At 43.9% G+C, this 253,545-nt stretch overlaps 4 protein-coding genes across 6 annotated transcripts; 3 read left to right on the forward strand and 1 right to left on the reverse strand.

Annotated features, from left to right (window-relative positions):
- Positions 1-4,860: 4,860 nt before the first annotated feature.
- LOC124041924 (neuropilin-1a-like) lies at positions 4,861-88,541 on the forward strand. The gene is made up of 18 exons (XM_046360101.1): positions 4,861-5,564; positions 6,258-6,432; positions 39,169-39,350; positions 48,613-48,840; positions 51,288-51,452; positions 54,288-54,454; positions 59,904-60,059; positions 60,502-60,646; positions 64,237-64,471; positions 64,624-64,720; positions 66,585-66,729; positions 74,051-74,221; positions 77,693-77,740; positions 78,968-79,114; positions 79,387-79,721; positions 80,387-80,480; positions 85,704-85,757; positions 86,082-88,541. Exons 1-18 carry the CDS (start codon positions 5,498-5,500, stop codon positions 86,369-86,371), a joined length of 2,901 nt encoding a protein of 966 aa, XP_046216057.1. The 5' UTR covers positions 4,861-5,497; the 3' UTR covers positions 86,372-88,541.
- Positions 88,542-100,360: 11,819 nt separating this feature from the next.
- Positions 100,361-141,202, forward strand: LOC124041925 (integrin beta-1-like). The gene is made up of 15 exons (XM_046360102.1): positions 100,361-100,710; positions 114,764-114,830; positions 115,297-115,382; positions 122,578-122,800; positions 123,129-123,299; positions 123,540-123,784; positions 124,141-124,296; positions 126,495-126,680; positions 135,839-135,979; positions 137,020-137,222; positions 137,423-137,661; positions 137,950-138,172; positions 138,333-138,568; positions 139,027-139,193; positions 141,002-141,202. The coding sequence occupies exons 2-15, from the start codon at positions 114,764-114,766 to the stop codon at positions 141,065-141,067; spliced, it is 2,409 nt and encodes an 802-aa protein (XP_046216058.1). The 5' UTR covers positions 100,361-100,710; the 3' UTR covers positions 141,068-141,202.
- Positions 141,203-147,432: 6,230 nt separating this feature from the next.
- On the forward strand, positions 147,433-194,940 carry LOC124041926 (enhancer of polycomb homolog 1-like). Of its 3 annotated transcripts, XM_046360105.1 has the most exons (15): positions 147,433-147,704; positions 149,275-149,367; positions 172,279-172,435; positions 176,759-176,904; positions 177,239-177,445; positions 179,726-179,874; positions 181,700-181,856; positions 182,122-182,286; positions 182,570-182,659; positions 184,864-185,012; positions 185,238-185,602; positions 192,070-192,194; positions 192,373-192,514; positions 192,883-193,255; positions 193,540-194,940. In XM_046360105.1, exons 3-15 carry the CDS (start codon positions 172,300-172,302, stop codon positions 193,610-193,612), a joined length of 2,277 nt encoding a protein of 758 aa, XP_046216061.1. In that variant the 5' UTR covers positions 147,433-147,704; positions 149,275-149,367; positions 172,279-172,299; the 3' UTR covers positions 193,613-194,940. The 3 variants fall into 3 exon arrangements, with proteins under 3 accessions (XP_046216061.1, XP_046216059.1, XP_046216062.1); XM_046360103.1 differs by lacking the exons at positions 147,433-147,704; positions 149,275-149,367 and adding an exon at positions 151,702-152,127; XM_046360106.1 differs by lacking the exons at positions 147,433-147,704; positions 149,275-149,367; positions 172,279-172,435 and adding an exon at positions 152,028-152,127.
- Positions 194,941-217,056: 22,116 nt separating this feature from the next.
- On the reverse strand, positions 217,057-237,343 carry LOC124040952 (fatty acid CoA ligase Acsl3-like). Its single transcript, XM_046358077.1, has 15 exons — positions 237,146-237,343; positions 230,823-231,368; positions 230,385-230,562; positions 230,167-230,276; positions 229,119-229,257; positions 228,678-228,828; positions 228,282-228,405; positions 228,075-228,146; positions 227,732-227,871; positions 226,927-227,099; positions 226,656-226,730; positions 226,272-226,463; positions 226,022-226,136; positions 217,803-217,960; positions 217,057-217,606 (listed from the first exon to the last, which is right to left on the reverse strand). The coding sequence occupies exons 2-15, from the start codon at positions 231,183-231,185 to the stop codon at positions 217,449-217,451; spliced, it is 2,148 nt and encodes a 715-aa protein (XP_046214033.1). The 5' UTR covers positions 231,186-231,368; positions 237,146-237,343; the 3' UTR covers positions 217,057-217,448.
- Positions 237,344-253,545: the final 16,202 nt, after the last annotated feature.

Consider the following 253,545-nt stretch of genomic DNA (forward strand, 5'->3'; position numbering starts at 1 on the left):
TGACCCAAAACAACAGGTGTAAACGGTGAACGAAAAATCAAAAAAGAAATAGTCTCACTGTGGTTACCAGATACTGTGAGGGTTAAAGGTAGTGTCTCAAATCTGATACTGGGAAGATGACTACCATCTAAGGCGAACATGGGCGTAGGCTTCTCTAACTCTCTGAAAGGAATGTCATGTTTCCGAACCCATGCTTCGTCCATGAAACAACCCTCAGCCCCAGAGTCTATCAAGGCACTACATGTAGCACCCGAACCGGTCCAGCGTAGATGGACCGACAAAGTAGTACAGGATCTTGATGGAGAGACTTGAGTAGTTGCGCTCACCTGTAGCCCTCCGCTTACAGATGAGCTCTGGCTTTTACTGGACATGAATTAACAAAATGTCCAGCAACTCCGCAATAGAGGCACAGGCGGTTGGTGATCCTCCGTTCCCTCTCCTTAGTCGAGATGCGAATCCCTCCCAGCTGCATGGGCTCAGACTCTGAGCCAGAGGAGGGAGATGGTTGCGATGCGGAGCAGGGAAACACCGTTGATGCGAGCTCTCTTCCACAAGCCCGGTGACGAAGATCTACCCGTCGTTCTATGCGGATGGCGAGAGCAATCAAAGAGTCCACATCTGAAGGAACCTCCCGGGAGAGAATCTCATCCTTAACCACTGCGTGGAGTCCTCCAGAAAACGAGCGAGCAGCGCCGGCTCGTTCCACTCACTAGAGGCAGCAAGAGTGCGAAACTCAATAGAATAATCCGTTATGGACCGTTCACCTTGGCATAAGGAAGCCAGGGCCCTAGAAGCCTCCCTACCAAAAACTGAACGGTCAAAAACCCGAATCATCTCCTCTTTAAAGTTCTGGAACTTGTTAGAGCAATCAGCCCTTGCCTCCCAGATAGCTGTGCCCCATTCTCGAGCCCGGCCAGTAAGGAGTGAAATGACGTAAGCAACCCGAGCTCTCTCTCTAGAGTATGTGTTGGGTTGGAGAGAGAACACAATCTCACACTGCGTGAGAAAGGAGCGGCACTCAGTGGGCTGCCCGGAGTAGCAAGGTGGGTTATTAACCCTAGGTTCTGGAGGCTCGGCAGGCCAGGAAGTAACAGGTGGCACGAGACGTAGACTCTGGAACTGTCCAGAGACGTCGGAAACCTGAGCGGCCAGGTTCTCCACGGCATGGCGAGCAGCAGACAATTCCTGCTCGTGTCTGCCGAGCATGGCTCCTTGGATCTCGACGGCAGTGTAACGAGCGTCTGAAGTCGCTGGGTCCATTCCTTGGTCGGTTCCTTCTGTCATGCAGGTGAAAGAGGACCCAAAAGCGACTTGGCGAAAACAGAGTCTTTAATCCAGTAAAGTAATTACAAACAAAAAAACACAACTTTCACTCGAAATGACGAGGACAAACTGGAGACTCGATCTTGAACAGCAGGTGAACAGCAGGTTGCCTCGGGAAGGCACTTGAACCAGACAGACTCAGACACCTGCTCACCACGCAGCATCTGAGGAAAACACGACACGACAGGGCGATACACAAACACAGCACGGTGAATTCTAGACAAGGAACCGACAGGACAGGAACGGAACACAAAGGAAGAAATAGGGACTCTAATCAGGGGAAAGGATCGGGAACAGGTGTGGGAAGACTAAATGATTGATTAGGGGAATAGGAACAGCTGGGAGCAGGAACGGAACGATAGAGAGAAGAGAGAGCGAGAGAGTGAGAGAGGGAGGGGGAGAGAGAGGGATAGAAAGAGGGAAAGAACCTAATAAGACCAGCAGAGGGAAACGAATAGAATGGGAAGCACAGGGACAAGACAAGATAATAAATGACAAAACATGACAGTGGTTGTTACTCATGTTCTTTAATGAATGAATCGCGATACATGAAATAACTGATACAAATACAAAACAACAAACGGAACGTGAAAACTAATTACAGCCTATCTGGTGAAACCTACACAGAGACAGGAACAATCACCCACGAAATACACAGTGAAACCCCGGCTACCTAAATACGGTTCCCAATCAGAGACAACGAGAATCACCTGACTCTGATTGAGAACCGCCTCAGGCAGCCAAGCCTATACAACACCCCTACTCAGCCGCAATCCCAATAACTACAAAACCCCAATACGAAATAAAACAAAATAAACCCATGTCGCACCCTGGCCTGACCAAATAATAAACGAAAACACAAAATACTAAGACCAAGGCGTGACACTCTCCCTCTAAATCTCTCTCTCTATCTCTGTAAATCTCTTTCTCTCTAAATCGTTTTCTCTGTAAATCTCTTTCTCTCTCTCTGTAAATGTCTCTCTCCCTCTAAATCGCTCTCCCTCAATCTCTCTCTCTCTCTGTAAATCTCTCTCTCTCTAAATCTCTCTCTCTATAAATGTCTCTATCTCTCGCTCTCTGTAAATCTCTCTTTGTAAATCTCTTTTTCTCTCTCTTTCTCTCTGTGTTACTACTCTCAATCTCACACACACACATAAGCACACACCCACACACAAGAAAGACAGGGCCGTGCACAGACCTTTTTTTTCGGGGGGGGGGGGGGGGGGGGCAGTTGCTCAAATAAAATAAAAAGGGCACCCCCCTGAAGAAAAATTGGCAACTGCAGTCACAGACTCGTTGAACAATTATGACTTTGATTGTGTAATTACATAAAAGCAATAGATGGTCACATCTTAATGGCTAATTAAGCTACACATTTAAAGCTAATTTAACAACGTCTTGCGGGCAGTAGGTTCAGGACAAAAGCGATAAGAAGTCTATACAAATAAATATATATACTGTATATATTATTTTTTTTACCCATAAAAAGGGGGCACTTTGGAGACTGGTAGGGTAAAAGGCATGTGCTCTTCTCAGGTAGAGCCCTATCTATGCATGTGCCTGATGGTATTCTACAGCTACCATTAATCTTGTGTGAAACAACAGTGGGTTCAAATTACAGCATAACCATATAATCTACTGGTGAAAAGGCTGCTGCCTTGGTCATGTTTAGGATTATTTTGTGTCTTTAAGTTGTGCATGGTAAGGTAAGATCATTTTTCACCATACACACACACACACACACACACACACACACACACACACACACACACACACACACACACACACACACACACACACACACACACACACACACACACACACACACACACACACACACACACACAAATACACACACACACACACAGACACACAAATACACACACACACACACACACACAGACACACAACAAATACACACACACACACACACACACACACACACACACACACACACACACACACACACACACACACACACACACACACACACACACACACACACACACACACACACACACACACACAAATACACACACACACACACACACACACACACACACACACACACACACACACACACACACACAGTGTAATTCTGTCACATAAAATCACTCAACATACTCAGTCCAGGATGACTGTATACACCTTCATATTCTGTCTATATACACCATGATATGTGTATATACAGTATATATATATATATATATATATATATATATATATATATATATATATATATATCCGGTCTCTGACATAGCTCGTTCTGCTATTTCTTTATTTCTTTATTATTAATCATTTAAATCTGTATTTTGTGCCTATGTTGTTTTTAGGTTTGTTATTACTCATATATTACTGCACCGTTGGAGCTAGAAACACAAGCATTTTGCTGCACCTGCGACAACATTGAAAATCTGTTTACACTTTAATTGTATTTAATTAGATTTGATTTGAACAGTGAGGACCATCCCCTGGCCAGTCTCCACACACCACTGCCCCCCACACACACACACCACTGCGCTCTGCTCCCACTCACCCCACAGGTTAAACTGTGCCTCTGAAGGCACTGAGGCTCGTCCCCTGTTTCCTGCCTGAATTAACGGAGGGCTTTTGCTGTGGTTTCAAGCATGTTCATATGTGTTGTTCCAGAGCTTGCACAGTTATACCACGTTATTAAAGGTGCTGATATGGGTTTAAGATGTATTCCTGCAAAATGAGGATGTTACTCATGACAATTTATTTTTTATTTTTTTTATTTTACTAGGCAAGTCAGTTAAGAACAAATTCTTATTTTCAATGACTGCTTAGGAACAGTGGGTTAACTGCCTGTTCAGGGGGTTTGAACTTGCAACCTTCCGGTTACGAGTCCAACGCTCTAACCACTAGGCTACCCTGCCGCCCCACAATATTGGGTGGGGGGTGGGGGGGGGGGTATTCATAGCCAGTGTGCTGATGATTGAGTTACTTTCTTTCTTTGTCACTCCCTTCAGAGATAAAAGCCTGCTTTTTTGAACAGACTGTTGTGTGATGGTAATTTAGTAGTGGGCCTACGCACTGCACTCTCTTATAAGCAACAGGCTACAGAACAACTGCTAGGGACATAGCAGCATTCTTAATAGGGACAGAAGACTGACTTTGCACAGATCAAAATATTCCTCTTTGTGTATAGAATTTAAGTGGTGTTATAACAATACATATATAAAATACTGATATTAAACTACTGTAATTGAATAAGAATAATGAGTATCCTATTCCAGGTGCAAGGAGCTATCAGTAAAGGAAAACATCGAGTGCATGAAGTAACAATTCCTCATAAACCCTTATGCCGTTGTTATAAGGGCCCATTGTTATATTTTTAATCACTTGTTGTTTTTTCATTTGCAACAGTTTAGGTTTCTTATCAAAATGAACGCCTTTGTGTGCAATGTCCATTATGTTCCTTCCTTCCAATTCAGCCCTCTCCCTCTGCTGTGCACGAGCGGGAGGAGGGCGCACCGGTGTCATTCGCTCCTGCCCACTCGTCTCATAGTGATCAGTCTGTGCGTGTTCGCGTCTTGGAGCTGGAATTTGGGGAGTGGAAATACCACTCACTGTTACTTTCACAGTTGGCGTCAAGTCGAATGAGAGTGACTCCTCTGACATTCTACTCTGTCGGTCAGTCAGCGCGCTTCGGAAAAGGGGCGAACCTTTACCGAACGGAACGCAGTCAAGAGGATTAAGAATTGGGTAGTCCGCTCGCACTCTCAGTACGCAGGTGTTTGTAGCTAACTCATGCCTTGGTTGGTTTTAGACGGGATAGTGAGTGTATGAGATATTATTGAATTCTGGAACTTTTTCGTTACATTTTTTTAATGTAAAAATATCAATTTTTGAGTGATACCTGTCGGGGCACTTTAGGTGACTGGGTTTTCTTAATCAACAATTGTTTTCTGCGTTTGGATTATTATAATTTTCCTTGGAAATGGCACATTCTTATTCTGGGAGAGATACACGACTTCCAGAGAGAGGAAACCGTAGTTGAATAATAACACAGGATGCTGCTTGCGACCTGAAGCACTCAGAAGAATTTAGACATTTCTGAGACGTTTGTTATTTTGCTTTGCGCACTATAAGAAGGTGGACATATCAAGTATTTTTTACTTTTTTTTACACGTGTGTATTTTACAACACAATTATGTATTGTGGATTTATACTTTTCTTTTCAACCCAACTCCTCTTTGTGGCTTCATTGACTCAAAGTCGTAAGTGTGGACTCTTGAAATATATTTTCTAACGTTAGCCTTATAAAAGAATCCTTAATTTGCACCATTTGTCACCACAACTCACCTGTTTTCGGGTCGTCTACCGAGGTGCAATCTTGGCAACAGTAGGCTGGAGGGTTTTGCTGGGCGCATCTGTAGCCCTGTTCTCTAAATCAATTGGAAGTCAGGTTATCCAAAACGGGAGAGTGTATTATTTGTTTATTTATTTAAAGGTCTCTTTCCATCAACAGCGGAGAAAGGGAATACTGTACATTAATCAATTACTTTTGTTTTTGAAAAGCTGTTGGTTGTCCTTTATCGTTTATGGCGTGGGTAGGTGCGGGTTCTTTTGCGAGCATGTCTTCATATTTGATGTTATTTACGATTCATGTAGAAAAAAAAGAAGGATATGAAAATGACAAAGTACCCTATTTCTGATTCATATCGCATGCTTCACTACTAGTTTTGAAACAAGCACACTGGTAAATGTGTATTTTAACATCTTCCCCTGGTTAATTATTTCCATGTAGGATTGACTGAGTATATCAATATTGTTTCTGAATGATCACATCGTTTTTTTAGAGAGGAGACTATAGGCCTACACATCACCCTACTGTTTTTCTTTTGTTATAAAACTGATTGTATGTGTAATTTCCCTGTTGAATAGTTATCTCTATCTGTTTTTGTTTGCAGATAAATGTGGAGATAACATTGAGATAACCAGTGCAGATTATCTCACCTCTCCTGGCTATCCGACCTCATACCCTCCATCACAACAATGTATGTGGGTGATATCGGCCCCAGACCCAGGACAGAAGATACTCATCAACTTTAACCCTCATTTTGATCTGGAGGACAGAGACTGCAAGTAAGTAACGCGCTCTTTTCTGGATGAAGTGTGAAACTCTGCCACCTATTGGTCAAAATAAGAACAATGTTCAGTATTTTAAAGATGTTTCACTTCCTTCCCTCTGGGGCCATATGTATCAGAGTAGGAGAGGTGATCTAGGATCAGGTCCCCTCTAGCCAATTTATTTGTATTGATTGTTGTCAAAAGGCTAAACGAATCCTAAATCAGCACTCCTACTATGAGACGTGATGCATACAGTACTGATTTGTACTGATCTGTATGTGACGAATGCAATTTGATTTGATCATTTGATTATGAAAGAAAACTAGACTGGAGCATAATCCATTACTTCTGGATATTGGCAGTTGAGAGGAAATATAATTGGAATGAAGTGTTTTGGTTTTGATATTTGATTTTATATATATTTTTTGCTGTGTAGTGCTGTCTACAATATTGTTGGGTCAATTATATAATGTATATTTTGCCTAGTTGTGGGTGAATGTTGCCTAGTCTCATTCTTGAGCTGTGCTGTCTAGTCCTGATCATTGATTATGATTTGGGTTACACATACAGTATGACACACACACACACACACACACACACACACACACACACACACACACACACACACACACACACACACACACACACACACACACACACACACACACACACACACACACACACACACACACACACACACACACACACACACTCTGCACCTCGGGGTAAGAATGCCTTCTCACAAAAGCCCATATGTTCACAATTTACCATAAATAAACCCATTTTTATTATGGTCCCTCTGTCTTTTTAAATGCTTCATAAACTATGTGTAAATCATAGGCTCACTGACTCGCGCTGGGGTCCTTAACTGCTATTGGATCACGTTTCACCACCAAGCGACCTATAAAATGTTAGCATTCTGACAGATCCTGTAAAGTGTATAGCTGTAAGGATGGTTGTTGTTCTCTGGAACCATGGTTGGGATGCTTCCAGTTCCAACATGGAATGGAGGCATTCTCTACGTGTATCTACGTGTAGCCTGTCCTAGCCTGTGTTTTTGACTGTGATGATAGGTTTACTCTAATATTTGTTGTGCGGATTTATATTATAGTTCATAGTCATTGTTTGGCAGAAGTGAAAGTTATGGTAAGAGACTATGTTTAAAATGCCAAATGAGGGGCCTGGGCTAAATCACAGTTTCCTAAGAGAAAAACTTGCAATTTCTCCTCCCATTAACAACATCCGCTAATCAAACTCCAAAACATGATATTTCAATATCATCTATAAAAGTCATAGTTGCAACGGTTAAGGTCATTGTCCTATGGTGGTTCCACTCTTTTCAAATATCTTCTTTTAATTCAAATGTATTGTCACAACTGAATTCCTTCCTTCAGATACAATGTCCGGGAAGGCTGCAGTGCATGGCTGCATCGCAAATGGTACCTTCTTCCCTATATAGTGCACTACTTTTGACCAAGGCCCTGGTCAAAACTTGTGCACTAAATAGGGAATAGGGTGCCATTTGGGTTGCGACCCATGAGGCGCATGTCATCACCACCCTATATTATTAATTAAATTAAAGAACCAAATAGAACACACATGTCCCTGGAATATGGCTGTAATTAACTAGCTATCCAAACAAAGGAACCAAATAGAACAAAACATCAGGGGGGGGGGGGGTTCTTCTAAGGAGGTGTTGGTCTATAATTATGTTTACAAATGCTACATTTTTATGCAATCTTGAGCTCTTCCCTTGAAATCATAGTCGGTACTGACCACTTTACATTCCTTGAGTGGTCAGACATCTAAATAACATCAACCAGGCTTTTGTGAAGATGCTCTGGTGTCCATTCGATATGCCAATGTGGAGCCGTATCAAAGTCAGTGTCCCAAATCAGGCCCTGTTCCCTATTTAGCAAACAAATCACACACTATTCCCTATGTGCCCTGGTCAAAAGTAGTGAACTATATAGGGAATAGGGTGCAATTTGGGACACAGTCCTGAGCCTAATCAAAAACAGACTTACCTCACACTGACACTAAAATAGCATGACCGATGAAAAAAATCCCTCAACAGAAACTGGAGCAGAAGTCCAAAACAAGACATATGGATTATAGAGTAATCTGAGACATATTCTTTTGAGGTTGTTTGAACTTTTTCCTCAAGTGTGCGATAATGACCAAGTTTTTGCTCGCAAAGAACATTTTCTTTCTCAGAATCTGAGTTTTTGTCTGCTTTCAATTATGTTGCAGCTACTTAGTACATGGAAAGAAAAATAGTCTCAGAAGTAACTTCCATGGTATGGCAGACTCTTACAGCACCGATCCCAATAGCGACAGTAAAGACATGAAGACCTACACGGTAACAGAGCTACTAACGGTATTTACATACAAGACGGGAGATAAACAAAAGATAACATGACCCTCTACGGCTCTAAAATAATCCGTCTCTGTCACTTATAGAGTTTAGCTGTTAAGACCCCTGTCAACTTCACTGTGGTGAAATAAAGTGGAAATGCCCATGGAACTGAGCACAAACAAAGAGATTATTGGAGTTCATAGCCCAATTTACTTCCTTAGAAACCCGAACCTCAAACAAGTCATGTTGTATCCAATAGTACACTTGGCCTTCCTGTTTTTGCCTCCACTGCAGAGAAAATGTAAAACAAGATGTCGGAAAGAGTCATTCTACTTCAAATCAAATCAAATGTATTTATATAGCCATTCTTACATCAGCTGATATATCAAAGTGCTGTACAGAAACCCAGCCTAAAACCCCAAACAGCAAGAAATGCCAGTGTAGAAGCACGCTGGCTAGGAAAAACTCCCTAGAAAGGCCAAAACCTAGGAAGAAACCTAGAGAAGAAACAGGTGGAGATTATAACAGAACATGGCCAAGATGTTCAAATGTTCATAAATGACCAGCATGGTCAAATAATAGTAATCACAGTGAACAGGTCAGGGTTCCATAGCCGCAGGCAGAACAGTTGAAACTGGAGCAGCAGCACAGCCAGGTGGACTGGGAACAACAAGGTGTCATCATGCCAGGTAGTCTTTAGGCATGGTCCTAGGGCTCAGGTCCTCCGAGAGAGAGAGAAATAGAGAATTAGAGAGAGCATACTTAAATTCACACAGGACACCAGATAAGACAGGAGAAATACTCCAGATATAACAGACCCCCGAAACATAAACTACTGCAGCATAAATACTGGAGGCTGAGACAGGAGGGGTCAGGAGACACTGTGGCCCCACCCGATGATACCCCCGGACAAGGGTACAACCATATTGAATCCAACACATTGAGGCTTGGGGAAGGCCCTTTCAGTTTTGGGAAGGCCCTTTCCTGTGCACAAAGCGAGGTCCATACAGAAAAGGTTTGTTGAGATCGGTGGGGAAGAACTTGATTGACCTGCACAGAGCCCTGACCTCATCCCCATCGAACACCTTTGGGATGAATTGGAGCGAAAACTGCGAGCCAGGCCTAATCGCCCAACATCAGTGCCCGACCTCACTAATGCTCTTGTGGCTGAATGGAAGCACAATGTACCAACATCTAGTAGAAAGCCTTCCCAGAAGAGTGGAGGATGTTATAGCAGTAAAGGAGGGACCAACTCCATATTAATGCCCATGATTTTGGAATGAGATGTTCAAAGAGCAAGTTTCCACATACTGGCGTAGCAGTCGGACGTCTTGTCGTGTCGTGTCCCTTGTATATATCGTTTTTTTTAACATATTTTTCTTCGCATATCTTTTAAAACATTTTGCTAAACCTCAACTTCGAAATACTGTCCTGCAACCCGCCTCACCCAAATGTAGCGCGTATCTGCTCTAAAGTACTTATATTTACTTTGGATCCGGAACCCCTCAACTGAAGCTAGCCAGCTTACTACCAGCAAACCATTGCTAGCGGTCATCAGCTAACTGGTCATCAGCTAACCTTTAGCTCGGAAAGCTCTCGCTAGTTCGAACAACGCGACTCTAACTAGAGCATAACGGACCTATTATTTTTATTTTTTATCCCCGGATTCCCACCGCAAATGGAACATTTTCAGCTGGATCTTCACAACTAGCTAACTAGCTAACCGCAACCCCGGATGATTACTCCTGGCTAGCGTTTCCATCCACTTAGCTTGAAGCTAGCCCGGCCAGAGCTCCTGTGCTACCACCGAAGCATACTCCTGGGCTACAATATCCGGACCCACGACCGGTCTATCGATGTCACCGCATGAAGAGGCATAAACAGACTCACCCCATCGCGACGTCCCCCAAAGACTAACTTTCTAGCCCTTGCTATCTGCTTGCTTGCTAATTCGGCCTGCTAACTGCTAGCTTGTTTAGCCCCGGTCCGCTAACTGCTACCTTGCTCAGCCCCGGCCTACTAACTGTTAACTTGTTAGCACAGGCCTGCTAACTGTCTGAATCGCCGCGTCCCCAGCCAGCCCAACCACTCACTGGACCCATATTTACATTCAATCTCTTTTCGATTTTTAATTAGATTATACCTTCCAGTAACCTGCCTCACCCAATGTGATACGGAATCGCTATTATTTCAAATTTTTAGAATACATTCAAGAACCTCCAGAAGCTAACCAGCTAACTAGCTACAAGCTATTTAGTCATTGTTAGCCACTGCTAGCGGCTTTACCTTCTGCACAGCCAGCCAGTTTTTTAAAACCTGGATAATACTCGCCAGTCCCATCCACCACTGCCCCCTGGACATTGATCACTTGGCTACATAGCTGATGCATGCTGGACTGTCCATTAATCACGGTACTCCATTCTGCTTGTTTACGTTTTATCTGTCGGCCCCAGCCGCACTCAGGCTCTGTGTGTAGTTAATCCGGCCCTCCCTGCCTAGTCAACGCCATTTTACCTGCTGTTGTTGTGCTAGCTGATTAGCTGTTGTTGTCTCACCTACTGTTTAGCTAGCTCTCCCAATTCAACACCTGTGATTACTGTATGCCTCGCTGTATGTCTCTCTCAAATGTCAATATGTCTTGTATACTGTTGTTCAGGTTAGTTATCGTTGTTTTAGTTTACAATGGAGCCCCTAGTTCCACTCTTCATACCCCTGATACCTCCTTTGTCCCACCTCCCACACATGCGGTGACCTCACCCATTACAACCAGCATGTCCAGAGATACAACCTCTCTCATCATCACCCAGTGCCTGGGCTTAACTCCGCTGTACCCGCACCCCACCATACCCCTGTCTGCCCATTATGCCCCGAATACATTCTACCATGCCCAGAAATCTGCTCCTTTTACTCTCTGTCCCCAACTCTCTAGGCGACCAGTTTTGATAGCCTTTAGCCGCACCCTCATACTACTCCTCCTCTGTTCCGCGGGTCATGTGGAGGTAAACCCAGGCCCTGCATGTCCCCAGGCACCCTCATTTGTTGAAAAAGCCTTGGTTTCATGCATGTCAACATCAGAAGCCTCCTCCCTAAGTTTGTTTTACTTGCTTTAGCACACTCTGCTAACCCTGATGTCCTTGCCGTGTCTGAATCCTCGCTCAGGAAGGCCACCAAAAATTCTGAGATTTCCATACCCAATTATAACATTTTCCGTCAAGATAGAACCGCCAAAGGGGGAGGAGTTGCAGTCTACTGCAGAGATAGCCTGCAAAGTAGTGTCATACTTTCCAGGTCCATAGCCAAACAGTTCAAACTACTAATTTTAAAAATTACTCTCTCCAGAAATAAGTCTCTCACTGTTGCCGCCTGCTACCGACCCCCCTCAGCTCCCAGCTGTGCCCTGGACACCATTTGTGAATTGATCGCCCCCCATCTAGCTTCAGAGTTTGTTCTGTTAGGTGACGTAAACTGGGATATGCTTAACACCCCGGCAGTCCTACAATCTAAGCTAGATGCCCTCAATCTCACACAAATCATCAAGGAACCCACCAGGTACAACCCTAAATCTGTAAACAAGGGCACCCTCATAGATGTCATCCTGACCAACTGGCCCTCCAAATACACCTCCGCTGTCTTCAACCAGGATCTCAGCGACCACTGCCTCATTGCCTGTATCCGCTACGGAGCCGCAGTCAAACGACCACCCCTCATCACTGTCAAACGCTCCCTAAAACACTTCTGTGAGCAGGCCTTTCTAATCGACCTGGCCCGGGTATCCTGGAAGGACATTGACCTCATCTCGTCAGTTGAGGATGCCTGGTCATTCTTTAAAAGTAACTTCCTCACCATTTTAGATAAGCATGCTCCATTCAAAAAATGCAGAACTAAGAACAGATATAGCCCTTGGTTCACTCCAGACCTGACTGCCCTCGACCAGCACAAAAACATCCTGTGGCGGACTGCGATAGCATCGAATAGTCCCCGCGATATGCAACTGTTCAGGGAAGTCAGGAACCAATACACGCAGTCAGTCAGGAAAGCTAAGGCCAGCTTCTTAAGGCAGAAGTTTGCATCCTGTAGCTCCAACTCCAAAAAGTTATGGGACTCTGTGAAGTCCATGGAGAACAAGAGCACCTCCTCCCAGCTGCCCACTGCACTGAGGCTAGGTAACACGGTCACCACTGATAAACCCTTGATTATCGAAAACTTCAACAAGCATTTCTCAACGGCTGGCCATGCCTTCCGCCTGGCTACTCCAACCTCGGCCAACAGCTCCGCCCCCCCGCAGCTACTCGCACAAGCCTCTCCAGGTTCTCCTTTAGCCAAATCCAGATAGCAGATGTTCTGAAAGAGCTGCAAAACCTGGACCCGTACAAATCAGCTGGGCTTGACAATCTGGACCCTCTATTTCTGAAACTATCCGCCGCCATTGTCGCAACCCCTATTACCAGCCTGTTCAACCTCTCTTTCATATCGTCTGAGATCCCCAAGGATTGGAAAGCTGCCGCAGTCATCCCCCTCTTCAATGGGGGAGACACCCTGGACCCAAACTGTTACAGACCATCCATCCTGCCCTGCCTATCTAAGTTCTTCGAAAGCCAAGTCAACAAACAGGTCACTGACCATCTTGAATCCCACCGTACCTTCTCCGCTGTGCAATCTGGTTTCCGAGCCGGTCACGGGTGCACCTCAGCCACGCTCAAGGTACTAAACGATATCATAACCGCCATCGATAAAAGACAGTACTGTGCAGCCGTCTTCATCGACCTTGCCAAGGCTTTCGACTCTGTCAATCACCATATTCTTATCGGCAGACTCAGTAGCCTCGGTTTTCGGATGACTGTCTTGCCTGGTTCACCAATTACTTTGCAGACAGAGTTCAGTGTGACAAATCGGAGGGCATGCTGTCCCGTCCTCTGGCAGTCTCTATGGGGGTGCCACAGGGTTCAATTCTCGGGCCGACTCTTTTCTCTGTATATATCAATGATGTTGCTCTTGCTGCGGGCGATTCCCTGATCCACCTCTACGCAGACGACACCATTCTATATACTTCCGGCCCGTCCTTGGACACTGTGCTATCTAACCTCCAAACGAGCTTCAATGCCATACAACACTCCTTCCATGGCCTCCAACTGCTCTTAAACGCTAGTAAAACCAAATGCATGCTTTTCAACTGTTCGCTGCCTGCACCCGCACGCCTGACCAGCATCACCACCCTGGATGGTTCCGACCTTGAATATGTGGACATCTATAAGTACCTAGGTGTCTGGCTAGACTATAAACTCTCCTTCCAGACTCATATCAAACATCTCCAATCGAAAATCAATCAAATCAAGAGTCGGCTTTCTATTCCGCAACAAAGCCTCCTTCACTCACGCCGCCAAACTTACCCTAGTAAAACTGACTATCCTACCGATCCTCGACTTCGGCGATATCATCTACAAAATTGCTTCCAACACTCTACTCAGCAAACCGGATGCAGTTTATCACAGTGCATTCATTAGATTTTACTCTGGTGTTCATTATATTATATGTTTTGTTTGTGTTCCATTGCTTTCATGAGCTTTTCTCTCACTGCTCTGAGTTTAAGACAAGGGTTTAGCTACATTGGAATTGAATACATTTCTAAAAACTTTATTTTCAAGACTCAAATTTCTTCTTAACTTTTTGCTGAAGGAGAAACAAAAGAAATAGCGCAAGAATATTTCCAATAACCTTTTCGAGGAACAGCAACTTTGCTTAACTTTCTTCTTAAGTCTATAGTTAAGGAAACAATGTCAGTTAAGAAGTAATTCCTTCTTAAAGAAGGTTTTGTGAATCTGGGTCCAGGCCCACGAGAGCACTCTGTCTTCATGTATTTACTGTCACTATTGGGATCGGTGCTGTAAGAGTCTGCCATACCATGGAAGTTACTTCTGAGACTATTTTTTTCTCTCCATGTACTAAGTAGCTGCAACAACACTATTACATTACCCCATTACCCCCTTACCCATTTCGTGACATCGGCCTTTATATACCAATTTTAAAACAACAATATCAGAGTTGCAAATAGATTCTTGTAAAACCCCTCTTTACATAATCTCATAAATCCAAGAGATAGTTTGCTGTAGGAATTTCGGGACAAATCCTAATTTAAGATATTTGGTGCTCGTGATTTTAATTTAAACTAAAGCCTCCCAATTACATCAATGAAAGATTTATGTGAACTTCAGAGTTGCGACTGGCGTGCTTATCTGAAGTTATTCTCTCTTGAACTTCAAGTCATGTAATTGAATCAAATCTAAATGCCAGGATGTAGGTTGATTACAGGACTAAACCCAGACTGCAGGCTCCTAAACTACATGGATGAGGCACGTGCGTTAGTATGTTAGTCACACGTTATATCTCAATTGGCCCAAGGGGGGGGCCAATTGTTGTCTGTAGTTGGCTTAACCTTTGTGGTATGACACCTATCAAATAAAACCACAGCTGCAGACCTACAGACTCCCAACCAGCAGTGCCGCTACTAACCTGGTCAGGGACAGTGACTGTCCCAAATGCACTCTATTCCCTATGTTTTGCATTACTTTTGACCAGGACCATGGAGAAGTAGTGCACTATGTAGGGAATAGGGTGTCCTGCAGGAGAGGAATGGTCCAGTGAAGGATACAACCCTAATTGAATGATCCTCTCAGTGTGGTCAATGGACATTCCCACTGCCCCACTGTTTTGTGGTCATTGTGGTCAACCAGATGAAATACTTATTTAGACTGCTGGTGGTGAGTGTTATAGAGCCATAGGCTAGTCAGCCTGATGGGCTGTCATACTATGACCTCTTGGACAGACTTCTGGATTTCATCTGGATTCTCTCTTTTCTTGTGACATTCCATTTCTCACTTTGTACTGTGTGCACACTGAACTGTCTATACACTCATCAGTTTCCAGTTTTTCTTCTCCACACGCCATCTCTCTGTCTCGGTCTCTCTCTGTCTCTCTCTGTCTCTCCCTCTCTCTCTCTCTCTCTCTCACTCACTGTCTCTGTCTCAATCTCCCTCCCTCTCTCTCTCTCCCTCCCTCTCTCTCGGTCTCGGTCTCGGTCTCGGTCTCTCTGTCTCTGTCTCTCTGTCTCTCTGTCTCTCTGTCTCTCTCTCTCTCTGTCTCTCTCTCTCTGTCTGTCTGTCTGTCTCTCTCTCTCTCTCTCTCTCTCTTCTCTCTCTCTCTCTCTCTCTCTCTCTCTCTCTCTCTCTCTCTCTCTCTCTCTCTCTCTCTCTCTCTCTCTCTCTCTCTCACTGTCTCTGTCTCGATCTCCCTCTCTCTCTCTGTCTATCGCTCTCTCTCTCTTTCTCTGTCTCTGTCTCTCCCTCTCTCTCTCTCTCTCGCTCTGTCTCTCACTCTCATTCTGTATATCTCTCTCTCTCTCTGTCTCTGTCTCTCTCTCTCTCTCTGTCTGTCTCTCTCTCTCTCTGTCTGTCTCTCTCTCTCTCGCTCTGTCTGTCTCTCTCTCGCACTGTCTCTCTCTCTCTCTCTGTCTCTCTCTCTGTCTCGTTCTCTCTCTCTCTCTGTCTCGTTCTCTCTCTCTGTCTCTCTCTCTGTCTCTCTCTCTGTCTCTCTCTCTGTCTCTCTCTCTCTGTCTCTCTCTCTCTGTCTCTCTCTTGATCTCTCTCTGTATTGGTGCAAAGTGCATACACTGCAGTTGACCCATTTTCTAACCTTACACTGAATAGCCACATCATTGGAGCCACTTACATAAACATAACAGAACAGCCCCAAATAGGGGCATGGTGTTCCACAGGGATGCTGGCCCATGTTGACTCAATGCTTCCCACAGTTGTGTCAAGTTGGATGGATGTCCTTTGGGTGGTGGACCATTCTTGATACAACGTGAAACTGTTGAGCATGAAAAACCAAGCAGCACTGACAGAAACCGGTGCGCCTGGCACCTACTACCATACCCCGTTCAAAGGCACTTAAGTCTTGCCCATTCACCCTCTAATTAATGGCACACATACACCATCCATGTCTCAATTGTCTCAAGGCTTTCTTCTTTAACCTGTCTTCTCCCCTTCAGCTACACTGAAGTGGATTTAACAAGTGACATCAATAAGGGATCATAGCTTTCACCTGGATTCACTTGGTCAGTCAGTGTCATAGAAAGAGCAGGTGTCATGATTGTTTGGATGCGTTTTCCCAAATAAATGTTGTCACTCACCACTTGGCTTAGGCCAGACGAAACATTGTGGATGCATCCCAAATGGCACCATGTTCCCTATCGGGTGCACTACCTTTGATGGGTAATGCACTAAATAGGGTGCACTACCTTTGATGGGTAATGCACTACATAGGGTGCACTACCTTTGATGGTAGGGTGCCATTTGGGACAAAAGCTTTGTGTGTGTTGTTAACCGACACACAGGCAATGGGTCTAAAATGTGCTCTTCAGTCATCTTCAGTCTAAAGTGCACTTCAGTAATCAGAGCATCCAGAGGCCCTCTGCCTCCCTACTCATGAGCAGGCTGAAGTTCTGCACAGCCAAATGAAAACACATGTCAGATTACAGCCTAACGGGCAGATTAATGAGGAGAGAGTTAAGACAAAACTCAGATTCAGAGCGGTGCTGTGCTGCAATCTCACAGCTGCTGTCCCTCTGTGGACAGAAAGCATCCCCTTCCAGATGTCTTCAAGACTTAGGAAATACTTCACGAGTCACAAGAACTGTGTACCAGACCTGGGTTTAAGGATTATTTGAAATAATTTCAAATACCTCATCTGTGCTTGATTGAATTTGCCTGGCTTTCATAGACCAATAGAATAGTAGCATAACTGTAAACCCAGCTCATCTGGCTCTACAGGCAGGCTTAAGCAAATGTTCAAAGTAATTGAAAGATTTCAAATAGTGTTTGAACACAGGTCTGCTGTCTACAGCATGTACACAGTCTGTCCCCCTTGACAGTGGGTTTCTCCAGAGTTCACTGTGAATAGTAATATTTTCCTATTACCATGGCAACGTGATGTGTGTGTGTGTGCCTGTGCCGACAACAATCATGAGACACTGAACAACAAACTCGATGAACTAATCAGTTAAAAATAGTGCCTTTTTTCTCTGTTTGGATCATGTCATTGTAGCTTCAGATGATTTCATAGTGGACAGAAAAGACCATAGGGATGCAGGGAGACCTCTTACTGCTGGGGTCAGGGTCCCTTAAGGGGTCAAAGGGGAGTCCGACCGTCACCCAGTTAATGTCCTCAGGATGAGAGGGTGAGCCGATGGTCTATATCACTTCAGCATTGCAGTGGGTGTCTCAAATGGCACCTTATTCCATATTTAGTGCACTACTTTTGACTAGGGCCCATAGGGCTCTGGTCAACAGTAGTGAAATCTATACAGAATAGGGTGCCATTTGAGACTCATCCAGAGTCAGACAGACAGGAAGCCCATCCTCTGGAGCCAGGGTTATGGTTAGCCGCCCACCAACATCAGGGACCCTGGTGGATAATAACTCTCTATCACGAGTGGCATGGAGGAATGCCTTGTATCTGCTCCCAACACAAGAACAGGCCCTCAGGCTGACCCCCCAGTCTGTCTGAACTCATAAAGCAGCATTGTTTATAGGAGAGGATAGGACAGCAGGCGTCTTTGATTCTTGACTGCTGAGACTCATTCTCGATACGGCTGTGGAGAAGTTGGAGATCAGACCTGCATCCCAAAAGGAACCCCATTCCTTATATACAGATACTATCTTAATTTGATCACTGGCTTGTCACAAATTATTTTAGTGTATTCAAGGTTTAAAAAGGCTTCTAAAGTTTGTAATTTCCACTTTAATCCTTTTATCCTAACTAAACATGTAAAAACCCTAAACGAATATATATTATAATCCACATATTCATTTCCTGTTGATGCAGCTTTATTTTCCTGCTGTGAGAAACTGGTGAAATTAAGATAGGACATCTGTAGTGCTATAAGCCTTATGACCCTGTAAGCCTTATGATACTGTATAGTGAATAGGGTGCCATTTGGGATGGATATCAGGTCCCCCCGGTCACTCTTTTCTCTGTATACATCAATGATGTCGCTCTTGGTGCTGGTGATTCTCTGATCCACCTCTACGCAGATGACACCATTCTGTATACTTCTGGTCCTTCTTTGGACACTGTGTTAACTAACCTCCAGGCGAGCTTCAACGCCATACAACTCTCCTTCCGTGGCCTCCAAATATTCTTAAATGCTAGTAAAACTAAATGCATGCTCTTCAACCGATCGCTGCCCGCACCTGCCCGCCTGTCCAGCATCACTACCCTGGACATCTCTGACTTAGAATATGTGGACATCTACAAATACCTAGGTGTCTGGTTACACTGTAAACTCTCCTTCCAGACTCACATTAAGCATCTCCAATTCAAAATGAAATCTAGAATCGGCTTCCTATTTCGCAACAAAGCATCCATCACTTATTCTGACAAACATACCCTTGTAAAACTGACCATCCTACCGATCCTTGAGTTCGGCGATGTCATTTACAAAATAACCTCCAACACTCTACTCAGCAAATTGGATGCAGTCTACCACAGTGCCATCCGTTTTGTCACCAAAGCCCCATATACTACCCACCACTGCGACCTCTATGCTCTCGTTGGCTGGCCCTCGCTTCATATTCGTCGCCAATCCCACTGGCTTCAGGTCATCTCTAAGTCTTTGCTAGGTAAAGCCCCGCCTTATCTCAGCTCACTGGTCACCATAGCAGCACCCACCCCTAGCATACGCACCAGCAGGTATATTTCACCTGTCACCCCAAAGCCAATTCCTAATTTGGCCCCCTTTCCTTCCAGTTCTCTGCTGCCAATGACTGGAACGAATTGCAAAAATCACTGAAGCTGGAGACTCATATCTCCCTCACTAACTTTAAGCATCAGCTGTCAGAGCAGCTTACAGAGCATTGCACCTGTACATAGCCCATCTGTAAATAGCCCATCCAACTACCTCATCCCCATATTGTTATTTATGTTTTTTGCTCCTTTGCACCCCAGTATCTCTACTTGCACATTCATCTTCTGCACATTTATCATTCCAGTGTTTAATTGGTAAATTGTAATTATTTCGCCTTACCTCCCTAATCTTACCTCATTTGCACACACTGTATATGGACTTTTCTATTGTGTTATTGACTGTACGTTTGTTTATCCCATGTGTAACTCTGTGTTGTTGTTTGTGTCAAACTGCTTTGCTTTATCTTGGCCAGCTCGCGGTTATAAATGAGAACTTGTTTTAAATAATAAATAAAAACTCAACCGCTTATATTTAGGAAGGGCTATAGGACTATCTATCACCACAGATGGTTATGTATCTATCTGGCCTTCCTCCTGTATTTAAACAGAATAAGCAGTGGACTGGAGTACAGCTGCAGTCTAAAAATAAGAGTTACTGCTGTGTGGCTGGCTGGCTGGCTGGCTGGCTGGCTAACCATGTGGATGGTGTAGAAATATATTATTGGCATCTACATAATGATCTGCCAGGACAAGCATTAAAATGATCTGCCAGGACAAGCATTAAAAGGATCTGCCAGGACAAGCATTAAAATGATCTGCCAGGACAAGCATTAAAATGATCTGCCAGGACAAGCATTAAAAGGATCTGCCAGGACAAGCATTAAAAGGATCTGCCAGGAGAAGCATTAAAATGATCTGCCAGGACAAGCATTAAAATGATCTGCCAGGACAAGCATTAAAATGATCTGCCAGGACAAGCATTAAAATGATCTGCCAGGACAAGCATTAAAAGGATCTGCCAGGACAAGCATTAAAATGATCTGCCAGGACAAGCATTAAAAGGATCTGCCAGGAGAAGCATTAAAATGATCTGCAGGACAAGCATTAAAAGGATGATCTGCCAGGACAAGCATTAAAATGATCTGCCAGGACAAGCATTAAAAGGATCTGCTTAAAAGGATCTGCCAGGACAAGCATTAAAAGGATCTGCCAGGACAAGCATTAAAATGATCTGCCAGGACAAGCATTAAAAGGATCTGCCAGGACAAGCATTAAAATGATCTGCCAGGACAAGCATTAAAAGGATCTGCCAGGACAAGCATTAAAAGGATCTGCCAGGACAAGCATTAAAAGGATCTGCCAGGACAAGCATTAAAAGGATCTGCCAGGACAAGCATTAAAAGGATCTGCCAGGACAAGCATTAAAAGGATCTGCCAGGACAAGCATTAAAAGGATCTGCATTAAAATGATCTGATCTGCCAGGACAAGCATTAAAAGGATCTGCCAGGACAAGCATTAAAAGGATCTGCCAGGACAAGCATTAAAAGGATCTGCCAGGACAAGCATTAAAAGGATCTGCCAGGACAAACATGAATGTCTAGATAACTGTGTTGTTGTTGTGCAGTAATATGGATGAAAAAAAAGCCTTGATCACCAGTCATCATGAGGACTCCAGTCACCATGTTCATGTTTCCATCTCTGGTTGTGTCAGACACTACAAGGCTGAAACCAGAGGTGTTTGTGGCCAGCCGGCTGCAATCAGAAAGCCCAGTAAGTCTCATTAGATAACAGTGCTTTCCTTTCAGAGTAAAAGTAACAGCTTGTTCCTCTCCTCCCTGTCTGTCCGTCTGTCCAGGATGCGTCCCAAATATAAAGTATTCCCTATATATAGTGCACTACTTTTGAGCAAGGGCCCTTTTCCTCTTACCTCTCCCAGGTATATGAGTCTCCTTTCTCGGGATTTAGACTTGGGAACAACCTTTAAATGCTTGTTAAACCTATGGGGTACGCTGACTGAGGCATGGGGTATAGATAGTGACACATTTTATGTGGTTGGACCCATTGGTTCGATTAGACTGTATTCATTTGTTCAATGTCAGAACAGACAGCTATTTGGTTATGTTGTGCTCATTAATAGTGTCTTTCACTGTTTCTGGACACCTTTGGTAGACCTTGTAAAATAACATTCTATTGTTAAAGAGGTAATAATGGTACATTGTTCTCCAACACCCAGCATGTGATCTACTGTGTGCGGCTGACATTCCCTATGCCATGTCGTGTCCTTAGGGAGTCTGTCTATTATCATCTGCCCATGTGCCTTGTTTAGCTCATAGTCTACTATGCAAACACGGAGTAATTGACACATCAGGCAAGAGATCCTCGCAATCAAACAATAACATCAATCACTCCAAACAGTAATTATAACGACAATCTTCACACCTGACTGCAGTTTATTGGACACAGACAGCTTAGGGCATAAATATGTTTCCAATGCTTAAATTAAACACTCTGCATTATAACATCTATTCATTCTGTTCACAGCAGGCTTTATGTGACCTGTGGGAAGCATTTGAAGTGCCCTCTAGTAAAGCACTAGCGCCTAGCTTACAGTGATGTTATGTACGTATGGCATTTTATTCCTTTGCATCATGCCCCCCCTTAGATAGACTTGTAAAAGCGGTGCCGTGGGGAGAGAGTATGCAGATGGCTACACACTTGGGGCTTTCATTGCTCACTGAGACAGCCCTATTAACCAGCTGAAACTCTTTCCTCTCACCCTTGTTAAATAGAAACTTAGACTACAGCTACAGAACATAGCCTAACTGCCCTCACATTGTCCAATAGAATCAATGGTTAGGTTATTCATGCCCTCTTGTGAGGATGGTCTGGTAAGAGCTGTGCACACACACACACACACGTACACACGCACGCACACACGCACACACGCACGCACGCACGCACACACACACACACACACGCACACACACACACACACACACACACACACACACACACACACACACACACACACACACACACACACACACACACACACACACACACACACACACACACACGGAATGACTCAGTGTGCCTGCTAGGCTAGAAGCCTCCCTCCCTCCTCTCCTCTCACTGGAAGAAGTTAAGGCATTAGTTATTCCACTGACCTAGCCACACTCAGCGTTAATCCAGGCTGCAGTGTCGAACAGGCTGAAAACTGGAAACTGTCGACAGATGGACACACTCTGTCTCAGCTGGGTCCTGCCTTAGGGCAGAGTAGTCTCATCAAACAGTCAGACATACCACATATTTCTATGAGAATTTGGTCGGGTCGCCCAAAAAGTGACATATTGCAGCTTTAACCAAAGCCTAAAAGACCACAGGCATTGAAGGAAGCAAAGGTCATTTCACTGCCTAAAAATAGTAAAGCTTCCTTTCAGTTTACTGCTTATTCTTAATAAACTGTTCTTAGTAAACTAATGGAGAGGATTGTGTTTGACCAAATACAATGCTATTTTTCAGTGAACAAGTTAACTACTGACTTTCAATATATACTTTTTTTACAATCACTTTGGCACTAATTTCGGAACCTTGATGTAATTTTTCAAAACTCACAACCAATGATCCAAATGCAAATTTTTCAAAACTCTTAACACTTTTTCCCCCCAATTGCTTGGATACAATACACATAAAGCTAAGATCATTTGTTCATTTAACTAAAATCACCTGTTCAAAATGACACAACATAACATCAAAGTATTACCATTTCAAAATGCAATTCACACATTACATCTGAAATGACTGTCTACTCATTTCATTACAATGATCTAACTATCAATTTATACAACTGCTCAAAATGATAAGTAACTGTTGCATTACTCTTAATGCATAGTTTTGTGGAAACTGACGAACAATATTCCATGTTTAGATCATGAAAGTTTCAGGATAACGAGAACCATTCACACCAATTACCGTGGAACATGAACCAATTGGACTACATTATCTATGGATGTAATATTTCATCATCATTCTTTATCAATGTCTCTATGGTCCCATGTACTACTTTTCCAGCCACTTTATTAGGTACACCTATCTAGTACTGGGTAGGATCCCCTTTTGCCTCCACAACAGCCTGAATTATTCACGGTGTTGTACGTTAAGAGATGCCCTTCTGCACACCACTGTTTTAAACAGCTGTTATTTGAGCATTTGTGGCCTTTCTGTTAGGTTGAATGAGTCTGGACATTCTCCTCTGACCTCTCTCATTACCAAGGTGTTTTTCCCACAGAACTGCCGCTCACTGAATGTGTCACTGTAAACTCTAGAGACTGTAGTGCATAAAAATCCCAGGAAGGCAGCTGTTTCTGAGATGCTGGAATCACCATGTGTGGCATCAACAATCATACCACAGTCAAAGTTGCTTAGATTACGCATCTTGCCCATTCTAATGTTTGGTCAAACAACATCTAAAGCTCTCTACTCTATATACTCTATATATTCAGTTGCAGGCAGCCACATGATTCGCTGTTCGAATGTAACCTTCCTTGATGAGCTAAATCAGGTCTGTAGAGCTGATGGCATGACCTATGTCATTGTGTGGGATAATGTCAGGTTCCACTATGCTCAAATGGTGCAAGCATGGTTTCAGGCCCATCCACAATTTACCACCCTGTACTAACCCCCAAACTCTCCTTTCCTTAACCCGATTGAGGAATTTGTCTCCACATGGAGGTGGAAGGTATATTATAGGCACCTTCACGAACAAGGCGCCCTTCTCCAGGCCATGGATGACGCATGCAATGACATCACGGCAGACCAGTGTCAGGCCTGGATTTGCCCGAAGATTCTTCCCAAGATGTTTGGCAAATGAAAACATCCATTGTGATGTGGATGAGAACCTGTGGCCAAATCCACAAGACAGGGTTGAGGGAAATATAGAAGTACAGTAATCAATCTTTTGTTTTGCTTTTTACAGTAAGCCAGGTGAGGAACACTGCAGTCATGTTTTACAGTAAGCCAGGTGAGGAACACTGCAGTGATGTTTTACAGTAAGCCAGGAGAGGAACACTGCAGTGATGTTTTACAGTAAGTCAGGTGAGGAACACTGCAGTGATGTTTACAGTAAGCCAGGTGAGATGTTTTACACTGAGGAACAGTGATGTTTTACAGTAAGCCAGGTGAGGAACACTGCAGTGATGTTTAACAGTAAGTCAGGTGAGGAACACTGCAGTGATGTTTTACAGTAAGCCAGGTGAGGAACACTGCAGTGATGTTTTACAGTAAGCCAGGTGAGGAACACTGCAGTGATGTTTTACAGTAAGTCAGGTGAGGAACACTGCAGTGATGTTTTACAGTAAGCCAGGTGAGGAACACTGCAGTGATGTTTTACAGTAAGTCAGGTGAGGAACACTGCAGTGATGTTTTACAGTAAGCCAGGTGAGGAACACTGCAGTGATGTTTTACAGTACAGTAAACACTGCAGTGATGTTTTACAGGCCAGGTGAGGAACACTGCATTGATGTTTAACAGTAAGTCAGGTGAGGAACACTGCAGTGATGTTTTACAGTAAGCCAGGTGAGGAACACTGCAGTGATGTTTTACAGTAAGCCAGGTGAGGAACACTGCATTGATGTTTAACAGTAAGTCAGGTGAGGAACACTGCAGTGATGTTTTACAGTAAGCCAGGTGAGGAACACTGCAGTGATGTTTTACAGTAAGCCAGGTGAGGAACACTGCAGTGATGTTTTACAGTAAGTCAGGTGAGGAACACTGCAGTGATGTTTCACAGTAAGCCAGGTGAGGAACACTGCAGTGATGTTTTACAGTAAGCCAGGTGAGGAACACTGCAGTGATGTTTTACAGTAAGCCAGGTGAGGAACCTGCAGTTGACCTTTAACTGTTCATCAATAAATGTCATATTTTGTTCAATGATTCCACTGTGTCTGTAGTATTCTCTCTACTAGTTATTTTACAGTGATGCATTTACGTCTAGTAGCATAATGAAACATATATCACATATTTTGTACTACAATATGTACTACAATATTTAATATTAACAACGACACAGTGAAACTATCGGTATCTTGTGTGTGGGTGATCTAAATGAATGTTCCTATGGTATTTCACGATAAATTAGTTATTTGAACCAATGATTCTGCAAGTGCAAGGTTTCTTTAACGATATGAATGCACAATGCAATGATTTGAACATTGGACAGCCTGTATTACAAGTGACGACCGTTTTGAGTTTTGTGTCTAGAGTTTTGAAGAATGACCACATTGTTCTGAAATTAGTGCCAAAGTGATTGTTAAAAACTGTAATATGATCAATACAAGTGGATGCCGAAGATCCAACACTATTGGAATGCACTCTAGTTGGTTGAGTAATAACCTGGGTCATGTTACGGTCATTAGTCACAGTTATAAGCTTCCTCTTGAGAGGAAAGCTAGTTGCTAACCAGTCAAGTCACCCAGAAAATAGACCTCTCTGTTAACATCACACACGTTATCAAGCTTTGCAGACATATGATCCATTATCAGTTGCCAGAGAGAAAGAAATCCACTCAGGGAATTCACCATGAGGCTAATGGTGACTTTAAAACAGTTAGATTTGAATGGCTGTGATAGGAGAAAACTGAGGATGGATCAACAACATTGTAGTTACTCCACAATACTAACCTATTTGACAGAGTGAAAAGAAATAAGCCTGTACACAATAAAAATATTACAAAACATGTCCTGAATACAAAGGGTTATGTTTGGGGCAAATCCAAACAACTAATTACTGAGTACCACGCTCCATATTTTCAAGCATAGGGGTGGCTGCATCATGTTATGGGTATGCTTGTAATCATTATGGAGTTTTTCAGGACAAAAAAATAAACGGATTGGAACTACTGTAACCACAGGCAAAATCCTAGAGGAAAACCAGGTTCAGTTTGATTTCCACCAGACACTGGAAGATTAATTAACTTTTCAGCAGGGCAATAACCTAAAACACAAGGCCAAATATACACTGGAGTTGTTTACCAAGAAGACAGAGAATGTTCCTGAGTGGCTGAGTTACAGTTAAATCTGCTTGAAAATCTAGGGCAAGACTTGAGAATGGTTGCCTAGTATTGATCAACAACCAATTTGACAGAGCTTGAAGAATTTTGAAAAGAATAATGTGCAAATATTGTACAATCCAGGTGTGGATGTTTCGACATGTTTCGACTCAGGGGTGTGAATACTTATGGAAATAAGATACGGTATTTCATTTTCAATACATTTGCAAACATTTCTAAAAACACGTTTTCACTTTGTCATTATGGGGTATTGTGTGTGGACGGGTGAGATTATTATTTTTAAATTCATTTTTAATACAGGCTGTAAGTCAAAGTATATAAATACTTTCTGAAGGCTAGCTAATAACCAGACTTTTTTTAATAGAGTACTTTTTCCAGAGACTTTCAAAACAATAAACCGAGCTCTCCTTCGTTCTGGGTTCAACATGTGACGTACTGAATGTGGGTGTGATGATGAGTTCATGGTTCTCACAGCCTAGCTAACAGTCTAACTAACATCGTTGGCATAGGCAAGAGAGACAATCACAGCGCAATCTCACTCTGTCACTCCCCAGCCCTAAAATTAGATGTAACCCTAAAAATGGTGTGTCTTGGAACAGAATGTAACATTGTGCCTCCCTGCTGGTGCAGATAGAAACAAATGGGTTTTCTTTCCCTCTCCTCTCACCCCTACTCCTTTAGCAGTTCAGTTGGGCCAACCCCATTTTTCCCTCTCCTCCCACCGCCACTCCTTTAGCAGTTCAGTTGGGCCAACCCCATTTTTCCCTCTCCTCCCACCGCCACTCCTTTAGCAGTTCAGTTGGGCCAATACCATTTTTCCCTCTCCTCCCACCCCTACTCCTTTAGCAGTTCAGTTGTGCCAACCCCATCTTTCCCTCTCCTCCCACCCCCACTCTTTTAGCAGTTCAGTTGTGCCAACCCCATCTTTCCCTCTCCTCCCACCCCTACTCCTTTAGCAGTTCAGTTGTGCCAACCCCATCTTTCCCTCTCCTCCCACCCCTACTCCTTTAGCAGTTCAGTTGTGCCAACCCCATCTTTCCCTCTCCTTTGTTCAATCTGTTAAACAAAGCCTATTCATTATAATTGTACATGATATACTCAGTATACAAGACAAAACATGTTTGATTATGTGTGTGTGTGCAAGTATGTGAGTGTGACAGTTAGGCTATATGGAGGCAGCCATGCTACATATAGGCAGCCAGCCTACATATAGGCAGCCAGGCTACATACAGGCAGCCAGGCTACATATAGGCAGCCAGGCTACATACAGGCAGCCAGGCTACATATAGGCAGCCAGGCTACATATACTCAGCCAGGCTACATATAGGCAGCCAGGCTACATATAGGCAGCCAGGCTACCTACAGGCAGCCAGGCTACCTACAGGCAGCCAGGCTACCTACAGGCAGCCAGGCTACATTTAGGCAGCCAGGCTACATATAGGCAGCCAGGCTACATTTAGGCAGCCAGGCTACATACAGGCAGCCAGGCTACCTACAGGCAGCCAGGCTACATATAGGCAGCCAGGCTACATACAGGCAGCCAGGCTACATACAGGCAGCCAGGCTACATTTAGGCAGCCAGGCTACATATAGGCAGCCAGGCTACATACAGGCAGCCAGGCTACATACAGGCAGCCAGGCTACATTTAGGCAGCCAGGCTACATATAGGCAGCCAGGCTACATACAGGCAGCCAGGCTACATACAGGCAGCCAGGCTACATTTAGGCAGCCAGGCTACATACAGGCAGCCAGGGTACATACAGGCAGCCAGGCTACATACAGGCAGCCAGGCTACATACAGGCAGCCAGGCTACATATAGGCAGCCAGGCTACATACAAGCAGCCAGGCTACATACAGGCAGCCAGGCTACATTTAGGCAGCCAGGCTACATATAGTCAGCCAGGCTACATACAGGCAGCCATGCTACATACAGGCAGCCATGCTACATATAGGCAGCCAGGCTACATACAGGCAGCCAGGCTACATTTAGGCAGCCGGGCTACATACAGGCAGCCGGGCTACAAACAGGCAGCCAGGCTACATTTAGGCAGCCAGGCTACATTTAGGCAGCCAGGCTACATATAGGCAGCCAGGCTACATACAGGCAGCCAGGCTACATACAGGCAGCCAGGCTACATTTAGGCAGCCAGGCTACATATAGGCAGCCAGGCTACATATAGGAAGCCAGGCTACATTTAGGCAGCCATGCAAAAAGTGGAGAGGTGGAACCCTTTATTGGTGTTCTTTAATCCACCCGAGGATGGGAACTTTTTTTGAGTGGAACAGAGACAGCTGTCGTCATCATCAAGCCTGCTTAGACACAGCAGTCATGGGATTAGGAAGAAACAACTACACAGGATTCATAAAATGCTGAACTGTTAATGTATTCACATTAAGAGTTCATGTGTTTAGAGTAGATACTATTGGTCCACATTTCCGGGCCGTAATTGGAAATAAGAATTTGTTCTTCATTGACCTACCTGGTAAAAAAAAAGGTTAAATAACTCAAATTAATAAATGTGTTAGCAGTCTGATTTAAACAAAGAAACCCAAACCCAGAGAGCTCAGCTGAGAACGCAATTACACACACACACACACACACACACACGCACACACACACACACACACACACACACACACACACACACACACACACACACACACACACACACACACACACACACACACACACACACACACACACACACACACACACACACACACACACACAAAGAAAGAAAGAGGTGCCTGAGAATCAAACTCCTGGGCAAACTGATGAAGTAGCTGTGTGTAAAGCCTAGGATATGTCCCAAATGGCACCCTATTACCTATTGTTTAGCTATTGTTTAGCTACCTTTTACCTATTGTTTAGCTACCTTTTAGCTATTGTTTAGCTATTGTTTAGCTACATTTTACCTATTGTTTAGCTACCTTTTAGCTATTGTTTAGCTATTGTTTAGCTACCTTTTACCTATTGTTTAGCTATTGTTTAGCTACTGTTTAGCTATTGTTTAGCTACTGTTTAGCTAACTTTTACCTATTGTTTAGCTATTGTTTAGCTACTGTTTAGCTACCTTTTAGCTATTGTTTAGCTATTGTTTAGCTATTGTTTAGCTACCTTTTACCTATTGTTTAGCTATTGTTTAGCTACTGATTAGCTACCTTTTACCTATTGTTTAGCTATTGTTTAGCTATTGTTTAGCTATTGTTTAGCTACCTTTTACCTATTGTTTAGCTACCTTTTAGCTATTGTTTAGCTATTGTTTAGCTACATTTTACCTATTGTTTAGCTACCTTTTAGCTATTGTTTAGCTATTGTTTAGCTACCTTTTAGCTATTGTTTAGCTACTGTTTAGCTATTGTTTAGCTACTGTTTAGCTACCTTTTACCTATTGTTTAGCTATTGTTTAGCTACTGTTTAGCTACCTTTTAGCTATTGTTTAGCTATTGTTTAGCTATTGTTTAGCTACCTTTTACCTATTGTTTAGCTATTGTTTAGCTACTGTTTAGCTACCTTTTACCTATTGTTTAGCTATTGTTTAGCTATTGTTTAGCTATTGTTTAGCTACCTTTTACCTATTGTTTAGCTATTGTTTAGCTACTGTTTAGCTACCTTTTACCTATTGTTTAGCTATTGTTTAGCTACTGTTTAGCTACCTTTTACCTATTGTTTAGCTATTGTTTAGCTACTGTTTAGCTACCTTTTACCTATTGTTTAGCTACATTTGACCTATTGTTTAGCTACCTTTTACCTATTGTTTAGCTACATTTTACCTATTGTTTAGCTACCTTTTACCTATTGTTTAGCTACATTTTACCTATTGTTTAGCTACATTTTACCTATTGTTTAGCTATTGTTTAGCTACTGTTTAGCTACTTTTTACCTATTGTTTAGCTACATTTTACCTATTGTTTAGCTACCTTTTACCTATTGTTTAGCTACATTTTACCTATTGTTTAGCTATTGTTTAGCTACTGTTTAGCTACATTTTACCTATTGTTTAGCTACCTTTTACCTATTGTTTAGCTACCTTTTACCTATTGTTTAGCTATTGTTTAGCTACATTTTACCTATTGTTTAGCTACCTTTTACCTATTGTTTAGCTATTGTTTAGCTACATTTTACCTATTGTTTAGCTACATTTTACCTATTGTTTAGCTACCTTTTACCTATTGTTTAGCTACATTTTACCTATTGTTTAGCTATTGTTTAGCTACTGTTTAGCTACATTTTACCTATTGTTTAGCTACCTTTGTTTAGCTACTGTTTACCTATTGTTTACCTATTGTTTAGCTACCTTTTACCTATTGTTTAGCTACATTTTACCTATTGTTTAGCTATTGTTTAGCTACTGTTTAGCTACATTTTACCTATTGTTTAGCTACCTTTTACCTATTGTTTAGCTACATTTTACCTATTGTTGAGCTACATTTTACCTATTGTTTAGCTACCTTTTACCTATTGTTTAGCTACATTTTACCTATTGTTTAGCTATTGTTTAGCTACTGTTTAGCTACATTTTACCTATTGTTTAGCTACATTTTACCTATTGTTTAGCTACATTTTACCTATTGTTTAGCTACCTTTTACCTATTGTTTAGCTACATTTTACCTATTGTTTAGCTATTGTTTAGCTACTGTTTAGCTACATTTTACCTATTGTTTAGCTACCTTTTACCTATTGTTTAGCTACATTTTACCTTTTGTTTACCTATTGTTTAGCTACTGTTTAGCTACATTTTACCTATTGTTTAGCTACCTTTTACCTATTGTTTAGCTATTGTTTAGCTACTGTTTAGCTACCTTTTACCTATTGTTTAGCTACATTTTACCTATTGTTTAGCTACCTTTTACCTATTGTTTAGCTACATTTTACCTATTGTTTAGCTATTGTTTACCTATTGTTTACCTATTGTTTACCTATTGTTTAGCTATTGTTTACCTATTGTTTAGCTACTGTTTAGCTACCTTTTACCTATTGTTTAGCTACATTTGACCTATTGTTTAGCTATTGTTTACCTATTGTTTAGCTACCTTTTACCTATTGTTTAGCTACATTTTACCTATTGTTTAGCTACCTTTTACCTATTGTTTACCTATTGTTTAGCTACCTTTTACCTATTGTTTAGCTACATTTTACCTATTGTTTAGCTACCTTTTACCTATTGTTTAGCTACATTTTACCTATTGTTTAGCTACCTTTTACCTATTGTTTACCTATTGTTTAGCTACCTTTTACCTATTGTTTAGCTACATTTTACCTATTGTTTAGCTACCTTTTACCTATTGTTTAGCTACATTTTACCTATTGTTTAGCTACCTTTTACCTATTGTTTAGCTACATTTTACCTATTGTTTAGCTACATTTTACCTATTGTTTAGCTACCTTTTACCTATTGTTTACCTATTGTTTAGCTACCTTTTACCTATTGTTTAGCTACATTTTACCTATTGTTTAGCTACCTTTTACCTATTGTTTACCTATTGTTTAGCTATTGTTTACCTATTGTTTAGCTACTGTTTAGCTACCTTTTACCTATTGTTTAGCTACATTTGACCTATTGTTTAGCTATTGTTTACCTATTGTTTAGCTACCTTTTACCTATTGTTTAGCTACCTTTTACCTATTGTTTAGCTACCTTTTACCTATTGTTTAGCTACCTTTTGCCTATTGTTTAGCTACCTTTTACCTATTGTTTAGCTACCTTTTACCTATTGTTTAGCTACCTTTTACCTATTGTTTAGCTACCTTTTACCTATTGTTTAGCTACCTTTTACCTATTGTTTAGCTACCTTTTACCTATTGTTTAGCTACCTTTTACCTATTGTTTAGCTACCTTTTACCTATTGTTTACCTATTGTTTAGCTACATTTTACCTATTGTTTAGCTATTGTTTAGCTACTGTTTAGCTATTGTTTAGCTACCTTTTACCTATTGTTTGGCTATTGTTTAGCTATTGTTTAGCTATTGTTTAGCTACCTTTTACCTATTGTTTAGCTACTGTTTAGCTACCTTTTACCTATTGTTTAGCTATTGTTTAGCATTGTTTAGCTATTGTTTAGCTACCTTTTACCTATTGTTTAGCTATTGTTTAGCTACTGTTTAGCTACCTTTTACCTATTGTTTAGCTATTGTTTAGCTACTGTTTAGCTACCTTTTACCTATTGTTTAGCTATTGTTTAGCTACTGTTTAGCTACCTTTTACCTATTGTTTAGCTACATTTGACCTATTGTTTAGCTACCTTTTACCTATTGTTTAGCTACATTTTACCTATTGTTTAGCTATTGTTTAGCTACTGTTTAGCTACATTTTACCTATTGTTTAGCTACCTTTTACCTATTGTTTAGCTACCTTTTACCTATTGTTTAGCTACATTTGACCTATTGTTTAGCTACCTTTTACCTATTGTTTAGCTACATTTTACCTATTGTTTAGCTATTGTTTAGCTACTGTTTAGCTACATTTTACCTATTGTTTAGCTACCTTTTTACCTATTGTTTAGCTATTTTTACCTATTGTTTAGCTATTGTTTAGCTACATTTTACCTATTGTTTAGCTACCTTTTACCTATTGTTTAGCTACCTTTTACCTATTGTTTAGCTACCTTTTACCTATTGTTTAGCTATTGTTTACCTATTGTTTAGCTATTGTTTACCTATTGTTTAGCTATTGTTTAGCTACATTTGACCTATTGTTTAGCTACATTTTACCTATTGTTTAGCTACATTTTACCTAATGTTTAAATCATTTTACCTATTGTTTAGCTACAGCTTTTACCTATTGTTTAGCTACCTTTTAAACCTATTGTTTAGCTATTGTTTACCTATTGTTTAGCTACTGTTTAGCGACCTTTTACCTATTGTTTAGCTACATTTTACCTATTGTTTAGCTACCTTTTACCTATTGTTTAGCTACATTTTACCTATTGTTTAGCTACCTTTTACCTATTGTTTAGCTACCTTTTACCTGTGCCGGGTATGTTCTGTTCAAATGTTCAAAATGACCAGCATTGTTTAGCTACCTTTTACCTATTGTTTAGCTACCTTTTACCTATTGTTTAGCTACTGTTTAGCTACATTTTACCTATTGTTTAGCTACCTTTTACCTATTGTTTAGCTACCTTTTACCTATTGTTTAGCTATTGTTTAGCTACTGTTTAGCTACCTTTTACCTATTGTTTAGCTACATTTTACCTATTGTTTAGCTACCTTTTACCTATTGTTTAGCTACATTTGACCTATTGTTTAGCTATTGTTTAGCTACTGTTTAGCTACCTTTTACCTATTGTTTAGCTACCTTTTACCTATTGTTTAGCTACATTTTACATATTGTTTAGCTACCTTTTACCTATTGTTTAGCTACATTTTACCTATTGTTTAGCTATTGTTTAGCTACTGTTTAGCTACATTTTACCTATTGTTTAGCTACCTTTTACCTATTGTTGAGCTATTGTTTAGCTACTGTTTAGCTACCTTTTACCTATTGTTTAGCTACATTTTACCTATTGTTTAGCTACCTTTTACCTATTGTTTAGCTACATTTTACCTATTGTTTAGCTACCTTTTACCTATTGTTTAGCTACCTTTTACCTATTGTTTAGCTACCTTTTACCTATTGTTTAGCTACCTTTTACCTATTGTTTAGCTACTGTTTAGCTACATTTTACCTATTGTTTAGCTACCTTTTACCTATTGTTTAGCTACCTTTTACCTATTGTTTAGCTACATTTTACCTATTGTTTAGCTATTGTTTAGCTACTGTTTAGCTACATTTTACCTATTGTTTAGCTACCTTTTACCTATTGTTTAGCTACATTTTACCTATTGTTTAGCTACCTTTTACCTATTGTTTAGCTATTGTTTACCTATTTTTAGCTACTGTTTAGCTACCTTTTTTGTTTAGCTACCTTTTACCTATTGTTTAGCTACATTTTACCTATTGTTTAGCTACCTTTTACCTATTGTTTAGCTACCTTTTACCTATTGTTTAGCTACCTTTTTACCTATTGTTTAGCTACCTTTTACCTATTGTTTAGCTACCTTTTACCTATTGTTTAGCTACCTTTTGCCTATTGTTTAGCTACCTTTTACCTATTGTTTAGCTACCTTTTACCTATTGTTTAGCTACCTTTTACCTATTGTTTAGCTACCTTTTACCTATTGTTTAGCTACCTTTTACCTATTGTTTAGCTACCTTTTACCTATTGTTTAGCTACCTTTTACTATTGTTTAGCTATTGTTTAGCTACATTTTACCTATTGTTTAGCTATTGTTTAGCTACTGTTTAGCTATTGTTTAGCTACCTTTTAGCTATTGTTTGGCTATTGTTTAGCTATTGTTTAGCTATTGTTTAGCTACCTTTTACCTATTGTTTAGCTACTGTTTACCTATTGTTTAGCTATTGTTTAGCTATTGTTTAGCATTGTTTAGCTATTGTTTAGCTACCTTTTACCTATTGTTTAGCTATTGTTTAGCTACTGTTTAGCTACCTTTTACCTATTGTTTAGCTATTGTTTAGCTACTGTTTAGCTACCTTTTACCTATTGTTTAGCTATTGTTTAGCTACTGTTTAGCTACCTTTTACCTATTGTTTAGCTACATTTGACCTATTGTTTAGCTACCTTTTTACCTATTGTTTAGCTACATTTTACCTATTGTTTAGCTATTGTTTAGCTACTGTTTAGCTACATTTTACCTATTGTTTAGCTACCTTTTACCTATTGTTTAGCTACCTTTTACCTATTGTTTAGCTACATTTGACCTATTGTTTAGCTACCTTTTACCTATTGTTTAGCTACATTTTACCTATTGTTTAGCTATTGTTTAGCTACTGTTTAGCTACATTTTACCTATTGTTTAGCTACCTTTTACCTATTGTTTAGCTACCTTTTACCTATTGTTTAGCTATTGTTTAGCTACATTTTACCTATTGTTTAGCTACCTTTTACCTATTGTTTAGCTACCTTTTACCTATTGTTTAGCTACCTTTTACCTATTGTTTAGCTATTGTTTACCTATTGTTTAGCTATTGTTTACCTATTGTTTAGCTATTGTTTAGCTACATTTGACCTATTGTTTAGCTACCTTTTACCTATTGTTTAGCTACATTTTACCTATTGTTTAGCTACATTTTACCTATTGTTTAGCTACCTTTTACCTATTGTTTAGCTACCTTTTACCTATTGTTTAGCTATTGTTTACCTATTGTTTAGCTACTGTTTAGCGACCTTTTACCTATTGTTTAGCTACATTTTACCTATTGTTTAGCTACCTTTTACCTATTGTTTAGCTACATTTTACCTATTGTTTAGCTACCTTTTACCTATTGTTTAGCTACCTTTTACCTATTGTTTAGCTACCTTTTACCTATTGTTTAGCTACCTTTTACCTATTGTTTAGCTACTGTTTAGCTACATTTTACCTATTGTTTAGCTACATTTTACCTATTGTTTAGCTACCTTTTACCTATTGTTTAGCTATTTTTACCTATTGTTTAGCTACCTTTTACCTATTGTTTAGCTACATTTTACCTATTGTTTAGCTACCTTTTACCTATTGTTTAGCTACATTTTACCTATTGTTTAGCTATTGTTTAGCTACTGTTTAGCTACATTTTACCTATTGTTTAGCTACCTTTTACCTATTGTTTAGCTACATTTTACCTATTGTTTAGCTACCTTTTACCTATTGTTTAGCTACATTTTACCTATTGTTTAGCTACCTTTTACCTATTGTTTAGCTACATTTTACCTATTGTTTAGCTACCTTTTACCTATTGTTTAGTTTAGCTACATTTTACCTATTGTTTAGCTACATTTTACCTATTGTTTAGCTACCTTTTACCTATTGTTTAGCTACATTTTACCTATTGTTTAGCTACCTTTTACCTATTGTTTAGCTACCTTTTACCTATTGTTTAGCTACCTTTTACCTATTGTTTAGCTACCTTTTACCTATTGTTTAGCTACTGTTTAGCTACATTTTACCTATTGTTTAGCTACCTTTTACCTATTGTTTAGCTACCTTTTACCTATTGTTTAGCTATTGTTTAGCTACTGTTTAGCTACCTTTTACCTATTGTTTAGCTACATTTTACCTATTGTTTAGCTACCTTTTACCTATTGTTTAGCTACATTTGACCTATTGTTTAGCTACCTTTTACCTGTTTTTAGCTACATTTTACCTATTGTTTAGCTACCTTTTACCTATTGTTTAGCTACATTTTACCTATTGTTTAGCTACATTTTACCTATTGTTTAGCTACCTTTTACCTATTGTTTAGCTACATTTTACCTATTGTTTAGCTATTGTTTAGCTACTGTTTAGCTACATTTTACCTATTGTTTAGCTACATTTTACCTATTGTTTAGCTACATTTTACCTATTGTTTAGCTACCTTTTACCTATTGTTTAGCTACATTTTACCTATTGTTTAGCTATTTTTACCTATTGTTTAGCTACATTTGACCTATTGTTTAGCTACCTTTTACCTATTGTTTAGCTATTGTTTAGCTACTGTTTAGCTACCTTTTACCTATTGTTTAGCTACATTTTACCTATTGTTTAGCTACATTTTACCTATTGTTTAGCTATTGTTTACCTATTGTTTACCTATTGTTTAGCTACATTTTACCTATTGTTTAGCTACCTTTTACCTATTGTTTAGCTATTGTTTAGCTACTGTTTAGCTACCTTTTACCTATTGTTTAGCTACATTTTACCTATTGTTTAGCTACCTTTTACCTATTGTTTAGCTACATTTTACCTATTGTTTACCTATTGTTTAGCTACCTTTTTTACCTATTGTTTACCTATTGTTTAGCTACCTGTTTTAGCTACCTTTTACCTATTGTTTAGCTACATTTGACCTATTGTTTAGCTACCTTGTTTACCTATTGTTTAGCTACCTTTTACCTATTGTTTAGCTTAGCTACATTTTACCTATTGTTTAGCTACCTTTTACCTATTGTTTAGCTACCTTTTACCTATTGTTTAGCTACATTTTACCTATTGTTTAGCTACCTTTTACCTATTGTTTAGCTACATTTTACCTATTGTTTAGCTACCTTTTACCTATTGTTTACCTATTGTTTAGCTACCTTTTACCTATTGTTTAGCTACATTTTACCTATTGTTTAGCTACCTTTTACCTATTGTTTACCTATTGTTTAGCTACCTTTTACCTATTGTTTAGCTACATTTTACCTATTGTTTAGCTACCTTTTACCTATTGTTTAGCTACATTTTACCTATTGTTTAGCTACATTTTACCTATTGTTTAGCTACATTTTACCTATTGTTTAGCTACATTTTACCTATTGTTTAGCTACATTTTACCTATTGTTTAGCTACATTTTACCTATTGTTTAGCTACATTTTACCTATTGTTTAGCTACATTTTACCTATTGTTTAGCTACATTTTACCTATTGTTTAGCTACCTTTTACCTATTGTTTAGCTACATTTTACCTATTGTTTAGCTACCTTTTACCTATTGTTTAGCTACATTTTACCTATTGTTTAGCTACATTTTACCTATTGTTTAGCTACCTTTTACCTATTGTTTAGCTACATTTTACCTATTGTTTAGCTACCTTTTACCTATTGTTTAGCTACATTTTACCTATTGTTTAGCTACCTTTTACCTATTGTTTAGCTACCTTTTACCTATTGTTTAGCTACATTTTACCTATTGTTTAGCTACCTTTTACCTATTGTTTACCTATTGTTTAGCTACCTTTTACCTATTGTTTAGCTACATTTTACCTATTGTTTAGCTACCTTTTACCTATTGTTTAGCTACCTTTTACCTATTGTTTAGCTACATTTTACCTATTGTTTAGCTACCTTTTACCTATTGTTTAGCTACATTTTACCTATTGTTTAGCTACATTTTACCTATTGTTTAGCTACCTTTTACCTATTGTTTACCTATTGTTTAGCTACCTTTTACCTATTGTTTAGCTACATTTTACCTATTGTTTAGCTACCTTTTACCTATTGTTTACCTATTGTTTAGCTACTGTTTACCTATTGTTTAGCTACTGTTTAGCTACCTTTTACCTATTGTTTAGCTACATTTGACCTATTGTTTAGCTATTGTTTACCTATTGTTTAGCTACCTTTTACCTATTGTTTAGCTACCTTTTACCTATTGTTTAGCTACCTTTTGCCTATTGTTTAGCTACCTTTTACCTATTGTTTAGCTACCTTTTACCTATTGTTTAGCTACCTTTTACCTATTGTTTAGCTACCTTTTACCTATTGTTTAGCTACCTTTTACCTATTGTTTAGCTATTGTTTAGCTACCTTTTACCTATTGTTTAGCTATTGTTTAGCTACCTTTTACCTATTGTTTAGCTATTGTTTAGCTACCTTTTACCTATTGTTTAGCTATTGTTTAGCTACCTTTTACCTATTGTTTAGCTACCTTTTACCTATTGTTTAGCTACCTTTTACCTATTGTTTAGCTACCTTTTACCTATTGTTTAGCTACCTTTTACCTATTGTTTAGCTATTGTTTAGCTACTGCAGCAGTGTTGTACAATAAGTAAGTCTTACTCCCCTCTCTGTGTCCTCAGGTATGACTATGTGGAGGTGTTTAACGGTGGGGATGAGGAGGCTCCGATCCTGGGGAAGTTCTGTGGGAAGATAGCCCCCTCCCCCATCATCTCCAGCGGCAACGAGCTCCTAATCAAGTTTGTGTCCGACTACGAGTCTCCCGGTGCTGGATTCTCAGTGCGCTACGAGGTCTTCAAGACAGGTCAGCCTCTTTGGATACGGTGTTGAACCGTTTCTAAAGTATTTCTGACTATTATGTGTTATTACTTGTTTGACTCTGTTCAAATACAGATAAGGGTGAATCCTAACTTCCACCTAAGAGGAATTCTCACTTAGTCATGCATTGACGGCAATGGGAGACTAAGGGCCAATTAGAATTCGCAGCTAAGAGGCTAAATCTTTTGTTCAAGGTCTTAAAATCTAAAGTTAAAGCTACTTCATCCTTTCCTATACAACTAGCGTCAGTACTGTGGGTCACCCTTGTTGAAGCAAAATGAACCCAGGGATCCTGAATGGCCCTCGGGGGGCAGGATGCAGGACAGGGAGAGAGTACTGTAAACATTCATATCAGCCTTTAAAGGAAGGAACCCCATTCCCATGTCCTTTATCCAATCCCTATTAGCCCGGCCAGTCTCTCTCTATCCAGCTCACTGAGAGCCAATCATAACAGATCTGATAAGGAAGGTACAACACACACTGACTCTCCTGAAAAGACTCCTCTCTACTCCTCTTGGAACCAATGGTGGCCAGGTTCATTGTAATGGCTGGAATGGAATGGAAAGGTATCAAACACATCCAAATCAAATCAAATCAAATCAAATTTTATTTGTCACATACACATGGTTAGCAGATGTTAATGCGAGTGTAGCGAAATGCTTGTGATTCTAGTTCCGACAATGCAGTGATAACCAACAAGTAATCTAACTAACAATTCCAAAACTACTGTCTTATACACAGTGTAAGGGGATAAGGAACATGTACATAAGGATATATGAATGAGTGATGGTACAGAGCAGCATACAGTAGATGGTATCGAGTACAGTATATACATATGAGATGAGTGTGTAGACAAAGTAAACAAAGTGGCATAGTTAAAGTGGCTAGTGATACATGTGTTACATAAGGATGCAGTCGATGATGTAGAGTACAGTATATACATATGCATATGAGATGAATAATGTAGGGTAAGTAACATTATATAAGGTAGCATTGTTTAAAGTGGCTAGTGATATATTTACATAATTTCCCATCAATTCCCATTATTAAAATGGCTGGAGTTGGGTCAGTGTCAATGACAGTGTGTTGGCAGCAGCCACTCAGTGTTAGTGGTGGCTGTTTAACAGTCTGATGGCCTTGAGATAGAAGCTGTTTTTCAGTCTCTCGGTCCCAGCTTTGATGCACCTGTACTGACCTCGCCTTCTGGATGATAGCGGGGTGAACAGGCAGTGGTTCGGGTGGTTGATGTCCTTGATGATCTTTATGGCCTTCCTGTAACAACGGGTGGTGTAGGTGTCCTGGAGGGCAGGTAGTTTGCCCCCGGTGATGCGTTGTGCAGTCCTCACTACCCTCTGGAGAGCCTTACGGTTGAGGGCGGAGCAGTTGCCGTACCAGGCGGTGATACAGCCCGCCAGGATGCTCTCGATTGTGCATCTGTAGAAGTTTGTGAGTGCTTTTGGTGACAAGCCGAATTTCTTCAGCCTCCTGAGGTTGAATAGGCGCTGCTGCGCCTTCTTCACGACGCTGTCAGTGTGAGTGGACCAATTCAGTTTGTCTGTGATGTGTATGCCGAGGAACTTAAAACTAGCTACCCTCTCCACTACTGTTCCATCGATGTGGATAGGGGGTGTTCCCTCTGCTGTTTCCTGAAGTCCACAATCATCTCCTTAGTTTTGTTGACGTTGAGTGTGAGGTTATTTTCCTGACACCACACTCCGAGGGCCCTCACCTCCTCCCTGTAGGCCGTCTCGTCGTTGTTGGTAATCAAGCCTACCGCTGTTGTGTCGTCCGCAAACTTGATGATTGAGTTGGAGGCGTGCGTGGCCACGCAGTCGTGGGTGAACAGGGAGTACAGGAGAGGGCTCAGAACGCACCCTTGTGGGGCCCCCGTGTTGAGGATCAGCGGGGAGGAGATGTTGTTGCCTACCCTCACCACCTGGGGCGGCCCGTCAGGAAGTCCAGTACCCAGTTGCACAGGGCGGGGTTGAGACCCAGGGTCTCGAGCTTGATGACGAGCTTGGAGGGTACTATGGTGTTGAATGCTGAGCTGTAGTCGATGAACAGCATTCTCACATAGGTATTCCTCTTGTCCAGGTGGGTTAGGGCAGTGTGCAGTGTGGTTGAGATTGCATCGTCTGTGGACCTATTTGGGCGGTAAGCAAATTGGAGTGGGTCTAGGGTGTCAGGTAGGGTGGAGGTGATATGGTCCTTGACTAGTCTCTCAAAGCACTTCATGATGACGGAAGTGAGTGCTACGGGGCGGTAGTCGTTTAGCTCAGTTACCTTAGCTTTCTTGGGAACAGGAACAATGGTGGCCCTCTTGAAGCATGTGGGAACAGCAGACTGGTATAGGGATTGATTGAATATGTCCGTAAACACACCGGCCAGCTGGTCTGCGCATGCTCTGAGGGCGCGGCTGGCGATGCCGTCTGGGCCTGCAGCCTTGCGAGGGTTAACGGGAACCATGTGTTTGATACCTTTCCATTACATTCCAGTCATGACAATGAGCCCATCCTCTGATTTCTTCCTCTATCAGTCATCACTGCTTGGAACCCATTACCTGGCTGTCTGAGTTTCTGCCTGTATCTCTCCCGTCCACGCCTGGTGCTTGTGGTTGTTAGAGAATGGGGATGGATGCAGTAGGAGCAGGTTTCCTGTTGTTGCTAAGTCTTCCTGCTGAGTTGTTCCTGCTCCCGTTTGGCTCTAGAAGTGCTAGTGGGAGAAGCCCCAGGCTCATGTAGTTAATGGACAGTTTATCCTTGGAGGCTCAGGGGTGACCTGCACATTAGATGAATGCTCTGGCAAAGATAGGCTGAATCTGAATCTAGGACAGGGGTGTTGGGGGAGGGTGTTAGAGAGACGAATGGCACCCTATTCCCTATATAATGCACTGTTTTAAAGAAGTAGTAGTCAAAAGTAGTGCACTATATAGGGAATAGGGAACGATTTGAAGAAGAAATAATCACACGTGTGTAAGTCCCCCTGAGACACCCACGAGGAGTGGGGTCACAGCCAGGATCACCATTGTCCAGCACCCCTGGAGGAATTAGGGTTAAGTGACATGCTCAAGGGCACAGCAACAGATTTTTCACCTTGTTGGCTCTTGTATTCGAACCAGCAACCTTTCGGTTACTGGCCTAACACTCTCACCTCGAGGCTACCTGCCATCTGTATGACTTAAAAATTACGCCTGCATTTGTCTCTCCTCCCTTTACAGCTCTTCTCCCTCTATGGCTCTGCCTTCTCTACGGCTCTGCTCCCTGTACGGCTCTGCTCCCTCTACGGCTCTGCTCCCTCTACGGCTCTGCTCCCTGTACGGCTCTGCTCCCTCTACTCTACGGCTCTGCTCCCTCTACGGCTCTGCTCCCTCTACGGCTCTGCTCCCCCTACGGCTCTGCTCCCTGTACGGCTCTGCTCCCTCTACGGCTCTGCTCCCTGTACGGCTCTGCTCCCTGTACGGCTCTGCTCCCTGTACGGCTCTGCTCCCTCTACGACTCTGCTCCCGGCTCTGCTCTCTCTACGACTCTGCTCCCTCTACGACTCTGCTCCCTGTACGGCTCTGCTCCCTGTACGGCTCTGCTCCCTCTACGGCTCTGCTCCCTCTACAGCTCTGCTCCCTCTACGGCTCTGTTCCCTCTTTACGGCTCTGCTCCCTCTACGGCTCTGTTCCATCTACGGCTTCCCTCTATGGAACCTCTATGGCTCTGTTCCCTCTATGGAACCTCTATGGCTCTGTTCCCTCTATGGAACCTTTATGGCTCTGTTCCCTCTATGGAACCTCTATGGCTCTGTTCCCTCTATGGAACCTCTATGGCTCTGTTCCCTCTATGGCTCTGCTCCCTCTATGGCTCTGTTCCCTCTATAAAACCTCTATGGCTCTGTTCTCTCTATGGAACCTCTATGGCTCTGCTCCCTCTAAGGCTCTGCTCCCTCTATGGCTCTGTTCCCTCTATGGAACCTCTATGGCTCTGTTCTCTCTATGGAACCTCTATGGCTCTGCTCCCTCTAAGGCTCTGCTCCCTCTATGGCTCTGTTCCCTCTATGGAACCTCTATGGCTCTGTTCTCTCTATGGAACCTCTATGGCTCTGCTCCCTCTAAGGCTCTGCTCCCTCTATGGCTCTGTTCTCTCTATGGAACCTCTATGGCACTGCTCCCTCCATGGCTCTGTTCCCTCTATGGAACCTCTATGGCCCTGTTCCCTCTATGGAACCTCTATGGCTCTGTTCCCTCTATGGAACCTCTATGGCTCTGCTCCCTCTATGGCTCTGTTCCTCTATGGAACCTCTATGGCTCTGCTCCCTCTATGGAACCTCTATGGCTCTGCTCCCTCTATGGAACCTCTATGGCTCTGCTCCCTCTATGGCTCTGTTCCCTCTATGGCTCTGTTCCCTCTATGGAACCTCTATGGCTCTGCTCCCTCTATGGAACCTCTATGGCTCTGCTCCCTCTATGGCTCTGTTCCCTCTATGGCTCTGTTCCCTCTATGGAACCTCTATGGCTCTGCTCCCTCTATGGAACCTCTATGGCTCTGCTCCCTCTATGGCTCTTTTCCCTCTATGGCTCTGCTCCCTCTATGGCTTTGTTCCTCTATGGAACCTCTATGGCTCTGCTCCCTCTATGGCTCTGTTCCCTCTATGGAACCTCTATGACTCTGCTCCATCTATGGCTCTGTTCCCTCTATGGAACCTCTATGGCTCTGTTCCTCTTTGGAACCTCTATGGCTCTGCTCCCTCTATGGAACCTCTATGGCTCTGCTCCCTCTATGGCTCTGCTCCCTCTATGGAACCTCTATGGCTCTGCTCCCTCTATGGCTCTGTTCCCTCTATGGAACATCTATGGCTCTGCTCCCTATATGGAACATCTATGGCTCTGCTCCCTCTATGGCTCTGTTCCCTCTATGGAACATCTATGGCTCTGCTCCCTATATGGAACATCTATGGCTCTGCTCCCTCTATGGAACATCTATGGCTCTGCTCCCTCTATGGAACATCTATGGCTCTGTTCCCTCTATGGAACATCTATGGCTCTGCTCCCTCTATGGAACATCTATGGCTCTGCTCCCTCTATGGAACATCTATGGCTCTGCTCCCTCTATGGAACATCTATGGCTCTGCTCCCTCTATGGAACATCTATGGCTCTGCTCCCTATATGGAACCTCTATGGCTCTGATCCCTCTATGGAACATCTATGGCTCTGCTCCCTCTATGGAACATCTATGGCTCTGTTCCCTTTATGGAACATCTATGGCTCTGCTCCCTCTATGGCTCTGCTCCCTTTATGGAACATCTATGGCTCTGCTCCCTCTATGGCTCTGTTCCCTTTATGGAACATCTATGGCTCTGCTCCCTCTATGGCTCTGTTCCCTTTATGGAACATCTAAGGCTCTGCTCCCTCTATGGCTCTGCTCCCTATATGGTACCTCTATGGCTTTGTTCCCATTTAGGAAGTGTAATATACTGTGACAAGCCAAGCTACGACTCTGGCTATAGGTCTATCTTTACGACGAGAGAAAAGTGACACTGGAAATTGTCATAAACTGCTCTCATGATGAAGACAAGCACCATTTGTGTTAAAGATAGTGTATCGTCAGGGTGACTGATGAATGTGGTTGTGTCCCAAATGGCACCCTATTCTCTCCATTGCACACTACTTTTGAGCTGAGCCCTATAGGGCCCCGGTCAAAAGAAGTGCACTCAATAGGGAATAGGGTGCCATTTGGAATGCAGAACGATTGGAACACATCCGGCCGCCATATCCAGAGCTCCTCCCCTCATTGACCACATAATACGCACCAGTGGTCTTATAAATGATACACACTGGGTGTTCCACAGAACCATGAGTCTATATCTGTCTAGGCCTCTCCTCTCACTATTGTTTCACTGACATTCCTCAAACCAAAAACACATGTCTGGTGGTTTTGAAAGACAGACATTTTTCCAGGACGACATCAAACTGTGGCTTAGACAGGGAAAGTTCTCCGTCCAAGTGGGTGGAGTTTGGCAGGAGGTTAGTTGATAGACACGATGTACAGGCAAGATCACACACTCTCTCTCTCTTGCTCTCTCTCTGACACACACTCTCTCTCTTTCTCTCTCACAGACACTCTCTCTCACACCAGCTGAGCCAGATCAAAACCTGCCCGCCTCTCCTCTGCCATTCATCATGTCACCCATATAATGACGCCACCTGTGTGAACATCAAGTGAGAGGAACCCTTACTCATCTCTTTTATGTTGCATGCTCTCATGTATCACAGGTCACATCTGGCCCAGCAACACGAGAGACACATCTCTCTCCTGTGGGTCAGTGACCCACATCAACACTGTGTGCGTCTGTCATCTCATCTTCTCTACATCAGTCAACATTACAACAGTAACCTGGGCTTGCACATGTTATTTTATGACAGTCGACTGACTCCCTGACTTTTGGACTGAGGTGAACTGTGTCTGTCATCATAGGCATCTTTGTGCAGACAAACTCTGTTGTGTCGAATGTCTTGTTGTAGAACTTGAATGTGTAAAATGCCATAATGTGTACAATGCCAAGCAAGAGGGACTTTATCTCCTCACAGCGGTTAGTTGGGGTGGAGTGGAGGTGAGCGGTTTGTTGGGGTGGAGTGGGGGTGAGGGGTTTGTTGGGGTGAGAGGTTTGTTGGGGTGGAGTGGGGGTGAGCGGTTAGTTGGCTTGAGCAGTTTGTTGGGGTGGAGTGGAGGAGAGTGGTTTGTTGGGGTGGAGTGGGGGTGAGCGGTTTGTTGGGGTGGAGGTGAGCGGTTTGTTGGGGTGGAGTGGAGGTGAGCGGTTTGTTGGGGTGGAGTGGGGGTGAGCGGTTTGTTGGGGTGGAGTGGGGGTGAGCGGTTTGTTGGGGTGGAGTGGAGGTGAGCGGTTTGTTGGGGTGGAGTGGGGGTGAGCGGTTTGTTGGGGTGGAGTGAAGGAGTGCGGTTTGTTGGGGTGGAGTGGGGGTGAGCGGTTTGTTGGGGTGGAGTGGGGGTGAGCGGTTTGTTGGGGTGGAGTGGAGTTGAGCGGTTTGTTGGGGTGGAGTGGAGGTGAGCGGTTTGTTGGGGTGGAGTGGGGGTGAGCGGTTTGTTGGGGTGGAGTGGAGGTGAGCGGTTTGTTGGGGTGGAGTGGGGGTGAGCGGTTTGTTGGGGTGGAGTGGAGGTGAGCGGTTTGTTGGGGTGGAGTGGGGGTGAGCGGTTTGTTGGGGTGGAGTGGGGGTGAGCGGTTTGTTGGGGTGGAGTGGAGGTGAGTGGTTTGTTGAGGTGGAGTGGAGGTGAGCTGTTTGTTGGGGTGGAGTGGAGTTGAGCGGTTTGTTGGGGTGGAGTGGGGGTGAGCGGTTTGTTGGGGTGGAGTGGGGGTGAGCGGTTTGTTGGGGTGGAGTGGGGGTGAGCGGTTTGTTGGAGTGAGCAGTTTGTTGGGGTAGAGTGGAGGTGAGCGGTTTGTTGGGGTGGAGTGGGGGTGAGCGGTTTGTTGGGGTGGAGTGGAGGTGAGCGGTTTGTTGTGGTGGAGTGGGGGTGAGCGGTTTGTTGTGGTGGAGTGGGGGTGAGCGGTTTGTTGGGGTGGAGTGGAGTTGAGCGGTTTGTTGGGGTGGAGTGGGGGTGAGCTGTTTGTTGGGGTGGAGTGGGGGTGAGCTGTTTGTTGGGGTGGAGTGGAGTTGAGCGGTTTGTTGGGGTGGAGTGGAGGTGAGCGGTTTGTTGGGGTGGAGTGGGGGTGAGTGGTTTGTTGTGGTGAGCAGTTTGTTGGGGTGGAGTGGAGGTGAGCGGTTTGTTGGGGTGGAGTGGGGTGAGCGGTTTGTTGGGGTGGAGTGGGGGTGAGCGGTTTGTTGGGGTGGAGTGGAGGTGAGCGGTTTGTTGGGGTGGAGTGGGGGTGAGCGGTTTGTTGGGGTGGAGTGGAGGTGAGCGGTTTGTTGGGGTGGAGTGGAGTGGGGGTGAGCGGTTTGTTGGGGTGGAGTGGAGTGGGGGTGAGTGGTTTGTTGTAGTGGAGTGGGGTGGGGGTAGGGGAGTGGTTTGTTGTGGTGGAGTGGGGTTGAGGTGGTAGGGGTAAGGGTGAGGGTTTGTTGGGGTGAGAGGTGTGTTGGGGTGGGTTTGTTGGGGATGAGGTGGTAGGGTGAGGGGTTTGTTGGGATGGAGAGGTGTGTTTGGGGTGAGGTGGTGGGTGTGTTGGGATGAGGTGGTAGGGGTGAGGGGTTTGTTGGGGTGAAGTGGAGTGGGGTTTGAGTGATTTGTTGGGTTGAGGTGAAGTGGGGGTTTGAGAGGTTTTGTTGGAGTGAGGTGGAGTGGGGGTGAGGGGTTTGTTTGTTGGGGGTTTGTTGGAGAGGTGGAGTCGGGGTTAGGGGTTTGTTTGAGTGAGGGTGAGGGGTATGTTGGAGTGAGGTGGAGTGGGGGTGAGGGGTTTGTTTGAGTGAGGGTGAGGGGTTTGTTGGAGTGAGGTGGAGTGGGGGTGAGGGGTTTGTTTGAGTGAGGGTGAGGGGTTTGTTGGAGTGAGGTGGAGTGGGGGTGAGGGTTTGTTTGAGTGAGGGTGAGGGGTTTGTTGGAGTGAGGTGGAGTGGGGGTGAGGGGTTTGTTTGAGTGAGGGTGAGGGGTTTGTTGGAGTGAGGTGGAGTGGGGGTGAGGGGTTTGTTTGAGTGGGGGTGAGGGGTTTGTTTGAGTGGGGGTGAGGGGTTTGTTTGAGTGAGGGTGAGGGGTTTGTTTGAGTGAGGGTGAGGGGTTTGTTGGAGTGAGGTGGAGTGGGGGTGAGGGGTTTGTTTGAGTGAGGGTGAGGGGTTTGTTGGAGTGAGGTGGAGTGGGGGTGAGGGGTTTGTCGGGCCACAAAGTCTCCAAAAACAACTCAGGGTGTTTGTGTCTGACTGCAGCAGTCAGTAAATACCAGACGCCCCCCAGTCAAAACACAGACAGAGCCAGCCAGTGGCACTGAAGATGTGACCAATAGGAACAGGCTCAGTGGACACCTCAGTGATAATGGAGTAAATGGACTCAGGAACCCATGAACCCCTGCTAACAATGGTTTATATAAATCCAAGTGACTACATTGTAGTTATGGCAACATATTGCTTGCTTTCAAATCCTCAACTGCTGTATGATTAGTGTTACAGACAAATACAGTGATTATGGTGATAAATAACAGCATTAATACATATAATACAAACATAAAGCCACAAAACTACAGCCATGGACCCAAAAACTATATACCAAAACAGGATAAAGACATGCAAAGTTTAACATACAATGCATATTTTTTTCCCTCTTCTCATCAGGACCTGAGTGTTCTAGAAACTTCACCTCGTCTAAGGGCGTTATAAAGACACCAGGCTTCCCTGACAAGTACCCCAACAACCTGGACTGTACCTTCATGATCATCGCCCCCAAAATGTCAGAGATCGTGGTGGACTTTGACACGTTCGACATGGAGCCTGACACCACCCCTCCACCCGGGGCACTGTGTCGCTATGACTGGCTGGAGATCTGGGATGGGTTCCCTGCAGGTGAGAGAGTGAGAGTGTGACCCAACCAAATCATGAGAAAAGATCATTACTTGACACACTGGAAAGAATTAACAAAAAAATCAGAGCAAATCAGACTGCTCTTTGTCCCTAAACAAAGAGTATACAGTGGCAGAATACGTGACCACTGTGACTGACTAAAACTGAAGGAAATCTTTGACTATGTACAGACTCAGTCAGCATAGCCTTGCTATTGAGAAAGGCCGCTGTAGGCAGACCTGGCTCCCAAGAGAAGACAGGCTATGTGCACACTGCCCACAAAATGAGGTGGAAACTGAGCTGCACTTCCTAACCTCCTTTAAAAAATATATATATATATATATATATATATATTTCACCTTTATTTAACCAGGTAGGCTATTTGAGAACAAGTTCTCATTTACAACTGCGACCTGGCCAAGACAAAGCATAGCAGTTTGACACAAACAACAACACAGAGTTACACATGGGATAAACAAACGTACAGTCAATAACACAATAGAAAAGTCCATATACAGTGTGTGCAAATGTAGTAGGATTAGGGAGGTTAAGGCAATAAATAGGCCATAGTGGTGAAATAATTACAATATTGCAATTAAACATCCTGCCAAATGTATGACCATATTAGAGACACATATTTCCCTCAGATTACATAGATACACAAATTTTGATAAACTCCCATATCTATTGGGTGAAATTCCACAGTGTGCCATCACAGCAGCAAGATTTGTGACCTGTTGCCACAAGAACCAGTGTAAAATACAACCCATGTTTATGTTTATTTATTTTCCCTTTTGTACTTTTAAGTATTTGCAGATAATATGACATTTGTAATGTCTTTATTCTTTTGGAATTTTTGTGAGTGTAATGTTTACTGTCAATTTGTATTGTTGATTTCACGTTTGTTTATTATCTAGTTCACTTGCTTTGGCAATGTTAACATATGTTTCCATGCCAATAAAGCCCTTACATTGAACTGGAATTGAATTGAGAGAGAAAGAGAGAGAGTTGTTTCACCAGCCAGCAGCGCTGTTGTTTTTCATCCACCAGGCCACACAGATTGATTTAGCCCAGCACATTAAGGAGACAGGCATAACCTACACTATTCATTGTCTACAATGATGTTGTTTCACTGACCGCGTTGCACAGTCTCCATTGTTGTGTGATTGGGTCTGAGGAGAATGGGAGGAAATGTACATTGACAAGCATCAGAGGAGTGCCTGGCTGGGCACATTGCTTTGTCTGGCTCCCTGAGACTTCTTCCTCTATACTAGGGCCTTGCCAGGCTAGGGCTGCATCTCCAATGGCACCTTGTTCACTATTTAGTACACTACTTTTGACCAGATCGCAATGGGCCCTGCTCAAAAGTAGTTCACTTAATAGGGAATGGGGTGCCATTTGGGAAACAGCCCTATAGAAACACACAAGGACCAAACAATCACACACCTCACAGTTGGGTTAGTGCTGTAAACAAGCCAGGCCGGCCATGTCTCTCTATAGACCTGTGTGTTTTCTGTCCCGGGGTCTGCCAAAGCTTTGTGTTCGAGGTGTGTACATGCTTGACATCCCAGATGGTAGTCGACACAATGTATTTGAAATGGAAACAAAAAGGGAAAAGGAGAAGTTTCAGACAATTCTTGACACATAATTGGAGATGAGAGATATTTATTCTGTACCAGACCTGTTCTATGTTGGCTGTGAACACGTGTTAATGATAAACACTGTGAACGTACCTGACATGTCACGTCTGTTTTTGAGACAAGGTGTAAAGTCACAAACGAGGTGAGACCTGAGGTCATCGGAAAGTTCCAACCAGTTATCCTCTAATGGTTGTCACATGATCACGATAGAATGTTTTGTCAGATGACAGAGTGAAAATTAGTGAAACATTTAATGGAGGGAAGTTCATTCTAGAATAGAGACTTTGTGCACTAAATTAGGGTATTACTACAGATTATAAACTGGTTGGTTCGAGCCCTGAATGCTGATTGGCTGTTTTCTACTCCGCTAGCCAGCACCTTGCCCAAATAGGTGTGTGTTTCTTTTTCTTCTATATCAGACCGTATACCACAAATATGAGAAAACATTTATTTTTACTGCTCTAATTACGTTGGCAATAAGGCACCTTGCGGGTTTGTGGTATATGACTAATATACCACGGATAAGGGCTGTATCCATAAGAACAGCCCTTAGCCATAGTATATTGGCCATATACCATACCCCCTCGTGCCTGAAAAGCTGAATCAATCGCAACATGGGATATTGAAGGAAGTAATTGTGATGTTGTAGCTGTGATGGATTTACATTGCTCTCTCTCTTCATTTCTCTCTTTCTTTCTCTCTCCCCTCTCTCTCTCTCTTAATTTCTCTCTTTCTTTCTCTCCCCTCTCCCCTCTCTCTCCCCTTTCTCTCTCTCTCTTTCACCCCCTTCTCTCCTTCTCCCTATCCCAGTGGGACCCCACATTGGGCGGTACTGTGGTAACAGCAGTCCTGGCCGAGTCATCTCCTACACAGGGATCCTTTCTATGACCATCAACACAGACAACGCCATCGCCAGAGAGGGCTTCTCAGCCAACTACACTGTCAGAGAGAGGAGCCTACGACAGGGACCAGAGGGTTAGTATGACCTACTGCCTTACGGCTCAGGGTCGTTCTAGCCCAGGGCGTTCGTAAATTCTCTCTGGCCATCTACTACGATTTCAGAGCGCTCTCGTCTCAGCGTGCCAGAGCACAGAATAACTGACAAATTCATGAACGCTCAACACGCATTGAATATGTCAGTAAATGTTGGCAAAAATCATGATTCAATTGTTGCCAGCAGCACAGTTACAGTCCCCAACTAGGTAACAGGAAAACAGCCTAACCAGCTCTGCTAGGGCGAGTAAAATGGTCTGGAAGTAGCTAGACAACTTTAGCCGGTTAGCTTGGTTGCTTGACTGCCGTTGTGAAGTCAGAACGCTAGGATCAACTCTACCCCTTGGCCAGAGCGTCCAGTGTGCGCTCTGAATGCTCCGAGAGTGAAACACTGAATTTTACTAATGGACAATCTGACAATGCTCTGAATTTACAAACGCCCAGAGCGCACTCTGAGCACACACTGAACTCTGGCCCTTCAGAAAGAATTTACGAACACACCCACAGTAGGAGGGATGGGGGCGGGGGGGACAATGTATGTGTGACTGACTGGTGACATAAGGTCTGTTTAGATGCCTCTCATACACACAGAGGCAGGATGGACTTACTCCCATCGCAGAGAATCCAAAAACAGTCTCTGTTCTTTCTTCCATCTCTCTTCAGTGCTCTGCTAATTCTCTCATTCCTATTCATGTGTTTCCTTCGCTTCCATTTGCTCAGCAGGCATTGACAGAACATCAAAATGTCCACATATCATTGCAATCCAAATGAAAGACCTTATCAGAGACTATTTCAACAGTTCATGCGATCAAAGTCACAGTATGGGGTGTTTCCGACTGTTATAGATAAGATAACGCCATGGGGGAAATAGGAGGAATACTGATTTCTGTTATTTTACATTCCACCAACCTTCCTCCCACGAAATGGAAAAAAGTATCTGAAGTTTTCCCAAAACAGTTTTAAGAACATTTAGGCACACACATTTCTACTACCAAACAGACTGATAGGGAGCTAATGCTGTGGAAAAGGCAATGTGATTGGGTTCACCATGGAGCCTTCATTTCAATCTGTCACGCTTAGCTGGAGGCCTGGTGACAAGACCAGTCATCACTCTGCTCTGTGTGGGTCCACTGTGAAAACACACAGCTAGCCAGCCAGTGTGTGTGTGTGTGTGTGTGTATTTATGTGTGTGTGTGTTTCTACAGCCATCTGGGATAATTAGAGATTTTTCTAACACCAGCACTGCTCTTAGCCATCCAGAGAAAGGCTATGTGGACAGATTTACAATCTGATGGGAGCCGTGTGAGTGTGCACACACAAACAAACAAACACTCGCACATACACACAGTCTTTCAACCAGGGTCAGAGGGACAAGGTCGCAAGGCCCTAAATCACTGTAGGAGTCTGGGGGAATTTCAACGTGAAGTCTGTTTGTGATGTTTTTGTACAACCTCCTGATGAGTTTTGATCATCCAACATGAACATGAACACCAACCACTGGTATTTTACAGCGGTAAAGAGTAAATAGAAATGGGACCCAGTCCCACTCTGCTTGGCACTCAGCATTAAGGAGATTGAATTGGGGTTAAGGGTGCATGCATCAGGGCAGTGAACCTAACCTGAACCTGTGTCTGGGGAAAGGGTCACCAAACAGACACTAACAAAGACAGGCATTCGACGTACTACTCCGGGGGTGTTGAGAGTGAGGAATTTACAACCACGACTAATCAGAGGAATTTGGTACGCTCTAGCTTCTTACAAAATGTTCTGAATGGGTGATCTTTTAACATGTCCAGTTGAGATACACAATGCTCTTCTTTTCTTCTGAGCATTTCACTGTAAGGTCCACCTGTTGTATTTGTTTTTCGATTTTGAGCAAGTCACTTTTAGTTTCCAGTAAAACACAGTTAATATCACATTACACATGAATTGTCTTTGTGATTGAGACCTCTATGAGTCACACTAATACAGAGAGTCTCTTTAGACCAGTGTTATTGTAACGATTGTCGCATGAAGGAGTTGACCAAAACGCAGCGAGGTAAGTGTTCATGACAAATTTAATACTCAAAACACTCGAACAAAATAACAAAAAGGGAAAACCGAAACAGTCCTGTCAGGTGCAGACACTAAACAGAAAACTACCCACAAAACCCAAACAAAAAAGGACAACTTATATATGATCCCCAATCAGAGACAACAATAGACAGCTGCCTCTAATTGGGAACCACACCAACATAGAAATAAAGAAACTAGAATTTCCACCCTAGTCACACACTGGCCTAACCAAAATGGAGAATAAAAACCTCTCTATGGCCAGGGCGTGACAGGTGTTCAAAATGAGTAACAAAAAATTAAGAGTACAGATTATTGTATGGGACAATATACAAATGTTTTTGAGAAAGATAATTAGACAAATACTATTTTATTGAGTAAATGTATTTATTGGTTTCTTTAATTTTAAAAAGAGATGAAAATGCAATGAATTGAAGGTTATTTGTTGATGTAGATTTGAGGTTATGAGAAATTATTTGGGGGAAAAATGGGGTCCCCTGAAATTCTGCCTGAAAAAAATGGTGTCCCTGCTGAAAAAAATTGAACACTGCTTTAGACAAACATGACAGGACAGTGGAGGGAGTCTCATAGCCCTCACCCTAACCCTGACACTAAACCTAACTCTAACCATAACCCCAGCAAGTTGTTGTGTAACAACAGAGTTGCAGTTGATCATTTGTTGAAAATTGAATCGCTATTATGTTGATCATCTCTAGGGGAATGTCCAAATAAAGTGTCACTCATGTTGTATTTCTCCTCTGACAGAATTGACCTGTCTGGAGGGCCTGGGGATGGAGTCAGGAGAGATCACCTCAGATCAGATCACTGCCTCCTCTCAGTACAACCCCAACTGGTCCCCAGAACGCTCCAGACTCAACTACAAAGAGAACGGATGGACCCCCTCAGAAGACTCTGCTAGAGAGTGGATACAGGTACGAGAGAGAGACAGCCCTGGGGAAGCTGGGTTACATGTGTGGTGTCTGAGTCCCAAACGACACCCCTTTTTACCCCTATGGGCACTGTTCCCTACATAGAGGAATAGGGTTCTGTGTGTCTGTCACTGACATTACTTATCCTATTGGTGCCTAGAAAACATTATGGCTGCATAGTAAGCACTGGATTGAGCAAGAGTTGGGTATTCAAACTCTTTGGGACAGTGTGTTTAGTCCTTTACAGCTCCCTGTTCAGCTACTGTCATGTGAAGTGTGTGTGTGTGTGTGTGTGTGTGTGTGTGTGTGTGTGTGTGTGTGTGTGTGTGTGTGTGTGTGTGTGTGTGTGTGTGTGTGTGTGTGTGTGTGTGTGTGTGTGTGTGTGTGTGTGTGTGTGTGTGTGTGTGTGTGTGTGTGTGTATGTGATTGTAGGTGTGCATGCGTGAGTATGATTGTGTGCGTGTGTGTATACACTAGTGTGTGTGTGTCTGTGCAAATTTGATTGTGTGTGTGTGTGAGAGAGAGAGATTGTAGTAGCACATGTCATGAGGGTGTTTGCGAATGACGCCAGAACTACAAAAGCCAAAAAAGAAACAACACCAAGTCACAAACAACACCGATTATGATTGAGAGGCCAGACTGACTGGACTAGTTGGTGTTTGGGTTGATTAAGCTCCTACCTATGCACGCTGTAAACAAACTGTCCAACAGGGACATGGCTTCTAGAATCTAGATTTTGTATCAGCAACAACCTCAGGGGAAGGCCTCTTGTGGTAAATGCAGATTGTTATATGAGGCCGTTATGTAACACGACACACACACACCAAACACTATGAACTGAACAGGAACATGTCAATCAAGATTTCACTAGTTTCGCGAAACAGAACAGAGTTCCAGGAATAATGCAGGGATTATAATGTATTTTAATACAACCAAATGCAATAGCTGCTTTTACGGAACTGATAGGAAAACACACAGCATGTATCAAATGGGACATCCTCCATAGTTTGACCCCATTGCATGATAATTCTGTTGTTCTTTGAATCGTGGGATGTCGTTACATTATCACAGAATAGTGCAGTAACATACATTACATGACCAAAAGTATGTGAACGCCTGCTCATCGAACATCTTATACCAAAATAATGGCCATTAATATAGAGTTGGTCCCTCATTTGCTGCTATAACAGCCTCCACTCTTCTGGGAAGGTGTTCCACTAGATGTTGGAAATTTGCTGCAGGAACTTGCTTCCATTCAGCGACAAGATTAGGCCTGGCTCACAGTCAGCGTCCAATTCATCCCAAAGAGGTTCGATGGGGTTGAGGTCAGGGCTCTGTGCAGGCCAGTCAAGTTCTTACACACTGATCTCGACAAACCATTTCTTTATGGACCTTGCTTTGTGCACGGGGGCATTGTCATGCTGAAACAGGAAATGGCCCCAAACTGTTGCCACAAAGATGGAAGCACAGAATCATCTAGAATGTCGTTGTATGCTGTAGTGTTAAGATTTCCCTTCACTGGAACTAAGGGGCCTAGTCCAAACCATGAAAAACAGTCCCAGACCATTATTCTGCCTCCACCCAACTTTACAGTTGGCACTATGCATTCGGGCAGGTAGCGTTCTCCTGACATCCACCAAAAACCAGATTTGTCCGTCGGACTGCCAAATGATGAAGCATGATTCATCACTCCAGAGAACACGTTTTCACTGCTCCAGAGTCCAATGGCAGCGAGCTTTACACCACTCTAGCCGACACTTGACATTGGAAACCCATTTCATGCAGCTCCTGATGAACAGTTCTTGTGCTGACATTGCTTCCAGAAGTAGTTTGGAACTCAGTAGTGAGTGTTGCATCCAAGAGCAGGCGGTGGTCCCGTTCGGTGAGCTTATTGGGCCTACCACTTTTCAGCTAAGCCTATTCAGCTGAGCCGTGCTCCTAGACGTTTCCACTTCACAATAACAGCACTTAAAGTTGACCGGTGCAGCTCTAACAGGGCAGAAATTTGACAAATTGTCTTGTTGGAAAGGTGGCATTCTATGACGGTGCCACGTTGAAAGTCACTGAGCTCTTTAGTAAGGTCATTCTACTATCAATGTTTGTCTATGGAGATTGCATGGCGGTGTGCTCAAATTTCATACACCTGTCAGCAACGGGTGGGGCTGAAATAACCAAATCCACAAATCTGAAGGGGTATCCACAAATCTGAAGGGGTGTATATATAGCATAGTCTGAAGGCACTCCCTCTTTCTTTTCTGGGAGAGGAAGAAATAGCCCCCCGTGGATTTGTGTGGACTGTGTGAATGACAGAGTACCCCTGGGAACTGGGCTGTTGTGTTCCTTACTGTAGCCTATCCTGGTAAAATCCCTAGAGTTTCTATATATTCGCCTCCGCCTTCTATAAATGAATGGCAACCTACTTATAGCACACAAGCTCCGCTGTTAAACTCTTTGAGCCACTTTGATACACATACTTGTTATCTCTTTGAGAATCATAATCATGCACAGCATTGTATACAAAGTGCCCATCAACAAATCTGTACAAATTGAAAAATGCAGAGAATTTTTGCCAAAAGGTGGACAGACAAGCAGCTTGAGTACAAACTAGAGGGGTTTTGGACAATGTCCTGGACTGTCCTGGCAGGAAATACCTTGTTTCTCAGCTTCAGTCTCAGTCACAGCTTGATCTCGCAAACGAACCAGAGCCCTTTATCGCAAAAGATGGCTCTGAATCGAACGTTCTGTCCAGCAACCGAACACTCTGTCCAGCGCCTCCTATTCTATCTGACATGAGCTCCACAGTGGCCGGCCAAGCATATTGGCCAGACTTCCTCTATGAAAAGACTGATGCTAATTACTCTCCCGTATTCCTAATTACTCCACACTTGGCAGTGCTAACACTGCGGTTGAAAATTAAACCCTCTACTCAGGCCTTTAATGGAGAAAACAATAAGAGGCAGACACAGCTGCATTCATCAGCCGGACCTTCACTAAATGAGATTCAACAAAAACATTGGCACATCCTTCAAAACAGGATATTGGTGTTTTTATGGCGAGGAGAGGAAGAGCTTGTAATCAGCACTAGGCCACTGTGACTGACTGCTGTGACCCACTTTTTCAGACCTCTCCGTGTTTTCTCAAGAAAGTGCTGTAATATTGGGTTTAGACTGCTTAAGATCAGGACAGGAAAAGGGGTTCCGACCACATGGAGGATTGTCAGCGAGGATAAATACTGCTCCAGATTGCTTCCAGAGGCAGTTTGGAACTCAGTAGTGAGTGTTGCATCCAAGAACAGGCGGTGGTCCCGTTCGATGAGCTTATTGGGCCTACCACTAAAACAAGATTCTCTAAAGTGACAGGGTCAATAATGGTCAGGTCAGTTGAGATGTGAGCTGTCGGTTTTTGGCCATGTTAACATATTCTACATGGACCAGCTTTGAATGCATTGTAAAGAGCTTATTACACATCTCTTCTGTTCAGTTTTGCACTAACAATGTAATTATGTTAACAACTGCATAGCACAGAATGCTTCCATTCTTCTACCAAGACATCCAAAATTCCAAAATAAAACTCACGCCCTGCCTAAGTATAATACATTTTACTGTATGATTCTGACATGTGCACATCGACACTGGATCATATGCGACCTAACTAAGTTTTGCATTCTTCACTTCCTCTTAGGATGATGGGAGCTCCTCCAACAGTCTCTGAGAACTGGTTGTTTTCACTTTTCCTCTCTGTCCTGGAACAACATGTTCACTCACAGCACCGCCAGGTCCAAATGTGTTCTCCAGATGTACAGCCCTTTCCTGGTTCCCTACATCACAGACCCATGACAAACGTTTCTCCTCAAGCAGTAAACCTCTATAAATGCTTTATCTTCGGTGAGGAAGGAAACCTTTCCTGCATGAGGATACTTCACAGGGTTCAATTACATGTCAATCTCACTACAATTCAACTCTTATTTACAACAATAACGGCCATGTTGGGGATTAATTACACACAGTGATGGGTTGGTAGTTTCATTCATACCTGTGGCATCCGGAGGAAACTGGTTAAAAGCCCAGATGAGGCAATGAATCAGCATAATACCTATATGGTCAAAGATTCAAAACAAAGGAGTCGAAGCACCAATTCCTGTCCTCCACCATCCAGGCCACATTAAAATGACAACATGGTGAAGAATTGTATCCTGGAAATAGTATCAATAATATATAAACTGTCGACACATGAATAAGATAATTTTATGTAGCGAAGGCATGCATGCATGAATTAGGTAACTCATTATATTCAGCTGAAGTAGGAAGAATGGAGCATTACTCTGTGTTCCAAATGGGACTGTATTTCCTACATAGTGCACTCCTTTTGTACTTTTGACCAGAGCCCTAGTCAAACGTAGTGCACTATAGGGAATAGGGTGCCATTGGGGACTTAGCCCCTGGCTAGCTGCACCATACTGCGGAGTGGGACACTTACTGTAGCATACTTCATCATAACAAAATGGAAAATGATGTACCTAGAAAACACCTCATAATTCAAACCCCCTGAAAGAAGAAGGCAAGGAGTTGCACTGTTTTTTGTCTATAAATCAATATTACCTCAAAGACACTCTATCGGTTCTTTTGGAGGATACTCTTGAAAGAAAATGCTTTCATTTGACAAAGCAAAAAAGCATGCCACTGACAAATGCACAGAAACAAACGCATCTACACTATTATCACATAGCAACCAACCACGCTGTGCTCTAGCTACTTTAGAGCACATCAATATTGAATACATGAAGCCAACAGCAGCAGTGTAGCCAGCAGGCAGCCCTGCCCTCCATGCCCCTGTGCCCTTGAGAGACCAGGGTTGAGCCCCATATTCCATATATTGACCACTACCTTATAGGCCCTGGTCAAAAGTTGTGCACTATAGGGAATAGGGTGCCATTTGGGATGCAGCCTTAGAGAGACCAGCAGCTCAGGAATTCCCCAGACAGACAATTGAATTCCCAGGCAGTGGAGCTGACTTCCTGTGGATATGCTCCTGCTCCCAGAGGAAGGGCCAACGCTCCTGTACTCACCGTCAGGGGCATTGTGTGCCTTCCGACTGGTTTCATCCTGTCCGCCACAATTGTACTAGCAGGCCCCGCCCTGCTCAGAATTCAAGCCCAGCCTCTCTGTTTATTCATTCAGAGTGTCTTAACATGATCAACACTTACAACCCATATCTTAACTGACCGTGGGTGGCTCTGTCACTTTAGGGACAAACACTAGCGGCCCGGACAGGTAGCTCAAAGTGGCTTCTGTCAGCTCTTTTCTAACACAGTAGGCCTGTATTGCATGTTTGCAATGTTCTTCTTATATTCCCTGTACAGGTCTTTCATTTCTTTATATCTGATTGGCCTAATAATGCATGAGCTAACAGGGTTCTAGCTAACTGGATGTTCTTGCCTAATTTGTGTTGCCAGGTGGACCTGGGATTCCTCCGTTTTGTTTCAGCTGTGGGAACACAGGGAGCAATCTCCAAGGAGACGAAGAAGGAGTACTTTGTCCACTCCTACAAAGTGGACGTGAGCTCCAATGGAGAGGACTGGGTCACAATAAAGGAGGGATCCAAGCAGATGGTAAGACTGACTGATAAGATATAAGTTAAGCCTTTTTATATCAGCAGTTGTCACAAAGAGCTTTAAAGTAACCTGCCGTGAACTCAAAGAGCAACCAAAGCAGAAGCGAGAGCACAGTGGTCAGGAAAAATGCCCTAGAAGGGTGTAACCCAGAGAGGATGCAGAATAGTGATACATTGGAACTAAGAATGAGTTCAGTCTGAACATCAAGACCACACATTTCACAATACACATTTCACAATACTTTATGCAAGAGTTCCTGTACTCTGGACAAATAATGCCAGACATTTTTTTGTTGCCATATTTTACACAACTGTTTCAGACAGTTCTATTAAACTAAAGTGACTATATTGTCTATTATTCTGGAATAAAGCAGAATATATGTTTCTGTTGGACAATAAAGTCATCTTGTTCTTGTTTTCTTCTTCTTCTCCTCCTCCAGATTTTCCAGGGGAACCACAATCCTACAGAGGAAAAAAGGTCGTTCCTACCGAAGCAGACTCTAGCCCGTTACGTCCGCATCAGACCCATGTCTTGGGAGATAGGCATCTGCATGCGCTTCGAGGTGTACGGCTGCAAGACATCAGGTACACACACAGCTGTAGACATCAGGTACACACACAGCTGTAGACATCAGGTACACACACACACAGCTGTAAACATCAGGTACACACACAGCTGTAGACATCAGGTACACACACACAGCTGTAGACATCAGGTACACACACACAGCTGTAGACATCAGGTACACACACAGCTGTAGACATCAGGTACACACACAGCTGTAGACATCAGGTACACACACAGCTGTAGACATCAGGTACACACACAGCTGTAGACATCAGGTACACACACACAGCTGTAGACATCAGGTACACACACACAGCTGTAGACATCAGGTACACACACAGCTGTAGACATCAGGTACACACACAGCTGTAGACATCAGGTACACACACAGCTGTAGACATCAGGTACACACACACAGCTGTAGAAATCAGGTACACACACAGCTGTAGACATCAGGTACACACACAGCTGTAGACATCAGGTACACACACACAGCTTTAGACATCAGGTACACACACACAGCTGTAGACATCAGGTACACACACAGCTGTAGACATCAGGTACACACACACAGCTGTAAACATCAGGTACACACACAGCTTTAGACATCAGGTACACACACACAGCTGTAGACATCAGGTACACACACACAGCTTTAGACATCAGGTACACACACACAGCTGTAAACATCAGGTACACACACAGCTTTAGACATCAGGTACACACACACAGCTGTAGACATCAGGTACACACACACAGCTTTAGACATCAGGTACACACACACAGCTGTAAACATCAGGTACACACACAGCTTTAGACATCAGGTACACACACACAGCTGTAGACATCAGGTACACACACACAGCTGTAGACATCAGGTACACACACACAGCTTTAAACATCAGGTACACACACACACACACACACACACACACACACACACACACACACACACACACACACACACACACACACACACACACACACACACACACACACACACACACACACACACACACACACACACACACAGCTGTAGCATCAGGTACACACACACAGCTGTAAACATCAGGTACACACACACAGCTTTAAACATCAGGTACACACACACAGCTGTAGACATCAGGTACACACACACAGCTGTAGACATCAGGTACACACACACAGCTGTAGACATCAGGTACACACACACAGCTGTAGACATCAGGTACACACACACAGCTGTAGACATCAGGTACACACACACACAGCTTTAAGCATCAGGTACACACACACAGCCTTAAACATCAGGTATACACACACAGCTGTAGACATCGGGTACACACACACAGCTGTAGACATTAGGTACACACACACAGCTGTAGACATCAGGTACACACACACATAGCTGTAGACATCAGGTACACACACAGCTTTAAACATCAGGTACACACACACAGCTTTAAACATCAGGTACACACACACAGCTGTAGACATCAGGTACACACACACAGCTGCAGACATCAGGTACACACACACACACACAGCTGTAGACATCAGGTACACACACACAGTTGTAGACATCAGGTACACACACACAGCTGTAGACATCAGGTACACACACACAGCTGTAGACATCAGGTACACACACACAGCTTTAAACATCAGGTACACACACACAGTTTTAGACATCAGGTACACACACACAGCTTTAAACATCAGGTACACACACATAGCTGTAGACATCAGGTACACACACACAGCTTTAAACATCAGGTACACACACACACAGCTGTAGACATCAGGTACACACACACAGCTTTAAACATCAGGTACACACACACAGCTGTAGACATCAGGTACACACACACAGCTGTAGACATCAGGTACACACACACAGCTGCAGACATCAGGTACACACACAGCTTTAAACATCAGGTACACACACACACAGCTTTAAACATCATGTACACACACACAGCTTTAAACATCAGGTACACACACAGCTTTAGACATCAGGTACACACACACACAGCTGTAGACATCAGGTACACACACACAGCTGTAGACATCAGGTACACACACACAGCTTTAAACATCAGGTACACACACACAGCTTTAGACATCAGGTACACACACACAGCTGTAAACATCAGGTACACACACACAGCTTTAAACATCAGGTACACACACACAGCTGTAGACATCAGGTACACACACACACAGCTGTAGACATCAGGTACACACACACAGTTGTAGACATCAGGTACACACACACAGTTGTAGACATCAGGTACACACACACACACAGCTGCAAGACATCAGGTACACACACATAGCTGTAGACATCAGGTACACACACATAGCTGTAGACATCAGGTACACACACACACAGCTGCAAGACATCAGGTACACACACACACACACAGCTGCAAGACATCAGGTACACACACAGCTGTAGACATCAGGTACACACACACAGCTGTAGACATCAGGTACACACACACAGCTTTAGACATCAGGTACACACACACAGCTGCAGACATCAGGTACACACACACAGCTGCAGACATCAGGTACACACACAGCTGCAGACATCAGGTACACACACACAGCTGCAGACATCAGGTACACACACACAGCTGCAGACATCAGGTACACACACACAGCTGCAGACATCAGGTACACACACACAGCTGCAGACATCAGGTACACACACAGCTGCAGACATCAGGTACACACACACAGCTGCAAACATCAGGGCAGACATCACCAGGCAGCTCTCAAACATACACACAAATGCACATATGCACACACACACACAATTGCATCAGCATATTTTGTCTCTTCCCCTAACTTCTAATATATACCATATACTGTTACCGGGTTCCCTAGTAAGTGCTCTAAGAAATCTAATGAATTCTGTTCTTGGTTGTAAAGAAGAATCACTGCCTCCTAAGCCGGTTGAGGGTCATGCTTGGTTGTTATTCTAAAAGTGCAATGGAAAAAGGCAAAAAGGCATCGTACATACAGTATTTACGATGTTACAAAGCACAGCACATGGTTCATTCCAGAGATCCATATCCTCCCTTATTTCTCTCAGCAGGAGAACATCATGGTATTATACTTTTTCTCACTGCAGGGCTAGTGTGTGTGTGTGTGTGTGTGTGTGTGTGTGTGTGTGTGTGTGTGTGTGTGTGTGTGTGTGTGTGTGTGTGTGTGTGTGTGTGTGTGTGTGTGTGTGTGTGTGTGTGTGTGTGTGTGTGTGTGTGTGTGTGTTTTACTGTGCAAGGCCCAGGTGATTAAGAGGTTAGAATGACACAGGGAGGAAGTAGACAGTCTGTCTCTGTGTCCACTTATATTTCATGCAGTATACCCATGTACACACACACACATAGAGGGAGTTCCCACAAAGAGCAGTGGTAAAAACAAATCCCACAAGAACTCACATAGACCTCAACACTGAATGACTGGGAACTAGGGGGAGTTGATCTCCACAGGGAAAGCTGTTACATACTGTCTCACTCAGACTCAGGATGTGTCTGAAATGGTATCCTATTACCTTATAGAGCCCATGAGGACACAGCAGCTTCACCCTGCGCCCTCTCTCTCGCTCTCTATTTCACAGACTACCCTTGCTCCGGCATGCTGGGGATGGTCTCTGGTCAAATCTCAGACGCCCAGATCAGCGCGTCATCGCACGCAGAGCGCGGCTGGGTACCAGAGAACGCCAGGTTGCTGACAGGGAGGTCGGGCTGGACCCAGCAACAGACCAGACATCCCTTCCGGAACGAGTGGCTGCAGATGGACCTGGGCCAGGACAAGCTGGTCAGCGGCCTGCTCATCCAAGGAGGACGTCACAGGTAGGTAATATGGAGGTTAGATAGGCGGGTCAGCAACCGGAAGGTTTGAGCCAGTGTGTGTTTGTGTCTTTCGCAGAGGTTGGGATCTTGGCAGAAGATTATCTTCAGTGGCCTGTAGAATGGATTAATGAAGTATTCTTCTTCTTCTACAGAGACAAGAATGTGTTTATGAAGAAGTTCAAGGTGGGCTACAGCAACAATGGCTCTGACTTTACTATGGTGAAGGAAGACAACAGCTCTAGGCCTAAGGTAAGGGAAGCAACCTGGGAATTCATGTTTGGTATTGTCACAAACGTTGTTGTAAGACTCGAACCAAAATAAAACATGGGTTGGATTCATCATCTTTATTTAACGTGATCCGGCAAAAAAAACAATAAAGAAGAAAGTAACAAACGTGAAGCTACGCAGTGCTCAGGGCAACTACACACAAACAAGATCCCACAACAAACAGGTGGGGAAAAGCTGCCTAAATATGATCCCCAATCAGAGACAACGATAAACAGCTGCCTCTGATTGGGAACCATACCAAGCCAACCTAGAAATAAAGAAACTAGAATGCCCACCCTAGTCACACCCGACCTAACCAAAGGTCAAGGCGTGACAGATATCCTGTGCATTCATCTCCTCTCTTTTCAACAGAGACCTACAGATCAGTAGAAAGTAGGGCTGTCAGAGATGACTGTTTGTAATTTTAGTGCACACATTTTTTTCATGACGATTAAACACATTGTCTGAAAGCATTCAAAATACATTGAAAACATCCACAATACATAATATATACAGCTAAAAACAACAAACAATGCGCTGTCTAAACAAGCTGACATTGAGGTTAAAGAAAGTGTGCTTTATCTATTTACCTGATTCTGCTAACCGTTACTTTGGGAAAAATCAAGATCTCAATATTCTTGTAATTGCTTTTGTATGAAAAATCTTGAATTACAGGTCAAAATCCTGTGATGAACTCGCTAATTTAGAAAAATATTTTGACAAGAGTGCAACATATCCTATTGGTAAAGTCAAGGATGAAATGTGTTTGTGTGCAAACCACCAGCACCTAGCTATTCAAAACATCCAGCAGTACTCTCTGTACTCCCTGTCCCCTTCATAAGACAGTGTGACTTGAATTATCTGTCCTAAAGTGCACCATATTCCCTATGTAGTACACGCCCTTGTCAAAAGTAATATACTTACTACATAGGGAATAGGGTGCAATCTGGGATGCGGCGTTAGATATCCCCCTGTCCTTTTTCCTGTCTTTCTAAAAAGCTAATTTCCAGCCTCCAGTCTTCAAAGATGAACAAACAGTAAGTCCATTTCTGTGGCTTCAGCTATACATCCAGGTTGCATCCCAAATGGCACCCTATTCCCTATAAATGCACCACTTTTGACCGGGGCTCTGGTCACAATTAGTGCACTATATAGGTAATAGTGAGCCATTTGGGAGGCAGTGTTTTTCAAACTGCCACTTCAGGCTTCACTAAGATTGGAAACATAAGAACCTACCCAGCAAACCAAAATTGGTTCTGTGAAGATTCCCAGAACATTTGTTAAGTCACGGCAAATGTTCTCATAACACAAAAACTATCCAGCTGTGATGATGATTCTACAATGTTTCTTTTAGGGTGCAAAACACATTCACGAGATGTTACAAGAATGTTCCCAGAACAGATTTCATCTGTTCTTTTAAAGGTTATCTGTGTAGGGTATGTCACCATGGTGGTAGCAGGCCTGGTGTCCCGGACATCTGCTACCTGCTCACAGCAGGGGCTAACTATTTTCACATGTCCTCTCACTTAAAATACTATATTAAAGATAATAATATATTCATAATATATTAAGGATATAATATTCGTTTCATAACTAATAAATCCCAAAGGCTTTGTTTTGATAGAAAGTAATGTCAGCTCTAGTGTGTGGAACTGACATTACCCTTCTTGTAATGTTTTGCCCAAAATAGCCCCCTATTCCCTTTATAGTGCACTACTTTTGCCCAGGGCCCACAGGGTTACTGTGCAGAGCTGGCATAGTGGGGATGGAAAACGGGTTTCTGTCTCGTAGTGTACGGTCTGGAAATGGTTTAGTCTTCAACGCTGTTTTCCTGGCTCTCTTCCAGATCTTCATTGGGAACCAGAACCATGACACACCAGAGCTGCGTACGCTGGGCCCTCTGCTGACTCGCTTCCTCAGGGTCTACCCAGAGAGAGCCACCCCCGATGGCCTGGGGCTCAGACTGGAGCTGCTGGGCTGTGAGATCCATGGTGAGTTAGCACAAACATCTCAGCACACACACACGATCACAGACGAATAGAAAGACAGACAAATATGTGCACACACACGCATGTACATTAATTGTCATGGCAACAGTTTTACTTAACAACAACAGCCACAGAGTCGACTAAACACACAAACAGATCTAGGACCAGGCTAGGGTTATTTCAGTATTCAGTTATTTTCAGTATTAAAAGACCCCTCTGACAGGGTCTAGATTTAGACATCAACCATAGTGACCACACACAGATGGAATCCCAGATAGGTTTCACTTACCTACTCCTAACTACAGACCGAGACCTGCGTTAATGGCAAGACTGGGGAATTTAGCCTTTGCTGCATGCTTGATGACAGTTGTATACTGTACCCTGCCTGTCAGTCAGTGTGGGAAGTGTAATGAGTGTGTTATGTGCTATGTGTTATGTGGGAGGGTTAGGACATAAAAGACATGAAAGGCTGACGCATGCCAGAGCAGGCTGCCCTGACTGGGCTGGAGGGGAAGGGGGGATGGACCAGTCACAGTGGGTGGGTGAGGGAGGGAAGGTGGACCAGTCACAGTGGGTGGGTGAGGGAGGGGAGGTGGACCAGTCACAGTGGGTGGGTGAGGGAGGGGAGGTGGACCAGTCATAGTCGGTGGGTGAGGGAGGGGAGGTGGACCAGTCACAGTGGGTGGGTGAGGGAGGGGAGGTGGACCAGTCACAGTGGGTGGGTGAGGGAGGGGAGGTGGACCAGTCACAGTGGGTGGGTGAGGGAGGGGAGGTGGACCAGTCACAGTCGGTGGGTGAGGGAGGGGAGGTGGACCAGTCACAGTCGGTGGGTGAGGGAGGGGAGGTGGACCAGTCACAGTGGGTGGGTGAGGGAGGGGAGGTGGACCAGTCACAGTGGGTGGGTGAGGGAGGGGAGGTGGACCAGTCATAGTCGGTGGATGAGGGAGGGAAGGTGGACCAGTCACAGTGGGTGGGTGAGGGAGGGGAGGTGGACCAGTCACAGTGGGTGGGTGAGGGAGGGGAGGTGGACCAGTCATAGTCGGTGGTTGAGGGAGGGGAGGTGGACCAATCACAGTGGGTGGGTGAGGGAGGGGGATGGACCAGTCACAGTGGGTGGGTGAGGGAGGGGAGGTGGACCAGTCACAGTGGGTGGGTGAGGGAGGGGAGGTGGATCAGTCATAGTCGGTGGGTGAGGGAGGGGAGGTGGACCAGTCATAGTGGGAGGATGGGTGAGGGAGGGGAGGTGGACCAGTCATAGTGGGAGGGTGAGGGAGGGGAGGTAGACCAGTCATAGTGGGAGGGTGAGGGAGGGAGGTAGACCAGTCATAGTGGGAGGGTGAGGGAGGGGAGGTGGACTAGTCATAGTGGGAGGGTGAGGGAGGGAGGTGGACCAGTCATAGTGGGAGGGGAGGTAGACCAGTCATAGTGGGAGGGTGAGGGGGTGGGGTGTACCAGTCATAGTGGGAGGGTGGATGACGGAGGGGAGGTGGACCAGTCATAGTGGGAGGGTGAGGGAGGGGAGGTGGACCAGTCATAGTGGGAGGGTGAGGGAGGGGAGAGGGACCAGTCATAGTGGGAGGGTGAGGGAGGGGGTGTACCAGTCATAGTGGGAGGGGGTGAAGGAGGGGAGGTCAACCAGTCATAGTGGGAGGGGGTGAAGGAGGGAGGTCGACCAGTCATAGTGGGAGGGTGAGGGAGGGGAGGTGGACCAATCACAGTGGGTGGGAGGGGAGGTAGACCAGTCATAGTGGGAGGGAGGGGAGGTGGACCAGTCATAGTGGGAGGGGAGGTAGACTAGTCGTAGTGGGAGGGTGAGGGAGGGGAGGTGGACCAGTCATAGTGGGAGGGAGGGTGAGGGAGGGGAGGTAGACCAGTCATAGTGGGAGGGTGAGGGAGGGGAAGTGGACCAGTCATAGTGGGAGGGTGGGCGAGGGAGGGGAGGTGGACCAGTCATATTGGGAGAGTGAGGGAGGGGGGTGTACCAGTCATCGTGGGAGGGGATGAAGGAGGGGAGGTTGACCAGTCATAGTGGGAGGGTGAGGGAGGGGAGGTGTACCAGTCATAGTGGGAGGGAGGGTGAGGGAGGGGAGGTGGACCAGTCATAGTGGGAGGGTGGGTGAGGGGAGGTGGACCAGTCATAGTGGGAGGGAGGGTGAGGGAGGGGAGGTGGACCAGTCATAGTGGGAGGGTGAGGGAGGGGAGGTGGACCAGTCATAGTGGGAGGGGGGTGAGGGGAGGTGGACCAGTCATAGTGGGAGAGAGGGTGAGGAAGGGGAGGTGGACCAGTCATAGTGGGAGGGTGGGTGAGGGAGGGGAGGTAGACCAGTCATAGTGGGAGGGAGAGGGAGGGGAGGTGGACCAGTCATAGTGGGAGGGTGGGCGAGGGAGGGGAGGTGGACCAGTCATATTGGGAGAGTGAGGGAGGGGGTGTACCAGTCATCGTGGGAGGGGGATGAAGGAGGGGAGGTTGACCAGTCATAGTGGGAGGGTGAGGGAGGGGAGGTGTACCAGTCATAGTGGGAGGGAGGGTGAGGGAGGGGAGGTGGACCAGTCATAGTGGGAGGGTGGGTGAGGGGAGGTGGACCAGTCATAGTGGGAGGGAGGGTGAGGGAGGGGAGGTGGACCAGTCATAGTGGGAGGGTGAGGGAGGGGAGGTGGACCAGTCATAGTGGGAGGGGGTGAGGGGAGGTGGACCAGTCATAGTGGGAGAGAGGGTGAGGAAGGGAGGTGGACCAGTCATAGTGGGAGGGTGAGGGAGGGAGGTAGACCAGTCATAGTGGGAGGGAGAGGGAGGGGAGGTGGACCAGTCATAGTGGGAGGGAGGGTGAGGGAGGGGAGGTGCACCAGTCATAGTGGGAGGGTGGGTGAGGGAGGGGAGGTGGACCCGTCATAGTGGGAGGGTGGGTGAGGGAGGGAGGGGAGGTGGACCAGTCATAGTGGGAGGGAGGGTGAGGGTGAGGGAGGGGGGTGTACCAGTCATAGTGGGAGGGGGGGAGGTCAAGGGGAGGGTGAGGTCGACCAGTCATAGTGGGAGGGTGAGGGAGGGAGGTAGACCAGTCATAGTGGGAGGGTGAGGGAGGGAGGTGGACCAGTCATAGTGGGAGGGAGGGTGGGAGGGTGGGGAGGTGGACCAGTCATAGTGGGAGGGAGGGGAGGGGGGAGGTGGACCAGTCATAGTGGGAGGAGGAGGTGGACCAGTCATAGTGAGGGGGAGGGAGGGGAGGTGGACCAGTCATAGTGGGAGGGGGTGAGGGGGAGGTGGACCAGTCATAGTGGGAGGGAGAGGGAGGGGAGGTGGACCAGTCATAGTGGGAGGGTGGGTGAGTCATAGGGGAGGGAGGGTGAGGGGGGAGGTGGACCAGTCATAGTGGGAGGGGGTGAGGGTGGGGAGGGGAGGTGGACCAGTCATAGTGGGAGGGTGAGGGAGGGAGGGGAGGTGGACCAGTCATAGTGGGAGGGGGTGAGGGGAGGGGAGGTGGGAGGGGTGAGGGAGGGGAGGTGGACCAGTCATAGTGGGAGGGTGGAGGGGAGGGAGAGGGGAGGTGGACCCAGTCATAGTGGGAGGGTGGGTGAGGGAGGGGAGGTGGACCAGTCATAGTGGGAGGGTGGGTGAGGGAGGGGAGGTGGACCAGTCATAGTGGGAGTGGGAGGGAGGTGTCATAGTGGGAGGAGGGTGAGGGAGGGGAGGTGGACCAGTCATAGTGGGAGGGTGGGTGAGGGGAGGTGGACCAGTCATAGTGGGAGGGTGAGGGAGGGGAGGTGGACCAGTCATAGTGGAGGGGGGAGGGGAGGTGGACCAGTCATAGGGGAGGGGGAGGGGAGGTGGACCAGTCATAGTGGGAGGGAGGGTGAGGGAGGGGAGGTGGACCAGTCATAGTGGGAGGGTGAGGGGAGGTGGACCAGGTGGGAGGGGTGAGGGAGGTGGACCAGTCATAGTGGGAGGGAGAGGGAGGGGAGGTGGACCAGTCATAGTGGGAGGGAGGGGAGGGGAGGTGACCAGTCATAGTGGGAGGGTGAGGGAGGGGAGGTCACCAGTCATAGTGGGAGGGTGGGTGAGGGAGGGGAGGTGGACCCGTCATAGTGGGAGGGTGGGTGAGGGGGTAGACCAGTCATAGTGGGAGGGTGAGGGTGAGGGAGGGGGTGTACCAGTCATAGTGGGAGGGGGTCAAGGAGGGTAGGTCGACCAGTCATAGTGGGAGGGTGAGGGAGGGGAGGTAGACCAGTCATAGTGGGAGGGTGAGGGAGGGGAGGTAGACCAGTCATAGTGGGAGGGTGAGGGAGGGGAGGTAGACCAGTCATAGTGGGAGGGAGGGGAGGGGAGGTAGACCTGTCATAGTGGGAGGGTGGTTGAGGGAGGGGAGGTGGACCAGTCATAGTGGGCGGGTGGGTGAGGGAGGGGAGGTAGCCCAGTCATCGTGGGATGGTGAGGGAGGGGAGGTGGACCAGTCATATTGAGAGAGTGGGGGAGGGGAGGGGGGGGGGGGTGTACCAGTCATAGTGGGAGGGGGATGAAGGAGGGGAGGTCTACCAGTCATTGTGGGAGGGTGAGGGAGGGGAGGCAGACCAGTCATAGTGGGAGGGTGAGGGAGGGGAGGTGGACCAGTCATAGTGGAAGGGTGAGGGAGGGGAGGTAGACCAGTCATAGTGGGAGGGTGAGGGAGGGGAGGTGGACCAGTCATAGTGGGAGGGGATGAAGGAGGGGAGGTCTACCAGTCATAGTGGGAGGGTGAGGGAGGGGAGTTAGACCAGTCATAGTGGGAGGGTGAGGGAGGGGGGGGGTGTACCAGTCATAGTAGGAGGGGATGAAGGAGGGGAGGTCGACCAGTCATTGTGGGAGGGAGAGGGAGGGGAGGTGTACCAGTCATAGAGGGAGGGAGGGGAGGTGGACCAGTCATAGTGGGAGGGTGGGTGACGGAGGGGAGGTGGATCAGTCATAGTGGGAGGGTGGGTGAGGGATGGGAGGTGGACCAGTCGTAGTGGGAGGGTGGGTGGACCAGTCATAGAGGGAGGGAGGGGAGGTGGACCCGTCATTGTGGGAGGGGAGGTGGACCAGTCATAGTGGGAGGTAGGGGAGATGGACCCGTCATTGTGGGAGTGTGAGAGAGGGGAGGTGGACCAGTCATAGTGGGAGGGTGAGAGAGGGGAGGTGGACCAGTCATAGTGGGTGGGTGACTGAGGGTTGGGGATATCTGTGTCTGGTATGGGGTATCTGGTTACCCTCGTAGGGAGGAGGATAAGACTGGGTGGCAGGTAGCGTAGTAGTTAAGAGCATTGGGATAGTAACCGAAAGGTTTCTCATTCAAATCCCCGAGCCGACTCGGTGAAAAACCTGTTGACGTGCCCTTGAGCAAGGCACCTAACCATAATTGCTCCGGTAAGTCACTCTGGATAACATCGTCTGATAAATGTTAAAAAATGACGAAATAAGAAGAGTGTGGCTGGCTGCTTACATGCTCCAAATTCATTGATCTGTCCCAAATCAATACAATCTCCACATCAAAGAGCATCTGCATGTACACACTTACTAGGGAGCGGACACACACACACACACACACACACACACACACACACACACACACACACACACACACACACACACACACACACACACACACACACACACACACACACACACACACACACACACACACACACACACACACACACACACACACACACACACACACTCACAAGGGCGCATTGGAAAATTGACTATGAGCAATCTACTCCAATTCACTTTCCAAATCACCTTCACACCTTTATTCCAAACCCTCTGTTCCACCACTCTCTGCCTGCGTCGGACTAGGGTTTATCTGTAGTGATCGTGCTACCAGTAGCTACCAGCCTCTCTCCATAGTCTCATGTTACTGAATAATTTCCTATCTCCACCCAGACCATGTGGCCTGGAAGCCTGCTTGGTGTCACCATGTCAGGCACATTGCCATCTAAAACCCCAAATCCCCTAATCCAATCACAGAAGGTTGACCTGTAGACGGTCTGCTTGCTACAGCAGAGGTATCATTTCCCTGAAGGATTCTTATCCTCTCTCACCCAATTTAATTTCAATTTCATAGCTTTATTGGCATGGGAAACATGTGTTTACATTGCTAAAGCAAGTAAAATAGATCAAAGAAAAGTTCAACAATAAAAAATAAACAGTAAATATTACCCTCACCAAAGTTCAAAAAGAATAAAGACATTTCAAATTCTTGTGGCAACAGGTCACAAATCTTGCTGCGTGTGGTATTTTAGTTTATCAAAATTTGATTTGTTTTCAAATTCTATGTGTCTCTAATATGGTCATACATTTGGCAGGAGGTTGAGAAGTGCAGCTCAGTTTCCACTTCATTTTGTGGGCAGTGAGCACATAGGCTGTCTTTTCTTGAGAGCCAGGTCTGCCTACGGTGGACTTTCTCAATAGCAAGTCTATGCTCCCTGAGTCTGTACATTGTCAAAGATTTCCTTAATTGTGGGTCAGTCACAGTGGTCAGGTATTCTGCCACTGTATACTCTCTGTTTAGGGCCAAATAGCATTCTAGTTTGTTCTGTTATTTTTTGTAAATTATTTCCAGTTTGTCAAGTAATTCTATTTTTGTTTTCTCATGATTTGGTTGGGTCTAATTGTGTTGCTGTCCTGGGACTCTACGGGGTGTGTTTGTGAACAGAGACCCAGGACCAGCTTGCTTAGAGGACTCTTCTCCAGGTTCATCTCTATGTAGGTGATGGCTTTGTTATGGAAGGTTTGGGAATCGCTTCCTTTTAGGTGGTTGAAGAATTTAACGGCTCTTTTCAGGATTTGGATCATTGGCAGGTATCGGCCCAATTCTGCTCTGCATTATTTGGTGTTTTACATTGTACACTGAGGATATTTTTGCAGAATTCTGCATGCAGAATCTCAATTTGGTGTTTGTCCAATATTGTGAATTCTTGGTTGGTGAGCGGACCCCAGACCTCACAACCATAAAGGGCAATGGGTTCTATAACTGAAGTATTTTTAGCCAGATCCTAATTGGGATGTCAAATTTTATGTTCCTTTTGATACCATAAAAGGCCCTTCTTGCCTTGTCTCTCAGATCGTTCACAGCTTTGTGGAAGTTACCTGTGGCCTTGATGTTTAGGCCGAGGTATATATAGTTTTTTGTGTGCTCTAGAGCAACAGTGTCTAGATATAATTTTTTGGAACACCATTATTTTTGTCTTCCTGAGATTTACTGTCAGGGCCCAAGTCTAACAGAATCTATGCAGAAGATATAGGTGCTGCTGTAGGCTCTCCTTGGTTGGGGACCAACTCACTCTCTCTCTCTTTACTTCTCTCTACCTCCAGAGCCCACAACTCTCCCACCGACCACGGCTGTAGCGACCATGTTTGCTGTAACCACGTTCGCTGCCACCACAACCGCATCTGTGACCATGCCCACCCTGACGTCAGAGTGTGACGACCAGGAGGCCAGCTGTCACAGTGGAACAGGAGGAGGGGAGGACTATGACACAACAGGTGGTGACCACCACCCTCCTTTTCTCTCTCTCTCTCTCTCTCTCACTCACTCACTCACTCACTCACTCACTCACTCACTCACTCACCACTCACTCACTCACTCACTCACTCACTCACCCACCCACCCACTCACTCACAACCCCCCATTCAATTCAAAGGGCTTTATTGGCATGGGAAACATATGTTTACATTGCCAAAGCAAGTGAAGTAGATAATAAACTAACGTGAAATGAACAGTAAACATTACACTCACAGAAGTTCCAAAAGAATAAAGACAGTTCAAATGGCATTATGTATATACAGCTGAAGTTGGCAGTTTACATATTTAAACTCAGTTTTTCACAATTCCTGACATTTAATCCTAGTAAAAATTCCCTGTTTTAGGTCAGTTAGGATCACCAGTTTATTTTAAGAATGTGAAATGTCAGAATAAGAGTAGAGAGAATGTTTTATTTCAGCTTTAATTTCTTTCATTATATTCCCAGTGGGTCAGAAGTTTGGGGCTGCGTTTGAGAGCAATGTCCTTTAGGGTCTGAGCGAAGGTGGACACTGCTGCCTTGTATAGGTGGGCCTGGTCATAAAGGCTGTTCAAGTCCCTGGTGGAGTGGTGGGCCAGGTAAACATTTGATTTTGAGGCACAGTCACAGGAAATACTTGCGTTTACCCACTGTATGGTAGCAGGATGGGCAAAGTAGAAGAAGCTTTTTCAATCACTCCCTTGGGGACTGTGGCCAGCCTTTCCTGCTGTGCTCTCAGGTGGTTTGTACCTGTGTGTATTAATATGTGGCTGGGTGACCCTAGTTGGTCCTCAGACAGAAGGTCTAGGGCACGCTGGGTGAACCTAGTTGGTCCTCAGACAGAAGGTCTAGGGCACGCTGGGTGAACCTAGTTGGCCCTCAGACAGAAGGTCTAGGGCGCGCTGGGTGAACCTAGTTGGTCCTTAGACAGAAGGTCTAGGGCACGCTGGGTGAACCTAGTTGGTCCTTAGACAGAAGGTCTAGGGCGCGCTGGGTGAACCTAGTTGGTCCTTAGACAGAAGGTCTGGGGCGCGCTGGGTGAACCTAGTTGGTCCTTAGACAGAAGGTCTAGGGCGCGCTGGGTGAACCTAGTTGGTCCTTAGACAGAAGGTCTAGGGCGCGCTGGGTGAACCTAGTTGGTCCTCAGACAGAAGGTCTAGGGCGCGCTGGGTGAACCTGGTTGGTCCTTAGACAGAAGGTCTAGGGCGCGCTGGGTGAACCTAGTTGGTCCTTAGACAGAAGGTTTAGGCTGGGTGAACCTAGGGTCCTTAGACAGAAGGTCTGGGTGAACCTAGTTGGTCCTCAGACAGAAGGTCTAGGGTCCTTAGACAGAAGGTCTGGGTGAACCTAGTTGGTCCTTAGACAGAAGGTCTAGGGCGCGCTGGGTGAACCTAGTTGGTCCTTAGACAGAAGGTCTAGGGCGCGCTGGGTGAACCTAGTTGGTCCTTAGACAGAAGGTCTAGGGCGCGCTGGGTGAACCTAGTTGGTCCTCAGACAGAAGGTCTAGGGCGCGCTGGGTGAACCTAGTTGGTCCTCAGACAGAAGGTCTAGGGCGCGCTGGGTGAACCTAGTTGGTCCTTAGACAGAAGGTCTAGGGCGCGCTGGGTGAACCTAGTTGGTCCTTAGACAGAAGGTCTAGGGCGCGCTGGGTGAACCTAGTTGGTCCTTAGACAGAAGGTCTAGGGCACGCTGGGTGAACCTAGTTGGTCCTTAGACAGAAGGTCTAGGGCGCGCTGGGTGTTTGGACACCAGAGTTTAGACACTCCTTTTTTTTCTCTTGTATATATTTTTTGTTTGAGTCCATAAGGAGAACAATCTGTGTCTTATGTATGTCCTCAGTGGGTGTGGGGGGTGTCAGGAGGGCTATCAGGGTGGCTGACAGGGGTGGGTGCTCAGAGGGGGTGAGATCCCCTGAGCTTGGGGTTCTTCATTTGTCTGTTTCGCTGGGTTGTTGACGTGGTCAAGGTCTGGGGTGGACTGTTCTGCTGTGGTGTCGAGACTTTTGTCAGGAGCTGAGGTGGGCTGTTCTGCTGGCATCTCTGTGGGGGGTGACCACCTCACTAATGGGTTGTCTGTCACACGCCATTCCCCTTACCCTCTCCTCCAGCAGTCTGATCCTCTCCTCTAGTGCTCTGTTCTCCTGCTCCTGCTCTTCTCCTGTTGAAGTTGTCTCACTACAGTCCAGAGTGTAGATATGTCTCTCTCCACCTCCAGCTCCCCAGGTCTAGTTAAGGGGGTGTTGTTGTGCTGGACTGTTGTCTGTGCTGACTGGGGTGTAATCACCTGCTGTTCTAGCTCCACCTGCTTTACCTCCAGCTCGGTGAATTTCTCCCTCATTTCAATGAGGGCGTAGTACTCTGTGCTGGGAGGTTGACTTTATGCATGGGGTTGCTCGTCTGTGGGGTTATATTATGAAGAGGTCTGGTCTGACCCTCTTGGGTTGGGGGTATCTTTCTCAAGGGAGAGCTTCTCCTGCTGAGCTATTTCGTAGATTAGGTGAAAGTCCATCTGAAACCGTTTGCGGTTGCCCTGTACCATTACTGTTCCAGACTTATAGAGGTTTATATTAGCTCACTCTGAGTCCTCGTTGTCTAGTATCCTGAGTTTCCACCCATCGGTAACACCCCCCTCTCTAAACAGAGGTGTACTGTGTTCATATAGCACTGCACCATGCCAGGGGAGGGTCTGTGTGGAAGATAAGGTTGCTTATGTTCCCATTTTTATAATAGTCAGCGAAAATTCTCTCTTGATTTTGCATAAAGAGGTTAATTTTGTACTATTTTCTTGTCTTATTATTCTTTACATTCAAATGGTACTGTATTTTAATTACCTCTGAACAGCAGGAGGGTGCTTCTAATGCCTCTCCATTTGGTTGGGGCTCTCCTGCCATTGTTGGGCTCAAGGGCTTTGAAACCTCTCGCTTCACACATCAGTGATAATTGAAGTTTTATCTCTTTGTCCTAGCAAGCTTTGTAGCATTAGCACTCAGTCCTTATAAAGTCAAATATATCATTGTGATGTATTTTTCTTCTTGGCTTTTGAAAGTAAAAAATAGCTTCAGACTAAGTATTACTCATTCAGTTCCAGGTTGGACGGTGTTTTCAGGTTTCTGTTTGTTTCCCAGAGCATTTTCTGTACCGTTTGGGAATAATAATCCTTGGGTGTAGGAAGCATTCCAGGTAATTCCGTCCAAAATCAGGTTGTAGGTTTAAAGTTTTGATTTGGAGTAAAGGTTATGTTGTTTAGGGTAGCATCCTGAATATGTCCCTGCCAAAAAAATTTAAGTTTGTCTAACTCTAAATGTAACTATTTTTTAAAAACATGCTGAACAATGTGGGAGCTCATCTGCTCATGACCTCTCTCTCTCCATCCCTCCTTCTCCGCTAACAATCTCTATCTATCTACAGGATCTATTTTGTTTGCATCCCTGACTGTGCCCGTCTGTGTCTGACAGGTGGCACCACATTGGCAGACCCAACCCTGGAGGAAGAGCTTGTGCCAGGTGAGAATGCCCATAAAGTACCGCCTCATTCACTTCATCCATCCATCTCTCTCTCTCTCTGTGCTTTGGCCCACTCCTCTGTTGTTTGTTAGCATGTTGGGTATGACATAGACCAACAGTGGAGTTGGCTAAAGGACAAACAGATCTGGCAACCAGGCACAAAAGAGAAGGAACATTTCCATTACTATTCTACATTCGTCTACTTTCAGCAGGTTGCTCCCAAATCAAATTTGATTTGAAATTCCCTTTATAACTGTTGACCAGCAACCAGTCTTTGGCTTTGAGATGGAAAAAACTGAACTACAGAAACAGGAATATTGGGTTTCAATGAACTGAGTAAAGGGGTCATATGTCAACAACCAGAGGGCAAAACAACAGTTACTTATTCTCTGACTGCTACAGCAATGTCTAAACGAAAACTCTTTCTATTCATAGCAGTAGCATTCATTTGGATGCGTTGGTTAATCACCACCGTGTAATGTTTTGCCCCAAATAGCCCCCTATTCCCTTTATAGTGCACTACTTTTGCCCAGGGCCCACAGGGTTACTGTGCAGAGCTGGCATAGTGGGGATGGAAAATGGGTTTCTGTCTCGTAGTGTACGGTCTGGAAATGGTTTGGTCTTCAATGCTGTTCTGTTCTGATGGCACTCCTCCCTTCTCTCTGGAAGGTTCCTTCACTCTTCATTCCCTCTGGAAGGTTCCTTCACTCTTCCTTCCCTCTGGAAGGTTCCTTCACTCTTCATTCCCTCTGGAAGGTTCCTTCACTCTTCCTTCCCTCTGGAAGGTTCCTTCACTCTTCATTCCCTCTGGAAGGTTCCTTCACTCTTCCTTCCCTCTGGAAGGTTCCTTCACTCTTCCTTCCCTCTGGAAGGTTCCTTCACTCTTCCTTCTCTCGGGAAGGTTCCTTCACTCTTCCTTCTCTCTGGAAGGTCCCTTCATTCTGTGAATCTTTCTTTAGTCAAAAATGAAATACTGTATCTAAGTTTGAGTGCTTTCAAGAGACTGTAAGGAAACTAGAAATTGTCATTTTTCTTAAGAAAAATTGTGGGCTTGCCTCAGCAGTGCGAAAGTATTTTCATGGTAGTGGAAGTTTAAATTGTTATTAGGAAATTAGAAATGACATGCTTTCACTTCCTTACCTCACCCTCTTTTCACATTGTGTAGAATAGTTACACTTAGCCAGAGGAAACGAGCGTGGTTACTTACAAGGTTGACCTCTTTTCCAGAGTACCTGTGGTTTGCTTGTGACTTTGGCTGGGCGGGCAACCCGTCGTTCTGTGGCTGGACACTGGAGAAGGATACTGGTGCTGAGTGGATGATTCAGACCAGCGGGGCCCCCACTGTCCACAAAGGGCCCAACCTGGACCACACAGGTGGGTGGGAGGAGAAGAGAACAGAGAACAGAGTACACACACACACACACACACACACACACACACACACACACACACACACACACACACACACACACACACACACACACACACACACACACACACACACACACACACACACACACACACACACACACACACACACACACACACACACACACACACAGTAGTAAATAAGGACTAACACAATCAACATGGACTCAGAAAATACTTCACTTGTCTCTTAGCTTGTCTCTTACTGCCCTCTACAGGAGTTCCAGGGAACTTCATCTACATGCAGCTCGCTGCTGAGACCGAAATGGAAGAGGAGGAGGACGAGCAGGAGGAGGACGAGCAGGAGGAGGACGAGGTGGAGGAGAGGGTGGCACGCCTAGCCAGCCTGCCTGTCACCGCCCCAGACACAAACCTGTGTGTGTCCTTCTGGTACCACATTTTCGGGGAGCACGCTGGCACCCTGCACATCAAACAGAGGAGACAGACAGAGGAGGGGCGGGCGGAGGCACTACTCTGGACCGTCAGTGGACACCAGGGCAGCAGATGGAGGGAGGGACGGCTGTTGGTGCCCCACTCCAGCACACCCTATGAGGTAAAGCACTTGGCTAGGTTACGAGTCTCTTCGAAATACAGATGTAGGATCTTAATTTGAGCCAGTTTGCTCCAGCAGGAAAAAAAATCCTGCAGCAACAGGAAAAGTGAATTATTATGTGTAATATAATTAATATAAAATGCAATAAAAAAAGGAAACCGCTGCACAATGCTGTTCGTGCTCCCAGGTGATTTTATTTACACAATGTTTTGACCCTTAGGTCTTCATCAGGCATCCAAGGTAATTAATGGACATATTCTGGGGGGTTGAAACATTTTTTTCATATGGTAAAATCAAGTCTGAAATGTTAAAGTGGAAAGTACAAACTTCAGAATCCTTCTTAAACCTCAAATACACAAAACATTTTAAATGTCCTGCATTGCAGGAAATGTCTCCTGCAACAGGGTGATCAAATTAAGATCTTACATCTATAGGTTACGGGCATCTTAGGCCTAGGTTACGAGCTTCTTAGATCTAGGTTATGAGCCTCTTAGACCTAGGTTACGTTCCAAATGCCACCCTATTCCCTATATACAGTAGTGTGCTACTTTTGACAAGAGCAGTATGGTCCCTGGTCAAAAGTAATGCACTATATATGGGCCCTAGACAAAAGTAACACACTATGTAGCAGTATTTCACCTGTGTGTTTGTGTTGTTGTTCCTAGGTGGTGATTGAGGGAGTGGGAGACAGGAGCACAGGACACATCGCGCTGGACAATATAAAGATCCTGGATGGACTCACACCAGAGGAGTGTAAGGGTAAGTGTCACTGCTAGTGTTGAATATTTTCCTGGTATTTTGCAAATGTTCAACCCTGAGAATAAATAACTTTTTAACCGGGTAACACAGTATTTCCCGCCAAAACCGGAAGTGCCATTCAAAAGAATATAAATAGGCCTATGTCTGGATTTGATTAGAGCTATGATTTTTTTTTAAATCAAGCCTGATGCTACCTGAGCCTGATGAGCCATACATTAAATGACATTTTATGAGCCCTACATTAAAGACATTTTATGAGCCCTACATTAAAGACATTTAATGAGACCAAGTCCAAAAAAGCCAATTGAGCAATTTTCAATAGGCAGTGCCTTCGGAAAGTATTCAGACCCCTTGACTTTTTCCACATTTTGTTACGTTACAGCCTTATTCTAAATTGATTCAATATAATAAAATACCTCAGCAATCTAGACACAATACCCCATAATGACAAAGCAAAAACAGGTTTAGACAAATAAATTGTAAATTTATATACAAAACAAAGTATACCAGTTAAATTTAAGGACATTTTGTTACGTTACAGCCTTAATAATAAAATATTACACACAATACCCCATAAGGACAAAGCGAAAACGGGTTTTTATACATTTTTGCAAAGTTATTTATAAAAAAACAAACAGAAATACCTTATTTACAGATGCGAAATTCTGCACAGGTGCATCCGGTTTCCATTGATCATCCTTGAGATGTTTCTACAACTTGATTGAAGTCCACCTGTGGTAAATTCAATTGATTGGACATGATTTGGAAAGGCTCACACCTGTCTATATAAGGTCCCACAGTTGACAGTGCGTGTCAGAGCAAAACCCAAGCCATGACATCGAAATAATTGTCCATAGAGCTACGAGACAGAATTGTGTCGAGGCACAGATCTGGGGAAGGCTACCAAAAAATGTCTGTAACCACCAAGACTCTTCCTAGAGCTGGCCACCCGGACAAACTGAGCAAGGGAGGTGACCAAGAACCCGATGGTCACTCTGACAGAGCTCTAGAGTTCCTCTGTGGACATGGGATAACCTTCCAGAAAGACAACCATCTCTGCAGCACTCAGGCCAATCGGGCCTTAATGGTAGAGTGGCCAGACGGAAGCCACGCCTCAGTAAAAGCACATGACAGCCCACTTGGAATTTGCCAAAAGGCCCCTAAAGACTCTCAGACCATGAGCAACAAGATTCTCTGATCTGATGAAACTAAGATGAAACTCTTTGGCCTGAATGCCAAGAGTCGCGTCTGGAGGAACCCTGGCACCATCCCTACAGTGACGCATGGTGGTGGCATCATGTTGTGGCGATGTTTTCGAGCGACAGGGACTGGGAGACTAGTCAGGATCGAGGCAAAGTTGAACGGCGCCAAATGCAGAGAGATCCTTGATGAAAACCTGCTCCAGAGCGCTCAGGACCTCAGACTGGGGTTAAGGTTCACCTTCCAATGGGACATTGACACTAAGCACACAGCCAAAACAATGCAGGAGTGGCTTCGGGACAAGTCTCTGAATGTCCTTGAGTGGCCCAGCCAAAGCTCGGACTTTATACCGATCGAACATCTCTGTAGAGAGACCTGAAAATAGCTGTGCAGCAATGCTCTCCGTCCAACCTGACAGAGCTTGAGAGGATCTGCAGAGAAGAATGGGAGAAACTCCAAAAAATACAGGAGTGCCAAGCTTTTAGTGTCATACACATAAAGAATCAATACTGTAATCTGAATCCGGCTGTTCTTAATTATACTAAATACTACATTTTTTTGACAAAGCAGAGGTGCGTTTTCAAAAACAATATGTTTTCTCATTCAAATATATTTTGGTTTTTCAGGGGGTGTTGCAGCACCCTCAGCACCCCTACTTGCCGTGGCTATGCTTGAGTCCATCTTCAGATAGTCTATTGGTATAACAAGTGCAAAAATAATGTATGTCCAGCAAGCTATTCTAGTCTTGCTTTTCCTGCATGGGACTCCAAGAGCAAAGGAGGATTTTTTAATAAGAGAGGCCAGCGGAGCACATTTGCATGCATATTGCACAAGTGACAAAGGTTATAAATTAGAAACGTATTATTATTATTAACCCATCATTAATTAGCTAAATATAAGGCTAATACTGCATTGAAAAAAGGTAGGCTAGGACATCTACAGTGGGGAGAACAAGTATTTGATACACTGCTGATTTTGCAGGTTCTCCTAATTACAAAGCATGTAGAGGTCTGTACTTTTTATCATAGGTACACTTCAACTGTAATCCAGAAAATCACATTGTATGATTTTTAAGTAATTCATTTGCATTTTCCTTGCTCGCACACACTCTTTCAGTTCTGCCCACACATTTTCTATGGAATTGAGGTTAGGGGCTTTGTGATGGTCACGCCAATACCTTGATTTTGTTGTCCTTAAGCCATTTTGCCACAACTTTGGAAGTATGCTTGGGGTCATTGTCCATTTGGAAGACCCATTTGTGACCAAGCTTTAACTTCCTGACTGATGTCTTGAGATATATCCATATATCTATATATCTATATATCCACATAATTTCATTTCCTCATGAAGCCATCTATTTCGTGAAGTGTACCAGTCCCTCCTGCAGCAATGCACCCCCACAACATGATGCTGCCACCCCCGTGCTTCTTGGTTGGGATGATGTTCTTCGGCTTGCAAGCCTGCCCCTTTTTCCTCCAAACATAACAATGGTCATTATGGCCAAACAGTTCTATTTTTTGTTTCATCAGACCAGAGGACATTTCTCCAAAAAGTACAATATTTGTCCCCATGTGCAGTTGCAAGCCGTAGTCTGGCTTTTTAATGTGATTTTGGAGCAGTGGCTTCTTCCTTGCTGAGCGGCCTTTCAAGTTATGTCGATATAGGACTCTTTTTATTGTGGATATAGATACTTTTGTACCGGTTTCCTCCAGCATCTTCACAAGGTCCTTTGCTGTTGTTCTGGGATTGATTTGCACTTTTCGCACCAAAGTATGTTCATCTCTAGGAGGCAGAACGCATCTCCTTCCTGAGCAGTGTGACGGCTGCGTGGTCCCATAGTGTTTATACTTGCATACTATTGTTTGTACAGATGAACGTGGTACCTTCAGGCATTTGGAAATTGTTTTGCCTTGAAATACATCCACAGGTACACCTCCAATTGACTTTTCCAAGCTGTTTAAAGGCACAGTCAACATAGTGTATGTAAACTTCTGACCCACTGGAATTGTGAAACAGTGAATTATAAGTGAAATAATCTGTCTGTAAACAATTGATGGAAAAATTACTTGTGTCAAGACATTTGTGGAATGGTTGAAAAACAAGTTTTAATCACTCCAACCTAAGTGTATGTAAACGTCTGACTTCAACTGTATAGCTCCTGGTTCATTCCAGACTTGACTGCCCTTGACCAATACATAAACATCCTGTGGCGTACTGCATTAGCATTGAACAGCCCCCACAATATGCAACTTTTCAGGGAAGTTAGGAACCAATATACACAGTCCGTTAGGAAAGCAAAAGCTAGCTTTTTCAAACAGAAATGTGCATCCTGTAGCACAAATTCCAAAGGGTTTTGGGACACTGTAAAGTCCATTGAGAATAACAGTACCTCCTCCCAGCTGCCCACTACACTGAGGCTAGGAAACACTGTCACCACTGATAAATCTACAATAATCAAGAATTTCAATAAGCATTTTTCTACGGCTGGCTGTGCTTTCCACCTGGCTACACCTACCCAGGCCAACAGCTCTGCAACCCCCGCAGCAACTTGCCCAAGCCCCTGCTTCTCCTTCACCCAACTTCAGATAGCTGATGTTCTGGAAGATCTGCAAAATCTGGACCCCTACAAAAAAGCTGGGCTAGATAATCTGGACCCTCTCATTCTATCTGCCCCAATTGTTGCAACCCATATTACTAGCCTGTTCAACCTCTCTTTTGTATCGTCTGAGATTCCTAAAGATTGGAAAGCTGCCGTGGTCATCCCCCTCTTCAAAGGGGGAGACACTCTAGACCCAAACTGTTACAGACCTATATCTATCCTGCCCTGCTTTTCTTAAGTCTTCGAAATCCAAGTTAACAAACAGATCACCGACCATTTCGAAACCCACCGTACCTTCTCCGCTATGCAATCTGGTTTCCGAGCTGATCATGGGTGCACCTCAGCCACGCTCAAGGTCCTAAACGATATCATAACCACCATCGATAAAAGACAGTACTGTGCAGCAGTCTTCCTCGACCTGGCCAAGTCTTTCGACTCTGTCAATCACCGCATTCTTATCGGCAGACTCAACAGCCTTGGTTACTCAAATGACTGCCTTGTCTGGTTCACCAAATACTTCTCAGATAGACTTCAGTGTGTCAAATCGCAGGGCCTGTTGTCCGGACCTCTGGCAGTCTCTATAGGGGTGCCACAGGGTTCAATTCTCGGGCAGTCTCTTTTCTCTGTATATATAAATGATGTCACTCTTTATCACTGAGTGAGCAGCCTTAACTTATGAAACCCCACATCTCACATTTTAGAAGCTAAAATCACATTTCATCCCGTCACAAATCATTTCATATTCAAACATTTAAATTGAACAACAATTCCATGTGAATCCGATAACTCTGATGTGTAGACTTTCCACTGTAGAGTTTATGTCATCTTATCATTGATGAGAATGTCTCAGATGACAACCGAACTGACATCATATTCATTAAGTTCCACTGCATAGGTTTAATTGTTCGGATTACCAGAATATAGTTCATTTCCCCCCCACCTACTGATGTTCCCAGAATCTCTATGTTAACCAAGGGTTTTTTAAATGTAACCTCAGTAGGTTAGTGTTGTGAGATGGGCTGTCTGTCCCCACCCTGAGCATTGATGATTCATCATGCAGAGGCCGTAGAGAAGCCAGATTTAAACATTGCATATAATTTAACGGTTCCATTTCACGCCATGCAGTATATAAATAATACATTTAAATAATTGATTATAATTGACTGGATTCTCGCAGCTATTTATCCCGTGAAAAGGGAGTGGTTTTGGGCTGTAAATCCCGGTAAATGGGTTCCCACCCATCAACCCTGGTCACTGCCCACCTTGACTCTGCTAAGGTTCAAAACCTATTGGAAGGGAACAGGCAGGAAATGTGAAATCCTTCAACCAGGACTTCTGGACATCTTTGGGAAGGTAACCAGAATGGTAGTTTGTTACAATACTGATCCTGCTTATGATGTAGAACAACTTTGTTTCTCCTCCAGATCCAGATGTACCAGAGGCTCCTACGTCCCAGCCAACAGAGATCTGCATATACCGTGAGTGCAGTACCTCACTGCTCATTGAGCTTGTAATATTTAAATAAAAATCTCTAACATTCTAAATTTGAGCTCATGCTAGGTCATATACTGTATGTATCCAACTGTCAAAGTGTTTTAAAAGGATCTTCCATCCTTAACAACTAACGTGAAGAGGGACAAGAAAGTAAAGAGGAGAGATGCTGTGTTAGAAGGACGTGGGCCAGATTCAAACCCATGCCAGCACTGGCATACAGTACATGTGTGCTTTGAAGGCAGCAGTAGTAACTGCTTGTCTAGACCACCCCAGGCTACTAAAGGTGTTTTTTTCCATCTCTATTTCAGCGATGGAACCCTACTACCCAGAGGAAGTGGAGAATAGCGAGCTGGGTGGCCCAGGCAACATGCTGAAAACCCTGGACCCCATTCTCATCACCATCATCGCTATGAGCGCTCTGGGGGTTTTCCTGGGAGCTATCTGTGGTGTCGTCCTCTACTGTGCCTGCTCGCACGGCCACATGTCCGACAGCAGGAACTTGTCGGCTCTGGAGAACTATAACTTTGAGCTGGTGGACGGCGTCAAGCTAAAGAAGGACAGCAAGCTGAATGCACAGAACAGCTACTCAGAGGCGTGAGCGTCATCCTCTGAGGAAAGATAACACAAGCAGCCTCATGGCTGGAGGAACTAGACCACCGGACGGAGGGTTGTGAGTTGTGACTCAAGTGTTGTCCTATTCCTTATATAGTGCACTATGTAGGGGATAGGGTGGCATTTGGGATGCAGCTGGCTATAGTGATGGTGGGAGGTTGTGACTGAGCCATGCTATTCTCAGGAGCTGCAGTGAAAGGAACCTACCCGTAGTGGGCACTGTGTATAAATAAAATGTGTACAGCAAAAATGATTGTTTTGTTTTTTGTTTGTTTTGCGACGTGCTTTGTTTTTCTGTAACCAGATGCTGGTGATGTGACCAATTGAGATGGAAATATTTATCATGTTTTTGTTATTTTTCTTTTGGAAGGATAGGATATTTTATTTTTCATCAGAGGTCATTATTATTCACAGAAAGCGCATAGAAACGTATATTCACTATCCTGACACGTGGCTCTTCGGCTGGCCATGTTATCAGTTTGTATGTCTGCATCGATTTGTGCATCTTGTTTGTGTGTATGTGTGCGTGCATGTACGCATGCATGTGCGTGCATGAGCAAGTGTATGTGCATGCATGTATGTATGCATCCAGAGGGTGCTTGCCCTGGCCCTAGACCTGTGTCTAGTTCCACAGTGCCTTTTTGAAAGTTTATGTTGCCTTTTCTCCACTGACTCTGTTCTGATCATAGCAGTACGTTAGGCATCGGCTGGTAGAGTCTGATTCTGTTCTGATCATAGCAGTACGTTAGGCATCGGCTGGTAGAGTCTGATTCTGTTCTGATCATAGCAGTACGTTAGGCATCGGCTGGTAGAGTCTGATTCTATTCTGATCATAGCAGTACGTTAGGCATCGGCTGGTAGAGTCTGATTCTATTCTGATCATAGCAGTACGTTAGGCATCGGCTGGTAGAGTCTGATTCTATTCTGATCATAGCAGTACGTTAGGCATCGGCTGGTAGAGTCTGATTCTGTTCTGATCATAGCAGTACGTTAGGCATCGGCTGGTAGAGTCTGATTCTGTTCTGATCATAGCAGTACGTTAGGCATCGGCTGGTAGAGTCTGATTCTGTTCTGATCATAGCAGTACGTTAGGCATCGGCTGGTAGAGTCTGATTCTGTTCTGATCATAGCAGTACGTTAGGCATCGGCTGGTAGAGTCTGATTCTGTTCTGATCATAGCAGTACGTTAGGCATCGGCTGGTAGAGTCTGATTCTGTTCTGATCATAGCAGTACGTTAGGCATCGGCTGGTAGAGTCTGATTCTGTTCTGATCATAGCAGTACGTTAGGCATCGGCTGGTAGAGTCTGATTCTGTTCTGATCATAGCAGTACGTTAGGCATCGGCTGGTAGAGTCTGATTCTGTTCTGATCATAGCAGTACGTTAGGCATCGGCTGGTAGAGTCTGATTCTATTCTGATCATAGCAGTACCTTAGGCATCGGCTGGTAGAGTCTGATTCTGTTCTGATCATAGCAGTACCTTAGGCATCGGCTGGTAGAGTCTGATTCTGTTCTGATCATAGCAGTACGTTTGGCATCGGCTGGTAGAGTCTGATTCTGTTCTGATCATAGCAGTACGTTAGGCATCGGCTGGTAGAGTCTGATTCTGTTCTGATCATAGCAGTACGTTAGGCATCGGCTGGTAGAGTCTGATTCTATTCTGATCATAGCAGTACCTTAGGCATCGGCTGGTAGAGTCTGATTCTGTTCTGATCATAGCAGTACGTTAGGCATCGGCTGGTAGAGTCTGATTCTGTTCTGATCATAGCAGTACGTTAGGCATCGGCTGGTAGAGTCTGATTCTGTTCTGATCATAGCAGTACGTTAGGCATCGGCTGGTAGAGTCTGATTCTGTTCTGATCATAGCAGTACGTTAGGCATCGGCTGGTAGAGTCTGATTCTGTTCTGATCATAGCAGTACGTTAGGCATCGGCTGGTAGAGTCTGATTCTGTTCTGATCATAGCAGTACGTTAGGCATCGGCTGGTAGAGTCTGATTCTGTTCTGATCATAGCAGTACGTTAGGCATCGGCTGGTAGAGTCTGATTCTATTCTGATCATAGCAGTACCTTAGGCATCGGCTGGTAGAGTCTGATTCTGTTCTGATCATAGCAGTACCTTAGGCATCGGCTGGTAGAGTCTGATTCTGTTCTGATCATAGCAGGCTGGTAGAGTCGTTAGGCATCGGCTGGTAGAGTCTGATTCTGTTCTGATCATAGCAGTACGTTAGGCATCGGCTGGTAGAGTCTGATTCTGTTCTGATCATAGCAGTACGTTAGGCATCGGCTGGTAGAGTCTGATTCTATTCTGATCATAGCAGTACCTTAGGCATCGGCTGGTAGAGTCTGATTCTGTTCTGATCATAGCAGTACCTTAGGCATCGGCTGGTAGAGTCTGATTCTGTTCTGATCATAGCAGTACGTTAGGCATCGGCTGGTAGAGTCTGATTCTGTTCTGATCATAGCAGTACGTTAGGCATCGGCTGGTAGAGTCTGATTCTGTTCTGATCATAGCAGTACGTTAGGCATCGGCTGGTAGAGTCTGATTCTATTCTGATCATAGCAGTACCTTAGGCATCGGCTGGTAGAGTCTGATTCTATTCTGATCATAGCAGTACGTTAGGCATCGGCTGGTAGAGTCTGATTCTGTTCTGATCATAGCAGTACGTTAGGCATCGGCTGGTAGAGTCTGATTCTGTTCTGATCATAGCAGTACGTTAGGCATCGGCTGGTAGAGTCTGATTCTGTTCTGATCATAGCAGTACGTTAGGCATCGGCTGGTAGAGTCTGATTCTGTTCTGATCATAGCAGTACGTTAGGCATCGGCTGGTAGAGTCTGATTCTGTTCTGATCATAGCAGTACGTTAGGCATCGGCTGGTAGAGTCTGATTCTGTTCTGATCATAGCAGTGTTAGGCATCGGCTGGTAGAGTCTGATTCTGTTCTGATCATAGCAGTACCTTAGGCATCGGCTGGTAGAGTCTGATTCTGTTCTGATCATAGCAGTACGTTAGGCATCGGCTGGTAGAGTCTGATTCTGTTCTGATCATAACAGTACGTTAGGCATCGGCTGGTAGAGTCTGATTCTGTTCTGATCATAGCAGTACGTTAGGCATCGGCTGGTAGAGTCTGATTCTATTCTGATCATAGCAGTACGTTAGGCATCGGCTGGTAGAGTCTGATTCTATTCTGATCATAGCAGTACGTTAGAGTCATTCTGTTCTGATCATAGCTGGCATAGAGAGTCTGATTCTGTTCTGATCATAGCAGTACGTTAGGCATCGGCTGGTAGAGTCTGATTCTGTTCTGATCATAGCAGTACGTTAGGCATCGGCTGGTAGAGTCTGATTCTGTTCTGATCATAGCAGTACGTTAGGCATCGGCTGGTAGAGTCTGATTCTGTTCTGATCATAGCAGTACGTTAGGCATCGGCTGGTAGAGTCTGATTCTGTTCTGATCATAGCAGTACGTTAGGCATCGGCTGGTAGAGTCTGATTCTATTCTGATCATAGCAGTACCTTAGGCATCGGCTGGTAGAGTCTGATTCTGTTCTGATCATAGCAGCACGTTAGGCATCGGCTGGTAGAGTCTGATTCTGTTCTGATCATAGCATTCATCGGCTGGTAGAGTCTGATTCTGTTCTGATCATAGCAGTACGTTAGGCATCGGCTGGTAGAGTCTGATTCTGTTCTGATCATAGCAGTACGTTAGGCATCGGCTGGTAGAGTCTGATTCTGTTCTGATCATAGCAGTACATCTTAGGCATCGGCTGGTAGAGTCTGATTCTGATTCTGATCATAGCAGTACCTTAGGCATCGGCTGGTAGAGTCTGATTCTGTTCTGATCATAGCAGTACGTTAGGCATCGGCTGGTAGAGTCTGATTCTGTTCTGATCATAGCAGTACGTTAGGCATCGGCTGGTAGAGTCTGATTCTGTTCTGATCATAGCAGTTAGGCATCGGCTGGTAGGCATTCGATCATAGCTGGCATCGGCTAGAGTCTGATTCTGTTCTGATCATAGCAGTACGTTAGGCATCGGCTGGTAGAGTCTGATTCTGTTCTGATCATAGCAGTACGTTAGGCATCGGCTGGTAGAGTCTGATTCTGTTCTGATCATAGCAGTACGTTAGGCATCGGCTGGTAGAGTCTGATTCTGTTCTGATCATAGCAGTACGTTAGGCATCGGCTGGTAGAGTCTGATTCTGTTCTGATCATAGCAGTACGTTAGGCATCGGCTGGTAGAGTCTGATTCTGTTCTGATCATAGCAGTACGTTAGGCATCGGCTGGTAGAGTCTGATTCTGTTCTGATCATAGCAGTACGTTAGGCATCGGCTGGTAGAGTCTGATTCTGTTCTGATCATAGCAGTACCTTAGGCATCGGCTGGTAGAGTCTGATTCTATTCTGATCATAGCAGTACCTTAGGCATCGGCTGGTAGAGTCTGATTCTGTTCTGATCATAGCAGTACGTTAGGCATCGGCTGGTAGAGTCTGATTCTGTTCTGATCATAGCAGTACGTTAGGCATCGGCTGGTAGAGTCTGATTCTGTTCTGATCATAGCAGTACGTTAGGCATCGGCTGGTAGAGTCTGATTCTGTTCTGATCATAGCAGTACGTTAGGCATCGGCTGGTAGAGTCTGATTCTATTCTGATCATAGCAGTACGTTAGGCATCGGCTGGTAGAGTCCGATTCTATTCTGATCATAGCAGTACGTTAGGCATCGGCTGGTAGAGTCCGATTCTGATCATAGCAGTACGTTAGGCATCGGCTGGTAGAGTCTGATTCTGATCATAGCAGTACGTTAGGCATCAGCTGGTAGAGTCTGATTCTGATCATAGCAGTACGTTAGGTATTGTCTGGTAGTCTGATTCTGTTCTGATCATGGCAGTACGTTGATCATAGCAGTACGTATTGGCTGGTAGTCTAATTTTGTGCTGATTTTAGAGTCTGATTCTGATCATTAGCAGTACGTTAGGCATCGACATATAGAGTCTAATTCTGATGATAGCAGTACGTTAGGCATCGGCTGGTAGGGTCTGATTCTGATCATAACAGTACGTTAGGCATCGGCTGGTGGAGTCGTGATTCTGTTCTGATCATAGCAGTATGTTAGGCATCGGCTGGTAGAGTCTGATTCTGATCAATGCAGTATGTTAGGCATCGGCTGGTAGAGTCTGATTCTGATCATAGCAGTACGTTAGGCATCGGCTGGTAGAGTCTGATTCTGATCATAGCAGTACATTAGGCATCGGCTGGTAGAGTCTGATTCTGATCATAGCAGTACGTTAGGTTGGTAGAGCAGGGTCAGATTGGCAGGATTCCATGCCATCCCTCCATAGCACATGACACATCCAACTTATTGTACATAGGTTTTAATATATTTGAGCGCCTTTATAAAAAGAGACTAAATGCTGCAGTATCCTTTCTTTGTGGTTTATGTATCATAGGCAATGTTATCTGGCTGTCATCATGTATGTAACAGGCATTTTGTGTTGTTATGTTTCATCGGTGCTCTCCCAATGCTGCCTGGGAAATTAGGGTTATTATAGCCAATGGTTATGGCCTTTTGAGAGATGTTCGGATTCAGCCATGATCATCAGTATTGAGCCTTATTAATAGGGGCAACAATTGGCTACAAAGGCCTAACAAGGAGAGAGTGATGAAGTGTCCAAAATGACACCCTATTCCCTAAAGAGTGCACTACTTTTTACCAGAGCCCCATGGGCTATATAAAAGTAGTGTACTATATATGGAATATGGTGATATTTGAGACGGAGTCAGACAACAGACTGGGTGGCTGAAGCATCTCTACGAAGAAAATGCTATGACAATACCTGGGACATTATGGGCCAGTTTCTCAGACATTGATTCAGAATCTCGTTGAGAATGCTTTCAAGTCCTGGACTAGGCTTAACCTATGTCTGGGAAACCGGCCCTACATGTCTGTGGTAGAATGATGGCCCTTGATGGAATGAAAGAGACCCGTGTGACATCTTGCTGTTTTTATGTACTGTAGCCTACATCCTCTTTGCTCTCCTTTTTGTCTGTATTGAATGTTAATGTGAAGAGTTCAGACAAAACAAAGCACTGTATGAAATGGCGAAGACATAGGTCCAAGGTTTAATCAATGGATGTGATGTAGCTTATTCCTTCCGACGGGGTCTATGAGCTTCTATGCTTAGATTCTTTCATGTTTTCTTCATGCGGTGGTAGCTAGTTAAACAGCTGTTTCATAGTTCTTGCTTCGAGCTCATAACAGTATTCCACATTCCATGAGATCAGAATGATTGTAATTCAAATGAGTCATTCTATTTCTATGGTTCCACCCCTTGTAAAGGCATAATGTTTTGGTGTTGTCTTCGTCAATAGGAAAGGATGCTGCAGCACTAGATGTGAAAACAATGTTGCACTGATATATTTAAAAGATCTTTGTGTTGTTTATGATATTCACTTGTGAAAAAAAGAGAAAGAAAGCAAAAGAAGGATAAGACAGTGTTACAGATTAACTCTTTTATATGGTTTCAGATGATATAGTTCTGAAATGTACAATTATGGAGATGTTTTTCATTATTGAAAAAGCTATACATGTCTCTTTACTTACGTAATGTTTAACTTGGTATGTTATATCACCTTGTGTTTTTTGTACTGTCACAAATGTCTGTGCCATTTTTTTTCTACAAAATGTTTGATTTTCAATACTGCTTCTGTAATTTGCAGTCCCAGATAAAAAAAAAAAGAAGAAAAAAGACATAAGCAGTTGAGGCCTTAATGACTCAAGTAATGTTTCTTTACTTGGACTCCGCCCCAAATGTCCCTATTCCCTATATAGTGCACCCATAGAGCTCTGGTCAAAAGTAGTGCACGATGTAGGGAATAGGGTGCCATTTGACTCCCTGGTCAGCTTCAAGACCCATCTGTCTATGTTGTTTCTGACTCTGATCAATGACTACTACATTCCAAAGAATTGGATCAAATAAAAGTTTGAATAAGATGAACTATTTTAAGTTGTTTTGGTTCAGAACGTGATAATTGTGTAGTTGCCCCATCATATACCCAAAGTTGTACCCTTTTAATGTGTCCTTTGTCATATCCACATTGAACACTGGAGGGCGGTGTTGTATAGAATGCTGCACGTGACGGGCCACTCCAAATCAATAGCAACAAATGAAGTAATCTAGTGCATTGTCAGTGTGTTACAGTTTCTCACACATACAGTTATTGGGGGTATTACGTGATCAAATACAGTGAATTACCAGCACAGCTCAGTTCCTGTAAAGTATAGTTGTTTACGGGTAGAGATACTGTACCAATGTGCGAAGAAGATGTGTGTGGTTAAGGAGAAATGTCCTGATAAAGCCACCATCACCATAGAGCTATCAGATATAGAGCTATTCTTAATATCACCATAGACCAGAGGTCCTTACGCTTTTTCAGCTCAAGACCCAAATTAGAAATGTGCGGTCCTTGAACTACCCAAATTCTATTTGCCATTTATTTTTCAACAGTGATGTTTCTCAAAAGTTCTGAACCTTTCTATTCTCATAGATTCTACATATTGTAAATTCAAGATAAACATTTTTACTAAGAGTATTACATTATTGATCGATTGATTATGACTTTTTTAAATCACCCAGCAGTGCTATTTGCAGAGTTAGCTCCAGGTAAATATTACAATTCTTCAGCCATTCCTGAACCTGCGACCAAAAACAAACTACATATGCACAGTACCAAAACGATGTAATGATTCTGTGTCTTCTCAGCAAAATCTGCAGAGCTTCGATGGTTGTATCTCCTATATACAATTAATGTCAGAAGTTTACAAACACTTAGGTTGGAGTCATTAAAACTCACTTTTCAACCACTCCACAAATTTCTCGTTAACAAACTATAGTTTTGGCAAGTTGGTTAGGACATCTACTTTGTGCATGACACAAAACAGATTATTTCACAGACAGATTATATTTCACATATAATTCACTGTATCACAATTCTAGTGGATCAGAAGTTTACATACACTAAGCTGACAGTGCCTTTAAACAGCTTGGAAAATTACATAAAATTATGTCATGGCTTTAGAAGCTTCTGATAGGCTAATTGACATCATTTGAGTCAATTGGAGGTGTACCTGTGGATGTATTTCAAGGCCTACCTTCAAACTCACTGCGTCTTTCAAAAGAAGTCAGCCAAGACCTCAGGAAAAAAATTTAGACCTCCACAAGTCTGGTTCATCTTCGGGAGCAATTTCCAAACGCCTGAAGGTACCACGTTCATCTGTATAAACAATAGTACGCAAGTATAAACACCATGGGGCCACACAGCCTCGTTCTGTCTCCTAGAGATGAACATACTTTGGTGTGAAAATCAATTCCCAGAACAACAGCAAAGGACCTTGTGAAGATGCTGGAGGAAACAGGTACAAAAGTATCTATATCCACAGTAAAACGAGTCCTATATTGACATAACCTGAAAGGCCGCTCAGCAAGGAAGAAGCCACTGCTCCAGAACCGCCATAAAAAAAGTCAAACTACGGTTTGCAACTGCACATGGGAACAAAGATTGTACTTTTTGGAGAAATATCCTCTGGTCTGATGAAACAATAATAACTGTTAGGCCGAACTACAAAAATCTCTGAAACTGGAAACGCTTATCTCCCTCACTAGCTTTAAGCACCAGCTGTCAGAGCAGCTCACAGATTACTGCACCTGTACATAGCCCATCTATAATTTAGCCCAAACAACTACCTCTCCCCCTACTGTATTTATTTATTTATTTATTTATTTAGCTCCTTTGCACCCCAATATTTCTAACTCTACTTTGCACATTCTTCCACTGCAAATCTACCATTCCAGTGTTTTACTTGCTATATTGTATTTACTTTGCCACCATGGACTTTTTTTGCCTTTACCTCCCTTATCTCATCTCATTTGCTCACATTGTATATAGACTTATTTTTATACTGTAATATTGACTGTATGTTTGTTTTACTCCATGTGTAACTCTGTGTCGTTGTATGTGTCGAACTGCTTTGCTTTATCTTGGCCAGGTTTCAATTGTAAATGAGAACTTGTTCCCAACTTGCCTACCTGGTTAAATAAAGGTGAAATAAAATAAAAATAAAAATGATGACCATCGTTATGTTTGGAGGAAAAAGGGGGATACTTGCAAGCCAAAGGATACCATCCCAACCGTGAAGTACGGTGTTGGCAGCATCATTTTGTGGGTGTGCGTGCATTGCTGCAGGAGGGACTGGTGCAATTCACAAAATAGATGGCAACATGAGGGAGGAAGGAAAATGATGTGGATATATTGAAGCAACATCTCAAGACATCAGTCTGGTAGTTAAGGCTTGGTCGCAAATAGGTCTTCCAAATGGACAATGACCCCAAGCATACTTCCAAAGTTGTGGCAAAATGGCTTAAGGACAACAAAGTCAAGGTATTGGAGTGGCCATCACAAAGCCCTAACCTCAGTCCTATAGAAAATGTGTGGGCAGAACTGAAAAAAGCATGTGCGAGCAAGGGGGCCTACAAACCTGACTCAGTTACACCAGCTCTGTCAGGAGGAATGGGCCAAAATTCACCCAACTTGTTGTGGGAAGCTTGTGGAAGGCGACCCAAAACGTTTGACCGAAGATAAACAATTTCAAGGCAATGCTACCAAATACTAATTGAGTGTATGTAATCTTCTGACCCACTGGGAATGTGTTAAAAGAATTAAAAGCTGAAATAATTCATTCTCTCTACTATTATTCTGACATTTCACATTCTTGAAATAAAGTGGTGATCCTAACTGACCTAAGACAGGGAATTTTTTACTACGATTAAATGTCAGGAATTGTGAAAACTTAGTTTAAATCGATTTGGCTAAGGTGTCTGTAAACTTCCGACTTCAACTGTATATAACATTCTATTGGTTGCAATAATTTTGTAAAATATTTGATATTGGAAAAACTCAAAGTTTTGAATCCAGTGTCGTTTTGTGTATCAGTTCATAAACCATACACCATGAATCGATACGTCGAAATCTCTTCCCAACTATTTTGCAATCTACAGTGTATTCCGAAAGTAATCAGAGCCCTTTTTTAGTTTTTCCACATTTTGTGATGTTACAGCCTGCTTTTTGTTTGCTTCTCCTCATCAATCTATACACAATACTCCATCGTGACAAAGCAAAACAGGTTTTTACACATTTTTGCTAATGTATTTTAAAATAAAATACTGAAATCACATTTACAGACCCTTTACTCAGTACTTTGTTGAAGCACCTTTAGTAGCGATTAAGGCCTCGAGTCTTCTTGGGTATGATGCTACAAGCTTGGCACACCTGTATTTGGGGAGTTTCCCCCATTCTTCTCTGCAGATCCTCTCAAGCTCTGTTAGGATGGATGGGGAACGTCGCTGCACAGCTATTTTCAGGGTTACATTTCAGGCTCTGGCCGGGCCACTCAAGGACATTCAGAGACTTGTCCCGAAGCCGCTCATGCATTGTCTTGGCGGTGTTCTTCGGGTCGTTGTCCTGTTGGAAGGTGAACCTTTGCCCCAGTCTGAGGTCTGTATCTTTCTGGAGCAGGTTTTCATCAAGGATCTCTCTGTACTTTGCTCCATTCATCTTTCCCTCGACCCTGTCTCCCAGTCCTTGCAGCTGAAAAACTTCCCCACAGCATGATGCTGCAACCAAAGTGCTTCACCGTAGGGCGGGTTCCAGGTTTCCTCCAGACGTGACGCTTGGCATTCAGGCCAAATTGTTCAATCTTGGTTTCATCAGACCAGAGAATCTTGTTTCTCATGATCTGAGAGTCCTTTAGGTGCCTTTTGGCAAACTCCAAGCGGGCTGTCATGTGTTTTTTACTGGAGGAGTGGCTTCTGTCTGTCCATTCTACCATAAAGGCCTGATTGGTGGAGTGATGATGATCAGTCTAAAACTTTGCACATACACGGCCTCCATCTAGTGGCCAAAATCTCAATTGCATCTCAATTTTTTTGTATTATCTTTTACCAGATCTAATGTGTTATATTCTCCTACATTCCTTTCACATTTCCACAAACATCCACAAAAGTGTTTCCTTTAAAATGGTATCAAGAATATGCATATCCTTGCTTCAGGGCCTGAGCTATAGGCAGTTAGATTTGGGTATGTCATTTCAGGCGAAAATTGTCAAAAATATTGTTTTGTTTGTGACTAATTATTTGGCTACACAATAATATTATCTTAACATCATCAAATACATTGATTTGAATACAAAGGACTATTGTTCTGTGTTAACGTAATGTCTTTCATTTACAGCTTCATTGGAACCTAGATTCATGAATCATTACTTAGCCTTTCATAGTTTATTCATAATTTATATATTTAGTTGTATTATTGTCACGTCCTGACCATAGAGAGCCCTTATTTTCTATTGTAGAGTAGGTCAGGGCGTGACCGGGGGGGTTTCTAGTCATTATTTTCTATTTGGGATTCTAGTTTAGTTTTTCTATGTTGGTGTTTGGTATGATTCCCAATTAGAGGCAGCTGGCTATCGTTGTCTCTAATTGGGGATCATATTTAGGTAGCATTTTTTCCACCTGTGTTTGGTGAGATATTGTTTATGTGTAGTTGCATGTTAGCATGTCATTGTCATCACGTTTCGTTTAGTCTTTATTGTTTTGTTGTGTGGTTCACTTATTTTTAATAAAGGATGTGGAACCCAGATCACACTGCACGTTGGTCCAAGTATGCTTCCAACAAACATGACAGAATATCCCATCAAACCAGGACCAAGCGGCGTGCCCAAAGAGGGAAGGATTTCTGGACATGGGAAGAAGTGATGAGGAGATGTGAAACCCTTCGTTGGCGACAGACGGAGGGATATTATGGAGGACAGCGACGACGACAGGGTTCATGGCTACAGAAAGCCCAAGGACAACCCCAAGTTTTTTGGGGGGAAGGCACATGGAGCTGGCGGCTGAGCAGAGGGAAGAGCCAGAGACTGTCAGGGAGACAAAGGCGAAGTTGGGAGAGAGTGAGATGAGAGAGATGTTGTGCAAGTGTGTTCTGCTCAACATCCGACCAGAGGATCCGGATAGCAGTCTGGTGCAACCTGTGCCAGTTCCACACATCTGGCCTCAAGTGCACCTTTCCAGTCCAGTACGTCCTGTGCCGGTTCCACACATCTGGCCTCAAGTGCACCTTTCCAGTCCAGTATGTCCTGTGCCTGCTCCTCGCACTCTCCCTGAAGTGTGTGTCCCCAGTCCAGTACGTCCTGTGCCTGCTCCTCGCACTCTCCCTGAAGTGTGTGTCCCCAGTCCAGTACGTCCTGTGCCTGCTCCTCGCACTCTCCCTGAAGTGTGTGTCCCCAGTCCAGTACGTCCTGTGCCTGCTCCTCGCACTCTCCCTGAGGTGTGTGTCCCCAGTCCAGTACGTCCTGTGCCTGCTCCTCGCACTCTCCCTGAAGTGTGTGTCCCCAGTCCAGTACGTCCTGTGCCTGCTCCTCGCACTCTCCCTGAGGTGTGTGTCCCCAGTCCAGTACGTCCTGTGCCTGCTCCTCGCACTCTCCCTGAAGTGTGTGTCACCAGTCCAGTACGTCCTGTGCCTGCTCCTCGCACTCTCCCTGAAGTGTGTGTCACCAGTCCAGTACGTCCTGTGCCTGCTCCTCGCACTCTCCCTGAGGTGTGTGTCCCCAGTCCAGTATGTCCTGTGCCTGCTCTTCGCACTCTCCCTGAGGTGTGTGTCACCAGTCCAGTATGTCCTGTGCCTGCTCCTCGCACTCTCCCTGAAGTGTGTGTCCCCAGTCCAGTACGTCCTGTGCCTGCTCCTCGCACTCTCCCTGAGGTGCGTGTCACCAGTCCGGTGCCACCTGTGCCTGCTCCTCGCACTCTCCCTGAGATGCGTGTCACCAGTCCGGTGCCACCTGTGCCTGCTCCTCGCACTCTCCCTGAGGTGCGTGTAACCAGTCCGGTGCCACCTGTGCCTGCTCCTCGCACTCTCCCTGAGGTGCGTGTCACCAGTCCGGTGCCACCTGTGCCTGCTCCTCGCACTCTCCCTGAGGTGCGTGTCACCAGTCCGGTGCCACCTGTGCCTGCTCCTCGCACTCTCCCTGAGGTGCGTGTCACCAGTCCGGTGCCACCTGTGCCTGCTCCTCGCACTCTCCCTGAGGTGCGTGTCACCAGTCCGGTGCCACCTGTGCCTGCTCCTCGCACTCTCCCTGAGGTGCGTGTCACCAGTCCGGTGCCACCTGTGCCTGCTCCTCGCACTCTCCCTGAGGTGCGTGTCACCAGTCCGGTGCCACCTGTGCTGGCCACACGCATCAGGCCTCCAGTGTGCCTCCCCAGTCCATTTCTTTATGTACGGGTGTGTCACCGTTTGGAAGAAGTGAAATTTGATGGGAAAAAACGGGAGAACGCTTCCTCAGCAGTAAGACAGCACTTACTATGCTGTCTTACAAATAAACAATGCTCTGCAACAGGGTCAACAACAGGGTCACTAAAGCTTCATGTTTGTTCACTGATCACAAAAACAAGCCAACAGTGGTTTCACTAAACTACATTGTCTCTTAGGAGGCGTTTACTATACTTTTCACCAAACAACATTCAGTTTGTGTAGTTTAAACACAAGTATATGCCCCAAAAAGAGTGTTGGAGAGTAAAGTTTCACACACTGTTTATCTCTAGAATGTGATCTTTATCTGAGGTATGAGTGTTGAATCGACACTTAGCAACAGCTCTTATCAGTAGGTAGAACCTTCCAAACATGTTTGTGTTTTTCATATTGAATCATTGTTTAACCATCCATATCACAGCAAATACAACTTCTAAGAAAGGATTTGCCCTGCAACACAACATCTTTGAACAAAGTAGTTTCTCATATAATTAAGTAGTTTTACTTTGCCTACTCACAGGAAGGTTCACAGGTCTGTCTGTCTGTGAGCTTGCTTCATTGCGCTCCAAGTACAGTCGGCATGTCCTGTGTGGGAGGTTCTAGATAATAAGAGGTGCCCGAAATTCATTGTCCACTCTGCTGAAGGGAAAAATATTTAGCCTTTGACTGAGCCACTGCGGACATATTGTAACGTGTTCGGGCAAGCTGGACTCCTGCCCCTAGTTATAATTTTTACAGACCGTTTTTCCTCGGCGTTTTGCAATTTTGTACGAGGCAATTATTATATACGGATAGGCAACGTCACTGATACTTGGAGTATTTTCTTCCGTGAAAAGAGTAGTCTACAGAGTAGGGACACCTCCGCGAGTTAAGTTTTTTTTTATCTAGAAAAAGCGCACGGGATATTTTGCCTCAAATGAGGTTCTGAAATTATTTTAAAATATATATATATTTTAGAAAACACGAGTCAAGGTAAGATGATGTACGTTATTTTCTAAAATGATTATCCAGCATATCTGGTAGGTCTATGAAGGCTATGTCAAAAATGTACGAAAAATGTATGAATATCCAAGAGATTCTACAAAAGGGGATGGGGAATGGGCTGGGTAACTTTGGGTGGGGATAGCGGCAGTCGGACAGGGCTAAGCGAAACCGATTCACTTTGGAAATGCACTCCTATTAAATAGGCCTACATTGACGTTTCTGTGTTTATCTTTACCAACTTTACGTTCCTATATTGTCCAGCCGTAGGCCCATATTAATGGCAATTTGACGCATTTTGGTTGGTATACTTTGTATTTGTTTGTCCCCCATTTTATTCTACTGTCTGTCGGCTACTTTCGATAACAGCGTAGGCCTTCCTCCCTACCATAAATGAAGTTTTCTTTGACATGTTTCAGAGGCTGAAAGTTAGTTAGGTTAGTCTATTCTTAAATCTAGGCCCTATTCCATGATGTCATTTTGTGATTTTGAAGGGGATATATTGTATCAATAATAGTTACAGCCTATATTAGGCTCCCGAGTGGCCATACTTCGAGTGTGTCTCCCCGAGGTAGCCTAAAATGTACCATGTCAATCAATATGTGCTAGATTATGTACAGTATACATAGATTTCTAATGTAATCGCACAGATGCTTAAATGGCAGATTGTTTCATTGAGCTAGACTTTTGCATGGGAGTGTCTCACAGCACTCATTGATATATATATATAAATAATTAATATTTTATTATTTTTTATTATTTAACTAGGCAAGTCAGCTGCAACAAATTCTTATTTACAATGACGGCCTACCCTGGCCAAACCCACAACGGCCCGTTGTGATAGAGCCTTGAATCGAACCAGGGTCTGTAGTGACGCCTCTACAGACGTATTCAGACCTTTTGCTATGAGACTCAAAATTGAGCTCAGGTGCATCCTGTTTCCATTGATCATCCTTGAGATGTTTCTACAACTTGATTGGTAAATTAAATTGATTGGACATGATTTTGAAAGGCACACACCTGTCTATATAAGGTCCCACAGTTGAGTATCCATGTCAGAGTAAAAACCAAGCCATGTGCGTCTGCTAAATGACTTAAATGTAAATGTAAATGAGGTCGAAGGAATTGTCCGTAGAGTTCGGTGACAGGATTGTGTCGAGACACAGATCTGGGGAAGGGTACCAACAGTTTTTTTGCAGCATTGAAGGACCCCAAGAACACACTGACCTCCATCATTCTTAAATTGAAGAAGTTTGGAATCACCAAGACTCTCTCTAGAGCTGGCTGCCCGGCCAAATGGAGCAATCGGGGGAGAAGGGCCTTGGTCAGGGAGGTGACCAAGAACCAGATGGTCTCTGACAGAGCTTCTCTGTTCCTTTGTGGAGATGGGAGAACCATCCAGAAGGACAACCATCTCTGCAGCACTCCACCAATCAGGCCTTTATGGTAGAGTGGCCAGACAGAAGCTACTCCTCACTAAAAGACACATGACAGCCCGCTTGGTGTTTGCCAAAAGGCACCTAAAGGACTCTCTGACCATGAGATGATGAAACCAAGATTGAACAAGCTTGTAGAGTCATACACAAGAAGACTCAAGACTGTAATCGCTGCCAAAGGTGCTTCAACATAGTATTAAAGGGTCTGAATACTTATGTAAATGTGATATTTCAGTTTTTAATTGTTTATAAATGTCAAAAAAGTATAAAAAACAGTTTTTGCTTGGACGTTATGGAGTGTTGTGTGTAGATTGAAAAAACAATTAAATCCATTTTAGAATAAGGCTGAAACGTAACAAAATGTGGACAAAGTGAATGGTCTGCATACTTTATGAATGCACTGTAGATTTTCGATGCACCGATTGCATGGCGTTCCGCACTGAGGCGCAGATTGATTTGTTGAGCTGCTGTGTAAGAAAGCACTGCCACCAATCCTGATAGCAAGCGTGGCACAGACAGCACACAGCTAATGTTAATCATTGATCTAAAAGCCGCAACGTATCCTAAGTCAGCACTCCTACGCTGAGACGCTTGACACATACGCCCCTCCCCCCACCTAGTCCGGTGTGTGTCCCCAGTCCGGTACGTCCTGTGCCTGCTCCTCGCACTCTCCCTCAAGTGCGCCTTCCCAGTCCAGAGCTTCAGGCGACGGTCCCCAGTCCAGAGCTTCAGGCGACGGTCCCCAGTCCAGAGCTTCAGGCGACGGTCCCCAGTCCAGAGCTTCAGGCGACGGTCCCCAGTCCAGAGCTTCAGGCGACGGTCCCCACTCCAGAGCTTCAGGCGACGGTCCCCAGTCCAGAGCTTCAGGCGACGGTCCCCAGTCCAGAGCTTCAGGCGACGGTCCCCAGTTCAGAGCTTCAGGTGACGGTCCCCACTCCAGAGCTTCAGGCGACGGTCCCCACTCCAGAGCTTCAGGCGACGGTCCCCACTCCAGAGCTTCAGGCGACGGTCCCCACTCCAGAGCTTCAGGCGACGGTCCCCACTCCAGAGCTTCAGGCGACGGTCCAACCGAATGCGAGGCGCAGAATGATTTGTTGAGCTGCTGTGTTAGAAAGCACTGCCACCAATCCTGATAGCAAGTGTGGCACAGACAGCACACAGCTATGTTCTTGTTTTAAGGACAAAAGTGGCCTTGTTAAAAGGCCTTAGTCAGAGTAGGTGGGGTAAAATGACTGTCTTTGATTAGGAGATCCTGTCTGGTAGATATAACTAGAATGTTTAATAACATAGTATTTACATTGTCTTAAGGACAGGAGTCAACAAGTGAACCCCCTCTTGTATTTGATTTTACACACACACACACACACACACACACACACACACACACACACACACACACACACACACACACACACACACACACACACACACACACACACACACACACACACACACACACACAGTGACTTCAGAGGCTTGTTAATAGCACACAGAGAACTAGTGGTGTTGTTGGGCTGACCCAATCAGTCCCTTCCCCTAGTTACATTGTTATGACTTAACAGTGCCATTATCACTGGGCTGACCTAGGACAGTGTCCCAAATGGCCCCCTATTCCCTTTATAGCACACTACTTAAAAATTAATGCGCTAGGGCTCTGGTCAAAAGTAGCACACTATAAGGGAGAAGGGTACCATTTGGGACACTAGACTAGGAGTATCCGGATAATATCATACTGTAGTCATGGGGTCATAGACCTATTACTATATGAAGCATCCCAGAGTAGGAGTGCTGATCTAGGATCAGGTCCTCCCCTGCCATGTAATGTTATTCATTGTGATCTAAAAGCCGAAACGTATCCTATGTCAGCACTCCTACTCTGAGACACTTGACACATATGTCTCCCCCAGTTGTCCGACTGATTCAACAGATGGCTGACGATGCCCTTCAGATTTCCCAGTCACATATGAGTCACATTTCAAGCTAGACCCCCAGTCCTGGCAGTGTTGACTGAATTGAGTGGTCCTAGATTCTTCATGGGGGAAATTCTTATGAGTCATGGACACTGCGTTCCGTGGGTTGAGGTCTGGATCTGGAACAAGGGCCTATTAAGTTGGAATGTATTGTCTCATTCTCTGAGTACTAGCTAGACCAGCCCCCACCCCCAACTCCATTTCTGAGAGCAGTTACACGTTTTGTGTTGAAAGGGGGCTTTTTGTATCAACCGTCTCAGAGTAGGAGCGATGATCTAGGATCAGTTTAACCTTTTAGATCACAGTGAATGAGATTCCATGAACAGGGGGAGACCTGATCCTTGATCAGCACTGCATTACAGCTCATATCATCTTAAGAAGGCAGCTCTCATTCACATGACTGAGTAGCTTACTGGCTCGTAGCTCGGTAGATGCCCCCTGTTAAACATAGAAATTAACTGGATAAAGAAGAAAAAATCCTCGGTTTAGGTTGGGTTTCCTCAATATTCCCTTGTACTCACCGGTATAACTGAATGCTCTTCCTGATCCATCCACACAGTGCTGTTAAGAGAGCACGGCGTGCACAGCAGTTTAATTAAGGAAATGGCTTCATTCAGTGCCCTGCTGCTAGGAGAGCTAATGGACAGAGGGAGAGGGGAGCGGGGAGGGGACTGTGACACAGGCAGTGGGGGTTGGGTGTTCTTTCACCTTACTTGACTGCTAACTCAGCACAATTAAAGATGCAAACATATTTTGTGTGGTTATCATTCATAGCAACCATTCCCGCATTAAAAGTGTTGAGATAATCTATAGACTCAAAAGCACGTACACTTTTATTTAACACGCTAATCTTCATAATGAATACCATCAAATGTACTCGTTTTGTACTCCTCCCTATTTGCATGCACCGTGCAGTCCAAGGTGGTCCGTGGACGAGAACATTTTCATGTGGTTAACTGGCGTCGTAGAAGTAACAGCGAGGTGAGTGAGGCCGTGAGAAAATCCATGCAGGTGTGCTCTCTGTTAATTACAGTCAGGTTCAAGTGGCTACATCACCAGATCAAAGTGTTAGATAGTTTAGCTACCACTTAAGATGAAACATCCCATAAACACAACCAACTGACTTAGGGAATAGGTGTTAGGTCTTGTACTTTCTCCCCCTCTCTAAACAGGTTTGTGTTATTCATTTTTTTTAATGAAGTAATGTTTATTTTTTAAACGGAGCTGTTGATCTCTGCTTGCTTTTTGACTGTGAAAATGTTGGTGACCACTGGCTTAGAGGATTGAGTTACCTCTAGTGTCCTCTCTGGGCTCTGTTTTAGACCATAGAAATCCATCTGTCTGGTCAGTGGTAGACTGGGGTAATATAATATAGAGTTTTTTTTGAGTAGGGTTTTCATTGCAGTGAGCTGTGGTTGTCTTACCTACCTTAGTTGAATACACTGACTGTAAGTCACTGTGGATAAGAGTGTCTGCTGAATGACCAGAATGTTATTGTGAAGTCCTTCAGTCTTCAGTTGTCTCGATCTTGGAAATGAGCAGACCAAGGTGCAGCGTGAGTATAAAACCAAAATAACGAAACTTACAAAGACTGTGAGGACGTAGTGCCCAAACACACTAACAAACAATCAATATCCCACAAAACACAGGTGGGGAAATAGCTACCTAAATATGATCCCCATTCAGAGGCATCGATAAACAGCTGCCTCTAATTGGGAACCACATTAGCACCAACATAGAAATAGATATACTAGATCACCCCCCCATAGGTGCGGACTCTGGCCGCAAAACCTGTAACCAAATGGGGAGGGTAGGGGGGTGATTAGTGTCGGTGGCGGCTCCGGTGCAGGTCGTAGTCCCCGCCCAGACCCCGGATCCAGCTATGGCGCCAGGCTGAACGCCGTGCCTGGACTGGGCACCGGTGCAGAGGAGGGCTCCGGCCTTGAAGCGGGACTGGACGCCATGCCTGGACTGGACACCGGCGCAGAGGAAGGCTCCTGCCATGGAGCTGGGATGGCCTCCGTGCCTGGACTGAGCACCGGCGCAGAAGAAAGCTCCGGCCATGGAGCTGGACTGGATGCCGTGTCTGGACTGGTCATCGGTGCAGAGGAAAGCTCCTGCCCTGGAGCTGGACTAGACGTCGTGCCTGGACTGGGCACCAGCGCAGAAGGCTCCAGCCATGGAGCGGGACTGTACACCATGCCTGGACTGGGCAACGGCGCAGAGGAAGGCTCCTGCCATGGAGCTGGGTTGGCCTCCGTGCCTGGACTGAGCACCGGCGCAGAAGAAAGCTCCGGCCATGGAGCTGGACTGGATGCCGTGTCTGGACTGGTCATCGGTGCAGAGGAAAGCTCCTGCCCTGGAGCTGGACTAGACGTCGTGCCTGGACTGGGCACCAGCGCAGAAGGCTCCAGCCATGGAGCGGGACTGTACACCGTGCCTGGACTGGGCACCGGCGCAGAGGAAGGCTCCGGCCTTGGAGCTGGACTAGGCACCGGCGCAGAGGAAGGCTTCAGCCTTGGAGCTGGCCTGGACACTTTGCCTGGAAGCTCCGGAAGGTTTACCCTCGCTGGAGGTTCCGGACCGTGAACCGTCGCAGGAGGTTCCGGACCGTGGACCGTCGCAGAAGGTTCCGGACAGTGGAACATCTTAGGAGTTTCCGGACCGGGGACCACCGCAGGAGGCTCCGGACCGCGGACCGTCGCCGGAAGCTCCGGACTGTGAACCGTCGCCGGAAGCTCTGGACTGTGAATGCGCACTGGAGGCCTATTGCGTGGAGCCGGTACAGGTGGCACCGCTCTGGAGATACGTACTTCAGGGCGAGTGCGGGAAGCTAGCACCGGACGTACCGGACTGGGAAGGCGCACTGGAGGCCTAGTGTGTGGAGCCTGCACAGGTGGCACTGGACTGGTGGCACACACTTCAGGGAGAGTGCGAGGAGCAGGCACAGGACGTACCGGACTGGGAAGGCGCACTGGAGGCCTGATGCGTGGATCCTGCACAGGTGGCACAGGACTGGTGACACACAATTCAGGGTGAGTGCGTGGAGCAGGCACAGGACATACCTGACTGGGGAGACGAACCACAGACCTTTAATGACTGGCAGAATGGGTGTTGTATGTGGAGGATGAGGGCTGCAATAGATATCTCAGATAGGGGGGAGTGAGGCCTAAGAGAGTTTTATAAATATGCATCAACCAGTGGGCGGGAGCATTGGTGGCAAATCTGATGGCCGAATGGTAAAGAACATATAGGCGCTCGAGAGCACCCTTACCTGCCAATCTATAAATGATGTCTCCGTGATCTAGCATGGGTAGGATGGTCATCTGAATCAGGGTTAGTTTGGCAGCTGAGGTGAAAGAGGAGCAATTATGATAGAGGAAACCAAGTTTAGATTTAACTTTAGCCTGCAGCTTTGATATGTGCTGAGAGTAGGACAGTGTACCATCTAGCCATATTTCCAAGTACTTGTATGAGGTGACTAGCTCAAGCTCTAAACCCTCAGAGGTAGTAATCACTCCTGTGGGGAGAGGCTACCCGCTCAATCCACATCAAAATTGTTTAAACTATAAACACATTGACAGAATGTTGCTCAATTGGCGGAATTGTCTCTTATTGCTAAATTCTACATACCAGTTCTAGCATGCTCTCCAGTGTGGATTAGTTTAGGCTACATGAGAAGGATGGGTCTATATGTGGTGCTATCTGCTGTTATCAGTGCAGAGGTTAACATGCATGTTTTAGTTTTCTGGGCTCTGTTTCACCAGAGATATCCCCTCTCTCCAACGGTCGATCTGAGCCTCATGGGGAGTAGACCTAGACTGCTCTAGGGTTGCGTCCCAAATGGCACCCTATTTCCTACATAATGCACTACTTTTGACTTTGGCCCTGGTCAAAAGTATTGCACTATATAGGGAATATGGTGCCATTTGGGACACGGCCTAGATCAGTCAACCCCCTACATTTTTGGTGCTCTATACAAGATGATACCCTGAGCTGAAAACAAAGATACTGTTCAGGAAGTTTGGGAGGAGTCTAGATTATTAGAGGGACTGGCATTGCTGCCTTTGGGTTGGATCACGTTTAACTGTCAATTTCATTAGTGCACATCAAACTATAGCAAAACTTTTTGCAAAGGAAAAAGAAGTTCCGGTAGATCCCTTTTTCAGTCCATTTTCTTCTGTTTGGTGTCTACTAGTGACTATGACCCTGATGTCTCCCTTTTGGATTTCGTATTTTATCAAAGCAGCAGCTACTCTTCCTAGGGTCCGCATAAAACATGACATAATAGCTAGATAACATTTAAAGGGAAATGGAAACACTAAGCTTTAGAATCACTAGCTAACTCGAACTGTAAATCACCATATTGGCATTGTTATATCACTGGCTGAATCCCAAAACTGTCTGAGAGACCTGAACTCTGCATTATTGAGCTACATTTGCTGGTGTCAAACCATATATGAAAACATGATGCATATTTTGAAAGCTGAGAAACAGCCCTTTCAATTAAATGGTTATCAGTCAAACACCTATGAAAATGTGTCTTTTATGCAAAACAATCAACAAAGAAAATTCTAAACAACTGCCATTTACTCAACTTCCTAATGAAGATTAGAGAATAAACTAAGAGCATATTGAGTTTTCCTTATTTAGTAAGGATGAAAATTAGTAATGTCTTTTACTGTGAATGAGTTATAGCTGTTTTAATTCATTCTATGGAATGTTCCGTTATCAGACGCATATCTGCATCAAAACATATTACAAATGTCATTTAGTCTCACATATGATAAGGAAAGAGATACACAAATAATATAATATGAATAAGCCAATAACTTTATTGATAGCACCCCATAGACCCAAATTGAACCAGGCAAGTAAGTTAAGAACAATTCTTATTTACCATGCCGGCCTACCCTAATCTTGTGATTCATAAACACTACTGATGATTTAGGCTAGGTCTAGATGGCCAACATCCCTCTCTCTCTTTTACACATTCTATTTCACATCATTGATGGGACTGCTGAAACCACTTGTGACCGAGTGAAGATTTGAAGTCCGCTTGCTCTCTCTCTCTGATGGTTATCACTGAAGCTCTTTGGGGGGCTTTGAATGAGATGGCCTGGCCAGTACTCACAGGACGTGGTTATTTTTCTATAGGCTAGACAACACGACTGCATTCATAGTTGTGTACAAAATCAAATTGCTGTAGAGTCTGTGGTCTAAACCAGAGACAAAGCTCCTGCCCAACCTCATCATATTTCCAAGGTTAACAAACATCACATTTCAGAGTGTACTTTTGCCATATTTCAGTGATATGTTTGGATGACAGACATACTTGTCGTGTTAGTGAGGAACAGGAACAAAGCCTTTCCTAACCCTCAGTCAGACATACTGTAGCTCGTGTCAAGAAGAGAAATGGTTCATGCTCTCTGACTGCTCTCTAATCAAGTTGTTGCCGGCACTGTTTGGCTCTCTGGTATGCTGTGTGTCTTCTACCGGGCTGAGAGAAGACCGGGAGGGAGGAGGGGGAGGAAGAGGAAGAGAGAGAAAGGCTGACTTCATCATTTAAATGGGAGGAGGACTGGGCAGGCCATCAGAGGAAATGTGTCACTGGTGGGAGAGCTGGAGTGGGTAGGAGGAGGAGGACTGGGCAGGCCATCAGAGGAAATGTGTCACTGGTGGGAGAGCTGGAGTGGGTAGGAGGAGGAGGACTGGGCAGGCAATCAGAGGAAATGTGTCACTGGTGGGAGAGTTTGAGTGGGTAGGAGGAGGAGGACTGGGCAGGCAATCAGAGGAAATGTGTCACTGGTGGGAGAGTTTGAGTGGGTAGGAGGAGGAGGACTGGGCAGGCAATCAGAGGAAATGTGTCACTGGTGGGAAAGTTGGAGTGGGTAGGAGGAGGAGGACTGGGCAGGCAATCAGAGGAAATGTGTCACTGGTGGGAGAGTTGGAGTGGGTAGGAGGAGGAGGACTGGGCAGGCAATCAGAGGAAATGTGTCACTGGTGGGAGAGTTTGAGTGGGTAGGAGGAGGAGGACTGGGCAGGCCATCAGAGGAAATGTGTCACTGGTGGGAGAGTTGGAGTGGGTAGGAGGAGGAGGACTGGGCAGGCCATCAGAGGAAATGTGTCACTGTTGGGAGAGCTGGAGTGGGTAGGAGGAGCAAGACTGGGCAGGGCAGGCCATCAGAGGAAATGTGTCACTGGTGGGAGAGCTGGAGTGGGTAGGAGGAGGAGGACTGGGCAGGGCAGGCCATCAGAGGAAATGTGTCACTGGTGGGAGAGCTGGAGTGGGTAGGAGGAGGAGGACTGGGCAGGCCATCAGAGGAAATGTGTCACTGGTGGGAGAGTTGGAGTGGGTAGGAGGAGGAGGACTGGGCAGGCCATCAGAGGAAATGTGTCACTAGTGGGAGAGTTGGAGTGGGTAGGAGGAGGAGGACTGGGCAGGGCAGGCCATCAGAGGAAATGTGTCACTGGTGGGAGAGCTGGAGTGGGTAGGAGGAGGAGGACTGGGCAGGCCATCAGAGGAAATGTGTCACTGGTGGGAGAGTTGGAGTGGGTAGGAGGAGGAGGACTGGGCAGGCCATCAGAGGAAATGTGTCACTAGTGGGAGAGTTGGAGTGGGTAGGAGGAGGAGGACTTGGCAGGCCATCAAAGGAAATGTGTCACTGCTGGGAGAGCTGGAGTGGGTAGGAGGAGGAGGACTGGGCAGGCCATCAGAGGAAATGTGTCACTGGTGGGAGAGTTGGAGTGGGTAGGAGGAGGACTGGTGGGAGAGTTGGAGTGGGTAGGAGGAGGAGGACTTGGCAGGCCATCAGGGGAAATGTGTCACTGGTGGGAAAGTTGGAGTGGGTAGGAGGAGGAGGACTTGGCAGGCCATCAGGGGAAATGTGTCACTGGTGGGAGAGGTGGTGGGAGAGCTGGAGTGGGTAGGAGGAGGAGGACTGGGCAGGCCATCAGAGGAAATGTGTCACTGGTGGGAGAGTTGGAGTGGGTAGGAGGAGGAGGACTGGGCAGGCAATCAGAGGAAATGTGTCACTGGTGGGAGAGTTGGAGTGGGTAGGAGGAGGAGGACTGGGCAGGCAATCAGAGGAAATGTGTCACTGGTGGGAGAGTTTGAGTGGGTAGGAGGAGGAGGACTGGGCAGGCCATCAGAGGAAATGTGTCACTGGTGGGAGAGTTGGAGTGGGTAGGAGGAGGAGGACTGGGCAGGCAATCAGAGGAAATGTGTCACTGGTGGGAGAGTTGGAGTGGGTAGGAGGAGGAGGACTGGGCAGGGCAGGCCATCAGAGGAAATGTGTCACTGGTGGGAGAGTTGGAGTGGGTAGGAGGAGGAGGACTGGGCAGGCAATCAGAGGAAATGTGTCACTGGTGGGAGAGTTGGAGTGGGTAGGAGGAGGAGGACTTGGCAGGCCATCAGAGGAAATGTGTCACTGTTGGGAGAGCTGGAGTGGGTAGGAGGAGCAAGACTGGGCAGGGCAGGCCATCAGAGGAAATGTGTCACTGGTGGGAGAGCTGGAGTGGGTAGGAGGAGGAGGACTGGGCAGGGCAGGCCATCAGAGGAAATGTGTCACTGGTGGGAGAGCTGGAGTGGGTAGGAGGAGGAGGACTGGGCAGGCCATCAGAGGAAATGTGTCACTGGTGGGAGAGTTGGAGTGGGTAGGAGGAGGAGGACTGGGCAGGCCATCAGAGGAAATGTGTCACTAGTGGGAGAGCTGGAGTGGGTAGGAGGAGCAAGACTGGGCAGGGCAGGCCATCAGAGGAAATGTGTCACTGGTGGGAGAGCTGGAGTGGGTAGGAGGAGGAGGACTGGGCAGGGCAGGCCATCAGAGGAAATGTGTCACTGGTGGGAGAGCTGGAGTGGGTAGGAGGAGGAGGACTGGGCAGGCCATCAGAGGAAATGTGTCACTGGTGGGAGAGTTGGAGTGGGTAGGAGGAGGAGGACTGGGCAGGCCATCAGAGGAAATGTGTCACTGGTGGGAGAGTTGGAGTGGGTAGGAGGAGGAGGACTTGGCAGGCCATCAGAGGAAATGTGTCACTGTTGGGAGAGCTGGAGTGGGTAGGAGGAGCAAGACTGGGCAGGGCAGGCCATCAGAGGAAATGTGTCACTGGTGGGAGAGCTGGAGTGGGTAGGAGGAGGAGGACTGGGCAGGGCAGGCCATCAGAGGAAATGTGTCACTGGTGGGAGAGCTGGAGTGGGTAGGAGGAGGAGGACTGGGCAGGCCATCAGAGGAAATGTGTCACTAGTGGGAGAGCTGGAGTGGGTAGGAGGAGCAAGACTGGGCAGGGCAGGCCATCAGAGGAAATGTGTCACTGGTGGGAGAGCTGGAGTGGGTAGGAGGAGGCGGACTGGGCAGGGCAGGCCATCAGAGGAAATGTGTCACTGGTGGGAGAGCTGGAGTGGGTAGGAGGAGGAGGACTGGGCAGGCCATCAGAGGAAATGTGTCACTGGTGGGAGAGTTGGAGTGGGTAGGAGGAGGAGGACTGGGCAGGCCATCAGAGGAAATGTGTCACTAGTGGGAGAGTTGGAGTGGGTAGGAGGAGGAGGACTGGGCAGGGCAGGCCATCAGAGGAAATGTGTCACTGGTGGGAGAGCTGGAGTGGGTAGGAGGAGGAGGACTGGGCAGGCCATCAGAGGAAATGTGTCACTGGTGGGAGAGTTGGAGTGGGTAGGAGGAGGAGGACTGGGCAGGCCATCAGAGGAAATGTGTCACTAGTGGGAGAGTTGGAGTGGGTAGGAGGAGGAGGACTTGGCAGGCCATCAAAGGAAATGTGTCACTGCTGGGAGAGCTGGAGTGGGTAGGAGGAGGAGGACTGGGCAGGCCATCAGAGGAAATGTGTCACTGGTGGGAGAGTTGGAGTGGGTAGGAGGAGGACTGGTGGGAGAGTTGGAGTGGGTAGGAGGAGGAGGACTTGGCAGGCCATCAGGGGAAATGTGTCACTGGTGGGAAAGTTGGAGTGGGTAGGAGGAGGAGGACTTGGCAGGCCATCAGGGGAAATGTGTCACTGGTGGGAGAGGTGGTGGGAGAGCTGGAGTGGGTAGGAGGAGGAGGACTGGGCAGGCCATCAGAGGAAATGTGTCACTGGTGGGAGAGTTGGAGTGGGTAGGAGGAGGAGGACTGGGCAGGCAATCAGAGGAAATGTGTCACTGGTGGGAGAGTTGGAGTGGGTAGGAGGAGGAGGACTGGGCAGGCAATCAGAGGAAATGTGTCACTGGTGGGAGAGTTGGAGTGGGTAGGAGGAGGAGGACTGGGCAGGGCAGGCCATCAGAGGAAATGTGTCACTGGTGGGAGAGTTGGAGTGGGAAGGAGGAGGAGGACTGGGCAGGCCATCAGAGGAAATGTGTCACTGGTGGGAAAGTTGGAGTGGGTAGGAGGAGGAGGACTGGGCAGGCCATCAGAGGAAATGTGTCACTGGTGGGAGAGTTGGAGTGGGTAGGAGGAGGAGGACTGGGCAGGCAATCAGAGGAAATGTGTCACTGGTGGGAGAGTTGGAGTGGGTAGGAGGAGGAGGACTGGGCAGGGCAGGCCATCAGAGGAAATGTGTCACTGGTGGGAGAGTTGGAGTGGGAAGGAGGAGGAGGACTGGGCAGGCCATCAGAGGAAATGTGTCACTGGTGGGAAAGTTGGAGTGGGTAGGAGGAGGAGGACTGGGCAGGCCATCAGAGGAAATGTGTCACTGGTGGGAGAGTTGGAGTGGGTAGGAGGAGGAGGACTTGGGGAGGCGTGTAGCTGCCTGACCAAATATGGGAGTAGCAGATCCGCACCTCTCCATTCTCTGTTCTGTGTTAGGAAGCAGTGGACTTGTCAAGTTCTTCTTCCCAAATGGCACCCTATTCCCTACATAGTGCACTGCTTTTGACCAGGGCCCATGGGGGACTTTATATGGGATATTGATGCCATTTGGGACAAAGCCTAGGTCTGTTCTGCAAAGACATAGTCCAATAGTAATGTTAGTCAGAATCAAGCCCGTTTCCTAGGTGTTTTCAAATGCAGACCTCTTATGACAACAATGATTAGAAGAATTCTGTCGATGACTTTTTCTTCTCCTGTATTTTGTTCAGTGCCAATGGGGGAGTCGTTGGTGGAGTGCTGCATTAGTGGCCAGGCCTATTTGTGTTATATGTGATCAAGTGGCACGAACTTAGACAATGTCTTTAAAGTCCTTCTGAAAACGCAATGACTTTGTTATCTAAAGATTACCTGACTAGATATTCACGTCCCTGCCACTCTCCGACTACCTTTGGCTTGCTTAAACAGCAGTCTATCCATGCAATAAACTAACAGTCTTTGTTCATGTTGTGCTGAATGCATTACACACTTCTCAAAACTCCTCATGATATAACCGAGTATAATCTCTTGGTCTCCCGAGACTGATATTCTCACGGTACAACACGTCCTCACACTTAAAAGCATGTGACTTTTTTTTACCATGTTTGTTAATCAAGCAGGCTGTAGGCCAGTGAAACAAAGAAACATGTCCTTGCAGTCCCTGCAAAGCTATCTGTGTGAGAGAAGCGGCTGGAACTATCCTAAGTGGTTGTTTTCATGCTGTTTGAAGACAGGTATACCATATGAGATTTGCTTCACTAAATTCATGTCCAGTAGTGTGAATCAACCACTCTGTTTTGTCTCCTTTCAGATGGATCTGAGGCTACTTTCAATAGCAACATTATTAGGAATATTATGTTCCTGCAGTGCACAGCAAGGTAAGGTTATTTGACTTACACACACATTGTTTTAGGGCTACATTTTACATTTTTGTTATACACCTAAAACATGAGTCTACTTTGTGCATCAAAAAGCAATGAGTAGAAGACATTCTTCAGACTACGATATTGTGGTAGAGGAGGTTGGACTAATGGGATGATGTCATGTATTGAGCTGCCTACAGCTACCAGCTGCCTGTCCTCAGCAACATGACTCGCAATTGAACAGATTGGAAGAAATGAAAAACAATGTTGAGCCAGGGAGAGAGGAAAAATGTAGTTACAAATCTGCATCCCAAATGGCACCCTATTCACAATGAATTGCACTACCTTTTGACCATAGTAAAGCAAAATAGTGCACTATGTAGGGAATAGAGTGCCATTTGCAATGCACATTTTCTGAATGCTGCCTCTTGGCAAATAGTTGTGGCTGTATTCAAAAAGATGTATTGTTTCTTCCTTTCAGAGGGCGGTGATTGCATCAAGGCCAATGCACAATCATGTGGGGAATGCATCCAAGTGGCAGAGAAATGTGGATGGTGTACAGACACTGTAAGTTGTTTGAAAGCACATGCTTACAGAGGCACAGTCTTGAGACTTATCTCATTGGAAGCAGCGAACACAAGTGTTTGTGTTAGGAGTTGAACAATGGCAGGGATATGATTTGAATACCAGTGTATGGGCACTTGCTCTGAAATAGTTGCCGCCAGCCCAGAGCTGTCGTGAGTCACGGGAACAGAACTCACCCTGACACTTCCTGAGGTTTACCGGGGGTTGGCATCTAATATGTTGCATTACCGCTGCCAACTGAACTATACATTACTCTTTGTGATACAAAATGGGAAAAGGGGAACCCCAAAAATGTATTATATACAGTACCAGTCAAACGTTTGGACACACCTACTCATTCAAGGGGTTTTCTTTATTTTTACTATTTTCTACATTGTAGAATAATAGTGAAGACATAAAAACGATGAAATAACACATAGAATCATGTAGTAACCAAAAAAATGTTGAACAAATCCAAATATATTTTATATTATTCAGTCGTCACCCTTTTGCCTTGACAACAGCTTTGCACAGTCTTGGCATTCTCAAATCAAATCAAATCAAATTGTATTTGTCACATACACATGGTTAGCAGATGTTAATGCGAGTGTAGCGAAATGCTTGTGCTTCTAGTTCCAACAATGCAGTAATAACCAACAAGTAATCTAACTAACAATTCCAAAACTACTGTCTTATACAGTGTAAGGGGATAAAGAATATGTACATAAAGATATATGAATGAGTGATGGTACAGAGCGGCATAGGAAAGATGCAGTAGATGGTATCGAGTACAGTATATACATATGAGATGAGTATGTAAACAAATTGGCATAGTTAAAGTGGCTAGAGATACATGTATTACATAAGGATGCAGTAGATGAGTACAGTATATATGTATATATATGTATATATAGAGTACAGTATATATGTATGCATATGAGATGAATGATGTAGGGTATGTAACATTATATTAGGTCACATTATTTAAAGTGGCTAGTGATATATTTACATCATTTCCCATCAATTCCCATTATTAAAGTGGCTGGAGTTGAGTCAGTGTCAGTGTGTTGGCAGCAGCCACTCAATGTTAGTGGTGGCTGTTTAACAGTCTGATGGCCTTGAGATAGAAGCTGTTTTTCAGTCTCTCGGTCCCAGCTTTGATGCACCTGTACTGACCTCGCCTTCTGGATGATAGCGGGGTGAACAGGCAGTGGCTCGGGGGTTGTTGTCCTTGATGATCTTTATGGCCTTCCTGTAACATCGGGTGGCGTAGGTGTCCTGGAGGGCAGGTAGTTTGCCCCCGATGAGGCGTTGTGCAGACCTCACTACCCTCTGGAGAGCCTTACGGTTGTGGGAGGAGCAGTTGCCGTACTAGGCGGTAATGCAACCCGACAGGATGCTCTTGATTGTGCATTTGTAAAAATGTGTGAGTGTTTTTGGTGACAAGCCAAATTTCTTCAGCCTCCTGAGGTTGAGGAGGCGCTACTGCGCTTTCATCACCACGCTGTCTGTGTAGGTGGACCATTACAGTTTGTCCGTGATGTGTACGCCCTGAACTTAAAACTTTCCACCCTCTCCACTACTTTCCCGTCGATGTGGATAGGGGGCTGCTCCCTCTGCTGTTTCCTGAAGTCCACGATCATCTCCTTTGTTTTGTTGACTTTGTTGAGTGTGAGGTTATTTTTCTGACACCACACTCCGAGGGCCCTCACCTCTTCCCTGTAGGCCGTCTCGTTGTTGTTGGTAATCAAGCCTACCACTGTTGTGTCGTCTGCAAACTTGATTATTGAGTTGGAGGCGTGCGTGGCCACGCAGTCGTGGGTGAACAGGGAGTACAGGAGAGGGCTCAGAACGCACCCTTGTGGGGCCCCAGTGTTGAGGATCAGCGGGGTGGAGATGTTGTTGCCTACCCTCACCACCTGGGGGCGGCCCGTCAGGAAGTCCAGTACCTAGTTGCACAGGGCGGGGTCGAGACCCAGGGTCTCGAGCTTGATGACGAGCTTGGAGGGTACTATGGTGTTGAATGCCGAACTGTAGTCGATGAACAGCATTCTCACATAGGTATTCCTCTTGTCCAGATGGGTTAGGGCAGTGTGCAGTGTGGTTGAGATTGCATCGTCTGTGGACCTATTTGGACGGTAAGCAAATTGGAGTGGTTCTAGGGTGTCAGGTAGGGTGGAGGTGATATGGTCCTTGACTAGTCTCTCAAAGCACTTCATGATGACGGAAGTGAGTGCTACGGGGCGGTAGTTGTTTAGCTCAGTTACCTTAGCTTTCTTGGGAATAGTAACAATGGTGGCCCTCTTGAAGCATGTGGGAACAGCAGACTGGTATCCCTATACCAGTTGATTGAATATGTCCGTAAACACACCGGCCAGCTGGTCTGCGCATGCTCTGAGGGCGCGGCTGGGGATGCCGTCTGGGCCTGCAGCCTTGCGAGGGTTAACACGTTTAAATGTCTTACTCACCTCGGCTGCAGTGAAGGAGAGTCCGCATGTTTTCGTTGCAGGCCGTATCAGTGGCACTGTATTGTCCTCAAAGCGGGCAAAAAAGTTATTTAGTCTGCCTGGGAGCAAGACATCCCGGTCCGTGACTGGGCTGGTTTTCTTCTTGTAGTCCGTGATTGACTGTAGACCCTGCCACATACCTCTTGTGTCTGAGCCGTTAAATTGAGATTCTACTTTGTCTCTATACCGACGCTTAGATTGTTTGATAGCCTTGCGGAGGGAATAGCTGCACTGTTTGTATTCCGTCATGTTACCAGACCCCTTGCCCTGATTAAAAGCAGTGGTTCGCGCTTTCAGTTTCACGCGAATGCTGCCATCAATCCACAGTTTCTGGTTAGGGAATGTTTTAATCGTTGCTATGGGAACGACATCTTCAACGCACGTTCTAATGAACTTGCACACCGAATCAGCGTATTCGTCAATGTTGTTATCTGACGCAATACGAAACATATCCCAGTCCACGTGATGGAAGCAGTCTTGGAGTGTGGAGTCAGCTTGGTCGGACCAGCGTTGGACAGACCTCAGCGTGGGAGCTTCTTTTTTTAGTTTCTGTCTGTAGGCAGGGATCAACAAAATGGAGTCGTGGTCAGCTTTTCCGAAAGGAGGGCGGGGCAGGGCCTTATATGCGTCGCGGAAGTTAGAGTAACAATGATCCAAGGGTTTTCCACCCCTGGTTGCGCAATCGATATACTGATAAAATTTAGGGAGTCTTGTTTTCAGATTAGCCTTGTTAAAATCCCCAGCTACAATGAATGCAGCCTCCGGATAAATGGATTCCAGTTTGTAAATAGTCAAATAAAGTTCGTTCAGAGCCATCAATGTGTCTGCTTGGGGGGGATATATACAGCTGTGATTATAATCGAAGAGAATTCTCTTGGTAGATAATGTGGTCGACATTTGATTGTGAGGAATTCTAAATCAGGTGAACAGAAGGATTTGAGTTCCTGTATGTTTCTTCCATCACACCATGTCTCGTTAGCCATAAGGCATACGCCCCCGCCCCTCTTCTTACCAGAAAGATGTTTGTTTCTGTCGGCGCGATGCGTGGAGAAACCCACTGGCTGCACCGCCTCCGATAGCGTCTCTCCAGTGAGCCATGTTTCCATGAAGCAAAGAACGTTACAGTCTCTGATGTCCCTCTGGAATGCTACCCTTGCTCGGATTTCATCAACCTTGTTGTCAAGAGACTGGACATTGGCGAGAAGAATGCTAGGGAGTGGTGCATGATGTGCCCATCTCCGGAGTCTGACCAGAAGACCGCCTCGTTTCCCTCTTTTACGGGGTCGTTTGTTTGGGTCGCCGCATGGGATCCATTCCGTTGTCCTGGTTGAAAGGCAGAACACAGGATCCGCGTCGCGAAAATCATATTCTTGGTCGTACTGATGGTGAGTTGACGCTGATCCTATATTCAGTAGTTCTTCTCGACTGTATGTAATGAAACCTAAGATGACCTGGGGTACTAATGTAAGAAATAACACGTAAAAAAAACAAAAAACTGCATAGTTTCCTAGGAACGCGAAGCGAGGCGGCCATCTCTGTCGGCGCAACCAGCTTCATGAGGAATGCTTTTCCAACAGTCTTGAAGGAGTTCCCACATATGCTGAGCACCAGTTGGCTGCTTTTTAATATATATATATTTATATATATTATTACCCTACCAACTAACCCTATACTCATTAAAACCATCACCTTATTCCACTACTTTAACCCTATCTGATCCTACCCCAGGCCAACGGCCTGAGAGGACGGGTCACTACCACTCAACACAAGCCAAATCTCGTACCTCGGGCCGCCCAAGTGGCGCAGGGGTATAGGGCACTGCATCGCCGTGCTTGAGACGTCAATACAGTACTGGGTTTGATCCCAGGTTGTGTCACAGCCTGCCACAACCGGGAGACCCATGAGGCGGCGCAAAATTGTCCCAGCATCATCCATGTTATAGGCTGACCACACCGCTCGCATCGCGTGCGCTAACGAGCGTCTGCGTTGCCAAGTCATTCCTATTTCTGATGCAGATCGCGCTGCAAGTCCTGCCACTCTCATCATTGGTTTATCGAAGCAGGCACCCACGTGCTATCTCCTCATTGGTTATACCCACGTGGGTGATTGAAAGACTAACTGTTTTGCCGGTTGTCGTGGTAATACTATGAAAGTGTAGATGCCAATCACCATATAAGTTCAAAGATGAAAAAGCCTGGAAGGAGGAAAGATAACTAGAAACGATTCGGTTGACCGTTTTATGTGTGGATTAATTGTCGGAGTAGAGGACCTTGTGCATTTCAGGTAAAATAACAACTCAATGTTTATATCCCAGGACAAATTAGCTAGCAACAGCAAGCTAGCTAAATAGGACAAATTAGCTAGCAAGTGCAAGCTAAATAGCTCAATTGCCATACATGTTTAATGCTTTATGTCCCCAAATTAATGTTGTCATTGGTTCAGAGTTTGTTTTGATATTCTAACCTGCTTGTTGTGATCGCGTTTGGTGTAGGGGGACAAAATTAAATGTGTGCACGATGGCGCACGATGGCGCACGATGGTGCACGATGGCGCACGCACCCAAAAGGTTCCCTGTTAGGGGAGGGTTTGGCTGGCCGGGATGTTCTTGTCCCATCACGCTCTAGCGACCCTTTGTGGCGGTCCGGGCTCATGCACTCAGACTTCGGTCACCACTTGTACAGTGTTTCCTGGTGTGGCTGGCTTCTGGGTTAAGTGAGCAGTGTGTCAAGAAGCAGTGCGACTTGGCAGGGTAGTGTTCCGGAGGACGCATGCCTCTCGACCTTTGCCTCTCCCGGGTCCGTTCGGGAGTTGCAACAATGGGACAAGATTGTAACTACCAATTGGATATCACGAAAAAGGGTTAAAAAAAGTAATCTCGCACCCGTAAATATTTCTCTGCAGCTGTCACCACAACATCAATGTTCTGTGACTTACCTTCCATTTCTGCCGTACAGTTGATAACTGTTCGTCGGTAGCTTCATGAAATGGGTTTCCATTTTCCCGAGCAGCCGCACGCACACAAGCCTAAGATCACCATGTGCAATGCCAAGCGTCAGCTGTGGTGATGTAAAGCTCACCGCCATTGGACTCTGAAGCAGTGGAAACGCGTTGTCTGGAGTGATGAATCACACTTCACCATTGGCAGTCCGACTGATTAACCTGGATTTGGCGCATGCCAGGAGAACGTTACCTGCCCCGATTCATAGTACCAAATGTAAAGTTTGGTGGAGGAGGAACAATGTTCTGGGGCTGTTTTTCATGGTTCGGACTAGGCCCCTTAGTTCCAGTGAAGGGAAATATTAACGCTCCAGCATACAATGACATTCTAGACGTTTCTGTGCTTCCAAATTTGTGGCAACAGTTTGGGGAAGGCCCTTTCCTGTTTCAGCATGACAATGCCCCTGTGCACAAAACGAGGTCCATACAGAAACGGTTTGTTGAGATTGGTGTGGAATACCTGCACAGAGCCCTGACCTCATCCCCATCTAACACCTTTGGGATGAATTGGAATGCAGACTGCAAGCCAGGGCCTAATCACCCATCATCAGTGTACAACCTCACTAATGCACTTGTGGCTGAATGGAAGCAAGTCCCTGCAGCGATATTCCAACATCTCGTGGAAAGCCTTCCCAGAAGAATGGAGGCTGTTATAGCAGCGAAGGGTCGACCAACTCCATATTAATGCCTATGATTTTGGAATGAGATGTCCGACGAGTAGGTGTCCACATACTTTGGGTCATGTAGTGTATATCACTCATTGCCCTATACCTCTGTTCTGGTACATATGTACTACTCAGAGGGATCCTCTCAGAATCCTTTACCCTTCATCCTCCCTCCTCTACTTTCTTCACTGCTTCAGCATACCACACCTTCTGCAGTACTCTGAGGCTGGCAACCTCAACCTTCCTTTCTCGCACCGAACACCGCCGATCCCCAGCAACATGAGCACCCCTAGAGTTGACCCGCAGCTTTTCCCACCGAAACTATACCACTCCTCTGTCCCATCTCTGCACATATCCCACATTTTGGAATCCCCCGACTACACACTGCTTCTACATGCCCATAAACGTGACACCTAGAACACCGCAGTGTAGTCGGCACAACAGTTCTAACAGCATAACTCATATATCCTAACATTCCTTTGTCAGGTAAAGACTAAATCAAAGTTCAAAATAGCAGGCTGTCACCTGTTTCACCACGCTCTCCACTGGGTCTGAGTCACACCAAACGGCAGGTGTCACAAACACCAGGAATCTTCAACTTCAATTGCTCCACCTCTGCACTTAACGGTTTCCCAGAAATCCCTCCATTTAATGGTGCCCTGTACCTTAGCGCAAAGCAAGATACAGGTCTTTCCCCAAGTTGCGTCGCACGGAGAGCCTGCTCCCTCTGATCTGAAGAAACACAAACAAACGTGACAATTCACTTCGGGTTACCTTCACCCACTCGACAGCACCCACAATATTTTCCACCCAACTTGAAACCACTCATGGATCTGACTGAAATTCTGACTGAACTTGCTCCTTCTTCATACTGCAAAATCATCAGAAATGTCATATCACAATGAGTGCTTCAACATACACTTCAATGAGTGTATGTTGACTATTTGGAAAACCAATCAAAGAAGTAATTACAAATAACATATCCCACATTTTCTTGTTTTTTTATTTGTCATATTTGTCTCTGTGCAGGACTTCCTGAAGCAGGGAGAGTCTAAGTCAGCACGCTGTGATGAGCTACAGTCCCTGATCACGAAGGGCTGCACTAAGGCCAGGATTGAGAACCCCCGGGGCAGCACCTCCATCAACAAGAACAAGGCTGTCACCAACCGCAAGAAGGACATGGCAGAGAAGCTGAAGGCTGACCAGATCACTCAGATCCAGCCTCAGAAACTCACCCTCAACCTCCGATCCGGTAATTACCTGACTCCTGACCTGTGCTGATATTGGATCAGTTTGACCTTTTAGATCATAACGAATAAGATGGACATAGGAGGACCTGATCCTCGATCATCACTCCTACTCTAAGAGGTTTTGTGAATATGGGCCCTGCCTCCTGACCTGACCAGCTCATTGGCCATGTAGCTGTATGATACTTTATCTAAACATGGCATATTAGAATATGCAATCTTTATTTTCTGAATCCAAGTTTTCAGGCAGAATCCTGTTGATGTTTGTAAAATATTGAATGATGAAGAGTCTTCATGTTCTCTGAATCTGTTCCATTCCTTTCTCACATGAAGGTGAGGCCCAGACCTTTAAGTTGAAGTTCAAGAGAGCAGAGGACTACCCCATCGACCTCTACTACTTGATGGATCTCTCCTTCTCCATGAAAGACGATTTGGAGAACGTCAAGAATCTGGGGACTGACCTGATGCGTGAGATGAAGGAGGTCACCTCAGACTTCAAGATCGGTAAAAGACATGAAACTTCACATACTCAAAATGTTCAAAGTAAGGTCATTCAGAAAGAAGGAAGGTAAAACCGCTCATTGGGTACTTCACTGTGGCTATCCTCTGTTCCAACCTGTGTTTGTGTATTTTGTAACGGGTTGGGATCAGAGAAAAAGACAGATTTCAATGGACTGCAAGGGAAATGGATCAATGAAGTATCTTGTTGTTCTTCTTCTCAACATTGGCTGTTTTCCTGACCAGGTTTCGGCTCCTTTGTGGAGAAGACGGTGATGCCATACATCAGCACTACCCCAGCCAGACTGCTGAACCCCTGCACCAGCACCAACAACGACACCTGCACCAGCCCCTTCAGCTATAAGAACGTGCTGAAGCTGACTGAGAACGGGGAGGAGTTCAACAGCCTGGTCAGTAAGCAGCAGATCTCTGGAAACCTGGACTCCCCTGAGGGAGGATTCGATGCCATCATGCAGGTGGCCGTCTGTGGGGTGAGTGACCTGACCTGGGCCATAGTGGGATAGTCTCACTTCAGGGCCTGTAATCATAAAGCATCTCAGAGTAGGAGTACTGATCTAGGATCAATGTAGCCTTTTTGACCATGATGAATAAGAGTACATGGACTGGGGGACCTGATCCTAGATCAGCACTTCTAATCGAATACACTTTTTAAATACCAGCCCAGAAGTACAGAAAGCTTCAAAATCGGCTAGAATGGTTCATGATTGGTTCATGACCAGTCAGTCCAAAGCATTACAACAAATAATTAGGATTCACTGAAAAAGTTGGATGCATTTGTTTTCTTTTGGGGGCTCTAATTGGATGTGTTTTACCCCTCCCCCTGCAGGATGCCATTGGCTGGAGGAACGTCACACGTCTGCTGGTGTTCTCCACTGATGCTGGCTTCCACTTTGCTGGAGACGGCAAGCTGGGCGGCATCGTTCTGCCCAACGATGGGAAGTGTCATCTGGAGAACAACATGTACACCATGAGCCATTACTACGTATGTGTTTCTCTACTTACTCTATACTTTCCAGCCATTTTCTATTGCATTTGTTTTTATTGTAGTGTATTGACATTGTGTATTTTGCATGCTGAACTCACAAAATGACTTTCCATGTACACGGACAATAAAGTTTAGGGCTGACCCCATTTAGTTTACTGGTCGATTGTTGGGTCAATGGGCTGTTGGTCAACCAATATTTCTTATTATTGGGTCAATGGGCTGTTGGTCAACCGATATTTCTTTAGTCGAGCAGTAGCAAATAATGTTATCATAATAATATCATGGTGTACAAGACACCTGTCGGATTCGCGCCTATCTGAGTGGACTGATCCATTGTGGAGGATGTGGGGATGGCACAATCCATCACTCTAAAACATGTGCTACTGAAATTGTATATGGTTATATTACACAAGAACAATGGTGCAACACTAATAAAATAATATTATTTTATAAAAAATAAGCTTTCTCCCATGTTGGATAGTGGTCACTGTCTTAAGTCAGTTAGGATCGCCACTTTATTTTAAGAATGTGCAATATCAGAATAATAGTAGAGTGAATGATTTATTTCAGCTTTTATTTCTTTCATCACATTCCCAGTGGGTCAGAAGTTAACATATACACATATTCTATAGGATATTCTATAGGATTGAGGTCAGGGATTTGTGACGGCCACTCCAATACCACGACTTTGTTGTTCTTAAGCCATTTTGCCACAATTTTGGAAGTTTGCTTGGGGTCATTGTCCATTTGGAAGACTCATTTGTGACCAAGCTTTAACTTGACTGATGTCGTGACATGTTGCTTCAATACATCCACATAATTTTCCTCCCTCATGATTCCATCTATTTTGTGAAGTGCACCAGACCCTCCTGCACCAATGCACCCCCCACAACATGATGCTGCCACTCCCGTGCTTCACGGTTGGGATGGTGTTCTTCGGCTTGCAAGCCTCCCCCTTTTTCCTCCAAACATAACGATGGTCATTATGGCCAAAGAGTTCTATTTTTGTTTCATCAGACCAGAGGACATTTCTCCAAAATGTACAATCTTTGTCCTCGTGTGCAATTGCAAACCATAGCCCTTTCCTGTACTCCCTGTTCACCCACAACTGTGTGGCCATGCACGCCTCCAACTTAATCATCAAGTTTGCAGATGACACTACAGTGGTAGGCTTGTTTACCAACAACGACGAGACGGCCTACAGGGAGGAGGTGAGGGCCCTCGGAGTGTGGTGTCAGGAAAATAACCTCACACTCAATGTCAAAATAACAAAGGAGATGATCGTGGACTTGAGGGAGCAGCCCCAAATCCACATTGACGGGACAGTAGTGGAGAGGGTGGAAAGTTTTAAGTTCCTCGGCGTACACATCATGGACAAACTGAATTGATCCACCCACACAGACAGCGTTGTGAAGGTGGAGCAGCAGCGCCTCTTCAACCTCAGGAGGCTGAAGAAATTTGGCTTGTCACCAAAAACACTCAAACTTTTACAGATGCACAATCGAGAGCAACTTCGAGAGCAACACAATCCGCCCAACTTCTCCGCCCATAACCGTAAGGCTCTCCAGAGGGTAGTGAGGTCTGCACAACGCATCACCGGGGGCAAACTACCTGCCCTCCAGGACACCTACACCACCCGATGTCACAGGAAGGCGATAAAGATCATCAAGGACAACAACCACCCGAGCCACTGCCAGTTCACCTCGCTATCATCCAGAAGGCGAGGTCAGTAAATGTGCATTAAAGCGGGGACCGAGAGACTGAAAAACAACTTCTATCTCAAGGCCATCAAGGCCATGTTAAACATTTTTGGTTTGTTTTTGGTCAAAAAAGACTGAAATCACAAGGAATTCAGCAAAAATATATATATATTTAGGAAATCTGTTCCCAAGTATTCCCACAAATAAAAAAGAGACATGATTGTGTCTCAATGTTATCGAAGTATGAAATTATTGTTATTTTCAAATACATTACATTTTTGGGCTTAGTTGTGGTCAATTTGCAGTGTACAAATTATTACAATTATTTTCCGGCGCCTCTACCATCCTCTCTGACAAAAATCATCCCTTGGCTGAATCTAGTTGCCTACCCCTAGTATATGGTATAACATGCTGTATGACTGGCACGTCTCAGTGATATGGATCATTGGATCTTTGTTTTGACATTTTCATCTTGCATTTCTTTTCAATTGACAGGACTATCCCTCCATTGCCCATTTGGTCCAGAAACTGAGCGACAACAACATTCAGACCATTTTTGCTGTTACTGAGGAATTCCAGCCTGTTTACAAGGAACTGAAGAACCTCATCCCCAAGTCAGCAGTAGGAACTCTGTCCTCCAACTCCAGCAACGTCATCAAGCTCATTATCGATTCTTACAACGTGAGTTTAACTCCCTAACTTTGACTTGGAATGGCTGTTTGATGTAAAGCTAATAATACTGTGCAGGAAATAAATACCTGGGATGGTTCTCAAATGGGACCCTATTCCCTATATAGTGCACTGGGCCCTATTCCCTATATAGTGCATTGGACCCTTTTCCCTATATAGTGCACTGGACCCTATTCCCTATATAGTGCATTGGGCCCTATTCCCTATATAGTACACTGGACCCTATTCCCTATATAGTGCACTGGACCCTATTCCCTATATAGTGCACTGGGCCCTATTCCCTATATAGTGCACTGGGCCCTATTCCCTATATACTGCACTGGGCCCTATTCATATATATAGTGCACTGGGCCCTATTCCCTATATAGTGCATTGGACCCTTTTCCCTATATAGTGCACTGGACCCTATTCCCTATATAGTGCACTGGGCCCTATTCCCTATATAGTGCACTGGGCCCTATTCCCTATATAGTGCATTGGACCCTTTTCCCTATATAGTGCACTGGACCCTATTCCCTATATAGTGCACTGGACCCTATTCCCTATATAGTGCACTGGACCCTATTCATATATATAGTGCACTGGACCCTATTCCCTATATAGTGCACTGGACCCTATTCATATATATAGTGCATTGGACCCTTTTCCCTATATAGTGCACTGGACCCTATTCCCTATATTGTTCACTGGACCCTATTCCCTATATTGTTCACTGGACCCTATTCCCTATATTGTTCACTGGACCCTATTCCCTATATTGTTCACTGGACCCTATTCCCTATATTGTTCACTGGACCCTATTCCCTATTTGTTCACTGGACCCTATTCCCTCACTGGACCCTATTCCCTATATTGTTCACTGGACCCTATTCCCTATATTGTTCACTGGACCCTATTCCCTATATTGTTCACTGGACCCTATTCCCTATATTGTTCACTGGACCCTATTCCCTATATTGTTCACTGGACCCTATTCCCTATATTGTTCACTGGACCCTATTCCCTATATTGTTCACTGGACCCTATTCCCTATATTGTTCACTGGACCCTATTCCCTATAGAGTGCACTGGACCCTATTCCCTATAGAGTGCACTGGACCCTATTCCCTATATAGTGCACTGGACCCTATTCCCTATAGAGTGCACTGGACCCTATTCCCTATAGAGTGCACTGGACCCTATTCCCTATATTGTTCACTGGACCCTATTCCCTATATTGTTCACTGGACCCTATTCCCTATATTGTTCACTGGACCCTATCCCCTATATTGTTCACTGGACCCTATTCCCTATATTGTTCACTGGACCCTATTCCCTATATTGTTCACTGGACCCTATTCCCTACAGAGTGCACTGGACCCTATTCCCTATAGAGTGCACTGGACCCTATTCCCTATATAGTCCACTGGACCCTATTCCCTATAGAGTGCACTGGACCCTATTCCCTATATAGTCCACTGGACCCTATTCCCTATATAGTCCACTGGACCCTATTCCCTATATAGTGCACTACTGTTCTTCTATTGACATATTTTGTGGAAATTATCTGTATGTTGTTTGATATTCTCTGTCATCTGAAAACTTCTCTGTGTGTTGTTTGATATTCTCTGTCATCTGAATAACTTCTCTGTGTGTTGTTTGCAGTGCTTGACTTGTACTAAAATAAGTGCCGTTAGTCATTTTGGATGCTGGTACTGTTTATATTTAGGTGCAGGAGCTCCACAATACTTTTGATCTAATATTCTAGAAGAGGAACAGGAATTCAAGCAGCAGAACATTAGAGGTGCTTGTACTCCGCTCCGGTGAGCTCCTGCCCAGGTCAAGCACTGGTGGTTTGATAGTCTCTGTCATCTGAAGATATTCTCTGTGTGTCGTGTGATAGTCTCTGTCATCTGAAGATATTCTCTGTGTGTCGTGTGATAGTCTCTGTCATCTGAAGATATTCTCTGTGTGTCATGTGATAGTCTCTATCATCTGAAGATATTCTCTGTATGTCGTGTGATAGTCTCTGTCATCTGAAGATACTCTCTGTGTGTCGTGTGATATTCTCTGTATGTCGTGTGATAGTCTCTGTCATCTGAAGATATTCTCTGTGTGTCGTGTGATAGTCTTTGTCATCTGAAGATATTCTCTCTATGTCGTGTGATAGTCTCTGTCATCTGAAGATATTCTCTGTATGTCGTGTGATAGTCTCTGTCATCTGAAGATATTCTCTCTATGTCATGTGATAGTCTCTGTCATCTGAAGATATTCTCTGTGTGTCATGTGATAGTCTCTGTCATCTGAAGATATTCTCTGTGTGTCATGTGATAGTCTCTGTCATCTAAATATGTTCTCTGTGTGTCATGTGATAGTCTCTGTCATCTGAAGATATTCTCTGTATGTCGTGTGATAGTTTCTGTCATCTGAAGATATTCTCTGTGTGTCGTGTGATAGTCTCTGTCATCTGAAGATATTCTCTGTATGTCGTGTGATAGTCTCTGTCATCTGAAGATATTCTCTGTATGTCGTGTGATAGTCTCTGTCATCTGAAGATATTCTCTCTATGTCATGTGATAGTCTCTGTCATCTGAAGATATTCTCTGTGTGTCATGTGATAGTCTCTGTCATCTGAAGATATTCTCTGTGTGTCATGTGATAGTCTCTGTCATCTAAATATATTCTCTGTGTGTCATGTGATAGTCTCTGTCATCTGAAGATATTCTCTGTATGTCGTGTGATAGTTTCTGTCATCTGAAGATATTCTCTGTGTGTCGTGTGATAGTCTCTGTCATCTGAAGATATTCTCTGTATGTCGTGTGATAGTCTCTGTCATCTGAAGATATTCTCTGTGTGTCATGTGATAGTCTCTGTCATCTGAAGATATTCTCTGTGTGTCGTGTGATAGTCTCTGTCATCTGAAGATATTCTCTGTATGTTGTGTGATAGTCTCTGTCATCTGAAGATATTCTCTGTATGTTGTGTGATAGTCTCTGTCATCTGAAGATATTCTCTCTATGTCGTGTGATAGTCTCTGTCATCTGAAGATATTCTCTGTATGTCGTGTGATAGTCTCTGTCATCTGAAGATATTCTCTGTATGTCGTGTGATAGTCTCTGTCATCTGAAGATATTCTCATATGTCATGTGATAGTCTCTGTCATCTGAATATATTCTCTGTATGTTGTGTGATAGTCTCTGTCATCACAAGATATTCTCTGTATGTCATGTGATAGCCTCTGTCATCTGAAGATATTCTCTCTATGTCATGTGATAGTCTCTGTCATCTGAAGATATTCTCTCTATGTCATGTGATAGTCTCTGTCATCTGAAGATATTCTCTGTATGTCGTGTGATAGTCTCTGTCATCTGAAGATATTCTCTCTATGTCATGTGATAGTCTCTGTCATCTGAAGATATTCTCTGTATGTCTTGTGATAGTCTCTGTCATCTGAAGATATTCTCTCTATGTCATGTGATAGTCTCTGTCATCTGAAGATATTCTCTGTATGTTGTGTGATAGTCTGTCATCACAAGATATTCTCTGTATGTCGTGTGATAGTCTCTGTCATCTGAAGATATTCTCTCTATGTCATGTGATAGTCTCTGTCATCTGAAGATATTCTCTGTATGTCGTGTGATAGTCTCTGTCATCTGAAGATATTCTCTGTGTGTCGTGTGATAGTCTCTGTCATCTGAAGATATTCTCTGTATGTTGTGTGATAGTCTCTGTCATCTGAAGATATTCTCTGTGTGTCATGTGATAGTCTCTGTCATCTAAATATATTCTCTGTGTGTCATGTGATAGTCTCTGTCATCTGAAGATATTCTCTGTATGTCGTGTGATAGTCTCTGTCATCTGAAGATATTCTCTCTATGTCATGTGATAGTCTCTGTCATCTGAAGATATTCTCTGTATGTCGTGTGATAGTCTCTGTCATCTGAAGATATTCTTTGTATGTTGTGTGATAGTCTCTGTCATCACAAGATATTCTCTGTATGTCATGTGATAGTCTCTGTCATCTGAAGATATTCTTTCTATGTCATGTGATAGTCTCTGTCATCTGAAGATATTCTCTGTATGTCGTGTGATAGTCTCTGTCATCTGAAGATATTCTCTGTGTGTCGTGTGATAGTCTCTGTCATCTGAAGATATTCTCTCTATGTCATGTGATAGTCTCTGTCATCTGAAGATATTCTCTGTGTGTCATGTGATAGTCTCTGTCATCTGAAGATATTCTCTGTATGTTGTGTGATAGTCTCTGTCATCTGAAGATATTCTCTCTATGTCATGTGATAGTCTCTGTCATCTGAAGATATTCTCTCTATGTCATGTGATAGTCTCTGTCATCTGAAGATATTCTCTGTGTGTCATGTGATAGTCTCTGTCATCTAAATATATTCTCTGTGTGTCATGTGATAGTCTCTGTCATCTGAAGATATTCTCTGTATGTCGTGTGATAGTTTCTGTCATCTGAAGATATTCTCTGTGTGTCGTGTGATAGTCTCTGTCATCTGAAGATATTCTCTGTATGTCGTGTGATAGTCTCTGTCATCTGAAGATATTCTCTCTATGTCATGTGATAGTCTCTGTCATCTGAAGATATTCTCTGTATGTCGTGTGATAGTCTCTGTCATCTGAAGATATTCTCTGTGTGTCGTGTGATAGTCTCTGTCATCTGAAGATATTCTCTGTATGTTGTGTGATAGTCTCTGTCATCTGAAGATATTCTCTGTATGTTGTGTGATAGTCTGTCATCACAAGATATTCTCTGTATGTCGTGTGATAGTCTCTGTCATCTGAAGATATTCTCTCTATGTCATGTGATAGTCTCTGTCATCTGAAGATATTCTCTGTATGTCGTGTGATAGTCTCTGTCATCTGAAGATATTCTCTGTGTGTCGTGTGATAGTCTCTGTCATCTGAAGATATTCTCTGTATGTTGTGTGATAGTCTCTGTCATCTGAAGATATTCTCTGTGTGTCATGTGATAGTCTCTGTCATCTAAATATATTCTCTGTGTGTCATGTGATAGTCTCTGTCATCTGAAGATATTCTCTGTATGTCGTGTGATAGTCTCTGTCATCTGAAGATATTCTCTCTATGTCATGTGATAGTCTCTGTCATCTGAAGATATTCTCTGTATGTCGTGTGATAGTCTCTGTCATCTGAAGATATTCTTTGTATGTTGTGTGATAGTCTCTGTCATCACAAGATATTCTCTGTATGTCATGTGATAGTCTCTGTCATCTGAAGATATTCTTTCTATGTCATGTGATAGTCTCTGTCATCTGAAGATATTCTCTGTATGTCGTGTGATAGTCTCTGTCATCTGAAGATATTCTCTGTGTGTCGTGTGATAGTCTCTGTCATCTGAAGATATTCTCTCTATGTCATGTGATAGTCTCTGTCATCTGAAGATATTCTCTGTGTGTCATGTGATAGTCTCTGTCATCTGAAGATATTCTCTGTATGTTGTGTGATAGTCTCTGTCATCTGAAGATATTCTCTCTATGTCGTGTGATAGTCTCTGTCATCTGAAGATATTCTCTCTATGTCATGTGATAGTCTCTGTCATCTGAAGATATTCTCTCTATGTCATGTGATAGTCTCTGTCATCTGAAGATATTCTCTCTATGTCATGTGATAGTCTCTGTCATCTGAAGATATTCTCTCTATGTCATGTGATAGTCTCTGTCATCTGAAGATATTCTCTGTGTGTCATGTGATAGTCTCTGTCATCTAAATATATTCTCTGTGTGTCATGTGATAGTCTCTGTCATCTGAAGATATTCTCTGTATGTCGTGTGATAGTTTCTGTCATCTGAAGATATTCTCTGTGTGTCGTGTGATAGTCTCTGTCATCTGAAGATATTCTCTGTATGTCGTGTGATAGTCTCTGTCATCTGAAGATATTCTCTGTGTGTCGTGTGATAGTTTCTGTCATCTGAAGATATTCTCTGTGTGTCGTGTGATAGTCTCTGTCATCTGAAGATATTCTCTGTGTGTCGTGTGATAGTCTCTGTCATCTGAAGATATTCTCTGTATGTTGTGTGATAGTCTCTGTCATCTGAAGATATTCTCTGTGTGTCATGTGATAGTCTCTGTCATCTAAATATATTCTCTGTGTGTCATGTGATAGTCTCTGTCATCTAAATATATTCTCTGTGTGTCATGTGATAGTCTCTGTCATCTGAAGATATTCTCTGTATGTCGTGTGATAGTCTCTGTCATCTGAAGATATTCTCTCTATGTCATGTGATAGTCTCTGTCATCTGAAGATATTCTTTCTATGTCATGTGATAGTCTCTGTCATCTGAAGATATTCTCTGTATGTCGTGTGATAGTCTCTGTCATCTGAAGATATTCTCTGTGTGTCGTGTGATAGTCTCTGTCATCTGAAGATATTCTCTCTATGTCATGTGATAGTCTCTGTCATCTGAAGATATTCTCTGTGTGTCATGTGATAGTCTCTGTCATCTGAAGATATTCTCTGTATGTTGTGTGATAGTCTCTGTCATCTGAAGATATTCTCTCTATGTCATGTGATAGTCTCTGTCATCTGAAGATATTCTCTCTATGTCATGTGATAGTCTCTGTCATCTGAAGATATTCTCTGTGTGTCATGTGATAGTCTCTGTCATCTAAATATATTCTCTGTGTGTCATGTGATAGTCTCTGTCATCTGAAGATATTCTCTGTATGTCGTGTGATAGTTTCTGTCATCTGAAGATATTCTCTGTGTGTCGTGTGATAGTCTCTGTCATCTGAATATATTCTCTGTATGTCGTGTGATAGTCTCTGTCATCTGAAGATATTCTCTCTATGTCATGTGATAGTCTCTGTCATCTGAAGATATTCTCTGTATGTCGTGATAGTCTCTGTCATCTGAAGATATTCTCTGTGTGTCGTGTGATAGTCTCTGTCATCTGAAGATATTCTCTGTATGTTGTGTGATAGTCTCTGTCATCTGAAGATATTCTCTGTATGTTGTGTGATAGTCTGTCATCACAAGATATTCTCTGTATGTCGTGTGATAGTCTCTGTCATCTGAAGATATTCTCTCTATGTCATGTGATAGTCTCTGTCATCTGAAGATATTCTCTGTATGTCGTGTGATAGTCTCTGTCATCTGAAGATATTCTCTGTGTGTCGTGTGATAGTCTCTGTCATCTGAAGATATTCTCTGTATGTTGTGTGATAGTCTCTGTCATCTGAAGATATTCTCTGTGTGTCATGTGATAGTCTCTGTCATCTAAATATATTCTCTGTGTGTCATGTGATAGTCTCTGTCATCTGAAGATATTCTCTGTATGTCGTGTGATAGTCTCTGTCATCTGAAGATATTCTCTCTATGTCATGTGATAGTCTCTGTCATCTGAAGATATTCTCTGTATGTCGTGTGATAGTCTCTGTCATCTGAAGATATTCTTTGTATGTTGTGTGATAGTCTCTGTCATCACAAGATATTCTCTGTATGTCATGTGATAGTCTCTGTCATCTGAAGATATTCTTTCTATGTCATGTGATAGTCTCTGTCATCTGAAGATATTCTCTGTATGTCGTGTGATAGTCTCTGTCATCTGAAGATATTCTCTGTGTGTCGTGTGATAGTCTCTGTCATCTGAAGATATTCTCTCTATGTCATGTGATAGTCTCTGTCATCTGAAGATATTCTCTGTGTGTCATGTGATAGTCTCTGTCATCTGAAGATATTCTCTGTATGTTGTGTGATAGTCTCTGTCATCTGAAGATATTCTCTATGTCGTGTGATAGTCTCTGTCATCTGAAGATATTCTCTCTATGTCATGTGATAGTCTCTGTCATCTGAAGATATTCTCTCTATGTCATGTGATAGTCTCTGTCATCTGAAGATATTCTCTCTATGTCATGTGATAGTCTCTGTCATCTGAAGATATTCTCTGTGTGTCATGTGATAGTCTCTGTCATCTAAATATATTCTCTGTGTGTCATGTGATAGTCTCTGTCATCTGAAGATATTCTCTGTATGTCGTGTGATAGTTTCTGTCATCTGAAGATATTCTCTGTGTGTCGTGTGATAGTCTCTGTCATCTGAAGATATTCTCTGTATGTCGTGTGATAGTCTCTGTCATCTGAAGATATTCTCTGTGTGTCGTGTGATAGTTTCTGTCATCTGAAGATATTCTCTGTGTGTCGTGTGATAGTCTCTGTCATCTGAAGATATTCTCTGTGTGTCGTGTGATAGTCTCTGTCATCTGAAGATATTCTCTGTATGTTGTGTGATAGTCTCTGTCATCTGAAGATATTCTCTGTGTGTCATGTGATAGTCTCTGTCATCTAAATATATTCTCTGTGTGTCATGTGATAGTCTCTGTCATCTAAATATATTCTCTGTGTGTCATGTGATAGTCTCTGTCATCTGAAGATATTCTCTGTATGTCGTGTGATAGTCTCTGTCATCTGAAGATATTCTCTCTATGTCATGTGATAGTCTCTGTCATCTGAAGATATTCTCTGTATGTCGTGTGATAGTCTCTGTCATCTGAAGATATTCTTTGTATGTTGTGTGATAGTCTCTGTCATCACAAGATATTCTCTGTATGTCATGTGATAGTCTCTGTCATCTGAAGATATTCTTTCTATGTCATGTGATAGTCTCTGTCATCTGAAGATATTCTCTGTATGTCGTGTGATAGTCTCTGTCATCTGAAGATATTCTCTGTGTGTCGTGTGATAGTCTCTGTCATCTGAAGATATTCTCTCTATGTCATGTGATAGTCTCTGTCATCTGAAGATATTCTCTGTGTGTCATGTGATAGTCTCTGTCATCTGAAGATATTCTCTGTATGTTGTGTGATAGTCTCTGTCATCTGAAGATATTCTCTCTATGTCGTGTGATAGTCTCTGTCATCTGAAGATATTCTCTGTATGTCATGTGATAGTCTCTGTCATCTGAAGATATTCTCTGTATGTCATGTGATAGTCTCAGTCATCTGAAGATATTCTCTCTATGTCATGTGATAGTCTCTGTCATCTGAAGATATTCTCTGTATGTCATGTGATAGTCTCTGTCATCTGAAGATATTCTCTCTATGTCATGTGATAGTCTCTGTCATCTGAAGATATTCTCTCTATGTCATGTGATAGTCTCTGTCATCTGAAGATATTTTCTGTATGTCGTGTGATAGTCTCTGTCATCTGAAGTCATTCTGGAAAACGGCAAACTGCCTGAAGGTGTATCCATAACATACAAGTCCATCTGCAAGAACGGTTGGGTTGGAACAGGAGAGAATGGAAGAAAATGCTCGAACATCTCCATTGGAGATGAGGTAAGTGTGAGCTAGCACAGCCTTCCTTAGTCATCTGGTCTCTATTGAAATATGGGTTGAGAATAAAAATGTGTTACATCTGGAAAAATGTCTAAACCATCCAAGACATTTTAGGAGTTTACTAATGAAAAACAAGAAGAGGGGATATCGTTGAGACTATTTATTGTCAACTTTTCTGCTCAAGAGGTCTTTCCCAGTGCCAGTGTCCAGGAGTTTACTGACGGGTGATTCCAGCTGTTGAGGAAAACTCGTTCCAAGGATCAGGCAGAGCTCATTATCCAGTCAATAAGAGTTTATTCAAGCAAATGCAAGGGAGATTACACTCAGAATACATCTGAGAGGAAACTCAAAGTTACAGAGTCACACACAGTCATTATATACTTCTTACACAAAGAGCTGCTTGAGAGATGAAGGGTACTTAGCTCCACTTCCTTAAAGCATTATACACCAGTTCTCACAGCCTACATGTCTAAGAGAGGGGCGTGATGAGTTCTTTACAGCCTATTCAGCTGCATGAAGATTTTAACATTGAGCAAGGCCTCTGGAGCCCGTAGAGATAAAGAGCCAGCAGCAAATCACTCCTGTGAGAAGAGGAAAACTAAACAGTCATGGAAAATTACCAGTTGAATAGCACTATATAACTCAACCATTTTACATAGCATTTAGACTGTAACAAAAACATTTTACATCGCATTTAGACTAACAAAAGCATTTTACATAGCATTTAGACTGTAACAAAAACATTTTACATCGCATTTAGACTAACAAAAGCATTTTACATAGCATTTAGACTAACAAAAACATTTTACATCGCATTTAGACTGTAACAAAAACATTTTACATCGCATTTAGACTAACAAAAGCATTCTACATAGCATTTAGACTAACAAAACCATTTTACATAGCATTTAGACTAACAAAACCATTTTTTGCCGCAATACAGCATAATGGGCGTTTAGTTTGGAAATTACTAACATTTTGTGCATGCGCAGGTTGACTTTTCGACTGAATCGCCCTAATACCTTCATCCTATCATCTAGGTGTTCTTTGAGATTGCCATCAAGTCCGAGAAGTGTCCGCCTCAAGGCAAGTCCGAGACCATTACAATCAAGCCCCTGGGTTTTACTGAGAATGTAGAGATCGTCCTCAACTTCATCTGCGAATGTGAATGTTCCAAAGATGGAAAACCTCTCAGCGAGATGTGCCACAATGGCAACGGGACCTTTGAGTGTGGAGCCTGCAGGTACAATATAAAAACAGTTGTTTTAGTTCTACTTTGGGTGTGAAATGTTGTTCTGAAACCATACGCTGAGTGCATGTGTGCATCCCAAATGGCACCCTATTCCCTATATAGTGCACTACTTTTGACCTGAGCCCTGCAGGCATAGGGTGTCGATACGGGTGTCATTTGGGATGCATACTAAGTCTCTTGCTTTCTCTCAGGTGCAACGAGGGCCGTATTGGCAGACTGTGTGAGTGCAGTACAGACGAGGTGAGGACGGACGACCTGGACGCTAACTGTCGGAAGGACAACGGTACAGACATCTGCAGCAACAACGGAGACTGTGTTTGTGGAACCTGTGAGTGTAAAAAGAGAGAGAACCCAGAAGAACGTTACAGTGGGAAGTTCTGCGAGTGTGACAACTTCAACTGTGACCGCTCCAGTAACAAACTCTGTGGAGGTAGGACCCGTGGCTTGCCCCCTTGGTTTGAGTACTTTTATACAAGTTTTCATTGACACGTTGAATTCATTCGACACTGCTGCGTACTGTAACATTACCACAGCCATTATGAGTAGGCTAATTTAAAGAATAAACAACTGAACGAACCTCCATTTTCTCCACCCCTTTCCTCAGACATGGTCTGAAAGAAAATGTTTTAGATTTGGTGATTCTTCAAATGGGTGGTTGAGTTGTGTAGGCCTAGCATTGATTGAACCTTTTGTTTTCTCCCCTCCTCCTCTCTACTAGGACATGGGCGTTGTGAGTGCAGAGTGTGTATCTGCGATGCCAACTACACGGGCAGCGCCTGCGACTGTTCCCTGGACACCTCCACCTGCCTAGCAGCCAACAAGCAGATATGTAATGGCCGGGGCACCTGCGAGTGTGGCGTCTGCAAATGCACCAACCCCAAGTTCCAGGGCACCACCTGTGAGATCTGCCCCACCTGCCCCGGAGTCTGCGCTGAGCACAAGTGAGCCTGACAACACAGGGTGTCTAAACAGTCTTTTAGTTTGTTTGTGCGATCTGTTTTTAGGTATTTTGTATGGACTTTTATCATGTTACCCCTGGTTACAGACCAAATTTAGCTCTGGGACAATGACGTTTGTTTGATTGATGATTGTCCTCTACAGGGACTGTGTTCAGTGCCGGGCCTTTGACACAGGAGAGAAGAAGGACACGTGTGAGAGGGACTGCAGCTACTTCAACCTGATCAGAGTGAAGGACCGGGACAAGCTACCCCAGCCAGCCGACCAGTCCTACCCCCTATCCCACTGTAAGGAGAGGGACGCCAACGATTGCTGGTTCTACTACACCTACGCCATCAGGAACCACACAGAGAGAGAAGTCTACGTGGTCGACACTCTGGGTGAGTGGACGGATGTTGCTGCTCAACTCTCTGAAAGAAATACAAATATTTGATTATCCATTTTAAGAATAGCCTGCCCTAATGGCTCGATGTCTGTATAGCATTTTACAGGCTGTGTCACTAATCAAACCTTTTGACTAGGGCCCTGTGGTCTCTGGTCAAAAGTAGTGTACTACAAAAGGAAGTTGTGCACTACAAAGGGAATAAGATGCCATTAGGGACCACACACACAGTGTAGGCCGATGTCCATTGTATGTGATTAACTGTAAATGCAGAATGTTGCCATTGACTCTACACGTGTGTGTGTGTGTGTGTGTGTGTGTGTGTGTGTGTGTGTGTGTGTGTGTGTGTGTGTGTGTGTGTGTGTGTGTGTGTGTGTGTGTGTGTGTGTGTGTGTGTGTGTGTGTGTGTGTGTGTGTGTGTGTGTGTGCCCTTCTGTGTGCCCTTCTGTGCTCCAGAGTGCCCAGCGGGTCCTGACATCATCCCCATTGTGGCTGGCGTGGTGGCGGGCATCGTGCTGATCGGCCTGGCCCTCCTTCTCATCTGGAAGCTGCTCATGATCATCCACGACCGCAGGGAATTTGCCAAGTTCGAGAAGGAGAAAATGAACGCGAAGTGGGACACGGTAAGGCGGATCACACCAAAAAACTTGCTTTCAGAAAATAATTGCAGTGGATGCTTTTTATTGTTTACATTGCAGATATCAGTGCCTTTGAAGGCCAGAGGGGATTCTGTGTGAACACTAACTGTTATATGTGTGCCTTGGTTATCTCTTTGGCTTAATCTCCCCTTTCCTTTCTGTTCTGTGCCAACAACTGCAGCACAGAAACATGGCCCTGGCATGCTGCTCAGGCTGAGACAGACTTTATTCACCTTTCCTCTATGGGCCTTTCCCTGGCTAGGCTAGGCTAGGGTGGCAGTGCTGCCACCATCTGTCCACTCATCAGTACTACATGTCCATAATAGGTAATAAAGCTGATGTTACCAAAAGAAGCTCAATCTAGCTGCTCAGTGTGCTCTGAAGTCATAGCAACAGTATTCCATGTTCATAGTAGAATGACAGAGCACTCGTGTGCTGAGAGAGACTATAGCCTCTAGTCTAGGGCCAAATGGCACACTATTCCCTATAGAGTGCACTACTTTTGAACAGAGCCTTGTGGGCCTTGGTCAAAAGTTGTGGAAGTGCACTATAATGGGAATAGGGTGCTATTTGGGACAGAACCTCAATCTCAAGAGCATGGCTTTTGCTATACCATTTTGGTTGGATATGTTTGTATTCTGTATGTGCACTATTTAGTAGGTTAAATACTTCAACTTGGATTTTATTATACTTTTTTTTAGTAAAAACAGTAGAAAAACTTTGTTTTTACTAAAAAATAAATTAAAACAAACAGAATTTGCCATCCAATAGGTACAGAATAATATAAAGAACGAAACAGAGTTGTGATGTTGTATTGTTAACAAGATATTAGTTAATCAAGTCTTCCTGGTTTGTGAATGATATCCATTTCTCCCAGTTACTTTCAAATACTGGTTTTTGGAGTCTCCCAGTCTTTAAGTTTCCATATTAAACATTTATTGGATTATACTTTGCCATTCTTCAAATTGTGCAGCTTCTACTTTATACCAGTTCCTGGTAATGGTGGCTAAGCCTTTCTGTTTGCTTGAAACCATCCCTCCATCCTGTCATCTTTTACTGCTTCACCTTCTTTTCATGCTCTTTCTTGTCTTTCTTTTCTCGAACCCCTGTTTGTCTCATTATCGACCATAGCAAGAGAATCCTATATACAAGGGCCCTATTAATACATTCCAGAACCCAAGCTATGGGAGGAAAGTCGTGGTCCTATAAGGCTCATTTTGTGTTGCCCATCTTTCTTTTCCCTTCTTCCTGCATGTACTTTACTTTCCCTTTGGAGTGTTTTCCACACCTGTTTTCAGCTCATATGTTCATTCTCTTCTTCAATACAAAAGCTGTAAGAAAACCATTTTCTCATTTCAGCAGTGAGTTTAAGGTTTATGGTACTGAGGCAAATTGAACAACACATTTGTCTAAGAAATTAACTTTGAATAAAACATAAAGAAAAAAAAGACGACCACATCTATTAAATGGGTTAAGGTTTAACATGTATTTCACTGCATGTTGTGTGTGCCATTAACATGCTATATTATTGGACATGTGACTGCTTGGTTCACAAAATGTCGAAAATCTTATTGTCCAAACCATGGAGCGGCTGCTCTGGATCGATTGAATTTGAACCAAACTGTGATTTGTGAAGTGGCTCCAACCTGATTATTCTCTTTTTGGGCCACATTCCAAATGGCACCCTGTTCATTCCCCTATGGGCTCTGGTCAAAGGTATAGCACTATATTGGGACATTTGGGACAAAGACATAGTATTTGCCTCACTCTCTCTCTTTACTTGTCTTTTGCAGGGAGTGAATCCCATCTACAAGAGTGCCGTAACAACTGTTTTCAATCCAAAATACGAGGGCAAATGATGGAGCTTCCTCTGTCATTACAACACTGTATGCAAAAGAACATGGAAGGAGTGGTGTTTTTATGTTCACTTTGTTTTTTTAGTTGCCAAATATTAGCAGGGCATTTAGACACTATTTCAGTATGTTTTACTAACTGCTTTTTCTATGCATTGTTTGAATTGTACAGTATGTATAAACTTGGGTTTTAACTTGTTTGTGGAACTTGAGAGAATCCTTTAAAACTGATGTTTTGTCACTGGATTGGTAGGGTCATTGAAGGTGTGGTTGTGCCTTTCAAAGAGCCGTGGAGACATTCTTTCTGTGTTGAGGGTGAAATTGGATGTCGATATTGGACAAGATATGTAGCGATGGGACAGTAATAAATTGTTATGTGTACAGTTTGTAGGCAATGGATTCTGTCATTCAAGCCATATTTTAGTGACAGAAAATGTCTGGAAGCAAATGTATGTTTCTTTTCAATGACTTTCTTCAACCTGAACAATCAGTTTAATCATTTTTGGGGTTTGTCACGATATTTGTGAATCTTTATAAATTAAATGACATCAAGTACAGTAGTGGTATTATGGGTTTCAGGGTTACATTTTTTGGTTTTAAAGAAGACTCAGGTCCCTATTAAACTCCTCATTAATAGCAATGCCAAATATGACATAACTCACTGCCTTCTCGTTTTAAGTGTTTTGTTTCAGTTACAGAAATGTAATTCTGAATGGGGTTCTGAATGTTTTTTTACGTGACCTAAAGCCCCAGCTTTCTTTTTTGCTGTCAAATCATTCTCACCTTAATCCTTTTCTAATTTGATGGTTTGATCAAACTCGTCTTCCATTGAATAATTGTAATTACATTTCAGTTATAAACATCAGTGTTATGGGAATGACGTCAGTCAGATCTTTGTAAAATTTCAAACATCCCACTTAGCTGTAAGAACACGACGTGCTCTTTGTTTTTAAAGGGTATTTTTATTTCATCAAATTCACATTTTGCAATACTTTATTTCTAAAATAATTTATTAAATAAAGTTCCAATACAAATTACCCTAACATTGCTACATGCTGCGTGTGTGTGTTAATTATTGTTTAATGTGTCCTTGCTTTATCTTACTGTTAGAGAGAATCCAGTGGAATGTATCCAATGTTACAATGTTCAGGGAATCCAGCTTTCTATCTCACTGCCCATCTTATGCCACCCACATGTTTTCTACAGTTAAAGGTCCAATGCAGCTGTTTTTATCTCAATATCCAATCATTTCTGGGTAACAATTAAGTGATTGTTTTCAATTAAAATGATCAAAAACAAACAAATAGCTTCTTAGCGAAGAGCAATTTCTCAAGCAAGAATTGTTATTGTCTGGGAGTGGTCAAAGTGGGGAAAGGAAGAGAGGATTGGAACTCTTTCTTATTGATCGATGAACTATACTGAACTAAAATATTAATGCTACGTGTAAAGTGTTGGTCCCATGTTTCATGAGCTGAAATAAAAGATCCCTGAAATGTTCCATACTCACAAAAAGCATATTTCTTTGAAATGTGCACAAATTTGTTACATCCCTAGTAGTGAGCATTTCTCCTGTTCCAAGATAATCCATCCACCTGACAGGTGTGGCATATTAAGAAGCTGATTAAACAGCACGATCATTACACAGGTGAACCTTGTGCTGGGAACTATAAACGGCCACGTGTAACCACGCCAGCCCAGGACCTCCATATCCAACTTCTTCACCTGCGGGATCGTCTGAGACCAGCCACCCGGGCAGCTGGTGAAACTGGGTTTGCACAACCAAATCATTTCTGCACAAACAGTCAGAAAACGTCTCAGGGAAGCTCATCTGCGTGCTTGTCGTCCTCACAAGGGTCTTGACCTGACTGCTGTTCGGCATCGTAACTGACTTCAGTGAGGCAATCCTCACTGTCGATGGCCACTGGCAGATTGGAGAAGTGTGCTCTTCACGGTGGAATCCCGGTTTCAACTGTACCTTTCAGAAGCCCATTCAGAATAAAATTTCTGTAACTGAAAAAAGACACTTAAAACAAGAAGGCAGATGGCAGACAGCGTGTATGGCGCTGTGTGGGCAAGCGGTTTGCTGATGTCAACATTGTGAACAGAGTGCCCCACCCTGGACCCAAACTGTTATAGACCTATATCCATCCTGCCCTGCCTATCTAAGGTCTTCGAAAGCCAAGTCAACAAACAGGTCACTGACCATCTCGAATCCCACCGTACCTTCTCCGCTGTGCAATCTGGTTTCCGAGCCGGTCACGGGTGCACCTCAGCTACACTCAAGGTACTAAACGATATCATAACCGCCATCGATAAAAGACAGTACTGTGCAGCCGTCTTCATCGACCTCGCCAAGGCTTTCGACTCTGTCAATCACCATATTCTTATCGGCAGACTCAATAGCCTCGGTTTTTCGGATGACTGCCTTGCCTGGTTCACCAATTACTTTGCAGACAGAGTTCAGTGTGTCAAATTGGAGGGCATGCTGTCCGGTCCTCTGGCAGTCTCTATGGGGGTGCCACAGGGTTCAATTCTCGGGCCGACTCTTTTCTCTGTATATATCAATGATGTTGCTCTTGCTGCGGGCGATTCCCTGATCCACCTCTACGCAGACGACACCATTCTATATACTTTTGGCCCGTCATTGGACACTGTGCTATCTAACCTCCAAACGAGCTTCAATGCCATACAGCACTCCTTCCGTGGCCTCCAACTGCTCTTAAACGCGAGTAAAACCAAATGCATGCTTTTCAACCGATCGCTGCCTGCACTCGCATGCCCGACTAGCATCACCACCCTGGATGGTTCCGACCTTGAATATGTGGACATCTATAAGTACCTAGGTGTCTGGCTAGACTGCAAACTCTCCTTCCAGACTCACATCAAACATCTCCAATCTAAAATCAAATCAAGAGTCAGCTTTCTATTCCGCAACAAAGCCTCCTTCACTCACGCCGCCAAGCTTACCCTAGTAAAACTGACTATCCTGCCGATCCTCGACTTCGGCGATGTCATCTACAAAATGGCTTCCAACACTCTACTCAGCAAACTGGATGCAGTCTATCACAGTGCCATCCGTTTTGTCACTAAAGCACCTTATACCACCCACCACTGCGACTTGTATGCTCTAGTCGGCTGGCCCTCACTACATATTCGTCGCCAGACCCACTGGCTCCAGGTCATCTACAAGTCCATGCTAGGTAAAGCTCCGCCTTATCTCAGTTCACTGGTCACGATGGCAACACCCATCCGTAGCACGCGCTCCAGCAGGTGTATCTCACTGATCATCCCTAAAGCCAACACCTCATTTGGCCGCCTTTCGTTCCAGTACTCTGCTGCCTGTGACTGGAACGAACTGCAAAAATCGCTGAAGTTGGAGACTTTTATCTCCCTCACCAACTTCAAACATCAGCTATCCGAGCAGCTAACCGATCGCTGCAGCTGTACATAGTCTATTGGTAAATAGCCCACCCATTTTCACCTACCTCATTCCCATACTGTTTTTATACTGTTTTTTATTTATTTACTTTTCTGCTCTTTTGCACACCAATATCTCTACCTGTACATGACCATCTGATCATTTATCACTCCAGTGTTAATCTGCAAAATTGTATTATTCGCCTACCTCCTCATGCCTTTTGCACACATTGTATATAGACTGCCCATTTTTTTATACTGTGTTATTGACTTGTTAATTGTTTACTCCATGTGTAACTCTGTGTTGTCTGTTCACACTGCTATGCTTTATTTTGGCCAGGTCGCAGTTGCAAATGAGAACTTGTTCTCAACTAGCCTACCTGGTTAAATAAAGGTGAAATAAAATAAAATAAAATAAAAATGGTGGTGGTGGTGTTATGGTATGTTATGGTATGGGCAGGCATAACCTATGGACAACAAACACAATTGGATTTTATCGATGGCAATTTAAATGCACAGAATACTGTGACGAGATTGTGCCATTAATCCACCGCCATCACCTCATGTTTCAGTATGATAATGCATACAGAAGTTTACATGCACTTAGGTTGGAGTCATTAACACTTGTTTTTCAACCACTCCACAAATTTCTTGTTAACAAACTATAGTTTTGGCAGCTCGGTTAGGACATCTACTTTGTGCATGACACAAGTCAGTTTTCCAACAATTGTTTACAGATAGATTATTTCACATATAATTTATTGTATCACAATTCCAGTGGGTCAGAAGTTTACATACACTAAGTTGACTGTGCCTTTAAACAGCATGGAAAATCCAGAAATTATGTCATGCCTTTAGAAGCTTCTGATAGGCTAATTGACATCATTTGAGTCAATTGGAGGTGTACCTGTGGATGTATTTCAAGGCCAACGCTCAAACTCAGTGCCTCTTTGCTTGACATCATGGGAAAATCAAAAGAAACCAAGACCTCAGAAAAAAATTGTAGACCTCCACAAGTCTGGTTCATCCTTGGGAGAAATTTCCAAACACCTGAAGGTACCACGTTCATCTCTACAAACAACAGTATGCAAGTATAAACACTATGGAACCATGCAGCCGTCATACCGCTCAGGAAGGAGACACATTCTGTCTCCTAGAGATGAACGTACTTTGGTGTGAAAAGTGCAAATCAATCCCAGAACAACAGCAATGGACCTTGTGAAGTTGCTGTAGGAAACGGGTACAAAAGTATCTATATCCATGGTAAAATGAGTCCTATATGGCCGCTCAGCAAGGAAGACGCCACTGCTCCAAAACCATCATAAAAAAAGGCAGACTACGGTTTGCAACTGCACATGGGGACAAATATCGTACTTTTTGGAGAAATGTCCTCTGGTCTGATGAAACAAAAATAGAACTGTTTGGCCATAATGACCATCGTTATGTTGGGAGGAAAAAGGGGCAGGCTTGCAAGCCGAAGGACACCATCCCAACCAAGAAGCACGGGGGTGGCAGCATCATGTTGTGGGGGTGCATTGCTGCAGGAGGGTCTGGTACACTTCGAAATAAATGAGATCATGAGGGAGGAAAATGATGTTGATATATTGAAGCAACATCTCAAGACATCAGTCAGGAAGTTAAAGCTTGGTTGCAAATGGGTCTTCCAAATGGACAATGACCCCAAGCATACTTCCAAAGTTGTGGCAAAACGGCTTAAGGACAACAAAGCCAAGGTATTGGAGTGGCCGTCACAAATCCCTGACCTCAATCATATAGAATATTTGTGAGCAGAACTGAAAAAGTGTGCGCGCAAGGAGGCTTACAAACCTGACTCAGTTACACCAGCTCTGTCAGAAGGAATTGCACAAAATTCACCCAACTTATTGTGGGAAGCTTGTGGAAGGCTAACCAAAATGTTTTACCCAAGTTAAACAATTTAAAGGCAATGCTACCAAATACTAATTGAGTGTATGTAAACTTCTGACCCACTGGGAATGTGATGAAATAAAAGCTGAAATAAATCCTCTCTACTATTATTCTGACATTTCACGTTCTTAAAATAAAGTGGTGATCCTAACTGACCTAAGACAGGGATTTTTTTAACTAGGATTCAATGTCAGGAATTGTGAAAGACTGAGTTTAAATGTACTTGGCTAAGGTGTATGTAGACTTCCAACTTCAACTGTTAGTATATTTAAAACTGAATACTTTTAGACTTTCAAGTATTTTACTGGGTGACTTTCACTTGAGTCATTTTCTGGTAAGGTATCTTTACTTTTACTCAAGCGTGATAATTGGATACTTTTTACACCACTGTATGCTTGAGTTGTGTGGCAGCAACACTGTCACTGCAGCCAGGGAGGGGAACAAGGGCATTCCACAGGATACAATGGTGCTGAACATTGCTACCAGGAGTTGGAGGCACAGCGTTCTATTAAATGGGTTTGAGGGACCTGCACTCCAATGTCGGTTGGGAGAATGCCCAATAGTTTAAATTAGTTTTGGTTGAAAGTGTTAGGAAAATGTCTACATTGTGAAAGAGGTCTGACCTCAAAGGGTCTTCCTGGTTGAATTATTTTTTAAATAGTTCCATCACATAAAATGTAAATCCCAGGTATATTCACGGATTTATGTGAAAATGTAAGTTTTGTACAGATTGACCTCTCCCTATCCGAACCTGAATGAAGTCAGGCACCAGCAGGCAGCACTGCAATTGAAAAAGACTGCTTTTCTATGCGTCTATTATTTATGTGTCCGTTAGGTAGTCCATTCCCGAGGTAATCACCTAGATAGAGGACTCGTGTTCACTATACCATGTAGCTACAACAGATGGAACGTTCTCCTTTTGGGATTTGAGCTCATCAACACAGCGCGCTCTACAGGTGATTGGTGCTAGCCGCCGGCCAATCAGGATGAGTCTTTTGTTGCAAAGTTGTTAACCCCCAACAAGACAGTTATCTTCTCCTACTCGTTCGCCAGCTAGTTTTGATAGCTAGCTAATCTTCTTTAAAATTAACCTTGTAATTTCCTGATTTCAACAACGGATTAGTTCGGCGCAGGCTTTCTGATACGAAAATCAATTTTTTTAATAGTATTTTCCGAACAACTCCATTGAGATTTTTTGACGATACTGTTTGCTACGTTTCACTTATACCGTCTGGCCATTTGGGGATTCAATCTCATGATCATCAGAAATGTTATCACCCATCCTGGAGTAAATGTAATGGTACGTTTTTCTGATATCTTTGACTTCATCAATTTACTGATCGAAACTGTCTCGTGAAAATCGGTTTGTTTGCAAAATGGGTAGCTAGTTATTATTACAATTTAATCGAATGGCAAGTTGGCTTGCTGATCGACGTGACATCGGTGGTTGGCTAACGTTATAGTCGCGAGACAGCTTCATTGTTAGCTGACGTCATTGTTTTTGTCTAGCTATGTAAAACTGTGTTCTATTGTTTGGCTTGCGATTGTGTTGTAACTTGTCATTGGCTTTCAAAGGTGGTTCGTTCTGACGTGCGAAATGGAAAACAAAGTGTTTTTTTATATTGTGTGGAAAAAAAGGTCAGCCAGCAAACGTTACGGTCATTTCCAGAAAGTGTCATACTAAAATCGTATGTATCAACTGGGCAATACCGTTGTAAATTGGCTAATACGTTTTATAACCACTATCGTTAATTTGAATGTCACGTTATAGCTAACTAGTTTACGTTAATGCCATCAAGGAATGCATTTGATAGCTAAACACTGCCAGCCAAAACTACCAGTGATCTAAAAAGGAACTGCACACATTCAGATTTAGGGTGTGTTTGTAAATTCAATCTGCAGTGCCAGAATGCGCTCTAGGCGTTCGTAAATTCAGAGCGCACACACTGGAAGGTCAGACTGAGGAGTAGGGTTGATCCGAGCGTTCTGACCTCACAACAGCAGTCAAGCACCCAAGCTAGTTGGCTAGCTACTTCCAGACACAAATGAGAACATCTCGCCCTAGCATTACATTTACATTTAAGTCATTTAGCAGACGCTCTTATCCAGAGCGATTAGGCTGTTTTTATCAGTGGAGGTTGCTGAGGGGAGGACTGCTTACAATCATGGCTGGAATGGAGTCAATGGAGTGGGATCAACCACATGGAAACCATGTCTTTGACAATTCCATTGACTATTCCAGCCATTATGAGCTGTCCTACCCTCAGCAGCCTCCTGGTTTTTGTTATCCAGAGCATTGGTGACTAATTTTGCTGTTGACAATTTAATTATGCGCTTTTGCAGAATTTTATTGACGCCTGCTGTATGTTGAGCATTTGTAAATTCCTTGGTTATTCTGAGCTCTGGCACACTCGTCTGAAATTGGAGTGGATAGCCAGAGTGAATTTACCAACGCACCTTAGTAGTTGAAATTCGACTGAAGGAATCTGTGATGACCAATGCCAAGTCGTTTGGAATGATGGTAATTAACATAATACACCTGTGGAGTGGCTTGCTCAAGCTACTCCTAGCACTGGCCCCTGCATGTCAGAGACTAAACACTATACTTGTCCTGGGCCTGTATTAAAGGATGTTGGTGAAGGAGGGATGATTTCAGGATCAGTTTAGCCTTTTTTGATCATGAGGAATAAGATGACATGGACGGGGGGGACTGAGTCTTGATCAGCACTCCTACTCTGAGGCACATTTTGATTTAAGTTGCTCTTTGCAATTGGAATCGCTGTCCCAGTCCCATCCTACCAACATGATGACCCCTATAATTACCAACACTCAAAGAAATTATAACTCATGTGTTTTTTATTCCCATTCAGATCCCAATAATGCTGTCTTTTGAAATGGATTACCCGGGGTGGAATCTACAACTCTTGGATCCTGGCTAGACCCGATGTCTGCCATTACTATAGGTAAGCCCAGATAATGTTTTTATAATATGAGCTTTAGCACCAGATGCCTCTGCTTGCCATTCAGCATTAAGGAGTTATAGGGTTAAGGCCCTGTGACAGACTAGCATACTTTCCAGCAGTACGCTGTGATCATGACTCTCAGATCCATTAAATTACACGCGGGTCATTTGGACGAAGGCATCTTCTGTACAAGGGAGTTTTTTTGTTAAGAGCCGTGACGTTCGGTCTGAACATTAACACGCATGCGGTACAGTTTTGGAAGCGTCAGAAATACTTTTCACAAAACACTGTTTAATAATATACATTTTTAAAATCTCCCCCTTCGATACTGTCTCATTGCTGTAGCTCCCCAATGGACTCTGGAGGCGAAGGTCGAGTCAGGCGTCCCCTGAAACATGACCCGCCAAACCGCGCTTCTTAACAACACCGGCATCCGGCCCGCCACAAGTAGTCACTAGAGCGCGATTAGCCAAGTAAAGCCCCACCCGGGCCAAACCCTCCCCTAAGCCAGACGACGCTGAGCTAATTGTGGTCGTGATACAGCCCGGGATCGAACCCGTGTCTGTAGTGACACCTCTAAGGCACACTGTGATGCAGTGCCTTAGACTGCTGCGCCACTCGGGAGGCCCTGATACACACCTTTTTTATAGGGTTAGGGTTCCCACACAGTCATATTTCCATGTTACAGCACTTGTTTACGGAAACAGACAGAAGTCAGTTGACTAGGGATAATTAGCTGTCTGCGCCTCTGAAGACCAGTGTGTAAACGGAAGACGGACGCCATAAACGTGTTGTCATTGAAAAATACTGTCGGCTGCAACTGAGTTAAAACGGTGTACAGTGAAGTTATTTTGAAATATGAAAGAGGGATTTATGTTTCTAGAATGATACCATTATTAAGAATTGATTCACGTTAGATGGGAGTATTGGCTGTTTTGGCTTCTAGAGCCAAACAGAACATGTAAGGTCCTTGGACTAAGGAGTAAGGTTAGGCTCCTTTAGTTCAATATTGGGCTTACATTAAAGAAACTGGAGATTGGTCCATAGGGCAGGAGCCTCTGGCTTGGAAAGGCTTACTTATTGAAGGTACCAGAACCCTTTATTTTGAGATTCTTAATTTTTCCAAATATTAAAATTTGAACCCACAGAGTTCTGTTGGAGAGGGCCACAGTTGTAGGATTGATCACAAGAAGGTGAAATTTTTCTAACTTTGAAAATACTTTTGGAAGCTTTTCAGTTTTTACCTTACTGGTAATTTAGTCACTATTTAGTGATGGTTTATTTTACAATATAATTATTTAAAAGAAACTTGTTCATGCTTCATCTCAAAGGTTTTATTTTATTATACATTTTATATAGGATCTAGGTGTGTTATCACTGCATCAGCAAGATACAGCAAACCCCCTCTAAATGTACAAATCACACGTAAAACAGAAGCAGGAGAAAAATGTGCATGATAATACACCAGGTACACTCTTACCTTATTTGCACACACTGTACATAGATTTGTCTATTGTGTTATTGACTGTGAGTTTTTTTATCCCATGTGAACTCTGTTGTTTTTGTTGCTTTGCTTTATCTTGGCCAGGTTGCAGTTGTAAATGAGAACTTGTTCTCCACTGGCCTCCCTGTTTTTTATTTTTTATTTCACCTTTATTTAACCAGGTAGGCAAGTTGAGAACAAGTTCTCATTTACAATTGCGACCTGGCCAAGATAAAGCAAAGCAGTTCGACAGATACAACGACACAGAGTTACACATGGAGTAAAACAAACACACAGTCAATAATACAGTATAAACAAGTCTATATACAATGTGAGCAAATTAGGTGAGAAGGTAGGTAAAGGCAAAAAAGGCCATGGTGGTAAAGTAAATACAATATAGCAAGTAAAACACTGGAATGGTAGTTTTGCAATGGAAGAATGTGCAAAGTAGAAATAAAAATAATGGGGTGCAAAGGAGCAAAATAAATAAATAAAATACAGTTTGGAAAGAGGTAGTTGTTTGGGCTAAATTATAGGTTAAATAAAGGTTGAAATAAATAGAATGTTACTGTGACAATTCAGAATGATTTAGTCACTGATGATGAATTGGCAAATGTAGGCTATTTAGTTTGCAATCAATTAGGGACATGCAGCGAAATATTCTGTAGTGTCAATGCCCCTTTGTTATTGCAATCCCAAATGTAACCTAAATCTAACTAGTTCTCCAAATTGTTTACTTGTTTACTTTTGGGGCACTGTGGGGGCGCTTCGCCCCACCCCCACCGTCGCGCACGCGCTCGGAACCGTGTGGGAATGGCTGTTCGATGATCGGTGGGTTGGGCTGCTCTGTGCGAACGGAGCGTTATAAAGAGTTTTTAATGTCCGCCATGTTGGCCATGGCGTACTCAACCACCGATAGACAGCGAAGCCTCTGAAAAAATAGACCGAAAGAGAGCGACCAAGATCCGGGCCTTCCCGGCTCCGTTCGACGCCCTAAATATAGCTTTCAACCAATCGAACCGTAGATTTCTGAAAAACAACAGTCATCCATGAAAGCGCAACAAGAGACCGTTGTGAATTTTAGGAGATCGGATAGATTTATGTTGCATCTCGAATTATAAAAAATGAGTAAATTGTCGTTTCGTGCACGGGCGCTGGACGCGTCCAAGCCACTACCCGTCTTCCGATGTGAGGATTTACCAGACCTGCACGAATATGCATCTATTAACCGGGCAGTGCCGCAGATGCCGACGGGGATGGAAAAAGAAGAGGAATCGGTATGTTTTATAGTTCGAAATTCTGAGAAGAAACACGTTAACTTATTTTTATATTTTGAGGTGTTACTCTTTTTTTTCTGCGCAAGTTTGCACAAAATGGCTGCCAATTGTATTTTCAAAAAGACGACGAAAAAGTGATGTAGATACCATGCTAATAATACACTAATACACTTTACAAATCACTACGAGTTATTAGTTCTATTTCTTATACTATATTCTGGTTTTAGCTGGTTGTTTTCGCTTGAGATGATTTTCAAAGTACAAAGGAATCACGTGACTCCCGTCAATCCGACATTTTGTTGTCTGTCTTTGGGATGGGCCTTGTGTTGGCGTAATGGCAAAGGACCGGTGCAAGGGGGAGCTAAATATCGGAAATTGTTTATGTCCTCCAACTGTGCCTGTGGGATGATGGCGATACTGGGGTGGGGGGGTGAAAACTTTGTGTGCCTTGCGTGAATCGTCTGTCCTTTTTAGTTTCAACCATAACTGTGCGCTCCAAATAGCCTATGCATTGACTCACGGGGTGATCTGTTGAATTATTATAAATTAGCGCGCCAACGAATGCATGAGAGCAATCACTCATGGCTGCACTGTTTTGCTTTACTTTCAATAAGCATATGGTTGGCGATATACAATTTGTATTTTGCTGGGCACCTCTAGGTTCATATTTGGCTTCACGCTCAAGGATTCAAGTCCCAGCAAGTGTTGGCTAGGCACGTGGCCTTGTTATGATGTGGACGTTTGTACCTGTCAATATGACATGTAGCCTCTGTTTTTGGTTATCCGCTGTCATGTCTCTTGGACCGGTCTGTGTTTACATTTCAGTGCACTAACTTGTATAGCCAGCTTTGTAGTTTTATTAGTTAAAAAAATTAATATTGTTTCCATATTTTATGCATGCCATGCTTCAGTTGAAACCTGTTTCTAGTGATTGCCTACCTATGGTAAGATGCTCCCACTCCCTGCAGACCAGTTGTCAAAGATACCCTTTTTATTTCACCATTTGTGTACTTTACTGTATTTATACTTGGGATATCGCACTTCAACTGAAGTTTTATTTAAAACATTTTTTTATTTCATTGCTGGAGGACTACTTTAATTGCACATTTCGACTTGAATGTGTTGATTTATTTATGGCTAGGCCAGGACATGTCTTCTTGAGATTCCTTTGTGACACAATGTATCTTAATGCTCTGAGGCTCACAGCAGGAGTCCCAGCAGTGGGCCTCTTCACAAAGATGCCTCCACTCCATTCTTATGTACTGTGTTGCATAATAGAGGCACACAACAATCGGAGTGGTTTGTTTATTTATGTAGTATTCTGAGCACCCTGTCAAAGGGGAGCTGTCTGTTGCCAGACAGCTTCTCAGTGACTGGCATGGGAAATGAGATAAGCATGGTATCCACCTTATGTCACAGAGTAGTTTTTAATGGATGTTTTGGGTGGGGGAATCAACGTTCAAGCTTGCGCTATGCGTGTGCCTTATTCCAATTGATTGCTCATTAGACTTATTTTTCAAACTGGCTGCTCAACTTTTTATAATGGTTAACTGTGTCAGTCCACACAGCCAGTGTTTGTTGGGTGAACTCACTGTCACTGGGTAAATGTCTGAGACATGATGCAGAGGGAATTGGAGGGATATGTTTTGTCTGAGTGCCAGTTTTCCTTGAACACACACATGTTGGCAGTCGACCAATTTCTCACTGCTGTGACCGCATTCACCTGTAATGTGTTGCGTGATGGGCTAGCCTACCTGACCCAAATCTCTGCTGAAATCAGGTGATAAATGGTTTCACCACAAATGCGTGACTATCTATGACTTGCTATCCTTTGAGAGAGCCAGATGGTTTTTGCCACAAATAGCAACTTACTCCCTATGTAGTGCACTTCTTTTGGCCAAGGCCCATGGGGCTCTGGTCAGAAGTACTACACTATATAGGGGAAATGGCTGTACTTTGGGATTCAGCGACATACATCTTCCCCTCAGAGGTGTTGAGCCTTGGTGAGATTAGCACGGGCTGTATTTATCAAGAGTCAAGGGTAGAATGGCTGATTTGGGATGAGTTTTTCCCTTGTAGATCACAATGAATAAGATTACTTGGACTGAAAGGGACCTGTCGCTAGATCAGCACTCCTACACTGAGGCGTGCATTATATATGTCCCCAGATGGTTTCAGGAAACAATTTATAGAAGTAGCTGTGTAGACCACTTCTTAGTCTCACATGCTCTGTGTGTATCCCAAATGGCACCCTATACAGTGCACTACTTTTCACCGGGGCCCATTTTTTTTTGTACTCATCCAGGGTCTAACAGTAGTCAAGTTATGGTTTCTACTCTCTAGATGTTCTGATTCTCCGTGGCCCTGTCATTCAGTCCTTGCCCCCTGTGGCAGGCCATGTTAAGTGACATTTACAACGGCTGGAACTGTAGCTGCCTGGTAGGCAGAAGGACAAGAGGAGCAGCCGTGGGCCCCCAGAGCAGACCTGACAGCAATCGATACACATTTTAAAGGGATCGCCTGTTGTGGTCTGGAGGAGGAAGAGACGGATGGTTCAGTCAGTTTATCCTCTGCTAGCCCATTGCCATCGCTAGGGAAGTAGCCTGTACAAAGGGAGTGTTTTGATAAAATGTATTCTCTGGTACTTTTTAGCCAGTAGATTTTAAAGTAGTGCTCACAAGCCAAAAGTGGTCCCTGAAAATGGAATGCTAGGTGGAAATGGGGATACCTAGCCAGTTACACAACTGAAAGCATTCAACTGAAATGTGTCTTCTGCATCTAATGCTACCCCTCTGAGTCAGAGTTGTGGGGGTTGCCTTAATCGTCATCCATGTCATCAGCTCCCAGGCAGTAGTTGTTGTTGAGGGTTAACTGCCTTGCCCAAGGGCTAAACGGCAGATTTTTGGGTTACTGGCCCAACACACTTAACCACTAGGCTACCTGCTATGTAAAATATGTGCACCACATCATTGCTCTCGCTATGCTGTGGTGGGTGCATCTTGCTAGCTGTCACTCATATGGCCAGGGGCTGAAGCTCATTGGTTGAACTTCAATTGTTAGGAGACTTGCACACATGGGGGAACATGGTGCAGCACAGCTTCCAGAAAAATGGTTGCTTTCAAACTAGGGATTTTGTGGTGGAGGTAAAACAGTAATTCTGATCAAAGATTATGCATATATGAACGACGCATTGACAAATTCAGCCCAAAACAGAAGGTTAAAAAAAATGCACTAACTTGCACTAGCCCCTCAAGGCTTTGAATGAATGCAATGGAAACTGAAAATACTGAAGTGTCTAGAAGCTGCATAGCCTATATTGGAGCTGGCCTTTGAAGCCGATTCCAGAGTACTGAAAATGAAAAATGTAATTGGTTGTCAACAATTTTCTCAGTAAGCCTTGGAGAAGGCTAACCGTCTATTGATTTCTATGCAAACCACATATCTATTGTAATGTAGGAACAAACTTGCTGGGAAGTGCACTATTTTCAGCCCTTGGGAAGGGTAAGGTTGCATCACGATTCTCCACACTTTTCCCAAAGTCTACACTCCCAGTCATGTATTTAATGTAGTACCAATTGGCTGGAGGAAGATATCATGACTGAGTGTGCAATTGCAGTCTTTGGTAGAAGGGTGGAGAATCGGGATGTAGCCAAATGTTTCTGTAGTGTGGACTTAAGGCATTGATTTAGCCTCTGTGTGCTGCAGCCAAGGCAAACCTGCAGGTGACTCTGTCCATGTAGGATTTACTAATATTCTGTGTTGGGCAGCAGAGATGGTGTTTGTTGCTTTGTATGGGAAGGGTTCTGTTCCTCTTCACCTACGATACCGCCAACTCTTTGCAACTAGAGAGAAGTAGGTTTGGGCGGAATCTAGATTTTCATATCGTCCTTCTCTCATCTTGGGATATATGGTATTCCCGGCATGGCACACAAGGGTCACAAAAATGCAGGAGTAGACAGCTAAATCATGCTCATAAAGTTATATAAGCATAGCTAGTAGCTACCGAATGTTATTTTCGGTGAGTGGACATTTTACAAGGGAAATTGTGCAAATAAACAAAGTTGTGACGCATGCATTTCTGAAAGAAGAGCATGATTTGTCCACGGAGCAGATGGGAGAAGAACAGAGAAGGGGAAAAAACTATAGGAAGCACAGGGGGAAAAATGGCAACTGTACAGAACTCATCCAGAGCTCTTTGACTTCGGGTAGAAAGTCATAAGATATCTGTTGGCAAACATTTAGTAGTGAATTGCATACAGGTGTAACTTCATCACCTCATGTGAGCTGCATAATAGACACTCACTGATAGATAAAGAACACTTAGACTCACCAGCTCGCTTTCTCCTGTTGTGCTAATTACAAACGCATGACTGGCTCACCTGTTCTGGGGAACCACAGTACGTGTCATAATGTGACGGGTGAAATGAATGCTAACGTATTGCACAAGTTGACTGCAGGTATTTAACTTAAACCATCCCGTGGCTTTTTCCAAATACCCGTATACTGCCCAAGCCTAGAGGGAAACTCACTTTATTTGGCATATACAACTAGGGCTGTGATTGTCATGGAATGTTGAAGGTTATTGGTATTATTATGATGATTTGGTTGTTTTAAGAGGAAATACTGTGGTGATTGGTCAAATTTGCAAGCCCTTGTAACAGTGTGGTGAGGAGTAGGAGCTCTGCTGTACACTTTGTGTCCAGAAGTAATTTAGCCATTCATTGTAGTCATGCTCTGTAGAGTTGCTGTTTTCTTGTGTCAATTAACCCATGACATTCCTTGATTACTCATTATATTGATAAAGTCTTATTTTAATCAACAAATACAACATTAAGTTTTAAAATGTTAAGGGTACAAGACTGTGTATATATATATATATATATATATATATATATATATATCTCTGGCTATATTGGCAAAATCACTACATATCACATCAGGCCAAGCGGGGGAGAGGCTGCCTGGTGTCACAGTTCCAAGTCAAAAACATCCATGATATCCTTTGCCCCCGTAGTCTTCCGACATATCTCAAACCAGTCATTACCATTCAACAGAATTATAAAACAAATAATTAAGTTTATTTCCAGTTAATTTCTGAGTTACATAATTGTAGAACTAGCAAAGGAGTTTTGAAGTTGAGGTTGTAGTATTTATGAAGTTTGTCAACTAGCGCTAGCAAAGTTGTCAAACAAGCTTGGACTAGGCTGATTTAGGAGACTTGACTGTACTTTTTATGCCCTGCTATCAGGAGCAAAGTTTGAATTGTTTAATCAGAGACTGAAACAAATAAATCAGAATGCTTATATTTGAGTGAGAATTGATATACAATCCCAAAATCGGCTACAACTGTCAGTAAAACGAAGCTTAAAATGTTTGAGTGAACCCTGAATACAGAAAATGAATGATGAAGTCTCTTCTGGACACGGTAAACACCACCTCACCACTCTACACTGAGTATACCAAACATTAGGAACGCCTTCCTACTATTGAGTTGCACCCTGCCCCTTTTCCCCCCTCAAAACAGCTTAAATTCGTCAGGGCATGGCATCTACTAGCTGTCGAAAGCATTCCACAGCTATGCTGGCCCATGTTGACTCCAATGCTTCCCACAGTTGTCATGTTAGCTGGATGTCCTTTGGGTGGTGGACAATTCTTTATACACACTGGAAACTGTTGAGTGTGAAAACACAGCAGCGTTTCAGTTCTTGACACAAACCGGTGTGCCTGTCACCTACTTCCACACACCGTTCAAAGGCAGTTAAATCTTTTGTCTTGCCCATTCACCCTCTGGTTGTCTACACTTGACACTTACACGTGACTTTCACCAGAAAAGACACAATCCATCTCTGTCTCAAGGATTAAAAACTGGTCTCTCCTTTTAACTACACTGATTTTTGAAGTGGAATTAATAAGGGATCAGACCTGGTCAGTCTCATGGAAAGAGCAGGTGTACTTAGTGTATATGCAGGGAATTGTTGATCAATCTTGGAATCCTGGAGGAGACTAACTATGGCTTCATCCCAAATGGCACTCTATTCCTTATAGTGCACTACTTTTGACCAGAGGCTTGGACCCTAGTTGAAGCTTGCTAGGGACCCCAGAGTAGAGCTGTGGCGAGCGGCACAGTGAAACCATAATCACACACTCCGGAGAGACTATATGTACAAATCTGGGACCACGCTGTGCTTCTGCTATCATGACAGGCTGCCAATGGCACAATGACCAGGTCTGAGAGCCAGAGGCCCGTTGGTTGTACTACTTTCAGACGAGTACCCCCCCCCCCGGCACTTTCCTTCAGGATGACAGAAATCCTATTCAGATGATGGTAATTCATCTTAAAAGAACATGCAACTCGAGGATGCAGTAGTGTTTCAAGTTTTATTGGTCATATACACGGGGTACTTATACATTGTCCAACAAAATGCTTACTTGCAGGTTCCTTCTCGACAATGCAACCACAATAAACGATAAGAATACGTACTTAAATTAAATAATATAATAAACATTTTATCATAAGTATAACACAGGAAGGCACAGTTTATAGTCCAATTTTTGGGGATGGTGTGTAATGTATAATGAGTAGGCTTGGGTGGTTTACCGGGGTATTTCGATAAAGCCGCAATGCTTTTTCAATACCGTTGAAACTATTTCTGAAATTGTTTTAAGACATTTAAATATTTGTAACTATTTAAGTACCTGCAGTCAACTTGTGCAATAAGTTTGGAAATAAAGTTTAATTGCTTTCTTCATTTCACCTGTCACATTATGAATTTTACGGTAGTCCACAGTCACGTGGTTTTTGTTTACAAGCACACAACGACGAGAGACCGGGACCTTGTGAGTCATTCACTGTTGTGCATCATGCGCCAGGTGATCTAATTACAGTATGGAATTCACAACTAAATGTTTGCCAGCTAGATACCTTCACTATCAACTGTCTAAAATGTACTAAATGCTCAGAAGTTGTGCATTTGGTAGGCTAATTTAGTAGCTAAGTGGTAAGCTTCTACCAAAATCGACCATTTGCTTGGTAACAGCAGATAATCCTCTCCTGGATCAAGAGCATTGCTGGTTAATATTTGTTTTGTGCGTACAGCAAACTGAGTATAATTTTTTTGTTTGTTACTTATATAGTTTAGGCCAGAAACTGTACAAAATTTTCCCAGTGCACTAGTTAAAGAAAAGGAGAACTGCACTCTAGGAGCTCAATTATTGCATCTGAGCTTCTAGAGTGTGCGGCTCTCCTTTTTCTTTTTCAAGTGTTATACTCCACTAGCCAGCACCTCGTCTAAATAGGTGTTTATTTCGCCTCCAGCTCAACGCACTAGTTAGCATTTAATTAGTATTCTCTATGGGATTTGTTAGCATTGCTAACCTTCGGATTACAGAGCATCAGTGGGGTTTGAAAACAGCGGCCGTTGTGGTCAGTGTCCCTTATTACTGCATATCCTGTTATGGCACAAGATCTGTATGACAATCTGGATACTGTCCAAGCCGATATTTTCCTTGCCAAAAAACCTGAAACTGATTTTTATAAGAGAAATTGCAGCCTTTTTAAGTATTCTAGTACAGTTAAATAGTGGACACACACACTGACTGACCAAAAAGTTGGGATTTGTTGGGATTTACGTATGTCCCCATTACCAGTAAAACATAATCAAAACCTATTACTTTCACTTACTTGCTGTGCTGTTTCGTTGTTCAGTCTCAACCAGGATTTTGTCAAGCAGTGAAGTTTCAGCTGTCTGTGATCTCTTCCTCGGTGCGCACTGTCACTTTCCATTTTTACCATTTTGTCCAATATTTTTGAGCATGCAATACGGCTTTCCCCAGTACGAAATCCTAGTAGACCCACTGTGCTGTCAGACTCAGCATGCTCATGGGGCTGACATCACTGGTCCAAATGTCAGTCGTGAAGCTAATAGCAGTGACGCCCGTAGCAAGTAAATCCAAGTTTATTTGTCACGTGCGCCGAATACAACTGGTGAAATGCTTACTTACAGGCTCTAACCAATGGTGCCGGGGAAAAAAGGTGTGTGTAGGTAAGTAAAAGAACTAAAACAGAAAAAATACATTTGAAAAAAGAGTATCAAGGCTATATACAGACACCTGTTAGTCAGGCTTATTGAGGTTGTATGTACATGTAGGTATCGTTAAAGTGAATGTGCATGTATGATGAACAGAGTAGCAGAAGTGTAAAAAGAGGGGTTGGCGGGTGGTGGGACACAATGCAGATAGCCCGGTTAGCCAATATGCAGGAGCACTGGTTAGCCAATGTGCGGGAGCACTGGTTGGTCGGGCCAATTTAGGTAGTATGTACATGAATGTATTGTTAGTGACTATGCATATATGATAAACAGGGAGTTGCAGCAGCGTAAAAGAGCAGTGGTGGTGGTGGGGGGCACACAATGCAAATAGTCTGGGTAACCATTTGGTTACCTGTTCAGGAGTCTTATGGCTTGGGGGTAAAAACTGTTGAGAAGCCTTTTTGTCCTAGACTTGGCCACTCTGGTACCGCTTGCCATGCGGTAGTAGAGAGAACAGTCTGACTGGCGTGGCTGGCGTCTTTAACTCATAGATGTGCGTTTCAACAATACTGTCTAACTCCGGTATGGCAACATTTGAAAAAATAGCGGCTACTTGGTAGTGTGTACCGGTGCTTGACCAGTCGGCGAAAGCCAACATCATCCACGACAGAACTGTTGATTGTCAAGGGCAATGAATTCCATTATCTTGCCGTTAATGGATTTTGCCTTTGCATTGTCTCGCTGAAATGATCTTACTCTTTCAAATGACTGCTTGACTTGGGCTGTGTTGTACGTGTAGTGCTATATTTTTCGTGGCGTCATTACGTCATCTACCGACGTTATATAGGTATGCACGGTAGCTTTGACATCGGTTTTGCACATCGCCGTTAAACTAGACAGTTGGGCCTATGCCGATATTGGAATTTGTAGCTAATATTTGCCGATTTCCGATATGCTTACCGATATCGTGCACCCCTAATTTCTATCAGAACTCCCGTTCCGATACCGTCTGACCAACAGATAAGGGAGAGAAGAACTCATGGCTGGTGTGTGGGGTCCTTGATGCTGTGTGCCTTCCTCAGACACTGTTTTGAGTAGATGTCCTGTATGGGTATGGGAGCATGGTTCCAACGGTTTTTGTCCTTGCTGAATTTATGATGCACACTTTGAAGATGTTAAAATAACTGTCCATTTACTTTTCCTCAGCCAACAAGACAAGTAACTAACAGCATAATCACTAGCTTAATTCAATCTACTATTCCCCCATAGTAGAACAATTGACCTGTCTGGGACCGTTGTGGGACGATGATGCCCAAATTCATACAACCGGTATTTAAAAAATACACTTTTGAAAAGCAGGCTGATGCAGCAGACCAGAACGTTTGGCTTAGTGTTCATATACTATTATTTCTTCACATAAGCATAGTAATGCACACCCGGCAGTAGCCTGCTCGCAGATGTTTGTTCCATAATGCAATTAGCGGGAAAACAGTTTCCAAAAGCGCACCCCACATGTGAGTGGATTCATGTGACTGAGATTAAAATATCTATGAGAAATAAGAGGGGACATCTGAAGATTCAACAACTCGGATGGCTTGCTAATATGACTAGGATTGTGCCACTGACTTCTGAACAACGAGTTTATTTGAAAACCAATAGAACATGAGAGAAATAGGCTACTTGTTTCAATAGCATAATATAATTGGTTCCACGTTTCTATTGTTGGGTTTTTGCTAGGCCACCTTAAAGCAAGATAAGACGTGCCTCATAATATGAAGTATAATGTTAAACGTGGAAATCTAGCGGAACCCCTCGACAACATTCCGCTGAAAAGGCAGCCCGTGAAATTCATTTTTTTTGATTGAAATACGTAACTTTCACACATTAACAAGTCCAATACAGCAAATGAAAAACTCCTTGTTAATCTACCCATCGTGTCCAATTTCAAAAATACTTTACAGTGAAAGCACAGCATATGATTATGTTAGTTCAGCGCCATGTCACAAAAACACACTACCATTTTCCCAGCCAAAGATAGAAGTCTCACAAAACAGAAATAGAGATGAAAATGAACCACTAACCTTTGATCTTCATCAGATGACACTCATAGGACATCATGTTACACAATACATGTATGTTTTGTTCGATAATGTGCATATTTATATCCACAAATGTTTACATTGGTGCATTACGTGCAGTAATGTTTTGATTCCAAAACATCTGGTGATTTTGCAGATAGCCACATCAAATCCCAGAAATACTCATAATAAACATTGCTAAAAGATACACGTGTTATGCATGGAATTTTTAGATCCAATTCTCCTTAATGCAACCGCTGTCAGATTTTTTTTATTACGGAGAAAGCATAATCTGAGTAAGTCGCTCAGAGCCCAATCCAGCCAAAGAAATATCTGCCATGTTGGAGTCAACAGAAGTTAGAAATAACATTATAAATATTCACTTACCTTCGATCTTCATCAGAATGCACTCCCATGAATCCCAGTTCGACAATAAATGGCTGATTTATTCCATAAAGTCCATCGTTTATGTCCAAATAGCCACTTGTTGTTAGCGTGTTCAGCCCAGTAATACATCTTCATGAGGCGCGAGCACTACGTCCAGACAAACTCAAAGTTCCATTACAGGTCATAGAAACATGTCAAACGATGTATGGAATCTATCTTTAGGATCTTTTTAACATAACTTCAATAATGTTCCAACCGGAGAATTCCATTGTCTGTAGAAAAGCACTGGAACGAGAGCTAACTCTGTCGGGACCTCGTGTCACGAGCCTGAGACACTCTGCCAGACCACTGACTCATTCATCTCCCATTCCCCCTCCTTTATAGCAGAAGCCTGAAACAATTTTCTAAAGACGATTGACATCTAGTGGGAAGCCTTAGGAAGTGCAATATGACCCCATAGACACTGTATATTCAATAGGCAATGACTTGAACAACTACAAATGTCAGATTTCCTACTTCCTGGTTGGATTTTTCTCCGGTTTTTGCCTGCCATGAGTTCTGTTATACTCGGACATCATTCAAACAGTTTTAGAAACTGTTGCTAATATATGCATATTATTATTATTATTATTATTATTAACTGGCATATATAGCATATATTATTCATCCAAGCTACTCAGTCCCAAAGAAGTTAAAGGGTTTTTCTTAATTTTTATTATTTTCTACATTGTAGAATAATAGTGGAAACAGAACAAGGAATCAAGTAGTAACTAAAGTGTTAAACTACTCAAATATTTTATATTTGAGATTCTTCAAAGTAGCCACCTTGATGACAGCTTTGTGCGCACTCTGCATTCCCTCAAACAGGCAAAGGCAAACACACGATTGCATTTGGTATTTCATAGTTTGGATTTCTTCACTATTCTACAATGTAAAAATAAAGAAACCTTTGAATGAGTAGGTGTATCCTAACTTTTTGACCAACAAAACCCTTTGCTATGAGACTCGAAATTGAGCTCCGTTGCATCCAGTTTACATATTTTTTTATTCCTTGATGTTTCTACAACTTGATTGGAGCACCTGTGGTGAATGTAAATTGATTTGGAAAGGCGCACACACCTGCGTAATATAAGATCCCACAGAAGACAGAGTAAAAACTAAGCCATATGGTCGAGCGAATTGTCCGTAGAGACAGGATTGTGTTGAGGCACAGATCTGGGGAAGGGTACCAACAAAATTGTGCAGCATTGAAGGTCCCCAAGGACACTGGCCTCCATCATTCTTAAATGGAAGAAGTTTGGAACCACTAACACTCTAACTAGAGCTGGCTGCCTGGACAAACTGAGCAATCAGGGGAGAAGGGTCTTGGTTAGGGAAGTGACCAAGAACCTGATGGTCACTGACCGAGCTCCAAAGTTTCTCTGTGGAGATGGGACAACTTTCCACAGGGACAACATTCTTTGAAGAACTCCACCAATCAGGCCTTTTTATGGTAGAATGGTCAGACTGAAGCCACTCTTCAGTAAAAGGCACATGACATCCCATTTGGAGTTTGCCAAACGGCACCTAAAGGACTCTTGTGCCACGAGAAACATGATTCACTGGTCTGATGAAACCAAAATTGAAGTCTTTGGCCTGAATGCCAAGACTGGGCAGGGACTGGGAGACTAGTCAGAATCGAGGGAACGATGAATGGCGCAAAGTACAGAGATCCTTGATGAAAACCTGCTCAGGACCTCAGACAGGGGTGATGTTTCCCCTTCCAACAGGACAACGACCGTAAGCACACAGCCAAGACAACGCAGGAGTGGCTTCGGGACAAGTCTCTGAATGTCCTTGAGTGGCCCAGCCAGAGCCTGGACTTGAACCTGATCGAACATCTCTGGAGAGTCCTCAAAATTGCTGTGCAGCAGCACTCCCCATCCAACCTGATGGAGCCTGAAGAGGATCTGCAGAGAAGAATGGGAGAAACTCTCCAAATACAGGTGTGCCAAGCTTGTTGCGTCATACCTAAGACTCCTCGGGGCTATGAACACTGCCAAAGGTGCTTCAACAAAGTACTGATTAATTGTTCTGAATACTTATGTAAATGTGATATTTTTATTAGCAAACATTTCTAAAAACCTGTCTTTGCTTTGTCATTATGGGGTATTGTGTGTAGATGAGGGTGGAAAAAACAAGGCTGTGACCTAACTTTTAAAGATTTTGTTAAGTGGTCTGAATAATTTCCAAATGCACTGTATAGTGCATAGTTTTTCAATTTATCGAATCAGTTTTCTTGCTCAAACTGAGCAACACCTGTCAAACCCAGACATACTTTCTAAACACATGGATGTCGATTCGCACATGGCTAGTATTATCAGAGGACCGTGGCTTTTTCCAATAAACAGTAGGTTATTCTGGCTGGATTTGTTACACTCCTCCCATGTAAATATTTCTGCCACTGCAGATTTGGACGGGACTAATGATGGTGTTTTTATGCTCGTGTACATAATTACCTTGTCCGACCTCCCACAGTAAAACTAATCTAGTCTTATCATGAAATTCCTGAGCGGTTTCCTTTCCCTCCGGCAACTGAGTTAGTATGAATGCCTGTATCTTTGTATTGACTGTGTGTATTCATACACCAAGTGTAATTTTCAATTTTTTTATTTTTTATTTTAACCCATCTTCCAATAGGGCCCCTTAGTAAGGCATTGGGAAACGTCTTTGGTTGAATCTGTTTGAAATTCACTGCTTGACTGAGGGACCTTTTTTAAAGAATTGTATGTGGGGTACAGCGATAAAGTAGTCATTCAAATCATGATAAATACTATAATTGCACACAAGGTGAGTCGATGCAATTTATGTGAGTTAAGCAAATGTTTACTTCTGAACTTGTTGGTGCTTGCCATATCAAAGGGGTTGAATACTTATTGACTCAACACATTTCAGCTTTTTTTATTTTATTAATATAATTCCACTTTGACATCAATCAAATTTATTTTTGAAGCCCTTTTTACATCAGCTGATGTCACAAAGTGCTGTACAGAAACACAGCATAAAACCGCAAGCAATACAGGTGTAGAAACACGGTGACGTGGAAAAAGTCCCTGGAAAGGCCAGAACCTAGGTCGGAACCTAGAGGAACCAGGGGACAGCAAGCAGTCATCATGCCAGGTTGTCCTGTGGCATAGTCCTAGGGTTCAGGTCCTCCGGGTAAGGGAAAGAACGAAAGTGAAATAGAGAGCATACTTAAATTCACACAGGATACCGGATAAGACAGGAGAAGTACTCCAGATATAACAAACTGACCCTAGCCCCCCGACACACAAACTGCCACAGCATAAATACTGGAAGCTGAGACAGGAGGGGTCGGGAGACACTGTGGCCCTGTCTGACGATACCCCCGGACAGGGCCAAACAGGCAGGATATAACCCCACCCACTTTGCCAAAGCACAGCCCCCACACCACTAGAGGGACATCTTCAACCACCAACTTACCATCCTGAGACATGGCTGAGTCTAGCCCACAGAGATCTCCCCCACGGCACAACGCAAGGGGGGGTGCCAACCCAAACCGGAAGATTACGTCAGTGACTCAACCCACTAAAGTGATGCACCCCTCCTAGGGACAGCATGGAAGAGCACCAGTGACTCAGCACCTGTAAAAGGGTTAGAGGCAGAGAATCCCAGTGGAGAGGGGAACCAGCCAGGCAGAGACGGCAAGGGCGGTTCGTTGCTCCAGTGCCTTTCCGTTTACCTTCACACTCCTGGTCCAGACTACACTCAATCATAGGACCGACTGAAGAGACGAGTCTTCAATAAAGACTTGAAGGTTGAGACCTAGTCTGCGTCTCACATAGATAGGCAGACCATTCCATAAAAATGGAGCTCTGTAGGAGAAAGCCCTGCCTCCAGCTGTTTGCTTATGAGTTCTAGGGACCGTAAAGAGGCCTGCGGCTTGTTACCGTAGCATACGTGTAGGTATGTACGGCAGGACCAAATCGGAAATACCGGTAGCAGCAAGCTCATGTAATGCTTTGTAGGTTAGCATTAAAAGCTTAATCAGCCCTTGCCTTAATATCAGGAAGCCAGTGTAGAGGCTAGCACTGGAGTAATATGATCACATTTTTGGGGGTTCTGGTCAAGATTCTAGCAGCCGTGTTTAGCACAAGCTGAAGTTTATTTATTTAGTGCTTTATCTGGGTAGCCGGAAAGTAGAGCATTGCAGTAGTCTAACCTAGAAGTAACAAAAGCATGGATTATTTTTCTGCATTTTTTTGGACAAAGTTTCTGCTTTTTGCAATGTTATGTAGATGAGGGGGGGGGAGTGTCCTTGAAACAGTCTTGATATGTTCGTCAAAAGAGATCAGGGTCCAGAGTAAACATTGCAAAAATCATAAAGTAAGATTAATTGTCAGATTCAACAGAAGATCTTTGTTTCTTGGGACCTAGAACAATAATCTCTTTTGTCTCTGAGTTTAGAAGTAGAACACTTGCTGCAATCCACATGTATAAAACAGACTTCCAGGGAGGGCAATTTTCGGGCTTCACCGTGTTTCAGCGAAATTTGGGTTTCCAATCTCTCATAGTGTGGTGATCGGTGGTATCAAAAGCAGCAATAAGGTCTAGGAGCAGTGCTATGATGGATTTAAAGAGGAGTCCGTAATTTGATTATCGGGTATTGTGTATAGGCCAGTGACACAATCTCAATTGAATCCATTTTGAAGAAGTGAAGGGGTGTGAATACTTTCAGAAGGCACTGTAGGTCATCTGATTTTAATCCGTGTTGACAGTGGAGAAGACAACTGCTCCTTTCTGTGTAGAAAAGCCCATGTTTAATGCCTGCTTCTTTCAGTCAATTCTGTGTTGCAGATAGCTCAGAAAATGGCTCTTAAAAGGAAACTTGAAGCCTGTGGAAGTTGGCAGACTCGTACAGGATTCTTTAAAGTCCAAGTGCTTGTCTATGTATTGTCCTGTGGTTTATATATTGTGCAACTGATCAAATCTTTGTACACTTTTAGTGCTCGTTCAATCGGTGTTATTTCCTTGTAGTTGCTGGTAGGGGAGTAGTGGTTCACCGAACCCACGGTTCGGTTCGTTTTGGGTTTTTGGGGTCACGTTTTTGCCACAGATGTTTTTTTAATGGGAGCGTGCAATTCACATGCTGACTGCAGGTATGTCCACCAGAGTTGTTGCCAGAGAATTTTATGTTCCTTTCTCTACAATAAACTGCCTCCAATGTTGTTTTAGAGAATTTGACAGAACTTCCAACCAGCCTCACAAACGCAGACCATAATGACCACGCCAGCCCAGGACCTCCACTTCTGGCTTTTTGACCTGCGGGATCGTCTGAGACCAGCCACCGGGACAACTGATGAAACTGGGTTTGCACAACCAAAGAATTTCTGCACAAACTGTCAGAAACCATCTCGGTAGCTCATCTGTGTGCTTGTTCCCCTCACCAGGCTCTTGACCTGACTGAAGTTAAGCATTGTGTCTCACTTCAGTGGGTAAATGCTCACCTTTGATGGCCACTGACACGCTGGAGAACTGTGCCCTTCACAGGTGAATCCTGGTTTCAACTCTACCGGTCAGATAGCAGACAGTGTGTGGGCAAGCGGTTTGTTGACGTCAACATTGAACAGAGTGCCGTGGGGTTATGGCATGGGCAGACATAAGCTACATACACAATTGCATTTTATCGATGGCAATTTGAATACAGTGACTAGATACTGAGGCTCTTTGACGTGCCAATCGTCCGCCGCCATCACCTCATGTTTCAGCGAGATAATGCACAGCCCAATGTCGCAAGAATCTGTACACAATTCCAGGAAGCTGAAAATATCCCAGTTCTTCCATGGCCTGCATGCTCACCAGACATGTCACCCATTGAGTATGTTAGATGGTCTGGATCGACGTGTACGACAGTGTTCCAATTCCCGCCAATATCCAGCAACTTTGAAGAGTGGGACAACATGCCACAATCAACAGCTGGAAGAACTTCATGTGAAGGAGATACACAAGGCAAATGGTGGTCACACCAGATAGTGACTGGTTTTCTTGTCTACCTTTAAAAATAATGAGTATCTGGGACCTACAATGCATATCTGTATTCCCAGTCATGTAAAATCCATAGATTAGGGCCAAAGGAATTGACTGATTTCCTTATGAACTGTAACTCAGTAAAATCTTTGCAATTGTTGCGTTTTTATATTTTGTTGTTCAGTGTAATTAACAACTTTGGCTTGCTTATATAGGCTAGAGCAGGTACTACCTGTTTGCTGAAATGGGTGCGAGAGGGATGTTTCGAACGTGGCCTGCACTTCCATGACGTTCTCAACCACCTAGAATGGCATGGTCAGAATCGACTGTGAAAAGCTGCTTGAGTGCAGAGGAGATTAAGTTGTCTCTGCATTTCTGTCTTGCTTTAGTGGTAGGAAAAGTGGGGTAATTTCAGTGTAAACGTGTCAACATGTTTGAGGTGTTGGCAGCTACATAGGCTATTGAACAGTGGTGACGTACTGTTAACATTTCATCAATAACTCTCTGTCCATCGCCGTTGAAATCTACTGGGAAACTGAAGTCTTCCCAAACTAGAGATTTAAACAATGGAGGAGAATCGTCCACCACTCACCATATTGAGATAAAAACGGCTGCATTAGGCCTTTAACCTGTTACTCCTACCCCCTACTTTTTCGAACATTCTGTTAAAAATCGCGCAACATTTCAGCGCCCTGCTGCTCATGCCAGGAATATAGTATATCATATGATTAGTATGTGTGGATAGAAAACACTCAGACGTTTATAAAACTGGTTAAATCACGGCTGTGACTATAACAGAACGTGCGTTTCATCGAAAAGCGCAGGAAAATCTGATCACTGAAAATGGAAATGAATATCCATGCGCCACTTCCAGGAATTGTTAAAGAAGAACCAAATTAAATGAGGCCGAGGTTGCAGTACCTACAGCTTCCACACGATGTCTAGAGTCTTGTCATTTGCTTCGGCTTTGATTCTTGGTCAAACCGAATCAAGGGAACCGATTCCCTCCGGTCTCCGACCGGATGTTTTGGTTGAGAAATATCTGGACATTTTTTCCAGACGGACACCTAGAATTTACATCGCCTCCTGATGAATTTTATCGCTTATTAACGTGTACTAATACCTAAAGTTGCATTACAAAAGTATTTCGAAGTGTTTTGTGAAAGTATCGTCGACTTTTTTTATTTTAAAAAATGACGTTGCGTTATGAAACACTATTTTTTTCCGTTTATCACAGTCTTCATAGATCGATATCTAGGCTATATATGGACCGATTTAATTGAAAAAAAGACCCAATGGTGATTATGGGACATCTAGGAGTGCCAACAAAGAAGATGGTCAAAGGTAATGAATGTTTTATATTTTATTTGTGCGGTTTGTGTAGCGACGACTATGCTAATTATTTTGTTTACGTCCCCTGCGGGTCTTTTGGGGTGTTACATGCTATCAGATGATAGCTTCTCATGCTTTCGCCAAAAAGTATTTTTGAAATCTGACACGTTGCCTGGATTCACAACGAGTGTAGCTTTAATTCAATACCCTGCATGTGTATTTTAATGAACGTTTGAGTTTTAACTAATACTATTAGCATTTAGCGTAGCGCATTTGCATTTCCAGATCTCTAGATGGGACGCCTGCATGCCAGGTAGCAGCAAGAGGTTAAGAATTCATCTGGATCAGTGAAATAAATGGAAAACTGCAATTCATAGACCAGAGTTTTAAACACTTGTTGATATTCTGATCTTTGTGGCAATTCATATCTGGCAGTGAAATACTTTAATCTCAAAAGATGTGTTAAAGGTCATATGAGCCAAGAGCCCCCCCCCCCCTCAATACTCAACTGGTAGACCAAATCAGGACCCAGAAAGTGGTCAATATGGACCGCAGGTTGGGCTTCGACCCCTGGTATCATATAACTACACATAAGACATGGAAGAATGTGTAGAATTGCAGAGAATTTGCCTTTAAAATGTCAAATATATTTTCTCCATGTTAAATGTGTATAATTGCTTTAAACTGTGAAATGTTCCTTCTGCCAACAAGCGGGGTGTGATCCGTTTTTTTTGGGGGGGGGGGTGCATGGGTTGTGAGGTGGGCGTTTACTACGCCGTTTTAATTACATGATCCACCTGGACCTTTGTGACTGGACCTTCTCAAATAGTACTTGAGTGCACCTGGCCTAGACGATATCCAAAAACAAATAGCAATACACTAAATTCATTTTCTGTTTTCAATTGTAAACACAATACCACACTTTTCCAAAGTAGTCCATGTTGCTGTTATTTCCAATTAAATCAAGGCATTAGAATATATCGGAGGGCTTACGCTGGTTGTTGTTGAGGAAAACGCGCCTGCGATGGTCTAATGCTGCATACAGAGCCCTCGGCTCACTCGCCCTCCACGCACTGTAGGCTACAATTCCTTGAGTTTCCCCGTATGTTTGATTTTCATTAAATCATACATGGTGGTTTTTCTGGCCTAAAATACATTAGTTCATAAGGGCAGAATATTGTGTGTGTGTGTGTGTGTGTGTGTGTGTGTGTGGCCTACAGAAGTTTGATCAGTTATACCATAATTGCAAAAATATTTGGATCAGGTAAAAAGCAAACATTGGTAAGAGACCAGGCTTTATGGAATCTAGCGCTGATTACATTGATTCACCGAAGGTCAATACTTAAATGTTTTATGGAATGCCCACCGTGTACCTATGTTTGTCCTCTGTAGTTGCTTGCACATCTTTTGTTTTCTGAAATCCATACTTTTTCAATAATTGTTAATCAAATACCAGTACTGACTGTTTCCTTGTTGGGATTCAATTGGTGCATTTGCTCGGCCTTGCCATCTTAGAGCAACAGCAATGAGCAAACAGTCGGTGGTTGCCTGGCGGACTACTTTTTCTATTTGGTTAGCTACTCGTGGAAAACATTGCAATGGGATTGCATTTTTTTAATAAACTTATTTATTTTTAAATAAATCACTCATTTTTTATTGGCCATAAGCTGGCTTTTACCGGCTAATGGAAACCCTGTTCCACTGGTGGTTTGTAGTGATTTGAAAAGTGCATAATCTGCCAGGTGCCTGGTCCAAACTAGCTCCCAGACTTTGAAACAGAAGAATATGAATTTTTAGTTACGAAACTGGTATGAGTTAAGCCTACATGTTGCCTTGGATATAAAGTGTACTTGGGTTTTGCACCTGGGGAATAGCCTAGTAAATCTGTGACTGACTACCATTCCAGCACTTTTACCCTGGCCTTGCCAAGTCCTGCTGTTTTATTTTCCATTTTCCAGTCCTTTGTTTTTCTAGTACTCTCTCACAATCACCTAAACTCTGAAGGTGTTTCTTTGACAGCTGACCCTGTCAATTGACCTATTAAAGTGGTCTGTTTTGATTGTTAAATCCTAGGGCCTGTTGGGCAGAGGTATGTTCGTTCATTTGACCTCATTCCTCTACTCTTCTCTGTGGTTCTGTGTGGCACAGTTGATAGAGCATGGTGACTGCAATACCAGGCTCGAGGGTTTGTTTCCCGCTGGGTCCACCCACATGAAAATGTTTGCACGCATGATTGTAAGTCGCTTCAGATAAAAGCTTCTGCCGAATGTGTTGGTTATTATTAAGATCTCTTTCTCTAGGAACACCATCTCCAGAGGGCCATGTCGGCTCAGTCGGTGTATGGAGAGAAACACAACATGGTCATCCCTGTCCCGGAGGCAGACGGCAACATTGCCTACTACGAGTCCCTCTACCCCGGAGAGTTCAAGATGCCAAAGCAGCTTATTCACATACAGCGTGAGTAGTAGACCTGGCTGCAAGGCTCTAGTACCATATACTACCGCTCAACCTCAAATCGACCCAAACACTCTCCCTATGCACTTTGGGCAATCTGACAGGATTTGATTGGTATAAGTAATAAGATGAATCTTCCACCTAGCCTATCTGAGTGTCCGGTGGAACTGTTTCCATATTGATTGCAGCTGGCACATCCTCTTAGATCTCCACAAGTCCCTAGGAAGTTGGGTCTAGATGTCCATTTGGGATTTGGTCATACCTCAGCTTGGTTTATGGAGAGGTATTGATAACATCTGAATATGTGGTTTATCTGTTGCTAGGCAATAGTGATGAGTAGTTTTATGCCCTGGTGGCAAAGTTGTATGAACCAATTCAGAGACTAACTAATACATATTGAAGGAGAGCCAATCTATATACAATTACAGCTGACTTTGAGACTGTCAATAGTAAAATGTTTGAGTGAACCTGAATCTGGAAAATGAAAGGTCAAATTGCTTCTGTAGACTCCTCCTCCCCACCACTCTATGGCAAGGAGTTTTGTTGGTAGTAGTTGAGACTTGTAAGGCATAATTCTTAAGCGTTGTGGGATCTAGCCGTAGTATTAATTTAGTAGGCCTAATCCTCTCGTACATGAATCATACTTTGTTATTGCTCAATATAAGAGCTCAGCTAAATTTGATTTCCTGGGCTTATGTCATTATTGTCCGATGTGAGATGGGCCTGGGAATTGCTAGGGAACTCACAATATAATATCACGATACTTAGGTGCCGATTCGATAATGTGCTTTGATGTTCCCAACATATTGCTCACCATATGTCTGCTGCAGAGAGGAAAGACTAAAACTAATTTTGATCAGTAAGGGAAATAAGTTCTGAAAAGTTGTTGTTGCTAACTACAGAAGCATAACAATTGTTACTTAGAGTTAAATATCTATATCCTCCCAAAATAATATTGTAACTTAATTTTTTCCCCACAAACTTTTTCTGTGTCATTATAGCTAGGCAATTGCGTTAATTCACGTTACCGTGTTAGTAGAGGCTGCCGAAAACTCAATCTAACATGATTGGAATTTAATTGATTTATATGAAGGTGTGTTAGTTTTTGATTCAGCATTGTCATGTCTTGGGCTTTGAAAGCTAAATTTAAATGCAGTTGCCAAGATGCTGCCATAAAGTTTCTCTGGCTTGATTTGCTGAACCGACCAAATGTAAATTAATCACTTTACCCCAACCAATACAACCATTGCTTTAGTCAGAATTTAAATACTAGTAGCTCGGAACATAAGTCAGCATTATGTCAAACTGGGAAGATCGGCTAGAAGGTCTCCTGTATCCCGTAATGGGAAAGGGGAGCATTCGGCTCTTCTTGTGAACTGTTGGAATGGAAATGCATTGGCTTAAGCACCAGGCTACTGTGATGCTACTACGTTAGCATGTGTGCTCAGTGATAACAGGAGAGCTACACTGGGGCGTCATGGACGTGTAGCTTTTGCAGGTGTGGGCAGACCTTAAGTTCTCTAGGATAGGGGGCAACATTTGGAATTTTGGATGAAAAGCAGGCCCACATTCAACTGCCTGCTACTCATGCCTAGAAGATAAGATATGCATATTAGTAGATTTGGATAGAAAACACTCTGAAGTTCCTAAAACTGTTTGAAGCATGTCTTTGAGTATAACAGAACTTACGTAGCAGGCGAAACCCCTAGGACAAACTATTTTGAGGTCACTCTCTTTTCAATGGGTTTTAATTGGAATCCAGATTTCTAAGGAACTTGCTTGCAGTTCCTACCGCTTCCACTGGATGTCAGTCTTTTGAAATTGGAGTTGGAACCGGTGTTTTTCTGGATCAAACGCGCCAAATAAATTGACATTTTGGATATATGGATGGAATTCATAGAACAAAAGGACCATTTGTGATGTTTATGGGACATATTGGAGTGCCAACAAAAGAAGCTCGTCAAAGGTAAGGCATGATTTTATATTTTTATTTCTTGCGTTTTGTGTCACGCCTGCATGGTTGAAATATGCTTTCTCTCTTTGTATACGGTGGTGCTACCCTCAGATAAAAGCATTGTTTGCTTTCGCCAAAAAGTATTTTTGAAATCTGACACGTTGGCTGGATTCACAACAAGTGTAGCTTTAATTTGGTATCTTACATGTGTGATTTCACGAAAGTTTGATTTTTATAGTAATTTATTTGAATTTGGCGCTCTGCATTTTCGCTAGCTTTTGGCCAGGTGTTCCAAATATCACCGAGAGGTTAAGAGTTCACCGGCGTGAGCCGCATGCCAAATTGTTGAAAATAGAACCAGAGTGTAAATTTGCAAGGTTGTTGTAGCTATCAATTGTTTCATTAACTTCTCTAGGGTAGGGGCAGCATTTGGAATTTTGGATGAAAAGCATGCCCAAATTAAACGGCCTGCATATAACTGGTAGATTTGGATAGAAAACACTCTAAAGTTTCCAACTGTTAAAATGGTGTCTGTGAGTATAACAGAACTGATTTGGCAGGCGAAAACATCAGAACTCCATTCAGGAGGTAGTTTTCTATTCAATGCCATTACAGTATCCATTGACTTAGGACTCAAATTGCAGTTCCTATGCCTCCCACTAGATGTCAACAGTCTTTAGAAATTCTTTCAGGCTTGTATTCTGATAAATGAGGGAGTAAGACCAGTCTGAATGAGTGGACCCTGATGTGTCAGAGCCTTTCCATGCGCTATCCCGAGAGAGTGCCTTTCTTGTTAACCTTTTTATATTGACAACTTTATTGTTCGGTTGAAATATTATCTATCATTTAGGTTAAAAACAACCTGAGGATCGTCTGACATGTTTCTATGAACTTTACGGATACAATTTAGATTTTTTTTGTCTGCCTATTTCGACTGTTTGAGCCTGTGGATTACTGAAGAAAACGAGCGGGGAAAAAAACTGAGGTTTTTGGATTTTAACCTCTGAACCACCCATCCCGGATCCGGTATAATTGTCATCAGCAACGCTGAATAGCATAGCGCAACAGTCAAATAATATTAGCATCCGGTAACTTGGTCACGAAAATCAGAAAAGCAATCAAATCGTTTGCTTTTGATCTTCGGATGTTTTCACTCACGAGACTCTCAGTTAAACAGCAAATGTTCCTTTTGTTCCATAAAGCTATTTTTAATATCCAAATCCCTCCGTTAGTTTGGTGCGTTATGCCCAGGAATCCACCGGAAAGAGCGGTCACGTCAACGCAGACACAAATTCCAAATTATATCCATAATGTCCACAGAAACATGTCAGATGTTTTTTATAATCAATCCTCAGGGTGTTTTTCAAATATCTATTCGATAATATATCAATCTGGACAGTTGGCTTTTCACCAGGACCGGGAGTATCAATGGCCGCCTTTCTCTTTTGCACACAATTCACTCTGAGCCCCCACCTATCCACTTACGCAATGTGGTCGTTCACGCTCATTCTTCAAAATAAAAGCCTGAAACTATGTCTGAAGACTGACACCTTGATGAAGTAATAGGAAAAGGAATCTGGTGGATATTCCTTTAAGTGGAGCAATGGGAGGCTATGGAACATGGAGTTTTCCAAATAGAAGCCACTTCCCGGTTCGATTTTTCTCAGGTTTTCGCCTGCAATATCGGTTTTGAAAACTTTAGAGTTTTTTTTTTATCCTAATCTGTCAATTATATGCATATTCTATCATCTGGTCCTGAGAAATAGGCCGTTTCCTTTGGGAACGTTATTTTTTCCAAACATAAAAATAGTGCCCCCTAGCTTAAAGTCTCTTAACCTCTTGATCGAACAAATGGAACATTTATTGAGTTAATGAATGTCTTCTGAGTGCAACCATATGAAGATCATCAAAGGTAAGGGATTAATTTTTATCTCTTTCTGAGTAGTGTAACTCTTCTGCTTGGCTGGTTACTGGTTAATTATTTTTTTCTACTGGCGTCTGTTCTCAAATAATCGTAAGGTTTGCTTTCGCTGTAAAGCATTTTTAAAATCTGACACCGTGGTTGGATTCACAAGAAGTTCATCTTTAAACCCATGTAAAATATGCTTTGTTTTCAGAGTTTTTATGAGTATTTCCGTATTTGAATTTGTCCCACATACCCTCGAGGGGTTAACAATTAATCACCCATGTTAGCAAACATATTTCATTTCAAACTTCACATTTCTCTAGTATAGACTACTTATCGTCATGAACAATATCAGCAAAGTACCTGTGAAAATGATCGGTATGGTCTGTCTAACTTTAGATTTGTCACCCCATCTCTACTCCATTCTCATGTCTGAAGTTCTCACCTCTCCCTCTCTCACCTGTAGCTTTCACCCTGGACGCAGAGCAGCCGGACTATGACCTGGACACAGAAGACGAGGTGTTTGTGAACAAGCTAAAGAAGAAGATGGAGATCACCTTCCTGCAGTTTGAGGAGATGGTTGACCGTCTGGAGAAAGGCAGTGGGCAGCAGGTAAGTCTTGGAATCTGCATCCTAAATGGCACACTATTCCCTACATATAGTGTACTACTTTTGACGGGAGCCCTAAGTGCCTTGGTCAAAAATAGAGCACTACACAGGGAATAGGGTGCATTTGATGGGATAAGAGGGAGTAGCCTACAATGGGCAGTCATAGCATCAGACTAGCATCCTGTCCAGGGGGTGTACGGTACGGTCTTGCACATCAAGCTGTGTCACGCTACAGAAACCAGAAATTGTTACTCTACAATCAGGGGATCAGAACAGAGACCCTGCCGCCTCCCAAATGTGACTCCCTGCTCCTCCCTCACCTCTTTCCCCCGATCAGGCGGTGAGCTTGCAGGAGGCCAAGCTGCTGTTGAAGGAGGATGACGAGCTGATCAAGGAAGTGTTTGACTATTGGACCAGGAAGAGGAAAAACGGCAAGCACGGCACGCTGCACCCCACTGTGAAGCAGGAGAAGAGGGACGGCTCCAGCACCTCAGACCCCTACGTGGCCTTTCGCAGAAGGACGGAGAAGATGCAGACCAGAAAGGTAGGTTCCCACCTCTAGACCAGGGCAAATCAAATTTTATTTGTCACATGCGCCGTATACAACCGGTGTAGTAGACCTTACCGTGAAATGTTTACTTACAAGCCCTAACCAACAATGCAGTTAAAAAAAATATATATAGATATCAAATCATTTAAAGAGCAGCAGTAAAATAGAGTCAATGTGCGGTGGCAGTTGTTAGTCGAGGTAATATGTACATGTATAGTTATTAGTGACTATGCATAGATAATAACAGAGTAGCAGCACTGTAAAGGGGGGGCAGCAATGCAAATAGTCTGGGTAGCCATTTGATTAAATGTTCAGGAAGGAGTCTTGTGGCTTGGGGGTAAAGAAGCTGTTTAGAAGCCTCTTGGACATAGACTTGCCGTGCGATAGCGTAGCAGAGAGAACAGTCTAAGGTGGCTGGAGTCTGACGATTTTTATGGCCTTCCTCTGACACCGCCTGGTATAGAGGTCCTGGATAGCAGCTGGGCCGTTCGCTCTACCCTCTGTAGTAGAGGTCGACCGACTATTTGGAATGTCCGATTTCAAGTTCTCATAAGAATCGGAAATCTGTATTTAAATGCGCCGATTTAAAAAAATATATATATATAGCAACCTTACAGTTAACTAGTCCAACGCAATAACGACCTGCCTCTCTCTCGTTGCACTCCACAAGGAGACTGCCTGTTACGCGAATGCAGTAAGCCAAGGTAATTTGCTAGCTAGCATTAAAAACAGTCAATCACTGAAAAACAGTCAATCATAATCACTAGTTAACTACACATGGTTGATATTACTAGATATTATCTAGCGTGTCCTGCGTTGCATATAATCTGACTGAGCATACAAGTATCTGACTGAGCGGTGGTAGGCAGAAGCAGGTGTGTAAACATTCATTCAAACAGCGCTTTCATGCGTTTTGCCAGCAGCTCTTCTTTGTGCGTCAAGCATTGCGCTGTTTCTGACTTCAAGCCTATCAACTCCCGAGATGAGGCTGGTGTAACCGAAGTGAAATGGCTAGCTAGTTAGCGCGCTAATAGCATTTCAAACGTCACTCGCTCTGAGACTTCTAGTAGTTGTTCCCCTTGCTCTGCATGGGTAACGCTGCTTCGATGGTGGCTGTTGTCGTTGTGTTGCTTGTTCGAGCCCAGGGAGGAGCGAGGAGAGGTACGGAAGCTATACTGTTACACTGGCAACACTAAAGTGCCTTTAAGAACATCCAATAGTCAATGGTTATTGAAATACAAATGGTATAGAGGGAAATAGTCCTATAATTCCTATAACTACAACCTAAAACTTCTTACCTGGGAATATTGAAGTCTCATGTTAAAAGGAAACACCAACTTTCATATGTTCTCATGTTCTGAGCAAGGAACTGAAACGTTAGCTTTCTTACATTGCACTTTTACTTTCTTCTCCAACACTTTGTTTTTGCATTATTTAAACCAAATTGAACATGTTTCATTATTTACTTGAGGCTAAATTGATTTTATTGATGTATTAAGTTAAAATAAGTTCATTCAGTATTGTTGTAATTGTCATTATTACAAATAACAAAAAATAACAAAAAATTGGCTGATTAATCGGTATCGGCTTTTTTGGTCCTCCGATAATTGGTATCAGCGTTGAAAAATCATAATCGGTCGACCTCTACTCTGTAGTGCCTTGCGGTCAGAGGTCTAGCAGTTTCCTTACCAGGCAGGATGCTCTCTGGTGCAGATGTAGGACCTTTTTGAGGATCTGATGACCCATGCCAAATCTTTTTAGTTTCCTGGGGGGGGAATAGGTTTTGTTGTGCCCTCTTCATGAATGTCTTTTTGTGCTTGGACCATGTTTGTTGGTGATGTGGACACCAAGGATCTTGAAGCTATCAACCTGCTCCACTACAGCCCCATCGACGAGAATGGGGGCGTACTCGGTCCTCTTTCTGTAGTCCACAATCATCTCCTTTGTCTTGATCACATTGAGGGAGAGGTTGTTGTCCTGGCACCGCAAGGCCAGGTCTCTGATAATATTATAAGGGGTAGTTGACACGATTCCCGTACACTGATAAAGCCTAGTCCTGTTCATTAGAAATTCCTGCTGAGCATGGTTTTTAGTTTAGGACTAGGCTTTGTGTCCAGGAAACTGGCCCCAAGTGTGTGTGTGTGTGTGTGTGTGTGTGTGTGTGTGTGTGTGTGTGTGTATACCCCTACGCATTTTCATTTCAACTGATTTATAGGCTTACCTTAGGTTATTGACAGCAGCTGAGTTAATTAATGGTGAAATTGCCCCCCTCAGAACCGTAAGAACGAGGAGGCTGGGTATGAGAAGATGCTGAAACTGCGGAGGGACCTGAGCCGAGCCGTCACCATCCTGGAGATGATCAAGAGGAGGGAGAAGAGCAAGAGAGAGCTGCTGCACCTCACCCTGGAGATCGTAGAGAAGAGGTGGGTACTTCTCAGAGATGTACTCAAGTTTTTTTTTTTTTTTTAAGTCATATTGCTCGGATGCCAGTCATCTTAGTCAGGACAACTTTCATTCTGGAAACTGATCAAATATGGTAAAATAATGTATACAACAGTGCCTATGTAGATATCTGCTTGGGTATATACACTGCTCAAAAAAATAAAGGAAACACTAAAATAACACATCCTAGATGAATGAAATATTTTTATTAAATACTTTTTTCTTTACATAGTTGAATGTGCTGAAAAACAAAATCACACAAATTATCAATGGAAATCAAATTTATCAACCCATGGAGGTCTAGATTTGGAGTCCCACTCAAAATTGAAGTGGAAAACCACACTACAGGCTGATCCAACTTTGATGTAATGTCCTTAAAACAATTCAAAATGAGGCTCAGTAGTGTGTGTGGCCTCCACTTGCCTGTATGACCTCCCTACAATGCCTCGGCATGCTCCTGATGAGGTGGCGGATGGTCTCCTGAGGGATCTCCTCCCAGACCTGGACTAAAGCATCCGCCAACTCCTGGACAGTCTGGTGCAACGTGGCATTGGTGGATGGAGCGAGACATGATGTCCCAGATGTGCTCAATTGGATTCAGGTCTGGGGAACGGGCGGGCCAGTCCATAGCATCAATGCCTTCCTCCTGCAGGAACTGCTGACACACTCCAGCCACATGAGGTGTAGCATTGTCTTGCATTAGGAGGAACCCAGGTCCAACCGCACCAGCATATGGTCTCACAAGGGGTCTGAGGATCTCATCTCGGTACCTAATGGCAGTCAGGCTACCTCTGGCTAGCACATGGAGGGCTGTGCGGCCCCCCAAAAAAATGCCACTCCACACCATGACTGACCCACCGCCAAACCGGTCATGCTGGAGGGTGTTGCAGGCAGTTGTACGTTCTCCACGGCGTCTCCAGACTGTCAAGTCTGTCACATGTGCTCAGTGTGAACCTACTTTCATCTGTGAAGAGCACAGGGCGCCAGTGGCGAATTTGCCAATCTTGGTGTTCTCTGGCAAATGCCAAACGTCCTGCACGGTGTTGGGCTGTAAGCACAACCCCCACCTGTGGACGTCGGGCCCTCATACCATGCTCATGAAGTCTGTTTCTGACCGTTTGAGCAGACACATGCACATTTGTGGCCTGCTGGAGGTCATTCACGTCTCCTGATGTTCTGGCCTGTCTCCTGGTAGCGCCTCCAAGCTCTGGACACTACGCTGACAAGACACAGCAAACCTTGCTACAGCTCGCATTGATGTTCCATCCTGGATGAGCTGCACTACCTGAGCCACTTGTGTGGGTTGTAGACTCTGTCTCATGCTACCACTAGAGTGAAAGCACCGCCAGCAAAGTGACCAAAACATCAGCCAGCAAGCATAGGAACTGACAAGTGGCCTGTGGTCACCACCTGCAGAACCACTCCTTTATTGGGGGTGTCTTGCTAATTGCCTATAATTTCCACCTGTTGTCTATTCCATTTGCACAACAGCATGTGAAATTTATTGTCAATCAGTGTTGCTTCCTAAGTGGAAAGTTTGATTTCACAGAAGTGTGATTGACTTGGAGTTACATTGTGTTTAAGTATTCCCTTTATTTTTTTTGAGCAGTGTATGTTTGCTAGCCATCTTGCCAACATTGATTAGGCCTATATGATCTCTATGGTACTACTGTAGTGGAGTAGTTAGGATCTGTTTAATAGAGTTGTACTTCTGTTACAAAATAGTTTTGATTGTCTGGTAATTTGATTGAAATCCAGTTATTCTATTAAAATTGTTGATTATGACTTTGACCTATGCCCTTCCAGGAATGTTATGTCGGACTTTGGTGGTGAGATCATGGCTGAAGTGCTGGCCCAGCGAGCTCTGGCCAAGCCTGCCCATATTATTCCCCTGGCGCCGCTGACCAACAGCAACCAGTACAGACATCAGGACCACATGGACCTCAAGGAGTACAAGTCCAAGGTGGGTGTGTGAGTTGGAGAGAAAAGAGGTTGATCTCTCATTGGCCCATATTCACATAGTGTCTCCTAGTAGGAGTGCTGCTGATCTAGGATCAGTTTTGCCTTTTGGATCACAATGGAGACAGTGACCTGATCCTAGATCAGCATCTCTACTCAGATACTTTGTGAGTACGGGCCAATTACTCAAGGTTTTTTTTCCTGCTTTCCCTCCCAAGAAATTGCTAGCAAGTGAGTGACAACTTGAAATGTCTGTCTTTCCCTTCTAGCCGGAGAAGACTGAGGTCGTCAGGCAGAAGAGGAAGTATGAGAGGAAGCCTAAAGTCTTACCCCTGTCAGCTGCTGCCCCTCACTACTCTGGCCCCTCTGTGTTCAACGCTAAGGACGTCCACCAGTATGACTTCCCCAGTTCAGATGATGAGCTGCACTCCCAGGTAGGCAGAGCGGTTGGACATGGGTCTAGGGGTCCATTTGGGACGCAACCCAACGTCCTATGCACTTGTAGATCTGAGAGGATTTGATTAGTATAAGCAATATGTTGAGACTTCCACCTAGACTATCAGAGGGCAAGATGGTTTATGACCATATTATTGTCATCTGTCAAATCTCCAAGTGCTTAGGGTGGATTTGGGATTGGGCCTTGGACATCTGTGCGGGAAACTTTTTTATTTTGTCATAATGTACTTTTGGTGACCTTTGACTGCTCTCCCTCTCCAGATGCACTCCGGCTCTTCAGAAGCTGAGGAGGAGAATGACCCCGATGGTTCCTTTTCATTCCGAAGGAAAGCAGGCTGTCAATATTATGCTGTGAGTATAAATGACTCATCTGATAACTTGTGTAAATGTACAATAAAGTAAATTTTGTACCCAATATCTGTACATTATATACTATATGACCAAAAGCTCGTTGAACATCTCATTCCAAAATGATGTGCATTAATATGGAATTGGTCCACCCCTTTACTGCTGTAACAGCATCCACTCTTCTGAGAAGGCTTTTCACTAGATGTTGGAACTAGGGATGCACGATATATTGGTGAACAAATCGGAATTGGGCAACATTAGCTAAAAATGCCAACATCGTTCTGATTTCTAGTTTAATAATTCTTGGAACTACCCATCCCGGATCCGGGAGAATTGTCATCAACTACACTAATTAGCATAGCGCAACGGTCAAAAAATATTACTCGACAATATTCATATTCATGAAATCACAAGTGAAATATAGTGAAAAAACAGCTTAGCCATTTGTTAATCATCCTGTCGTCTCAGATTTTGAAATTATGCTTTACAGCCAAAGCAAGACAAGCGTTTAAGTTTATCGATAGCCTAGCATAGCATTATGTCCAGCTAGCAGCAGGAAGCTTGGTCACAAAAATCAGAAAAGCAATCAAATTAACCGTTTAAGACTCCTAAATCATTGTTAAGAATAATGAAAATGACTGCAGTTTCTACTGGTCATTGTTTTTAGGTTGGTTGTATTGGTGCTAGCTAGGTACCAAGCTAAAGCTAGCTACCCCAGGAGTTGCGGTCGAACAAATGATGCTTTGGGAGTGCTACTGTGTTCTTTTTAACACGCAAAGACACAAACGGCATTCCATAGAAATTCTGGTTGAGAATGAAACGACTGAACAAATGAACGAAACAGCACAGCAAGTAAGTGAAGGTAATACGTTTTGGTTATGTTTTACTGGTAATGGGGGCATGCGTAAATGCCAACAAAATAACTTTTTGGGTTAACTTTTTAAAAATTAACTAGGTAAGTCTAAGAACAAATTCTTATTTACAATGACGGCCCGAACGATACTGGGCCAATGGTGTGCCGCCGTATGGGACTCCCAATCACAGCCTGGATTCGAACCAGTGTCTTTGAAGCCTTTTACACTGAGATGCAGTTCCTTAGACCGCTTGTGTAACTGTTTAACTGTACTAGAATGCTCAAAAGGTCACAAACATTTTAAATATCTGTTATCAGTATAATTTTTTTGGGGCAAGAAAGATATCGCCATCAGCCAAAAATGCCCTATCAGCGCATCACTAGTTGGAACATTGCAGGGACTTGTTTCCATTCAGTCATAAGAGCATTAGTGAGGTCGGACACTGATGTTGGGCAATAGGCCTGGCTCGCAGTCAGCATTCCAATTCATCACAAAGGTGTTCGATGGGGTTTGAGGTCAGGGCTCTGTGCAGTCCAGTCAAGTTCTTCCACAACCGATCTCGACAAACCATTTCTGTATGGACCTCACTTTGTGCACAGGGGCACTGTCATTCTGAAACAGGAAACGGCCTTCCCCAAGTTGGAAGCACAGAATCATCTAGAATGTCATTGTATGCTGAAGCGTTAAGATTTCCCTTCACTGGAACTAAGTGGCCTAGCCCGAACCAATAACAGCCCCAGACCATTATTCCTTATGTGGCCTACCACTTCGCGGCTGAGCTGTTGTTGCTCCTAGACGTTTCCACTTCACAATAACAGCACTTACTGTTGACTGGGACAGCTCTAGCAGGGTAGACATTTGATCAACTGACTTGTTGGAAAGGTGGCATCCTATGACGATGCAACGTTAAGTCACTGAGCTCTTCAGTTAGACAAATATTGCCAGTAGAATGGCCTATGGAGGTTACATGGCTGTCTGCTCGATTTTATTCAACTGTCAAACAACTGGTGTGGCTGAAGTAGCCGAGGTCACTGATTTGTAGGGGTGTCCACATACTTTTGTATTTAATTCAAAACAAAATGCAGGAAATTGAACACACATGTAATCATATTGTCCCTGTGGCATTCTGTCTGGCCATGTATTGTAACTTGCATTATAAATTAATATATGCCATTTAGCAGACGCTTTTATCCAAGACTTGTTAGTCATGAGTGAATCATGTTTTTATGTGTGGCTGGTCCCAGGAATTGAGCCCACTATCTTGGCGTTATAAGCACCATGCTCTACTGAGCTAGAGACCATGTCTAAAACTTGTCCTATGTCTAATGGCTCCTCCTGTGTCTGTCTCACTAGTCTCGGTTGGACCACTGCGGCAGCTGGCCGTGGGTCAGTCCGTCAGAGGGAGGTCTGGGAGACACTCGTTACCGCTACTGCCTCACCACTCTCACCGTGCCACCACGCTGCCTTGGCATGGCACGACGCCGCCTGGGACGGGGGGGCAGGTAGGTTACTGTAGGGTGAAAGGGGCAATCTAGGATTCAAACGGAGGGTTGCCCCCGCCACTGTTTGGGTAAACAGCTGAGTGATGGGCCAGGACAAATATAACCACTCTCCAATTCATATTAAGATCTGTTGATGTGAGATCAATGTAATAGTTTTCTGTGACCAATGGCATGAATGAATGCCTTTTCTAACAGAAGGACTTAACCCTGTTCTCTCTCCCTCAGGGTTTTGCTGGACAGGGCGCACACAGACTTTGACAATGTATTTCATGGGCTGGACTCTGAAATGCTTGACCTGCCTGCCCACTCTCCAGTCACAGACAAGTTTGCTAGTACCTCACAAACAAATACCTCGGACAGAACCTCTTCTTATTCTTCCTCTTCTGCGGACCTCAGTCGGATACTGTTGAACATTAAGTTGAGCCGATGGAGGCACTTCAGGCCCCGGACACTATCACTACACGACGAGGACAACACAATCACAGATCCTTTGTTCAGGAGGCTGGGCAGGGGCCAGAGTCGTATCACCGCTACCCTGGCTGGCACCACTGGCCCCCTGAGAGGAGCTGGCCACACGGCCCCCACAGCTGGTGAGTAGGGCCTGAGGTTATAGGTTTATCTGCGCACACACACCATTCCATAGACAAGCACAGAGTCCACGTCTATATATACACTGTTCAAAAAAATAAAGGGAACACTAAAATAACACATCCTAGATCTGAATGAATGAAATATTTTTATTAAATACTTTTTTCTTTACATAGTTGAATGTGCTGACAACAAAAGCACACACAAATTATCAATGGAAATCAAATGTATCAACCCATGGAGGTCTGGATTTGGAGTCTCACTCAAACTTAAAGTGGAAAACCACACTACAGGCTGATCCAACTTTGATGTAATGTCCTTAAAACAAGTCAAAATGAGGCTCAGTAGTGTGTGTGGCCTCCACGTTCCCGTATGACCTCCCTACAACGCCTGGGCATGCTCCTGAAGAGGTGGCGGATGGTCTCCTGAGGGATCTCCTTCCAGACCTGGACTAAAGCATCCACCAACTCCTGGACAGTCTGTAGTGCAACGTGGCATTGGTGGATGGAGCGAGATATGATGTCCCAGATGTGCTCAATTGGATTCAGATCTGGGGAACGGGTGGGCCAGTCCATAGCATCAATGCCCTCCTCTTGCAGGAACTGCTGACACATTCCAGCCACATGAGGTGTAGCGTTGTCTTGCATTAGGAGGAACCCAGGGCCAACCGCACCAGCATATGTTCTCACAAGGAGTCTGGGGATCTCATCTCGGTACCTAATGGCAGTCAGGCTACCTCTGGCGAGCACATGGAGGGCTTTGCGGCCCCCCAAAGAAATGCCACTCCACACCATGACTGACCCACCGCCAAACCGGTCATGCTGGAGGATGTTGCCGGCAGCAGAACGTTCTCCACAGCGTCTCCGGACTCTGTCATGTGCTCAGTGTGAACCTGCTTTCATCTGTGAAGAGCACAGGGCGCCAGTGGTGAATTTGCCAATCTTGGTTTTCTCTGGAAAATGCCAAACGTCCTGCACGGTGTTGGGCTGTAAGCACAACACCCACCTGTGGACGTCGGGCCCTCATACCACCCTCATTGAGTCTGTTTCTGAGAATTGTGCGCCACCCTATGGGACTCATAATCACTGCCGGATGTGATGCAGCCTGGACTGTAGTGACGCCTCTTGCACTGAGATGCAGTGCCTTAGACCGAAGCGCCAATTTCGGGATCAAAATGCTCCTGATCAGCTTCTACACCCCCCAAGCCATAAGACTGCTGATCAAATGTCTAACCGGGCTATTTGCACGTGTATATTGATGCCTCACACAGACACACTTTCATACTTCACATAGGCTGCTGCTAATCTGTTTATTATCCATCCTGATAGCCTTGTCACTTTTACCCCTACATTCATGTATACTGCACAAAAATATGAACACAGCATTTAGTGTTGATCACAAATGTTCTATATGCACAAAAAGCTTATTTCTTTAAGTGTAGACAAATTTGTTCATCTCTGTTAGTGAGCATTTCTCCTTTGCCAAGATTATCCAACCACCTGACAGGTGTGGCATATCAAGAAGCTGATTAACCTCTTACAGCTCCCCCCTTACTTTGTGCAATTTCCGCCTGAAGACTCCAATGTGAATTGAATGTAGGAGAATATAACACACTAGATCTGGTTTAGATAAAACCATTTTTAAAAAACATGTTTTTTTTCCCCCAATTTTATTTTTGTATCATCTTTAAAATGAACAAGGGAAAACAAACATTCAGATAGGATGATGGGGACAATTTCAGTGAAAAACATAAGAGGGCAATAGTACTTGTGCAAAGTTTCTGAATGATAACTTCCAAAATGCTACATGACATCTATCATCAAGTCACCGCGGTGTCGTCGCCCCCCAAAAAAAATGGAGGGAAAAATACTATTATTGATTTAAAAAAAATATATATATATATATACACACCTTTACAAAATAACATGTAACCATTTACACACTTTCAATATTTGGAAGACCCTCAGTCCTTTATCAATTCAAATCTACTTATATAGTCCCAGCCTAAAACTCCAAACGGCAAGCAATGCAGGTGTAGAAGCACAGTGGCTAGGAAGAAACCTAGAGAGGAACCAGGCTATGAGGGGTTGCCAGTACTCTTCTGGCTGTGCTGGGTGGAGATCAGTGGTTGTAGAGGGTGCAACAGGACAGCACCTAGAGTAAAAATGAACATTTTATGGTTCCATAGCCGCAGGCAGAACGGTGGAAACTGGAACAGCGGCAAGGCCAGGTGGACTGGGGACAGCAAGGAGTCATGCGAGATAGTCCTGACGCATGGTCCTACGGCTCAGGTCCTAGAGAGAGGGAGCGAGAGAGAATAAATTCACACAGGATAAGACTCTTAAGACTCCCATTCGGAGTCAGTGTCAGTTCAGTTAGAATAGTTTCACATATGAGCCCTGTATCAAAAGGTATAATAAACAGATATATATAGAGAGTTGAAGGTTGAATATTACTATTACCTGCGAGATCTACTGTCTTTATAATATTACAACAGACCAGCTGTATCTACTGTCTCCATTTCACTTTTGCCATTGTGGTCCTGCCCTCTCCTCAACAGCATCAAATAGTCTATTTCATGTGGGTTTGGGTGGGGCGGCAGACACACACCTCACATTTCATGACATTACATGTTTATATATTGCTTCTAAAATGTAAAAGTATCACAAATAATATTTTATATTAATTTCAAACAAGGGCATTAGCATGATAAGAATTTACCAGTCCAAAACGATGTCCTCTCCCGTTCAAAAAATATTCCTGCACAATCGCTAAATTAATCGTTCTACAACAATCTCGGTCTCACCTTCCCAATCAATTTATTCAAAAATTGTGTGTACATCTGTATATCAAGACTTAGATTTAGCTTTCCCTGACTTAGTCGCCATAATGATTGATATATAAACAGCTGAATCTGCACGTTCACCAAACAATGCGTGCGTAATATGTGTAGCTCCTTCCAGTATGAAAATTCAATAGTGCATGACTCTCTTTACACTGGCGCTTACTACATGGGTTTGTCTTGCAACACATAAACATGGCGTATTGCCGTTTAGCTCAGCTCATTGGCTATCTACCCAGCTAGATTTCAAGACGAGTGGTGGTCATTGGGTTGAAAGACAGTCAATCAACGAAACAGCGGGTAAATCATTGGTGCACAATGATGTCATGACTTGTCTTCAAATCGGTTTCTTTCAGTAAATGTGTCCCGTGAAATAGCCCATCAGGTTTGATTGTGTTACAAACAAACCAGTTAATTGCAGTGAAACCAAACATGACTGGAAAAGCCACGTTCTCTGTGGGTTATTTACCTGGAATGTGTCGTCGAAAATGGAATGAGACGGAATTCACGACACAAGCGGTTCACAAAATGTTTCGTGTTAGGCTATAAAAACGGATTTTATCAAACAAAAGATAATTCATTGTGTAACAATGAGCATTGGAATTGCGAACAGACGAAGATCGTCAAAGGTAAACAATTTATTTTAATGCAGTTTGTGATTATGTTACGCCTGTGCTGTTTTTTTTTTATTGGGCTCTATGCTCAGATAATTGTATTCTTTTGCAATAAATCTTTTTTTTTTTTTTTAAATCTGACAAAGTTGGATTAGCAAGATTCTAGGCTTTCGATACATGTGAGACACTTGTATTTTCATGAATGTTTAATATGACTATGTAGCGATCACTATGTTGAGGAATTTCAGCCCGCTATCGGGTTCCGTGCGCTGCGTCTCAATCACCACATTCGCCAATATCGCCCTTCCGCATCTGCTGAAAGGTAGCAGAGCTAGAGTGATGTTTATCAGACCATGAGACATCCCGAAAATGGGTCTTTTCACAAAATGGTGTGTGGTGTCCAAACGGTTTGGCCTAAACCATTTATGACCACTATTGGAAGACTAGTCTCTCATGAATACGGTGGTGTTCTCCTTTTTGCTCTTGGATGCCCACAAGATTCGTCTGAAGTCTGTACAGCCTTTTCTGCCAGTAGCAGCCTCGAGACTTGTCTGACGGCCCCGGTGCCATTTTGAAAAATGAATGGAAGTGTATGTATGGAGATAGTTTGGTGCCTAAAATAAGGGGATATTTTGTTACGGTACAGCCTTATTCTAAAATGTATTTTTATTTTTATCCTCAATCTACACACACTACCCCATAATGACAAAGCAAAAAAAATGATACCACATTTACATTAGTATTTAGACCCTTTACTTAGTACTTTGTTGAAGTACCTTTGACAGTGATTACAGCCTCAAGTCTTCTTGGGTATGACGCTACAAGCTTGGCACAGCTGTATTTGGAGTTTCTCCCATTCTTCTCTGCAGATCGTCTAAAGCTCTGTCAGGTTGGATGGGGAGCATCGCTGCACAGCTATTTTCAGATCTCTCCAGAGATGTTCGATTGGGTTCAAGTCTGGGTTCTGGCTGGGCCACTCAAAGACATTCAGAGACTTATCCCGAAGCCACTCCTGCATGGTCTTGGCTGTGTGCTTCGGGTCGTTGTCCTGTTGGAAGGTGAACCTTCACCCCCAGTCTGAGGTCCTGAGCACTCTGGAGCAGGTTTTCATCAAGGATCTTTCTGTACTTTGCTCTGTTCAGCTTTACCTCGGTCCTGATTAGTCTCCCAGTCCCTGCCGCTGAAGAACATCCCCACAGCATGATGCTGCCACCACCATGCTTCACCATAGGGATGGAATTGGCCAGGTGATGAGCGGTGCCAGGTTTCCTCCAGACATGACGCTTGGCATTCAGGCCAAAAAGTTCAATCTTAGTTTCATCAGACCATAGAATCTTGTTTCTCATGATCTTAGAGGCTGTCATGTTCCTTTTACAGAGGAGTGGCTTCTGTCTGGCCACACTACCATTTAAGGCCTGATTGGTGGAGTGCTGCAGGGATTGTTGCATGGTTGTCCTTCTGGAAGGTTCTTCCATCTCCACAGAGGAACTCTGGAGCTCTGTTAGAGTGGCCATTGGGTTCTTGACCAAGGCCCATCTCCCCTGATTGCTCAGTTTGGCTGGACTCATATCAAATTGTAGAAACCTCTCAGATCAATGGAAACAGGATGCACCTCAGCTCAATTGAGTCTCATAGCAAAGGGTTGTGTAGATTTGAGTACACTTTAAAAAATGTTTTATCCACTTTAGAATAAGACTGTAACATAACAAAAAGTGGAAAAAGGTCTGAATATTTTCTAAATGCACTGTCCATAAAAATATTGTTTCCTGATTTTTATTTTTATTTTTTTGTAGGACGGACACATCAGAACAAACTTTAGATTTGGGGGGGACGTTAATTCAATGTGTTTTTATTGGCTGACAGCGGTCATGCCAAATTCAATGATGTGCATCCAATAATTTTTTTGATACCTTAAGGAGTCTTAAATTTCAAAATTAAATATAAATAATCCTTGGTATGACCATCTTAAAACAATTCCTTATGTTAGTGGCTAATATTGTGTTGATTCTAAGCTTTCAACTGCAAAACTTTGCATGACATTTTGTTTTAGGCAGAACACATTGGAGTAGGATTCTATTACACTGACAGTCATGACTCTACACAGTACACTACACAGATCGGTGTCGTAACCAATCAGAGTTGCAGTTGACCTATATGCAAATAGACCATTGCCATAATATATCTTTGCCAGTCACTTTGAACTAGACTGTTTACAGTATGAGCAGTCGTGAGTAGATGCAGCTCTCGCTTTCAAAACAAGCGCATGTAGTGATTTGGGCACATTTGTTCATATCCTTTACTAGTTAGGGAGTTAAAGGCCCAGTTATAGCTCATTTGTAGTGAGCAATGGGGTAGTGATTGCTTCTTACAAGAGTCCAGAACACAGAACATGTACATTTTCTAGACCTATGTGAAAAAGTGAGTTGGGTAAAGAGCTTTTTTTGTTCTTCAACCGGCAGTGTTGTATTTTGAGACTGGCTTGAACAAGCGAAGTAGCCAAAGGGCACAGGGGTAGCATCATTTCTGATTTCTTTGAAATAATGGTATGGGAATACTAATGCATTTTATTTTGTAAAGTGGTTTCTTGCATCAAACAACACATTTTCAGTCACCTTGTCTGAAGGACGAGTGGATAAACCGGTTAATGTCAAGCCCTGCATGGTTTTTATTTCAAAAGTCTCATGGAATATAGGTCTACATTGGCTGCTAGTATAGGCTGAGTGATAGAACACCTATTTCCATGTTATGGGATGCATTCCCCATTTGTTTTTGTAGGTCTACATTATGATCATCCACAGTAGCCTACTTGACCAATGTCTGAAACTAACTTAAAGCTGGTTCAACCTCCGTGTTCACAGTAAACGCACGCTGGAAGTTGCACAGAATTTTCACAACATTCAAGTTTGTGCTCAGCAGACCTGAAATTTGCACAGTGACAAAAAGATTGGACGGAAAATTGGTTGCACCCCATATTGAAGTGACCGGTTCTCTTTTCTCTCTCCGTTTCCTGCAGCTTTCACCGCCCAACAATACCAGCAGCATCAGGAGCAGCTGGCCTTGATGCAGAAACAGCAGCTTGAGCAGATCCAACAGCAGCAACAAGCCAACAGCGCCTCCTCCACTGCCAACAGCACACAGGTTAGCCTGCTCTCTGACCTGGGCTGTTCAGTATTCGATTACTGATCTAGGAGGGACCTGATCCTAGATCTGCACTCCTACTCTTGAGATCCATGTTACATATAGCTCCATTCTCTGTCCATCTCAGGTTGTCTCTTCAGTTTTGTGTTAATAAGTTCTTGTTGTCCTCCTCTTCCAGGTTTTGGTCTCCAAGATGTTAGATTCTGCCAGTGCCCAGTTTGCTGCAACTGCCCTGGTGACCACAGACCAGCTGCTGGCCTTGAAGACTAAGGATGAGGAAGGGCCGGGGTGTGGGGTCAACGGGGTCCTTTCACCCTCAGGTAACATTGACTGTACCAAAGCGTTTGTATTAAAAGAAGAATTTGAAAGAAAAGAGAAACTCGCACATTGATTTTGTAGGTATTACTTTGGACTTTGTAAACTGACCAATGCCATAAGGCCGGTATGTAGCCAAAGTCAATCTGGTAAAGTTAGTGTGCAAGTTTCTTTTTCTTTCAACATATCATCAAATAATTCCCACTCACCTGCAACAAGTAATCTCAGACGTGCAAGTGCTTTTCCAATTAAATGCAGAGCTTTCACAGAAGCAAACAAAAGGTTGGAACTGATCAAAGGGGATACTGCTTGTATAGCTTCAGCGAGAACCATGCACACTTAATGATTTGTGTTCTGTTCTCCCTTCCAACAGGTGTCTACAAGGGCTTGAACCTCACTAGCACAGCATCTCTGTCGCCTGCTGCCCCCACCTCCACCCCTAGCCCTCTGACCACCACTACCCCCTCCTCCCCCTTCCTCTTGCCCAGCACTTTCAACAACGGCACCCCCCACACCAATGCTGCCAAGTCCACCGCCACTCAGGTCCTGATGGGGAACAACAACAATCTCCGTCTGAGCATGTCCTCACTCGGGGGTCCTGCTGGGGGGGCCCTCACCAAGCGCCACATACCCCGGACACTAAGCCACGCCCACGTCGCTGTGTCGTCATCTGCCTTAAAGCTGTCCGCTAACTGTCAAATGCCCAAGGTCTCCACAAACACCCCGTCAATGGACATTGTGCCAAGGTGAGGGGAGGAGGGGGTGTGTGCCTGTCACAAATGGCACCCTAATCCCTTCATAGTGCACTAATGACCGGGGCTCTGATAGAGCTGTAGTATACTACAGAGGGAATAGAGTCCTTTTGGGACACAGTGTAGAGAAATGGACCATTACTCAGTGTTCAGATCACCGTGGCTTAAACTGCTGCTTCAAGAATATTACCTACCTACCTGAGTCAATAATGAATGTAGATACTGTTGAGCAGTCTTTGATTTTGATTTGTTCATATTTTCTCTCCACCTGCATCCAGGGAAAATCAGGATCAAGACAAGCCAGCACTAAACAGCATATCGGACAACACAGTGGCCATGGAGGTCACGTAGCCTCCGAACACAGGCAGGACTAAGGGCTCAGCCGGGAACTCATTTAGGTGCTATGCATCGTAGAGTTGTGAATGCAAGGAAGGGGCAGTGGTATGCGCACACACAGCATGCAACACTGTCTCCATGGCAACTGTTGGGACTTAATTGCAATGCTTGTCTTTTTCTCTTTTTTTTTTTACTGTTAAGAAATATCAACGTCTGTAAATTATGAATATGGCAATTGTATGTACAGTAGTGCATATTTGTAATACCCTACCACCCTTGTATATAACATTACTTGAATACAGAAATTGTTCATTTGTGATGTTTTGCACTTGGGATTAAACATCTTCAAAAGACAAACTGCAAGTGGTGTGAGGAGTTATACAACAGTGTCGTCACGTCAGTGCATGGTGTGGAACCTGCTGTTATCTATTTATTGTGCAGTGTTTAGGGGGAAAAAAATCAGTTTGTTTTTGTTTTAATTAGTTATTTTTTTGTAAACTCTTCCCTCATTGCTTCCCGTGCTGTAGTCGATGTGTTTAGGTAGCTATGAACTTCTCTGTATTTTGTGTATTGTGAACATAACCAGGCGGTCCTCTCACAGATTCCTGGTTGTTGGTTCATTGTATCATGGAAACAAATGGTGACATGCATTCATACAGAGTTGGTGGCTGTGGATTTAAGGCATCAGTTTGTCAGTCGGTGGGTAATCGGTTGCTTAAGAACTTCCATTTTTAATTGTTTTTGAGACAAGTAACAAAATGAGGATGAAGTTTCTTCTCAGAAGTCACTGCTGTCTGACTTATCTAAGCACTAGTTTGTTTGGGTTAATGCTGCTTTTATGATTTAGCTCTGGTTTGTTGTCGGATTACCTGTGTTTAAGATGCCTTCCCCAATTATTTTGTGAATGTTTTTATATTTTTGTAACCCCCCCTACTGTTTTTTTGATGATTGTATGCTCCTTAATGAAACTTCATTATTTTGTTACTTGTTGATGAAATATAAGGGAGAAAAATGCAGTAACTGTTTGACTACATGTATATCATTCCAGTTTATACATAAGGAAAAATGTATAAAAATGTCTTTGCTTTTAGAATAATTCTCCTGAAGGCTGCCAGGCCGAGGTAAACAACACGTATCGGGTGCCTTCCTCTTGGAAATACAAGCTCTCTTCTGTGAAGAGTACGGTACTTAGCAAGGCTACTGGTTAGTTTTTGTACCACAATCTAAATGCCCATTCCAGTGGCATCAATCGATCCATGAGGTTTTTTCTTTGAGACCCTCTAAATGAATGAGAAAATCCTCCTGAATTGTCACAAATAAAACCCAGGGCATTGTTTGGACCAGCATGTCTTGTTTTTTTGTCTCAAATTCACATTGTCCCATGTGTTCATGGTAGGGTGAAGTTACCCTAGACACTGATCTTGGTTTAGTTTTGCATTTCCCCCACTAATGGTTAAGGTTTGGATTGGGGTAGAGGAAGCTGATTCTAGATCTGTATCTAGGGGAACCCTCACTCCAGATCCTAGGAGATGCAGGGTTGTATTCATTTTGCAACCGAAAACAATGTCTCATTGGACAAGTTCTGGTGTTTTGGTCGGTTTTCTTATGTTTGATATTCAAGTGCGACCCTGAGCTTAGTGGTGATGGTTAATCTAAACTCCAGTTTAATAGAGATTTGTTGGAACTGGTGATGACAACCCTGTCTAGTAAACAATGTCTTACCAGGCCTCAAGCCGACTAGGTGAAGAATCTGTGCCCTTGAGCAAGGCACCGAACCCTGATTGCTCCTGTAAGTCACTGGGTAAGAGCATCTGCTAAATGACTAAAACCATTTTTCCCAAACTTGATCCTAGGGACCCATGGGGCTTTTGGCTCTGGTCAGAAGTGGTGGTGTCTAAAACATTAGGAACATCTTCCTAATATGGAGTTGCACCCCCTTTTGCTCTAAGAACAGCTTTGATTTGTCGGGCATGGACTCTACAAGGTGTCAAACGTTCCACAGGGATGATGGCCCATGTTGACGCTAATGCTTCCCACAGTTGTGTCAAGTGGGCTGGATGTTCATTGGGTGGTGGACTTTATTTAATTTGGAAAGTCAGTTAAGAGAGAATTCTTATTTACAATGACTGCCTGCGGGACTGGGATTAAAAACACAAATCAAGACAACACAATACTACATAGAGAGACCGAAGACGACAACCTAACAATCAGCAACACAGCATGGTAGCAGCACAAAACATGGTACAAACATTACTGGGCACAGACAACTGCACAAAGGACAAGAAGGTAGAGACAATACATCACACAAAGCAGCCACAACTGTCAGTAATTGAGTCATTTACAACTGCGACCTGTCCAAGATAAAGCAAAGCAGTGTGACAACAGAGTAACACATGGAATAAACAGACATACAGTCAATAATACAATAGACAGTCTATATACAGTGTTTGCAAATGAGGTAAGATAAGGGGAGTGATGCAATAAGTAGGCCATAGTGGCAAAATTATTACAGTATAGCATTAAACACTGGGGTGATAGATGTGCAGAAGATGAGTGTGCAAGGAGCGGTACTGGGGTGCAAAGGAGCAAAATAATTAACAATATGGGGATGAGGTAGTTGGGTGTGCTATTTACAGATTGGCTGTGTACAGGTACAGTGATTGGTAAGCTGCTCTGACAGCTGATGCTTAAAGTTAGATAGGGAGATGTGATTTTTGCAATTCGTTCCAGTTATTGGCAGCAGAGAACTGTAAGGAAAGGCGGCCAAAGGAAGTGTTGGCTTTGGGGATGACCAGTGAAATATACCTGCTGGTGTGCGTGCTATGGGTGGGATTTGTTATGATGACCAGTGAGCTGAGGTAAGGCGGGGCTTTACCTAGCAAAGACTTATAGGTCACCTGGAGCCAGTGGGTTTGGCAACGAATATGTAGTGAGGGCCAGCCAACGAGAGCATACAGGTCGCAGTGGTGGGTAGTATATGGGGCTTTGGTGACAAAACGGATGGCACTGTGATAGACTGCATCCAATTTGCTGAGTACAGTGTTGGAGGCTATTTTGTAAATTACATAGCCGAAGTCAAGGATCGGTAGGGTAGTCAGTTTTACGAGGGTATGGCAACATGAGTGAAGGAGACTTTGATGCAAAATAGGAAGCTGATTCTAGATTTCATTTTGGATTGGAGATGCTTAATGTGAGTCTGGAAGGAGAGTTTAAAATCTAACCAGACACCTAGGTATTTGTAGTTGTCCACATATTCTAAGTCAGAACCGTCCAGGGTAGTGATGCTAGTCGGGCGGGAGGGTGCGGGCAGCAATCGGTTGAAGAGCATGCACTTCGTTTTACTTGCATTTAAAAGCAGTTGGAGGTCTCAGAACGGAGTGTTGTATGGCATTGAAGCTTGTTTGGTGTTTTGTTAGCACAGTGTCCAAAGAAGGGCCCGATTTATACAGAATGGTGTTGTTTGCGTAGAGGTGGATCAGAGAATCACCAGCAGCAAGAGCGACATCATTGATATATACAGAGAAAAAAGTAGTTGAAGCACGTTTCGCAGTGATTATAGCCTCGAGTCTAGTTATGACGCTTCAAGCTTGGCATACCTGTATTTGGGGAGATCTTCTCAAACTATGCCAGGTTGGATGGGGAGCGTCGCTGCACAGCTATTTTCAAGTCTACAGAGATGTTCGATTGGGTTCAAGTCTGGGCTCTTGCTGGGCCACTCAAGGACATTCAGAGGCTTGTCCTGAAGCCACTCCTGTGTTGTCTTGGCTGTGTGCTTAGGGTCATTGTCCTGTAGGAAGGTGAACCTTCGCCCCAGTCTGAGGTCTTGAGCTCTCTGGAGCAGGTTTTCATCAAGGATCTCTCTGTATTTTGCTCCGTTCATCTTTGCCTCGATCCTAACTAGTCACCCAGTCCCTGCCGCTGAAAAACATCTGCTGCGACCACCATGCTTCGCCGTAGGGATCCTATTGGCCAGGTGCCTCGTTTCCTCCAGACGTGACGCTTGGCATTCAGGCCAAGGAGTTCCATTTTGGTTTCATCAAACGTTAAGTGCCGTTTTGGCAAACTCCAAGCGGGCTGTCATGCCTTTTAGTGAAGAGTGTCTTCTTTCTGGCTACTCTACCATAAAGGCCTGATTGGTGGAGTGCTGCAGAGATGGGTGTCCTTCTGGAAGGATCTCCACAGAGGAACTCTGGAGCTCTGTCAGAGAGACCATCGGGTTCTTGGTCACTTCCCTGACCAAGGGCCTTCTCCCATGATTGCGCAGATTGGCCTGATGGCCAGCTCTAGGAAGAGTCTTGGTGGTTCCAAACTTCTTCAATTTATGAATGATGGAGGCCACTGTGTTCTTGGGGACCTTCAATGCTGCAGAATGTTTTTGGTACCCATCCCCAGATATGTGCATTGACACAATCCTGTCTCTGAGCTCTATGGACAATTCCTTTGACCTCAATGGCTTGGTTTTTGCTCTGGTGGACTCCTATCAAGTTGTAAAAACATCAAGGATGATCAATGGAAACAGGATGCACCTGAGGTAAATTGAGTCTCATAGCAAAGGGTCTGAATACTTACATAAATAAGGTATTTACATTTTTTATAAATTTGCTAAAATGACTACAAAACAGTTTTTGCTTTGTCATTACGCGGTAATATGTGTAGATTGATGAGGGAAAAATGTATTCAATCCATTTTAGAATAAGGCTGTAACAAGTGAAGGGGTCTGAATACTTTCTGAATATACTGTACCACATGTGAACACTACATAAACACATGCACACAAAACAAAGCCTGTGAGCTGAGGTAACAGACACTTATGGTCTCCTAGAGGTCTAGAGGTCTTCACAGATCCATCTACACCCGAATACCCAAGACTCTATCCAGGATTTGAGATGGTCCGGATCCAGAATTCTAAATATAATGTCATGGGTCTGGGTCAGACCTGATTGTCTCAGGTATGTCATTTTAACTGACTTGTCCAGAAGGACCGGTACAAATCCGAACCAGGCTTCTGTTGTTAGGCGCACGCACACACACACATGCACGTCAGAAATTTACATATCAAATTTATTTATAAAGCCCTTCTTACATAAGCTGGTGTCACATTGTGCTGTACAGAAACCCAGCCACGTTTCATCTTCAATGCCCTTGCTGATGGAAGGAGGCTTTCACTCAAAATCTCACAATACATGGCCCCATTCACTCTTTCCTTTACACGGACCAGTCGTCCTGGTCCCTTTGCAGAAAAACAGCCCCAAAGCATGATGTTTCCACCCCCATGCTTCACAGTAGGTATGGTGTTCTTAGTATGCAACTCAGCATTCTTTGTCCTCCAAACACGACGAGTTGAGTTTTTACCAAAAAGCTCTATTTTGGTTTCATCTGACCATATGACATTCTCCCAATCTTCTTCTGGATCATCCAAATGCTCTCTAGTAAACTTGCTTGTTTGTAGGTGACCAAATACTTATTTTCCACCATAATTTGCAAATATATTCATTAAAAATCCTACGATGTGATTTTCTGGATTTTTTTTCTCATTTTGTCTGTCATAGTTGAAATGTACCTATGATGAAGGCCTCTCTCATCTTTTTAAGTGGGAGAAAGTTGAAAACAGCAGGTCTGGGACTGGTAGAACGTCCGGTGAACAGGTCAGGGTTCCATAGCCGCAGGCAGAACAGTTGAAACATACACCTTAGCCAAATACATTTAAACTCAGTTTTTCACAATTCCTGACATTTAATCCAAGTAAGTATTCCCTGTTTTAGGTCAGTTAGGTTCACCACTTTATTTTAAGAAAGTGCAATGTCAGAATATTAGTAGAGATAATTATTTATTCCAGATTTTATTTCTTTCATCACATTCCCAGTGGGTCAGAAGTTTACATACACTCAACTAGTATTTGGTAGCATTGCCTTTAAATTGTTTAACTTGGGTCAAACGTTTTGGGAAGCCTTCCACAAGCTTCCTACAATAAGTTGGGTGAATGTTGGCCCTTCCTACTGACAGAGCTGGTGTAACTGAGTCAGGTTTGTAGGCCTCCTTGCTCACACATGCTTTTTTCAGTTCTGCCCACAAATTTGTGACAGGATTGAGGTCAGGGCTTTGTGATGGCCACTCCAATACCTTGACTTTGTTGTCCTTAAGCCATTTTTCCACAACTTTGGAAGCATGCTTGGGGTCATTGTCCATTCGGAAGACCCATTTGCGACCAAGCTTCAACTTCCTGACTGATGTCTTGAGATGTGGCTTCAATATATCCACATAATTTTCCTCCTCATTTTGCCATCTATTTTGTGAAGTGCACCAGTCCCTACTGCAGCAAAGCACCCCCACAACATGATGCTGCCACCCCCGTGCTTCACGGTTGGGATGGTGTTCTTCGGCTTGCAAGCCTCCCCCTTTCCCCGCAACATAATGATGGTCATTATGACAAACAGTTCTATTTTTGTTTCATTTCCCCAAAAAGTATGATCTTCGTCCCCATTTTTTTTTTTCACCTTTATTTAATCAGGTAGGCTAGTTGAGAACAAGTTCTCATTTGCAACTGCGACCTGGCCAAGATAAAGCATAGCAGTGTGAACAGACAACACAGAGTTACACATGGAGTAAACAATTAACAAGTCAATAACACAGTAGAAAAAAAGGGGAGACTATATACATTGTGTGCAAAAGGCATGAGGTAGGCGAATAATTACAATTTTACAGATTAACACTGGAGTGATAAATGATCAGATGGTCATGTACAGGTAGAGATATTGGTGTGCAAAAGAGCAGAAAAGTAAAAAAATAAAAACAGTATGGGGATGAGGTAGGTAAAAATGGGTGGGCTATTTACCGATAGACTATGTACAGCTGCAGCGATCGGTTAGCTGCTCAGATAGCAGATGTTTGAAGTTGGTGAGGGAGATAAAAGTCTCCAACTTCAGCGATTTTTGCAATTCGTTCCAGTCACAGGCAGCAGAGAACTGGAACGAAAGGCGGCCAAATGAGGTGTTGCTTTAGGGGTGATCAGTGAGATACACCTGCTGGAGCTCGTGCTACGGATGGGTGTTGCCATCGTGACCAGTGAACTGAGATAAGGCGGAGCTTTACCTAGCATTGACTAGTAGATGACCTGGAGCCAGTGGGTCTGGCGACGAATATGTAGCGAGGGCCAGCCGACTAGAGCATACAAGTCGCAGTGGTGGGTGGTATAAGGTGCTTTAGTGACAAAACAGATGGCACTGTGATAAACTGCATCCAGTTTGCTGAGTAGAGTGTTGGAAGCAATTTTGTACATGACATCGCCGAAGTCGAGGATCGGTAGGATAGTCAGTTTTACTAGGGTAAGTTTGGCGGCGTGAGTGAAGGAGGCTTCGTTGCGGAATAGAAAGCCGACTCTTGATTTGATTTTCAATTGGAGATGTTTGATATGAGTCTGGAAGGAGAGTTTACAGTCTAGCCAGACACCTGGGTACTTATAGATGTCCACATATTCAAGGTTGGAACCATCCAGGGTGGTGATGCTGGTCAGGCGTGCGGGTGCAGGCAGCGAACGGTTGAAAAGCATGCATTTGGTTTTACTAGCGTTTAAGAGCATTTGGAGGCCACGGAAGGAGTGTTGTATGGCATTGAAGCTTGTTTGGAGGTTAGATAGCAGTGTCCAAGGACGCCTGCAGCAACATCATTGATATATACAGAAAAAAGAGTCGGCCTGAGGATTGAACCCTGTGGCACCCCCATAGAGACTGCCAGAGGACGGGACAGCATGCCCTACGATTTGACACACTGAACTCTGTCTGCAAAGTAATTGGTGAACCAGGCAAGGCAGTCATCCGAAAAACCGAGGCTACTGAGTCTGCCGATAAGAATATGGTGATTGACCGAGTCGAAAGCCTTGGCAAGGTCGATGAAGACGGCTGCACAGTACTGTCTTTTATCGATGGCGGTTATGATATCGTTTAGTACCTTGAGCGTGGCTGAGGTGCACCCGTGACCGGCTCGGAAACCAGATTGCACAGCGGAGAAGGTACGGTGGGATTCGAGATGGTCAGTGACCTGTTTGTTTACATTTACATTACATTTAAGTCATTTAGCAGTGTTGACTTGGCTTTCGAAGACCTTAGATAGGCATGGCAGGATGGATATAGGTCTTTAACAGTTTGGGTCCAGGGTGTCTCCACCTTTGAAGAGGGGGATGACTGCGGTAGCTTTCCAATCCTTGGGGATCTCAGACGATATGAAAGAGAGGTTGAACAGGCTGGTAATAGGTGTTGCGACAATGGCGGCGGATAGTTTCAGAAATAGAGGGTCCAGATTGTCAAGCCCAGCTGATTTGTACGGGTCCAGGTTTTGCAGCTCTTTCAGAACATCTGCTATCTGGATTTGGGTAAAGGAGAACCTGGAGAGGCTTGGGCGAGTAGCTGCGGGGGGGGGGGGGTGGAGCTGTTGGCCGAGGTTGGAGTAGCCAGGCGGAAGGCATGGCCAGCCGTTGAGAAATGCTTGTTGAAGTTTTCGAATCATGGATTTATCGGTGGTGACCGTGTTACCTAGCCTCAGTGCAGTGGGCAGTTGCAAAACGTAGTCTGGCTTTTTAATGGCGGTTTTGGAGCAGTGGCTTCTTCCTTGCTGAGCGGCCTCTCAGGTTATGTCGATATAGGACTCGTTTTACTGTGGATATGGATACTTTTGTACCTGTTTCCTCCAGCATCTTCACAAGGTCCTTTGCTGTTTTTCTGGGATTAGTTTGCACTATTCGAACTATAGCACATTCATCTCTAGGAGACAGAACGCATCTCCTTCCTGAGCAGTATGATGGCTGCGTGGTCTCATGGTGTTTATACTTGCTTACTATTGTTTGTACAGATGAACGTGGTACCTTCAGGCGTTGGAAATTACTCCAAGGATGAACCAGACTTGTGGAGGTCTACAATTTTTTTTTCGGAAGTCTTGGCTGATTTCCTTAGATTTTTCCATGATGTCAAGCAGAGGCTCTGAGCTTGAAGGTAGGCCTTGAAATACATCCACAGGTACACCTCAAATTGACTCATATGATGTCAATTAGCCTATCAGAAGCTTCTACAGCCATGACATCATTTTCTGGATTTTCCAGTCAACTTAGTGTATTGTAACGACCCTGGGTTTATAAGCGCGGAAAACGACTGCCGCACGAGCATGCTTTTGCGGCACAGTCGATAGTGCACCGGACCTCAGGCTAGAAGGTCGAGGGTCCGAGACCTGCTCCCTGCTGTTTCATTACAGTATGTAAACATCTGACCCCATGGAATTGTGATACAGTGAATTATCAGTGAAATAATCTGTCTGTAAACAATTGTTGGGAAAATGACTTGTGTCATGCACAAAGTAGATGCCCTAACTATAGTTGTTAACCTCTCTAGGGTAGGTGAGACGCTAACGTCCCACCAGGTCAACATCCGGTGACACTGCAGAGTGCTAACATTCTAAATACACCATTTGTTATAGTAAACATTCTTGTCAATACATGTATCTTACATCATTTAAAAGATGAGCGTCTTATTAATCCAGCCGTTGTGTCAGATTTCAAAAAGGCTTTACTGAGAAAGCAAGCCATACCATTTTCTGATTACAGCTCCCCGCACACACAAGTATTACTAGCATTTTCCAACCAAGCATTAGTGTCACGGAAGTCAGAAATAACAATAAAATAAATGGCTTACCTTTGAAGATCTTCCTCTGGTAGCAATGCCAAGTGTCCTAACTACACAGTGAATGTTTGTTTTGTTTGATAACATCCATTTTTATAGCCTAACACAAAACATTTGTAAACCGCTTGCGTTGTGATTTCCGTCTCATTCAACTTTGGACGAAGCATTCGTGGTAATTACACACACTAAACAAAAGTTTATCCAGTCATGGTTAGTTTCATTGCAATCCTCTGGTTGTTACTAACACAACCATACGTGATGCTTCTTTTCCCGGGACGTATTGACCGAAACAAACCGATTTGAAGACGCCAATCAATGACCTCATTGCGCACCAATGGTAGGACCGGTCTATAGTTGATTGACTGTATTTTCACCCAATGACCACTGATCATCTTGAAATCGAGCTTGGAAGATAGCCAATGAGCTGAGGTAAACGGCAATATGTAATGGTTATACGTTCGAAGACCAGCCTTTGTCGTAAACTCTGGCGTAAAAGAGGGTCATTCGCCGTTGCAAATTCTACTTGACAGAGTAGATCGGGAAAGCTAAAACAAAGTCTAGGTATACAGATTTAACCCAAATTATAGAGAAAGTGAGAGAGTAAATAGTTACCCTTGTTATTTATTTATTTAGTGTGTGTTAAATGCTATATGTATTTTGTATATAGTTATTTCCGGGTTGGAGCGAGCGGTCGCATCCGCACTTCGCTCCGCAGGTAGTATAACTTTTTCATTACATTTCATTACATTTCATTATAGTATAACGGTTTGATTTGTCTAATCTTAGCAATTTCTTTAGCAATTTCTTCTTAGCTAGCTACATAGCCGTCTTTGTATCAAAGATAATTGCGTAATTATCGTATTTCGTCGTCCTAACGTAGTCTTCACTGCTATTTGCCCAGCAGCTAGCCAGCTAGCAAACGTCCACCGAATAGCAGCACTGTAGAAACTATTACACTCAACTGAACGACTTGATTAGTGTAGTGTTAGCTAGCTACATAGCTGTCTTTGCTGTCTTCGTATCCAAGATAATTGTGTAGTTTAGAGTGTGTAGTCTTAGAGTGATTATCTTAATTTACCGAGGTTAGCTAGCCAGCTATTTGTCGTCCTTAACGTAGGAGACACTGCTAGCTAGCCAACAGCTAGCCAACGTCTACCGAATAGAACAACCCAGTCGCATTCCGCTTCGCTCCACAGGTAGTATCACATTTTCACTTCATTTCATTACAGTACAACGGTTTGATTTGTTTGATCGTAGCTAGCTACATAGCCGTCTTTGTATCAAAGATAATTGTGTAGTCTAGAGCGGCTTTCTAGGTTAGCTAGCCAGCTATTGTCGTTCTTTTAACGCAACGTAACGTAAACAACACTGCTAGCTAGCCAGCTAGCCCCCGAATAGCAGCACTGTAGAAACTATTACACTCAACGGAACGACTTGATTAGTGTAGTGTCAACAACGCAGCCACTGCCAGCTAGCCTACTTCAGCAGTACTGTATAATTTTAATTATTTTAGTCAATAAGATTCTTGCTACGTAAGCTTAACTTTCTGAACATTCGAGACGTGTAGTCCACTTGTCATTCCAATCTCCTTTGCATTAGCGTAGCCTCTTCTGTAGCCTGTCAACTATGTGTCTGTCTATCCCTGTTCTCTCCTCTCTGCACAGACCATACAAACGCTCCACACCGCGTGGCCGCGGCCACCCTAATCTGGTGGTCCCAGCGCGCACGACCCACGTGGAGTTCCAGGTCTCCGGTAGCCTCTGGAACTGCCGATCTGCGGCCAACAAGGCAGAGTTCATCTCAGCCTATGCCTCCCTCCAGTCCCTCGACTTCTTGGCACGGACGGAAACATGGATCACCACAGATAACACTGCTACTCCCACTGCTCTCTCTTCGTCCGCCCACGTGTTCTCGCACACCCCGAGAGCTTCTGGTCAGCGGGGTGGTGGCATCTCTCCCAAGTGGTCATTCTCTCTTTCTCCCCTTACCCATCTGTCTATCGCCTCCTTTGAATTCCATGCTATCACAGTTACCAGCCCTTTCAAGCTTAACATCCTTATCATTTATCGCCCTCCAGGTTCCCTCGGAGAGTTCATCAATGAGCTTGATGCCTTGATAAGCTCCTTTCCTGAGGACGGCTCACCTCTCACAGTTCTGGGCGACTTTAACCTCCCCACGTCTACCTTTGACTCATTCCTCTCTGCCTCCTTCTTTCCACTCCTCTCCTCTTTTGACCTCACCCTCCCCCCTACTCACAAGGCAGGCAATACGCTCGACCTCATCTTTACTAGATGCTGTTCTTCCACTAACCTCATTGCAACTCCCCTCCAAGTCTCCGACCACTACCTTGTATCCTTTTCCCTCTCGCTCTCATCCAACACTTCCCACACTGCCCCTACTCGGATGGTATCGCGCCGTCCCAACCTTCGCTCTCTCTCCCCCGCTACTCTCTCCTCTTCCATCCTATCATCTCTTCCCTCTGCTCAAACCTTCTCCAATCTCCTGATTCTGCCTCCTCAACCCTCCTCTCCTCCCTTTCTGCATCCTTTGACTCTCTATGCCCACTATCCTCCAGGCCGGCACGGTCCTCCCCTCCCGCTCCGTGGCTCGACGACTCATTGCGAGCTCACAGAACAGGGCTCCGGGCAGCTGAGCGGAAATGGAGGAAAACTCGCCTCCCTGCGGACCTGGCATCCTTTCACTCCCTCCTCTCTACATTTTCCTCTTCTGTCTCTGCTGCTAAAGCCACTTTCTACCACTCTAAATTCCAAGCATCTGCCTCTAACCCTAGGAAGCTCTTTGCCACCTTCTCCTCCCTCCTGAATCCTCATCCCCCTCCCCCCCCTCCCTCTCTGCAGATGACTTCGTCAACCATTTTGAAAAGAAGGTCGACGACATCCGATCCTCGTTTGCTAAGTCAAACGACACCGCTGGTTCTGCTTACACTGCCCTACCCTGTGCTCTGACCTCTTTCTCCCCTCTCTCTCCAGATGAAATCTCGCGTCTTGTGAAGGTCGGCCGCCCAACAACCTGCCCGCTTGACCCTATCCCCTCCTCTCTTCTCCAGACCATTTCCGGAGACCTTCTCTCTTACCTCACCTCGCTCATCAACTCATCCCTGACCGCTGGCTACGTCCCTTCCGTCTTCAAGAGAGCGAGAGTTGCACCCCTTCTGAAAAAATCTACACTCGATCCCTCCGATGTCAACAACTACAGACCAGTATCCCTTCTTTCTTTTCTCTCCAAAACTCTTGAACGTGCCGTCCTTGGCCAGCTCTCCCGCTATCTCTCTCAGAATGACCTTCTTGATCGAAATCAGTCAGGTTTCAAGACTAGTCATTCAACTGAGACTGCTCTTCTCTGTATCACGGAGGCGCTCCGCACTGCTAAAGCTAACTCTCTCTCCTCTGCTCTCATCCTTCTAGACCTATCGGCTGCCTTCGATACTGTGAACCATCAGATCCTCCTCTCCACCCTCTCCGAGTTGGGCATCTCCGGCGCGGCCCACGCTTGGATTGCGTCCTACCTGACAGGTCGCTCCTACCAGGTGGCGTGGAGAGAATCTGTCTCCTCACCACGCGCTCTCACCACTGGTGTCCCCCAGGGCTCTGTCCTAGGCCTTCTCCTATTCTCGCTATGTTGTAACTTTAATGTGTTTGAGTTAATGTTTAAGTTCATTCTTTGAGCTGAGATATTTGAGATAATTCTTTAGATTTATTTGCATATGTAATTGTATTGGGTTGTGTTGAATTCTGCTTTTTGACTGCAAGTCCCAGAATGCCTTGCGAGAGGAATGAGTGATAACGCGCCAATTATGTGCAGGTGTTGGGGGGGTGATTGTAGCTGACTTTCCGACAGCATCTTACCTGCATTGCTCTGTACCACAACCATTGATGTTAAATGTAACAAACAAGTATTCTTACTAAAAGAAGCTTTCTTATCAAAACCGACGTCCCGAGTCATTACTAAGAAGTTAGCAAATCTAAAACGCTATACACCAAGTCACTTGGCTCTGTCATAACCTCACATGGTCTCTCCTATCATTGCTATGCAGACGACACACAATTAATCTTCTCCTTTCCCCCTTCTGATGACCAGGTGGCGAATCGCATCTCTGCATGTCTGGCAGACATATCAGTGTGGATGACGGATCACCACCTCAAGCTGAACCTCGGCAAGACGGAGCTGCTCTTCCTCCCGGGGAAGGACTGCCCGTTCCATGATCTCGCCATCACTAGTCAAGGACCATATCACCTCCACCCTACCTGACACCCTAGACCCACTCCAATTTGCTTACCGCCCAAATAGGTCCACAGACGATGCAATCTCAACCACACTGCACACTGCCCTAACCCACCTGGACAAGAGGAATACCTATGTGAGAATGCTGTTCATCGACTACAGCTCGGCATTCAACACCATAGTACCCTCCAAGCTCGTCATCAAGCTCGAGACCCTGGGTCTCGACCCCGCCCTGTGCAACTGGGTACTGGACTTCCTGACGGGCCGCCCCCAGGTGGTGAGGGTAGGCAACAACATCTCCTCCCCGCTGATCCTCAACACGGGGGCCCCACAAGGGTGCGTTCTGAGCCCTCTCCTGTACTCCCTGTTCACCCACGACTGCGTGGCCACGCACGCCTCCAACTCAATCATCAAGTTTGCGGACGACACAACAGTGGTAGGCTTGATTACCAACAACGACGAGACGGCCTACAGGTGGAGGTGAGGGCCCTCGGAGTGTGGTGTCAGGAAAATAACCTCACACTCAACGTCAACAAAACTAAGGAGATGATTGTGGACTTCAGGAAACAGCAGAGGGAACACCCCCCTATCCACATCGATGGAACAGTAGTGGAGAGGGTAGCTAGTTTTAAGTTCCTCGGCATACACATCACAGACAAACTGAATTGGTCCACTCACACTGACAGCGTCGTGAAGAAGGCGCAGCAGCGCCTATTCAACCTCAGGAGGCTGAAGAAATTCGGCTTGTCACCAAAAGCACTCACAAACTTCTACAGATGCACAATCGAGAGCATCCTGGCGGGCTGTATCACCGCCTGGTACGGCAACTGCTCCGCCCTCCGCCCTCGTAAGGCTCTCCAGAGGGTAGTGAGGACTGCACAACGCATCACCGGGGACAAACTACCTGCCCTCCAGGACACCTACACCACCCGTTGTTACAGGAAGGCCATAAAGATCATCAAGGACATCAACCACCCAAACCACTGCCTGTTCACCCCACTATCATCCAGAAGGCGAGGTCAGTACAGGTGCATCAAAGCTGGGACCGAGAGACTGAAAAACAGCTTCTATCTCAAGGCCATCAGACTGTTAAACAGCCACCACTAACACTGAGTGGCTGCTGCCAACACACTGTCATTGACACTGACCCAACTCCAGCCATTTTAATAATGGGAATTGATGGGAAATGATGTAAATATATCACTAGCCACTTTAAACAATGCTACCTTATATAATGTTACTTACCCTACATTATTCATCTCATATGCATATGTATATACTGTACTCTACATCATCGACTGCATCCTTATGTAACACATGTATCACTAGCCACTTTAACTATGCCACTTTGTTTACTTTGTCTACACACTCATCTCATATGTATATACTGTACTCGATACCATCTACTGTATGCTGCTCTGTACCATCACTCATTCATATATCCTTATGTACATGTTCCTTATCCCCTTACACTGTGTATAAGACAGTAGTTTTGGAATTGTTAGTTAGATTACTTGTTGGTTATCACTGCATTGTCGGAACTAGAAGCACAAGCATTTCGCTACACTCGCATTAACATCTGCTAACCATGTGTATGTGACAAATAAAATTTGATTTGATTTGAACTCCATTGTGTCCTCCTCCCAGAGCGCTAAGAACCTTGGCGTGATCCTGGACAACACCCTGTCGTTCTCAACTAACATCAAGGCGGTGGCCCGTTCCTGTAGGTTCATGCACTACAACATCCGCAGAGTACGACCCTGCCTCACACAGGAAGCGGCGCAGGTCCTAATCCAGGCACTTGTCATCTCCCGTCTGGATTACTGCAACTCGCTGTTGGCTGGGGTCCCTGCCTGTGCCATTAAACCCCTACAACTCATCCAGAACGCCGCAGCCCGTATGGTGTTCAACCTTCCCAAGTTCTCTCACGTCACCCCGCTCCTCCGCTCTCTCCACTGGCTTCCAGTTGAAGCTCGCATCCGCTACAAGACCATGGTGCTTGCCTACGGAGCTGTGAGGGGAACGGCACCTCAGTACCTCCAGGCTCTGATCAGGCCCTACACCCAAACAAGGGCACTGCGTTCATCCACCTCTGGCCTGCTCGCCTCCCTACCACTGAGGAAGTACAGTTCCCTCTCAGCCCAGTCAAAACTGTTCGCTGCTCTGGCCCCCCAATGGTGGAACAAACTCCCTCACGACGCCAGGACAGCGGAGTCAACCTTCCGGAGACACCTGAAACCCCACCTCTTTAAGGAATACCTAGGATAGGATAAAGTAATCCTTCTACCCCCCCCCCTTAAAAGATTTAGATGCACTATTGTAAAGTGGCTGTTCCACTGGATGTCATAAGGTGAATGCACCAATTTGTAAGTCGCTCTGGATAAGAGCGTCTGCTAAATGACTTAAATGTAATGTAATGTAATGTAAATGTTCCTTCAAAATGTACCACTGTACCAATTCGCCCACATTTGGTTACAATTGTGTGGGACACCTGGGTGACTTCATGCTCAATGTCATGTACCTCGCTCATCTTTGAAGTTATCTGTCTAAAACTTTGCTCAGCTGTTGTTGCCATCTTATTTTCTTCATTAACATGATCTCCAGCATCCTATCTGTATGTTTGGCTGTTCTTAGTCATTTGAAAGATGATGCAGCAACAATAAAAAACAGAAAACGTATGTTTATTTCCTTGTATTTTCTTCTACCAGATCTATTGTGTTATACTCTCCTACATTCTATTCATGATACCAAGAACATGCATATCCTTGCTTCTGGGCCTGAGCTACAGGCAGTTAGACTAGGGTATGTCTTTAGGCGGAAATTGAGAAGGGGGGGGTACCCCAAAGAAGTTAACAAAAATGTGTGGCGTGGTTGAAAAACGAGTTTTAATGACTCCAACCTAAGTGCATGTAAACTTCTGACTTCAACTGTATAAAGAGAGACAGACATGTTATGTATGCTGATGCTCATGCGTTTCACGAGAGTGGGGCAAGTAGCTTGTCATCAAAGCGGCAACAGGCTCAGTGTGTGGCAAAAGTTAGGAGATATCTAATCAATGGAATATGGAATTAAAATGATTGAATTACAAGTATATGTTACAATGACCAAGAGCCAAAAGGTAGGCTGCCAGTTAGCTAATATTTTGAAAGGAGTTGTTGTTTCTGTGTAGGTGGAGAAAGCACATGCCTCGATTAGCCTAGCTAGCTTCTCCTGGTTTGATGCAGTCGAGACAGCTACTAGTAATCATATTGATGATAAATAACCTAGCTATAGCAGCCATAGAGCACCACCTAACGGTCAAACAGGGAAATAGTTCCAATAGTTTTTCCACCATACATTTTTTACATAGGGGATTTTAGAAACGGGCCGTTTCCTGTCAGCTTAACCTGGCGTGACGTTTTGATAAGTGTACATCTCTCTAGGACAAGATTACTATTATCAATATACAGTGGGGCAAAAAAGTAATTAGTCAGCCACCAATTGTGCAAGTTCTCCCACTTAAAAAGATGAGGCCTGTAATTTTCATCATAGGTACACTATGACATGACAACAATTTACACTGCCATAAATGCAAGAACAGAAAAGTAAATGTTTTATGTCATACGATTTTGGACAAATCCGTCAAGACACGGAGCATGATAAAGGGTTAAATCAACTTGTGAATTTTATTGAATATAGCTATGACCCTGCTTGTAACTTAATGAAATGACAAAAAAATGGCAGATTATCAATGACTTAACAGCTGTAACAAGATATCCGGTGTAGGAATTCCTCCCGGTACCCTAGTTTATATATATTTTTAAAACACACTTCCTCCTGGGCTTCGTTGCCATAGAAACGCTAGCTTCAAGACACTATTCTACTCAAGCTGGTCATAGATAAATAGGGATCCAGCTTGTCAAATTTACATCAAAAGTCAATATTTTTTTGCATTTTAGCTAACCCTAACCCTTTTCTTAACCTTAACCTAATTCTCCTAACCGGCTACATTAATTCTCCTAACCTTAGGACCGTTGTGAGGGTCACTGTCTGTGATGGAATGTACAGGTGTTATACATACATGTACAGAATCATTCAAAAAGACACCCACAAGAATCTATATAATCCTATGAATGAAACGGAACACATACAAATATGATCATTTTTATACCAATCACAAACGTGTATTTTCTTGACAAGACCAAATTACAAATAAATAAGGAACGAGACACTTGTGAAAAGGCCAGTAACCCACACAAAAGGAGAATGATAAAGACCCCAAAAACTGGTCAACAACAGAGGTATTACACCTATACAACTGGTATATTTTCAAAAACTTTGATCATATTAACTCTTCCCCTACCAACATATTTACAGTATGAGAAACAATAGGAGTGGTCAAATTCATCTGTACACCACACTGATGTACCGAAGGATGCCAAAGTAGTTTGTGGATGACGTCACTACTATTATGTATATACACATGTATCCTCAGAGACAAATACTCGGACAAAGCACTTTGTATATTCCTATGAACCATGTAGAAATCTTCTGACCCGTGTACCAAGACAACCCACCAATTTCAGGCTGGTATGGGATAGCAGAGCAGCAGACTGGATCGACTGGTTGGGAGTTGAATACAATGAACCAATGAAATGTCCAGAGAAGGAAATATCAGGAAATGTAAGAAGGGAACTAGCATGCATCTGGGTTCCCCATTCGTAAACAGTAGCAGTATTTTAGACTCAAAAACAGGGGAGTGTTTGAATGCTGATATATTCCAAGTGATATCAAATCTCTGAGAAGGGGACTTTCTTTGACTTTGTTCATACTATCAGTGGATTTGTGAGTGTACCAGAGCTGTGTTCACAGATAACGAGTATAAATCATTCAAATTCACCAGACTAAACTGTCTTTGGACTTCACAATATTATTTGCCCAGAATTGTTGACAAATCAAGTGATGAAATGTTTAATTGGGACAGCTGAAGACTCCAGTTGAGACTAAGGATAACCAATAGTGTTATTGACCCTTGTTAAAAATATATATATATTTTTTAATCGCCTACAATCCCAAATACAAGAAATGTAAGTCAATACATTTCAAAATGTACAGCCGTTGACAAAATATTGAATACCCAAGTTGTTCGTCTCCTAGACTGTACATTGCACAAATCAAACACAGTAATTCATTTGCAGACAACAGATACAATATGGCAGCCTATACATATGACCCAAAGATATTTATGTTTTTGATCTTCCTGAAATTAAATCCATAGAAAGGTCCTTTTGGGGAAGGATGTCTAACATACCTTTGAAGTGCGTATCCAAAATAACTTGACAAATACCTAATCAAAGTTGGCCTGATCGATAAAACTAATGTAAATATATTCACAAGGAATCATGTAACCCAAATCACTGTTCACCTGCAGTACCTTTTTCTTCATCATTAGCTAAAAGTTGTATCCAATTAGTGACAGATTTTCATGCAATTATTCTAAAATCTGCATAAAAAGATGTACAGTTTCCCACCAGTGTTTCCATCAAATTGACTTGTTGTAGACAAAAGGCTGTGCGTGATGACATAGTGTACATAAAAAAAAATATTTTAAAATCCATTGCATTTTAAACTGTACTGATGGTTTTGTCATAAATGTTGCATTATATGGTGAATGCGCACACTGGGCTTGGCACTTGCGCTCTAAACAACAGCTTGCAGATAAAGTGCGGGTATAGCCTACACATGAGATTATTAGGGACAAAAGAGTGAGGTTTTTTTGATTTGTCGAATGGCAGCCAGTCATCGATAATCAAGTCACAAGAATAAGATGCTCAATATTTATTGGAAAAGAGCATCAAGCTCATCACTGTGCACTTTCACCACCCTGTGAAGTTCATCATAACTCATTTCATCTGTAGCCTAATAAACTGCATGCTTTTCCAAGTCGTAGTGGGAGGACCACACAACATTCCATTGCACGACTCCAAGTTTACTTAGACATGGTTATGATATCAATATTTGCGCATAAAGGCGTTTCCACAGCCATAATTAGTTTGACACAAAAAGTTCCCACGCCAGTATTTAGTTGTGTCAACATTTGCAAATTTCCACCAGGCTTGTCGTGACATTTTTTATCTGACCTACTTTACTCGCATGGAAACCTGATTAGTGTCTCTTTTCTTTTACATTCACAACATTTAAGGCCAAAATATTAGTCTTCACTACAGAGTTCCCAATATAATTGGGTATCGTCATCAGCACAGTACTTTCACAATTCAGAAAAATTGGTATTTAGTCATAATAGTGCCAACAAATTTGATTACATTTAAAAATATTGAATTCAGATTACATTTCTGTTGGCACTAATATCACTCCAGAGACTACGCTACTACTTGTATAACAATGTTTACTGTCTGCCCTTCTGTCTGTCTGCAAAGAGACAGGCCCGCACCCATACACTGTGGAGGGGCTCTCTCTCTCTGCATTTTTCCATTACATAATTTAGTTTTAGAATTTGTGTTTCGTATAAGTATTGCACATTTAATCTGTATTTCATCAATCATAGTAACAGAGCTGTAACATAGAAATAAGAGGATGTATTACTGTAATATCAGAAGGGTCCAATGGAGTAGACAGTGCCAGTGTATGACACACAGTCTTCCAAACAACTACAGATCTGGACTACAATTCATTGGTTCTCTTGGAGACATGCTTGAGTTACATTGGACATCCTTTTCAGGAGTAACATGGCAGGTTTGAGCCAGTTTTACACGTTTTTTTCTGGTTTACAGAGCCAGATAGTTCATGTGATATGGTTTATGGAGCTACAGACCTGGTTGAGCAGCATACGGTGTAGGTAGGTACCATTGTTTTACTGGAGAAAACGTTGAAAGGTAACAGACTGACACAGATCATGTGAGTGGGCATCCAGTGGGCTTCAGAAAAATGGGGAACTTGGAACAAGCTCAGGGCAGTAAGTGCACACACACAGAAACAAACCCAAACATCAGCACACGTACAAACACCACACACACCCCTAGCTGTACGTTTGGACATTATTATATACACTACTGTTCAAAAGTTTGGGGTCACTTAGAAGGCCAGCATCCCGGAGTCGCCTCTTCACTGTTGACGTTGAGACTGGTGTTTTGCGGGTACTATTTAATGAAGCTGCCAGTTGAGGACTTGTGAGGCGTCTGTTTCTCAAACTAGACTTTCTAATGTACTTGTCGTCTTGCTCAGTTGTGCACCGGGGCCTCCCACTCCTCTTTCTATTCTGGTTAGGGCCAGTTTGCACTGTGCTAACGTAATTGCAAAAGGGTTTTCTAATGATCAATTAGCCTTTTAAAATGATAAACTTGGATTAGCTAACAATGTGCCGCTAGAACACAGGAGTGATGGTTGCTGATAATGGGCCTCTGTACGCCTATGTAGATTTTCCATTTTAAAAATCTGCCGTTTCCAGCTACAATAGTCATTAACAACATTAACAATGACTACACTGGAAAATGATGTGGATATATTGAAGCAACATCTCAAGACATCAGTCAGCTTGGTCGCAAATGGGTCTTCCAAATGGACAATGACTCCAAGCATACTTCCAAAGTTGTGGCAAAATGGCTTAAGGACAACAAAGTCAAGGTATTGGAGTGTCCATCAAAGCCCTGACCTCAATCCTGTAGAAAGTTTGTGGGCAGAACTGAAAAGCGTGTATGAGCAAGGAGGCCTACAAACCTGACTCAGTTACACCATCTCTGTCAGAAGGAAGGGCCAAAATTCACCCAACTTATTGTGGGAAGCTTGGGGACAGCTACCCAACACATTTGACCCAAAATAAGCCATTTAAAAAGGCAATGTTACCAAATACTAATTGAGTATATGTAAACTTCTGACCCACTGGGAATGTGATGAAATCAATCAATCAATCATTCGCTCTACTATTATTCTGACATTTCACATTCTTAAAATAAAGTGGTGATCCTAACTAACCTAAGACAGGGAATTTTTACTAGGATTAAATGTCAGGAATTGTGAAAAACTTAGTTCAAAGGTATTTGGCTAAGGTGTCTGTAAACTTCCGACTTCAACTGTATATATATATATATATATATATTTACATACTGGCCCCTGCTGGTTAAGTGATAGAAATGAGAGCCTCAGTAGGATTGACAGCCCATGATGACAAGTTGCCCTTAGGCACAGATCAAGGATCAGCTTATCCTCTCCACAACCACAGGGGAGAGAAGAAAAACTTAGCTTTGGGGGCAACTTCATTCTACTTCCCTGTAGCCACCTTGGACACTTCACCTTCATTACTAACCTGGTCCCAGATCAGTTCTTCTTGCTCTGGTTAACTCATGCATCCCAATAATAGTCAGATGATCAGACTACATTTTTCATAGAGTTTGGGAGAAGTGAACTACATGTCGTTTAACTAGTGATTTAACAGCATTTTGCAGTAGCTTAGTGGTGAACTAAATTCAAATGTAGGTAGTGTTTTCAGTAGTTCATTACTTTTTTGCCATGTAGTGGTGTAGCTAACTACTGGAACTAGGCTACATAATTTATTTTCACAAAAAATGTAGTATGGTGGAAGTAGAAAATCTTTCTTTTTCAGCATCAGATCTGCCTAATTATCCCTTGAAACAGTTTTTGTTTTTAATAGGCTAATTTACACATTCTGTTAACATCTGACTCCAGAGTGATCTGTCTTGCCATTTGTAGTCACTGACATTTCAGATTTAGATATGCAGTTAACTATATTCTACCTAACTGAAATAGTTTTCTGAAGGGTAGCTTTAGTGTATCCTTCTTCCAGTATGAAGTAATTGGTAACTTGGTAAACTATATTGTCAGAGTAGTTTCCCCAACACTGATTATTTATGACAAACAGGTTCTACGAGCCAACCTAGACACATCACATCAGCCAGCCACAGAGAAACAGAGCCAGAAGGAGATTACATCACTAACACAGAAAAAAAAGAGTGACAGGACTTCATCTAGTCAAATCACTAAACACATACTCTTCCATAGAATAGAACCGATAGAGAAATAGAATAGAACCAGGAGAAAAAACAATATAAATGAGAAACAAACCTTTCAGAAAAATATAAGAAAAGCAAATTAAGAAAGCGAGTTGCTTTAAAAAAATCTTTCATGGCTTTGAAACACTTGATTTCTCTCAGACACAGGATGTTCATTGAATGGGCTTCGGAAGCGAATGAAGACAAACCGTATAAGTTAAAGAACCGTAAGGAAACATGAACAGAACAACAAATATCACTTCACCCCAAAAAAAAACTTGTACAAGAAAAGAGATCCCTGCATAGACTCAAACCTGGATATGGGACATTTAGACCGAAGGGCCTCCTTTTTCAGGGTCATATTCATTGGTGTTTACTGTAACAAAACATGTTGGAATGGAAAACAAGTGTTTCTTATTGGACAAGTTTAGGTAGTCATTCCGCTTGTCAGTTTTCTTCCAAACACGACTCAGGCCACAGTAACACAACAACAAACCAGTCTCCCATCGGGTGTCTGGACTACACACATGCCAGGGGGGGGGGGGGGGGAGTGGACATAGTGCCCGAAGCAGTCTTTTGTACAAACTTGTCATTTCCTGTGTCTTCGATGGGTCATGTCAACGATGCAATCATCATCATAGCAACACACAGACCCAGAAAAACCTTTGAAGAAGAGAAGCAACGGATGTCACTCCAACTGGCTTGGCCTTTCCGTCTTTGTTGGGGGTCTGGATTGACTGACAGTTATTTTCCGTTTGATTGTAACTTGTCGGAAGGGAAGAGGTTGAGGAAGTACAATGGGTCGTTCCTCCTCTCTCCCTCTGTGTGTTTAACTTGCCGCCGTACATCCTCTCCAGTCTCCATGGCATCGTGGTAGTGTTTTTTAGATTCCTTGCATATGTCTTTACCTGTGTGTGTCTTAGAGAGTATGTGTGTGTGTGTGTGTTACTTGCCACCGTACATCCTTTCGATGTCATCCTGGTAATGTGATTTGAGCTCCTTACGTTTGAGTTTGAATGCGTCCGTAACCAGGCCAGTCTCTGGGGTCCAGGGCTCTGCACTAAGACGGATCTTCTTAGGGATCTCAAAGCGCTCAAGTTTGGCTGTGGGAAACAACACTGGACTTTAGATACGTCATGACCATGAAGATGGGTGAGGGTTAGGAGGACAAACAATACTCTTGATACAACCAGAAACCCCTTTCCTCTCTCTATCAGTCTCCCCTTTATCCATTTCCTCTTCCCTCCCTCCCCAGTCTTCCCTAACTAACGCTTACTTTCCTCCCTCCCTCCATCCTACCTGACAGGGCGGCATCGGTGATGATGCGGAGGACGTCTCTTTCCATGTCAGGGTTGTTACAGATCTCCTCCCAGCTGCCCCGTAACCCTCTCTGCTCCGCCAGCACTGTCAGCTGCTTTTGATTGGGCACCACAAAGCCAATCACATATGACTGGTCACTAAGAGAGGAGGGAAGTAGCATTAGTTTTATTAAGCAAATACAGTAGATCTGTATTTCCATTTTATATTATTAGATTAATAAGAATACTATGAGTTAATAAAGGTAGAGATTGAGAGAAATATTAGTCAGAATAGGATAGAGTAGTGGTTCCCAACCTAGGGGTCGCCAAAGTGTCCTGGGGGAATAACAGGGCCTCATTGATTTGAGGGGGGGGTTCACTTTGAATGGGAATTACAATATATTTGTTAGGGAAATAACATCAAATATGGGCAAGACTTGAATTCTTAGATTATTACCATGTAATAGCACACCCAACAATAGATATGTTAAACTACGTTGAATTACAGGAACCTGGTGGTGCATTTAACACATCTCGTTGAAGTAGGGGTCCATGAGGGGGGAAAGGTTGGGAACCCCCAGGATATAGGACGGAGAGAGAGAGAGAACATGGATGGCACAGACAGGAGATGGAGACAGAAATAGGGGTCCATGAGGGGGGAAAGGTTGGGAACCCCCAGGATATAGGATGGAGAGAGAGAACATGGATGGAGACAGAAATAGAGATGGAAAGAGTTGACAAAGAGACAGATAATAAGGGAATAGCAAATAAGTCTTAACACAGCAGACTGGCAAACACAGTAAATTGAGAAATCACGTAACTAAACAAAAATAAACTATACTATGGAACAAAGACAAATTATATAAAAGAATAATTGTAAAAAGCTCCGGAGTACTTTAAATTAAATTCTAGGCAAAAAAGCAAACTCAGGTCCATCCTTCATTGAGGCAGATGGCTTGCTCATAAAACCCTTTGATATTGCTAACCACATTAGCAAACTTCATTTGACAGGCAAACAACAAATGCTGAGCCTTCATATTCATGCATAATGGACCAAATAATGAAAGACTAGCACTGTAGTTTTGAGTTCCAAAAAGTGAGTGTGGAAGAGGTGAAACAATTCTTGCTATTTATGAATAAGGACAAATCCCCTGGTACCAACATCCTGGGTGGTAAGTTGCTGAGGTTGGTAGCGGAATACATTGTGACTCCTGTTTGCCACATCTTCAATTAAAGACTAGAAAACAGAGTGCGCGCCCAGACAAGGAAGGAGGCAAAAGTCACCCCTACTCAAGAATAGCAGAGCTCCATTTAAATGGTTCAAACAGCCTGTTACATGTGCTTAGTAAACTTTGGAAAAATGTGTGTTTGATCAAATAGAATGTTATTTTACAGAAAACAAATGAAGACTTTCAGCATGCTTATAGGGAAGGGCACTCAACAAGGTCAGCACTGACACAAATGACTGATTGGATGAAAGAAATGAATAGTAAGAAGATTGTGGGAGCTGTTTTGTTAGACTTCAGTGCAGCTTTTGATGTCATTGATCAATCATAACCTATTGCTGAAAAAAACATAGGTGTAATGAATTTGCATCTTCTGCCTTATTATGGATTGAGTTACTTATCTATTAGAACAGAGGGTATTCGTTAATGTAAGCCACACTCATGCAAATTCATTTGACTGTGGTGTACCGCAGGGCAGCCAGCTAGGACTATTATTGATTTTTGTTTTTACAAATGAAATTCCACTGTTGTTGAATAAAGCCTGTGCGTCTGTACGATGATGTCTCAATAGTATACACGTCGGTAGCAGTAGTAAAATAAATAACTCAGGCACTTAACATAGAGCTCCAGTCAGTTTTAGAAAGGGTAACTAGCAATAGGCTGGTGCTAAATATCTCAAACTAAAAGCTAGCTAACAATAAAACCACTAAAAAAAATAGATAAAAGAACACATTACAGCACAAAGGGGACTGTGAAGAGAGCCATTATATATATATATATATGGTATTGTACTATATATATGGTATTGTACTATGTATTAGACGTAGATAGTGTGTCACTTTTCCCACATTGTTACATTACATCCTTATTCTAAAATTGATTAAATACATTTTATTCCTGTTACCATTGACCATCCTTGATGTTTCTACAACGTCTGTACTTCCGGCGCCGACAGAGATGGCCGCCTCGCTTCGCGTTCCTAGGAAACTATGCAGTTTTTTGTTTTTTTACGTGTTATTTCTTACATTAGTACCCCAGGTCATCTTAGGTTTCATTACATACAGTCGAGAAGAACAACTGAATATAAGATCAGCGTCAACTCACCATCAGTACGACCAAGAATATGTTTTCCGCGACGCGGATCCTGTGTTCTGCCTTACAAACAGGACAACGGAATGGATCGCATGCAGCGACCCAAAAAAACGACTCCGAAAAAGAGGGAAACGTAGCGGTCTTCTGGTCAGACTCCGGACAAGGGCACATCGCGCACCACTCCCCAGCATTCTTCTTGCCAATGTCCAGTCTCTTGACAACAAGGTTGATGAAATCCGGGCAAGGGTAGCATTCCAGAGGGACATCAGAGACTGCAACGTTCTCTGCTTCACGGAAACATGGCTTACTGGGAAGACGCTATCCGATGCGGTGCAGCCAACGGGTTTCTCCACGCATCGCGCCGACAGAAACAAACATCTTTCTGGTAAGAAGAGTGGCGGGGGCGTATGCCTCATGACAAATGAGACATGGTGTGATGAAAGAAACATACAGGAACTCAAATCCTTCTGTTCACCTGATTTAGAATTCCTCACAATCAAATGTAGACCGCATTATCTTCCAAGAGAATTCTCTTTGATTATAATCACAGCCGTCTATACCCCCCCCCCCAAGCAGACACATCGATGGCTCTGAACAAACTTTATTTAACTCTTTGCAAACTGGAAACCATTTATCCAGAGGCTGCATTCATTGTAGCTGGCGATTTTAACAAAGCTAATCTGAAAACAAGACTCCCTAAATTTTATCAGCATATCGATTGCGCAACCAGGGGTGGTAAAACCTTGGATCATTGTTACTCTAACTTCCGCGACGCATATAAGGCCCTGCCCGCCCCCCTTTCGGGAAAGCTGACCACGACTCCATTTTGCTGATCCCTGCCTACAGGCAGAAATTAAAACAAGAGGCTCCCACGCTGAGGTCTGTCCAACGCTGGTCAGACCAAGCTGACTCTACACTCCAAGACTGCTTCCATCACGTGGACTGGGACATGTTTCGTATTGCGTCAGATGGGAATATTGACGAATACGCTGATTCGGTGTGCGAGTTCATTAGAACGTGCGTCGAAGATGTCGTTCCCATAGCAACGATAAAAACATTCCCTAACCAGAAACCGTGGATTGATGGCAGCATTCGCGTGAAACTGAAAGCGCGAACCACTGCTTTTACATTTACATTTACATTTAAGTCATTTAGCAGACGCTCTTATCCAGAGCGACTTTTAATCAGGGCAAGGTGTCTGGCAACATGACTGAATACAAACAGTGCAGCTATTCCCTCCGTAAGGCTATTAAACAAGCTAAGCGTCAGTACAGAGACAAAGTGGAATCTCAATTCAATGGCTCAGACACAAGAGGCATGTGGCAGGGTCTACAGTCAATCACGGACTACAAGATGAAATCCAGCCCAGTCACGGACCAGGATGTCTTGCTCCCAGGCAGACTAAATAACTTTTTTGCCCGCTTTGAGGACAATACATTTACATTTACATTTAAGTCATTTAGCAGACGCTCTTATCCAGAGCGACTTACAAATTGGTGCATTCACCTTATGACATCCAGTGGAACAGCCACTTTACAATAGTGCATCTAAATATTTTAAGGGGGGGGGTGAGAAGGATTACTTTATCCTATCCTAGGTATTCCTTAAAGAGGTGGGGTTTCAGGTGTCTCCGGAAGGTGGTGATTGACTCCGCTGTCCTGTACAGTGCCACTGACACGGCCTGCAACGAAAACATGTGGTCTCTCCTTCACTGCAGCTGAGGTGAGTAAGACATTTAAACGTGTTAACCCTCGCAAGGCTGCAGGCCCAGACAGCATCCCCAGCCGCGCCCTCAGAGCATGCGCAGACCAGCTGGCCGGTGTGTTTACGGACATATTCAATCAATCCCTATACCAGTCTGCTGTTCCCACATGCTTCAAGACGGCCACCATTGTTCCTGTTCCCAAGAAAGCTAAGGTAACTGAGCTAAACGACTACCACCCCGTAGCACTCACTTCCGTCATCATGAAGTGCTTTGAGAGACAAGTCAAGGACCATATCACCTCCACCCTACCTGACACCCTAGACCCACTCCAATTTGCTTACCGCCCAAATAGGTCCACAGACGATGCAATCTCAACCACACTGCACACTGCCCTAACCCACCTGGACAAGAGGAATACCTATGTGAGAATGCTGTTCATCGACTACAGCTCGGCATTCAACACCATAGTACCCTCCAAGCTCGTCATCAAGCTCGAGACCCTGGGTCTCGACCCCGTCCTGTGCAACTGGGTACTGGACTTCCTGACGGGCCGCCCGCAGGTGGTGAGGGTAGGCAACAACATCTCCTCCCCGCTGATCCTCAACATGGGGGCCCCACAAGGGTGCGTTCTGAGCCCTCTCCTGTACTCCCTGTTCACCCACGACTGCGTGGCCACGCACGCCTCCAACTCAATCACCAAGTTTGCGGACGACACAACAGTGGTAGGCTTGATTACCAACAACGACGAGACGGCCTACAGGGAGGAGGTGAGGGCCCTCGGAGTGTGGTGTCAGGAAAATAACCTCACACTCAACGTCAACAAAACTAAGGAGATGATTGTGGACTTCAGGAAACAGCAGAGGGAACACCCCCCAACAGTAGTGGAGAGGGTTGCAAGTTTTAAGTTCCTCGGCATACACATCACAGACAAACTGAATTGGTCCACTCACACTGACAGCGTCGTGAAGAAGGCGCAGCAGCGCCTCTTCAACCTCAGGAGGCTGAAGAAATTTGGCTTGTCACCAAAAGCACTCACAAACTTTTACAGATGCACAATCGAGAGCATCCTGTCGGGCTGTATCACCGCCTGGTACGGCAACTGCTCCGCCCTCAACCGTAAGGCTCTCCAGAGGGTAGTGAGGTCTGCACAACGCATCACCGGGGGCAAACTACCTGCCCTCCAGGACACCTACACCACCCGATGTTACAGGAAGGCCATAAAGATCATCAAGGACATCAACCACCCGAGCCACTGCCTGTTCACCCCACTATCATCCAGAAGGCGAGGTCAGTACAGGTGCATCAAAGCTGGGACCGAGAGACTGAAAAACAGCTTCTATCTCAAGGCCATCAGACTGTTAAACAGCCACCACTAACATTGAGTGGCTGCTGCCAACACACTATCATTGACACTGACCCAACTCCAGCCACTAATAATGGGAATTGATGGGAAATTATGTAAATATATCACTAGCCAATTTAAACAATGCTACCTTATATAATGTTACTTACCCTACATTATTCATCTCATATGCATACGTATATACTGTACTCTATCTACATCATCGACTGCATCCTTATGTAATACATGTATCACTAGCCACTTTAACTATGCCACTTTGTTTACTTTGTCTACATACTCATCTCATATGTATATACTGTACTCGATACCATCTACTGTATGCTGCTCTGTACCATCACTCATTCATATATCCTTATGTACATATTCTTTATCCCCTTACACTGTGTATAAGACAGTAGTTTTGGAATTGTTAGTTAGATTACTTGTTGGTTATCACTGCATTGTCGGAACTAGAAGCACAAGCATTTCGCTACACTCGCATTAACATCTGCTAACCATGTGTATGTGACAAATACAATTTGATTTGATTTGATTAGAGTTCACCTGTGGTAAATTTTATTGATTAGACATGATTTGGAAAGGTACACTTCTGTCTATATAAGTCCCACATTTGACAGTGCATGTCAAAGCAAGAAATTGTCCGTAGAGCTGAGACAGGATGGTGTCGAGGCACAGATCTGGGGATGGGTACCAAAAAATGTCTGCAGCATTGAAGGTCCCCATCATTCTTAAATGGAAGTTTGGAACCACCAAGACTCTACCTAGAGCTGGCCGCCCGGCCAAACTGAGCAATCTGGGGAGAAGGGCCTTGGTCAGGGGGATGCCCAAGAACCCCTGGTCACTGACAGAGCTCCAGAGTTCCTCTGTGGAGATAGGAGAACCTTCCAGAAGGATAACCATCTCTGCAGCACTCTACCAATCAGGCCTTAATGTTAGAGTGGCCCAACGGAAGCCACTCCTCAGTAAAAGGCACATGACAGCCCGCTTCGCACCTAAAGGACTCTCAGACCATGAGAAAAAAGATTCTCTGGTCTGATGAAACCAAGATTGAACTCTTTGGCCTGAATGTCAAGCGTCACGTCTGGAGGAAACCTGGCACCATCCCTACAATGAAGTAAAAAATACAAATATATTTTTTAAGCATGGTGGTGGTAGCATCATGCTGTGGAGATGTTTTTCAGCAGCAGGGACCAGGAGACTAGTCAGGATCAAAAGAAAGATGAACAGAGCAAAGTACAGAGAGATCCTTAAAGAAAAACAGATCCAGAGTGCTCAGGACCTCAGACTGGGGCCAAGGTTCACCTTCCAACACCTTCTAACCCAACCTTAAGCACACAGCCAAGACAATACAGGAGTGGCTTTGGGACAAGTCTAAATGTCCCTGAGGGGCCCAGCCAGAGCCCGGACTTGAAGCCGATCTAATATCTATAGAGAAACCTGAAAATAGCTGTGCTGCAATGCTCCCCAGCCAACCTGACAGAGCTTGAGAGGATCTGCAGAGAAGAATGGGAGAAACTCCCCAAATACAAGTGTGCCAAGCTTGTAGCGTCATACCCAAGAAGACTCGAGACCTTAATCGCTGCCAAAGGTGCTTCAACAAAGTACTGACTAAAGGGTATGAATACTTATCTAAATGTTATATTTCAGTTATTTCTTTTTAATACATTTTCAAAGATTTCTAAACCAGTTTTTGCGTGTAGATTGAGGGGAAAAAACAATTGAATCCGTTATAGAATAAGGCTGTAAAGTAAAGAAACTTGGGAAAAAGGAAAGGTTCTGAATACTTTCTGAATCCTGTATGTAGTGACATGCAGGCTGTGTGACACGTTTTACATGGAACTATTTCAGTCCTTGACTGATAATGTTTTGTCCTATGTATTATGTCATGTTTCATGTGATGCTTTGGCAGCAGCTAATGGGGATCCTAATAAATCCCCTATGTACAGTATATATATGGACAGTGACGCTAAAACTTTTAATTTGGTTCTGTACTCCAGCATTTTGGATTTGAGATCAAGTGTTCCATATGAGGCAACAGTACAGAATGTCAGCTTATATTTTAGGGTGTTTTCACGCCCATCTGTTTTCTGTTTGGACATAAATGCACTATGTATCTAGTCTCCCCATTTGAAGGATTCAAGTATTTGGACAAATTCACTTGTAGTTTATTAAAGTAGTCAAAAGTTTAGTATTTGGTCCCAAATTCCTAGCACGCAACACATTTATGGGATGCATTTGCAGTTTGTTTTGTTTGCGTTTCAGATTATGTCACGCCCAATGCTAAATAATGTAGCGTCATTTTGGAGTCACTTTTTATTCACAATTCAATGACGATTATCCGTAATCATGGTAGCATCCACACTAATGTAGAAGTGTTGAGAAACATTCTATTCTTATTTACAATAAAAGTGACTCCAAAATGTCTCAATACATTATTTACCATTCATTTCTATTGGGCACAAAAATAATCAGAAACAACCCAAACAAACTGAAAATGCACCCAACAAGTATGCAGAGTCACAAGCTTGATGTAGTTATTGCCTGCAATGACTGTGGAAATAAATAGTCAACGTTTGACTACTTATAAGTGCATTTGTCTTAACACCTTCAAATAGTGCTTTCATTTCTAAACAGTAATACTGATATTTATGAAAATACCCTCAAATATAAGGTGACATTCTGTACTGTGAGACATTTGCTCTCAAATCCAAAATGCTGAGGTATAGCGCCAAATTAAAAGTGTCAGTTTCACCATCCATATAAATAGGTATGGGAGTGTATATATAGAGTCTAGTCACACGGGAAGCATATAAAGTCATATGTGCAATGATTACCTGTTTGCGTAAGCACAGATGTTGTCTACGAAAGGACAGTTCTTCAGCATGGCCTCCACCTTCCCCAGAGACACATACTCCCCAGCCTGGAGCTTCACCAGGTCCTTCTTACGGTCTACACAAGAGGAGCACACTGTTAGACACACACCCACACACCAAAATCCCCCTTCCACTACTGATGAGAACATGTTCTGCGCCTAAGCTAGGGGTCTCTAGTCTAGAATGTTCTCTTGGTCGCCTGGTTCGTCACCGATGATCTTGAGGCAGCCGTCAGGATGGAGCTCCCCAATGTCTCCCGTACAGAACCAGCGCTGGCCGTTGCTGTCCACAAAGAAGTCCTCGCGGTTCTTCACCTCGTTCTTGTAGTAACCCATGGTCACATTGGGCCCGCCGATCACAATCTCACCTCTTGGGTTGGGCTTATCTGTGCTGTAGTAACCGCCTGGGGAAGAGAAGGAGAAGAAGATGAAGGCTATTTTCAGCGCCACCCCTTCCAATTCACCCAAGCCCCCAACCCCACTAACCTCCAACCTCCCGGCTCAACCCACCGAAATCCACCCTCCAGTCTCACCTGTACTCTTCCCAGCCCTCCCCTACTATCACCCATTCTACAGTCCCAATGCCATGTACTCACCCTCTTCCCAGTCCTTGAGGGTGATCTCAGAGCAGACCAGAGGAGCTCCGACCCGGCCTGTGCTGTAGTCCCACACTGACACAGAGTGAAAAAATAAGTGTAAGAACATAGCATAGCACACTAGTGTGTGTACAATCACTTGGCTTTCGCTCTATCACGCCCCATCCCGCTCTCCCAGGCAGCGGGAGTCTACATCCTACCCTCTCCTTCATCCTCCCTCCCTTCTTATTAGACCTCCTTCATCTACCTTCCCTCTAACCCTCCCTCTTACTCTCGCTGATGGTGCCAGCTCCGCAGGTCTCAGTGAGGCCGTAGCCCTGGCCCACGGGACAGCAGAGGCAGATGTTCATGAAGCGCTGTGTGGCGGCAGAAAGGGGCGCGCCGCCCGACAACAGCACCCGCATGTGACCTCCTAACAACGAGCGCACCTTCCTAAACACCAGACTGGAGAGAGAGAGCGGTGGGGGGAGAGAGAAAAAAAATAAGTCTGGAAAGAGGATATGACAGTGAGGCAGAGGATACAGAGCCTTCAGAAAATATTCACACCCCAGACTTTTTCCACATTTTGTTGTGTTACAGCCTGAATTAAACATGAATTCCATTGAGATTTTTTTTGTCACAGGCCTCTACACGCACAATACCCCATAATGTCAAAGTGGAATTATGTTCTTTGGATTGTTTTTTACAAATTCATACAAAATTTAAAAAAAATTGAAATAAGTCAAGGGGTACTTTCTGATGGCACTGTAACTATAACACCAAGTCATTCACCACACAGTAAAAATCTGTGTGAACCGTATGTTTCTTTTTAATGCAAGAACCCCCCCCCAAAGCAACGCCCCAAGCTACATCGAGAGTATTGGTTTGTTTGTTGTGCGCACCACTGAGCAAGTGAAAGGGGAAAAAGTGGAATTATAGTCTATCAATCATTACTCAGTGTGTGTGTGTGTGTGTGTGTGTGTGTGTGTGTGTGTGTGTGTGTGTGTGTGTGTGTGTGTGTGTGTGTGTGTGTGTGTGTGTGTGTGTGTGTGTGTGTGTGTGATTCATTTGTTTGTTGTGCAACAGGTGTGTGTTACCTGTCACAGAGCGGGGTCCTGTAGCCCTTGGTCATCTGTTCCATCTTATAGTTGTAGGCCAACACAAACAGGGTTCTCTGCACACTGCTCATCTCCTCCACCTTGGTCATCACATTCTTATAGATGCGATCCATGATTTCCTATAGGAGGGAGACAGAGGGACAGAGAAGGAAAGAGGAACAATACCACTTCAATTAAAGGGGCCATGCCAAAACGTTCTGTGTATCTTACTCAGGTCATAGAATTTGCACTGGTGTTTAATTTAACAGAATAGTAACCATTTTATATTTGATGGTAGCTTTGGAGACAAGGACATGTAAAAGAGGTCAGATTGGGTGCTTACAGGTACAGCAGCCATGAGTGTAGGCTTCAGAACACTGGTGTCTCCTTTACTGCCCTTCTTAATCTTTGTCGACTGGGATGGAGAGCGGAGAGAGTGGATCAGTGAGAGGGCAGAGAACAGGAAGAGAGCTTAGAAGAGATCTGGTGGTGATGCTTGGCATGCATGGGATTATTTATTGGCTTGTGTGTGCTTGGCGTGTGTGTGTACCTGGTCTGCTAGCGTCTGTGGGGAGGAGTATCCGATGCGGCAGCCGTGAGAGATACACACCATCTCTGCACTGAGCTCCAGAACATGAGCCAGCGGTAGGTACCCAATGTAGGTGTCTGTCTCACTGCACGAATGGAAACAAAACCATTTTATTCAACAGCCAAACATACAGACACACAACATACTACAGAGGGAAGGAGATGCTGAGGAGGTGAGAGACGAGAGGAGAAAGAGAGAGAGAGGTTGACATACTATTGGGGAAAAGGTGGCAAAGAGAGAATAATGAAAAGAGAAAAAGAGAGACAGTGATCAGGGCACATGAGGGGAAAGAGGCATTGAGAGCGAGGGAAAAAAAGGAGAGAGAATCTAGAAGACACCCTAGTGCTCTGTACGTACTCCAGGTCTGGGATGCGCTCTGCCATGCCCGTGATGCCCGCGATGATGTTGCTATGGGAGATCATCACACCCTTGGGGATGCCGGTGGAGCCGCTGGTGTACATGATGACAGCGATGTCAGAGGGCAGGGGCTGCCGGCGTGCCACCGCCACTACGCACAGCCACATAGAGGGAGAGGGGAGCAGCAGGGAGGTTAGAGGTCACACCAACCAAGACCTTCGGGTCAGAACATTGCACAATGCGGGAGCATCAGAGTACGGATATCTTTCTGTCAAAAGAGCACGCACAGGGCTAATACAATCTGATAGGCTATGACAGAGAGGGTACATATCACCATATGGGTACAGAGTCACTAAGAACACAGGGCAGAAGTACTATACCGTGTCACACATCACATAGACCCCAACATACAACCTACCCACCCCCACCCTCCCGCCTTACTGTTGTCGGGTCGAGAGCCCAACTCCTGCACGGCGACCAAGTTGTGGACCATGATGCCGCGGGGAAAGCCAGGCCAGCTGGTTGGCTTACTGTCCACCACGATAATGTGCTGCAGCCGAGGCACCTCTAACAGGATCGCCTGGGAGGAGAGGGGAGGAGGAGAGAGTAAGTAGCTATTGACTGAGTAAGTCAAATCCGTGTTTGAGATCGACTACATTGCAGTTGGATAAACACACACACACAGCTTTAAGTACTGTTAACATGTCAGGCATTGTAAATATGTGTGACTATAGGAAAGAAAAGAACTGGCTCTATGGATACAAAGAAATGTTAAACTTCTCCAACACTTATGAAATTACTGTAACCATCTGTACTGTTCAGATAACTTCACACACACCACTCTTGCATATATATGCAGCCTACATTTTAAGCATCTCTTTGAGTATCCTAGTCTTTTTTCAGTTCTGTGCCTAGTCTTTTTTCAGTTCTGTGCCAAATGTGTGCATAGCCTAGTCAGGGGACAAGTTATCAGGTTGCTAGCTAGCTAGCTAGCTAGCTAGGTAGCATATGACTAGCTAGCTAAACAAAACAAACAAAAAAAAGAGAGGCTCACGAGTAGTTTCAAACCGCCCACGACACACGCACGAATCCGAAGAAAAAACATTGGTCCGGTAATATTTGGCGTAACTTCTACATGATTGTGGCTAGAGGCACACAATCTTCAGCTCTTAAAAAGGTCCAAGAAGAAACACGTACGCTTTAAAGGATCCATGCGATGAAGAAATGGAGACGCAATTAACAGCATCCCAAAACATTCAGCCGATAAACATCTCACGTTAACTTTAACAGCCCTAGTTCCAATGCATATTTATGGGTGAACGTATTCATAACATGTGGGCATATTTTCAATATAAACCATCTAGTTCTCCATAACAGGACATGGGGTAACACCATTTCAAATGTGGGCATATTTCAATATCTGGCTGGAGTTTGTACTGTCTCATATGGCATCGCAGGAAGTAATCAGGACAAGACGAGCAGAGCCTACCGTGAGACGGCTGTGTAGCAGGTCTTTGCTGGTGATGATGTGGGTGATCTCTGTTTCATTGAGACCGTGGGCGATGGCCGCTCCGCCCAGAGTAGAGTACAACGTCACCACTGGTAGAATAACACACTGGGTTAGAAATTCATCCTACAAAAGAGGGTGTGTGAGTGTGTTTCTGTGCTGCTATAATGTGTGTTACGGTCTGTCACATAACCACTCACATGGGAAGTTGTATATGAAGCAGGCCTGTGCTGCTATCATCCACTCAGCCCTGGTCTCACAGAAAATGGCGATGTTACACTGAGGCCTCTGGCCCAGCGCAGCCAGACCACTGCCAAAACACACTGCTGCCTGGTAGGTCTCCTCGTACGACATCCACTGATACTCCCCTAGGATAACCTTCACAAATAACACATACTAGTAGTGCGCTACTAAACAGTCACACACCGACAGCACTATTATCCCAGAATTAACTATAAAAACCAGAGTCATACACAACCTCTGCAGCGTTCAAAAGTGGTCAGACAGTGCCACCTAATGTCCTCCTAGTATTACTGCAACAGTAGTGAGGAGGCTTTCTCATGCACAACATAAAACACAACATATCACACATTACATCCAGAAAGCTATTCAAATCCACTTTTCTCCCTCTTCCTCACCTTCTTGAAGACCTTCCCGTTGGGTTGGAGCTCGTCCTCCTCGTTCAACACCTCTCTGGTGCCCAGGCAGTCCCTCTCTGGGAACCTGGTCACCCCGTGCACCATCACCTTGTCCAGGGTGTCCACCCCCAGGTGCAAGGACCACACCAGCTTCTGATGGATACCGCCTGCCCGGTTGGTCGCCCGGTAAGGGCCCGCTGGACGCCCACTCACCGACCGCGCCTTGACCCGCCGTGCCCGGTCTAGGTTGGTGCCGGCACCCGAGAGGAAGTACCATGGCAGGAAGGTAATGAAAGAGCAGACCCAGACCACTGAGCGGAACACTTGCAGCAGCAGCGGGTTCATGTCCTCTTTCAGTTTCATCTTGCAGGTCAGGGTTCAAGGGTCAGGGGGTGGAGTCAGTTGAGGTGGGCAGGGCAGGAAGGGTGAGGGACACACCCAGATACTTCTTTTGGAGACTGGTTGTGTTCCTTGTCATGCACTGGTGGTCCCTTTGGTGGATCTGCTTGGACTAACAGACGCTGCTCGGTAGAAGAGTCAGGTTACCTGTAGGGAGAGAACAGACAACACAGGTCAGAGATGAAGACAGGCGTTGGAGCGGGAGGGATAGACAGATCAAATGTTGTTTTGTTTTTAAATGAGACTCAAACAAAACATTAGTAATGTACCAATACTGGCAGTCATGCTATGCAAGCAGGTATCAGATAACACCTAATCAACGGTGAACCTACAACACAACAACCAATCAACAATATGGCATGCAGACAAAGCTCTACCAAACTGTATTGTTGGGTTGTGTATCTTGCACCATCCTGTGTTTGGGTCTGTATACTATCTGCACAAGCCAGCTGCAGGGACAGGGTGTAGACTGGCAGGAAAATGTGATAAATCAATGTCTGGGGAGGAGGCACATCCCTATTCTCTCCTCAGCCTCTTCCTTGGTCAGCAGCACTATTCCTGTTCACTTCCTCTCTTGCTCTCTCTGGCACAAGGACACAAAAGCCAGGGGTGGGTGGGTCATTCATTTGGTACCAAATGGAAGAAACAGGGTGGGACGATTTAAACCTGTCCAATAAGAAATACAAATGTTTGTTTTCTGTTGCAAAATGTTTTACTACGATGTTCCCTAACAAATAGGACCTGGGGTTGGGTTGGGCTTGGTGGGTCTCCGTTACACAAAGCATCACTGTGGTTGAAATAACAAACTGTTTACAAAGGATATTCAGCCACTGCTGGGAAACAAATAAGTGGTCTATTGGAGTGGAATAACAAACAAACAAAACTTTAGGCCGACCAATGTCCATCCACACCTCTCTAAACCTTAGCTGAAAATATTGCCTACTGTACCCTGGGCCTAACATCAGAATGACACTTCTTCAAATATTAACAGCGTGAATTTCCCCATTCCCCAATAGGCTACAACATGTCAGTCCAGTCCAGTATTTAAATATTGAATCAGCATTTGGGGAAACCATTTCTATTTGGTATTAAACAGATTGGCAACCTGTGCTACCAACCTTCTTTGTAATAATAACATTTTCTATTAATACTATTAGGCTACTATTGCTAGATAAGACTACAGTGCATGGGGCTATGCTATTGTTTATGGTTGGTAGAATCTCGTACTTATCTTTACGGTATTACTACTAGAGGTCGACCGATTATGATTGTTCAACGCCGATACCGATTGTTGGAGGACCAAAAAGCAGATACCGATTAAAATCGGCCAATTTATTTTATTTGTAATAATGACAATTACAACAATACTGAATGAACACTTGTTTTAACTTAATATAATACATCAACAAAATCAATTTAGCCTCAAATAAATAATGAAACATGTTCAATTTGGTTTAAATAATGCAAAAACAAAGTGTTGGAGAAGTAAAAAGTGCAATATGTGCCATGTAAGAAAGCTAACATTTAAATTCCTTGCTCAGAACATGAGAACATATAAAAGCTGGTGGTTCCTTTTAACATGAGTCTTCAATATTCCCAGCTAAGAAGTTTTAGGTTGTAGTTATTATAGGAATTATAGGACTATTTCCCTCTATACCATTTGTATTTCATTAACCTTTGACTATTGGCACTTTAGTATTGCCAGTGTAACAGTATAGTTTCCGTCTCTCTCCTCGCTCCTCCCTGGGCTCGAACCAACAACACAACGACAACAGTCACCCTCGAAGCAGCGTTACCCATGCAGAGCAAGGGGGACAACTACTAGAAGGCTCTCGGGAGTTGATAGGCTTGAAGTCATAAACAGCGCAATGCTTGACGCACAACGAAGAGCTGCTGGCAAAACGCACGCAAGTGCTGTTTGAATGAATGTTTACGTGCCTGCTTCTGCCTACCACCGCTCAGTCAGATACTTAGATACTTGTATGCTCAGTCAGATTATATGCAACGCAGGACACGCTAGATAATATCTAGTAATATCATCAACCATGTGTAGTTAACTAGTGATTGTTTGATTGTGTTTTATAAGACCACTCCTTGTGGAGTGCAACGAGAGAGAGGCAGGTCGTTATTGCATTGGACTACATAACTGTAAGGTTGCAAGAATGGATCCCCCGAGCCGACAAGGTGAAAATCTGTAGTTCTGCCCCTGAACGAGGCAGTTAACCCACCGTTCCTAGGCCATCATTGAAAATAAGAACGTGTTCTTAACTGACTTGCCTAGTTAAATAAAGGTATAAAATATATATATTTTAAATCTGCAAATCGGCGCCCAAAAATACCGTTATGAAAACTTGAAATCGGCCATTCCGATTAAATCGGTCAACCTCTAATTACTACCATCACAAATGCTTAATTGAAGAGATAACTGATTATATCCATACGGCTGTGATTCAACCATCTGTGGTTGTTTTGATCACATCTTAGTGTCTCTTTCTGCAATTGTCGAGCCCTTTGCCTTCTTAGTGTTCATGCTTCAAAACTAGGATTGGGTTCCATAACACATTGAGAGCATTGCTACTATACTTGAGCTAGATTTCCTCCCAAGAGATTTTGTTCCCTAAAAAGTCATTAACCTCAAGGGAGACTATAGGCCTAGTTGTGCATGTAGAGAAGTAGAATAACCCTGTTACACACACTTCCCTTAATAAGTAGGTATTCGTACATGTTGTGTGGGAAGCTAGGCTGAGGCTAAACTAACCCATGACCTTCCAGAAGAGAAATCTGTCTGTACCACGGTCAATGATCGTGCATTCTTGACTCTTAAACCAGCAGCCTATGATGTTGATGCACACATCACCAAGTCAGAAAACTATAAGATATTCAAGCTACTTATGCAAGGTACCACAGCTCTTCGTCAAATTTCTGTTGATTCATTCACCAGAAATTCAAGGCTTTGTCACCCGAGAGCAGATATACAGGTCCAGCCTCTATAGTAGAGAGGCTAGAGGTTAGGGCAATTACGTGGTAATGGTGTGACACTGACTCAGATTTCTCACTTTAAAAATGTATGTCAAGCAAAAACCGATGACTGCAAAGTTCAACAAACACTACAACTCTGCACATGGACAACTTAACAATTTCCACAGAAGACCAGTGCAGATGCAAAGTTTGATAACAGAATCACGGCACAAAGAGCACAAACCGCCATTCTGTTACCAAACCTTGCATCTGCACCTTATTGAAGTAAATGTGTTTTTTGTTACATTTTTTGGAAATGAACAATCATTGGTTTTTACTTGACATACAGTGCATTTGGAAAGTATTCAGCCCCCTTGACTTTTTCCAGATTGTGTTACATCACAGACTTAATCTAAAATGGATTAAGTTAACTTTTTCCACATCAATCTACACACAGTACCCCATAATGACAAAGCAAAAACAGGTTTTTAATATAAAAAATAAAAACAGAAATCCCTTATTATATAAGTATTCAGACCCTTTGCTATGAGAATCTAAATTGAGCTCAGGTGCATCCTGTTTCCAATGATCATCCTTGAGATGTTTCTACAATTTTGTTGAGAGTCCATCTGTTGTAAATTCTCTTGATTGGACATGAATTGGAAAGGCACACGCCTGTCTATCAGATCCCACAGTTGACCGTGCTAGTCAGAGCAAAAGCCAAGCCATGAGATCTAAGGAATTGTCCGTAGTGCTCCGAGACACGATTGTGTCTAGACACAGATTTGGGGAAGGATGGTCAAAAACAATATGCAGCACTGAATGTCCCCAAGAACACAGTGGCCTCCATTATTCTTAAATTGAAGAAGTTTGGAACCACCAAGACTCTTCCTAAAGCTGGCTGCCCGGCCAAACTGAGCAACCGGGGGAGAAGGGCCTTGGTCAGGGAGGTGAGCAAGAACAAAATGGTCACTCTGAGTGAGTTCCTCTGTGGAGATTGGAGAACCTTCCAGAAGAACAACCATATCTGCAGCACTCCACCAATCAGGCCTTTATGGTAGAGTGGCCAGACGGAAGCCACTCCTCAGTAAAAGGCACATGACAGCCAGCTTGGAGTTTGCCAAAAGCCACCTAAAGACTCTCAGACCATGAGAAACGAGATTCTCTGGTCTGAAACCCAGATTCAACTCTTTGGCCTGAATGCCAAGCTTCACGTCTGGAGGAAACCTCACACCATCCCTGCGGTGAAGCATGGTGGTGGCAGCATCGTGCTTTGGGGATGTTTTTCAGTGGCTCCAGAGCACTCAGGACCTCAGACTGGAGCAAAGGTTCATCTTCCAACAGGACATTGACCCTAAGCACACAGCCAAGACAATGCAGGAGTGGCTTCAGGAAAATGTCCTTGAGTGGCCCGGCTAGAGCCTGGACATAAACCCGATTGAATATCTCGGGAAAGCCCTAAAAATAGCTGTGCCGCGACACTCCCCATTCAACCTGATTGATCTTGGGAGGATCTGCAGAGAAGAATGAGAGAAACACCACAAATACAGGTGTGCCAAGCTTGTAGCGTCATACCCAAGACTCTGGGCTGTAATCGCTGCCAAAGGTGCTTCAACAAAGTACAGAGTAAAGGATCTGAATACTTATGTAAATGTTTATTTCAGATATTTTTAATACATTTTCCCAAAAAATGTGCTTTATCATTATGGGGTATTGTGTGTAGATTGTTTTTCCCCCCTCATCAATATAATCAATTTTAGAATAAGGCTGTAACATAAAATGTTGAAAAAGTGGTCTGAATACTTTCCGAATGCACTGTACCTTTTAAAGTGAAAAAAAAAAAATCAGAGTCTCGGTGTCACTCTATTACTGTGGAATTGCCCGCTAACTGCCGAAGGACACACCTCAGAAGACCAACCAGTCAAGTTTTAGGCTACTCTGTGTCTCCATGTACATGAGTCATGACACAGTAATAATGGCTGGCAGACCATATGGCTTAATAAGATGCAAACTGAAATTCAGGCCTAACAGCACAGACATATCTAGTTAGGCCTACTCCTGTAAATGTAAACAAATGAGTCATTGTTTTTCGTTATGGTTAGGGAAAGCCTAGGTCAAGTCTGGTTCTGCTCTCAAAAACAGAACTCTTAATCACCCAGAAGGCATGCTCTGCTCTGTAAACTGTCTACCTTCATTTGACCAGAAAGTAAAGACAACATTCCTAGAGTCTTTGAGAGAGAGATAATGTCTGTTGTTAATTAAAAACAAAAAAGCACAGATAATCTGGAGAAATCCAACACTGTCCACCAGCGTCATCATAAACAGTTTGCACAACAGTTACCTATATGTGAACTATGGCTCATGTGGTGCCATAGCATCAGTTGCTGGCATACTGGCATAGGTTATTCAAATCAAGGTACCTGACCATCCTAAACTGGGTCACACAGTCAGACTATAGATTTCTATTATGCTACCGGTATGTTAGCTAGTTAGATAAAACAAAGAAAAACATATAGCCTACGTTATTTAACAAACAACCCTAATAAAATGCAATCGAACGTGACATAAATGGGTAGATCAATACACTCAAAATACCACGAAGAATCCCTTTTGTCACAACCACCGTCTATGCTAGCTAGCTACATAGCAGCTTACTTTAACACTGCCAGACAGGTGGAGGGACGCAAGACAGCGCCTATCAAATGCTATCGACGTTAGCATCACCATCATCAAGCCCGGCATTACAGGTGTGCTGTGGATTAGAGACACACAAGCTAACTAATACCAAAATGACGTTTCGACCAAAGCCAACTGGCATTGGTCTCATTTCAATTACAAAGACTAACATTTGATCTGTCGAAAGATAGGTAGCAAGCTACGAAAGAGTATTACTAGCCAGCTAACGTTAGCCAGCTAACATTGCCGCACATCTGCAAGAATCGAGAGCACAAACAATGCAATCTCACCTCTTTCTCGCCCGCTATTCTCGTGGCTCTTGGAATAATTTCGTCAATAAACCAAAATCATTTGCTGGCTTTTGTCATCATGTCACGCCCAAACATCAAAGCAATGGTGCCAATGTATACATACATCAAACTAAGAGATTTTAGTGGAAATCTACGGGCATGTATGGCCCTTGTTATCAGCCCGGAAGTGATGGGGAAAAAGTTGTCAAGACAGAGGCAGTTCTCCTGTCTGCGATTGGACCGCTGAAAGTGGCGCGTGCTAGAGGCAGCAGTGATGTCAACGGGGTTACTGGCGTTCAGAGAGGAGGACCTGCCGAATGTGCCGATAGTGATGATGAACCACTTCACGACTCCACGAGGGTCAGCACGCCAGAGCAAGGCCAGTGCAATGATCTGATGATCTATAAATGCCAATTTATGCCAAATCAAACTCTGTACCACATTGCTGTGTGCCTCTCAACTTTTGTAACAATGTGGAGGGCTCCGTATAGCTCTGTATAGCTCGGCATTGAGAAGACTGTGTGGCGGTAGGTGCGAGTGGGAGGTCCTGTATAAACACAAACTCACTTCTTTCACAACAGCTCTGCTCAACAGCTCTGCACTGCTCCTATAAGCGCAAGACATGAATGCCCTGACTTCTGCAGAGGCCATATCACCGTAAATGCTGCATGGTCAATGCAGATGTTGGATTGACTATGCAGCTCATTTGGCCTCCTTTCAAGCCTCGGGAGGCTCCGCAATTGCGTCACACCCTCCATATGAAGCTTCTGGATCGCATTTTCAGAATTGGCTTTAAATTTGATTTAACAGCTGGACAGCAGGGATGGCGGAACAATTTTTTGACAGGGGTGTAGGGCCTCCTATGTGATTTTTTAAAATGAGCATAATGTACAAATGTATTACCTTTTAATGTGGCACGAACACAACCAGGCATGATGTTTTTATCTGATTGTCAAACAAATCACTATGAAAAGTAGGCTGTCTGCGCACGTTCGATCCACCCTATAATGATTCCAGCATCTAAAACAGTGCACTGTGCACACGCCATTTGATGAATGTAAAGAGACGTCTATTAACACATGAAAAGTGTAATGACATTCAGCAATTTTCATTAGGCATACTTGTAGCCTGAATTTTTTATTTTTTTATTTGTTTTTTATTAACAACAAATCAATACATAAAGCACATGAGGGAACACAAGCATACATAGATTACAAACAATGGACAATCGAGCTAGGGGTACAATATCACATTACAATTACACAAGGACCTTAAGGGACATGCATATACTTACAATTCTAACAGCTTTTTTGTTAGTAGAGCATTTAACCGTCTTAAAATACAGTTCAATTTCTTTTTGTAGGATACGAAAATGTGGTTTTCTGTTTGTAAATTTACATTTGTGTATATGAAATTTGGCCAAAAGAATAATGAAATTAATTACATAAAAATGATTCCGCTTATTTCTATTGTATGTAAAGAATCCAAACTGTACATCTCTCCACAATAGTGTAAAATCTTCATAAATGTGTTCAATTATAAACCTACTGATGTCTTGCCACAGTTTTCTTACATGCATACAACTTGTAGCCTGAATTGATTGATGTCCACTGCCTTCCGTGCACGTCACGTTCCCTGCCAGTCAACTCGGCCTAATACTTTCACCCATATTTTATATATTTTTCTGCATATAATTTCCGACATCTGGTAGGCTATGTGTTACCCAACTTGTCTATAATTAGATAAGCCTACATGTAGCTCAGAGGAGGCTGGTGGGAGCAGCTATAGGAGGACAGGCTCATTGTAAAGGCTGGAATGGAATAAATGGAACAGTATCAAACACATCATACATATGGAAACCACATGTTCGACTCTTGCATTTATTCCATTCCAGCCATTACAATGAGCCCTTCCTCCTATAGCTCCCCCCACCAGCCTCCACTGATGTAGCTTCTCTTCTGTCGTTACTTGTTGCCCTAAAAGACACAAAAAATAGTGCTTACTAGAACCATGTAATAAATCGATAGAATGAATGCATCAATAATAAGCCTAATTGTGACATTGTTAAAGTTTTCTGCTCCCTGAGCGAAGTTGGGTTTGGACCGGGGTGAAAATGCCTAAAATAGCCTAACTCTAAAACAGTGGAAAGATTTCCCCTGCAAAATTTCCAAATTATATCAGTTTGACCGGTTTCAAGGAAATGAAAAATTGTGAAAATGATCCAACATTAAAATTATAAGATTTCAGTATGTCTGCTTGTATGTCGCTGACAAAGACAACACTTTTTCATTCTCCCTAACTTTGATTTGCGTTCTCTCAAGATGCTGAAAGAAAGAAATCACATTTATCCACTCCTATACATGTGAGAGTTATAGGCCTACAGTCAGTGGCCATATTTCAATTACTACAGTAGGCTAACACTTCAGTGCATCCCTACTTCCTTTCGCCTTCTCTGCCAGACAGTAACTCATCATCATGAAGGACGATTGAATCATTGAAGGAAGATTCGAATCTGGGCAGCAACTAGCTGAGGCTGACGATTGAAGGGTGTTCCATGAGCACCTTGGACATTAGCCTATACTATAGCCTTGCTACCGGTAGCCTAATAGCCTATTCATGTTTGTAATGGCAGACGTTTTATGGGCTCCTGACCAATTGTGCTATTTTGTGCATTTTTTTGCACTCATCTGAACTTTTTTTGTACATAATGTTTCCGCCATCGTTTCCTATGACCGAAAAGAGCTTCTGGACAGCACAACAACTATCCCTACCCTCAATTTGGATGAGGACTACTTCAATGAGTCAGAGGTGACAGACCTATTGATAGAGGCAGCACACCCAGAGGTAGCACTCCTAATGGCTGGTGACTTTAATACAGATTTTAATACAAAACTTTAGATCACCTTTAGTCCACGCATAGAGATGCATATAAAGTTCTCCCTCGGTTTGGGAAATCTCCATTTGGCAAATCTGACCATATTCCTGCTTACAAGCAAAAACTCAAACAGGAAGTACCAGTGACGTGCTCAATATGGAAGTTATCCGATGAAGCAGATACTAAAGCTACAGGATTGTTTTGCTAACACAAACTGGAATATGTTTCCCGGGATTCTTGTTGATACAATTGTTACTTGATGGATGAACCTTTGAAGGAGTTGCAAAGGCCTTTGTTTATGGTCGAGTACATCCTGACAAAGATGGAGGGTTTTTGTTTCTTCTCCTAGGGTTGAGAGGTGGATGGAATCATTTCCCGCTTTCGGCACTATGGGGAGTGCAAGAGAGAGAAGAGAAAATGATCAGGTACTTCAGCTGCTACGAGGGTGTCATGGCAACTATAGAACTGCAATAACATTATAGATTAGCTGACAGACTTACTTATGCAATGCTCCTCCTCATGGGGAACCTTAATCTTGTCCTGTGCTTCCTTGGAGGGCTGGACTTAATTTTTGTTGCCCCGCTTGATGCAAAAGAAAGAAAATGTTAATTAATCACAAAGGACATTCTTAAAACCCCATAACTTTTACAACAGCAATTCAAAGGGTTGTTCATTGAAAATGAGACAAGTATGAAGTTTGTTACATGTTCATACTGTGTAGCAAGATAACAAATAGGCCTACCTTTATTACTACCTAATACAACTTACAACAATACTTCATAATGAAACTCAAACCAGGAACATTTCTGGTGTAGGCCTACCTTGAGGTTATTCTGAACTTGGTGATCTTTGGGAGGAATCTGAACCTCCCTTTGCCTCACAGCCTGAGAAGAACTGGAATCACTCTGGGCCTCCTCAAATCCAGTGGCTAAGACAGATGCCTCTCTGTTATGGATGTTGTCGGGCACTTTAACTGGTCAAATTTCAGCTGGGAGAGTCACTTTTCCATGATGTTCTGCCTCCATTGTGGCACTAGAGGCACCAGATACATTGTCCATTACTAGGTGACAGATTGCCCTTGTGAACATTTTCTTATTCTCATCGTGAATCTGCCAGACACCAGAGAGCTACTACCATCTAGGACAGTCACTTGAGAAGTAGTGGAGCTTGAGCTTCGGTGGTTTGATGCTCTGGATGTAACATCAAAGGAAGCAGCAGTCGCTTCACTGACTGCTCAGTGAACATTAGATGAGTTTGGGGGAGAAGGGCTTCCCTGCTTGGTTTTCTCTCCTTGTGCAGTTAAACAGTCGAATGCCACCGATTTGATAAGTCAGATGCTGTTCTGCCCCCGAATGAGGCTCTCAAGTTGATTCTCAATGTCATGATACAATATATGAATCTTCTCCTTTGAGATAAGTTCTTCCAGCCTTGTTAGATCAGAGTCTGGAGACGGAATCTGCTGCTGCACTTCAGGATTTTCAATGATAATGCTCACCACGTCATTCATGGTTTTTCTTTGGCCACTCAATACATGTGCTTCTAACGATTGTCCAGGAAAGTTATTGTCCAGCATCTCAGTTGATATTGGAGTTCCTGGGAGTATGGGGGTATTGTAAAATTTATGCAACCTTGAGGCCTTTGACACTGTAGACAAACGAGATGAATGCCTTTGAGGCTCTTGCCAATCTCCCTCTTTATTGTCCTCATTGCGAACTAGCTCCACACTTACCAGCACCGTTCCCACAATGTCATGGAGTCGTACCAGCTCTCCTGAGGTCCTCTTGGACCTGTCCTCTTGGATGGTGTCCAAGACCTGTCCTCTGGATGGTGTCCAAGACCTGTCCTCTTGGATGGTGTCCAAGACCTGTCCTCTTGGATGGTGTCCAAGACCTGTCCTCTTGGATGGTGTCCAAGACCTGTCCTCTTGGATGGTATCCAAGATTTGTATGATGCTTTTCTTGGCTTACGCATCGATGCAACAGTAGTTTTCAGATCCAATTGCGGATGCTGACTGAAAAACTCTCAGGTTTTGCAGCGGGTGGTGATAAATAGTCTGTGCTACCCAGGTGGTGAGGGTAGGTAACAACATCTCCACCCCGCTGATCCTCAATACTGGGGCCCCACAAGGGTGCATTCTAAGCCCTCTCCTGTACTCCCTGTTCAACCACGACTGCGTGGCCATGCACGCCTCCAACCCAATCATCAAGTTTGCGGATGACACTACAGTGGTAGGCTTGATTACCAACACGACGAGGAGGTGAGGGCCCTCGGACATCTTAAAGGATTTTGGATGTCAGAGATCAGTTTTTTTCTATAGATAAAAAATCAAGGTTTTAGATGCATGAAAATACAACCCAATCAAAACGGAATGCCCATTGAACGTGACAAACAGTGAAGATCAGAACTTACCATCAGTATTTTTCAGACTGGCATTGCCCGCGGTCATCTTAGAACTACATCGAGAAGAACTTTCAGCGCACCCCATGTGGTGTCAGGAAAATAACCTCACACTCAATGTCAACAAAACAAAGGAGATGATCGTGGACTTCAGGAAACAGCAGAGGGAGTATCCCCCTATCCACATCGACGGGACAGTAATGGAGAGGGTAGCTAGTTTTAAGTTCCTCGGCATACACATCACAGACAAACTGAATTGGTCCACTCACACTGACAGCGTCGTGAAGAAGGCGCAGCAGCGCCTATTCAACCTCAGGAGGCTGAAGAAATTCGGCTTGTCACCAAAAGCACTCACAAACTTCTACAGATGCACAATCGAGAGCATCCTGGCGGGCTGTATCACCGCCTGGTACGGCAACTGCTCCGCCCTCAACCGTAAGGCTCTCCAGAGGGTAGTGAGGACTGCACAACGCATCACCGGGGGCAAACTACCTGCCCTCCAGGACACCTACACCACCCGTTGTTACAGGAAGGCCATAAAGATCATCAAGGACATCAACCACCCGAACCACTGCCTGTTCACCCCGCTATCATCCAGAAGGCGAGGTCAGTACAGGTGCATCAAAGCTGGGACCGAGAGACTGAAAAACAGCTTCTATCTCAAGGCCATCAGACTGTTAAACAGCCACCACTAACACTGAGTGGCTGCTGCCAACACACTGTCATTGACACTGACCCAACTCCAGCCATTTTAATAATGGGAATTGATGGGAAATGATGTAAATATATCACTAGCCACTTTAAACAATGCTACCTTATATAATGTTACTTACCCTACATTATTCATCTCATATGCATATGTATATACTGTACTCTACATCATCGACTGCATCCTTATGTAACACATGTATCACTAGCCACTTTAACTATGCCACTTTGTTTACTTTGTCTACACACTCATCTCATATGTATATACTGTACTCGATACCATCTACTGTATGCTGCTCTGTACCATCACTCATTCATATATCCTTATGTACATGTTCCTTATCCCCTTACACTGTGTATAAGACAGTAGTTTTGGAATTGTTAGTTAGATTACTTGTTGGTTATCACTGCATTGTCGGAACTAGAAGCACAAGCATTTCGCTACACTCGCATTAACATCTGCTAACCATGTGTATGTGACAAATAAAATAAAATTTGATTTGACCTACATAAAGCTGTCCCAACAGCAGAGCTTTCTTTTCAGCACCATGGAGTGAATCTTTACCACCGCCACACCTGCCTATCAACAGAGCCTTGTCTGGCAGCAAAACAGTTCATTCAGCCTAATTTACTGCATGTTTAAAAAAAAACATAGCTGATATGGCTGACTTGCTTAAAGAAATGTGGTTCTACTGACAATTGAGATGTACAAACTATGGCGTAAGGGAAGGATGAGCGGACAAGAGGCAATCCGTAATTTTGATTGAGAAATTAATGAGCGATCCACCGTGAGATGGGTGTGATTTTGATGCGTAGGCACACTTCGATTGACCTATGTGAAAGCCGGATTCCTGTCGTGAGTTTATATTATGTTCATATAGAAAAATGACTACTCGCATGTGTAAGTCGATCCAAACATTGTTACCACATAAAATGCACGCTTCATTGTGTGCTGTATTCCTCTGAGCATGTCACCCAGAACGCACACAAGGACTCCGCTCTCCTGAGCTCTTCCCTGATTTGGTTCGGTGTCTGGAATTCAATCAGCTCAGTTTGAATTTCGGCCTCATCCAGCGAGGGTATCATTTTCTTAGCAAGGGGGAATCATGTAATAACTTTAATTTAATAACTTTTAATAATGACACTAATAATAATAATATTTACATATCTTGCATTACTCATATCATATGTATATACTGATTTATATACTATCTACTGTATCTTAGTCTATGCCGCTCTGACATTCCTCCTCCATATATTTATATATTCTTAATTCCATTCCTTTACTTAGATTTATGTGTATTAGGTATTTGTTGTGAAATCGTTAACTATTACTTGTTTGATATCGCTGCACTGTCGAAATTAGAATCACAACCATTTCGCTACACCCGCAATAACATCTGGTAAACACATGAATGTAATCAATAGAAAATAAAAACATATGATTTGATTTGAATTCTCCACGGATCACGTACAAACGCAATGATATCCTTGGGCATGCTGTAGTCTTCAAATCTGGTGGAGAAGTTGTCCCTCAGCTGCTTGATGAAATCTTCCATCACCTCTGTGACAATGCTGTGGCCTGGTCCCTCTGCCTGTCGTTTCTTCAGTGTGCTGAAATGCAGTAGTCTTCCAGATTACATGTCCAAATTCCCTCCTTGTAACTGCATATGTAACCCGTTTAAGTGACATAACATGTCAACCGTGCGTGTGTAGCTTGCAGTTAACACTTCAATGTGTCTGCGTCCAGCCCCTGTCTGAGGCGGGGCCGGACATGCTAATAATGACACCTTTGCAAACAGCAACATTTTCATTGCATATAAGACACACTGGCTTGGCATTGGGAAAAGATGGTCAGATAACGCATGTACATTATTCCCTGAAACTTCGATTTTCATTATCTACCTTTCTTTGATACTTTTTGAGTGACTTTTTGTCTGGCTATCAAGCTAATTGTTTTGAACGAATTTTGACGTAGAAAAGTAACGTAAACTCATCCCATTCCGTACAAATGTGCGTAACCGCGACATTCAAACGAAGCTACAAAGAAAACTACATTTACATTTACATTTAAGTCATTTAGCAGACGCTCTTATCCAGAGCGACTTACAAATTGGTGCATTCACCCTATGACTAATGGGACTGTAGCGACTGTGTTGACTTCAAAATCGGGGGTGTGAACTAGGTTCTATTCAAGCGTTGATCGACATGGTAATGGCTCTATAGTATTGGAGAAAAGTTGAAAAAACGGACCCTCCGTTACTTCGAGGCGTGTCATGTCGTAACGTACAGCACGTATAAAGCTACTATTTATGTCTTACAATTTCTCTTCACCAGGTGTAGCACTTCTCCCATCCTTTAAAAACAAGAAATGGACAGTGACGGGAGATACCTAGTCATTTTTTGGTCAACATTGCATGCGATCATCATTCTCATAGCCACTATTTACTTCTAAGATCACTTTAGCACAGCCCTAAAAACCCTATTCAAATTCGACACAAACGTTGAAATAGGTATGTAATGACACATTATATAAACTCTTTATAGTGTTTTATTTACATTTTAGAGGCGATAAGGTGATAAGTTGGATGAATGGCTTTGCTGGCATTCATTCCACTTTTTTTTTCCCCACCAAGATTTACATGCTAAAATTGCCATTGCCATTTGTACATATCCCAAACAGAAGCCATGGATTACAGGCAACATCCGTACCGAGCTAAAGGCTAGAGCTGCCGCTTTCAAGGAGCGGGACACTAATCTGGACACTTATAAGAAATCAAACAGGCAAAGCATCAATACAGGACTAAGTTAAGTTTCAATCCTACTACACCTTGCTGACGCTCGTCGGATGTGACAGGGTTTGAAAACTATTACGGACTACAAAGGGAAACCCAGCCGCGAGGTGCCCAGTGAGACACGAGCCTACCAGACGAGCTAAATTACTTTTATGCTTGCTTTGAGGCAAGCAACACTGAAGCATGCATGAGAGCACCAGCTGTTCCGGACGACTGTGTGATCACGCTCTCCGTAGCCGATGTGAACAAGACCTTTAAATAGGTCAACATGCACAAGGCCACGGGGCCATTTGGATTACCTGGACGTGTACTCATTGGACCAACTGGCAAGTGTCTTCACTGACATTTTCAACCTCTCCCTGACTGAGGTTGTAATACAAACATGTTTCAAGCAGACCACCAAAGTCCCTGCTTAAGTGAAGATAACCTGCCTAAATGACCACCGCCCCGTAGCACTCGTGTCGGTAGTGTCAGGATTTGGCCAGGGTTGTTCCGGTTTTTGGTCACTAGATGCCCCCATTGTGCTTTTTGACCTTTTGTTTTCCCTTGATCCCCATTATTATTTGCACCTGTGCCTCGTTTCCCCTGATTGTATTTAAACCCTTAGTTTTCCTCAGTTCTTTGCTCTGTGTTTGTATGTTAGCACCCAGCCCTAGTATTCTGTGAACTCTTGTTGATCCCGGTGGACTCTCTTGTGGAATTCTGTTTTTTTTGTTCTTGTTTATTTATTTTTGAGTATATTTTGAGGCTTTTTATGCTTTACCTACCACCTTGTGGATTTACCTTTTTGTCTTGGAGGATTACCTTTGTTCTTGTGGAATTCCTTTTGAGGTTGTGGAGTTTCATGTTTTCCTGAAGGACTTCACTTTTTACTTCATTAAATACACCGTCTCAAGTACTGCTGTGTCTGCCTCATCTTCTGGGTTCTGCCGACTATTCGTGGCTCACTTGGTTAAGTGACTGTTTCTCACTCCGGAGACCCGGGTTCGTAACTGAGTCCTGACAGGTAGCCATAATGTGCTTTGAAAGGCTGGTCATGGCTCACATCAACTCCATCATCCCGGGATCCCCAACCCCACTCCAATTGTCATACCACCCCAACAGATCCACAGATGACACAATCTCAACCGTGCTCCACACTGCCCTTTCCCAGCTGGACAAAAGGAACACCTATGTGAGAATGCTGTTCATTGACTACAGCCTAGCGTTCAACACCATAGTGCCCATAAAGCTCATCACTAAGCTAACGACCCTGGGACTAAACACGTCCCTCTGCAACTGGATCCTGGATTTCCTGATGGGCCGCCCCAACATGGTAAGGATAGGCACCAACACGTCACGCTAATCCTCAACACTGAGGCCCCTCAGGGGTATTTGCTTAGTCCCCTCCTCCTTCCTGTTCACCCACGACTGTGTAGCCAAGCACGACTCCAACAACATCATTAAGTTTGCTGACGATACAACAGTGCCTGATCACCGACAACCTATAGGGAGGAGGTCAGAGACCTTGTAGTGTGGTGTCAGGACAACAACCTTTCCCTCAATGTGAGCAAGACAAAGGAGCTGATTGTAGCCTACAGGAAAAGATGGGCCGAACACAGGTCGAGAGTTTCAAGTTCCTTGGCGTCCACATCACCAGCAAATTATCATGGTCCTATCATGATCCAAACACACCAAGACAGTCGTGAAGAGGGCACGACAACGCCTTTTCCCCCTCAGGAGACTGAAAAGATTTGGCATGGAACCCCAGATCCTCAAAAAGTTCTACAGCTGCACAATTGAGAGCATCCTGACCTGTTGCATCACCACCTGGTATGGCAACTGTGCGGTATCCAAGCATAAGGTGCTACAGAGGGTAATGCGTACAGCCCAGTACATCACTGGGACCAAGCTTCCTGCCATCCAGGACCTTTATACTAGGCTGTGTCTATTTGTCAAAGACTCCGGTCACCCAAGTCATAGACTCTTCTCTCTGCTTCCACACGGCAAGCGGTACTGGAGCGCCATGTCTAGGTCCAAAAGGCTCCTTCCCAACTTTGTCCCCTTAGCCATAAGACTGCTGAACAATTAATGAAATGTTCACCCTGACTATTTACATTGACCCCCCCATTTACACTTTATCTTCCTACATGTACAAATTACCTCAACTAACCTGTACCCCCGCACATTGACCTCTGCAATCCGCCCTGGCATGCTGTCAATTAACTTCTGGGCCACATTCTGACTGATGGCAGCCCATTCTTGCATAATCAATGCTCAGAGTTTGCCAGAATTTGTGGGTTTTTGTTTGTCCACCTGCCTCTTGAGGATTGACCACAAGTTCTCAATGGGATTAAGGTCTGTGGAGTTTCCTGGCCATGGACCCAAAATATTGATGTTTTATTCCCCGAGCCACTTAGTTATCACTTTTGCCTTATGGCAAGGTGCTCCATCATGCTGGAAAAGGCATTTTTCGTCACCAAACTGTTCCTGGATGTTTGGGGGAAGTTGCTCTCAGGGATGTGTTGGTAACATTCAAAATTGTGAGTGAGACCACTCCCTTGGCTGAGAAGCAACCCCACACATGAATAGTCTCAGGATGCTTTACTGTTGGCATGACACAGGAATGATGGTAGCGCTCACCTTGTCTTCTCCAGACAAGCTTTTTTTCTGGATGCCCCAAACAATCGTAAGAGGGATTCATCAGAGAAAATGACTGTACCTTTTGCAGAATATCAGTATATCCCTATGTGTTTTTCCTGGAGAGAAGTGGCATCTTTGCTGCCCTTCTTGACACCAGGCCATCCTGCAAAAGTATTTGCCTCACTGTGCGTGCAGATGCACTCACACCTGCCTGCTGCCATTCCTGAGCAAGCTCTGTGCTGGTGGTGCCCCGATCCTGAATCAACTTTAGGAGATGGTCCTTGCACTTGCTGGACTTTCCTGGGCGCCCTGAAGCCTTCTTCACAACAATTGACCCCCTCTCCTTGAAGTTCTTGATGATCCGATAAATGGTTGATTTAGGTGCAATCTTACTGGCAGCAATATCCTTGCCTGTGAAGCCCTTTTTGTGCAAAGCAATGATGCAATGATGACGGCACGTGTTTCCTTGCAGGTAACCATGGTTGACAGAGGAAGAACAATGAATCCAAGCACCACCCTCCTTTTGAAGCTCCAGTCTGTTATTCAAACTATAAATAGCATGACAGAGTGATCTCCAGCCTTGTCCTCGTCAACACTCGAGAGAATCACTGACATGATGTCAGCTGGTCCTTTTGTGGCAGGACTGAAATGCAGTGGACATGTTTTGGGGGGATTCAGTTCATTTGCATGGCAAAGAGGGACTTTTCAATAATTGCAATTCATCTGATCACTTTTCATAACATTCTGGGGTATATGCAAATTGCCATCATACAAACTGAGGCAGCAGAGTTTATGAAAATGAATATTTGTGTCATTCTCAAAACTTTTGGCCACGACTGTACACTGTTGTATTTGGCGTATGTAACAAACACATTTTGATTTGATTTCTTATGGAAATATGGGTCACAGCGCAAAATACAATATTCAACTATGTTTTGCATTAGGCCCAACAAATAAATAAAAATACATTAAAACAATGTATTGTTTTAAAACATTGACACATTCTATCAACAGTCAAGTCAGATGTATAGCACCATGTGGTTTAGTTTGTGCTCATTTGCAACATAGGCCTGCAATCATTTCTTGATCCAAAGGTTGGATTCCAACCATTATAAACAGGAAATCATGTATTCATAAACAAACGTTTACTCTATAGCAGTAACATTGCACAACATTGACAGCCAATTAAGGAAGAGCATAGAAACGGGAATATAAATTGATAGGCTATTAGTTTAAAAATATTAATAATAATAATATAATATATGGAATATAAATTGAGTCATGGCTACATTAGTTTAAAAACTATTACATTTTGAGCTAGAAGGACCATTTAGGATCATTTCAAGATCCAACCAGGCATTATTATAAACTGTAAATAATTTACAGTGGGGTCTGAAATTATTGACACCCTTGATAAAGATGAGCAAATATGACTGTATAAAATAAATCATTCAAATACTCAGCTATAATGTATGCAACAAAAATGTGGGAACAAGTTCTCAGTGAAAGTAATTTTGTTTAAAAAGGTAGGGGTCAAAATGATTGACACCCCTGTATTCAATACATTCCAATACCTCACCTTGTGAGGATAAAGGCACTGAGCCTTTTCATAAGATGGTGTATGAGTTGGAGAACACATTCCCATGAGTTGGAGAACACATTCCCATGAGTTGGAGAACACATTCCCATGAGTTGGAGAACACATTCCCATGAGTTGGAGAACACATTCCCATGAGTTGGAGAACACATTCCCATGAGTTGGAGAACACATCCTCTATAACGAATCCTTTGTACATCATTGATGTCCTTCCTTTGTGCTTATGGAGTCCTACCCCTATGGGTTTCAAGTCCGGAGACTGAGGTCAGCTCCCGCCCCCCGCCCTCAAACGCCAGGCTGCCCTGCATCACGTGCTCCTATCATCCATTACACACACCTGTTTTCCCTCGTCATGCGCTTCAGCGATATTGGACTCACTCATCGCCGGTTTATTACCTCCCCTATATTTGTCAGTTCCATTGGTCTGTTCCCCGGCTGCTGCATTTATTGTTTTTTTGTCTGTGTTTACTCGAATGCTGACGCTGTTCCTGTCTCGTTCCATGTCCGTTCCTTATTACACGTTTGACTCCCCGTACCTGCTTTGTCTCTCCAGCGTCAGCCCATGTGACAGATGGCCATTGCAAAATTGTGATTTTGTGACCAATTAACCATTTCTTTCTGGATTTATAGTACCAGTCAAAAGTTTGGACACACCTACTCATTCAAGGGTTTTAATTTTTTTTACTATTTTGTACATTGTAGAATATTAGTGAAGACATCAACTATGAAATATCACATGTGTTATATAAGCAATCATGTAGTAAATAAAAAAGTGTTAAACAAATCCAAAATATACTTTAGATTATTCAAAGTAGCCACCATTTGCCTTGATGACAGCTTTACACACTCTTTACATTTGTTCTATGGTATGAAAATTTAGCTCTTTGGCCACGTACGCCATCTCAGTCTCCTGACATGAAACCCATTGAAAACATGTGGTTAGAATTGAAGAGGACAGTCCATAAGCGCAGATGAAGGATATCAAAGATCTTGAAAGATTCTGTATGGAGTAATGGTTAAGATCCCTCCCAAAGTGTTCTCTCAACATGAGAAAAAGGCTCAGTGCCATTATCCTCGCAAGGTAAGGTAATGAAAACAGGGGTGTCAATAATTTTGACCCCTTGCCTATTTGAGAGAAAAAGTATTACTTGTCAACAAAATCTCTTTCTCTGAGCAGTATTAGTAGGCCTATAATATAATTTTCAATGTTTTTGTTGCATACAATATAGTTCAGTATTTGAATTATTTATTGTATACAAATATCTGTGCTCATCTTTATCAAGGACGTCAATAAATGTGGATTCCACTGCATATTTTAATACCTTGAGCCTCTCAGCTGCGGGAGGGCCTTATCCTACAATTATGCTCCAATTATCTTCATTTTACGAACAAAAGAAGCAGGTTCTCCTCTTACCTGCCACTGGCCACTTTATATTCCGATGTGTTTCCAATTTTTTTTTGTGTGTATTGACTATTTATTTGTGTCGAATTGCTCATGCGATTTTCAGTGGTTGGATGTAAATTATGATGGACGGTACAAATAAAAAAATGTTAAGTGCTGTTATCCTCACAAGGTGAGGTACTGAAAGGTATTGCAAACCAGGGGTGTCAATACTTTGACCCCCACCTTTTTGAGAAAAACTAATATTACTTGTTAAACAAAATCTATTTCACTGAGTAATTGTATTAGTAGCCTACAAAAGAATATAATTTACCCAAAATGTTTGCATACAATATAGTTCAGTATTTGAATTATTTATTTTATACAGTAGGCACATTTTCGCTAATCTTCATCAAGGGCGTCAATAATTTCGGATCCCACTGTATATTATAATACCTTGAGCATCTCAGCTGCGGGTGGGTCTACTCCTACAATTGTGCTCCTATTTTCTTCATTTTACGATCAAAAGAAGCGAGTCGTCCTCTTGCATGCCCTGTTTTTGTGTTAGGAATGGCAAAGTTACTATGGGGAGATTCAGCGTCAATTTTGAATCTTTAAAATGACTACATTAACCATAACGCTAATTGACTGGACGTTCAAAATTGCCATGGCAATTATGCATCGCAATAATTATACTATGGTGTAGGCAGGGCCTTCTAATGTGTATGGCAGTCCAGTACATTTTGCAACCAAATTATTTGACTGTGCTCTGAGACCTTGAAGTAGTAGTTCCCCTTGCTCTGAAAGGGCTGCGGCTTTTGTGGAGCGATGGGAACTACTACTTCAAGGTCTCAGAGCAAGTGACGTCACTGATTGAAACGCTATTTAGCGCGCACCACCGCTAACTAAGCTAGCGTTTCACATCCGTTACATCTACACACAATACCCCAGAGTGAAAAAGCAAAAACTGTTTTTTAGAATTGTTTTTCTTTTTTGAAATACCTTACTTACATAGTAGATGTAAAATTGAGCTCAGGTGCATCCTGTATCAATTGATCATCCTTGAGATGTTTCTACAACTTGATTGGAGTCCACCTGTGGTAAATTCAATTGATTGGACAAGATTTGGAAAGGCACACACCTGTCTATATAAAGTCCCACAGTTGACAGTGCATGTCAGAGCAGAAACCAAGCCATGAGGTCGAAGGAATTGTCCATAGAGCGCCGAGACAGGAAGGGTACCAAAACATTTCTGCAGCATTGAAGGTCCCCAAGAACACAGTGGGCTCTATCATTCCTAAATCAAAGACGTTTGGAACCACCAAGACTCTTCCTAGAGCTGGCCGCTCGGCCAAACTGAGCAATCGGGGAAGAAGGGCCTTGGTCAGGAGGTGACCAAAAAGCTCTAGAGTTCCTCTGTGGAGATGGGAGAACCTTCCAGTAGGACAATGTTCTCTGCAGCACTCCCCCAATCAGGCCTTTATGGTAGAGTGGCCAGACGGAAGCCTCTCCTCAGTAAAAAAGCAAATGACAGCCCGCTTGGAGTTTGCCAAAACGGCACCTAAAGGACTCTGTGTCACGTCTGGAGGAAACCTGGCACCATCTCTATGGTGAAGCATGGTGCTGGCAGCAACATGCTGTGGGGATGTTTTTCAGTGGCAGGGACTGGGAGACTAGTCAGGATCGAGGAAAAGATGAACAGAGCAAAGTACAGAGAGATCCTTGATGAAAACCTGCTCCACAGCACTCAGGACCTCAGACTGGGGTGAAGGTTTACCTTCCAACAGGACAATGACCCTAAGCACACAGCCAAGACAATGCAGGAGTGGCTTCTGGACAAGTCTCTGAATGTCCTTGAGTGGGTCAGCCAGAGTCCGGACTTGAACCCGATCGAACATCTCTGGAGAGACCTGAAAATAGCTGTGCAGCGACGTTCCCCATCCAACCTGACAGAGCTTAAGAGGATCTGCAGAGAAGAATGGGAGTAACTCCCCAAATACAGGTGTGCCTCAAATCAAATCAACT

Source organism: Oncorhynchus gorbuscha, linkage group LG08 (assembly GCF_021184085.1).
Source record: "Oncorhynchus gorbuscha isolate QuinsamMale2020 ecotype Even-year linkage group LG08, OgorEven_v1.0, whole genome shotgun sequence".
NCBI lineage: Eukaryota > Metazoa > Chordata > Actinopteri > Salmoniformes > Salmonidae > Oncorhynchus > Oncorhynchus gorbuscha.

Bases quoted from the DNA above. Each gene is read 5' to 3' on its own strand.
- LOC124040952 (XM_046358077.1), bottom strand. From the start codon at position 231,185: ATGAAACTGAAAGAGGACATGAACCCGCTGCTGCTGCAAGTGTTCCGC. The intron at 228,147-228,281 runs GTACACACACAC...TCTCCATCCCAG, and splicing joins CACAGACGCTAGCAGACCAG to TCGACAAAGATTAAGAAGGG. The intron at 226,137-226,271 runs GTGACGAACCAG...CCTCTTGTGTAG, and splicing joins CGGCTGCCTCAAGATCATCG to ACCGTAAGAAGGACCTGGTG.
- LOC124041926 (XM_046360103.1), top strand. From the start codon at position 151,975: ATGAGTAAATTGTCGTTTCGTGCACGGGCGCTGGACGCGTCCAAGCCA. The intron at 185,013-185,237 runs GTAGGTTACTGT...TCTCTCCCTCAG, and splicing joins CGCCTGGGACGGGGGGGCAG to GGTTTTGCTGGACAGGGCGC. The intron at 192,195-192,372 runs GTTAGCCTGCTC...CTCCTCTTCCAG, and splicing joins CCACTGCCAACAGCACACAG to GTTTTGGTCTCCAAGATGTT.
- LOC124041924 (XM_046360101.1), top strand. From the start codon at position 5,498: ATGTATTGTGGATTTATACTTTTCTTTTCAACCCAACTCCTCTTTGTG. The intron at 64,472-64,623 runs GTAGGTAATATG...CTTCTTCTACAG, and splicing joins ATCCAAGGAGGACGTCACAG to AGACAAGAATGTGTTTATGA. The intron at 79,115-79,386 runs GTGGGTGGGAGG...TGCCCTCTACAG, and splicing joins GCCCAACCTGGACCACACAG to GAGTTCCAGGGAACTTCATC.
- LOC124041925 (XM_046360102.1), top strand. From the start codon at position 114,764: ATGGATCTGAGGCTACTTTCAATAGCAACATTATTAGGAATATTATGT. The intron at 122,801-123,128 runs GTAATTACCTGA...TCTCACATGAAG, and splicing joins CACCCTCAACCTCCGATCCG to GTGAGGCCCAGACCTTTAAG. The intron at 139,194-141,001 runs GTAAGGCGGATC...TGTCTTTTGCAG, and splicing joins TGAACGCGAAGTGGGACACG to GGAGTGAATCCCATCTACAA.